This window comes from Dermacentor variabilis, chromosome 7 (assembly GCF_050947875.1).
Source record: "Dermacentor variabilis isolate Ectoservices chromosome 7, ASM5094787v1, whole genome shotgun sequence".
NCBI classification, from domain to species: Eukaryota; Metazoa; Arthropoda; class Arachnida; order Ixodida; family Ixodidae; genus Dermacentor; species Dermacentor variabilis.
The window spans coordinates 162,850,528-163,138,885 of NC_134574.1; the positions used below are offsets into that span (position 1 = coordinate 162,850,528).

Genomic DNA, 288,358 nt, shown 5'->3' on the forward strand with positions numbered 1-288,358 from the left:
TAATTTTGACCACCAGGGGATCTTTAACATGCCTCTAACGCACGAGAGAGGGGTATTTTTGCATCTTGCCTCCATTGAAATGCAGCCGCGGCAGGGATTAGGTCCCGTGACATCGTGCCTAGCAGCACAACACCATAACCGCTAAGCCACCACAGTGGGTAGAAGCGCCTGAAGGAGGTGCCACGCAGCGTGGCATCTCTTGACATGACGTAAAGCCGCAGACCGTTGGCATTCAGCGCCACGCAGACCGTTGGCATTCAGCGCCAAAAGATGACAAGGAAGTGTATAGTGCCCTGTATCTGCCTTTTGGACGTTGCTATTGGAAATGACAAAGCTTCAGTGTACTAGAAGTTACAGCTTGAGTGACATTGTGAACAAACAGGGAATGCGGGAGATGGAAATTCAAGACGATGAGCAAAACGTGAACAAGGTGAATGCAGGAGCCAATGTTTCGACAAGTGGACTTGTCTTCTTCAAGGCGACATATGCTTTCCTCGCCACAGTATATATAGGTGGGGTTCTTCTAAAGGGGAGCGGCTGTGAGGCGGGAGGACGCGGAAACGAGGGAAAATGTGTTAGCGTGTCGAATTGAGAGTAAAGGAACGCTGTGTACAAGGTCAAAGCCAGGACCCCCACCCCAGTCTGTCAACACACGCGCGTTAGCCGGCGTGTCAAGGGCGTCTGACACGCCGGCTGACAAAAAAAAAAAGGAAGGAAAGGGGAAAAGAAAAGGGGGGGGGATACGCCAAGAAATCAAACTAAGTGTTGTTGCCTATAGCTTGAGGTTTAGCATAGCGAATAGATTCTAAAGCTCCCTTTTCGCGTTCCCAGTACATCCGGGAACGCGAAAAGCGTTCCCGGATGTACCCAGGGTTACCTATCGCCGAAACAAGAACTTTAAAGACACGTTAGTGCACGCAAAAGTCAGCCAGCAGCATTCCCCCGTAATAAAAGCATGTTGTCGCCCTAGGTGCAAGACCTGCAGGCACCTTCAAAGTGACATTAAAATTAAAATCACCGCAAATAGTTATACACATGAAGTCAAATCTAGCTTCACTTGCACAAGTTCGGATGTGATTTATATGCTTGAATATTCCTTCTGTAAGAAACAATATATTGGTGAAACAGGACAATCAATGAACGTCAGATTAAACGGACATCGCGCGGACACAGCTAAAAAACTTCCCAAAGCCGTCGCCGAGCATTTCAACCAACCAGGTCATAACTTTGGTGAACTTAAACTCTACATCTTACAGTCAAATTTCCGTTCTGAACGAGAAAGAAAATACAGAGAATCATACCTTATCTATAAGTTCAAGACATTGCAACCAATAGGCATAAACGTTTCAAAGGGAGCTTTAGAATCTATTCGCTATGCTAAACCTCAAGCTATAGGCAACAACACTTAGTTTGATTTCTTGGCGTATCCCCCCCCCTTTTCTTTCCCCCTTTCCTTCCTTCCTTTTTTTTTTTTTGTCAGCCGGCGTGTCAGAAGCCCTTGACATGCCGGCTAATGCGCGTGTGTTGACAGACTGGAGTGGGGAGGGTCCTGGCTTTGACCTTGTACACAGCGTTCCTTTACTCTCAATTCGATTCGCTAACACATTTTCCCTCGTTTCCACGTCCTCCCGTCTCACGCCCCTTCCCCTTTAGAAGAACCCCACCTATATATACTATGGCGAGGAAAGCATATGTCACCTTGAAGAAGACAAGTCCACTTGTCGAAACGTTGGCTCCTGCATTCACCTTGTTCACGTTTTGCTCAATGTGAACAAACATTAGGAATAACTCTGATGCAATACTTCTTTAACTTTTTTGCTACTTTTTTTTTAATTTGGGCAGTAACTAGCGTATGCGGTCCTGTACAAAGGGTTGGGAGCCTGAGACTTCTAAAGTTTTGACTGGTTGCCCAAATGATCTGTTTTTGTTCTTGCAACTTGCTCGGATGTTCTCGTTTGAGTGCCTGGATAACGGCTCTGGCTCTTGGCTGAAGGTCACTTGAAGATTGCCAACAATGGGAGAAAAAGCATTTCATGCTTAAAAATCATTGCATTGCATTATAAGACAGAAAACAAATGCTACTTGTCGGCTTCTATTATATCCCTAGAGAAACAAACTACCACCCTTGTGTAAAGCTCGCACCCACACTTTGGGCTGCAAGAATTAGAAAATAAAACATTCGCCAAGCGTCACATGCATACTCACGTTTACGTTAATTTCTGAAAGCTGCTACTAGATGGCTCTAATCTGTGTAAAAAAAAATCAGTTGGTGTCGGCAAATGTGTTCATAGTCGGCCGCCAGTGGTTGCATTTATTTGACAGCACCCCAAGTTCAGTTCGTCGCTTCAGTGTGTAGCCACAAGCCTGCTTCTTGCGAGGCCTGAAGCAGTAAAAATTTGGGGAAAGAGATTTGTTGGCCATATATGAGTAAATATAGGAATTTACGTAACCCTCGTCAGTGATGTAGGTGGCCAAATGGTTTCATTTTCGCTCGACCCCACACCGCCCATACTTTCACGCGTTGGTAGTTTCGGTATCATGTAGTGCTGTGCTTGTCTTGCTGGCTTGCAAAGCTCACAGTAATTGCAAGCAGCAGAAAATGCACCGTTCGTGTGATGTCCTGCCTCCATTTCTGGCTGCGTCTTACTCGAGAAACCTTAGCACCAGTTCATGGGTGCCATTTTATTTAGTGACAGCAGTAAAGGGCGGTGATAATATGTGCTGTGCCACACCACCTCACACGTGACAGGCAATTTGTACGGTGCTAGAGGAATGTGGCCCTTTCAGTCACAATTTTTCCTGGAAGTAAGTAATTTCTTGGCACGAAACAAATGCTACAATGCTTCTGAAATGGTATAATAACATTGCACATTGGCTTAATATTTGCCTTTAAGGTCCCTTAAACCTGCTGAACCATGACAACTCTGGTTAGGCCATCCTGCCGTCAAGCTCAGCGTAACAGGTTCAGTTCCCTGCTGCCATATTCTGATGGGGGTAGAATGCAGGAAAGCTTATCTGCCAGTCCCTGGGTGTAGTACCTGGGTTTGTTTTTATCAGGTGGTCAAAACGACAGAACCAATCCATGGTCATTCAGTATGACATCTCTTACAACTTGAGTGTTGCTTCAGGATTTCAAACCTCATCAATCAACGATTTATTAGTATTGTAGAAACACTGTGCATCATGCAATGTTGTCAAAATCTTGCTTATGAAAGACTTGAAAAGTTTCAAAAAGAAAAAAGCGCAAGTTTCTGCGTAAGATAGAATCAATACTCTTCTTTATATGGCTCTATGTATGTTTATTTCGTACTTGTGACATTAGTTCCACAAACCTTTCAGTAACAGAACTCAACAATGTGTCGGATACTGACTAATACTGATCTGCATTCTATTAGTAGTAGTGTCAAACTTAAAATGACTGCAGTGTGTACTGCTTCAATAAGACATCACGTAGAATTTGTCAAAGACGTGCTTGAAGCCATATCAAAGCTCAATGATGCCAGAGACGGCTTTAATAAACAACAGCTTGAATATGCTGCTTTCGTTTACATGTGTACCAAATATGATACAAATTTAGCGACTTTGGGAAAAGGTATGCCGATCTTTCTTCACCATTTCCTTGTTGTGAATACTAGTACCAATCGCACCTTGTGTTACAAACTCTTGGACGAAATGTTAACATTCTGATGATGCATACATTCCAACTGCCCCGGAACTGCGATATGTACATGTTACACTGCAAGGATGATGCGGAAGATGATAACATCTTGCGTGCACTGATAAATGAAAAACGTGCTTCAGTTTAGCCGTGTGGCAGGTGGTTCTTTTGCGATAGCCGGCCTCCAGGAACACTGCAAAAAGAAAGTGACAATGCATCATTGGGAACAAGTCAAGCAAACTGCAACTGTGTTCATATGTAGTTACACAACATGTGGTACAACAAGAAAAGTACAGTAGGCATCGTAGATTGAACCCCACATCTGTCTGGCACACTCTTAATACTACAGCCTCCAAATCGCTGCTAGAACTTTTCATAGTAGATGAGAACTATGGCAGAGAAATTTCATTGCATCCTTCTTGGTGTCATTGGGTCTGTTCCAGCCTTTCTTTTGCATGATCAGACTTGTAACACACAAGACACATCACAAACAATGCAAGAACTATAACTTGTTATTTCAAATAATTTGTGGCTACATCAGATGAAACAGAAGATTATTACTGTACTCACAAAAACAGAACAAAGCAAAATTCATGGCGCACAATAAATGCCAGTTCTGACCTGTAAAGGAACACTAAGGGTGAACACTGCTGAGGTAGTGATGGATTAGTGCTTCATGATGTCTGAAACAGCGGTCTAAAACTTGCGTTGGGCATTGGACCACTTACACTGCACAAGGCTTCCCTGGGCCACGTTGTGACATGTTTGGCAAAGGGGAGATAATTTTTCTTAACCCAAACTAAACTAGTGTGACAAGTGGTGAATGCACAAATGGTTTACATCTGCTGCGCACAAGATCTCAGCAGGCAAAGTGTTTGAGGCTCCTGGTCAAAAAACTCCGCTCTTTGGGGGAGAATGGAGCATTTTTGTGAGAACATAAGTCTTTTCTCGGGCTATCTCCTATTTCCCGAAAGCCTGCAGTAGTTTCAGCAATTAGGCCATCGCTTGTGGCAGGCTAAGGGCTGAGGGAATCTATTATTTGAACTAGGTGTAATATTTGGCACCAATTCCCTTGCAAAGGGGAAGAGAAATTTTTGCACTGCAGCTGAAGACTGACCGCCACAACATCGTCTCGCTGTAGCATCTGCGCACGCACGTTCCACCGGAGCTGCTTGTGGGCCTTTTCGCCTGGTGCCTTGTGCCGCTCCCAGAAGGCCTTGTACTCATGGTAGCGTGTCACAGGATCACACTTATGCGGGCCTTTGTTCCACATGACTTTTGTGCCTGAAACCTTGAGCACTGCAACCGAAGGTCAAGTTGTATACGCCAAGAATCCGCATGTGAAACAGCTGATTAACCCTTTAACTGTCGAGCATCCTTAACAGTTTATACCAATGTCACAAAAGACGACTGCTATCCGTCCATCATGAACATTTTCCAAGGATGTGGTTCAATTCTGGCTTACATTCATGTTAATTGCGATTTCACACTTCATCTCCTGATGACTTGCTCAGACGAAACATTTTAGAATTTACATTTGTGCTAAGAGAAAGCCTCTTCTAAGAACCATGCCATCCTTATTTTGGGTGGTAATAGTAAAAAATGAAAGTGACTTTTTTTAAATTGGAGTATCATGCAAAAATATGCAGTACAATAATAGATTTTCTAAATTACATACTTTGTCTTTGTTCTGCAAAGAACACAGAGCCATAGTTTTGACAAGCAGCAGCAGCCTGTTGCATAGCAAAAATGGTAGCACATGTCAACTTGACATCAGATTCTAGTAGTGGAATAATTATATATGGACTGCTTTGACTGTAATCACTGTATAAGTCACAGGCACACAATAAATCAAGAAAGCAAGTCCTGAAACTTACATGAAAGCATGGTCCCCTTTGGTGGCTTGATGAGATCTTTATGAATGGGTTCTCCCTGCAAACATTGCGCAAAATTGAATGCAAATTAATCAATGAGGTTGCATCATGGCCACAAACTGTGTTTTGAGCTGCAGTTTAAGGAGTCAAATCAACAAATGCAAAGGTGGGCAACACACAAACCTTCAACAGAGGCAATGTGGCTGGCTTCAGTCTTTTTGGCAGAGTGTCGTCCAAGTTGGAACAGTTTTCCTTGAAACTCTCCAGTACGCTGCCTGTAAGTGCTTTAGTTTGGCAAAAAAAATGGTGTACCTCTAAAATATGCACACGGTTACACATGCGTACTGCAGTAAAACCTTTTCAATGCATATTGTTTAAGAAAAGCATTATCTGGGAAAATCTAATGTCCAATGATACCTACGGAAAGCACTACAAATGAGGCAGAGCTACTTTCACACAAAGCTTTAGTTGAAGTTGAATGGAAGGCCAAAGAAACTATTGGAAACAAACTATTGAATATGTGTTCACCAATACTGCGTGGCAGTTAAACTGATCATCAAACACTTTCTTTTGAAGCTGTCATAGCCATGAAAACGCACTGAATGAAGCTTGCAATTTCTATCTGGCACCTAAGTCAAATGTTCAATATTAGCAGCCTTGTTTCAAGCACTCACAACCCTTATTCATTTTCCATGCAGTCGTGTATAAAAAAGTCAGCACACAAGGTTTTGAAAGTCACAGGAGCATCCATGGACGTGGGTGCGAGGCTGACCACTAGTGCCTTTATTCATCTCCTCACTTTCAACATAGAGAGTCCTACTGAAATCGACGACGATGTTCAACACACTCAGTGGGTCAAATGTCCAGACACCATCGCAAGACACATATTCTTGATAGGTGACATAAGCTATTACTTGTGCCATAACATTCTCAAACTCCTGCAATTCTTGCACTGCTGAGCAACTGTTCTTCAGTAACATGCGGCAGTCAATGCATATGCTGCTGATGGATTATACTGTGCCGGTGGTGCAGTATTTTAGTGGTAACAGATGAGGCAGGAAACGTAATAAACAGGAAGGTAATGTATGCATCCCTAACGTAACTAAATGAAACTTGCATTTCAGAGCGTAACAGCTGGGAAAACATAACAGGAACATATCAACAAGGATCCACTATACTACATTGCATTTTTTCTCAGATCTTACTGCTCATCCTTTATTTCAGAATGAAAAAGTTCCACTAAGGTTCACACAAAAATTAAATAAAACTTTTGTTTTTAAATTATTGGCTGCTGACTTCTATCCAATATTGCCACAAGGTGTTTTTTAAGAGTGCACATTTAAAAACATGCTCAACAGTCTTTAGACAAGGAGAAATTGTTTTTAGTGTGCAAAATGTACAAAGGAAGGAAGAAGGCGACAGGACAGATGCTCAGCAGAACGGAAGGACGTGTCGTGGATTCTACGAACACCAGCAGCAACAGTCAAAGCGTCCGCAAAAAGAATTCGTGACATGTTGCAACCTAACCATAAACAAACATGATGACGGCAAGGAGTACTTGACCCAGATGACTATGCTGTCAGCTTGAAGTGACGGGTGCAGGCAAATAACACGCAGGGTGTGGTAAAAGCATACTAACAAAAATTCATGTGGCCACACTTGTTTTTTTTGCACAATTGAAATGACTTTGGAGCATTTACTTTATCACTTCTGTACAAGAAAATAATCTCTTCACAGGAATTTTGACACTATCTTACTTATTTGCTATGAACCTGAGTACTTTCCTCAACTTCCTTTGACACTGCCGCGAAAAAAAAAGGGGGTGGAGGTAAGAGTGCACAGATCTACAAGTAAATGTGTTTTGATTAGTGGCAAGATTAATGCATTCATGAAGTCTATATTGATATAATTACTATTGTTACTGCTGGAATATGCACATGCTATCTTTCAAAGGTTTTCAGCATTTTCTTCACCTATGTCTTGCACTGACCTGTTGTTTCGCTTATTGCTGGTCAGGAAATGGCATCTAAGAACTTTAAATGTGGCTTAGTCAACCACACATCTTACTGTTTGCAAACAACAAGAGAACATACACACTTAATGTCCACAGGCACTTTCATAGACTGGCAAGTGTAAACTTGCACTTTTGTAGACTCCACAGCAGAGCTCAATGAAGGACAGCCTAAAAGATCTACACTACATGTCTGATGATATAACATGTGGAACTATCTCACAGCAAAAGCAATGAAAAAAAATACCTATAGTGGTAAAAGTTGACCAAGGGCACAACATTCTGTCCAGGTATACAAAAAAATTATCATTTGCATAGAAGGAAGTGCCACAAGCTCAGTTAGGACCACCTCTAGAGGTTCAATTTGTTACACCTGTCACAGTTTCCTACTATCAAATTGAATACTGTCCTAGTTGCTAGTCTAATTGCAGTGTCGTTGATAAAGCACACTTGTGCACCGATTTCCTTACCAGCTACCAGCAAGAAACGTTGCTTGGCCGCAGCGGGTGTCGCTACTTAACATAAAAGCTCAAGTACAAAGCAATAAAAAGAACAGTATTCTGCAGCTGCTGTGTTGCGTCACTTCAGTGGTGATGAAGGAGGGATCAAGGCCACCCGAGTTTGACGAGACAGCAAGCAGTTGGTATGCCTACCGTGTTCGCGTCGAGGCTTACTTCGAAGGCAACGATATTAAGGACCCATCAAAGCGCTCAGAGCTTTTGGTAGCATCGCTCAGTGACAGCATAGTTCGAGTTTTTCAGGGACGATGCCCGTCAACGCCCGTGAACAGCTTAGAGTACGACGAAGTTGTGAAGGTGTTAGAAGAGCATTACAGCCCGCAAGTGAACGAGACGGCAGCAAGCCACATTTTTCATATGGAAGCAAGAAGATGGCAAGACAGTTAAAAACTTTGTGGCCGACTTACGACGTCTTGCGAAAGATTGCAACTTTGGCAGTTGTCTGGACAGAATGTTACGAGACCGGATAGTCTGTGGTATCCGGGACGACGGCGCCAGGCGGTTCCTGCGGACGCAAAGGAAGTTGACTCAGCAGGAAGCTGAGGTATTCACAAGGTCTTCAGAAACGGCTGACCATCACGTCTGTTCCATGAGGAATGCAGATGGTGAGAAAGACACTAGCAATGTGCTCTTCATTCAACGGCGTCGTGGCAGCGGACGAAATACTGACAGCGGGTACGATAGACGAGACCCATGCCCTTCGTGCTGGAGATGCGGCTCAAGTCATTCAGTACAAGAGGGCCAACATGTCGGGAAGGTGTGCCGGAAATGCAGCACTAGAGGACACTTGGCAAGAATGTGCCCATACCGGCGCACCAACCAACAGGGATCATACGCGCTCAACAAACTGTCCGATAAGGAAGACAGCAGGGAAGAAATGCTTTTCGCCCTATCCGCCCAGAACAATGCTGACCAGAGGACGTGACCAATGAAACGAAACTTGGTCTGGGGTGGCAGGACACTGCGGATGCTTATCGACGCAGGGTCAAAGTGTACATCTGTGTGGTTGCTGCAGGCAATAGTACACCAGTGAGCATAAGTATACACAATAGACGAATGATTCTTGCAACAACAGAACTTCTTCACAGCCTAGACATGCAGGCTGGAAGTGAGTACTACAGTCTTAACCTTACTACATGAACCTGCAGTGCACTTGTCAATATCAGGATGCAGGTCTAAGGTATGTAGAAAATGTTTTTTTATTATTGTCATTATTTTGAGCTTGTGGTTTATATACTTTTTGTTCATGGGTGTACTGTCGCACCATAATGAAACAAAAACATGAGAAACTCAACTAGATAGTAAATTTTCTTTCTTTTCCCAAATTTGCCACTTTGTACGACACCAGGATGATTCATTCACAGAGGCTTAGTTTTGGGGCCAGAGCACACTTAGCATGTGGCTACATCCAGATAAACATCTCACTGTGAAGTAATTAGGTGTAAGAGGTGTCTCTATTTCTTCCCGTTCACATTTCATTCTGGCATGACAGTTCCATGGTCATTTAATTCATTGTCTGCATATGTTGTTTCTGCTAGTGATAACTTATACAAGCCTGAAAAGTTTAGCTGTCTTCAGGACATGCTGCATTTGAAACAGACGTTTGTGTCCCTGTAGCTGAATATCTTTAGGTTTAGGGCATGGTAGTCATATTTATGAACTCAACAGCACTTATTGGAGAAATCAGCTTTACTGTGCCTGTTTTTGCATGCCCTAAAGACAATGACCAAAAAAATTAAACACATACCAGTATCAAGCAGTTATGTGACCACAACTAACACAAGCAAAAAATATGTGCATAGCATGATACAGTACATGAGGACTGGTCTATCTGGGGCATTATGAAACACTTTAAATTTACAATGTCCAATACATAACAAATTGTGAAACATATACATGTCAAGTGCACCACTTACCTTGAGAGTCTGTGCTCAATGTTGACCGTTCAGAGATGTAGGCATGACCATTACAGCATCTGTAGATGAGATGGGGGGGGGGGGGCACATTCAGATCAAGCAATTCAACAGAATGCACTGTTTTGTCATCATGTTCATTCCATTTTGCCGTCGTCTTGGTTTCCTTTTAGGATCTGCATATGCTCCTCGAGAGCAGCCCATATATGGGCAATGCCTCAGCAACAATAAGCAATTGGCAATTAGCGTTTTGCCATCCCAGTCTGGTTTGTTATTTCATGGTCGTTGTTTGAACTCAGCACATTACAAGATGCACAAACACCAACTATTCCAATTTCTCGCTGTACACAAGCAACTGTACAAGGAGTACCAGAGATAAAGCTGGCTGATGCCAGATACTTTCCAACACCGCCGTTCTTACCAAACATTTAATGCTATTACATCATCGGTCTTATTAGGTGCATGACAGTATTCAACAGAAAATTTACTTCAGTGCACTAAATCTACACAATCCACCATGCAAAAGGATAGAAAGTTGGGCAAGTTGGTACGGTAACATGATCTTGGATTGTAGCACGAAGTGAACACGGACACGGAAAGGAGGACACAGAAAGGAGTAGGTTTAATAAAAATTTAGTTGAGAGTTAGCGCTCGTCCTGTCTGCTCCTTTCTGCGTCCGTGTTCACTTCGCGCTACATTCCAAGATCATGCCACCATGCAAGCCTGGTTTACATAGACGTACTTCTTGTTTCAATTAATGACTGCACATTGGACAACATTTATTGCTAATTCAGTGCATATTACGAGGTGTAAAAGTAGGCAGCGTTGAAAAGACAGTTTCTTGGAAATTTTAACTAGCACAATCATGGCTGGATGTAGCGGTTTGGTGCATGCCCTCTCATTTACGCACCTCAATACTTTTCGATGCAGTAAGCGCGGGACAAGCCCATCACCGGAGCGATCGCTGCCCTTGCTTGAGGCTGTCGTTTGTTCACAGGAGGAACCAGCAGGCGTAGAATAGCAGGAAGAACTCGCTTCGGGCTTCACGTGATTTCGCGGAGCAGGAACAACTTTCCTTGGTGGTTTGGCTGTAGTAACGTAGTCCCCTTGTTTACAACTGCTGTCGCTTCGCTGGCTTTCGTAGTAGGGTGAAGAATAGCATGAAGAATATGTGACGTTATCGAACAAGGACGATGAATCGAAACGAGCTTGTTTCGCGCTGGAAGCGGAGCCTTTCGCTTGTTCCTGAAAAGAGAAACGTGTACAGCTATCCTACGTGAACACCCCAAACAACGCGTTGTAAGTAAGAAGTTCTGAACTCTTACGTTTGATAACATGTGAACGAGTCTGCCAAACAAACGTATGCTTAGCAAACGTAATGTCATGAAAAATTCTACCTCAGTCACAAGGGGCACTTCCGATCGCGACCGAGCTCGATCGGGATCGAACTTCTCGACCATCATTGGTTCCACAGCGCAAGCTGCGGAAGTGAGCCAATCGCAATCGAGGAATTCGATCCAGATCGGGCTTGATCACGATCGAAAGTGCCCCGTGCGACTGGGGTAGAACTTTTCATCACATTAGGTTTTATTTTATGGTGATTTAGCGCTGACATACAGCCAATACAGACGTAGGTACAACGTAATAAATGTGTACCAAATAGACATATATATATATATATATATATATATATATATATATTATTCAGTACGGGTATCAACACACATCATTTGCTTTTGTACGCGTAAACGCAACTTACGCTAGCATACTGTGCACCATTTATAAGAGGCGTCGACGTGTTGACTCCTTTGCGGATTTCTTCACGAATACGTCTTTGGAAATCTGAAAATAATCAAAACGGCAAGGCATAACTCCTTCGGGCAGGCACAACACTACACAAGTCATCTGCGTGAGCATAAATGTCAATAAAAATGCGTACCACACTTGAACTGCTGGAGAACAGAGTAGGATACCTCGCCGTAGCCTTGTTTCCGCAGTTCGCTCCTGACTTCGTCGTCCGACAGGTAGACGCTTTCGTCGAATGTCACAACCTGTTAACATAAGCGAAAATAAGAAAACATCTTAAGTTATTGCTAGAAAGTTTCATGAACATTGTAGTCCTTCAAGAAGCGGTATTAACATCTCCGCTGCGGCGACTTACGTTTGAACAGCCAGTGCGAGCGTCCATGTTTAAACAACCGCGATATTAGTGGCCAGACTCCGTGCGCAACAATGGGCCGCGTTTAGCCGAGCAAGCAAAATAGTGAAAAAAGCTACGTGTAGACATGGTGCGCGTCCTTTATTGCGCGTCCGATGTAATTCGAGCGTAATTAAAGTAGTTGACAAATATCAAAACATGTCACTCTTAAAGCGCGCTCAGAAATTTGTTATTGAGAAAACTAGAACGAGATGAACAAGATGCGATGGGCGCGAAGCACGAACGCGCGTGCAAGGCAGCTAGCGGGAACGCATGCAGAAAGCGATCGTGGCGGAAGAAGGAATCTCCAAAAACCGTTTCTCGTTACCGCCATCTCAGTCGCCTCGAATAAGTACGTACTGTCATATACAAAATGTTACTTTGTTTGCTTAGTTGGCTTGATGATCGTATCCACGCGACGTTTTTAGCATCCTGCTCGTACAACGACTATGAGAAAATAACCAGCGTGAATCGACGCTCCCATTCTTAACATTATGTCTAGGTCATTCTGCTTATACAAGCAAAGTTCTCTGCTCACTGTGTTCATTTAGCGCTGACCAAGCGTAAGAGTGGGTCTAAAAATTCATCTGCAGAAAACTAAAGTTATGTTTAACAGTCTCATAAGTAATAATATTTGGGGTTTTACGTGCCAAAACCACTTTCTGATTATGAGGCACGCCGTAGTGGAGGACTCCGGAAATTTTGACCACCTGGGGTTCTTTAACGTGCACCTAAATCTAAGCACACGGGTGTTTTCGCATTTCGCCCCCATCGAAATGCGGCCGCCGTGGCCGGGATTCCATCCCGCGACCTCGTGCTCAGCAGCCCAACACCATAGCCACTGAGCAACCACGGCGGGTACATTCTCAGAAGAGAACAGCAGTTTACGATAGGTAGCGAGGCACTGGAAGTGATAAGGGAATACATCTACTTAGGGCAGGTAGTGACCACGGATCCGGATCATGAGACTGAAATACTCAGAAGAATAAGAATAGGCTGGGGTGCGTTTGGCAGGCATTCTCAAATCATGAACAGCAGGTTGCCACTATCCCTCAAGAGAAAAGTGTATAACAGCTGTGTCTTACCAGTACTCACGTATGGGGCAGAAACCTGGAGGCTTAATTACGAAAAGGGTTCTGCTTAAATTGAGGACGACGCAACGAGCTATCGAAAGAAGAATGATGGGTGTAACGTTAAGGGATAAGAAAAGAGCAGATTGGGTGAGGGAACAAACGCGGGTTAGTGGCATCTCAGTTGAAATCAAGAAAAAGAAATCGGCATGGGCAGGACATGTAATGAGGAGGGAAGGTAACCGATGGTCATTAAGGGTTTACGGACTGGATTCCAAGGGAAGGGAAGCGCAGCAGGGGGCGACAGAAAGTTAGGTGGGCGGACGACATTAAGAAGTTTTCAGGGACAGCATATCCACAATTAGTACATGACCGGGGTAGTTGGAGAAGTATGGCAGAGCCCTTTGCCCTGCAGTGGGCGTAACCAGGATGATGATGATGATGAACCTGCATGACATGCTTCCCAGCTTACGAGACTCCCGCATATATTCGCGCAGTTAATTGTCGTCGAGCGCACCTACATCCTTGGCGTACGTCAATTCTCCGCAGATCGCGACATCCACAGTCATGCCGAAATCTCTCAGTCGCATGATCGTGCGCTTCGCTGTGGACCTGCACAAAGAACTGCTACACTCCAGGAAAGACAAGAAAGAGAACGTCACCGCTTCGCCATTCAACATCGCAGCCGCTCTGTCAATGACGTTCACCGGAGCACGTGGGAACACTGCCGACGAGCTCTTGGCAGTGCTGCGTGGCAAGCAGGAGAAATTGCACGATAACTTCGCGTCCTTTATTCCAAAGCTGTCCAGCCACTCGAACAAGCTACAGTTCCACGTCGCCAATCGCATCTTCAGCGACCAGAAGTTTCCCATCGTGGAAGAGTACGCGACCTTCGTGAACTCGACGTATGCCTCGGCCATCCAATCGGTCGACTTCGAGAAACGCAGCGAGACCGTTCGCAGCGAGATCAATGAGTGGGTCAAGGTCGTCACCGCGTCCAAGATAGTCGACCTTCTGGCTCCCGGTAGCGTCACTCCTACCACCAACGTGCTCCTGGTCAACGCTGTTTACTTCAAGGGACTCTGGGAATCACCGTTTCCGGCCAGCTCGACGTCGCGCCGCGACTTTAACGTCGACTCCAAGACCAAGGTCCAGGTGGACATGATGTGCCAGAAGCAGGAGTTCGCCATCTCGCACAGCGAGGAACTCGGGGTCAGGGCCATCGAGATGCCCTATAGGGGGGGCAGGACCTCAATGATCATACTGCTGCCCGATGAAATCGAGGGCCTGTCACACTTGGAGCGCCACTTGTCTCACTGCAAGTTGTCCAACATCGTGGCGGACCTTAAGGAAACGCCGAATGTCGAAGTGATCATGCCCAAGCTCTTGCTTCAGCAGTGTCTGTACCTCAAGGACACTCTGGTGGCCTTGGGCGTGAACGATCTGTTTTCGGGCAACTGCAACCTTTCGGGAATGTTCAAGTCGGGCGATCCCGTCGTGTCCGAGATTATCCACAAGGTGTACTTGCAGATCGACGAAGACGGCACTGACGCCGCTGTAGCCACGCCTGCCGTGGCTGCGGCAACTACGACGACTTCGTCTCCGGTAGCGACGCAAAAGACGGAGTTCGTAGTTGACCATCCGTTCATGCTTCTTGTGTTGAAGAGCAAGTCAGATGTGATCCTTTTTATGAGCTCCGTGCGTCATCCATGATTAACGCTTTTTGTGTGCGCCCGCGTCTTGCAGTTGCTGGGAAAAAAATATAAAAACTACGCATTTGCCGCATATATGCCTACTGTACTGAGCATGATTGTCATGACGACTTCGCCGTATGGCAAACGCTATAGATAAGCATTTGGGACAGTTGGCGATGTGCTTATGTCCAAGAACTAGACTGAGGGAAAGTATTCAGCATACAAGTCAGCTTTTTCACTCTGCAGCATACACAGACCGAGAACCACGCGATCTAGCACAACCGGTTTCTTACTGCTAATTGAGTCATAGTAAATCATTGCAAGTTTGATAGAGCAAAATCGTACAGTGCACAGTGTGAAAAACCACGCGTAATGCGCTGACTACTAACTGGTGGGTTTGTGAAACGTCCGTTTTGGCTTTGAAGCGGTCATGTGTCCTGCCTTTTCGCAGTCATTGTTGTCGTTGCCTCAAAGCATGGCTCGTACCTACGAGGGCGATTAGCCACAGTGGATTGATTGAAAAGTACACCCAACAAAAGAAAAATGGGTAAAAGGCAAACAGTCGATACGAAGCGCAAGGCGACTAAATGATAAGAATTTTGAGAGGGCGCATTCATAAACAGAAAAAAAAATAGAAAGTGCACCACGGTCGCTGTCCTAACAGCGCGTAATCTTCCGGACGCTTCAATGAACTTATGCACAGGAGTAATAATAGACCCGTAGCTTGTGCCTAATTGACAGGTACCGAAGGAAAATGTGTTTGGTGCAAGTGCTAAAACGAGATTACCAGTCAGAATATGAGAAACATTCTGCTGAGGGAGGAGAAGCGGCAGCAAGAAATAAATGGGCAATAGTTACTGGTTCGTTACAAAAAGAGCAGAGGTTATAGGTTCTAGATAAACGAGATCTGTGAAGTTAAAAATTTAGGCGAGGAACTTTACAACGAAAGTTTAATAGCATCACCTCGCATTGTTGTGAAAGGCATTTGCTCGAGTTCGACGGAAATTTTAGATGTCGAAAATCATCAGTGGAAAGTAGGAATGACTAATGGCAATTTAGAAATAAAAGTCATGTAAATCTAGCTCTTGTTATAGAAAACAGGAAGAACATTTAAGTCCGGACCGTTTAGTGATGACGTTGCGAGCCAGACAGCGGATCCAATTAAAAAGATTCCACTATGTCCGGAGACCCAGACAAAGCGGTCTTCAGTCGAACTATTCGGGACAAGTGTCAAAAAATCAGAGGACGCTTAGGCACTTCTTACGAGTTGTGAATGCGAAAAACTTAATGTCCAATGGAACGCCGCTGAGCGGACCTTCCAGTTTAAAACTCCTCGCGTGCCTTGAGACGCTTGGCCAAGTTTATCCCAGTGGGTAAGACACTCGGCATCTGAGCGTGGAGCCGTAGGTTCGAAACTCACTACCGCCAACGTTTTTCCTTTAGAATTTGCTTATTTCTTCATTAATTTCTTCATAGTGATTACCGAGGCGATGTTTGAATGCAGGCGAAAGCTTGCGCGGACAAGGAACGCGCGGATAACACACACTTCGTAGAGCGAGAGAGAGAGTTTACGTGACGTCACGGCGATGCCCTCTCTCCTGACGTAACACCTGGCGCAAGAGCGCTGCACCAAGTGTTCCCTTTCGCTCGCTCTGCTCCGTCGAGGCTCGTACGTGACGTGGCGTCGCAGCCAATGAGAATTTAGGTGCCATTTTGCCGCTACAGACGCCGGCTTTCTCGCTCAATGGACCATTTGATGCTTTCGCATCAATATGTAAAAATAGTTTCCGGATCACCGCATTCATACTAGCGCCGGCTCATGCTGAACGTGGCTGTGACGGTGGGTTTAACTTCATAAGTTCAACACAATTTTATTATTTTTTGGAACAAACTACGTACAGAAGGCTGCAGGAAAAGTAATCCAAGCACTACGCCTGCTTTCCTCTCCTAGTGATATTTTCCCAATTTTAATGTTCGCACTCTTGTGTTTTCGTTATATTTAAACGCAATGGCTTCCAGCTTTCCGAGTCAACATGAGCCGACCATATCGAACATTCAGGCCTAACTCATATTTGCATCGAGTACAGAATACCCTGAGAAGAAGTAAATTCATTGAGTCTAACATGGATTACTTCAATTATTTCGCTAGATTAGATGTGAAGAAAATTGGCCGAATGTTATCCAAGACATATCCGAGGGTTTGATGTCTAAGTAAAAGCATTCTTTCTTTCAATTTTCCAGGAGTTCGGAATCCATGTATAGTGCAGTGGGCAGTTGACTATAATATTCAAAAGTTCATTGAAGAATGAGTTAAACAATGGTTTAATCATCGCAATTATGATACGGTCTGGTCTGGGAACCGATTGTTGTGCAGTTAAGATGACGTCAGATAATGTCGTCATGGCAACTTCTACAAGTTCTGATGTCGAACCTTTAAACCACATAGGTCTAGGACACTGCGAAGAAAAACTATCTCCAAGTTCCTTCTAAATAACATCTAGCGAATCAACTGCTCCTTTTGGGGAACACAACAGCAGAATGTGGACCACACAGACTGTTGAACAGATTGTTTCCTCCATAAAACCCTAAAAAGTGCCGATCTTCTAACTGGTCTTGACAGGAATGACTGCAGTCCGTTTTTGTGTTCACCTTTGCCTAATGCCATAGTTCGTTTAAACACATTTATATAGAATCTATAGCCCATTCATATAATATATATAGCCGATTTATAAACCATATAACTAAAGATCGAGCCGCCTTTGCAGTACGATAGGAGTCTGACGTGAAAACATTATTTAAAATGTAATGGGTAAGTGATCGCTACTTGTTTCATTGTCAAAGATGTCCCAAGATGAAACAGACATATGAGCAGGAGAGAACGTCAAATCTAATGCAGATGAGAATCTCCCAGCTAGAAAAGTAATTCGACCTGAACTGGCAACGAAAATTGTTCTCATGCACCCGATTCCACAACCGCTTTCCGCAAACATCCGTTTTTTTCCCCCGAGAAGTGCGGTGAGAAAAAATCTCCTGCCAGGAGCATCGCATTTGAAAATTTTTGGGAGAGCGAGTCCACGTGATCAGTAGCACCTGACTCCGTTCGGGAAGTACGCATTAACCACTGTAAACGCTGCACAACTAAACAGTAAAAAATCCAATTCTAAAATTTCGCAGTCTGAACACACATGTTCAGAAGCGACTCTTGCTTCATGATACATTTTTGATGAAACTGATGCTATAGCAGGCTACACCCTCTACCCGGACGATCTAAACGGAATGGTTGAAAATCATTAACAGTAAATCTTTGACGTGGTGATAGCCATGACTCAAAGTAAGATAAAGCCTGGAATTAGTTCGTGCGCTACATAAATAAGCTCAACGTAACCGGAGGATATAGAGCGGCAATTCCATTGAATGACTCTTAGTGGTGCTAAGGTGATCCTAGTATGGATGACTCCATAGCTGAACGCAACACATATCCTGTTCGTGGTATTCACTGTTCTTTTCTTCCCCTTTTTTTTCGGCCTAGTGTGAGAGAGTGAAAATTTTCTACGTTGTTTTGTTGTTATTTTCTTCGTGCTCGTCTTTGGAGCTGTTTCATGCTACCAGACCAACTCGCTCAGCTGCCCCAAGATCTTCCAATAGCTTGGTGATTAGCGCGTGCGGAAAACACCTCCTGGTTACATAGCGTAATATTTTTTTTGCTGCGAGAGGCAGTTATGTGCTCGCTGCAGTTGTGTCTGCCCATTGTTCATTACTTTTCAGCATTGGTTTTGTCATGCCACGGCTTGTGGCGTCGTCGTTGTATACTACCTCCATTGTATGCCATGGCGGATGGGATAAATTTGCGTGATCGCTGCTCCATTCCGCCATCACTGACATCTGCAACGACCAAACTAGAGCCGTCTTATGACTGCTGCTGACGCTTCGTGTTCGGCACATGCCAAAGTTCGAGACCGACACCTACACCCCCCTCCCCCTATATGGACCGCGTCGCTAGATGCACACTTGAACATCCGCCAAGCAAAACAGGAAACCTGCTCCATGTTCGCCTAGCGGAGCGGAGCATATACAAAAATATGCGGACTATGAAAATGACGAACAGAATTCGCTTGCAGCAGCCATCGTGTCGCCTATAGCCAGCAGCCATCCCTAAGAGCCAGGAGTGACCGCCGGACTCCGGCGACATCGAACTGCCATTACTCAATTTGCCATGATTTGCCTACAAGTACTTCTGCTAGCACAATGGAATCAAAATACTGACACGAACGTTTGTGAACACATACGCATTTCGTGAGCATCGCGGCGTAACTATCGACATGATTTGGGATCACGTGATGAACAGCAAATTCGTTCTAGATAGCGACTGACGTTTGTGTACAGACTTGCATTTCGATTGGTTAAGTGGTGCAACTGACTGCAGTTATCTTTAATGAATGCCGCACTTGGCCTGTCTGTCGCGCGGAAGAAATCACAGCGCGCGTTGCCCAATGAACGCGCAGGACTCAAGGCCTTCGCACAGAGCCCATTATGAATAGAACGTTGCCATGCCGGGGCTTGATGAGAAATATGAAAGGCCGGTTCACGGTGAGGCGCGTGATTTCACCGAGTCCTGGACCGCCATCGACCAAGGCCTCCACAGAAGGCTCCGTAGTCTCGGCGCCCTCCTCGTTAACCTCCAGGAAGGTGCCGTGGAAGACGTCCGCAAGAGCGGGACTTCCTGTCTCGAAGATCCCGGACAGGTTGGCCCGCGCTGTGAACAACTCGCGCACACCCATGGCCTTGAGGGGTTCGCGCAATTTGCAGCTGAGCTGCACCACAAACTTTGGCAGCTTCACCATTACGTTCGGCCTGACGAGGATTTTGTGCAGTAGGTCCGACAGGCTCCGAGGGGTCAAGTTTCGCTCCAGCTCCGGCAGCCCGTCCATCTTGTCTGGAAGGATGATGATCATGCAGGTCTTCCCGCCCAGATGCGGCATCTCAAGTGCCGTCGCCTGCAGCTGGTCGCTGTGGGCTACGCCGAACGGTTGCATCTGGTTCATCATGTTGACGCGAACCACCGTGTGGGCGTCTACGTGGAACTCGTCGGGTCCCGTGAAGGCTGCCTGCAAACAGCCGAGGTGAGGCAGCATTTATCATCGACGGGAATTGAGAGCATTGGCATAGCGGAGTCATACTATAGCTTATAGAACTATATTAGAAAATAATGGAAAAGGTTTTGATGTTCGATAGCAATAGCGTTCAACGAAAGTTCAACGAAGTTCAACGAAAGCGCGCGACACTTTTCTCGTTCTTATAGATACAGGTTTAATTTGAATTCAATTTAATTCAATTATTTGGTATTTCTGGTGAAATAAAGAAGCAGTGACAGAAAGCTACAACACTTATTTCAATTATTTGGTGTCACAAAGATGTACATAACTGCATATTCATCACGGATATTCTTGTGCACACTGCCTTTTTTGAAGAGAGAAATCGTGCGGAGCAAGAACGTCCCTTGCGCGCCTTGGGGTTAAGCACATCTTTACAACGCGTTACAACCCTAGCTAGTGCTCCGAATGCGTCCAAGAAGGTTTATTGCACCCTGTGGTTAACCACATCTTTACAACCCGTTACCACCCGAGTGCAGTGCTCCGGAATACGTTCAAGAGCGTTTCTTGTACCTTCTGGTTAAGCACATCTTTACGACCTGTTGCCATCGGAGTTAATGCTCCTCAATGGATCCCCAAGGCGTGTTCGCGAGCAATGGCTTTTATGTGCTTTAGATATAAGGTCTCAAGCGGCGGCGGCTGTTACTGTTGCAGCCGCCACCGCCTGTGATGGTGGTGACGACCACGTGTACCTGGAACGGCGACTTCCAGGCGCCGCAGAAATACGCCCCGCTGACCAGCGCCAGCTCCGTATTGGGGCCGAAGCTGTCCGAGCCGACGACGTCGCGGACTGTGTTGGCCGAGGTGCGGGCCACGCAGTCGTTGGCCTCGGCGAGAACCTCGCCGTGGCGGAAGGAAAAGTCCACGGTGCGCACGGTGTCCTCACCGTACGTGTCGTGCAAGAAAGCTCGGTAGCCCTCGATGACCGGGTAGCGCAGGTCGCTGTAGATGCGGTTGTTCACCTCGAACACGACGTTCAGCGCATGGCTGTTGATGCGCGCCAACTGTGCCGCGAACTGGCTGTGGATCTGCTCGTCGTCGCGGGCGTGCAGGGCAGCCTCCAGCTCCTGGAGTGAGCGAAATTCAAAGTCACTTCTGCAACATGCTGTGCAAAGCGCATACACTGATGCGGAGGAGTGTAGTTCACAGAAACGGCCGAAGGCTTGACGTGGTCCGTGCATCCATGGTTAGAACACGGAGCTGCTGAATGGCCTACTTACTTAATAAAGGCGCTTATAATTTAGCAACAAATAAAGCGGAATGAGATATCAGAACAAGTTACAGCCGTTTTAAATTAAACGACTGCGTCAGCAATTGTTATTACAATTAAAAAACGTTTAGTCTACTTCACCAGATGCGTTTTACAATTTGTTGCTAGCAGTTGAAAAGTTTTGATGAATGAATTGTGATTGCTGACGCCACGCCGTCGAGTGAATACGGACCGAGCGTCGTTATATAGATACGATCTCGTTCGGCCGATTCCATTACGCTGCAGGAATTAGTAGCACCCGCTTTTTGCATATCAAGAACCGGTCATGAACTCATTTGATTATGGGCTTCAAGTGCTCACTTCGGATGAATCGTTCATTTCTTTCTGATAAAACGTAATTATTAAAGCGAAGCTTTCTTTGCCTCTTCCTTCGACTTTACCACTGCGGCTGCTGCTACAACGCCGGCCACATCAGGCAGTAGTTGAGGCGCACGCCACTTTAACCGTGGCCGCGTCGGGACGTAGTGGAGACGTAGCCATGTCACAAAAGCATAAAAGGCACGCGCTATCGGTGTTTCATTTTCATAATTACTTGCCTAATACTGCTACCTCGAGCATCTTAACATGTACGCAAAGAGAATTCTGAAGAAATCGCCTAATTACCTCGCTATCCCCATATTTAGGCAATTTCGAAAACGTGTTTTTTTTTTCCAACACGTTTAACAATATTGGCTTGTCAAGCCTTCGTACGCCCCCCAGTCCCCCGCTGTAAAGTTACAATAAATTAAACGAAATACACACTGCGCCATACTCGCCACATTCAGAATGCGCTCTCACCTTGGCCGTGCCGTAGCGGGCGCCGGCCAACGTCATGGACAGCGCAGCGGCCACCGCGAACGGCGAGAAGACGACGTTGCGCGGCGTCCCGGCGCCCTTGCTGCTGGCTCCGTGGCTGCCTGCGGCTCCGGTGTGCAGCACCAGCTGCCGGTACAGATCAATGGCGAAGCCCATGACGGGGGCGCTGAGCGGCGGCGAGTGAGTCGAGGGTCCCACGGTGCTGGTCGTCATGTCGGACACAGAGGCGCGCCGGTCCTCTTCCTCGGTTTCCTGGTCTTCGTGATGGCGGCGGGACGAATGGGAGCCGAACGAGTGGATTCGGTGCAATAACCGACGCATCCCGGACCACTGTCGGGTCTCGACAACGGGCACGACAGCGTTGCCTTTGTGCTTGTTCTTCTTACCGTCTCGTGCTCGCGACGCTCGCGATTTCGTTCTCGAGCGATTGTGGCGCCGCGAGCAAGCCGCCGTGGATGATTCCGTGAGCGGTCGGTAGCTGTCCGGAGGCTCCCATACGTCCAACTTCGGTTGTTGACTGCAACATGCTGTGGGGGAAAAAAGACATAAACGCGGCCGCCAGCTAGTGCAGACAAAGAAAGAAGACGTTAGGAACAAGCACGTGCTACGCCATGGCACTGGGTTTTAGCCACAGGAATGCATCCATGGCCGTCTGTGAATTCCTTTGTGACACAAGGAGTACACATTTATTTATTATTGATGTTTCCCATAGTCACCTTCAAATGTGCTATCCTTTCACAAGCACACGTTTTTCGCTGAGGAAAGAAAAGTTTGTAGCATTAGTTTGTGTGCTTTAGTTTCTTGTACAATTTTGACTTCACCCTGATACACATTTTTTTCTCCTGTGTTTTAAGTACCCCCAACCGTATAACCACCGTCTTCTTGGCCAATTCCCCGTAGTGGGTACACTCCATTATATAAGAAGCAAGCAAGGTTCCGTCTGAACTTTTGAGTTACTTTTCTTAACCAGCTGCCGTCTAAACATCTATCTCGTTGCCCTCATTTGCAGGAATACTCCTCCTTCAAGCATACCCTCTGGCTCTGCCCACACGAACAAGAAGCACTATCGCAAGCCTCTCAACAGTACACGCGTCCAACCATCGATCCTCAATCCCTCGAGTACTGGCTCACTCCACCACCCCAGGCACCAGAAAAGCTTCTAGTGGCCCTCGTGTGGCGCGTCCTGCAAGCGTTGGTGACACCTGGTGACTGCCGTCATGCCACGGACAGGGGGCCGTGTTGAATTAAAAAAATGTTGCTCTCTCTATATACATGCTTCAAGAACCCTCCCCATGTTGCTATTGTTAGTCAGGATATACAATGTGCTTACAAAAATAACTACAGGAACATCTTGCGATAACCACCATAAAAACGATTCGTACAGAATTAAAGAGTTTTACAGTGATCGAGCGTGCGTAAACACACGCGCAGATGCACGCACACACACCGGCACACACATACACGCGCAAATATGCACAACAGTATTTCAGAAGCAAGGAAGCACGGGCCGTGTCTTCTATGTTTTTTGCAAACGCATGCATTTCTTCACAGGAGAGAATTATCAACCAGCGTTTCCTTGTGATGAACACTACCTATCGCACCTGTCTGCGCGCGCATGTGAAGAAAAGGAGACAATAAACCTAGTAATGTCAAGATCCGGAGAAATATTCATATACACTGTTACATACGTTGATCTATGCGGGTACTGAATACACTTGACTCATGACGAACCAAGCAGGCTATTTAGCTTCTCAGGGAGACTTCCAGCTCTTTCCACGCCAAGAGCAGAGCATGCCACTATGAAATGACAGTCTCTCGCCGGATCCACGGAATCCATAGTCATAGAGCTTGTTTGCAATTGTCCAACGCGACAAATGACCTTCGCGAATTCTGGTTGCAGCTAACTCAGAAAAAGCCCCTGTTAGTGTACTGAAGCTCGATGACACCATCGCTTGTGATAGTAGCATCGTGCTACTGAGCTCGAGATCATGGGTTGTATCCTGACCGTAGCGCCTGCGTTTCAGCGGGTGCGAAATGGAAAAACGCTCGTGCCCTTAGATTCAGGTACACGTTCAAGAATCCCGGGCTTTCAAAAGTAACCCAGAGTCCACTACTACCGCGTACCTTATAATCAGATTTTAGCACGTAAAACACCAGACTTTATTTTAACTTAGTTTGTGATCCCAGCTGCACAGCGAATGCGTTCAATATGTACTTGTTATATGCTATTTCTTTTTCTTCGCAGCACTCATTTCGCATGATCTCAGATTACTAGCCTTAAAATGCCGAACATTGTCGGAGACTAAAAGGAAATATTTTCAGTTGTGCTTGATCTAATCACCAAGAAATCAGTCAGTCTGGACGACATTCCTAACATGTTTCTCTGTAGGTACGCGGAATGGTGTGCAAGGTACCTCTGATTACATTTAGCGAAAGCTTAAGGAATTAGTGGAAACACCACTAGAATGAAGAACAGCCATCGCAGTGCTAGTGTGTAATTCCCGTGATAAGCATAGTACACATATATATACAGAACGGTCTCTTTGTTGTGCAGTCGCAACAAAGTCATGAAACGGTTTCTTTTTGAGCGTCCACTTTTTTAGTGAACATTAAGTTCTTTTCAAGGGCTCAACATGACTTCCGCCATGGCTTATCAACTATTACAAAACTAGTTCGCACCATGAATAAACTAATAGCACAACTCAACAAAAACAGACAAATGTGGATGTTTTTGACAAGACATCGCAGGTGAACGTAAAAGCTCTATACCTTCTAGACAACCGACAACTTGTGCTGTGGCTTGACACGTACCTAATAGAACGCCATCAAAATGTTCATGTAAGCAACTCAAATTCAATATTCGCATGTGTCCTCTATGTTGTTCCTCAGGGATATGTCTTTGGTACACTTATTTTTGTTATTTCCAATAATGACAAGTTTCTTTTTATTTGCTATGTGTGCTAATTCTTACGAGCCTGGATGAGACAAGTGTTTGTTTTGGAGGTTCTTGGTGACTTTCTTTATTTTTGTCTATGTTGTTGGCATGAACGTATATATGTCGTATAGTTCCTGCTGTTTTCATTTTACGCACTCAATTCTGTCACTGCCGATATTATATTTACTTCAAAAGATGCCAGTAAGCAAACAACAAGGTGCATGTAAGCGCCGAGTCAAGAGCGCTGAGCATTACTGCTACATATGTATTCGTGCCACTTGTGTCGCGACGATACCGAAATATAGGTTAGAAATTGTGCCACAACTATCTCGAAGACGAATAAGTAGAAAGCAACACATTTCTAGGTGTGAATTCAACGATGTATATATTGATCATCGCAAGCAAAGAAGAAATTTATAATGTAGTTCCCGTAAACGAGTGCAAGGAATGCGTGTTGCATTGTTGCACACAAGGATTTATGAACAAATTCATGTTTTATGCGATGGCGTAACAAGACGTGAAATGTACAAAGAGAGGTACTAAAATAATAGCAAATTAAGTCGACTTGTGGTTCTCCCTGTGTGTACACGACTGTCACACGATAGAGGAAGCGACAGCAGGCCGGGATCTTGTATTGAAACGACAGATGTCGTATTGAAACGACACAAAGCCAAGCGTGAAGAACGAGAGTTAGAAAAACAAAGTGACAAGTTCGGCAGCTGGCCTAAAAGATCATTTTAAGCTTCACGGGCAAAAGCAAGAGCCCTAAAGGCTGTGACTTCTCATTCACGGGGTTCTTTCAGTTATATCAGACCGCACAGCAGCGGTACATGGAAGAATGCATCCTTCCACATAGTGCTCTACGATGCAAGAAACAGAACACTAAACTTATAAAACGATCATTTTTATGCGACATTAGCTGCTGTCTGAGTGCATCTGGCAATACGCCGTGACACTTCGGCACGAATTTTTGCCTGCGGCGTGAGAGGGACTCTCGTTTTCCATTAGCACATCAAACCAGCTCGAACTCTTGAATTTCATTTCTTTCTCGGCAGGAACCATGAAAGGCTTAGACGACAGAAGCGCACGCTTTGCAACGTACGTAGCAGGTGCAAATTATTCCGGCGACTTCGTGCGCTACGTCTCATGGCCAAACTACATACGAAGCAGCCGTCACTACATCACAAGTGAGGCCTCCACAGAAAGCTCTACCGTCTTTTGCCACTTTCCGGGATGCTACATCACGCAGCACATGTCTGACCCTGCAGTAAGGTCCATTCGTCGTGAGCTTATATGTTTTCGTGCTTAAGCTTTCTGCCTTCATCGTCACCTGTCATAGTCTTCTTGTCTCCCTCACGCTTTATCCAAAGGAAGCGGTGACTACGTCAATCTGCTTCCGGCCGACCTCTCTGTCTTCTTACTCAAGAGAACATTCTTCCTCTCCCTCCACCTGAAGGAATATAGGTTAGATGCCTCGCACGCAGGAAGAGCATCGGCATAAGGTCAGTGGTCCAGCAGAACCGTGTTCATTTGTCAGGAGGGTTCCGGAAAGATGAGGCTCACTGTGTGTCATCTGCTACCATGCCTACTGTCCCTCTTCTTGGTGGCAGTCCTTGCAAAGCCGGAATCCAGGAAAGTGGACAACTCCAGATTCCCCATATACACGGGCCGGACGCGTAGGGTGGTCACGTTCGTCTCCAAGCACGCCGCAAGGTTAACTTTGCAGCTGATGAAAATACTGGAAGTAACAGAAAACGTGAGTGAAGGCACGCCAAAGGCGCGTCGCCTTTTCCAGCTCTCGTCAGATCCTTGAAATTTCGCAGCCTCGGGTTCGGTTGGTGCTTGCACATGAATCCAGCTTAAAACAACACACAGCTCCTCCACGTCAGCTGCGGAATAGTTAAGGTACAGTTTTCAAGATGTGCACTTTCTGCGATTATGAAAGGGTACATCGCATTTGTGTTCGAACACAAGTGATGACAACTTAGATTTCTCGTGGAAGTATTGCCTGCCTCTTCGAGCAATCCAGTTCAAGAAATACAGCTGTGCTGCCTGCACAGACGTCTTTTTTATTTTATATAATATTTTAAAAAACACCCAGTACAACTGCGGACTAAAGCCATAAACCCGCGATTCTGACGCACACGTTGCCAGTTGCTGCTACTACGGCTTCTGGTTATATGATTCATTAACAAACATTATACGCTCACCATGAAGCGCAAGCTCATGTCAGTAATCTCAGTTCCAGGGAATCTAAGTGAGCAAGTAGTTTGGCTGTGGCCCGGATTTTAAACGCACTTTCTTCGGAGACGCTGCAGTCAGTTGACGGGAGAAATCCTCGAGGTAAGTAAGATTAGTCGTTTGGGGGCATCATGCGTTATCATGACTTCATTGGCGCTGTCCAGTAAAGATTTGCGGCATGCGTGCGTCAGTGACGGTAGTGGCACAGCATGAATGCGCACCATCTTTTTTTTTCGCGGTTTTTGTCTTTTTATATACGTCTTCTATTTCGGAATGAAATATTGCTGGAAGTCAGCCTTGTGTGCGTCCTTTTCTGTTCTTGTGCTTTGTTGCGCTGTTCTGAATTCAGGACGTTCAATCAACAAGACGAAATTCTGACGCTATCAACTCTAATTGTACAATTTAAAGACAGCTGGGGCCACAAAACATTAGTTTATGTCTCGAAACATCGACAACGTTCGTGCATTGCAACTCGTTCAGATAGCACCTCGACGTCGCTTATCTGGAGCAGGCCGTTTAATAGATGCTACGTACGTCAGCACGGCCTGCAAAAGGCGTTTCGCTAATTTGTGGCCACTCTTGGCGAACATTTTACCGCGATTTTATCAATTTCCTGTGTCTCTAAGGCTCCTACAAGCTGCGTATATCGTGGCAGAAGGCATTTGATATCTTAACTGAGTTAGCTGGCCAGACAGAGTGAAAGCACTTCACTGCGCTAGAGACGGGGATGAAACACGTACAACTACACGGGCGTGTGTGTTTTACGTTTTTCGTCTCCGTCTCTAGCGCCGTCAATTGCTTTCGCTTTTGATGTATTCCGAAAAAGGTTTAGGTGGGAATTTCTTGGAAATATGTCTCATTGTTTTCTTCATCATATATCCACGAAAAATATGTGCTGTGTAAATAAATTACAACATGAAAAGGGTCACATGCGCTATTTCAGCGAAGGTTAGGTACCTAAGTAACGTGAACGCACCACTTCACAGATCAAGTTCACGTGATCTGTGACGTTCTGTGCCGAGGGTACTTTAGTTCGGATGGGCGAAGTAAAACCGTTGATAGTAGCGCCCGTACGTCCACCATGCCTTCTTTTGACCTGGTGCTTCTTTGCGCTTAACTCCCTTTCGTAATGCGAAGTCCGCATGGCCGGAAATGGCAGCTGAAAAAAAGGAAGTGCAAAATTTCTCCATCTGAAACAGGCGTAATACATTCCATGACCGTCGCGTGGCGATCATTTTACTGTTTTGCAGGGATTACAATCTTGTACCCAGAGCAAGCGAACCATACGAAGTGATAGAACCAATGGAATCAAATGCATCGGACGAGTAACAAGGCAACTCAGGGTCTCCTCCAGGTGGGTATTCTCAGTGTTCCGCGCAACAGCAAGTTATACTTATTGACGGCACTGATTCGTGTAACGTTGTATGAAGCCTCTTTAGGGTCATGTGCCTAATCAAGCAAAAAGAAACAAAAGAAGACGGGAAAGCACACAAGATGCGCAACAATTTTTGGACATTATGTGTTCCCCGAGTACATGGTAGATGGCTGCACGATAGGGTGCTGCAGCTTCTATAGTCCTATGCTCCCCGTGGTACACTATAGTTTACCAGTACAGTACAGTACAGTTTGCAGTAGTGTCTGTTTACGTCTTGCTTGCTAGTGACGGTGACCGATAGTGATAATGACGGTGCGATAAACATAATGAAGATTATGATCTTCAAAAACAGTACAAACCACTGTAGGAAATAAGCCATGATACTGGTACTGCTATAACAAAAGAATAAATAATATGCTGAATAAACTGATCCTATGGGGAAGAAGCGCTGGAGTTTTCACGACGCCTGCAGCGCCAGCCTGGCGGTCAGAACGTGCACAATGCAGCTGCTCCCGCGGACAAAAATTGCTACTGGTAGCGGCGTTGCGTGCGCTGAAAGTCGAAGGAAAACAAAAGGACGCCGACGGTACTGTTGCGTATACAAGTGTCACAACTACGTCGGGATGAGGGAGGATGTACCCTTCTGTGTCTTTCCATCTAAACCCTACGAACAAGAACGGAGGCGGCGTTGGATTCAAGCAGTCAGGCGAGCGCAGTAAGTTCCCGTCTTGTCGCCCTGTCAAGCGGTGTCGGGCTGGTTTCTAAATCGAATTTTTCGTGTGTGCTTGGTTTATTCGATAGTGAAGACGGTCAGCCGTGGCAGCCAGTACCAAACAGCAGAATCTGCACTCGGTATTTCGTCGGAAACAAAATGAGCAATAGCATGCACCATCCGGCATATGTACCAACCATTTTTCCTTCGCAATACCACCGCCAAGCTCCTTCCAATGCCACCACACCAAGCGAACGATACGAAAGATAAAAAGCTTCCATTCATTGCCAAGAATTATGTGGCAGGGAAGCTGCCTTGTAATACGAGTTGTGTGCGCATACTGCCGGCGCACGCGTGACTAAGCCGCTTATGTGTTTTTAAAAATGCGCATGCGGATAAGGACTCGGCGCTGAGATGCAGCTGGTAAATGTATGTAATTAGTGCTAAATGTAGCCAGAGTTGTTACGGATCAAGCAGCGGAGCACTCAAACCTTTGCTTGCCCGAGTCGGCTGATGCGATAAAGCTTTCTTCTCCATTGACTGCTGTGGCGAAGTAACATCAGAATTTCTTATGTCTAGCCAGAGAAGTATGGAATGTCTTCAGGCCAACTAATACTTCCGAAACCAAAGCGCAGCAAGACCGACGCCGTAGCTGCTAGATTTGTTAGGCAGGCTGCCACACAAGCATGGGAACGGCACACGGCGCAACCGTTAAATAAACGCACGTGCTCGCCGCGACACACTGTGAAAAATATATAAAGCTTAAAAAGCTTCTTTCGTCATTTCTTCACTTGGTGGCGGTAGCTTCTTTACGAAAACTGTCCACTTGAAGCGGCGCGAAAACGGAAACATGCGAACTATGAGACGGCCGCGGACGTGTCGTCTGGTCGAGTATGCCGCGTTTCGTCGCCAGGGCGGCGTGCAACGCACTCTTTTCGACGCGCCGCCTGTCCAGCGCGGGTTCCCCATATGAAATAAACTGACGCGCACGTAATACAGCAGCCAGACAAAAAGAAATATAAAAAGATAACTATAAGTAAGTGACAGAAAACAATTTGGGTAAAACGAATTTCACAAACTTCTAACACTTTGTATTTGTTTTCAATTTGTCATTTTGGTATTTCGATTTTCTAATTTCATAAAGAATCAATTGTGTGTGTGTCAGAAGAACTGTCACTCTAGTGCAGTGCGTCGTCCGTTTCATTCTCTCAAGACTTCAGCAGCACTTGCCAGCGTCAAAGGGCTAGCAGGATGGCTTCGTGGTGTCGAGGTACGCAAAAAAAAAAAACGATATTCGACGAAAACTCTTAAGCAAGGGACAGTGAAACAATTTTCAACACCCGCTGTTGCCTGGGACGAAAACACCGGAAGAAACGCCCACTGCCGCCTTCTTCATAAGCAGCGCGCGGATGGACTGCTCCTTTGTGGCAGTATGCTTCATATCCATCATTTCTTCGCTCTTCAGGTGTTGCTGATCCTGACAATTGTCTTACCGTCTGCGCCCCTGCATATCTACCCTGAACTGCGCGCCTGCGCAGTTACCCATCATAACCATCGTGGTTCCGTCGACAGCATATGTCCCGAGACCTGTGTGCCGCCTTCCCACAGTTGGGCGCTGGACAGGAAGCTCATAGTTTCAGGAAGGGCAACCGGAAGAGCCGCCCATTCCGGGCTGCTTCATAAGCAACGCGGATGGACTACTCTTTTAGTGGGCAGTGGAGCAGCGCTTGTGGCAGTATGCTTCATATGCATCATTTCTTCGCTCCTCAGGTGAAACAATTTGGCTTTGCGCACTAAACGGAGTGAAAATCGCTGCCTATTGCTGCTCCCCTGCCTCCTTGTTTTGTTCGATACTGTGCGTATCACGCAAAATTGCTGCGCGACTGGTCGCTCGAGGCTCTTCGCGTGTATTGGCTGGCTTTCACGCTCGGAAAAAACACTTATGTAGCACGTATAGAGCAACAGAAAGCTGTGTAGGGAGTTTTTCATGTTACTCTACAATTTTCTCAATAACACTTTTCATCTAATTATAATATTTGAGAAGTTGATCGATTAAATAGGACTAATTATGTAATTAGGTAGGATGAAACAAATAATCTGAGTATCTCCAAGAACAGCAAACAAAATTACCTTGGCTCTGTCTAGCTACCTGTCATTCGCATATTTTTAAACGCTGGCTAAAGTTAGCTGGGACGCCTTGTATAAAGGCAGTCAAAGGAAGCAAGGAATTTCTATGAGTCCTTTACACCGTAAAATAAGATTGAAATAAACCGTGACCGATGACACCCACGCCTTCGCGAATCTCACTTTAATTGCTGAAAAGATTTTACTAAGACCGCACTTAAGAGCTCGAACGAAGCATTGCTGTCCTCGTCCATCTGTAAAAAAGCGCAAAACCTGAGTTCATGAACTTCGTTCTTGATAGAGGGCGACTGCACCGTCGAAGCAAGCGTTTCGTTACGTGACCAAATATATAGGGAACCTTTTGAAGCGCATAAATTATCTCTTATTTGAAAGGCAAAGCCTCTTTCGCTGTGTTCATACACATCTTCGCCTCCGGTGACTCCGAAACCTCCTGAGCAACATTGATTCTCATAACTTTCGGCATAAGGTACTTTTAAAGCGTTCGCTAAGCGGATGGCGCAACACTTATAACTACGGCTGTAGTTTTTTTAAATTCCTCTCGTGAAAAGAGTGGCTACAGTGAAGGGCACAAAAATACTCTTCTGGGGGAACAGAATTGTCTCTCAATCTGCTGTCAAATGGGAATGGGATTCTCAGTCTTGTCGGTACATGTCACGACTAGTAAAATCATGGTGCAATAGGAAGAGTTTTTATGACCGTCAATGTATAGTGCAGATATGCTGGATTTGTAACTACAGATGGTACAGGTAAGGCAGTCGACCAACTGACGTGCTCAGTGGTGCGTATAGTTTCCGAAAAAAAAAATGGTGGTTTTTCTAAACACGCACATTACGCATATATGATCTTCACCTGTAGCGAATCACCTATACAAAGATCATCGAAGGAAACAGTTTTCAAAGCCTATAGAATTTAAGAAAACAACCAGTTGTTTACAAACAGCGAGACCGACATTATAGGGATGTAAGCCATGCACGTGGACGTCTACCTCGAATTTTCCGGCGATGTCCCTCTTTGTTGTGGAATTTCTCCTAACGACCACTGCAAAATATGAGTGAAATTTGCAACTTGTCGCCATTCCCAAAGCATATCTAAAGTTGTCGGTACATTCGGCTGCCTCATACACAGCAGCGAACTGAACTCGTTTTAACAATGCTCCCTTAAGCAATGTATTCCGAACAACAATGTCATACTGCAAGAGAACAGATTTTACACGAAGCCTCACTCAAGAGCGCATACAAATTCATTAAATCGTGCAAGACTGCAAAGATTTATGCGGACGATATATTAAGTACGACATCGCGCCAGGGCATGACGGGGATAAGCATGTATCATGAAGGAATAGGGACAAGACGACACGGCTTGTGCTAGATGGTGAGATTGGTTTAAAATTGAAACAACTGGGACCAACAAAGTTTTCATCGAAGGCAACCAGGAGCAGGACAAATAAATTAGCCGTAAGGGTATAGGCAAAGGGAATGGTCCGACATTTCAACGCAAAGTCACACATAACAATCATGATATAGCGCCAGGAGGCGTGCGTCATCTTCACCGAACATTACAGCAAAGAAACAAAACAAAATGACTGCCTCGAATGATTTAAGGTTTTAGCGACAGAACCTTAAGCAGTTACGCAGTTCGCATTTGAAACAAAAATGTGGTAGTTTTTTCTTCCTGTCTAGGCGCCTGTCCTCGTATATATATATATATACGAGGACAGGCTGGCTGGATATATCGGATGGTGTCACGCTGAAAGATATGCTGCACAGGAAATTCTCCATGGCGCAACTATAAGCCTTGCGGGAAGTTCGCCACGTACTTGAATCTTCAATGCTCATCATTGCTATCTTGCGAAGTAGAATGGTGTACGGGGCCTTTCGGCGTAACATTTTATTTCCTTTTATACTTGTTTGCAGGCGCTCTTGAGAACTGCTTCGTCTCAGAAGTGTAAATCTAACAGGCGACAATGGCGCAACAGTTTACTTTTGATCGTCAGACCTCTTTCACTATACTCCAATCTGACGATGACGATTCGCGAGTTGTCGCAGCTGTCTTTTGAAACCATCGGCGACGTAACAGACGAGTCGTTAAATATCAAGTGACGAATTTACGGTCAAATCTGATGACGTCATCGATCGTACCTAAGTACTAGAAGCATACGATCGCACGCCGTGTCTCGTGTTGTTGCAGTCCCGTCCGCTTCGTCGCAGACTTCTGTCGACTCCGAATATGAGGCTCCTCCTCGTCTTTGCCGTTATTGCGCTGGTCGCGATCGTGTTCGCCACTCTTTCGGACGCCAAGGAGCGAGAAAAGGCGGTGAAGAAATCCCAATTTCGTCGCTACATGCGCTTTGCGCGTGAGCTGGCCCTGAGATACCGGGATTCTCCAAAGCACGCACTGCGCGTGACCAAAATCACCGACGTTGAGGTAAGCGCAGATAATCACGACGGCTGCTATTGCTAGTCCCACTCACTGGTAGCAAAGCAATCGTTAGCAAAAGTTGAATTGCCCTGTAGTAGGTTACATCTCAATAGAAAAAAATCTAAGCCGATGTAATGTCCCTTGTAACCCAACAAGCAGTTATATGGATGTCAGAAAAATACTTCTGCATTTCCACGCCCATGGTACTATAATGGAAAATTTGCCTCTAAGGAGGTGCTCGTGAGCCTAAGCCTCTCGAAATAATCTATGCAAGACGGGCGTAGTAAGTGCAAATTAACAACACACTATCTAAAAATTGACACAGCCGTCATAACTCTTTAGAGGACGGTATCAGTATAGCGGAGCTTCTGCTAAAACTTTCCTTCAGAAACACACTGAAAATTTTGGCGCGTGTCTGCAATAGTCCGTTCGTTCTCTTATGTGACCAGGTGGCGTGCGTGGCAACGTCAGCGTATTTTTCCTTAGCTCAACTTTCCTTTTTCCTCAACTTCTTCCTTAGCGACCCCTGTTTATTTATTTACTTATTTATTTATTGTACCGTCACGACTTTACAGCATTGTAGAGGGAAGGGGCATAGAAAGAACCCTTACATATTAGATAAGGAGCACATTAGATAAAACAAAATCGGAAAAAGCAGCAAGAAAGATGAATGAAAAGTAACGGCATGTTGACATAAGGTACATGGAATGAAATGTCAAGCCAACAAACACTGACACCAAGGACAACATAAGTGAAATTAATTGTGTGTAATGAGTGAAGTAAAAAAGGGAAAACAATGGAAATGAAAGTGGATGAAAAAACTACTTGCCGCAGGTGGGGAACGATCCCATAACCTTCGCATTTCGCGAAGGTTGTGGGATTGTTCTTCACCTGCGGCAAGTAGTTTTTTCATCCACTTTCATTTCCTTTAATTTACCATTTCATTACTTCATTTATTACACACAAGTAATTTTCCCTATGTTGTCCTTGGTTTCAGTGTTTGTTGGCTCTTTATGATATGACCAATAAATATCGGGCCCCTCGATTAACCCCCTTTCCTCTCGTATGGAATGAAATGGTTACACATAGGTCATTGCGCTACGCATGCATACACGCCAAAGAAAAGAAAATATGTAAAAACAAAAAGAAAACGAAATCAAAAGGAACTGTGAAGCTCCTCGCGGAATCTTTCTGGGTTGGTAATACTCAGCAAAATTTTAAACTGCCTGAAGAAGACAGGAGACTAACAGAAACATAGACGCACACACAACGCACAGATTTCCAACTGGCTCTATTCTGTGAAGGCAGGGAACTTATCAGGTTCTACAAAACAGAAAAACAAGGAACAATCACGATGAAATTGTGCACGAGGCAGTGACAGAAAAGTGGCCCTGGTATTTTCCGTCACTGCCTCGTGCACAATTTCAGCACGATTGTTCCTTCTTTTTCTGTTTTTAGAACCTTATAAATTCCCTGTTTTCACGAAATAAAGCCAGTTGGAAGTCTCCGCTTTGTGTGTGCGTCTATGTTTCTGTTCATGTGCTCTCTTCTTCGCGCATTTTAAAATTTTGCTGAATTAATGCACCGACTAGCCCGACAACATGCCCTACTTAATAATGCTGACGGTTGAAGCTGGCAGATGGTTCCAGTCACGGCTAGTTTTGGGTGTAAATGAATGGGAATATGTTACCGTGTTTCCTCGACGAATATGAACTTTGCAATGGTGATCAAGGCGTGAAGAAAGGAGCTGGCTGCATCCAGCGCGATTTAAGCACTTGATTGGGATAATAGATCTTTTGAAAAAGGCAGAGGCGAGCTAATTTTTTGCACATGACAAAGGTAGGGATACTAAAGCTATTTTTCATGGTAGTTGCGCTGGATGTTCAATAATAGTTCGAAAGTATGAAACGTGCTGAAGGAATTTGAACTGCGTCGAGCTCGTTGATAAGTGTTACCTGGCCGTGGTCCCATGCGGATGAAGCGTATTCCAGCATATATAGGGCGGAACTAAGTGATATATAGCTGTTTGTTTAATGATGATGGTGCTAGGGGAAAATTACGTTTTATGTAACCAAGCATACGATTGGATTTGGATGTTCCAGAATCAATGTGATCAACCCATGACAAAAAGTTAGTACTGTGTACACCAGCATACCTATAAGTTCAAACAAATATCGACAGAGTTTCATGATGATGATAACAGTGTGAGCTATGAGCATCCCATCTCAAAGGCGGTGGTAACACACACAACTAAGATCACATTTCTACCTTCCTCGTGCAACTTAGTGTTTGAATTTATTGCACTAGAGGTCGCTCGCCGTCCCCATCTGTCGGTAGAGTCAGGTACCGATAGGAAATATTATTTATGAAAATGTGCTGGTCACTGTACTGATTCTATTACCTCTATATACATAAGCTGCGTTTAGTCAACAAAGAGGAGCGAAGGCAAATAGAGCAGAAAATACGTTTATCTTTTCTCCTTTTTGCTACATTGAACAATTTGTAAACCAACTTTTGAAAGCTTGGTCTGTCATTCATGCCTTCTGGAAAAATTCGCGCCACTAGAGCTCGCCGATATTGTTCCTCACGGATGTTGTTCCTTCTTGCTAACCAAGATGGTGACAGCAGCGCCGCCGCATCTACATGGTGTCACGCCTGTCAAGTCTGTCTATTGCGTATGTCTGCTTTTCAGTTGAAAGGCAACCGTGCCACCATTTATTTCAAAGCCGTGGACACCGTGTGCAAACCAGGAAGGCGAATTCCAACACCGAAGCGGTGTCCCAAGATAAGAGGCAAGGTAAGTGTTGCGATTTCGAATCCCATTTCCTTCCCATCCTATACATCATTCTCGCAAAGAAATGCAGCGGAACGCATCTGTCGACGGTATTGCATTGAATCAGTATAGCGAGAAAACGTAGTGCCACCGCCGAAACGCCTTGAGTATGAGGCGTGTATTAGAGTTACTGTATATGCTACCACAGGTAGCATATACAGTAACTGCATTTACTGCAGTTATGCATTATTCAGTTATGCATTATGCAGTTATGCAAATGCATATTATGCAGTAACTGCATAATATGCATTTACTGTATATGCTACCACCTTTGGTAGCATATACAGTAACTCTAGCGTGTATTGCAGAGGGATTCCTCTGTTGGGCGCCAAACCTGAGCATGGCCTCCGAAATAAGTGGCTCGCCGGTGCATGCGCTTGGAAACGCGTCGCGCGGCAGCCAGGATCCACTCTCGCGCGTTTTCCTGGACACACTACGCCACTTAGCGGCGCTGTCGAGAAGTCCGCGCATGGCCTCCGAGACTAGATGCGTGGAGCTCTGGCGTGTTCGAAAGCTGAGAATTGTTCCCTCGCTTGGGCGCTCAGCGGCACATACTCAGTGATCCAAGTTCCCTAGCAGTACAGCCCGGCACGCTACCCATTCGACCATGGACAACCGAGAGACCCAGGTTTACGGGAAGAGTGAGGACAGACAGAAAGACAGCAGCGTGTTGAAACGGGCAAGTTGGTTCATCTTTATAATGAAAAACAAACAGCGTGACACAGGACGAGCGAGTGAAGAGCACAGGACAGAGCGCTGTTGGTTCTTTTATTCTAAAGATAGATCTCGCAAGGTGCCTGAGGTACCCTAAGAGTTTCGGTCATTGGATAGTCGGTGTTCTAATGAGTACAGCACTGGGCTGCTGTGCTGAGGCGACCAGGTTTGAATTCAACCATCGGATGAACTTGGGTCACTTGGCATGTGAAATTGGGAGTGAGCCATTCTTTAGGTGAACCTCTTTCACGCCAGCGTGGGAGAGTCAGACTCGGTATGTACCGCAGGGTATGAGCTGCTTATCATGAACCTGTTTGACGTCAACTTGGATCACTGGGTATGTGCCACTTGGTAATTGCCTCTACGCATTGAAAAAAAAATCCTTTAAAGTTTCCCCCGGTGCTGAGCGGACTCAAACCCGCTTCACATACTTGGACAATCTCTCGTGAATGCATGTCCACAAACGCACCACGCGTGGAGCAGCAGAGCAGCCAGATGGCTCAGTGTGTCCAGTGAGAAGCGCGAGAGGAGCCCAGCTGAAGCTACGCGCCTCATGCACGACTCGTTTCGGCGTAGGCAATACGGCGTGTCGCTACATTACTTCAATGCTAACCTCATTGACATCGACATTCATCGTGAGATGAGTTCTGCCGGAATTTTCGCTACCGCACACATACTGTACTGTTAAACATCACACAAGAAGTGAATTAGATTTCATACTCTGTGCTGACCCCAGCATAGTGCAGAATCACGGCCCTTTACTCTAGCTAACACTTCTGTGTTAGCTAGAGTAAAGGGTCGTGATCATAGGTTAGTGAGGCCTAGGATTGCACTCAATTTGCTGACAAAAAAAGGAAAATTAGGAAGCAAAGCCCTAACCTAGATGAGTCAGGGTACTGACTGGCATCTACTGAAAGATGACAGCGAAACACGAGAGAAAAATATAGCAGAAAATTTCGCAGAACGCGCACACACGCACGCTGAAGCATTTAACATTCAGTCAGTCCCAAGCAGTCGCATGTAACCTGTCGGATCTCAATGGAACGCTTTAGCTCGGTTGCTTCTATCTAAATACATGGGAAATCAGAAATCGTTTTCATCGGCAAGCACTGCACTAAATTTCATTAGGTCTGTCGCATTTAAGCGAAAAAAGTTAAAATCTAGCCACTATAAGAAGCAGATGTTTTATTTAGGCTATCGATCTTTTATAAAAATTGTTTAAAATTGCAGATATTCAAAAAACAAAACTGTCACATTCACAGCTCTGTAACACAACAACAAAAATGACATTATATTTATGTGAATGGCGTCTGATAGTATATGTAAAGCGTACAAAATTGATACATCATACATGGCTCTTCAATACAGCACTATTATGTGAGTAGGGCTTCTGAAAAACTTTATAAACACGGTAACCAATTCACATAAGATATATATTATTAAATAAAGTTTGTCCCATTTGCATGTTCTAAAGGACGCAGTTTACAGAGCTGCGACATCTGCTTTCGGTACAGAATTGATTACGTATCTGTAAACTTCGTGCTTCTAATTCTTTTTTTAACTCACCAGCCTTGGGCAATTTCGGTAAGAGCATTCAGACCATAAGTCAAAATTCCAGTCCCACCAGTCAGTAAAATTTAATTTTCTCTTTAAAATGAAACAAATTTTATTAAAATGGTCAAGGGGTTATATAAAAGAAGCGCTTCTGCGTTTTACATGTATCTGAATAGGCGGCATGGAAGTTGGGCCTGAACTAAAGCTTCCTCTTAATATTGGCATGTGCATTTGAACTTGTTCTTTTTTTATGGTAAATGTAGGACAGGACATCGAAAGCCTATAAGAACACTAGCAAGCTTCAGAGCGCCCTCAAATAATTTTCTAAAACAGCTCTTCTGTGTACCAGTCTCGGTTTCGTTTCTCAGCAGCTACATGCGTCGTGACGTCATAACGCAAAAAAGAAAGTGGTCCAGCGGGAGTGACTTTCTGGCACCCGCTCGGTTGGCTGCTACTCTGCTACAACGGGTCTCGCAATGAATAGCAACGTAACAGGCAACCAAGCCAGCCGCAACTAGTACCAAAACATTACAATGTTCTGCAACTGCCTTCTGCGTCATGACATCATGGCGCATATACAACCTGGGAAACGAAACCGACACGTAGCAGAGCTAGCGTATATATATAATATTACTTATGGCACTCGTTTGCTAGTATTTTTTCTAGGGTGCCGAGGTCGAGGCACCTTTATTTAAAGCAAGAACAAAATGAAAAGTACAGTAATGTCATGCCAGTGCTCCTTTCAGAAAGGCAGCGGCGTTCTGTGGTTCTGTGTACCGCATGTAAACGAGGCCGCGGTCCAAGAACATTTTTCTTCTTGAAATGCCCGACGGATAATTACCGAGCCTGGGTGTGAAGGGCAAGCGTTGGATCATCGTATTGTAAATAGTATGTCACGCAGTACGTAATTCAAGCTTTGTTCTAAAAATTTATTTTGACCGCCTTTGACATGCACCTAGTGCTTGGCATAAGTAAGCGTTTCGGCATACCGGCGCTTTCGGATTGTGACCTATATGTAGCAAGGAATCTAATCCGCAGTGTCGTGTACAGCACGAGAACATCATAGCCATTGATTCACCACTGGGGGATACAAAACAGTGCTGTTGGTTTCAATGCATTACCTTCCTGTTATTAGCACAGGAAAACATTATTAAAACACAATGATTCGCGATAACATATGTCAAATGCCAAAACTACCAGCTTTATACAGATGCGATTTGGAGGGTAGGCCCTCACTGTGTGCGGGTGTCAAGCGTATGTTTCTCTTTTCTACGTTTAAATTAGCATGCGAGTAATCATTGGTGTTGTGCGTATTACTGGGAAACTAAGACATTTAATTAATTTTTATACTTCACTTATGTAACCATGATCATGTTTTAGGCCCACTAAGGTTCAAAATGAACCGTTGCGCAATTATCCCGGCATTCTAATGGTGTCAAAGTGACCTTTAAGGAACTCGCATAGACAGTGGCGCGAGATTTCCCTCTGTGTAGTATTCCATAACAGCAATACTATTTGTCCTGCACTAAATTCGCGCTTTTCCTTCAGACTCGAAGGGCGATGTCACAGCGTCAAGTGCACGGTTTCTGTGTAATGGAATAGTGCCGTGCTGGTTTTGAAGTGAACTCTTGCGCAGAATGTGTACGCGGATGGAACGAACGTTTTCCCTGTGCTAAGCGTGCGCGCCAATGCGCAGACGTACTCACTCGACCTGCACACAACTTGCTTTGCAGGAGCCACATACGTGCTTCGGCAAGGTGAAGTTCCTCGGAAACTCATTTCGGAGAGTCAAGTACGGGAAAACCAGCTGCCTGTAAGTCTGTGCTTTGCTACGCACAAAACATTTCCTGTTAGTTCACTTCATGCGCGTGCATGTTACGCGGGGACACGTGGGACGAAAGACGACGACGCCTTGGTGCGCATTTCTTAAACCGAAGCTTTCTTTGCGAATTTGCCAGGAATTTGCTCCCCATGACTGCTGTTCGGAGCTGCTGCTGTTTAGAAAAGACTTTGAGGATACCATGTCTCATTTGTGTTTTTTTATCACTTGCACACAGTGCTAGTTTTCCCAAAAGCCTTATATCCAGTCCCGGTTGCACTTCATCTTTTAAACACAGCATCGAGTTAGTAAATGTAAGCCCAACCCGCCGTGGCAATGGTGTTGGGCCGCTAAGCACGAGGTCGAGCGATTGAATCCCCGCCACGGCGGCCGCGTTTCGACGGGGGCGAAATGCGATAACACCCGTGTATTTACATTTAGTCGCACGTTAAAGAGCCCCAGGTGGTCCAAATTAATCCGTAGTCGCCCACTACGGTGTGCCTCATAATCAGATGGTAGTTTTGGCACTGAAAAGCCAAAAAATTATTATAGGTAAGCCTGGGAACCATTACTTCGCTCTGGACACCCTTTAGCATTCCATACTTCTTGTGCTCCACACCATTTTTTGCTAGAACAAGGACAATTTTTGTTACCTTTCACTTTGATTATCTCTTCATGCTCTCCTACGCATCCATTTCCCACTTTGAACAATAAGCGTGCCTAGCTCTCGATTCTTCTGTTACTTTTCTGTTTCCAACTCCGATTTAATTGCTTTCATTATACATATGTACAGCAACCACAAAATTTTACAGACCGCGGGATCTCAAATAACATTCAATTTCCCAGCATCCTTCAGCAGCAGTCAGTAAAACCGAACATCACAATGTTGTTCACATACACTGGTGGAGGCTGTAAATGCTAATACTAGGTTAATACTAGGCTAATACTGCGTTGTGAGGCTGCGCATATATTCAGCTTTTCCTCAGATCCCATGTTCTGTAAAACTTTGTGGTTGACGGTACTCTCTGTAGGAATTATTTTTAAATCGTTAGGTAGGACTTGTTGTAGTTGTATGTCCATTACCTTCGTATACTAAATTTCCTTAGCTTGCCTCGGAATTTCTTGGTTTTTCTTGTTTCGTGTAGCAGAGCTGAACCATGACCTCGCCATTCGACGCTTTGTCGCTTCGTTTGAGGCCCTCCCCCCTCCCCCCCCCCCCCATGCTGGCAGTGCCCAACAACTTTCATCTGCGGCAATGCTGCTTGCAAAAAATGTGGGATCATTTCTGACCTTGCGCAAAAGTACAGCAGCAATTGCTCGTCTGGTTTATTTCTGTTCGTCTGCCAGAGTGTGAGAAACGTTTTTGCAGCAACACTGTTAGCCTCTCGATGGTCGGCATTTTTCGTGTCCGTACGCGAGCAGAAATTATCACCATCATCAATGGTTCATACCCCCTAAGCAAGCAAAAATGTAATGGTTCATACCCCTCGTGATGCAGAGGGTACAAGTACAGCGACCGTCCGTTCCTCCTTTCTCCAAGCTTCTCAGAAAGCCGGTGCCCCTCGCCTTGGGGGTCATTACCCTCTGCTCTTTCTTGGAATCGAAGCAGCTCCCCGGATTAAGACGCCACCACAGCCACTACGCAAACCTGCTTTGACGTTTGTATAAAAGCCAGTCGACTCTCCGTTCTAAAGCTGTCAAAACGTGCATTCCCCTTCTCCACTTAAATTGAGCTCCCAACACAAAACAAGCATCTATAATCACCAGTAATGGCTCATACTCCCGTAAGCAAGAAATGTAACGGCTGATACCACCGTGAGGTAGAGGCTACAAGCGCTCAGCAAAGTGAACCGACCAGTGCATAATTCCTTGAAATCACCCATACAACACACAGAACAGCATACGTTTCAATTAAGAACAAGCTCAGAACAAGCATCTGAACCACCAATAAAGCATTGCACATCCCCTTCAGCAGTTGTAGTGGCGGTTGTGCAACAGCTTCGCTGGACATCTACTTTCGCAGGGCCGTCATGGCGAGTCACTTTGTTTCTTTCTTTTTTTTTGCATACAGTTTCAGTTTCCCCAAAACATTGAATAATAGCCGGAGCCACAAATCCCTGTTGAGTTACAGATATGCGCACAGTAACATGGCCATTTTCTTGCAGTAACTGTCTCACACGTTCCACCTTAGCAACGGTACGCGGCGTTGACGGATGGCCGACTCTTCTATCCTCGTGCCCCGAATTTCTTATCTCCCAAAACATTCGGTGCGATTGAAAGGCACTTCTAGACATTGCTTCGCCAACATAAACTTGTGCAATCAAGTTCCATGTCCTACTAAAGGCTTTCCTCGGCCTAACGCAGAACTTATTAACTGTCGGCTCGTAATTCATGTCCATGGCGCCACTCATGCAACGTCAAACTAAATGCTTCAACAACTCAAAACACTGTTTACGTGGAAACCTTTCCTATGCTAAGTGCTCTCTGAGCACATACAAAGCGATTTAATAACAACGTTTTCTTGAGCTTCAACGGAATATTGGCATGGGGCACACCTTCCAGAACAAACTACATGAAATTGATAGCCTTACAATAAGAAATGACTTATTCGCCTATACGCAAATTACCGTGGCTCTTTTTCACAACTAAGAACATCGCCACTATTCCAAAAATACGACATGCTGCGTGCGGACATGATGTACTATACGCAACTTCTAGAAATTCGAAAGAAAAACCCAGGCCCACAATGCAGTGAACGTAACCTTCCGGGATACTTCTTGCGAAAGAGCACACAACACACACAAACCCAAAGACGGGAAACATACATTCGTCTGCCGGTGCACAAAAATAATGAACTGATACAGTGAATCGGTATCCTTGAACAATTTTTAAAAACAGTCAAAGAAGAAGTAAGAGAATGGTTAAATAGGGAAGACATATACTTTAGAATTGAATAAATGAGTTTATTAAATAATCTTTCTGCCACGACACACATTTTTTTCAGGATCCACACATCATTTCATGCAATATTTTTGCATTTTCATGTTTATTGTATTAATACATTTATATTTGAACGCATCCATGTCCTATTTCCAATCTTCATTGTATTTTGCATTATTTTAGCACCCAATTACGATGTGGACGTTTCTTATTTTTGTGCACATGCTGTTGCTTTATACTGCTCTATAAATTCGATAACGTTTACCTTTACAAAAATTTATTTGTATAAATTCAGAAAATCATTACAATCTGAAATGTTTGTTTATACTGAGCCGTGCTGCACTGTGTTTTCTTAGTTTGAAGGTGTTTGAATACGATGACAATACATGTTGTTGCTATAATTTGTTCACAGTAATCAAGTCTGTTGTAACTTGCATAATTGTGCATACGTGTGTAAACTGCTGTCAAACATATCGCTTACGGGGGCTGAGACCTTAGTCAGGCTTTAGGCCTTTAGTCTCAGCCTACCCTCGTTTGAATGAACGGGAAATAAAATTCAATTCATTTAAGTGATATGGAAAAATAAATCAGAACCCAATCGTGAATCGTCTCCGAAAACTTTGCCTGCAAATTATTTCAGTGTACCCCACGGATGCATAGCTGAACTGTTTCATTATTTCTCAGACGAGATTTGATGTGGTTCTGAAAAATTTTTTTAGACCACTCTTAATTTTCTTTCGCATTTCGCAGAGCCGGCGATTGTTCAAGCTTTTGACTTTCTTTTTCCGAACAAAAATCTAGATTTCGATTAGAGCTGTGGCACCTCTTCATTGGTAGTCTGTGTAAAAGCCTGTGTATACGTCATATTCACGTCCTTTTTTAAAATGAAATGAATAACTGAATAACTGAATAAATCAAACTGCATTTCAATCTTCCACAAGGCAGAAATCAACGAAAGGCGAAGTGATAAAGGTTGTATATTGAGTTTGCCTGTAGGCCCACGCATAAATTTGGCACTAGAGTTGTCAGACACAAGATTGCAATGTTTAAATCACAACAGAAGGAATATTAATAGACAAAATGACAAACTTCCTTCCAGATAAAGCGCAAAACCTACAGCATAGCATTTAGAAAGTGCGCCTTAAGCTCAGTAAGTCTTATTGGACATATGCTGAGTTTGCTAGTATTTATCCAAGAGGATAGCCATGAGAAACTATAAAGCTTGTACGCCATCATTGCTTCGGTGACGAGTGACTGCCCATTCCTCTGCACTTGTTAAATATCTCTATCTGCAGGCATGGCAAAATTTTTTAAATAAATATGTAGAGTTAGTGATATCGCAATTGTGACGTCTATTCTAATTCAACACAGCAGCAATAAAAAATGGGGGAAATGTCACAACTTCAGAAAATTCTTGTGTGCATATATAAGAAATATAAGAAGTATATACGGGCTGCAATACTTCTTATATTTACACAATACAACCGAGCCGAAGAATAACTTCTTGAGCATTCTCTGAATGCCAGCTATTTTCTCCCCAGCCTAACCTTTCTTCGTTGTTCTTTGTTTCTCGAATCGGTGCCTGCTTGTCCTGCAAAAGACGCATCGAAGTTTCATTCGAAATACCAACAACTTCAGCTTCAAGGTAGTGATGAGACACACCGGGTGCTGAAAGGTTGGTAATCTAAAATTTACATCCTACAAAACAGAGCAGCGTTCTTGGTTAACCTCTCTTACCGGCACAGGTCGGCGCACTCACTCACGAGTCGATTCACTCAGACTAACGCAGACTGAGACTATAGCTCGTTAGTCTGAGTCTGAGTGAGCCCGGCTGAGCAGAATTTTAGTGAGTCTGAGTCCGAGTGATTTCTAAGCAAAAAAAAAATAATGAAGAACCAATCTCACGATGAACGTTGACGTTACGCGATTAGCATTGAAGCAAAGCAGCGACATACCATATTACAACCACGGAGACGCTTCATGCATAGGGCCTGTATGCAGCCGGACTGCTATCTCGCGTTTACCTCGGAACATGCTGAGTCATTCAGCGGCGGTGCCGCGAATCCCGCACGTGGCACTGTGCGAGAGAAGTTTGTCCAGATACAAATGACGTGGGTTTGATTCCGCCCAAGCACTCGAAAAATCTTAAATGATTCCTCCATCAGAAAAGCGATACGTACTAAGTGATACATAGTTACTCAAGTTGGCATTCGAAAGGCTCATTGAAGAGTTGCACATATCCAGTAGCATGTACCCGGTGATCCAAGTTGGCCCCAAGGAGTTTCATTAAAGAACGGCACATAAGGAGTGGCGCACACCCAGTAACACAAATTGGCGTGAAGATAAACTAATGAACGGCACATATGTATTGTCACTACCTGTGATTCAAGATGGCCCGACAATCGGTTTCGAACCCGGTTCCCTAATCAGAGCATCCCTATGCTCTAAGCATTAGCCGCCCATGTGACCCCAGTGACTCAAGTTGACGAGACAGACAGACAGACAGACAGACAGACAGACAGACAGACAGACAGACAGACAGACAGACAGACAGACAGACAGACAGACAGACAGACAGACAGACAGACAGACAGACAGACAGACAGACAGACAGACAGACAGACAGACAGACAGACAGACAGACAGACAGACAGACAGACAGACAGACAGACAGACAGACAGACAGACAGACAGACAGACAGACAGACAGACAGACAGACAGACAGACAGACAGACAGACAGACAGACAGACAGACAGACAGACAGACAGACAGACAGACAGACAGACAGACAGACAGACAGACAGACAGACAGACAGACAGACAGACAGACAGACAGACAGACAGACAGACAGACAGACAGACAGACAGACAGACAGACAGACAGACAGACAGACAGACAGACAGACAGACAGACAGACAGACAGACAGACAGACAGACAGACAGACAGACAGACAGACAGACAGACAGACAGACAGACAGACAGACAGACAGACAGACAGACAGACAGACAGACAGACAGACAGACAGACAGACAGACAGACAGACAGACAGACAGACAGACAGACAGACAGACAGACAGACAGACAGACAGACAGACAGACAGACAGACAGACAGACAGACAGACAGACAGACAGACAGACAGACAGACAGACAGACAGACAGACAGACAGACAGACAGACAGACAGACAGACAGACAGACAGACAGACAGACAGACAGACAGACAGACAGACAGACAGACAGACAGACAGACAGACAGACAGACAGACAGACAGACAGACAGACAGACAGACAGACAGACAGACAGACAGACAGACAGACAGACAGACAGACAGACAGACAGACAGACAGACAGACAGACAGACAGACAGACAGACAGACAGACAGACAGACAGACAGACAGACAGACAGACAGACAGACAGACAGACAGACAGACAGACAGACAGACAGACAGACAGACAGACAGACAGACAGACAGACAGACAGACAGACAGACAGACAGACAGACAGACAGACAGACAGACAGACAGACAGACAGACAGACAGACAGACAGACAGACAGACAGACAGACAGACAGACAGACAGACAGACAGACAGACAGACAGACAGACAGACAGACAGACAGACAGACAGACAGACAGACAGACAGACAGACAGACAGACAGACAGACAGACAGACAGACAGACAGACAGACAGACAGACAGACAGACAGACAGACAGACAGACAGACAGACAGACAGACAGACAGACAGACAGACAGACAGACAGACAGACAGACAGACAGACAGACAGACAGACAGACAGACAGACAGACAGACAGACAGACAGACAGACAGACAGACAGACAGACAGACAGACAGACAGACAGACAGACAGACAGACAGACAGACAGACAGACAGACAGACAGACAGACCCCGGAAAGTGTGTGAAGTACCATAAGCGTGTTAATCGCGTTAAAATATAATTTGTGAGTGAATCTGAGAGATTTTTGTTTATTTTGCAGGCCTATGCTTACCTGGGTGTGAATGTTTCTTAACATACCGACTCGGCGCTTGATCTGGCGTTCTGGTTTGAGTAACTTGATACAGTATTATTTCTAGGGGCGTGCGAATAGCGATTTTTGAGACCAAATGAAATAAGCATCGAATAGTGCCAGAAGCGAATGGAATCGAACCGAATATTTAATGGTTTTCGAATAATGAACAGCCGTTATCGCAATTAATTTTTTTACGGGGAAGATAGAAGGCCAAAAGAAGCGCCGACAAACGCTGTCATAATATAAAACGATGTTCACATCCTACTATTCTTAACGTTAGCAAGTTTCTGTCATTACATAGTACGTCATGAAGCACTGTTTATTAAAAGCGCAAAGGGGCCATTAGGAGCAAAGAAGTAGTTTCTTCAGATGCACAGGACTCTTCAGTAAGCGGGATTGCTCGCTGTACAGCCTGTAAAGTGTGGATACCTAAGCGACGTAGCCTGCTCCATTACACAAGTTCTCGTGCTTTGTGTCTATACGATGCCCGCGGGCATGAAAATTTACCGTACTTTTGCTGAAATTTTATGTATAAATGGGCGCTGTTAACGTTTTGAAATATTCGAGAAGTATTCGCAAAAATATTCATTTACGAATAGTGGCTATTCAATACGAAGACCGAATTGAATAAGACACTTTTGGATTCGTCATTCAAAATTTTCGGGTATTCGCACACCCTTAACGATTTCAGACTGAGTTGACACATCATTAGTTGGACTGTATGAGTTGGTACAACATGTGCTACGCATATCAAGTGTAAATGCAGACTGAAAACATTGCGTGGGAGAAAGCAGGGTTATCGTATCGGGGGCAGCTTTGTGGCATCAACATAAAATGCCACCAATCCTTATTTATGAAAGAAAGTAGCCGCCACGCTGGCTTAGGGGCTATGGCGTTGCGCTGCTGACCTGCATCTAGGTAGCGGGTTCGATCCCGCGCCATTTTCGCGGCGGCCGCATTTCAATGGATGCAGTATGCAAAAACCATCCTTACTTAGATTGAGGGGCAGGTTAAAGAAGCCCTGGTGGTCAGAATTATTCGCGAGTCCCCCACTGCGGCGTATGTCATAATCATATCGCGGTTTCGGCACGTAAAATCTCATAATTTAAATTAAGCTGAGATTTGGGTCCAATTCGTCCAGTAGACCTGTAAGCACCCACACGAATGATGTTGTTATATGGGTAATGTTAGCATAGTTCAAAATTTTACTTTCGTGAGATCGTTCGTACGGCATAGACCATCTTTGGAGATCGACACGAAAATCGCTTGGGAGATTACCGTGCATAACTAGTGACGACCGGTGTGGTAAAGTCGTATGTGTGGCTATTATTGAGTGAAAGTGCCAGATTCCACCCCCCCTCCCCCCAACGCTCTGTTTCTCTCTATTCCCTCCGCAACTCTAACGCAGTTCATAAAAAAAGTTCGCTTGTCCATGGTGCTCAGAGTGACTTCATTTTTTTTTTTTTGCAGCCTCATGCAAAGAGTAAAGTCGTCGTTATCACCACCGTGTATGGTCAACCGTCAGCATTGTGCAAGCTTTGTCACTGTAGTGGGAATAAATTCCTGTCTTTCTGTACGGAGTTGCGCTGCCTCATTCGGAATATCTGCACAGTGGTGCTGGGATCACAACGAGCACTACCGCCTTGATGAGCCGAATATACGTTGGCTGGCACTGTATCACGAGAAAAAAGCGTTTTTTTTTCAGGGACAACAGTAAATAGGGACAGCTCGCGCTAGTTAATCACAACAACTTGAAAAACGGGCTGTCAGAGGCATCAGAGTGACATTTCCTGTTACTGCCGTGCTCGTTCCTCCCCGTGACCCACTTTTTCACACTTACAATATACTAGCGATACAATTGCTATACCAGGCACCTTAACCAGCTGATATGACGCATCATCTCCATATTTAATTTTTTGTTACTTCTTTAACAGTTAATGTAAAACATGATTACAAAACGAAAACTTTCAGCAGGCAAGGAATAAAAGTGGAGCACAAAAGAACAAGAAAAATTCTGAAAACACTAAAAATCTGCAGAACTTCCGGCGGGCACGCGGTACAACAGGTAATAGCACGCGTTAATAATATGCCCCTGCACGGCATAAAAGTAATACCAAAATCAGAAGAATCCGCTCACGGGCCAGTTTGTACATCCTGAATTGGTCAGAGTATCCGCAGCACAATAGAATAGAAGAAAGGAACACAGAAACGACATGCGCCTGACTGACGCTGACTTCCAACTATTTAATTAAAAAAACAAAAAAAAAACTTTTATATATGCGGCCATGTTATCACAAACGGAAAGTATCAAAGGTGACCAAAAATACTGCATTTCTTTATCAAACTAGGAGCCCTTACACAGATAACACCAGTTTTCCTCATGTGCGCTGCCTCTGTTATCTCCCTTTTGTTTTTGTTTTTGCATTCTTAAGGAAACTCGCGTGATCCAAGTGTGGAGTGCATCCACACCTGCTGCAGTGATCTGCAAGATTCCCGCCGGATTCACTTTTCTTTTTTTTTTCTTTTTCTTCTAGGTAATGCTCGGCGTGCCCTCACACTGTAGCATCGGCCCCTCTGGCCGATGTACACTCGACCACAACTTAGTGAAATCTTGTACACCATGTGCGTTACGTAGTGTAAACATGAGCATGCTTCTTTGCTGACGATTTTTCATCGGGCAGCAAAGCGCAGATTATGCTAACTTGCATGGAGCAGTAAACACAACTGTGACATTATTAGCACATTTCAAAGTAAAACAACGTATTCTTTCAAATGCTAACCAATTAAGAGGGTCCAACCGCACCATATCAAAAGACTACTCAGCTAACACTCGGCATGCACGTAAACAACTAATCGAGTTCGGCAAGTCGCAGCAAAAGCCTTTTAAAATTCGGTACGATAAACTAATCATGGAGAACAGAACTTACAAGTATGATAGCACTACAAATAGAGTTATGGCAACCTCACAGCTACCATCACGCATTACTGCGAAACCAGATAATATCCCTGTATCATTTGTTTATACTAACATTAGAAGCTTTTTGCCCAAACGCGAAGCACTCTGTAGCCTCATCGATTCTTCTGATTGCAAGCTTCTCGTACTAACAGAAACGTGGCTGAATTCCACCGTCGATAACACAGAGCTTAATTCATTCCTTCCTAATTTTGACATTTTTAGGCGGGATCGTGTATGCAAATGCGAAGGAGGTGTTCTGATAGCTGCTCATCGCAGCCTCTGTTGCTCCATTGTCAATATCACTTCACCCCTAGAAATTTTAGTCGTATTGTGCAGTACTTGGTACCTACAAATTATTATCGGTGTATGCTATCGACCCTTCCCCCACCCCCGGCGCTGATACTTCCTTCACTATTCACTTCCACGAGGCACTGCAAACTGCTACGACATCATTTAGTCATGCGCAACTACTCCTCTTAGGTGACTTTCCTGATATAACATGATCCGAACCAGCCATAACACGCTAACAAAGTCTAAGAATAACCTTGAATGTTTTTTTTTCTTAACACATGCCTCACCTTCGGTTTGACACAGCTAGTATCTACCCCAACGCGAAAAAACGAACAGTGCTCTAACATACTCGACCTTATCTTAACCTCCCATTCCGACACTGTTTCTTCTGTAACACATCTGCCAGAACTAAGTGATCACTCAGTACTGCATGCAGAATTATCCTGGCAACTACCTCAGAGCAAAAAACAAAAAAGAAAATAACACTTAACAAGGTGATTACATCAGTATTAACAATGCCCTAACCGAATTCTACAGCTGGTATATTACAGATTTCCCAAAGACACTAACTGCCCCCTTTTCAAAAATAAAATGAACGAACTCACAAAGACTTACATGCCAACTATCACATTGACTGAGCGACCTTCATCCCCATGGCTCAACAACACATTAAAGCGACTAAACAATAGAAAGATTATTTCGCAAAGCCAAGCATTCCTATACCGCTCCTGTCTGGGAAAAATATGCCTGGGAAACGCCAGTGAAAAGGTGTTTGATTATTTGGCCTCAACAGCTAGACGAACCTTCTACTCAACAACACCTAAAATGCTGCAAAACAATCCAAAACAGTTCTGAAAATACCTTAGCCCAAGTAACCGTAAACCATTGTTATTATATGATAACAACAGTAACCATGTTCCCGACCATAAAGTATCTGAAGTACTAAACTCTACCTTCTCTTGCGTGTTCACTTCTGAACCTAACACTGACCTTCCAGACTGTCCTTACCTCAACCACCCAACCATGCCAGACATAACGCTTGAGGCATACGGTATCACCAAGCTAATAGAATCCCTCAAATTAGCATCTTCGGCCGGCATCGATGGAATCAATTCCAAAATGCTCAAGAACACTGCGCACATCTCTAGTGTATTTTTGTGCCATATCTTTCAGCAATCATTATCATCTGGAGTGGTGCCGCAAGACTGGAAAATAGGTAAGATAATTCCAGTACCAAAGAAAGGATCATCATCATCGTTCCACAACTACCATCCAATTTCCCTCACCAGTGTTTGTTCCAAACTAATGCAGCATATAATTTATTCTCATGATCTCAAGTATTTCACATCCGCTAATTTCTTTAATCCTAATAAACATGGTTTTCAGCAAGGCATGTCCGTCAAGACTCATCGAGCTCTCTTCGTTAATGACTTCAGCTCACACATTGATCAAGCGTACCCATAGATGCCCTCTTCCTAGATTTTCAAAAGGCTTTCGACAAGGTTCCTCATGAACGGCTCTTCCTAAAACTATCGCGTCTTAATCTTAACCCTTGTGTTCTCCAATGGATACGCAACTTTCGGACTAACCGTCAACAGTTCGTTTACGCTAACCAATGCTCGTCTAATTTATCACCCGTTATCTCCGGCGTGCCGCAAGGCACAGTCCTGGGGCCACTACTCTTCTTAATATACATTAACGACTTACCGACAGGTTGTTCTTACCAAATTCATTTATTTGCTGATGATTGCGCAATCTATCGTCCTATTACTAACGAAGCTGATTCTCGTGCTCTCCAGTCCAACCTTAACGTCACTGAAACTTGGTGTAATAATTGGCTAATGTCTCTCAACGTCAAAAAAACGTCGCTACTTACTTTCCACCGTCGCCAATCATATTGCAGCTAATTACGTTATCACCGGTTCGGAAATATGTGCTGTGACTTCTTATAAGTGCTCAGGTATTAACTTGTCCACTAACCTCGGTTGGTCCTCACACATCTGCAGCATTAGCAATGATGCCAATCGTGTACTATGCAACCTGCGCCGTAATCTACGTCTTGTCACCCCCTCAGTAAAACTACTCGCATATTTAACACCTGTTCGATCCAAACTGGAATACACATGCTCAGTGTGGGATCCATACCAATCTAACCTGGCAACATCACTAGAATTCATACAGAATCGCGCAGCAAGCTTCATGCGTTCTGACTACTCGTACCACATTAGCATCACTAAAGTTCAGTCTTCTGTGAACCTTCCAACCCTCGAGCACCACAGTAAAACAGCAAGACTGTGTCTCCTTTACAAATTTTATCACCCACTGCTTCACCAGACCGACATCACGCGTGCGCGTCGCACTTCATCCCGTCATAGCCATTCAAAGGCTGTTTATCCTCCTCCAGCTCGCACCACCGCTCATCTTAACTCTTTCTTCGTTCAAACAGCGAAAGAGTGGAATCATCTACCTGCTGAAGCGGTGCACCACTCCAGACATTCATCGTTCAAGGAATTCATTGAAAATATGACCTAAATATGCCCACCCCTCATGTAAAACCCCAAATGGGGTATTTGAGGTATGAATAAAATAAATAAATAAAACATCTGTTAGCCATCTTAAGACTGAGTAAAATTTTGTGCAGGTAGAGAATACCCTGCAGTCAACGTTTATCCTTTTCCATTTTTGGCCTGGGTCCTTCTTCAGGTCCGGCAATACTGACTCGCACACAGCAGTGATAAGAGATGAAGGAAATCCAGGAGCACCAAAGCGTTCTGGAAGAAGAAGAAGAAGTCCAGTTCCCAGAATATGGTCCGTTGTCCGATCTTTTAGTGGTCCAGTTACCCAGAGCCATCCCTTTCGAGCCCTTGCCGTGGCTCGAAGCACTCCGGAAACATCTGTTGCTGACGAATTTTGTCAACTTATATCCAGACCAGGACTTCCGTTTACTTGCCTACAATTTGCAAGTTCGACAACACTAGCAGAACAGAAGCTTCGTGCGTGCTTTATGTCACAACATCCACAACTTGATTGTGAGTTTAGTTTAAATGAATTGAAAAGTGCTCTTTCGTCATGCCGTACAAAGACAACCGCAGGCCCAGATGGTGTTACGTATGTGATGTTAAAGAACCTAGGTCCAGTAGGAAGAATGACTCTTTTGGAGATATTTAATGATATCTGGATAAGAGAGACTCTACCGGATTCATGGAAATTAGCTCGGGTAATTCCAGTGCTAAAACCAGGAAAGACTCCACTTTGTCTTGACTCCTACCGACCCGTCAGTCTCACAAGCTGTTTTTCCAAACTAATGGAGAAGATGATAGACAGTCGACTGCAATGGTGGTGTGAACACACACATGTGTTTTCCGACCACATGACCGGTTTTCGACAAAATCGTTGTACAATGGATGCAGTATTAGATATTGCCACATACGTCGAACATGAACGAAGCTGCGGAAATGTGACAGTAGCAGTATTCTTAGATATTCAAAGAGCATTCGACACTGTAAGTCACATACACGTCCTTGCTGGTATGTTAGAGCTTGGCCTACACGGTCGAACGCTGCGATGGGTGTCAAACTTCTTGAAAGATAGAAAAATATTTATGGAAACAATAGAAGGAGAAAGTAATTATCACAGCATCACGCAGGGCGTTCCGCAGGGCAGTGTTCTCAGTCCGTTTTTATTCAATTGTGTCATGGCAGCCTTGCCACAAAAGCTCCCGTCTGGTCTACGGTATTCTCTGTACGCAGATGACATCTGCATATGGGCCTCTGGTTCTATTATACAAGACATTCAAACAACGCTGCAAGAGGGCCTTGATAGTATCGACACCTTTTTGAAAGAAAGAGGCATGAGTCTTTCATATGCAAAGACAGCCGTACTTCCTTTCACTAGACGACAGTTGATTAATTTCCAACTTAGGCTTAACGGGCAAGCTTTGATGTTTGTGAAAGAGCATAAATTTCTTGGAGTTATTCTCGACCGCCAACTTACATGGGCTTCACACATCCGCGCAATTGAAAAACAGACCAATGCAGTAATAAACGTACTTCGGCGACTCGCAGGCACAACGTGGGGGGGATCAGTCTCTTCGCTACTACAAATTCATAACGCACTCATAAAACAAAAAATTGCTTACTCGGCACCTATTCTCCATGGTTTATCGCAAACTTCTGAGGAACGTCTTCAACGTTTACTAGCAAGGGGGCTGCGAGTGTGTCTTGGGGTTCCGCAGGCTACCTCGAGTTCTTTAGTAATTGCTGAAGCTCGTCACCCCCCATTTCCAGTCATACGAACGGTTGAAACATGCCGACATATTTATCGCATCTTAACCCAACACGAGAAGCATCCATTAAATCTCGCGCTCACCGAAAGAAACAAAAGCAAAATTCACGATGTTGTTCGAGAACATAAAGCATTATTACCAAGATTTGAATTATGCAAAGTGGATGTTAGTTACCCTCCCTGGATGTTAACATACCCTAAAATAGAGTTATCGGTTGACGGGATTATATCTAAGAGAGACATGTTCATAGTAGCCGCACAGCAACTGGCACTCTACCAAATTTACTCATTATATCCCCAGTACATCCACGTCTATACAGATGGTTCGTGTCGTAAAAATTCATCGACTTCCGCATTCGTCATTCCACATTTAGCGCTAGAGCAAACATTTAAATTATCCCGAGAGACATCTTCCACCATGGCAGAACTATTTGCAATCCTGTGTGCTTTGCGTTTCATAACTTTAGAAAAACATTCGCAAAAATGGGTTATCTTTAGCGACTCGCAAGCCGCTCTCACATTACTACAGAGCAATAAGAAAAATTCTTTGAACACTTCGATATTGTATGAGACGCTCAAAGAACTTACAAAAGCAAGCGCAATGAATCACGTAATTGCATTTCAGTGGATTCCTGGGCACTGCAATATTCCTGGTAATACTGCAGCGGACGCAGCTGCGAATCGAGCGCACAATAACGCAGAGACAACCAATCTTCCCCTATTGCGTAGTGAAGTCCGTCTGATCCTGAGACAGATTTCTTGTCGTCTCAGCAAAACTACCTGGTTTGACCATCAAACTAAGAACTCGGAGTTATACTCAATAGACCCATGTATAAACTTATCAATGCCGGAAACTCTAAGAGACAACAGAAAATTTGAAACTTTGGTACACCGGCTGCGTCTTGGTACTGCATTTACGAGACACTTCTTGTACAGAATAAAACGTGTCTCTAGTCCGCAGTGTTCTTGTGGCCATCCAGACGAAGATGTGCATCATCTTCTTCTCGAGTGCTCGAAATACGATACACAAAGAACGGTACTGCAAGCTAATTTGTTTATATTAGACAGAAGACCATTTACTCTAAAAAAGATACTCGGCCCATGGCCAACTGCGGGCCTTCAAAAAAGAGCGCTTCTTGCTCTGAACAAGTTTTTAGAGGAGACCAACATTTTGGGGAAATATTAAGTCTTAGATGATCCGAATACGCTAAATGAGTTACATAAACGTTGTTCGTGGTGCGTAGTTGGTTTATGTGGGGATCGCAACTTTTACGCAATACATATAATTCTGTCCTGTACTTGGAGTGCATTACAAGTGTTGTTGTGTGTTTTGGCTGTTCGAAACATCGGACTTCATATATGCGTACGTGGACTGAACTCATGCACAGAACTTTGCGACTCATGTACTGTTGGACTGTATATTTTTCATTGATCCGGTGTTCTACTAAGTGTTATATTTAGTGTCGCTATTCTCCCTTTTTGCGCAAATTTGTTTCGTCAACCAAGTGACAAGGAGTAGCCGGTGCCACCACATAAAGGCGCCAACCTCTCCTAACATTCACTTCAATAAAAAAAAAAAAAAAAAAAAAAACCAAAGCGTTCTTCCTGATTATTCAAACTTTCTGAGGTCGTGTGACAGCAGTTTCTTTTTTACTAGGTAAGCTTTCACACCTTACATTGCGAAACCCCTTTTAGCAAGTTTAGTTAAATCGTTCCCTACGGGCCATTCCCGCAGGTCATTCCCTGCAATCACAAAATTTCATACAAGCTTAAGAGGAAGCTTTACCTCGGGTGCTCCTATCTAAATACATTTAAAAGGAAAATTCGCTTTCCTCGGCAACCACTGCACAAAATTTGACGAAGTTTACTGAATGTAAAAGAAGAAGGTAAAATATAATGACTGTTGGTTTCGGACTTTTCATTTAGGCTGTCAATTTTTTATTTAAAAATTGGCAAAAATAGTAAATTTTGAGAAAACGAAACTATCAGGCTTACAACTCTAACTCAGCAATGCAAAATGATACCATAATACTAGTAATTACATATGATAGTACATCTAAAACGGACGAAATTGATGTGTTACACTTGAATCTAAAGATAATAATAATATAATAATATTTGGGGTTTTACGTGCCAAAACCACTTTTTGATTATGAGGCACGCCGTAGTGGAGGACTCCGGAAATTTCGACCACCTGGGGTTCTTTAGCGTGCACCTAAATCTAAGCACACGGGTGTTTTCGCATAATCTAAAGATATTTAGTATTATAGAAATACAGCTTTTGCCGAACCCTTGTAGACAACGTAACGAATTTGCGCAAGATATAAATCGGCATATCCAATTTTCCGCTTTGAACGATCTAATGGATGCCGTTTATAGAACCGCGATACCTGTTTTTGATGAGGAGCTGTTAATTTGTAAACTTCGTTCTTCTATTTTATTTCGAGCTTTCGAATTTTTGAAAATTCAGCTAACGAAAATTCAGGCCCTAAACCGAAATTCCGCTTTTAACAGTCACTAGAATTTAAGCTTCTCTCTCAAATGCAACAAATTTCATTAAAATCGGTACAGGAGTTATCGCAGAAAAGCGTTTCTGCGTTTTACAGGTGTTTGAGTAGGCCGCGTCGGAGTTGCGCCCGAGCTAAAGCTTCCTCGTAAGAAGGTGGCTAACAGATATAATGTTGCAGTTGTATTTTCTGCCCCATGCAAGTTAGCACAAATCTGCCTTTTGCTGACCAATGAAAAGAGTGAGTGAGTGAGTGAGTGAGTGAGTGAGTGAGTGAGTGAGTGAGTGAGTGAGTGAGTGAGTGAGTGAGTGAGTGAGTGAGTGAGTGAGTGAGTGAGTGAGTGAGTGAGTGAGTGAGTGAGTGAGTGAGTGAGTGAGTGAGTGAGTGAGTGAGGAAACTTTATTGCAAGTCCGGCGAGGACGCGAACTCGTCGCGCACCTGGCTAGTCCCACGTCGGGACCGGCAGGTCTAGCCCACCGGCCCGGTAGCGGGCACGCCGGACGGTCAGGATTTGCTTTTCTAGAGCGGGGCTACGCAGAAGCGAGTCCCACTCCTCCTCGATGAATTTGGGGCATGTCGACCCGCACTCCCACAGCATGTGCGCTAGAGTGGAGGTCTGCCCGCAGGACGCGCAGGCGTCGTTGCAATACACGTCGGGTATCGCGACGACGCCTGTGCGTCCTGCGGGCAGACCTCCACTCTAGCGCACATGCTGTGGGAGTGCGGGTCGGCATGCCCCAAATTCATCGAGGTTAGTGGACAAGTTAATACCTCGTGGATACCTCGTGGAGTTTGATACCTGGTGGAGAGTGGACAGACGCGGAAATGTGCTGGTCTGCAGAAGTCTAAGCGAAACGGCTTGTGCCCTATTCAACTTGGGGTGAAGGGGTGAAATGAAAAGAAAGCATTGTGTACAACGAAGCATGCTCATCGTTACACTGATTGTGTAAAGCACGTGGGGTACAAGATTTCACTTAGTTGTGGCCGAGTGTACATCGGCCAGAGGGGCTGATGCTACAATGCGAGGACACGCGAGCATTAACTAAAGTAAAAAAAAAAAGCTAACCCGATGGACATCTTGCAGATCACTGCAGCAGGTGCGGATGCACACCACATTTAGATCAGACGACTTTGCTTAAGCATGCACAAACAAAAAACAGAGAGGGAGATAGTAGAGGCAGCGCACCTTGGGAAAATGGTGTTGGCTGCGTAAGTGCTTCTGGTTTGAATATTACAGAAAAAGAAATGAAGTTTCGGTATGGTCACTTTTGATACTTTACGTTTGTGATAACATTTTGGCATGTATAAATGTTTTTATGTTCTTTCCAAATGAAATAGTTGAAAGTCAGCGGCAGTCCGTGTCGCTTCTGTGTTCCTTTCCTGTCTGTTTTTACTGCGCTGCACAAACTATATACAACCAAAATCTAAAACACCAACTTTTATTATTAGCACAATACCGTAGACTTTTCAAATAAGTCAGCCCATTTCATGTGCGATGTGTCCACGTAGAAACACCACCACTCTTTGCAATGACAGCACACATTCATGTGGTTTGAAGAATTCAGAATTCAGCGACAATCCACGCGCGTCAACTTTGGCGGGTTTTCAAGAGGTCTCTGATCATTTTACGATGAGTTGCACGCATGAAACGGCTGACATCGTAGCAACACAATGAACCAACTGAAACGTTTCCAAAACGCTTAATGACAAAACAAATAGGTCGTATGTAGGCGTGATGGTGGTATTTGCAGTCGAAAACAGTCGGCAGAATATTTAGCGATGCATCGCTAGAGTGCTGGGAATGGCCGCACACTCGCCGTGGTTACAGCCTGCTTTTCTTCGCATAAGAGAACAAACAAGCCTGGCCTGTAGTCACCCCCTTGCAATCGCAGCTCAATCACGGGTGTTTGTGAGCCTCCTGTGAGCTGTACAAAGTGCTGTCCCTGAGGAAGTCCAATCAAACATATTAACTGCAGAAGGGCAGCGGATTGGGCGAGTTGGTGTTACATGGTAACAATAAAATTCAAACAGTGCTAGACGACACGACCAGAAAGACCAGTTTGTCTCCTCCTCTTTCTGGTCCTGTCGTCTAGCGCTGTTTGAATTTTATTGTTACCAAACATATTAAGCACACCGCATTCATTAAATACGAGTATAAGATCTTGTTTACCATGCGCATCTTCAGAATCACACAGATCCCGTTGTGATCTTCAAAATTTCGAAGCGAAACTGTGAACATGGTGTCCATGTCAACGGAAACGGTTGAGATCTTCCCCATTCAAATGCCAACCGTCCTTCGCTGCACGATAGCTCCCACATAAGCTTGAATATTATGCGCGACGAAATGAGGCTCAATTGAGCCTTGACAAATTCCAAGATATCCAGGGTGCCGGTACCTGTAAGTCCAAGAAAGCCGAGATAGTTGGGATAAAGCCTGTGGGAAATGTGGAAAGCTTCGTCAGGAAATGAAGCACTCAGAATGTCCAATTCGAAGTCCGCAGTCGCATGCGGCTTTCGAAGCATAGAAGACAGCACACATTGCAAATTGTGCTTCACTGCTCGTTGTTCAGGAACGCGCGCCTAAAGGGCACATCTGCACTTTGCTGGCGCTGGCAAGCAGGCTCAGTCTTTGCACGCCAATATTTCTCTTCACACCTCGTGAAGAGAAGTATTGCTGCAGCAGGAGGATGAGGAAATAAAGAGAGAAAGCAGAGATGTTAACCAGAAATGCGTCTGGTTGGCTACCCTACTCTGGGGGACGGGAAAGAGGGACTAGAAAGATAAGATAGAGAGAGGGATGGGAGGGGAGGAAAGTCGCGGTGAGCTCGCGCACGCACGCTGCATATTTTTCAAAATACCATCTCGCCTAAGCATAAAAACAGGTGCAGAATTCAGAAACCTCTTCTTTAGTAAGTAATGTTTGCCACTGACCGGCATCTTCGCTATTATGTCAAACATCATGATCGGCTGGCATGTGGCCTTACGAACTACTTTAGCGTAAGAACAGTCTTTTTTAATACGGGCCCAGTTTTCTAACACAACCTAAAGATAATGAAAAGACTGGAAGAAACAAGTTACCTATCAATAATTACTTTGCCAAGAAACCTTAGTGTTCTTTTTCCTATCTCCAAACGCAGTGCGTTGATGTTCCAGCTTTCTAATCACTCGAGATCGCATCTCTAGAACTGGTAACAGACGCTCTTCTGAAGGGGTTCAAACGACGTATCGACTCCGTAATCATAAACCCATCCCGAACGCTTCTACGAGTGTCGTGCCGCCACCTTGATGTCATTAGGTAGCATGCGAGGGTTTATTAGAAACAGGCCTTCTCTTCTAAGATCACGTGTTACGTGACGCCATCGGGCAAAAAAGAATGTTCCACATCTGCCCACCACGGCTCTCAGTGGCGCTGGCTAACACTCCTAGTGCTATATTTAGTAAATAGAAATACCCAACTTAGTGGACGAATCGATAGCTTTCGCCGTAGCACAACTGGTAGTGCAACGCACGCGTAATGCGGAGCTTGTGGGTTCGGCTCCCACCGGCGACTAGTTTCCTTTTCGTCCACTTTCATTTCCTTTTTATTATTTTCTAAGATTTAATTTCAACCTCAATTATTTCCCCAGCGCTTTCCTTGGCTTAATTGTCTGTTGGCTTTATGTGGTCATGATTAACAGAATCCAGCCCCTAGGTTCCCCTTCTCTCGTTTATTCACATAAAAAGGCTTGCTTATGAAGTCATCGCTCTCATGCGAATCGCAGCGAAACAGTGCTCAAAGGCTGAGATAAATATATTGACAGGCTGAACGTGATTGAGGTGCCATTCTAAATAAAACATGATGATGATGATGATGACGACGACGACGATGATATTAATGAGAGAAGCTGCTAAGTCCAATGTCAATGTTTGAATATATCGCAAGATGACACCAGTGCATAAAAGAAAAAAGAAGTATCCTACATTTGCCGGCTTTGTTTACATTGTTTCCTGTTTTCTTATAGTGAAACAACCAGAGAGACCTAACTTGTTACACCACCGAAAGACAATTACTTTAAGCTCGTCAAATCACTAGCTTTCAGAGTGCTTCATTGTACAAATTAAACAAAATGCCAATCTATGTAACTACCCATTCTCATTCATTCTTCCTGATTCAGGATTTTCCGGACTGTTCTTTAGAAGGATCCCGTACACATAGGTAGAAAAAAAGAGTGCCTCATTTGCTTAATACTATGGTAGCTAAGGTATATGCAACTATATTGTGATCATGATGCGAGGTGTCTAATCAGTATATGTCCAAGGTTAGAGAAGAAACATCAGTTTGTTGGACACATTTACATATTGGTACATGGGATCACTTGACTTTATTTTTCCTTATAACTCACGGAATGTTGAAGGTATAGTGAGGAAATTTGATAGGACGCAGAGAAAGGAAACCATACAGAACCAAACTGGGCAACTAAATTTTAAGGGAACAAGCACCAACCATTAATAGTCATGTCGAAAACAACAAAGGAAATCATCCGGTTTGACGGGCATGCGCACAGGTGACACTAGAGACAGGTGTTTGTCCAGAAATGACATCTAAGCAAGCGATGCTATTTCTGGATAAACGCATGTCGTTTAGAAGTCGACAGGAGAGACGTTATTTGTAACCATCCAAGATTCAGTTGCCCCATGCTATGCACAATTTTTGCGTATGAAGCCGTATTTAGAGGCTCAAGTTTAGGTGCAAATTGCATTGCAGACATATTGATGCCCACAAATGTCTTTTCAGCATTCTTGATTGATACTGCCTTTTCTTGATGCGAATTTCGTTGTTCTAACCTAGTCAAAATTTTCTAGTTTTCCGCATTCACAAATTGCTCGCTCATGGCATATATTCGGCTCTGTTTAGAGTTTTTCTTTTTTTCCTGGGAAGCCTAGGTAATTTACTTCAAATGTCAGCTCATCTGTAAGTCGAATGGTGTAACCTTCCTGGCTTCTGAAGAAATGGTCGAAACCTCATGTCATGCGCCTGACACCTACCATTCAGACGTTGTACTCAAAGGGGTAGCGCTATAGCTCTCTCTCTAAACTGACTGGGATGTTAGACGATATATAGAAGCCAAGGCCTGCGACTCTGTGCACGTAGCGACTCTTTACTTTTGCAAATCAAGCATCGAGGCTGCATCAAACATCGCTTGACGTTGCAGTCAATATGGATATGACAACCTCGTACATCACTGTGAGTAGATATCACGTAGCAATAAATTAGCCCGTCAGTGAGTTCCAAACATAAGCTGATGAAAGCAAAAGGATTCGAGCAGGAGTTATGGCTTCGCACGGAGGCAAATGGAGCTCAAAAGTCAAAAGCTGTGGCTGTCGCAATCGTAGACCCTGTAGCTCAGTCACGAAGTTCAAAACTTTCTTTTCTTTTCCCCATACGTCATCACGAATGAAAGCAAAGAAATAATTTTTGGGTCACTGGTGGGACAAGAGGCAAAAGTGGAACAAAAACAAAAATATAAATAAAACTCGCTGATCGGAGAATATCTTTCCTGGCGACCTGATGCGCAACGTTCCATTAACGAGCGCAGTCAATGAGAGCCATAAAAGCAGCTGCTATCGCAGGGGAAACGCACATCAGTGACGTACGTTTTGTCTAAGTAATAACATGCAGTACTGGGAAAGGCACAATTCGTGCAAGTTATCTTTCGAAAGGACGGGCACCAGACCTGCGCCCGGACGTGCGACTGATTGTTCATCTGGAAGCAGCAGAGCAAGCCAGTGCCCGTGGCAGCTACTCGTGCTCGGCGCACCTTATTTCCAGCAAGCTAGTCAGCGGCCGCGATAAAAGCGGTGCGGAAGACGCGCTGACCAACACTCACCGGCTGCCTTTATAAGGAAAGCCAGCAATGCGACGAGAGCCTATACTTTCGAGTCACTCGCGAAGCGTTTCACAAAGAAAAAGTCGTGAAATGAAATCGGTTGTCCCATTTGCCAATGAAAGCCGCAGTATTCATCAACGCTGCTCAGCATGACCGAGTGGGAAACGTGTTCGCAAGCCGCGACAGCGGTTACATCGCCCTTCGCAGCAGCTCCAGACTCGCTCGGAAGTTACGTTCAAGAACCTTCAATACTCGTTTGTTGCATGCAAATATGTGAGACGTTGACGGAGACGCAGCCATCACCGCGATCCAGCATGAAAAGGGAACTCGTGTCCTACATCATCACCGATTGCTCCCCCCCCCCACCCCCCACATTCCCCCTTAGCAAACAGCGGACGCACGGAACTTCGCGTGAAATTCGAAACGCAAATCACGTGCCTATTTATAACGCCCCGAAAAGTCGCACGTATAAGCAAGGCATAAAGATTTCTCGCAGAGCTTCTGCAGAGTACCCGAAGCCCGCCAGCTGCCGAGATCCAGGGCCAGACATGCGACTCGCGTTACTCTTGGCCGCCTCGCTGGCATTAGTGGGAACGGTCGCAGGAGGCAGCCGCCCTAGGAAGGACGGTCAAGTTGACGGATGCGTTGGCGCTTCCCACAAGAGACGCCCTCTCATGGTGCCAAAATCAGAATTCAGGAAGTACCTGGGATTGGCCTTCGAATTGGCGACCCGTATCTCAATGCTCAAGAAAAAGATGTACCACTTCTGGCGCATCGAGCAGATTGGGTGGCAGGTAAGACCCGCGCTGTTTCCTTATACAGTCACCATCGAAACAAAATACGCAGACTCGACGCACGCTTTGAAATTTATGTGAAGCGAGGCTTTCGTGAAGATGCCAGTTATATGCTATAAAACTACATTCGATGCGTGCAGTCGTTTTCATTTTAATCGGGTGCTGCGTGTAATCTATCGCAAACTTTATGCCCCGCGCCGGTCGTAACCTTAATGTTGTGCGACGTATCTGCTTATGCACGATACCACTTACAAGCTATGGCGAAATGCTAACACCGGATTCGGCGAATAGACGATGTAAGACATTGGCACAACGGTTGCACGAGGACTGGGGCGATGTTTGATGTTAGTAGAGGGAATAATGGTAACGATAGGTGTAGAAGACGGAACCACGACACACACTTAAGTACAGCAGAATCTCGGTAAACGGACATCGCTTAAATGGAATTGCCGATTGAATGGAACAACATCATCTACATTGTTTGTTTTTGTATTCGCATACAGTAGCAATAAAAAAAACTCCTCAATCAGAACCGAAATTTTCGCAACTGTCATTAAACGGAACCACAGAAGCAAGCTCTAAAGTATCCATTTTCTTTTTCAGAAAACCCCAAAATCAATTTCTTTTATGTGAAACCTGTTGTCTATGCAGAAAACCATCCTTAGAAAGCGTGGCAAAAACTCGAGCAAGCAAGATTTTTATAGATATTCAATGCATCGCATGCTGCAGTCCGGACATCTTGGCGGCACTGCCCCTTGCCCCTTTGATGCCCGAAATAAGAACTAGAAAACTTTCGGATACCTTACAGCGTGCCGTTCGATAATTTGGACTCCACCAGCACTACGTCACTCATTTAAATGAGAAGCGAATTGGTCTTCGTGAATGCCACACCTAGCCGCAAGCGACGCAATAATGTTACATCGCAGCGCACCAGAGGACTTGTGGTAGCTGAAGCTTCAGATATTCGCATCAAGAATTCGCAGACGACAGTTCGAGTGACGGGGTGTTTCACTCAGCTAGAATGGCATTACGAGCCAGATGGATCCAGAGGAAGTTTTCATGCGGTGGCAGCATCATTGGTGCTCCAGACGCTAAACAACAACAGAAAAAATGACAAGCGCGAACTTCGTATATAAGGTTGTTTACTTGTGCGCTGTATTATGCATTCAATAACACGAGTGTAGGTGAGCCAGTTGGTACATGTGAAATCATGGATTCAGTTTACTTTGTCAATTTCGGTGTCGTTCTGGTCATCTCGGTCTGCACTTGCCGTGGCTTCGAAGCTTTGCGTTGTAGCCGCAAAGTTGAGCAGACGCTCCCGCGACACTTCTGTAACCGCATGGTAATCTCGGTCTGCACTTGCCGTGGCTTCGAAGCTTTGCGTTGTAGCCGCAAAGTTGAGCAGACGCTCCCGCGACACTTCTGTAACCGCATGGTAGTACTGCGGCGTCGGTGCTCACTCACCAACACTCACTTGCGTTCATAGCCACTTCCATTCACACTTACGCATACCTACCCACATACGTCCACACACTCGCTCGCCGTCGATCCGTCTTGTTGATACGTTCACTCACCGTCACTGACTTTCGTTCGTACTCACGTTAACCGGCACTCATTCCATCTCATACTCACGCCCGCTCATACTCAGTGGCAGTGATAGCGACAGCAAAGTATCAGGAAATTATACGAAGCAAGGTTCCTAGTTTTATAGGCCGTGTGAATTGCAGTAAACATTCGATTACTAACTAAACAAGAATGCTGAACGCACGCACGCATAGACAAACATGAACACATCTCACTCGATGACCGTAACCACCCGCTTTCACAACGTGGAAGTAGCGAGCAATGCCAGCAGTATATGGGGAGGGAATGCCTCGCGCTGCCGGCATGAAGCCACTGAGAATCTCGGCTTGCTCTTAGCGTTGGCGCCCGCCGCAGGTGGCCTCCGAGATGCGGCGCGCTGGCCACGAGTATATGCGCTCAGCCGCGTGAACAGCCATGCGCATCCACGGCCGGTCTAGAAGACGGTATACGCAATCTCCTCCCCCGGTATATGCTCGATCATGTGACCTTCGTTGGAGGCGCGGGAAGACGGCATGCGTCAAGCTATCATCTTTCTCTACTCACCTTCGCACCCGCAGCATGCAGTACGATGGCCGCTCATTCTTATCTCGCTTGGACTTTATACGGAACATCACAGCGACGGCGAAAGTTCGCCTGAAGTCTCCGTACAATCGGTATTGCAGTAATTATATTTTCCAAAATATTTCCGCTGTAAGAGCCTGTCTCATTGGTCAAGGGGCAAGAGTACGTGCGTGACCAAAGAGCTACCACACTATATGCGCTTCCAGATCTCGTAGGGTTGCGTATTTCATTGTCCACGCGGCTGTCAATGTATCCACTCGCTCAGCGCAGTCAGCAGTTCAAAAGGCATTCACGGATCGTGTTCTTGTTCTTCCCCTTCTTCCTGCATGATGGAGCTCACTCACTACTTTATTCATTCGCAGACAAAGTCCAAACTCATTATGAAGATTAGGAACCTCTTCTCCAGCTGCAAAAAGGTGCCTTGGTATCCGTACCGTGTCGCGCAGTGCAGGCCGGATTACAGAAAGGTGAGTGGCGCCATGTCACTGCGAATACGGAGGTTGTTAAATACAAGATTTTTTCTTCGTTTAACCTCGCAGCTGCTTTCTCTCTGGTCACGACAAGGCTAAGATCTATTTCAAGGTACATATGCATGGCCACCCGCCGTGGTTGCTCAGTGGCTATGGTGGTGGGCTGCTGAGCACGAGGTCGCGGGATCGAATCCCGGCCACGGCGGCCGCATTTCGATGGGGGCGAAATGCGAAAACACCCGTGTGCTTAGATTTAGGTGCACGTTAAAGAACCCCAGCTGGTCAAAATTTCCGGAGTCCTCCACTACGGCGTGCCTCATAATCAGAAAGTGGTTTTGGCACGTAAAACCCCAAATATTATTATTATACGCATGGCGATATAAAAAGAACGGAAGCAGTGTTAGGATGCGTTAAACGCAAAAATGAGTGAAGCCCCAAACTGCGGAACATCGAAAGACACCTAGACCAATATATAGAGTTGTTAATGTTAATAAGGAGTGATCATTTCTGAATTTACGAAGCGATTTCGTCGTGACTGCAGCAAAAGTTTGCACTCCGGCCTATGACGCCGATCATAACAGAACGCCTGCTGAACATGTACACACAAGCGCCTCAAAAGGATCAGGATATATGCAGCTACTGACGTGTCACTTCGCGTTAATTGCATAAGCTTTTTATATGCCTCTTTTCTTCACACAGGGCACCGCCACATGTTGGGCAACGGTAGACTTGCTGCCCAGATCACTAAAAATAAAAAGAATGTATAGACCAACGTGCCGGTAAGCCCACTTTAGTGTAGCGCTCATGCATGACGTGAATAGCCACCTGTGTTTATGTATTTATGAGTGCATTTATGTATGCATAAAATACATAACTGTTTGCTTTGCCGGGGGAGTTGAGGGTCGTTATTCGTGACAACGTAAATTCTCGTTATACTAACCTATTGATTCACCCTATCCATTTACCTCACTCCGTCGATTCAATGATAACTTTATCGCCCACCTAACGAACCCAAGTAGAACAAGGCGCGACCTGCGCAATCCTTTCAACGTTCATTAATTGTCAGTCTTACTTCAGTAGGGTAGAAACTTGGGCCGGTTGGCGCAGCATACTTGAAATCCTGAAATAATTTGAACTACGTGCTGTGTTAAAATTCTACGTATTGTGTGCCATGTGCTGTGTTCAAATGTGTGTGAGTCGTTCTTCTCTGTGTATTTCGTCTGAGCATTGGTCTTCCAGAATTTGGTTAATCTTACTATTCACAAGAAAAATATAGTTACGTTGATATCAGTTTTGTCATGTTAATCTTGTGAAGAATGTATCTCGAGTAATAAGACAGCCAGTGAGCAAAAAAGTGAATTGAAATAACAAAGAACACAAAGGCACGATGATGATGAGTTACGCGTGATGTTCACTGCCCGGTGCGAACGTTTTTTTTTTTTTTTTATCTCCTCCGCCACTCAAAGCCACAATGTGCCGCCGACGCAGCGAATGCGGCTGGGGTGTCCATATATTTTCTATCGCAATAAATAGGAAAAACAAACTGGCAACTTTTGCAAACCTTCAAGGCCTAACAAGGGTATATCCATGGCCTCCGATATCGCGCGCAGTGTCAGACGCCACGGATATGTCAACGTAGTTTCTTACTATGTATGAATCAGGCACGTACCCAGGGGGGGGGGAGGGGGGAGGCATGGTCATGGGGGCGCCCGAAATAAAAGAAAACTTTATTTCGCAACTTTACAAGGCGAAAAAGCGTCATCCAAATTAAGCGCCATACGTTCCCCCGCCACCACTTCTCGCACACAGTCCTAAAGCGCCGCAACATCAACCTTGAGACTTGAAAGCCATTCGGCGGTCAACATTTTGCTGCCTTTTTAACTCCTTTTGGGTAGCGGTAGCTATCGGCGTCTCCTGGGGTGTGAAGGCAAGTTTTCTCATGAATTCGGTGCCCGCGCGATTATTTCGAGATGCGTTCAGTTGTCACCACCTATCGCAACGGTCACGCACATTACCGTTGCTTCGTTACTTCAACCTTCTTTGCCTAGACTGACCCAGCGTCCAGGTGAGGGATTCAGTTCGTAATCAATTGGTCTGTATGCTCGTGGAACGAGTTGGGGCCGGAGACAACGCCGGTTGCGTTTAACTTTTCCTTTTGCTCCATTCTTTTCTCGAGCGACACCTCGCCGCGACGCTGGCCATATACCCGTGATATAGGTTTGAGAGGGTGGAAAATAAAATAATGCGAAACAGCGTCCATCATCGAACCCTGCCTGTACGGGACTGGTGGCCATGCGTCGTCACGCAACTTCTCAAATAACAATACGAGTCGGTTTCGGCACTTGGTAGAGCAGCAAACGAGGGACACAGAAGAACTTATTGTTCCGCAAATATGAATTTCTCTATCATTCTTCCAGAGATAATGAAAAAAAACGCTACTGGAAATCTTTTACACTTTCGCTTGTTTACTTGTTCTTGGCAGTGTTCTTCTTGCGCTTCTTTCCTGCACGAGTCCATTTGATGTGGTTCCTTGTTTGTAAAGCAAAAGAGAGGTGGATCTCACAGGCGTATACCTGTGAGACACTTTCTCTTTCGCGGGTTTACGCATCTTTATGGCGAACGGTGGGCATCATTCACGTTTGTACTAGTTATGGTACCCCCCCTCACCCTTTATTTGCACAGAAAGGTTGCCTTGGGTTGCCCCTCCCCCGAAAAAAAAAATCCTGGGTACGTGCCTGGTACACAATATTATTACTAGAGAGAAGCCTGGCGCTGCGATCAATCAGCTATCACGGGAATTATGGTTAGTGGGTGCGTCAGTCTATAATCTTCGTTCTCAGAGGGCTTCGGACGTCCTTGTGGCTTTAATGACTGTGCTTCACCTACCCTTATCCACCTGCATGTGAAATAAATCCTAGTTTCCTAAATGAATAAGGACGATAAATTTATTCGCACACGTTTAATCAATGCGAAGTGTTGGTTTTATGACGCTAATTTTGTTGGAAATCGTGAATTTTTAATGTGACAAAAATGCTTGAAGCCGCCGAAGGACGAAGCTTAGGCAAAACCGTGCACCAACCGTAATTCCCACGACGGCTGAAACGCCATATTTGCAGAACCTACATAAACTAGAGGTATACTTCGCTCTAGTAACTTCTGTAGGAAACTGTGTGGGTCCATGATCGTGAAAGGAAGGAAGGAAGGAAATCAACTTTATTCAGGTCCTGCAGGCCACGAGAGTTTTGGGCTCTCATGGAGTGGGCGTCTCCCACGACGGAACCGGGAGGTTGAGTTTCCTGGCGGCGTCGTGGACCTGCTCGACGGCCCAGAGTTGGGGAGCGAGTTCTTCGCTCCGGATTGCTTTTTCAAACTTGCGCTTGCCCGGTTCGGAGTATATGGGAGCTTGCGAGCACGGCCAGAGTAAATGATATACGTTAAGGGATGTATTGCAGTTGGTGCAATAAGACGTCGTAGAGCTCAGGTATGTTGTGGTGTAGTCTGTTTTGCGTGGGGTATGTGTCTGTTTGTAGCATTCTGAGTGTAACCGCTTGAGCTCGAGTAAGCGTGCGGTGTGACGTGCTATACTGTCTACGTTGTAGGTAGTAGTGTTTAGTGATTTCATTGTATGTAGTGGGGGTGTCCTTATTCTCCGAGTGGTCGGGTGAAGCCGCGTGGTCTGTAAGCGCGCGCGCAGCCTCGTGTGCCGCCTCGTTAAGGTTGGGCACGTCACCAATCTTTGGTCCTAAGTGTGCCGGGAACCAGTATATTACGTGGTTCTTAATCTCTTTCTTTGAAACAATTCTGTGAGCCTGTGCGCAGACCGTGCCCTTTTGGAAAGCTCTGATAGCGGCTATGGAGTCACTGTAGATATGGGCAAGATTGTCGTCGGCGAGCGCAACAGCGATCGCAACCTGTTCGGCCTGTTCAGACTTCCTTGCAATTACCCTGGCTGCATTTCTTGTGGATCCGCGGCCGTCCACAACCGCCACTGCGAAAGCTTTGTTTCCCGCGTATGCCGCCGCGTCCACAAAAGCTGAGCGCTCACGGTTCGCCAAGGCTTGGTCAAAAAGGAATTGTCCTCTCGCTTGTCGTCTGCCCCTGTTGTTTTCGGGGTGTACCTTTCTGGGTATAGGTCGGACCGTGATCTTGGCGCGGATGTCCCGTGGGAGGTCCGCAAAGTCTTTTTCTATGTCTCCTTGAGCAAAGCCTAGCTTCTCTAGGATCGTGCGCCCCGGAGGCGTCGTCGAAAGCCTAGCAAGCTGGGTGCGCTGCTGTGCTTCGGCGATTTCTTCCAGGGTGTTGTGCATGCCCAGGTGCCCCAGCTTGCAATTCATTCATGACGTCACGATGACGTTACCACTCAAACGAAGTTGAACGATGGCGGTGGCATGGACGTGGAAGTGTAGAATAGTTGCAGGAATGGAGAACACAATAGGCAGCGATCCTCAGCAGATGGCTTGCCGGCGCGTTAAACACCGGACGATGCGCTGAGCAGGGTCCTGTAGCGAAGTAACGAACTTAGTCGTTGCAGTTACTGCTTCTTTTTCCCTCACTTTGCGCTGTGCACTTTTATTCATATCCATGATCCAGATTGATTGGGTATACAAATTTCCCTAATGCATGTAACTTTTTTTTATGTAAGTGCAGCGCGCGATCGACCGGCCCCCACATTGGCGATCGGCTCGTTATGAAGCCGATCGCTATCGCGCGTGGGGGAAACGCCACGCGCGAAGAAGAGCGTTCAGAATGCGGGTCCTTCTCGGGAAGGGCCATTTATCGCTCCTAATGTTTCTTCAACCTTGTTTTGCAGGGAATTTAACAGGAATACACCGAGATGGCCAGGCATGTCAACTCGCCGCTATTAGCTCCGCTGCATATAGAACATCGTCTCAGCGGTTTTTGTCACCAACTACGTGCAATTTTATTGATTGCGTGCCCACAATAAAGGAAAGAACGCTTCAGCGACGTTTCTATGATTTCATTTTTTGTTTCGATTACCGAGCCGCATCCTTGGCCACAGAGAGAGCATTCTTTTCCTAAATAATATTTTTTCAAGTGGAATCGTTCTAACGCTGTGATATTAACCATTCAATATTACGCAAGAATAAAGCAAGGCAACGTCTTCGTTATTACGAATGCAATATCACTCTGGCTCAACCTAAAAAAAAGGGGGAGGTGTTCCAGTTTCCCTGTAGCTCTGACGCTGCCCCTGAGGAAACAAAAATCCCCACTGTTATACCTGGTATATGCACACTCTCAGAAACTTTAATATTCACAAGGAGAAGACCCGCCTAGGAAACCAACGATGACAGGTTACGAGCAAAACACCCTGATATTCAAATTACACTAAATAGAAGCACTAGATAAGTTCAGAGTGATGAAATGCACTTCAAAAACTGTTGTTAACTTCGCGACAATAGGCTGTTGTATATTTTTTCTTTCTTTCTTTTTTCGTGCTCATACTCGAGCGATTGGTACGCTATTGACATGAAGTCGACCCAAAACCTGGTTCGTGAGCTGCTTGGTTCATTCAGAAAGAAATGTATAAGCGGAGGCCGTCAAAACTCATGACGTCACGGAGAGATTGTGCGGGAACTTGTATATGACGTCGCCATCCGTCTTGGGGCTTTGCATCTTCTCTAGCCTATTAAGCCTACTGCTATGGTAAGCCTGAGTTATTAGTGTGGTTAGACGGGTAAGTTAATAATACAATTCAATTTATTTTTCTCTTTAGTGCCACTTTAAGGGTCCGTTGAAAATACCCCTTCATTGTAGTGTCCGAGCACCGACATTGACAGCGTCATAGTAGGAACGTATGGCTTGTGGTAGACAAGCACCTGAAGCGGCAAGAGAGGACAGCCTCAGCGCTATCGTGAGAGCAGTGAAAGGAGAAGCAAGTTCTAGGCATGACTAGGGCATGCAGACCACGACCTTCCCCACGTAGGGGATCAACGTTGAATATCAAAATGTAGCTCGTGTCCGTGCATTGCTAACAAGACGACCAGCTCAGGCTATCGTAGGGTTTGACATGATCCTAGACATGAACCTCTACACTGACGCGACCAAGCATCGATTGCCACTGACGCGGCAGGGCAGCATCCCAGGCAGGTACAGCCGCACGCGACGGGCTTGGGTACCGGAGATGCCGATGTCCATGCTGATCGTCCGCCCCCGCCCCCCTCAAACTATAGGAACCGCCACGGAGCGTTACTGAACCAGCGCACTTATAACTGCGAAGTCTCTCCAATGATTTAGTTGGGTAGCAGGACTGCACATTTCTCGGCGTCGAGTAAAGACTACAGCTCTGACCCTCCTCTGTGAAACTCAACGGTGCTGTTTCTCAGCACCGATCAATTTTTATTGACTGTTGAGAGCTGATTTTTCATGTGTGCCTTTAAATATCTGACAGATCTTTTTCCGGAAATCTGAAATTTTGAAAGCACTGACGCGTCCCACTCAACCATGCTGCCAGCTCCACTACAACCAATTCCACGCTCGCAGCACATAATTTGCAACTTCGTTACAACCTCCCAGGAACCAATGACACCCAGACACGGCAACTTCTTGGACTCATCAATGCTTTTATTCTACAAGCAACAGGCAAACTCGTCGCGATATCACTGGTACGCCTCTAGGCTTCGCCGGAAGAAATGCAAAGAAAGCTTCACTTTGAAAGAAGTCATAGTAGGTCAAGTGCGATTATGACTGACAGTTATAAAAAAATTGCATAATATAAGCTCGACTCTTCATTCTCTCCTCCTTTTCAATTGCGGATTCTTTTCAGACGCCATCGTTGATACTGCGGAAAGTCACTTTATGAGCCCACAAAACCGCTCCTCCCACACAACGCTCCACAGCGTCACGAAGACTGCGCAGCATGAATTCCCGTGCTGGGAAAGTTGTTGCCCGAGCACTATACTATATAGTCAACGCAAACCATTACGTATACCATGACATGTAACAGGGCTTTCGGAAATCGTTGCCTTTCAGACGATGGCTCAATGTCGCGCTCAATTTGTGGGCGAGCATGGTTCATCATCATCATCATTATCAGCCTGGTTACGCCCACTGCAGAGCAAAGGCCTCTCCCATACGTCTCCAACAACCCCGGTCATGTACTAATTGTGGCCATGCCGTCCCTGCAAACTTCTTAATCTCATCCGCCCACCTAACTTTCTGCCGCCCCCTGCTACGCTTCCCTTCCCTTGGGATCCAGTCCGTAACCCTTAATGACCATCGGTTATCTTCCCTCCTCATTACATGTCCTGCCCATGCCCATTTCATTTTCTTAATTTCAACTAAGATGTCATTAACTCGCGTTTGTTCCCTCACCCAATCTGCTCTTTTCTTATCCCTTAACGTTACACCTATCATTCTTCTTTCCATAGCTCGTTGTGTCGTCCTCAATTTGAGTAGAACCCTTTTAGTAAGCCTCCAGGTTTCTGCCCCGTAGGTGAGTACTGGTAAGACACAGCTACTATATACTTTTCTCTTGAGGGATAATGGCAACCTGCTGTTCATGATTTGGGAATGCCTGCCAAACGCACCCCAGCCCATTCTTATTCTACTGATTATTTCCGTCTCATGATCCGGATCCGCCGTCACTACCTGCCCTAAGTAGATGTATTCCCTTACGACTTCCAGTGCCTCGCTGCCTATTGTAAATTGCTGTTCTCTCCCGAGACTGTTAAGCATTACTTTAGTTTTCTGCAGATTAATTTTTAGACCCACTCTTCTGCTTTGCTTCTCCAGGTCAGTGAGCATGCATTGCAATTGGTCCCCTGAGTTACTAAGCAAGGCAATATCATCAGCGAATCGCAAGTTACTAAGGTATTCTCCATTAACTTTTATCCCCAATTCTTCCCAATCCAGGTCTCTGAATACCTCCTGTAAACACGCTGTGAATAGCATTGGAGATATCGTATCTCCCTGCCTGACGCCTTTCTTTACTGGGATTTTGTTGCTTGCTTTATGGAGGACTACGGTGGCTGTGGAGCCGCTATAGATATCTTCCAGTATTTTTACATATGGCTCATCTACACCCTGATTTCGTAATGCCTCCATGACTGCTGAGGTTTCGACAGAATCAAACGCTTTCTCGTAATCAATGAAAGCTATATATAAGGGTTGGTTATATTCTGCACATTTCTCTATCACTTGATTGATTGTGTGAATATGGTCTATTGTTGAGTAGCCTTTACGGAATCCTGCCTGGTCCTTTGGTTGACAGAAGTCTAAGGTGTTCCTGATTCTATTTGCAATTACCTTAGTAAATACTTTGTAGGCAACGGACAGTAAGCTGATCGGTCTATAATTTTTCAAGTCTTTGGCGTCCCCTTTCTTATGGATTAGGATTATGTTAGCATTCTTCCAAGATTCCGGTACGCTCGAGGTCATGAGGCATTGCGTATACAGGGTGGCCAGTTTCTCTAGAACAATCTGTCCACCATCCTTCAACAAATCTGCTGTTACCTGATCCTCCCCAGCTGCCTTCCCCCTTTGCATATCTCCTAAGGCTTTCTTTACTTCTTCCGGCGTTACCTTCGGGATTTCGAATTCCTCTAGACTATTTTCTCTTCCATTATCGTCGTGGATGCCACTGGTACTGTATAAATCTCTATAGAACTCCTCAGCCACTTGAACTATCTCATCCATATTAGTAATGATATTGCCGGCTTTGTCTCTTAACGCATACATCTGATTCTTGCCAATTCCTAGTTTCTTCTTCACTGTTTTTAGGCTTCCTCCGTTCCTGAGAGCATGTTCAATTCTATCCATATTATATTTCCTTATGTCAGCTGTCTTACACTTGTTGATTAACTTCGAAAGTTCTGCAAGTTCTATTCTAGCTGTAGGGTTAGATGCTTTCATACATTGGCGTTTCTTGATCAGATCTTTCGTCTCCTGCGATAGTTTGCTGGTATCCTGCCTAACGGAGTTACCACCGACTTCCATTGCACACTCCTTAATGATGCCCACAAGATTGTCGTTTATTGCTTCAACACTAAGGTCCTCTTCCTGAGTTAAAGCTGAATACCTGTTCTGTAGCTTGATCTGGAATTCCTCTATTTTCCCTCTTACCGCTAACTCATTGATCGGCTTCTTATGTACCAGTTTCTTCCGTTCCCTCCTCAGGTCTAGGCTAATTCGAGTTCTTACCATGGTTCGAATGCAGTCAAAGATAGGACTTCAGGGACAACTAAATGGTCTTTTCAGAGCAACTCCATTCGAGTCGGGATATATAAACATTTATTTACGCCATAGAAACGAAGACAGCGAACTCCAGTTTTTGGGCTGTTACAGCGCGTGCATAGTGGTTCCGCGCTTGGACTCTCTCCACGTATGCGAGCGTGCGCTTTCAACAGGCCAGTCTCAAACATGGCAACGCTCCCATCGAGCCACTAAAAGAAAAGTGTATATAAAGCATTCAGGCTTACTGGAAGCCCACCGCGTGACCGGGATCATCCAGCGAGCTCATAGCGCTAGACCGTTCCGCTCCTACTCACTGGTTGCTATGAAAGCATATGGATAGCTGGCGTCAGTGCTGCCATTTCATGACCTTGTGCAACTGCACTCTTTTCTTCTAACCTCGACTAAAATATATCATCTACCCAAGCTTGATCTCGGATACATGCAGCCATCTTTCTGTCTCACTATGTTTCACTATGTCGCTCGTTGCCATTACGAATGCACTGTCTATTCATGAGGATTCACCTCTGTTCTCTTTCACGCAGTCAACTGCAAAAAGTTGCAATTTTTTTTTTCTTTCGTATACCTTTAAAAATATTTATCCCAGCGCGTCAAGTAGCGCCAATTCTGGAAAAGATGCGTGAAGAAACCGATGAGGTATTAAAGAAAATGCCGCAGCCGCACTTGGTTGTATATTCGCAAGTCTGATCTTGCTCCATCAAATTTATTTGATTACGTTAATTATGGGGTTTTACGTGCCAAAATAACTTTCTGATTATGAGACACGCCGTAGTGGAGCACTACGGAAATTTCGACCACCTGGGGTTCTTCAACGTGCATCTAAATCTAAGTACACGGCTGTTTTCGCATTTCGCCCCCATCGAAATGCCGTGGCCAGGATTCGATGCCGCGACCTCGTGCTCAGCAGTGCAACACCATAGCCACTGAGCAACCATGGCGGGTTCCATCAAATTTATGTAGTTTCTTTCATTAGTGTGAATCTATGCATTATAATTTAGACGCCGTAATTACCTTTCGCTTCTAAGCGAGACCTTCAGAAAATCCCTTTTGAAAACTCGGCCTGAACTTGACTCTTCCAGTGGTCATATGGTTTGGTACTACCGCTCTCGGTTTTGCCCGCAGAAACGACTGTGAAATCATATTCGATTTTCTGGGCAATCCAAACAAAAAGTGCTGGATTTTCTCCTTCCTTAGATTCTGTTTTTTTTTTTTTGCAGCAATACTTATTTAGTTGTCATTAGTGAGAGTTTATCTGTATTGGCTAGCACTTAAATTCAACATGTTAAGTTATTCATGTTGTTGTACCTTTCATTGCTCAAAGGTTTTTTTTATGTCATTGATCTCTCCTACCGCCCGATTGCTGGCCGATCACACAAAGTGGTTTGACCTGCCATTACACTTAAGGATAACGAACCGCCCAGTGTTGGTTAATTCATTTATATGAGAATATTGGAAATTCCAACGTTTGTCGCTGGCTTTCCCATGACATTTTACTGTCTAATTAATAGGCAGAAAGGACAAAAGGAAATTAGCAGAAGGCGCGCATACACAATGGCAAGCATTCATTAGCATTGAAGAGCTTGAAATAATGAGCAATATAGCTAGCATGACAATACACAATTGGATCGATACATACATAAGTGTGCACTCAGAGTACGAGCAGCTGTACATAGCTATGGAAAATACAAAGAAGGCAAACAAATGTAGTCACTACTGAGCTTAATATTTATCGTTACATATCTCAGCAACGAGCGGATCGTCTACCTGCTCCTAGCTGCTCCCGCAAGGAAAATAAAAAAAACACCATCGCGGCAATAGCAGAGCGCGGCTCTTGAGAAATGAGACAGCGCATTGAACATGTGTTCGGCGCACCATAAATTAGAAACCGGGCGTGAAAGTATCAAAAGCAGTTGTTGGAGCTCTCCTATCGCGCGCTCAAGTGATCAATGTCACATTGACATTCTTGAGCGAGTAGGGAGGAAGCTCTTCCGAGATGTACGAGACGAGCGAAACCAACGACTCCCGTTGTGGAGGACGCATTTCGAACCGCTTGACGAGCAGTGAGGTGGCGATCGCTGGCGAGCTCTGGCAAAAGTGTGCGTCGATGTGAAGAACTACTCTCCGAGCGAGTAAGGAGGGCTGTTTTCTGGGCACCTAAATGGCGGCCGCGCACGTATTCAATCGTTGCTTCGAAAGGCAAGTCGGAGTGGACTTGTGGGAGCGTTGGCATGCCAATTTTTCGAAATTCATCAAGCCAAGGCAACAAAAAAGAAGGGAAGACAACCCCGAACTTCAGTGAACATTTCATTCCAAGTCTTTTAACACCGTAACGACCCCCCCCCCTCAAACTGTTTCGCACAACAACAAAGAAGGAAAGCCAAACTCCGTTACCCTTATTGCTTTCTCATACGCACGACCGCTAGCATCCACTAGTCTCCCATTTTTAAAGCTAAACAGAATTTTAAGTTTCACATTAGCAGACGCGACCGGCTTGCCTTCAAGCAAAACTTTTAGGGAAGTTTGGTGGTTTCATTCCGAACCTTAGCAACCTTTCCTGGTGTAATCACTTCTTAGTTTTAGGCTAGTAGCTGCACCCTATCTGACACTGGTGCTATTAGTCGTGTCGTTTTCTTATGGCTGTGCCGCTGCAGCACTGATGTACGACACCTTGTCTCCTATTTTGTTCTGTATCGAAGCAGTGCTGACAAGGATCCCGGAACCACCTCAGGAAGACACGATGTCTGTAGTTCCACGCTCCTCAACAATATCTGTCCGAAATAAAATTCAGCGGTCGCCTAACATGGTGCGCGAGTATCGGACACACATACACACGTTCCTGCGCATGTGTGTCTGTTGCTTGTGTTCATTATATACAGGGTATTTGCAGCGAACACTTTCATAAATTCTTAAAGGTTACCTTTTGCTTCGATGCGGATTGCCTTATGCTTCAATGCGTAACATTGTTAAGTAACTGGAACGCCAATGCATTTCTCCGCAAAATTCGGAAATTAATATCTCGAAACTGGTGTCATCCTGAAAATTTGTTCCAAGTGAATTAGCCGTGCGAACTCCCGCGCTAGAATTTGTAATATGTGTCGTAAGGTAATTAGTTAGAAACTTAATTAGTGAATTTCTTTTAATTAGCCCATTATGCATTTCAATTTTGTTGTCCAAATAACGTCAGCTTCTTCGAGTAGACCAGCTCATGAACTAGAGTTGTGATATCTGCTACAGGCAACATTAAAAAAATTTTGAAGGCGTTCGCTGAAACAGCCGGTATATATAGGCATTGGCAGTTTGCTACCACGGCATCAAATCACGAACTCCCCCAACAAGACGTTTTGTGCGTGTTTTTTTTTTCGTTGGTTGTGCACTACTTCTCACAACCGTGTTACCATGGCTTACCTCCCAGTCGCGTATGCGCAAGCCACTTGGGTCCCTGCGAGGTCGACATAAAGTTTGACGCACGCGAGCCGCTTACCGAAGGGAAAGCTCCTCAAAAAGCAGAAGAAAAAATCCGCTCGATTTCACTAATCTAAAGCACTCTAAAACGTCATTGAAGATAAACACTCAATCAGTATGGACTGATGAGGTATACCATGGCAACTTTATTTTCGTTGTTTTTGCGATAATAGGTTGGGCTTCGGTTAATCAGGGAAATGTTACGTATTACTTTACGCCTTGCATTAAAAATATTTATAATGCTTGATTGAGCTTTGTGAAAGTTCTATTCGCAAATTAGTGGTAAATTTCAGACTCTATGTATGTACATAAGCGATCAACTACGACGCGGCTTTGAGCGATCAACCTGATTAAGTTCGCAGAATAGCAATAAGTGCTGCTTTCATTGTGGATAACTAGAAAGCCGTAAATTTGATGCTTCATTTTTGTCTTGCATTTCAGCCAATGCATTGTATCTACCAAGTTGACATTTACAAATTTCCAGGTTTTCCCCGAGTCCCTTTGCAAAATTGCCTGAGTGACAGAAGTTTGTTCTACATCAGGACGGGCTGACACCATGTTGCCCGATGCTGTCACTCTCTGGTAATCATGTTAAAAAAATTAAGAAAAGGACTTTATTCCATTTGAATAGCAAGGAGTAGTGTTTATTTTATTCAAAAAGAAAACAGATCGGAGGTGTTAGTAAAATGCGCAGCGAATATCTTTGAAAAAAAGATGGTAAAGCCCATTGCAAATCGAGTCGAACATTTTCAAATACGAATGAAAATAGATCCATAGAGAAGCAAATATTTTCGAATGTGAACTATTTCTATCATCTGAAAGCAAGCTCATCGGTACGAGGCCCGAACTCTGTCACACGAGTGATATTCTCTCTCAGGAGCTGGAAAGTCAACCTCAATTGTCCTGACATACTCTTAGCCAGCGCTCAATGCCTCAGTGTTGCGTTTCACTGCTTTAAAGAGTTTATTTTGGTTTGGATGAGGGACACCTGTAGCTCGGCGTCGTTCAAGACTTCGTTTTTTGAGCTCAAGCTCCTTCAGAGAAGTAGCGGCACACTTCCTTTCCCGTTCACTTCTGAATGCATCGGTACTTTCTATTCTCGTCCTCCTTCCACCGCGCGTTCGCCCCATGGACTATTTGAATCATCCTCTTGGTCAGTTGTACAGTCAACGTGCGATTTTTCAGACACCCTACGGGCCGTGAAAACGTCCGAAAAGAAATGAATGGATGTCTTTTACTGCCCCTAAGGGCTCAGATAGCCAGACGCACTTCCTAAGAGGCTCTGAAGGCCTGCCAGTACATTTATTAGGCATGTCGGTGCTCGTACTGTGATAGGAAACTGTGGGTTCACACGTGTATAATTAAGGAATACATACTGTGTCCCATGACAATTGCCCCTTCCCATGCTTGTTAAGCTTCACCGCAATACCTCGTGTATGCTTCACCGCGTAACACTACTGTATTGAGACGAAGCTGACTTTCGTAAACCGGCATAATGAAACGCGCTGTGCTTTCCTACCTTCGAAGCCAATCGCAAAGATTGCAAAGGCAGAGTCGGTGCCATTGCTGACAGCGGCGAATCCTTTCAGTTCAATGAAAAGCACGGCACCAAACGGCAAGCTTAATAGCGAATGTCGAAGCAGCTAGGCCTAGCGTTGCCGCGGTGGTGGCTACGGCTGCCAGCGGACCTGAGTGCGTGAGCGCCGGTTCGAGGCAGCGAGGTAATCAAAATGGCGGCGGTGGTGGCTTTGATTAACGCTGTTTCGGAATTGCGGTCACGGCACAAAACCTGGAAAATCGGACAGCGAAGGGTTCTTGCGTGCGAAATTTCCGACCTACATATACATGGACTAGGGTACGTTGTGGTGCGGCGAAGCCGTCCGAATTATCGGGCATGTTCCGAAAATCGGTCGTTGACAGTACACTGGCAACTCCTCCAACCGACGATACGGCGTCAAAAACAATTCGTTACGATTCCTCTCTGTTACTTGAGCCAGTATTACCGCGACTTTTGTTCTATTTCAATAAAGTTACAGCTCATTTTGCCTCATAAAAGCGCAAATTCCCTGAGATTTCCTTGAGTATTTCCGGACTATTCAAAATCCCTGAGAATTCCCGGATTTTCCTGGTTTCCCCGGATGGTATACACCCTGCAATGATTGTTTTGTAACAAGTAACAGAGGAACCATAAATAAGAGAATCCTACTCTCAATTATCCTCGAATCTCAATTTTCTCTAGTAAAACACGACTAACATAGCCAAATCCGATTCGTTGGACGCCAAGCAACACAATTTTCCATTCACGTTTATTGTATTCAGAAACAAGCTTCAAAGGTGAAACTTTGTCTAAACAAGCTGGCTCAGATGAAGTTCGTTAGACATTCCCTGCGCTCTTCTTTATTTTTCTCTTTATTTTTATTTCTTTGTCTTCCATGTTTTCTTGGTCTTTGTGAAGTTTCCACCGGTTGATCCTTTCATTATGCGTCACTGATCTCTTCCCATCAGTGATTAATTAAGCGGACTGCACGCAAACTTGCATCATTCGGCAAAGGCTTTGGAGGCACTTCCCGACCGAGAAGATATCCGCCACGGACCCTGCCGAGCGACTACTAAGGCCCGCGCTCGGTACGCCAGCACTCAGTGCATTACTAAGACTTTCATGAGTGGTGGAGAGGTTAGCCTATGGCCGCACGCTTGGCAAGCTAATGCAAATTATCCAGTGAAAAGTAAAATGGTCGTGGAAGACAGTAGTAACAAAAGATTGGAAATAAGAAAACCTATAACATTCCGCAGAATAAATACTTTCATCTATATACTTTTATTTATATACTTTTATATACTTTATTACTTTTATATACTTTATTTATTATATATGCTTTATTTATATACTTTATAAACTTTTATTTATATTTCTTATTTATATTCCGAGATCACCTGTGCGCTCTTTTCAAATAATGTGTCTTGTGTGTTTATGCTACGCAGTTATGCTGGTGTGTCCTATTGTTGATTATCAAACTTTCTTTTGCTGCACTTACTCTTGAGCTGTGCTTACCTACGCCTATACATGTGCTCCGCTATTATATTCCTTATTTCCTTTATTTCGTTTTGTACGTTGTTGACGCGAGTTTATATTCCAGCTACCATTGTTCATTTACTACTCATTGTTGTGATGCCCCCCCCCTCGCCCCCTGAGTCAATGCCCGATGCAGGGCTCGTAAGCTGTTTCTGAACAAAATAAAAATAAAACGAATAATTAACGTGAAAGCGAAAGTAGCAGCAGGCTGAAGGCAATTAAATATTAATTTGCAGTAAAGCTATCGCCGCTTTACGTTGCTTCGTCCACTTTACGTTGCTTTCAAACCCACTTTCCCAAGCGCCTGCCGCCACAGTTCCGCTGAACGAACGTTTTCACTCAGTGCCTGCGCTTCAATAACGCATACGCACTTTGCGGCAACTGGATTCCCAGCTGTTTCGGACGTGTAAAATGAAAACTTCTAGCGCACAATACGAATCGTTTAAAGCGGGGTAATATTTCTTCGCAGCCGTCATTGTGCCCTTGTCGTGCAAGAGGCCGGACTTCAACAGCGGCCGGTTTCTGGGATTTCTGAGCGACAGCGGCGCGTTGCGCAGAGCGCGATTCCAAGGCGTAATATAGAACCTTTTCATCGTGTTACACCGTCTGAACTGAACCGTCTATCGCTTCAACAAGGCTTCGACGCAAGAGCGGCGAGAACACATCCACCTGCCGATCCTTTGCAAGATAGGGCGCGCGCGACCGTGCGAAGTACGCGCTTGTATAATTATTCGTTTTTCGCGTATAATTATTCCGTTTGAAGTGGTAGCGTACGTCGCTATACGCTGCACCGTCCATGAGCGGCCGCTATTGCGGGAACGTGTTTATGCTACAGGTCGAGTGCTAGGCACCCGAGCCGTCACCCATAAACGACCAAAAACGCACGGCAGCGAGGTGAAGCCAAGAGCACCCAACAGTGACCTCAGAGATCACAAGGGCGTTGCGATCTGGGAGGTCATGTCCCGACAGTCGCGCTTTCCCGACACACTTGCTTTATATATGCATGCCAACCTCCCAACTCGAACTCTCATGTTATAGAGATGAGACCAGATCCTCAATCGGCCACTTATGGGGATAATTTGATGGGATGGGGAGGCTCAGCCATATGACGTCTACCACAGCCGGCTACGTAGCTCGCTGCACTGCGTGCTGCTTTAGCTCACGTTTTGGACCAGCAAATCACCCATCTACAAGGCAAGTCGATGGGTGATGTGCACTCCTTTTCGAGGGGCGACTTTCTCTCTGAGGACGCCCCAATTAGTGTGTGTGGGCGTGGGCGTGCGTGCGTGCGTGCGTGCGTGCGTGCGTGCGTGCGCATGTGTGCGTGTGGGGGGGGGGGAGGTAGGAGCGTTGTGTGTGCTTGAGGGCTTGCGCGCGTGCGTGTTGTAATCTGGGTTCTCAATATTCGTTTATGGACGACGAAGAAAATGTCCGCAATCGTTAAACCAGTCCTGTTACCTTTTCGTTCTTTTTTTTTCCCTGTTTCGTGGCTTCAACACAATTCATGCGGATGTGTTTAACCAAAGCCCCCTTCGTGGCGCCGGTATTCATAATTGACAGCGTGCTCCGAGTGTCTATCGCGCGCCATCAAACAGATGTTGCACTCGGTTCACTGCAATGTCTACGCCGAAGGCAACGCCGAGAACCAGGCCGGAAATTAGACGTCGCGACTTTCGACATATATTCAAAGCTGCGGTCAGCGACTCGACAGCAGCGGCCTCCACCTGGTTGTGTTCACCTGTGCGCCTTTCATGCAGTTGCATACAGACGTGGAATAGGCTATACACGCATCTTGCGATTTGTGCAGCGCCCCCCCTCCAAAAAAAAAAAAAAAAAACTGGGACAAAGAAAAGGACTTGCATACGACAAACGCTCACTCACAGTTATGTTCTAGTAGATCAACCTAATTAAGGTTATGCACCGTTATCTTGCACTGTGTCGAACGTTATACTTTAAGCTATGTTAAAGTAAAGACCATGTTATCTCCATATATATATATATATATATACTAGTCTGTCACATCTCACTCTTTCTCGGTCTCTCTGACAATTACCACCCGTCCTCTGTTATAGCAGACAAAGCGTACGCTCTCCTAGAGCGGGCTCTCCGCGTTCTGCCCCGACGCAGGAAAGGAGGAAAGTCCCTTCGTGCCGCATAAGAACCTCAATGCCGCCCTGCCTCATCCACTCGCTGCGGCGGAGTAGTGCGTGCAGCATGCCGGCGTCGCTCGCGCTGGCGCTCTTGTGGGCCGCCGGAGCTGCGATGGCCTCCGAGACGCCGCCGCAAAAGGTTGACTGCTACACGCGCAGGAGACCGACGGCCGACGACGCCACGCTCTACCAGTTCGAGTTCCCGGATATCGTGGGCAACGACACCGTGAACCTGGAAGCGTACCGGGGTCACGTGCTCCTGCTCGTGAACGTTGCCACTTACTGAGCACTGACCTGGACCTACTGGGAACTGAATGCACTCCAGTACAAGTTCCGGGACAGAAACTTCACCGTCATCGGCTTTCCCTGCAACCAGTTTGGAAAGGTGCGGTAGTCTAGTAAAGCAAGCTCAGCTAAGTAACTTAGTAGCTAAGTAGCTAGCTTAGTAGGTAAGTAGCTTAGCTCAGCTAAGCAAGCTCAGCTAAGTCAAGCTCCTCGAAGTTTTTCGAACGAAAGCACTGCGGCGGCATGTCAGGCACGACATACCGAACGTGGATAATTAAGTATACAGGGACAAATATTTTTCCAAGTAGGAGGATCCTATTTAGCAAGTATGAATGCCGGGAAACATTTATATTTTAATTTAATACTAAGTTCGCGCCGCAGTGCTGGACTTGGCGTCATAGACGGCATTGTCATTGGCGTCATTGTCGTGACGGCATGACAAAGAGCGAAACTCGCTGACGTCAAGTAGCAATATGGCTACGTATGGGAGTTGCTCATAAAAAATAAACATGGGCTGTGCACGTTTCTTCCTGATGCGCTCTCGTGTGACAGTCGCAGCGACCACATCAACGGAGCCAGTCCCTGTATTGTGACGTCATGATATGTCCACTTCCTCGTTACTGAAGCTGAAACGTGGTCGTAGACAGAGATACTTCAGCAAAATTTTTAGAGCGTTCTGCTGCTTGCCAGTACCTTTAAGATTTAGAGCGTGTGGACTTTCATTCGACGCAGAAAAAGACAAAAAAGAAATAAATATCAGAAGTCGTAACTATCATGTAAGTGCCTATTTAAAGGATGCTGTCTGCCGTTCGTTTCTGTTGGTCTGTTATGCTTCTTTCCACCAGTCATCGATTTCCTCTTTTTTCATCCCTTGTCTTAGCGCCGAGTTTTGTTCGTAATCACGAATCGATTTCCAAAAACGCCTTGTCGAGCCGATATCAGCAATTTTTGTTCTTTATTTCTGCGCTTTTGATGCGTATCACTCCAAAAGCGCACAGCACAATAGAGCGTGCACGCGCCATTAAAATGTTCTGTTTTGCTGGTAGGCAGCGCCGTATAAGCTACGCCAAATAGGCTCAACACCAGCGCTAACAACTCTTCGTCCTCGAGGCACGGCCTCCGAGATTTGCGCGAACAGGTAAGCCTCGCTCCTGCCGTCCGACTCTCACCGAGAGAGCGCAATTTCAGTGGTGGACGTGGCCTGGATCCTTCTCCGCACCACGGCGCTCGCACCCGAGGGCTTTGACTTTGAAAGTCTGCCTCTCTGACTTACCGCTTGGAAAGTCAGAGATGCTGAAATAATCTCATCGGTGGCGGCAGTGGAAAAGAAACCTGCCATGAGTAACTACTTAGGAGGAAAGAACGAAATCAGGAAAGAAACAATTTATGATAACTCAAAGGGAAGCTCATTACTTTTCGAAGCGAGATATAAGAAGGACGAATAAGCATGTGCTTGCTGCGGTAAAGCTAGGGAAACGATGGAGCATGTTTTATTAGAATGTGAAGACGTCTGCCCAGCGGTCAATTTAGACACCACTGACGTCCTTGAAGCCCCTGGGTTCAGCGAGAGCAGGGGAAAAGTAAACATGTCCGCAGTAGAGATTAGTAAGAGACGATTGGAAAATTAGTGGAAGAAAAGTAGGGAAACGACAAAAAACGGAGACGTACAAAAGCAAAGTTCGCAATAGGGGGTCAGAAAATGTGGTTGTGGGAGTTCACCATGGTTTTCTTCTTTTTTAACCTAGGTAGAACACTAGGCAGTATAATAGCAACGGCTTGGTGGCGCAACCCACCACCTCGTTCCAAAGGGGACGCTCATAACATCCATCCATCCATTTTCATGCGTAGATATGGCTTTCGCGCGTTGCGGTGCTGTTGCTGCACCTTGGATGAGGCGAGAAAAAAACAGGATTTTGCACTGCTATATGATCGCTCACTGATTAGGAAACGATAGACGAATAGACGAAAGGGGCAAAGCGCGCGATGGCGGCTATTTATGCTCAAATGTGTTAATTATATTGTGCGCAAGTATATTCCCACTACGTTCATGTGGATACATAAAAGTGGTATATCAGTGCAAGTGTTCGTCGCGAGGCGGGTAGAAAGTATGAACCGCCAACAATTAGCCCCTTCCGTCGACCCGCTAGAAGCACGTATCTCGCGTCAGCTTTGCTAGCGGACGAACAAAACTGAATCGAAGGATTCGGCGTGCCATTTCAAAGGCAAGTATTCGAGATGAAGTGTCACTGAAAGTGCAAACACAAAACGAGCATTTCATCTAGGGCGCAGCATGCTTTAAGAAAGGTTTCATTGCGGATGGAACAAAATCCGTGCGTTCTGCTGCGTGCTTTTTCCGTGCCATTACCTGCTGTGTGCCGACGCTTCCAGGCTGGATGGAGAGAGAAGTTTTGCGACGAAGCGTGAAGCGATAAATTATGCAAGTATTTACACGTTTACTAGTATGTTACAGTTGCTGCGCAAGCAGGCATTATCGTAATTATGAACAGTAAGATTGAAGTGTGAATTACACCGAACACATAAATCTGCGTGTGTCTCACCCGCATGCCTGCTTATAGGATGTTTATTTTACTTACTTTAAGAAAAGATAGCTATAATTATTAATATCTTACAGGCCTTAAGGGACGCTTGGGTAAAGAGAAAACTACGGTTACACCAACGTAAAACACGCGTTATGCGCAGCAAGGCAAAAAAAAAAGCATCAACGTAAAAGAAGCTTTATTCGCTCAAGCTAATAGCGCGCAAGGTCACTACTGTCAACAGAGTAAGTACAATTGAAATTAAACTATACGCAGGAAAAAGTACGCACGGTAAGATACTAGTAAATATTACACAATGATCATAGCACCACAAAGTCAGCGTAAAACGCGACAATTGCCATATCAATTGCTAAATCACAGCAATGCAAAGTGCAAAAAAAAAGAAATAAAGAGAACCAAAGTAAGATAAAGCAACAATGAAACTCTGCCATCTAAGATAAGCTACAAGTTCGGAGACAACGTGTAATGTGTGAACTCGCACATGATTTGTCTAGAAAAATAAAGTAGTAAATGTAAGTACTACAAATTCAATGGAAAATAATGTATAATAGTATAGGGAAACAAGTAAAGGCACCCAAGAACTAGACGGCTGGGATGCCAAAACGTTCGAGGCAGAGCTGAAAAATTGCCTGGCACATATTTCGCGAAAATCTAACGCAAAACGTGAAGGCAATGCGCACGTTGAGATCTCGCGCGGTCGGCCTTCTACGGTGGCGTCCGCGTGCGCCGGACCCCTTAAAGCCCCTTAAACTTCGTAAAGTGGTGCCACACTTTGAAGAATGCCGCCTCCTCCTCGCGCGCTCTGGCCGAGGCCGACGCCGCGTCTCTATTGGCCTAATAGCATCACGTGGACCCTCGCGCCGTGCATCAGAGCTACTTTTGCTCGAGAAGCGTCTACGAAGTGGCGAGGAGCTCATGTTGGCGCCGTCGTTACGCTCGAGCAGTGTAGGCGGCGCCACGGTCGAGGAGGGAGCGTGAAAGAGGAGAAACGAGAAAGAGTGAAGGCGGAGGAAGAGAGTGTCGCTACTTTACGAAGTTTATGGGGTTTTAGGACCCCTCGGCTAACAGCGCCATCCAGGGGCGGCCGGAAGCGCGCGCAGCATTGCACTTTAACGCGATAGCGTTAAGGGCACCGTGTCGCAGAAAACCCGATGTCGGTGTCGGCGGAGTTGTCCGTGAGCGAAAATCTACACATATATTTAGGTATATGTGTCTATGACACGCCTTGCTATATGACATTTGCGTTATATAAGCGGGTTATATTACCACACCACTCTATCACTAAGGTTGCTCATACCTTGTCTTACATTCTTGACAAAGTTTATCCTCGGAATTTTCAGCACGACAGCCCACAAACAAATGTCCTTAAACAAAAAACCGACAGAGCATGACTTTTATGTGAAATCTCCTCAGACATAAATATTAAAAGTGCCTAACAAAAGTGCCTAACAATGAGAGAAAACTGAAAATTATGTATTTTTTCTTTTTGGCGAGGCTGTGCACTGCCTCGCGGTCGGCCCACGGAAGGAGCCGAGCTTCTACAAAGCTCGCCTTCGTGCATAGCGTTCGCCGCCAGCGTTTCCCGGTAAACATAACGGTTACATAAGCTGCAGTTGCCGGGAAGCATGAGAAGTAGTGAGAGATATTTGTATCATATCGCGTTCCACTCTTAAAGACGAAGCTTAAGCGTCCTCCAAATATATATATACATTTTTCTTTTGCTGGGAATCACGCCGAATGGGACGGCCCGAGCAAAACCTGCGAGCGCGCGCAATCTCGGAGGCCATGCTTGAGAGGATGTATAGGGGCGAGCCCCACCACGGCAAGGACTGGCGCTGCAGTCGGCGTGACGTAGCATGAGGGATCATGCTGGCACAGCTGCCCCGTAGGCCGCATGGAACCAAGGGGAGCGGACGGAGAATGAAAGCTTTAGCAATGCCACAGAAGCCTCAGCGCCGCGGTGGTTTGCAGCTCACCTACGACAAATAATGAGACATCAAAAAGAATCCATAATAAAGATTGATTAGCTGCGAAGGGCTATCGCATGTTCCTGTTGGCGATGAAGTCTCCAACTTTGCAGCGGAAGGATTTTCGCACAGCTGCGAAAGCATTCGCACAACGATCATTGCTTTTGTCGCTTCAAAAGCTATGTGCTGCGAGCTAATGCGCGCGCGTTAGGTACACGCACGCCGCGTTCATGACGAAAATAAAAACTGCGCCGGAAGCAGCTGCATGGACAAGGGCGGATGGAATACCGCCTTGTCCAGACCGGTCTTTATTGTCCCGCATTCCTCATTTATCGGTCATGAAGCCGCACACTATTATAAGCTTAAATTCAGGCTCGTTGGCAATAAATAGCGATTTTTTTTTCAGTTATACAGTAAAGATATTTTCAAAAATTGCCTTGAAAGCACCTTTGGGTTTTTCTAATGGGTTATCTCAAGGGGCGGACATTCGCAGTGACCAGGTAGCTATAATTGAAAGGATTCGATGATTGCCTTTTTATTTGTTTACTTTGTTAGGTGTTGAAATCTTGAAATTCCGCAGTTTTGAAGTCACGCCTGCTTAGCGGAAATACAACAGGACAACCGCATCAACAGTGATATCTGAGTCTCCAGAATGACGAACGAAATATATTCGCATTCCTGCTAACAGTTTAAGAGGCCACCTTCTAAGAGTTACGAACGATAATATTGCAATGCCAACGCATAAGTTAGCACATTTTGGGGACTCACATCTCGAAAGTGATGTTTGTCTCAAGATTCTTGCTAGGCAAACAGTAATTCACTACTTCTCGGTTTCAGTTCCGTAATTTCAGAAGTGACTAATATAAAAAAAATAATATTAGTGCATACCTAAGTGGTAACGTATCAGTTTCTCTGCAGGCAATGTCCGCCTATTCCTGTAATTCACTTTAACGGATCGAAATTCGTTATCACTCACATGCGCTGTACAACGGAATATAGCCACACTCCCAAGTAAATAGAGAAACGAGACACGCGGGCGATGCCGCTCGCAGGACATGTCGCTCGATAACGTACACCTGGAAACTCGCATAAAAAATTATTAGTGCATACTTATAATTAGCTACGTGGTCATATCGGTTTCTCGTGGAGGCAATGGCAGCCTATTCCCGTACTTCGTTGAGAATCCGTGCGATACCTATGTGAGACAATGGCTGCTGTTTTACATTGTACAACAGGAATTTATTTGGTTGCTTCTATCACGCAAAAAAAAAAACGGCTTGGCGGACTCCATGCGACGAGCGCTCCCAGTGGCCGCCTATTGTACTTTGTGAATTTACGTCATGTGTATACACTGTTCGGGATTTGCAATTTGCCCAGGACCAGTCGTGTTGCAGTTAGCAGCTTCCCTTGTTTTGAAAGCACTTACAACACTGTCCGGAATGGCGCCCGCTTGGTGCTTCGTTTGAGCGCCGGAAGCCAAAATATAGGAGGAGTGCGCCGTGTTGTCCCTCCTACTACGTCAGAGGTGCGAACCCGGAAGATGGCGCCACCGTATGCCATCGCTCATAATAGCTGTGCGGAGATTTCCGCGATACTGCAGAGAATGGCGCGACTCCTCGGATTTGGTAGAGCGTCCAAGCTTTACGAACAAGGAAATTTGGGCCACATTTGATGCATTCTACGAAAGCGCAGGTATAGTGCGACTGCGCAAACGACACATGCGACATAGAGAAACGAGAAACATGGAGGACACAAAATTATTGTGCCATAGCCTTTTCCTGTTCTACATCGGCCATCCTGTGCAAGTTATAGTGTCTGGTACGGACTTATAAGTGGCGGCTTATAATACGCCGGGGAAGTTATATAAATGACGTGCATTTCCCGCAATTTGGGTAGTCGGCGTTATTTCGCACTAAATGATGCTAACACCTATGCGGCCTTAGATGTGTTGGCTAGTTTTTTGTCAAGTGTTTATATAGCATCAATGTTATTTAAAGTTTACAGGGACAACATGACACCTAATTTCATCGCTAGGCCTCATGTAATACTATACTGTGACGCACGGCGCATTCGCTAATGTTAATTTTAATTCCGACGGATGTCAATTTTATGCTTGAAGAAAAGTATTGAAAATATGTTATGTGGATGTTAACATTACTTAAGATAAAGAGCGCTGGTTACGTTTTAAATGTGACAATGCGCACTGTTGTGGTCGCACCGATGGCACGAGTTGTTGGGAACTCGGCGCTGACGCCCGTTGTTGCACCTGGGTCGCAAGCCCCAAGGGTAGCGTTGGCCTGGCGGCCTGGGGTACAACTGGAAGCATCCGAAGGTCCCGGCAAAGCATGAGTCGACTGGTAACAACAAAACAACTTGTTTATTCTAACATCGCAAAGAGTTGGCGGTCAGGGTGACCGAAGTAGAGAGACGGGAGAGCACTTTACTCAACAGAAGAAATCGGAGCCCTCCTTTTGGCGTCCGGGGGCAGCTGTTTTTATACTCTCGTAGTTGAGGGCAAGAAGGAACCCCTCTATAGACGAGCACGTGACTGTACAATGGGATAAGGTGACGCATACTGTCGTGGCGCCGCCGGTCGGGCACAAAGAGGAGAAGGTAACTCCTACTGTCGTATCGCCGCCGGTCGGGCACAATGGGGAGGAGAAGGTGACTCACACTGTCGTATCGCCGCCGGTCGGGCACAATGGCACATACACTCACACACGCACATGAAGACACGTGGCATCGGAACATGCCTGGACGCGCTTGGCGGGGAGGCGTAGCGGCGACGCCGAACGGGTCAAAATGTCTGCCGCTTTGTTGCAGTCGCGCCGGCTAAACCGCGCGTCGTAGGCGAAACGTAACAGCACATATATAAATTTTGCTTTCTTTATGACATACAGCAAACTGGACTTCTAGTTCACTGCACTATCGACAACACTGTCAGAATCTCTCCACCTCTCCTTTCAGGCGTAATCTCCCGGTCTGTAGCCGCATTCTGAGAGCTAAACCAATCCACGATAATTTCGTAACTCGAGGACTTGACCAGCTTTCTTTGGATTTCTTTTCTCCCTCAGCCTCGACACAGCGTCGAGCCGTCAATACGTAGTCTGCATTCTCGTTTCTTTTCTTTTATGACTATACCTGCTTTCACGTATACGCTTGGTTCGAGTTGTCGCTGTTGAAAAAGCACGTCCTCCGAAACGCAACACAAGCCCGTGGTACTGCGTCAGGGACGATTCTTCGAGCTCTTTTTGTATACTTCAAACCTCGTCTCAGTTCACGCACGCAGCGCCTTTAAGTGCAGAAAATTCTGTGAAGCGGGCACGGCTATACGCTAGGTGCAACAGTATACACTTCATCCAGACAAATGAATCCCGTGAAGAAAAAAATTGAAGCAAATGACGCTTGTGCATCTAGCATTACGTGAAAGGCTACCAAAAGAAAATAAAGATAATGTCGACGACACGCACGTGTTGGACACAGTACGGAAAGGATCAATCGGTAGAACTAACAAAGAAACTGGTACATCCGCCTGCGCAGATTAAGCGCGAGATCGATCTGCAGGAGACCAATAACGCTCCATCCGTATACAGTCGAATCCCGTTAATTCGATCCTTGCGGGACCTCGAGATTTGGCCGAGTTATCCGAAAGGACGGATAATTTTCGGAATTACCCGAAAGGTCGTATTTTTCCTCAATAAATTGAGGCAAAGTGAAGGAATTCAAATTTTCTTTCACTGCTCGAAGTAGTTTGTAATGTCTTTTGGGTTCGAATCAACCAGCATGCGGAGAAGAGCGCCGGCATGCACGTTGCTGGAAGTGCCGTCGTCGGAGAGTAGCCCACAAGCCTCAACCTAATTGCTGTCGGAGCAGACAAAATCCTCAAAAGAGACAAAGGAAGTAGCGTCGTCTACTGAATTTCTTGTGTCTTGAAGGCGTTAGTAACTGCTACGCACATGAGGGGGCGCCGATTGAGGTCAGCGGAGGTCGAACCAACCGAACAGAGATGCCTTTGCATTCGAACTAAAGGCGTTTTCCTTCCGTACCAATGTACAGTTTCTTGTCGGGACTTCTTAGTGCGTCGAATTAAGCGAAATGTCGAATTAACCAAACTGGAGCTAACGGTGGTCGATTGTCTATAGACTTATCGGTTTTAACGGCATACAATTTGGTGAGGCCGTGCAAGTCGCAAATAAGCTACCGCAGCGAACAACCGGAAACGAGACGTTCGACATGTTGCTCATCAGTTTTTCAAGTCGCGTCTGCCGATATCGGGCCGGGAAACGCGGTACTTCAGCAAGCAATGAAAACGGTCCTGCTCCAAGCTGGACTCACGAGTAACGACAGATTTCTCCAAAGCGATCTCTATTCAGAACGACAGAGAAAGAAAACAAAAACCATTCACGCCCCCGATGTCGCCACGGAGAAGCAACGAGGCCCCAGGCCTAGAGTTAGAGTAGTAGTAGTAGTAGTAGTAGTAGTAGTAGTAGTAGTAGTAGTAGTAGTAGTAGTAGCAGCAGCAGTAGTAGTAGTAGTAGTAGTAGTAGTAGTAGTAGTAGTAGTAGTAGTAGTAGTAGTAGTAGTAGTAGTAGTAGTAGTACTTCGTAAGTCTTTTGTAAGTATTGAAATTATAGAGGAACACAGAAAGAGGTACCAGAGTGTGATACTACAATGGGACCTCTAGTCAGTAAATACATCAAGCAGGTTAACATTAAGAAGAAGCTTCTTTGCCTTCTGCCGGCTTCGTTGACCTCGCAGCAAGAGCCTGGCGGATCGGGCGACGAGATCCTCAATGGCATCCGCTACGTGAGGCCGGGCAACGACTACGTGCCAAACTTCAGGCTTGTCCAGAAGCTGGATGTGAATGGAGAGACGCAGCACCCGCTCTTTGGGCTTCTTAAGGTGAGTGACAACGCAGGCGTGGGCGCTAAAGCAAAAACTGATGGTTTTGACTTATGTTGTGTTAATTACACGGCGGACACAAAAGGCCGCTTGTGTACCAGCGATACCCGCGCACAATTGGAGTTATTTCGTAGGCAAGCCGCTTGTGCATCCTAAGTGTAATATATAGACTTCCACGTAACTAATTACATGTAATTGATTACATATAATAAATTACATTGTTGGTAATGTTGAAATTTAACGATTACTTTGCTCACTCGGTAACGTTAACAGAAATTATTTTTTCAGTAATCAATTGCCCATAACCGGCTACATTTCTAACGGAACAAGCTATAACGGGCGACGCAGCCTTGAAATTTTAAATTTGACGAGAACTACAGCGTCCAAACGGATGAAAATGTGTGCATGGGTTACCTTCTTCTCAACATCAGCGTCTTGCATCCACGCCTCAATTAGCTGAACATGGCAGGCTTGGAAATCGTTAACGGTGACGGGCACCGGTATGGGGTCCCTTACCTATGTTGGCCGACAAATTGAAACGGCGCTTCAATTGTTCGACCGCTAGGACCATTTTGGACGTTGATGCCAGAGAATGTCCTACGGACAGTGTTTCTGTTTTTTGCTGGTTTTATATCGGAAGCGCTTTCCTCCAGACCTAGCAACAATGAAGCGCTGCACTTCATAGAGGGCCCAGACCTGAACGTCGCGGCATTAACTAACCGCAGTGTTGTGAGCATGGTGTTCTTACTTTACAATATAGCCCTTGTCTCCAGCGCGCACATCGAGCGAGTTTTCAGTGTCGCTGCAGATGTCTTCACAAGAAAAACGAGGGTAAATTACCAAAGAAAAGTTTGAAAAGTAATTTTTTGTGAAGATAAACGTGCAATTGGCTGCAGAGGACGCATTGAAATAGCCAGGCCAGCTCGGTCTATTTACTGTATTTGTGAAATGCTAAAGCTAAAGGTAGGGAGGAAGTAATGTTGAAGTAATCGATTAATGGTTAGTAATTGATAATTACTTCCGTGGGGCAGTTATTTGTAAATGTAATCAATTAAAATTTTCAATGGTGTGATTGTAATCAGTAACTTTTTTATGTAACATGCGCAAGTCTGAATATATTTAACATAAAGAGAAACTGTCAACCAAGCATCAACGCTAAAGACAAGGTTGAGGTACATGGTGGTTCTATAAATCCATTTTAATTATATATTTCTCTAATCTGTCTCTTTCTCATGTTCACTGTTCCCTCATCACGCACCTATATTTTATTCGCATCTTATTTCAAGCGCTATTGCGACGCCTTTCTCTTCTTTAGCGTCGAAACTTGGTTGACCCTTCCTTCTTTTTGTGGAAGTGGTTACAAGATAAACAGATCCCAGATACACCAAACCAGTAGAAACTCAGCAAAATATAATGATCTTGTATTCAATATCATCTAAAATCAAGTTAAATTTGAGATTAGTAGATGCGTTTCTATGAATGCGACAAGTGGTGCATCGCATTTCTTATGGAATAGCATCCGTGCATAGGTGGCGGTTATGCGCTAGGAAGGCGAATCATATGATTCGCCTTCCTAGCGAATCATAATATATTATATTAATATAATATATTAATATATATTAATGGGCCAGGAGATGTTAGATCGAGACGGTGCATGTAATCGCATCGAGGGAAAGGAAAAGTGATAACGATAGGCGTCGTGTGCTCTACTTCATCACTCACAGCTGGGGAAACGCACCCGTCGGAAACAGGGTGCGGCAGGTCTCGGGCCCCCCGAAGCGGGATATATGCGCCATATCTAAGCGCTGCGCTAAATAATGCGATGCGCTACTGTCGCATTTATGTAAACTTGACCGTTGTAGTAGCGCAAGCAAAAAACACAGGCATGATAAGAAATACACACACACACAGTGAGTCTTGTGTGATGCCATACAGAATAAAGAAAGTTTGCACTCTTTCATGCTTATTCTTTGTCGAAACACTAACCATCTTCTATTTCGCTTGCGCTTTCTATCTTGAAAAGTGCGGCAGCTACATTGCTGTCAGGAATGCTATGTTATGCTGACAACACGAATGTCAACTTTTTTCGTTAGTGCACCAACTCGTATATAGCTTCCGTTACGACACTAATCGACTATGTAAACGCGGCTATAGTGTTCTAAAATAACAACACTGTTACTTACTCGCTACCAAGAACAGAGCTTCTGTGTACGATAATTAAGCACGCGAATGCCGTACCATTATGTCAGGGGGTACATTCGTTGTTCCGTATAATATGCGCAGAGCCGCTGTCCGTCACCAGTGACCCCGTTTCGGTCCAAGGACAGCCTGTTCTACTCGCCCCAGGACAGCGGCGACATCCGGTGGAACTTCGAGAAGTTCCTCGTCGACCGGGACGGCACACCGCTCCGTCGGTACGAGCCGACCTTCTTGCCGCTCGACATGGAGGACGACATCGATGCCCTGACGAGCGAGGGAGCCCTGCCGCCGATCGAAGAAAGCGCGACGCTCCAGTAGCGTGTATACTTACTCGCGGCAAAGTACACTCTTAGGCAAAGACACCCAAATTTGGGGTGTATCTATGCCACACAACAATAATCGTCATCTGCCTTGCTTGTGTTTCCTTTCTTGAAAACACCCGCCATGGTTGCTCGGTGGCTATGGTGTTAGGCTGCTGAGCACGAGGTCGCGGGATCGAATCCCGGCCACGGCAGCCGCATTTCGATGGGAGCGAAATGCACAAACACCCGTGTACTTAGATTTAGGTGCACGTTAAAGAACCCCAGGTGGTCGAAATTTCCGGAGTCCTCCACTACGGCGCGCCTCATAATCAGAAAGTGGTTTTGGCACGTAAAACCCCATAATTTAATTTTTTTTTCTTGAAAACGCCGCACCCGCTACTTTCCTGTCGGGAATGCTATGTCATGCTGATAACGCGCATGCCGTTCGTTACTGGGAAGTAGCGGGCTCGCAGCTTTAAAGAAAGGAAATGCGGACAAGACAGATGACGATTATCGCTATGTGGCAAAGGGGTGTAATTTTGCTTAAGAGTGTATAGCCGGCAAGCGTGTGCTTTGAGTATCGTTTTTTTTTTTCTTACACAGTTTTAGCTCACACTGGCACGCGCCGAGATCACTGCAGCGAACAAGCTTGATTTCACATGCTCGACAAACACGCAACCCCGAGACGTGGCCGACGCGCAATCAGCCTGGTTGCAAAACGAGAGAACGAGCGCAGCGTCCTACGTTACGCTGCGGGCATGGCGCTGTGCGCACGCGGAATGTCGTTCCCGCCGAGCGGCTGCACGCGTGCGACTCGTTAAAGGGTACACACAGATCTGAGCGAAGTGGATCGAAGGCGCTCGGCTAAAGCGATCTATATTGCAGAGAGAAATATCGTTGGCGGGCTACGCCTGGTTTAGCGTTCAGGCCTAGCACAGATAGGACATCTTACAGTCCTGCGTTATGTATACCCCAGCTTTAGCTACCCAGAACATCGGATTACGCATATCTATATGCGAGGAGTAGCGGCAGTGTGTTCAACCTAAGGGAGCGGAACTTTTCTTGCAATGAGCGACTGTTTCCTACTTAGTATATCTTCAGGGTAAACGCCAAGATCTAATAACCAGGAAATTCTTTTGTATCTATATATACTAACGGAAAAGTGGCGCATGTTGCCATCAACTTTGCAGCTGCATGCCGCTGCGGTCTGCGCAAAAAATGCGAGTCCTCATCTGTTTGTATTTCCAGAAGGGACCAGAGCTAAGCACAAACACGAAGAGACACGGCCATTGCCTCTCATATAAATAAATATAGGAGGCTATGGTACGGCACATCAAGGGGTGACACGCTGCGCTGCGTACACTTAAGCGGAAAACGGTCACTTCCGGATCCGCCAGATTTCCCGCATTTAACCCTATATTAGTGCCTCTTCAGCTGTTAAGGACATGGCGCATCGCAACTCAATTTCTACGGAAATGCCCAGCCGCCGTGAGGTTCATTTACGGTTACCATAACCCAATTTAAACGTTTTGCGCGCATACGCAGTCCATAAATTATCCGAATAGCGCTTGTCATGCGTAGTTGCTCGGCTTCGTGCTTTTCACCTCTTTCGCATCCTGTTATTCGAGATCAAGTCTAGCCAGACGGACAGGAAGTTGGGCGAGTTGGTACGGTAACATATTCTCGAATAGCAGCGCGAAGCGACGCACACATACACAACTAGAAGAATAGCGCTCGTCCTCTCTTCTAGTCTGTGTGTGTCGCTTCGCGCTGCGATCAAAGAATAAGTCTAACTAGGTCGTGGTGCGACGTGTGTTTCTTTCTTGTGTCCTCGTTTTTTTTTTCTCACTCAGTTAAAAGAAACGTCCAAATATATAAACGAACTGTCCCGCCAGAACGTCCTATACAGCTTGGCCTATTATCACCACCATTTTTCTGCACACAAATGTCTGCGTGATTTCCGCAACATTCTTACGTAACTACAGAAGCGTTACAGTGCCGCCGTCATGGGTTATTAACAAGGCCGTTTACTAACCCTAGCAAGCACTGCGCAGCGCTATATGGTTGATTCACATATACACAAAAATTCAATGTCCGCAAATATATATATATATATATATATATATATATATATATATTAGTCGCACAGACGCATTCAATGTACAACGATCATGTTTATTTCATATCACCACATGGAATTTGTTGTCATACAGCAACCCAAGATGGCGGCGCCCATCAACCTAAGATAACATCGTTTATAAGTGTTGGTATTTATTGAGTACCAAACACAGGGCACGTGTACGGCAAGATCGATGGACAAATGCGCTCGGAAACGATGTGGTGTGGCAGCTGCCTGCAAGCTCCTTCTTGGTGCCTCATTTTTGTCTATCCTGGTTCGCGTTAACAAACTCGGAAAGAGTTATCATCAGCCTATTTTTATGTCCACTGCAGAGCGAAGGCCTCTCCCAGCGATCTCCAGCTATCCTCGTCTTGAGCCAGCTGACTATATTTTATGCGCTGCAAATATTTAAATGATCCCCTTCTCTCCCTCCTCCCTACTTTTCTGCGGTGCTCGCCTGCGCTTCCCTTCTATATTGGCCCCTGTTCTGCAACGATAATAAAATACCGGTTGCCTGCTCTACGCATTATGTTACGTCTTCGTTAACCTCCGAGATTCTGCTCCATATGCTACTACCGGTGGAATGCAATGTTTGCACATTTTTCTTTTCAAATATAGCGTCGAGCTGCCGGTGGTGAGTTCGTAATGCCTGTCGTGTGCGCTCCGACCTAATTTTATTCTTCTCTAAATTTCCTTCTCATGATTTGTGTACCCTAGCTGTGAGTAATTAGCCTAGATAAACGTACTCTTGCACATATTCTAGAGGATAACTGCCAATCACTGATTTTATTTCTCTTGCCAGGCTATATAGAACGTTACTTCTGCCTTCTGCATATTAATATTCAACCCTACTCATATACACTTTCTCCGTTAAGGTCCTCAATCATCCGTTGCAATCAATTTGCCTACGTTGCTGATCAGGAAAACGTCATCTGCAAACAGAAGGTTGTTTAGATATTCGCCGTTGATTTTCATTCCTAATAATTCCCAATCTAATAGCTTGAATACTTCTTCTGAACATGCAGTCAATAGCATTGGAAAGGTTGTGTGTCCTTGCCTGACCCCTTTCTTGATCGGTAGTTTTCCTCTTTCCACCATAAACAGCAATCCTCCTGTAACTCAGTGTTTTTCATACCTTTACGAGTAGCAGCGATTGTAGCGATATCTAGTGATGACTTGTTCAACAACGAAGCGTTAGAACGCTTTCATGTCGCATGCTGTCCTCGTCGAAGGAAAACAAAAAAAAAGAGCCACAATACAGGCACGTTACTGCCGACGCCTTTACACCAACAGCTAGGTATCACACAGTCCCTCATTGCAATAATAGTTTCTTTCGCACTGGTTTAGCTATGCAGCGTCGCGAGGTGGGGCCATCAACGTCTTCGCTCAAGCCTACGTCTTCGGTGGCCCCTAAGTGGTACTATATAGCTACACTTACGGTCATAAGCTCAATTACCATTCCGCCGATTTTCGCGTGAATTCTGCGGAAAACATGCCAAACTACCGGACAGCGCAAAAGGAACAACTTTGTAGAAACGCTTTATTTATGTGTCGTCATCACCCTACGAAGACACGGCACGTTACTGCAATGTCGAGACATTCGGCGACCATATTGCGCGAAGGCCGAGCACCGCCCACATATGACGAGCCGGCCCCAAAGCGACCGCCGGGCCAGCTCTGAAAGGAGCCATCGTCGCAGCCTTCTTGTGCATTCGAGGCTGAACCTTGATGCTGCGGTTCCCGGCTGTGTGCTCGGCCTCGAAGCGTGCGTCCGAAACAGTTTCGATTGAAAAGAATAAAAAGAAACTGATATCTCCCGGGCGCCCTGGGCCTCCGTGTGCAATTTCGGGCAGTGAATGCCCGTGTGCAATCTCGGATTCAAGTAAGCACAATTCATTTCAGTGTTGGGAGCGACGTGATGCTAAGTAGATATGGCCTTCACTACTTCTCACTTCAATTTCACAATTACAGGTGACGTACATTTAGCAATTAAGTAGTTAATTAGCACATTTGTTTCACGGCAAAACACCCAGTCCACCTGCATTTACCGGAATAAACACCCTCGTGAATTTATCGCGGGCAAGCCAGTGCCTTGAGACGTTTGGCACGTTTCAATGTGGCCACCTTGACAAGCTGAACCGTTGCAGTTAGTAGGAATTTTGCGTGTTCGCAGCGTCTTCTGCACTTCGAAAAGCATAGATTGATCTGAAATTTACTACAATGAAGGCATATAAAGCGCAATAAACAAAGCCACAAGAGCGTATGAATCCACAAGCACGACGATCAGAAAAATCCATGTACTTCCCATCATGCCCATGGCGGTACAGCGAGTGCAGCGCCAGAGTTCCCTCCAGTAATTACTGTGGAGAACTCTATGGCTTCGCTTACCTTCCTTAATTCATTGGAACAAGTTGGCCAGGGAACGGCTCCATGGTATCCGGACAAACGATAAAAGTCCATGCGCTCTACAAAAATGCGATGGCCTTCCACAAGGTGCTGCTTATCAGAGGAGCAGACGCTTGTGAAAAAAAATATAGTGAGGGGAGTGACAGTAGGTGCTTGCTTCGTAATGTATGTCCCTCGAGTACTCCTCCAAAACGCCTGTCACTTTTGCTTCACCAAGAAATCGTATAAGGCACAAAGCGCAGAAAGAAGCAATGATGTTGCAATCAAACTCGGAGTGGATGGAGTGCCAACAATACAAAAGGGCGCCACTTTTGCAAGCACCTTTTCAAAAGACTTACGAACAGCCTTCGGCGCTTCAATTTGTCACGAACGTGTTGCTGGTGCTTCGTCAAAGATGCCTTGGACGCTCAATGCTCTTCCCGCCTGAGTTAAGGGAGGCGCCACTCAGCTAACCGCAATAGCTAAAGAAAGACCTCCACCATAGCGTCCACCATAGTATTGCATTCATGCCTAACAATAGGGTGGACACATTTCCATGAACTAAGCGAGGGACCATTAGGAGTTCTTTTACAGATTCGGAAAGTCAACAAACGGTGCTTAGGCCACTTTCATATGATATTTTTTTGCGGTTTCGCTTATTTTTCGTCTGTAGTCGCAGCCTGCGAGTGTTCTTTATGCGATAATGTTTTAATACGGTGCATATATTGAACATAGTATCGCAACCACACACCGAGTCGGTATGGTAACAGAATTACACAGCTCCCGCCGTTTTTTCGAAGCCAGCTCCATATTCAAGTTGCAAAGAGGTAAAAGGAAAAAATTACCGACGATTACGTTACTTCCTAATGCGAAGTTTGAGCGCAGCAAATAAGCTGTTTCACCTTTTCGATAGATTGAGGCAAAGAAATCGAGCAACACATGTATGCGCTATCACAGAATGTTTTTTTTTTATTTTTCACACGTATTCCTTTAACAAAGACTCCACTAACAGTTCTTGACAGTCATGAAGGAAGCTTTGTGGTCGGAGAAATAGACTGATATATGTTCGACTTGGTACACCAATGCTTGATTCTCAAAGACGAGATGTATACAAGTGCCTCGCGAGGTTGTCACAGCCGTGGGACGCGTTACGAGCGAGAGGAACGGGATGTTCTCCCGCATAAGTGTTAGGAAATTGCTGTTTGTCTTTATGTCAAGCCGCCACCGATCTGGCTCTCTGATTGCCACCGCACAGGGCGAACGGCAGCGGCAATTTCGGCTCGGGCGGTGCACATATACAGATCCGCCGCCACCGATCTGGCTCTCTGATTGCCACCGCACAGGGGTTGCATTGGAGGAGGAGCGAAGAAAGGAATTAAGTTCGAGCCGGCGCTTTGACAACCGGAGACTCGCAGGAAGAGGGGGGAGGGGGGCGGCGTGTACACCCAGCGGCAAACGATGGGGGCAGAAGCGCGCGCAGCAAGCGGACAACACGATAAAGGGAGGAGGGAAGAGATAGCAGCGACTGACTGATGCCGCTGACGCCGATAGTGAGTCAACCCCAGCTGCGGAGTTGGTTTCAGGGACAACGAATAACCGGCGCGTCGGCAACTGAAGAGCACCCTATCCACCACACAAGAACAGGGGGGGGGGGACCCTTTCCTCCTCTTTCTGCATGGCGGCGACGGTGTTCTATGCAGTCACGTTATCTTGACTCTCTAGCGGCGTCAGCGGCATCCAGCGGTATCAGTCGGTCGCTGCTAGCGCTGGGGGGATGAAAGGGGGGCGGAGCTGGTTACGAGGCCGACGACGACGACGACGTGAAACCCAGGAACGGACGCCAAAGAGCTGCGCTCTAAAAAAGATGCTGCTAACAAGCCTGCCAACAAGCTGTCAGTTTCTGCATGAACGCAACAATTCGAGACGTTGACTGACGTTCGCGCCGTTCAAATCGTGCAACATGATCTCCAGCAAAGTAGGAACCCTTCAATCATATACAATCATTCACCGAACCGAAATAAAGTGGTGTTGTTGCTGCCGTTCTTGCAAACACGATCCGAAGTTTTCCACTCAAGATTAATCACCTTAAATGGACACTAAAGAGAAAAATTATTTCTTCTGCATCAGTAAATTACCTTTTTACAATACCAAAATCACCATTCTTACCACGATAAGACGCTTGGTAGGGCAGAAAATGCGGAAGAACGAAAGACGGGTGGCGACGCCTACTTCAATTTCCCGCACCTAGTCGCTGTGACGTCATGGATTTTGATGGTATCTTCTAGGGCCTAATTAACTATATAGTGGTACAGACTGACTACATTGTGTTCTGAAGGAACCAAATATTAAACATGGCAAGTTTCGGGAACCTTCACTCAGCCAACGCGGCCCAAATGCGAAAACATACTTTGGAATCCCTGACGTCACACTGACGTACCGGCGTTGGGGTTTCGGCGCGAAATTCAAATACTGATACTTCGACCTTCGTTTTCTCGTCTAATAATCAAGCTAGTATTTTGAAATGACTGCCTGCAGGGTTCTCAAACAATGCTTTATTAGTCTAAACTGATTTATTGTTTCGCTTTAGTGTCCCTTTAAGCAAGCGAATAGCACGAACGAACCGCCGCCACCACTGCCGAAAGTTTCAAAATAGGCAAAAAGAGCGCGAACCGGCTTTGCTGCATGTGGCACCACCTGCACCGCACTTGAATAAAGCTATGTAATCGTTTCTCATCCTTACATATTTTCACTTTGAAACAATTTTAGTGACAGCTATGTTTTTTTAACGGCATACATTTAATTGCGCGCCCTCTTTGCGAGCTGCAAGTCGCAGCATGCAATCAATATGTGGCACCAGATTTGAACCGGCCAATGTACGCGCTTTAAAAAAAAAAGAAGAAAAACCGTGTGCAGGATATCTATGAAGAATCGCTTTCCATGTGCTCCATTTGTGGCGCTGATTACGCTACAAGGGCTTTCATACGCCCTATCAACGCAACTATTCTCTAACTTTTTTCTGAAGCATGACGGCCACTTCCCGCTCATAAAATTGACCCTACCTACCCCGACCCGTTCACTCGATGTATTGGCGAGGCGCCGGCACCACTCCAATTCGTTGAGGGTGCATTCGATCCCCACTGACAATGCATGCGAAATGTTTGACAATTTTTCTAAATATGTCTTCCCAATGGCTAGAAGCGTGTGGCTTGGAGACATCAAGTGCTAGCCATGGCGTTGAAATTTTTTGGCATATTTTTTTCTAACTAAACCTCTTCAAAATTTCTAGCGCGTATAGTTTAGAGACATCAATCGTCAACCATCTTGAAGATGACTAAACTATAGCTTGACAAAGCACTAGCTGATTTTAGCTTGCTCAAACTACTTATTATAGTAGCTAACTTGTGCTTCCTGGGTGATCAGACAAATATTTCGTTACGGAATCGGCGACAACATCCGAGAAAGTCCTGATACAGCAAACCATATCTCGCGCCGAGCGATAGCGCTGTAACAGTGGATATGGGCGATGAAAAAACGGTCATCGGAAACACGATGTTACACGTTTCAATACTTTCCATGGTCGACGCAAAGCCCGCAGTTGAATCGTACGTCTTTCCGAAACCCGTGCTAAAGACTGCGACTGCCGTGCCAGATACCGCCGATTGAAGAAATTCTGACGGGCAAACGTACTAGCGAAAGGGTCCAGCAGGAAAGTGCACGACGCTCAGCACGTGGTCAAACTGCGCTTGAACAACTGCCTGGCGCACTCGAGCAAAGCAATATTCTACTGCACCTTGAAGTATCAGTGCGGCTTGAGAAATTGTGGCTCGTGTTCGCGCTATTGCAACAGTTTGCTGTGCTACGATCTCCAACAGATCAGAAAGCTGGAGTAGTCCCTCCTGGAAAACCGGTATTACGACCCGTGGCTCGCAAGCGATGCGACCAATGATGATGCATACTGTAGTCTACAACTTGTGAGCATGTAGTACATACGTCAAAATTGTTGCAACGACTTTGAATGTTCTAGAGCGCGTACCCTGCGCAAAGGTATAAGCACTCTACTGCATCTGCGCGTCTACGCGGTACTCAAGGGCGCTGTAGGAGTGTCCTATTACAACATGATGAAGCGCGTCCCTGTCGATCGCACCGTCGAGAGCTTCAGCTACACTGCCGAGCGAGTACGTTCACCAATGGACCCGCGAATCGCAGACAGTAATGAAGCGCCTACATACATGGAGACGACACCGTCTGCCACTTCCGCAAGCCGGCCAGCCACAACTTGGTTTTCTGGGTGTCCTCCTACAGCAAAACTTGACCCTGCCAGGATTTGAACAAGTCACTGTAGCCGTGGAAGACGAGGTCCGCTCAATGGTCCGCTCGGCGACCGCTTCTTCCAGGCTTTCGAACATCCCGAATCGCTTAGCGCCATCAAGTCACTGCACGAGCATGCAGCACGACACTCATATTCTGCTGCCGGCGCAACAGGCAGACTGGTTACCACGATCCCGGTGCGCATATCTACACGATGCAAGAATTCCTCCGAACCTGTTGCGTCAGGGACATGCGAAATTCAACGTGACGTCATATCACACCACGTACGACAGAAACTGCGTCCTCGTCGCTGCCCCAGTGCGCCGTCCACCACGACAATTCGTTCGTGCTTGCTGACCGACTGACTCGAGATCTCGACCTTGCGCGAGCCATTTGCGCGCTGTGGCCGACGCTCACCGAGTTGAGCTTCGAATGGACGCACACTTGGACGACGCTGCGGCGACTACATAGTCATCGGTGAAGTTGCAAGGACGGCGTCGAACACTGCCGACACCTTATTTTGCCGAGCGAGCCGAGCTTGAAAAGGGGCTCGTCTAGCCAGTGTACCTGCTGTCGCACTGTGGCAGGCACAGTGGCAGACGAGTTTAGTGGTAAACAATGAACGCGCGAAAAGTGAAGCGCGGACAGTCGACCGACCTTTATCCCAAAGGAAAGAATTTGCAGTACAAAAAGGATGTTGCAGTACAACTTAGTTGCAGTAAAGCAAAAAAAAAGGCGGGCGCACGTGATTCCGTATGTTCATAAATTGTCACACAGCACCAAGAAGATTGCTTCGAAGCATGAGGTTCCGATTGTATTTTCTGCGCCGTGTAAGCGGTCACAAATTTGTACAACCACAAAGAGAAGTTGCCACAATGCACTACTCAGCATGGAAATAAATTCCCAGGCTGTATGGCGAATGTTGTCTATGAAATTCCTTTGGGTTGAGGTCGCCGGTATATAGGCCAAGCGGGGAGATGTTTCAACGAGCGGGCCAGGGAGCATAATCTTAATAAGACAGGCAGCTCTCTGGCTGAACATGGCAAGCTGTGCGGCTGCAAACCAAAATTTGACGACACAAAGTTTCTAATGAAAGCAAAAGAAAGCACCGAGCGAGAGATTGTGGAAGCTTTTTTATCAAAAGATTGCGTCAGCAAGCCGTCCATATTTTTGAGTGACGATGAGATTGAGTTTCTCTAAGGTTTTGCTCAGGTCTAAAATGTTTCACCCCCTTCTAAAGGTTTTCTTTCATTACAGAAGCCTGCTCAAACCAAGTGTGTGGATACCTTGTTCTGTGCGCAGGTTCCTTGTTTCCATTATCACATTTTCTTATGCATAGTGACTTCGCCTTAGGCCGAAGCATTCAGATACGTGGCGACAGTATAAGATGTTCGATGACATCTTGTTTATACTGTTTCTATGAATTCAGTAACGTATTCTTAAACGTTTGCGCTATCTTGTTTTTGGTTGATCATGTGCGACCATATCTGTGCCAACTGCGATGCTACACGGCAAGCCTTTTTGCGCATAAATAGGCCGGTTTCGGTGCAAATAAAGCCAGTTGTTAGCCGGCGCTTGTGTCGTGCTTTGCGTTTCTTTATCTGCGTCCCAGTCGCGCTGCGCCTTTTGAAAATAATTTATACCCGTAACCGCAATCAGCAGCTGCGGGTGACATGCACACAAAGAGAGAGAGAGAAGAAAAAGTTTTAAAAAATGAGATCTCATTATGCAAAATAGAAGTGAGGCGTGCAGACAGGACACAAGAGTAGAGAAGTGGACAACACGAACGCGATCTCACACGTGGCCCACTTAAATCATGCGGAAGCGTGTTAACGTGAGAGGGCGACACACGGCGGATCGCTAACGCAGGCTTCTGAGCAAGTCGCAGGCATGGAAAATGCCTGAAAAATACTCCCTGGTCACTTTTTTGTTGCTTAGGCAGTGGCACACAGCCAGAATATTTTTTTTCTTTCAGGGGGGGGGGGGGGGCATGCACTTCATCGGGGACGACAAAATGGTGAAAAATAAAAAGGGGGGGAGGGGGCGGGAGGGGGCTGGCGGACGTACCCGGTGTGCCCCCGCCACAATCCCCTCTGGCTACGCCACTGCTTACAGGGTATACATTCTAAAACAAAATTACACCCTTTTACCACGCAATAATAATCGTCGTCTGCCTTGTCCGCATTTCCTTTCTTTAAAGCTGCGAGCCCGCTACTTCCCAGTAACGAACGGCATGCGCGTTATCAGCATGACATAGCATTCCCGACAGGAAAGTAGCGGTTGCGGCGTTTGCAAGAAAGGAAACGCAAGCAAGGCAGATGACGATTATCGTTGTTTGGCAAATATACACCCCAAAGGGTGTACCTTTGCCTAAGTAGGGTAAGCGGGGTTCATGACACTGCTTCCACAGCTTGACCGACGAAGCTTGTGGAGTTCTCCTCCCGTACTCTTGGGACATAGGAACGACAACACAGTAGGGCAAACAGTCACAAGGGCATTTATTGCACCTTTCATAGATCAACGCCTGCTAGCCGAGTTGCTATCCACAAAACATGCCGATGGGCGCGCGACAAATCTAGAAGTCCGACTCACCGCGACCGGATAGCGAGCGAATATGTTCGCCCCATGCTGGATCCCAACGCCTGGTCGTTCGCGCGTACGGTCACGCGAACCGTGGCGTGTTCGAAGGCAGCCACGCGAGGCGGTCTCGCAGAAGCATGGGTCGGCGCGCGGGACGTCCACGCTGTTCGCCGACCCGCCGGGAATGAGACAGCCTGTTCTCCCCTGCGCCCCCAAGTAACCCTGCCGTGCAGCGGCGTTAGCAGCGCAACACTCGCGCCATCTCTCGCACTGCGCCCCAACCACATCGACCGCCGCGGGCATCACGCAGGCCACGCGGCGCAGCCGGATTACAGGAGACGCGCCATGCGGGAAAGACATATCAGGGGACGCACGAGAGTCGCGCATCCCCACAAGCTGCAACGGCCAGCCACAAATTGCTTCGCCTAAATCGGAACCTTGCATATCTCACCAATGCAGCCGGGGCCTCTGCGACTTCGCCGTGACGCTTCCGTTGGTGAGGAACGTGAGGAACCTGTGCGAGCTCACGGAGGCTCCGACGAGGCGCAACACTGCATGCAGCGGTCTTTGTCGGCTGGATTGCAAGCGGTGGCACCGGCCGTGGTTTATACGCTTTTTCCGCCTCATCTTTATAAGACATTGACTACACGGCAAGTGAAAGTGTTTTTATTTTCTTACCCTAGGGTTCCTAGGACTACTTTTTTGTTATTCGCTTGGGTTGCTACGCGGCATAACTTTAAGATGACCCGCCGTGCCATGGTTGCTTAGTGCCTGTTGAGCTGCTGAGCACGAGGTCGCGGGATCAAATCCTGGCCACGGCGGCCGCGTTTCGATGGGGGCGAAATGCGAAAACACCCGTGTAATTAGATTTAGGTGCACGTGAAAGAACCCTAGGTGGTCCAAATTTCCGGAGTCCCCCATTACGGCGTGCCTCATAATCAGAAAGTGGTTTTGCCACGTAAAACTCCGTATTTTTTTAACTTTAAGATAAAATTAAATGTAAGCATGACGGCAGAGCACGAGCGAATGCTTAAGATAAAACAGTAGCTATAGAGAGCTCTATATCAAAACTACCTGGTATATGAGAAGCAGTGGCGTGGCCAGAAATTTTTTTTCGAGGTAAGCTCGCGCTTGACCGGTAGATTGGGGAGGGAAGTTTCTAAAACACGTTCCCGGTGTGCACCCCCCTCCCCTAAGTACTGCATCTATAGCGCACAACACAAGGACAGAGTGAAAACCGACGAAGAGAGCTACCCCCCTCTGGCTATGTCCATGGTTACAAGAATGAGGGTGCAAATTGCCTAAAAAATACTATGCGAAAAACGCGGTCATGGAGTGGCCTAACTGCCACATATGTAGTAAACTAAGTGCATTCTTTGCCCCCACTGATAATAACTGCGGTCCCTGTATAACAATAATTAATAAAGTTTTTCATCCATCCATCCATCCATCCATCCTGTATAATAACAATCAAATTTTTACTATAGGGCCCACGAACAGCTACGGTGCCCTCTTACTGGTACGCGCACTTTTAAAAAGTCATGCAGTTCCGTCCGAAAGGCGAAGCATTGATTGCGATAGCTAATTGTTAGGCAGCTATACAAAGTAAGGTTAGTCGTTTTATCAGCTGCATGAACTGTTGTAAACATTGGCTTAATAACTAAATGAACAAGCACGTTATCACGCGGACACAGGCAAACACATCTCCGTCGACGACCGCGAACGCTTGCTGTCAGAACGCTGGAGTGAGGAAGCGTGGCAGCAGCGGCGAGCGAATTCCCCTTCGTGCTGCTGCCTCTCGTTTCAACGCGAACCAGGCGCGCGGGGACAGCGCACACGAAGCCATCGGCTATCTCAGGTCCGCTAGCCTTCGAACCCTATCGAGCCCACCGCAAGACTGCCTCCAGGATAGGACGCGCGCGGCCGCGCTCTGCTGCTGCAACAGGAGGAGGAGGAGGAGGCGCACACTGACCTGCGCCCCTTCCCCCCACCACCCTTGCGCGCGCGAGAGAGAGAGGACGGCGCGCACCGCCGCATCAAACCATCATTCTTCACGGCTCACACCCGCAAGCTTTCGCTCGCACCTATCCACCTATCCAATATCGCACGCGGCTTCGATGTTATCGCACTTCGACTTTATACTGAACATCACGGCGACGGCGGTGTGTGTGTGTTGCGGGGACCCTCGACTCTGCTGCGCCCATTTATGATGTTTTCCCCGCATGGCTCTCGCATCTCCTGTAATCCGGCTTTCCCGCCGATGGCGGTCGCGATGGTTGCAGAATAGTACGAAAGACGGCGCAAGTGTGGCGCTGTTGACGCCACCTAAAGGCGGGGTTACTCGGGCGCAAACGGGAGTGACCTCTTGCGACCGCCTCCTCTTCGACTTGTGGTCGGCGGCGTCTGCAGTATCTCGCACGCCGGTCGGCACACTTCGCGGGACTGTCCCGCGAAAGACTTCGGAGCGGGCCACCGAGATGGACCAACGCGATCGTTCGAAAGCACCATTGCTTGCTAGTGTCCAGCATGAAGACAAACGCATTTGCTCAATAACCTGTCACGGTGAGTCAGTCTTCTTCAATTCACCAACGCCATCGGCATGTTCTATTGGTAGTAATTCGGCTGGCTAGATTTGTCTATAAGAGGCGCAATAAATGCCACTTCGATTGTTTGCTCTGTGTAGTTACTCCTTTCTCCCAAAGCATGTTTGAGGCCCCCCATTTATACATAGACAGACTGATAGGATACACATCTCATCATTTTACAATAATTAAAATTACCTTTTTTGTTATTTTTCTGTGATCATGCCAAAATGCCAAAAGATGATTTCTAAACAAAGCAGAAAGAAAGTAAGGGCCTAAAGAGGAAGTGGGAGGAAATCATAAGCAGGGCAAGGATTTTCTAGACATCCCTTGATATGGCTATGATATGTCATCAATAGATGAATGACCACAAGTGTATGTACAGTCAGCCGCAAAAGTTTGCAGGATCTGCAATGGGTGGCAGGGTGACGCAAAGCTGCCTTGCTGCGCTGTCTACCGTCACACAGCGTGGCAGGTGCACTTTGCGCAGCCTCGACACGATGCTGTGTGATGGTAGACGATGCAGCAATGAAGTTTTGCATCGCTCTACCACCCATTGCAGATCCCGCAAACTTTGTGGCTGACTGTACAAGTACAGATTTGCACCGAGTAGCATGTGTTTAGAGACAGCTAGCACCTATTTGTTTTCTTCACAGATCTTGCAGAGAGGTTTTTTTCTTTTTTATCTCTGTACAATAACACATGACAAGTAACGTTGAAGTAAAAATGCAACCTGGGCTCACAACAGTTTATTCAGCAAATTGCTGACTTTGAAATGGACACAGACTCTGTCGACGTAACAAACACAATATGCACCACTATTCCGATGTCTAATCTAAACTGTCGTACAACACATACAGAATTGTGTACTACACATTAACGAGTCATCAAGCATGACTGCTTCATGTAATTTACTCATGTTTCTACTTTCATAATAGAGCCTACCATATCCAGTATTTAGCACACCAATAAACTACATGCCAAGTACACTAAGCATGCTTAACACAACAAAATCCCTTAGTTAAAAATAAGCTGATCCAAGCAATTGCTAAACTGACAGTAAAAGCTGTCACGAGTAGAAAAATATCAAGTCTCCACACGAAATGGCTTCACATATTTTGAAATCTGCAGTGCAGCTTTTAGAAACATACATCAATTCAAGCAAGGTGGCCAATCTCTCAGCATCTCATCAATGCACAGCTTGCTGTGTTGTAATATAGCTGACGTTAAACCATTCTATTCTAAGACAAACAAAAAAAAGAACATCACAACATTTCTGACCTTGCCTTAGACTATCACAACCATTTGAAGGCTATGCGGATCAAGCCTAAGGCAATGACAAGAGATCAATGTCCCCAAAGGTCAAAGTACACACGTGCTTTAATTTCAAAACACTGGCTTAATAATCACTAAAAAAGTACCGTTGAACATTAACGTAACAGACACATATATCGCGAGTTATTGGATATAATGAAGTAAATATAAAATTCGGTTGCCCGGGCTTTAGTTTAGTGAGTATTCAACTGCCACAACGAAACTGAAAATGCAAGATTCCAAACAATTAATAGTATTGGTTACAGCGAATCACATTCTACAACTTAAAGTGCATATTCTGGTAGCAAAAAAATGTCATGTACTCAGCAAGAGCAACTTGAAATGGCACATTATAGATGCTTGGACACATTTTGGCCAGCGGCTTGGTGCGCCTGTCAAAATTCAAGCAATGTCTTCAAAATTGTCAGGAGACCCTCAATAACCTGTTGGAGGCATCAGTCTTGCGTTTCATTCACACAGACCTAATCACAATTTGTTTTTTTCTTTTCTCACAGATAACAAATATTGGATATAACAAACATATCTTCAAGTCAAATGTGACTTTGTTATAATGAATATCGACTGTAGTTACATTACCTGCCTCCAAGCAGTCCATTTGTAGTTAACTGTACTGCAAGAAAAGTACTTTGTTTTGCCCAGTACCAACTGTAGGCATGTGCTGCTATTATAAGATATTGACTATAAAAATTTTACTATCGATTACATTCTTCTACATAGTAAATATCTCAGCTATATAGCTATAAGATAAATTGGATATCTGACAACTAAGTATTACAAGGTGCTAACTGGCTCACACGGAATGTTACACCAATGAAGAAATTTTCGGAACTATGGTGTCTATCTCATGACATTTACATACAATGAGAGCTCAAAGATCCTACACTTTTGATATGTTATCTCATGCTTCAGCTCATGTACGAATGCACAATCTACAATGTGATCTATATAAGGAAACTCCATGCACTGTTATTGTAAGATATTGACTATAAAAAATTTTACTATTGATTACATTCTACTCATAGTAAAGATCTCAGCTATATAACTATAATATAAATTGGATAATGTCTGACAAAGAAGTATTACAAGGTGCTAATTGGCTCGCACAGGAGCTGCTACAACAATAAAGAAATTTCTGGAAGGAAGGAAGGAAGGAAAAAGTAGAGAAGGAAAGGCAGGGAGGAAATTTCTGGAAAATGACTACAGTGGCTAGCACATGACTTTCACATACAATGAGAGCTCAAAAATTCCACGATTCTAAAATGTTATCTCATGCTCCAGCCGATGTATCTATGCACAGTCTACAATGTGATCTGTACAATGAAACTCCGCAAAGTATTTAAAACCTGTCATGCCCACTGTTACACAGAGATGCTCAACTATAACTCCTGCAAAAGTGATTACTTGTGACTAACTCTAGAGTATGTGTCCAAAGTGTGTCAAGAGAAATAACTTGGAACATGATGCATTAAATCACATTCTTGTGCCTTATTGTATAGCACTGCTTTTTGTTAGAAGTCACCCCACAGGTCTGACCAGCCCAGTTAAAGAGCACATAACTTAAATGCAATTAGTCAAAGTAACCTACCTGCTTTTATGACTGTTATCTTAAGGCTTAATTAAATTAGCAACCACTTACCAAACAGTACTAAACCAATTAAATGCTAATTTATAACATTCTACCTGTTATGACCGTGTTTTTTTCAGCTTTTCAATGCTATCAAACTATCTGAATAAGTTGACCGCAAAATGATGTCCCATGACAACAGATGTACCAAAGTGCGAGTTATGATTACAGCTAAATCTTGCCCAAACTTGCCCTTTCAATTAACTTATCTTCTATCAGTAACTTACACACCAACAAGCTTCTCCTTTTTAACATCCTCAGCAAATTTGACACCATTCTCAAAAATAAAATGCCTTTCAAATCATCACACATATAATCGTAAGACAACCAGTCGAAAATAGTAATTAATGTTCTATCAAGAAACAAAACCTTGCCAGGCATTCATCTACTGAATTGAGTTCAATGATTTTTGCAGAACACATCAGCACCCTCGACTTCTCTACTAGGAACAAAGCTGAACAACAAAGCTCGTCTCCATGTTTTTCACCCTGCTGAATTGGGCCTAAAACAAAGGCAAAACATAATGTTAGCACTGTGTACATGATGCATCCACATCCGCACCCAGGTCGACATACAGCTGCTTCACGACTGCAACATGTGATGGCACCTTTGGTCGCTTTTCAGGACAGTTTGGTAAAGCAAGCAAAGACTCCGAGCTCAGCAAGATGTATCGACATGTTCGCAGTGCCAATGGCAATCAGAACAGTTATGCGTGTTCAACTGGGTTTGAACACCAACACACCTCTGCTTTGTGGATACAGCTCACAGTGGCATTAGTGTTTTCACATTGGTTAAAATGTTACACCATTCTATCAAAATAATATGTTCCATAATGGCAAAAGCATTTTAGGATCATTGTATAAAAATTCTGTGTTCTCAGTGCCAACGGTAAACACCTAGAAGAGCTACATGCGTGCGACTGGGTTTCAACACATTGACATACCTCTGCTTTATGGGTACAGCTCACAGTCATATTAGTGTATCTACATTGGAAAAACCTTTTATGACCATTCTATAAAATAAAATTGGCGGTGACTTTTCAAGCTCGACAAAAATAGTATCTTCAGCCCTCGTGTATTCAACACCCTTAACTGTCCACAGTAACGGCATGCAATGATATCATATGTATGTGCCTAGTCCTAGCTCTTTTCTTTGGCATGCAGGTCAATGGGGTACCCCTCCTTGTAGTTCTGCACATGATTCAACATGTACGTCATCTGCTCCTTGAGATGCGGGGGCATGTCCTTGTAAACGTCGGTGAAGAGATCACTGACCGGAGGCTTGGGAACTTTTTCGACTTCTTTGATGGTTTGTAAGACCTGTGAGAGGACAGTCAGGGAAAAATGATGATGATAAGAACGTTGATACAAGTCATAGGCAGAATCTCACTGGCTGGTAGGCAATGCATGCAGATATTAGGAAACCCTACAATTTATTTCTAAGCTGCTTACTGAATATCCATTTTTCAAGAATTAGTGAAATACCCCCGTACTCAGCGCGTACTTGTTTGTGTGTGATGCATGTAGACCAATATACCACAGACCTAAATTTATAACGATGCTTAGAACCTTGGATAGAATGACACCATTTTAGCATTGACAGCGACCAAGGTACCACATTGCGGCTGCTGATGCATTCGTGTCCCAAATATTTCTATATCCCACTATAAATTTCTGCAACCCTTTCCCAATCATCCTCTCTGTGCAATTTAGCAAGGGCAGCTTAGTGCATGCGCTCTTTATTTTTTTTGGTAGCTGGCTGCCTATATAATGGCAACTTGTGTTGCAATAAACTGTAGTTGAAGCTTAGCGTCTTGTGTTCGTCCCTTCCTTCTCTTGTCTTCATATTTTTGTTCGTGACCTAGCTACAAGTTAGAAAAACAAATTTTCTTCTGAACTAAACAGAGGATCAGAGTGGGGATGGGACCAATGGAAGACTCATTCTACACAAAGTGTTGCAGAGATCTGCTGCTATGTATGCTTTGTACATTGCACCGGCTGGTTGAGCCAGCACAGCCTGAGTGAGAATGCTCGAGTACCTCCTTCTTGAAGGCTGCCTTGATGTCCTTGTCCTGCTGTTCGCTCCAGTATCCACGGTCAAGGAGGAAATGACGAAGTCGCATGATTGGATGGGCGTGCTCATCCCACGTCCGCACTTCGTCCACTGACCGATAAGCCGTGCTGTCGTCCGATGTGCTATGGTGGCCGATTCTGCGTGCAGATGCATACAGTGCCTCGTCGTCACCATCAGCCTAAAAGAGTTCACTACAGGACGAAAGGTTCAGCAAAAGATCTCAAGTTGCTGCTGTCCTGTGTCAACCAGACACCCACCTTAGAACTGCCAAATTTCCTCATCTCATTAGTTTAGTTTCCTGCAGCTAAAATGACAGAAATCTCTGTCACTATCCCACGAGCATTCCACTGCTGTGCTAGTATTCTCACGGAATGAAATGAGTCAATTTAGGCCTAAGTATGCATACTTCTGCTTCCGGCATCTCTAGTTCATGTTACATTGGCGTAGTTTTGGCTCTTATGCTTACATCAGAGTTCGTGCCACCATTAGCAACCAGATGCATAGTGGTGTGACATCACATTCTCGAGTAATTTCATTTACTGGGTGTTCTACTCTATCGTTTCTCTGATAAGTTTCATTCCATGAGTATAAGGTACTTCATGAAGACATATCTGCAGGCGTATCAGTTGAAAGATCACTTATACCTCAAGCAGTGCTGGCAGTTATACCCACTCCTCCAAATGCTTAAGGACAGTGCTCAGGAGATAATATACTGTATTTTCTTTCCTGGTAGTTCATTATTAAATGTGGTGAGCATCAGGAAATGCATGCTAACCAGTTAATCATTATCATTAAATAAATTGTGGCATTTGACGTCCCAAAACTGCACAGCAGGTTATGAGGAACATCATAGGAAGGCTCCGGAATAATTTCGTCCACGTGAGGTTCTTTATCATGCACCTAAATCTATAAGTAAATGAGTGCTTTCACTTTGAAGTCTCACCAAAATATGGCTGCCACCACTACAGCCACCAAGCTGTGCCAGTGGCTACGGTTCAATTATTAGCTGATTAAGCCACTAAGATTTGCAAATTAACTTACTGATTAGCTACTCCAATGTAATTTTTTCAATTATGGAAGTGAAGCCGGTCAGCCCTCCATGCACATTCATTTATTTATTAGGAATCCCAAGACCGGCATCAATTTCAAAATACTGGTCCTCAATTTCTGTCACAAAATAATCTGGTGTTCCACTTAATAGTTGTCCCACAACACAGAAGAAAGGCTTCGCAGGCAAATGTAGAAGAGAACACCCAAGTGATATTTTCTGCAAGTTTGGAACAGCATATCGCAAGACTGCTACTTGTCTCAACGCTTGCCATCAAGTGGACATGCCTTTTTTACTGGCTAGCTTCAATTCTGCAGTTGGAGCATGTGACCTAAAGTAATTAACTAGGGGGTGAACTAGGGTGAACCTTGTCTAATCATTAAGTTAATAATAATCACACATTTATTAATGTCTGTCATCACTTATTCACACATTGCCGAACAAAAAGCATGATCATCTCCCCTGCTCTCCTTTTAATTATGATGACTTTTCCTTTTAGCCAGTTAGCGTGTGTGAAAAGACAAAAATGAAAGACTGTAGCACTTGTTTCTTTGTTTTCTTTTTTTTTGTTCTTGCATAATGTAAGAATGTCGTTGTATCTTCTTTTGCTGTTGTCATTTTGTGACTGCATATCATCACACATAAATGTGCTTTTCTTCTAAATAAATTGTAAGTAGCATTGCATGCACCTTGTCTCTGCATGTCATATGAGTTTGTGCTATTCCACTCTGATTTTTCACCGTTTTCTTTTTTTCTTTTATGCTAAATCTAAAATGTCAGAAGGCTAGATGTACACATGCACAGAAGCATAATGAAGTTTGTACGGTCAAACTACATTATAGCAAAGTCGCAAATGTCTTCACATTTCACAAAAATGTCTTCACTATACGCCATGCGCAGCGCCTATAGAGACACCACTGAAAGCTGCGTAGCGGCGGCCATTGTAGCCGCAGGTGGGCCTTGTGCCAGAGACACCTGCTTCCACTGCAGGCATCACTGAAGTGTGTGTGTGCCATTTCCCACAAGCGCACATCCCAGATAGTTATTTCTGTGGTGTCAGTGTGCGCGAGGAAATCACACTGTAAAACAGTGGACATGTGTCGAACTCCATGGCTGCCTGGGACAACATTGTCTCCTTGCGAGCCAAGTGTTTGTCGCAGGTGGATGGATGGATGGAAAAACTTTATTGACAGTCCTAAGATACGCGATTATCGCGCAGCAAGCTACTCCCATGTGGGGACAGGCAGGCTGAGCCTGGCCGCCGCATCGTGGGCTTTCTGGACTGCCCAGATTTGGTCCCCGTAGTCGGGGCTTTGCAGTGAAGTATGCCATTTTGACTAGTCTGTTTGATATGTGCCTTGTAACAAGGGGCACCACCAGAGCATATGTTCTATGTTGGCTGAATCGCCGCACTGACGGCAGGTAATGCTAGTACATATGTGTCTGGATAGATCGAGTGTAATAAAAATCGGTTGGGGTATATCCCCGTCTGCCGCAGATAAGCAGCAACAGGCTTGCCTACGAAGTGGAGCTCATCACCAGTATGGCGCTTTCATTATAATGCCCCTTCCCCGAATAGCTTCATTTGTTGGCTCGTGAACCAAAGTTCTTTATCTACACACTTCCTTCATTTACATACCGTGTTTTTTTATAGTAGGTTGAGGGAGCACCGTCGCACTTGCAAATGGTTTGTACAGGTTCAGCCACGTGAGAAGCCAGCAACGGTAAAGCTTGCAAACCAGCACTATGAGCTCGAGAAAAATAGCACATATAGGAGTCCGGCAATAATTAAGTGTTGATTGTTTTTATGCTTGCGTCTTACTACTGTCTGCATAGCATGGATTTTACATGTTCCATCATTAAACAAGCAAAGCGTGTCGATTTTACAGGAGCACGCAAGTGAGATATCAGAAGACGCTATAGCTGAAAATTTGCCTCCTTGGTCAGTGAAGAGCATAGTGCTTTTACATGTTATATTATTTTTTAATGTCACCACCATTTTTACTAGTATCACCATCACACCCAAATGCAGAATTAAACCGCATGTTGTATCGCCTGTTGTAGTGCCCCAAGTCTGAATAGACAATGCAGCGCTTTTTTCAGCGCAATGCAGCGTTTCCCACTATCATGAAGTGATATTACGAGGCATTCAAAACGAGGTTGAAAGCCCTGTCACAAGCGTTTAATGCTCACAGACACCAGGTTTTACACTCAACATGCAGACAGCTGAGGCGAGCGTACACCAAACGTTCTGTGCCGCTAGTCGCGTTTCAGTGCCATCGATAGGTAGAGCAACAGCCGATTCTGTGCAATTCCGGAGTGATTGTGTGACACTTTTATGAAGGAGCCATCACCTGCTTTTGAATACGGAGCACTTTGTTCAAGGCGTCTAAACAAAATGAGCGCTTCAAAGCTTCGCTCCGCATTCTCTGGCTTAGCTTTTCCCATCATTTTTTTTTTCTTCGCATTTCATCAGTAACAACAACCTAATGTTTATTGTATCTTCTGAACTGTAGAGGAGGCGACCAAGTTTAAACGACCCACCGTGGTTACTTAGTGGCTATGGTGTTGGGCTGCTAAGCACGAGGTCGCAGGATCGAGTCCTGGCCACGGCGGTCGCGTTTTGATGGGGGCAAAACGCGAAAACACGGGTGTACTCACATTTCGGTGCACGTTATATAATCCTAGGTGGCCAAAATTTCCGGAGTCGCCTCCTACGGCGTGCCTCATGATTAGATCGTGGTTTTGGCACATAAAACCCCATAATCTAATAATCGAAGTTTAAATGTGCAAGCGTTCACTAGAGGTGCAGCAACATCAAGCAGAAAATAAAAACACAGTAACTGCTCTAAAACTGCAGTAAACAAAGCGCAATTGCTTATCTTCTCTGTGGAACAGCCACGATCCACCGCCATCATCACTCTCGCTCGTGAAGCAGCACCGGAAACTAAATGTGTGGCTGGCGAGTTTTTGTATGTGTTAAAGCACCCAACTATGCAACAGTTGTTCCAAGACATCATTAAAGGCTTACAGAAGTGTTAAATCACGATGAAGAATGCAAACATGACAGCACGCGCATGGGCACTGATGGGAACAGTGCTCGCCCAAGCCCACCTACGCTTCGCAGCCTTAGTGTTGCTGGCATTTTGTGCGTGGCGTATATCTTATATTCGATGAAAGCACACATTCGTTTCATCCTGATATAGGTGAGAAAATAGTTATATTTACTTCGCTATATCCGATAATTTGTTATATGAGAGAATTCGTTCTATACATGTTTTTTACATTGAGGTTCAGCTGCACTCGTTTTCTCCGTTCACCCACACACTATGAAGCATCAGTGCACAAAAGAACTTAACCGAAGGCCAGACTTACCTGTACGTCATAGCTTCAATGAGGACAGGCTTCTGGTGTTCCATCACAAAGCGGCGGGCCTCCTTTACTGCCATGTACATGCCAAGGATGTCCTGGCCATCAACACGAATCGTTGTCAGCCCATATGACGGACCTCGCGCAGCTGCAATTTTTTCATTATTACAGAATGAGAAGTCGACAGTCCTTGCAAACAGACATTCTCCCCAATGAAGGTTTACTGAACGTCATACTTATACAGTCAAACCTAGTTATAAGTCACACCTGACACAAAAATACCTTAACCCATTGGCTACCAAAGCTGGTGATTCAGCTGGCTGGAGGTATGGTTGGTTTAAACATATATATATAGATGGTGTGACAGGCAATATGTGTTATATATAAAAAAATATGTTGTCTATAGATGGCCCGAGTACTTCCCCATAAGAGCAGAGGTTACATTTTTTTATATCTTTAGTTTGGTATTCAGCCAATGTTTGTGTAGTGCCAATAGGCAGCAAAAATAACTGGTACGAAGGGCGTGGCTGTGCTGACAGTGACAAAGAAACCAAGCAGTATAGAAAAACATAAATGTGGGTAGCTCAGCAGCCTACAATGTTATAGTGGTCAGTTTTGGTATAACGGTTTAGCTGTTTACGCGGATGCACATGAAGCGGCTACAGCCACACTATGAACATGTTTCAATTAGAATTTTAGAAGAGCACTCCGCATGAGAAAATGGTGACCAATGTCAAATACAGTGGCACCAGCTGATCTCAATATTCCCGACAAAACATACCTAATACTATGTCCTCAAAGAGAGAGAGCACAAAGCAAAAGCTAATTTTCATTTTAAGGTGAAAGCCTTAAGTGCCTCATGGGTTGAAAAATCCATCGTCTGCTATTGTTGAAGAATTGACCATCCAGCATTATGGCACCAAAATTCAATGGCGCCAAAATGATAGTGCCACCATTGACGGTCAAACTCATTCCCTCTGGTGCTAATTAAGGCACAGTTAATTATGACACCATTAATTAAGTTTGAGGTAATTCAGGCACTAGAACTCACAACCTCTGGTTGGAGATAAGTAATAGGAAGCAACGCATTCGAATGTCAAGTAATTTAAATTAATGTATTGTGAGCACACAGGCTTTTGCCTTCATCTTCTTTAACATATGCTAAAGTGACTGTCAGCCGTCTTTTGCTTTTTTGTCAAAGATGAGCAAGTAACAAGGCTGAATTCAGATAGAAGCAGGAGGTCTAGGTGCCATCATGTTGTTATGCTAGCTAGGCAAGCCACACAAAGCCCGCAGTGCTAAATCTAAACTTTAGCGTGCATATGTAGCTCACAGAGCTCGTAATAGCATTCTGTGCATGCATATTTGGAAACCGCTAATTTATTGCATGCACAAGGCCTTTGCATCCAGTGCTGCGCTATTGAAGAAAAGATCTAAATAAGAAACATGGTAGTGTGTTCTGCTCCAGAGTTCTGACTGTATTCTACTCCAGAGCACAGAGTACCTTTATGACATGAAAAATTGTGCAGAAATCATCGAAAATGATCGTCATGTAAGCGTATAGCCTGACACAAACATTCTCACTCGGGGCCATGCTATGCAGCATACTGAATATGTTCTTGCTCTACACAGCACCTTTTTTGCTTTTTCACCTCTTCATGGATGAGGACATGTTTACAAAGTGGCTGGGATGGGGCATTTTAAAGAACTTGTTAGAAAAAATTTTAGAACTTTATACACCTTGCCTTGTTTTCACATATATATATTGTGAGCGCTCTTAGCTCTTTTTGCCTGTGTGTAATCATCATAATTTTCATCATCAGATTTTTTGGGCAGGTGCTATCTGCAGCCTCGTTTAATAAAAGTGTTCAGCCTGGTTCCATCCTTCTAAGGGATGGAGGTTCTCCACTTAGCGTGGCGTCTCTTATGGAAGAGTTTCTTTCACTAGGCGACTACTGCCATCGTGTCACCCGTGCCAGCGCAGACGCCACCCAGGCAAATAAAATATTTTGCCATGACGAGAAATATGCGTGGTATTGTTCCGTCCAGGCAACACAATTCTTCCATGGACTCTCATTCGAACCCATGGCCTCTGTGAGAAGTTTCTACATTGCTACATCGGCCCGTACGTCATCATAGAACAAACGTCTGCTGTGTATTAATACACTGCCCTGGCCCATTTTGTGCATGACCGCTGTCGCCTCAACACTGAGACTGTCCATGTGTCCCGCCTCAAGTTGTTGACTCATCGCTCGCTTAACCTTCGACTTGTGGCAAAGTTGGCGGCTCCAAGAGTGCAAGGAGTGCAAGCGCTTTTAGCACACCTCATTGTTTTCATCTATGTATAATCATCATCTTCCCAGAGCTGCTGCTTCTTGGCGGATGCTATCTGCGGCCTCACCTAATAAAAGCGTTCAGTCTGGTTCAGTCCTCTTAATATACATATACAGTGATAAAGGGCCGGCGATGCAAATCGCAAAGCTTACAGCAAGGCAAATGATGAAGCTTCTAGCAAGCTATTTGCTTTATAGAAGGAATCATGCGCTTGAAGGCATATATTTTTGTAGCAGTGAGGATATTTAGTAGGTAGCGTTTGTTGTTTCATTGCCTAATTCTGTATACTCAAAAAAAATGTTCACACCCTTTGCGACATATCTTGCCCCCAAACAATAATCGTCACCTCTCTTGCTTATGTTTCTTTTCTTGTAGACTCGGCGCTCTGTACACTTCCCTATCAAGACATTATGTCACACTGATAATGCGCATGATCACGATAGTGATTTGTGACCTGGAAGTATCAGGTGCGCAGCATTAAAGAAAGGAAAGGTAGGCAAGAAGATGATGATTATTGTTCCAGGACAAGATAAGCACCAAAGGGCACAAACTATTTTTAGAGTGCAGAGAACAGAGCCAGTCACCAGTACATGGCTATATATAAGCCAATTCGTTATTTGCATATTAACGCGAGAGCGTTAAGAGCTGTGTGTCACAGAAAGTTTGGCGGCGGTGTCTAGCATTGGACGTTGTTTCAGTAAAAAAGATTTTCGAACCACCCATAACTAGGCCCTCCATGTGACGCAAGGAAGTTACTGAATCAATTGAATTTCTCAAGCTAAAATATGTAGAAAAATAATAAAAGTATGACTTACACATAGCCTACAGACATGATAGTGCTGGATTGTAATTTGAATATACAAGAAAACGCAATTCTATTATGCAAAAATGCAAACAAACCTCTTTTGCAGCAATTCTACCATTCATAGACTGGCTACGGCGTCTGCCACTTGAACACCGGCGTGTGACAATCTATCCGTGCAGAAACACCACCAGCCACCAAGAGACCTAGCACAATAGCCAAAGAAAGCTCATTTGCTTTAAAAAGGTGAATTTGGCAGACATACCAATTCCATCGCAGCTGTACTGTTCGCAAGTAGGCGTTGAGATGGCGTAGCCATTGTTCCGGCTGAAATAAGAAACCAGAGCAACGCTGAAGACATAAAACAGTGGTAATTCAGCATATCCACTTTATTTCTTTTTTTAAATGCTTGTAGCACCTTGTTAAGTTGCGCCAGAAACATGCCTGAAAGGAACATCTCGTTAATGATGTGCGACAAGGGGCCACACATATATGAAAACTGAGCAATGTTTCTGCAAGCACACAGAATTGGGGTCTAAGTTGGCTGATGAAGTATTTTTCGAGGAGAGGATTACGTTATTGACCTCATGTGGGTCAGTAGGTTGAAGGAAGAAAGAAATAGGACTGTTAATAATGTGGTGTCTGACTGTGAATTATATGCATTGCTTTTAGTAAGAGTAAATGTCACTGCTGCAAAGTAACTGTTGAAGCTTTCAGCAATTACAAAAGTAACTTGCTGTTGTGCCATTTACAATGCTGTTTCTATTCAACGTGTTTTAGGCAGTATTTATAACTTTCCATGTAGTCACCATGCGCTTCCTTAATTTTTGTGATAAAATAATATCGCTTCAAAATTCAGTTAGGTTTCCGACTTTTTTTTTATATATGTCCTATACATGTTTTCTAAACTGTAATATTCCTGTAAGATGTAATATTCCTAGATTACAGCAAAGCATTCAATACAGACCCACACGATAAACTAATTACTAAGCTTCGGATGATTGGCACACCAGAATTATTCATTTCCTGGATTTCAGCCTATCTGAACAACCGCAACCAGTACGTTCAAGTGGGAGAACAACTCTCTGGCTGCCTTCCGGTAACTTCTGGCATTACGAAGGGGAGCGTACTTGGCCCTCTACTTTTTTTACTATATATTGATGATATTTTCAATGTCATTAACACCCCAGTTCAGATTCGTCTATTTGCTGATGACTGTGTTTTGTTTAGAGAAGTTACCTGCATTACTGACCAATGTGACCTTAACTCTAACTTAGACAATGTGTTGAAATGGTGTGAGCGATGGGGAATGCTTCTTAATGCAACTAAGTGTGTCTATCTCCCCATAACACGCAAAGAAGTCCCCTTAAACTACACTTACAATTTAGCTGCAGCACCTTTACTGAAAGTAGCCTGCTATAAATATATAGGCTTAACATTAACGAGTGACTTATCATGGAACATGCACAAAAATACCATCTGCTCTGCCGCTTTCCAGAAACTATGTCTTCTGCGCCACAAACTCAAGACTGTTCCGCCTAGTGTTAAACTACTCTCTTACTTTTCCTTAATTAGGCCAAAACTTGAGTATGCTTCCATAGTTTGGGACAATCACACAAAAATTAACATTAAGAACCTAGAAAGAATTCAAAGAAAAGCAGTACTATTTATTTACAGTAAATTTAAGGCTACTGCCTCCCCACTGCATCACTAACCAATAACGGCATTGAACTAGTATTACAAATTCGAAGAAGAAAGAGTTTCTTTCAAACCTAATTAATCATAGGATAGCCTTAGACACCGCAAAATATGTATCCCCCTTGATAAGCAGACCCACTCGACAATACTACCCTCATTCCCTAACACCTATTTTCGCAAGGACTGACACTTTTTGGTACTCTTTTTTTTCCACAAACAATAGATGACTGGAATAAACTAACTGAAGCATACCCCCAGCACCCGTGAGTTGTAAATCATTTGTGTAAATAATCTTGTTATTTCGTGTATTAATTATAGTTGTATTGTAATCAAGCTAAAATTTTTCTTAATCGTCTACCTTACGACCAAACAATTTGTGTGAAAAACGTGTTACACACTTGTTTCATCTTGTTCTTCTGTGTATATCATCTTTGTATTTTGCCCACCCTGCTTGGACTTCTTGTTCGCAGTATCGTATAAATAAATAAATAAATAAATAAATAAATAAATAAAATAATGTTGTGCGGCTTTTGCTTCAGTTTCTTGAACATGCTGTCTTTGTGATTTATCGACCTGAGAATGCCGGCTGTTAGCTAAGGTTTGTTTGCGCCTCATGCAAACCTTAGTAGTATTTGGGGTTTTACGTGCCAAAACCACTTTCTGATTATGAGGCACGCCGTAGTGGAGGACTCCGGAAATTTTGACCACCTGGGGTTCTTTAACGTGCACCTAAATCTAAGCACACGGGTGTTTTCGCATTTCGCCCCCATCGAAATGCGGCCGCCGTGGCCGGGATTCGATCCCGCGACCTCGTGCTCAGCAGCCCAACACCATAGCCACTGAGCAACCACGGCGGGTAATCATGCAAACCTTGGCTAAGAACCTAACTTGGCTTCATAAGAAACTGAAGCTGAATGGTGCATTGTGTACTTCCAATGGGCCAAAAGTTCAGCATGGGAGCAGAAGAATGGAGCTCACCAGATGAAGATGATTGGCGTGCCGAGTACACCCGCAAAGTTGAAGGCACCATGGGCGTCACCCTCGCTGGCAGCACCATCGCCGAAGTAGCAGGCCACACACTGCTTCTTCTGGGCCAGCTTGTAGGCGTACGCGGTGCCCACCGCTGCCATGTGCATGCAGATGATGCAGAAATTCAAGACGGTCACTTGCATATGTCTGCATGTGTGCGTCTGTTCACATTCGCACATACAGAAGGTGCGGCAGCAAACACTATCTATTAAAGACAATATGACAAGGTTAGACAGGTGTCTTTCTTTTCAGCAACACAATTTGTGGCAGTAGACATCAGGAATAGTACTATAATAAAAAAAAATAGATCTGATTATAGGATTTAATGTCCCAAAGAAAGACATGGGATATGAGGGGCGCTATAGTGGAGGATCCCTTGGTTAGTTAGTTAGATCGTAAGTTGGTCAATTATGTAGATTTATGGTGCAAAAGCAACTAAGGCTATGATAGTCTTGCTACAGTGGAGACTCAATTAGTTTGTTAGTTAAACTGTTAGTTGGTTAATTATGTAGAGTTTTATGGCGTAAATCGGAGTCAAGCTATGATACAGTTTTGCCATAGTGGCGGCTCCACTAGTTAGTTAGTTAAATCATTTGTTGGTTAATTGTGCAGTTTTATGGCGCAAAGCAACTCAGGTTATGATGCACCAGCCACAAGGTAAGATCTTATTGTTAAATAAAAGCACATCAATTAACAAAAAATCATTACCTTACAGTTCGATAAAAAGAAAACATCGCCTCAAAAAACCCAAGAACATCGTCGGGAGATACAAAAGTGCATTTTTCTATAAAACCAAACAGGAGTGAAGTGGCATAGTGAGGTGCTATGGATTAATTTCAACCACCTAGGCTCCTCTAATGTGCGCCGGAAGTACAACATTCTGTCAGAAAGTATGCTTTCTTTATGGCATAAGAGAGTCCAGGTGCCTTACCCTGTGGCATCTGTGTTGCAAGTGTCGATGAGACAGTGACAAAGTGATGCTGCGTAGAGCCGTAGTGGATGGGCATCTGGCGGCCCTTGCCATAGTCGTACATTGTAGCGTAGCACTGCTGCATCGTCTGGTTCACCGAAAAGTTTCGCCACAGCAGCACACCTGTGATACAGTTGGCATACTTTATGAAAGAGAGACCCATGAGAATGCTTCCAGAGAGCATTAACGGAGAAAAAAAAAAATTGGCCAAAGGGCAAAGCAGAGAAAGCAATAGCAAGGTGTTCACTCGTTCCTTAGATGTGTGGTGCGACGTAACATGCAAAACAACTGCAGGTGTCCCCACAATGCTTGCATGACGATGAGTGCCGCCAGAGACCATAGAGGAAGTAAACAAAATGCAGAAATTTATCAACATTTGTTAGCACCCAATGAAAGGATTAGATAGTTTCGGCTTGACGTTTTCTGTCCTTTACACTCAGATCAGTGTGTGCACTGTGGTCTGGTATGTGCACACCTGATCAAGAGGAATGCAGGTGCTTGTGTGCGCACAACACTCACGCCAGCAGTGGAGAGCAGAACACTGCCCTATACAGCCAACTGAGCAGAGCAGGATGGCGCGTCTGTTTGGCTAGGTTGCTTTTGCAGCCAGGCAAACCACACATCACTCACGTCTACGAGAACCTTCTAAGCCTCTGCACACAGGCCTCCACTGATACTGTAACATCATGGTGGCAGCGACGGCAAGAACGCGACTTGAATGTCCATATAATTGTTATCACAAGAGAACACCCTCCAGTGATTTAACAATACAGAAGCAATGATGCAGCAGTACAACAATATACAGTAATGCAAGCTGGCTAAAATGAAGTGAAGCTGCCTACCCTACTTAATCTGTACTGTGTGCTCACAGGCACAGTTGGCCACAGAAGTTTACGGGACACAATGAATTTGACAAAAAGCTGGATTCCCTCAAAGCCATTGCACATAGCCTCAAGTTCAAAAGTTTAATCTGTACATAATACCCATTGTGGCCTACATAATGATTCACCATACTTGAACTGTGATGTCTTTGTGGAGCATAAATTCTGTCTTTATTATCATGTCTCGTAAATTTTTGTAGCCTGAACAGGTCTGAACAGACTGAACCACACTTTCTGGCTTCTGCATTTGCAGGTGCACATGGCAGCCACTCCAAAGTCATGACTGGCAGCATAACACTATCCTTGAAAAAGAAAATGAATAATCAATGCATTCTACCAGTGCTAGCATATGGGACAGAAACTCAGAGGTTAACAAAGAAGCTTAAGAAGCAAAGAACCACGCAAAAAGCAATGGAACGAAAAATTACATGCGTTATAATGTTAAGCAGCTCAAGATAGTGGTGTGGATTAGAGAGCAAGCGGGGGTAGCTAACATTTCGGTTGACTATAAGAGGAAGAAATGGAGCTGAGCAGGCCATGTAATGCATAGGGCAGATAACCGGTGGTCTATAAGAGTTTCAGAATGGGTGTCAAGAGAAGGGTAGCACAGCTGAGGACAACAGCAAATAAGCTGGTGTGATGAAATTAAGAAATCTGCAGGCATAAGAGTGTATCAGCTGGCAGAAAACAGGGCTAATCGGATATCCTTGGGACAGTCCCTTGTCCTTTCAGTGGACATAAAATAGGATGATGATGGTGATGACAATTGCAAGATTTGCTCTCTGAAGGTGCACCACAGCGTCTAGCGATATAACACTAAGATCTCAAGATACAACACCATCACACTCGTGTAACACTGCATAATACAACTGCAAGTTGATTTTGTCCTTTTCCCATTCCAGTCTATGCCAGCAGTACACCTGGAAGGGTTTCTAGCTATACACACTTGCCTACAAAATCACTACTGCAGACACGTCCACTGAAGCACTTTGACTCACCGTACTCGCGGTACTGGACAAAGACCAGGTCCTTGTCATCAAGCGCTGCTGCACTTCCTATGAGCACGCCCTCCTCGCCATAGTGGGTCATGTAAAAGGAGATACGGCCCTGTCTCTGCGACTCGTACATGATCTGGTCGATGATGTTCATCTGCACCATCTTGGAGTACATGCGCACCAGCAGGTCCTTGTCCAGCTGCAGATAGGTATGCGAGCAGATGGCAGGAAAGGCTTGTGTAAGCACAAGTGCAATAGCAGGATGACGATAAGTGCTAGATGCATGACCCGGACTCGCTCACACTCCTGCCACACTCAATACGAAGTTAGCGAATGCTCGACGAGGAACTATGGTCTGGCCTGACCTGAGACCAACACCTGCCCATATTAATGGCCTGAGATAGGATACTTTTGGTCTGCTGCATTGGCTAGGCCAAGTATCATGTTTCTTTCATTACGTATTTGCCTGCTTCTCTACATTGAATTATTGCGAAGCTATTAAAGGAAGTTCCACAGCGTTTTTTAGGCAGCAGCAGCACCATGGTTGGTATCCAGTGCCGGGCACAGAACAGTCGGCAATGCATCCCCAAAGAATCCATATGACACGACTGTAAGAATGCGCAGCCGGACACCAGCGTCAGCAGGGTTAGTGCAGCGTACAAAAACATGCGTCAGATATAGCAGAGACTATAGAAGTACTAAGCTTGGATGTAGTGAAACACTTAAAAGGGCTTGAGTATTGCCAGATACTTGTATGGGAATGGAGTGAAGCCTTTTCAAAGTCTTCGGTAGATATTGGGCTGTGGCAAATGAGAGCTCCAGTACTTTGGAAGGCAGTGAGAACTTGCTTACCTAGCTACGCTATGTTTGATGTAAGGGTTGCTTAGATTAAGATACACCTACGAAGGCTTCCTTTTGTTTTGTTTTATTTTTTTTTTAACATCAAGCATGAGTTTTGGCTCACCTTTAGTAAAGAACTTACAGCACTGAAAAATATTTTTTTCTTTAGCATATTGTCCCATACCCAAGCAATAAACAACCATTCAATTCAAAGCTAGGTGCAGCCTGGTCTGTGGACTGGAAGGCAAGCTTGTCTGCCTTCATCCACTTCTTTCCTAAATAATAGCCTCCTACAGCAGCTGTCAAAGTGGCCTGCTACTATTGCTAATACAACGAACAGAAAAGTACAATACAAACATTTTTGTCGTCAGAATAATAGACTGGACGTCACGGAGTTTCAGAGACAACATGATGTAAATGTAGCTCGGAAACAGGCTGGAACAACACGCTTATTGTAGCCCATACAGAAACAGAAGAATAGCAGGCACCTTTGGGTCCTCGACGCCGTCGGCGAGCCTGCCATCCTTGTTCAGGATACTGTACATGGGAATGCCATCATGGGCGTTTGCTGGCACAAACTCCATCTTGCTGGTGGTCGGCATCCGACGAGTCACGGGTGTAGGTGGCTGGAAGCCGCCTGTCTCTGCTTCGGTCACAAATGTCCTCGTCTGCGCGCATACGCACACGAGTCCATCGACCGCTTGGCTATAACATCACAGCACATTCTATTTTACCAACGTTGAGCAATATTGCAACTTGCAAAGCAGCAAAGAACTGGTCTGCTTCGATCGCCAAGCATATCGGCAGATGGTAATTGGCTCTGGAAGCATCAAGATGCATGCTATGATTTTACTAGTTTGAATTTACAGTCACACGACCTCCTTCTTTACAATAACCAAATGTGTAGAAATTTACGTGTCCCTTAGATCTGTTGCTTTCCCACAATAAGAACATTTTAATGAGATAGCGTATAGACAACATCGTGATTCTGCGCGCACAACTTCTATAAAAGAGATACCCCCTTCCCAGCGCAGGTCATCCGCGTATGCTCACTTAATTCCAATTTAAGTCGGTCGACCGCGCCACGACGTCAACATGTGCACAAGCACCGAACACATCACAGAAAGCGTTACATCGAGCAATTTTTCCTGGTGCTCGTGTTGTTTCGAGCGTTCCAATAACAAGAAATTAAATTAGAAAAAAAAAAGATGCGCATTTATTTCTGACGCATAAATAACTTATCGAGAACAACTTATGTTGCGAATCGATTGAAACATATCTGAACTTATTTCTAGAAAACTAAGAACTGTTTGATCCATCCGGAATGCTTAGTTATGCAGAGCATTGACCCAACCTTAACCCGTTGAGCACAACGTGCAAAAGGCGTGCGCGCGCGCGGCATATGTGCGAGACACTTAAAATGGGGAAAACAAGACACAAACAAGCAAGTATGTCTTTTAAACCACTGTACGGTTTCACAGCTATGTTTCACGAGGTGTTATATGCGCGAGGATACATCCGACACCAATTTATTTCAAGGGCGCCGCTGACCGGCTGGGATCGTACGATTCCGCATGTAGATCTAGGACACTCACTTCGGTCGCCGATAGCGTGCGATGTGGCATCTTCGGTCGCAGAAATATGAGCCTCGCGGCTGATACAAAACGTCCGTACATCATGGTGGATCACGGGGATGAGGATACTCGCTTTGTGAGAATACTACACGGCAAGCGTGCTGGTTTCAGCTTTCGCAACAATACGCTAGCACGCCGCCATCGAGGAAGCTGTCTGCTCTTTTTCACTCACGTTACCGTTACAGTGAGCTAGAAGGCTTTCTAGTGGCGGATTGGAGCGCGCTCCCCTTGCTTGCCCCTGTCTCCGCTTGTGGGGATAGTAGCGACGGCGCTGTCATCGCCTACTGTTCCCATTTAGTTTGCTCTGTGGCATGGCCGGCGTGACTTTTTCCGTGTCGTGTGCTTATTTATCCTCGCGAAACGGCTAAAAAAGCAGTCTAAACAATTGTTCCGCACTAGGTTGCACAACTGGATATGCGCGTGTGCAACAAAGTTGTAAATTATCTCTTTTTAAAGCCCCGACAGAAGAGGAACGATGACTTCTTTAGCAGCGTAGCCTCCATCGGAATGACCAAGCCGCTTGACGCCAATTGCGCTGTGCGCGAGTTGCACCTTGAACCGCATTTTATTGCGAGCGACCCCGCGCATACCATAAATGGTGTTGAAGTTCGAATGCCAAGGGGAATGTCAACGCTTGCCCCTAATGCTGTTCCGAAGATTTTGCCCTACCTGCCTGCATATTTGACGCAAAAAACTCCGGCTCCGCAAAGCGGCGTTAATATGCCATTAATTGCCTTCGCTATCACAATCTTGCCAAGAGCGTCATTGGATCAAACGTTCAAGAGGAAGTTGTAAGCTCGCTTTTGAAAGTTGAAGGCCAGACTGCTAGTTCGTACAAGCTGCAGCAGTTACTTCTACTTGCTGCTTAATTGATTAGGAAAATCTTAAAGGCGTCGAAGGTTCGCCTAGCAGTCCTCTGACTCTACGGGATCACCCATACATTATTCGCCATAGTGACCCAAGACTTACTATATATGTGGCAGGCTTTGTCGCAAGGAAGTGTGTACTGAAAACAAATTGTAGTGCATGTATGAACCAGCTTCTGCTGCCTGTTTCAGATGGGAAGTGCTTAAATGCTGCCGTTTTCACTTGATCTTGCGACTTTGTTAGTCTTCTCTACCCTTCACTGAAGCTTTTCGTGTTTATCAGTGAACTTGAAGACATTTTCACTGGCTGCTTTAGCAAGAGTTGGCTACATCAAGACAGCATTATGTGTTGGCATTCATCAACAGGAGCAGCATTGGTGGTGTTGGTCGTGGTGAACACTGCAAGCTATTAACCGCAAAGCTGATCGGTTTTTACGTCGTCACACGAATGCATTTCTACATCAAGTGTCTGATGAGAAGCGAAGTGCACGGCAACTGAAGTAAAAATGGCTGCAGCGTCATAAATGTATGCTGCCATTCTTGTGCCTATTCTAACGAACTGTATTATATAATTTTTGAATTAATGTGCAAATAAGAAGCTGTTTTTGAATAACCTGAATAAATAACATGTGCATTTGTTCCCACGTCGGATGACCGCAAGCTGGGAGAAATGGGAAACAAGATGTTTATTTCTTCAATGCCACCCGTAAACCCAAAGTATATAGAGCGAGCTCCCAAAACATTCGAGTAGTGTACTGGCAAAATTAATCTATTTAAAACTAGTCAACTTGTCGCACACGCGACAAGATAATCATATCTGAGCTGCGGTGACAGCAAAGTTATATATAGCAGCGGGTACAAGCTGGTAGAGAAAGAGTCATCGTTGCCTACTCAGTATATATGGAAGTGAGCTGCATTATTGTATAATAGACTAATTTAAAGCCATAATAAGATCTTTTTGATCGAATAGTGTTTTGCACGCCAGCCCGGCCAGTTGCGTGCACAGAATTGCTGAAATAAAGGGATGCATGGCAGTGTGCACGTATTCAGTCATTTTGCACAGACAATGGAAAACGTGAGGAAAAGAATGGGTGTAAGGATATATGATTAAATGTCTGATGGCTGCGCGGCAAATAATAACCACCCATTCATACGTGACGCGTCTCCGAGCGTGCTCAAGCAGATAGCGCTGCCGGTTACTGTAACAGCTCAATTTGCGTATAGCACTGGTGTAATCAGCCAAGGCACCTCCCATTTTTGTCAAGAGTGGTCGACGCCAGCGCCGCCGCATCTATCCACACTGAAAGACCTGCTCCCAGGAAGCCGTTCGCGCCACTAGTGTAGATGTGTAGCAGTGGTGTAGACTAGAGGGAACTCTGGCGCTGTAGTCGTTGTCCTACCATGGGAATGATGGGAAGTACATGGATTTGTCTGATCTTCGTGCTTGTGGATTCAGACATTTTTGTGGCTTTGTATATTACGCTATATAAATCTTATTATCGTATATTTCAGCGCAATCTATATTCTTCGAAGCGCGGAAGACGCCGGGAACGCGCACAATTGCTATTAATTGCAACGATTGAGCTTGTCCAGGTGGCCAAATCAAAACGCGCCAAGCGTCTCAAGGCACTGCCATGCCCGCGATAAATTCATAAGGGCGTTTCATTCGCTTGTCGATACATGCTTCCATGGCTTAATGGCTTCAATATCAGGCTTCTGTGCTAGAGTCCCTGTGTTCGAATCCTGCCGTCGGGCAATTTTAATGATGTTTATTGAATTACTTATTACGCAATACACTGTCGAAAATGACGAGTTTCCAAATTCACAAAGCCGTTTGAAGCCAAAAGGACGAAGTTTAGGCAAATCCATGTACTTCCCATAATTCCCATAGAGTTTCCTACAATTCTTGTAGGAAACTCTATGATAATTCCCATGCTGGGACAACCAACGTTACTGCACTAGGTTTAGTTTTCAAACTCCCGTGACTGCGTGGACCCACCACCGATCCGCGCATCTCGTGGCGCTGCTGTCGCACTTTGCTCGGTCAGCACGGCGCGGACAGGGCGACGAAGCACTGTCCGTTGTTTATGTGTTTTGGCGCGTTGTATACATGCGTGTTTTGCTGCAGTCTCGGTGCACTTTTGCGACACTCTTATGCGTTTCGAATGCCGTGTGCGTTTTGAATAGTTTACGGGCCGTACCATCCAATTTTATTTGGTGACGCGAATGCATATTTATGCACCGTTCCTGCAGCGATAACTCACTTTGAATGTGCAAGTCTGCTCGCAAAGGAGCAAAGCTCACGCAGGTTTCAACATTGCACTCGTGAATGCGGTGCTCTGATGAAAGAAATAGTGCCAGCTTCATTTTTTTTTATCCCGGAATGAAGTGCTGAGAGTGTGTATATACCGTGTGTCCCAGCTAACTTCAACCAGTTTTAAAATATGCGAATGCCGCGTAGCTGGGCACAACCAAGGTAATGTTAGCCGTAGCTTTGAGATATTGAAATTATTATAAATCCGCCTAGTTAGGTAATGCGTAGTTAATTCATTATTAATTAGTAATTATTCAATAATTGTTAGTGTACTTCATAATTCACTCATTAATAAATTAGTTCATCTCTTTATGTAATTTGTTGCCACCACCAAAGGTCGAGGCTTGAGCGACCATGGGTTCGAGTGCCTTAACTCTATTTTAATTAACTGTGCCTTAATTAACTTCGCCTAATTCACTCTGCCTTGACTGGCGTCGTGAACTGCCTCGATTGGTTCGCTTGGGCTCCCGCGACTTTTTTGGACCATCGTGTGGTCGCGCTAGCATCGCCTCATGCGTTCACATTAATAATTAATTAGTACTAAGCAGCAACAGCTGATTACAACTACTAATCAGCTACTTACAGCTACTCATATCAGCAACAGCTCATTAATATAGAGCGCAGTGGACGGCCAGGGCTGCTGCGGCCCTGGACTAAGGACTCCACAACGCACTCTGCGGCAGCGCAGCAGCATTTTCACAGCTACGTAAAGTTTTTTTAATCAATCTCCTAAACGCGAGACTATACAAACATTTAAAGACGCATCGGTGAAAACACTTGCTGAGTACGTAAGTTGCGAAGTCTGAGGACTCAAGCCCCTTCGCCAACGCAGAGCTGCGCCCGCGTAGAGCTACTTGCGGTGCTCCCGCCCTCTGGCGGCAAACCAAGACAAGGGGCCACCCGCAATGTACGGCGCCTACGGAGAGTTTGACAACTGAACCTAGTCTAGTAACGTTGGAGGCAACCGCTGCCATTGCAGCTCCCGTAGACACTAGCGCCAGAGTTCCCTGTGCCCTGTGCTGGCCCTGTGTAGACTATCATAGCCGTTACGTCGTGGCCACCAATGTAGCCGAGCCAAGGTAACAATAAGCTTGCGATGCGAGGTCGAGTCGATCCGAAGCGCAGCCAGTAGCCGGTCAGTTTACTCAGCTGCTGATCGTAGTATTCGTTTCCAACTCGACAGCAGTATTCCTGTAACAATGACAGCGAGGACAACGGTCCGAGCGCTCCGCGCTTTTTTGCGAGCGGGAAGACGAAATCCGGACTTTCGCCTCTACCGCACGTCGACGATCTGCACAGTAAGTAACAGTCACGGTGGCAACAGCGCAGTGTGTTTGCATGCGCGATTCAAGAGCGTTGAAGCGCGCAGGTGTTATGGCATGCGCACAATGTGTGCGATGTGCGCAAATGTTTATCGTTGCTTCCCGATGCCATAGTTGTGTCGTAAAAACATCTGGGTTGGAGTTTGATGCACCGCTATGCCAGTTTATCTGCGCGAAAGCTCGAAGCAATTACGATGACGTTATTTCCATTCAATGTTTGTATTGGAAAACGTGCACGAGTTTCGTATGACTGTCTGCTAAATACTGAATGACGTAAGCCCCGTCAACAGGTCGTACATATGCCTTAGACTTTTGTGTAACCCGAGTTCGCCTTATCAGCTCATATCGGGATGTGATAATTTTTTTGACGCGGCTTTCAGACGCAAGTAACATCTTCAAAACCTGCCGAACTGTGAAATTCTCGGTGGCATTTTTTCTTCGAAAGTGCGGCTTGACCATAAACAGGCTTTGTTCAATGTCCGCCATTTTTAAAGCGGTGAGTGGTGTGCGGCCTTCGGTCGCTTCGGCCTTCTGGATCCGTGTAAACATCAGGCTCACGAACCCGCGTGAACGTTGAGCGCGGCGCGGTGATAAGCTGCGAAAGGTCTCTGCCCTGCCTTACGCATTGTGCGGAAACAGACGGCGCTACAAATGGAGAGAGAAATTTTGTTCGGCGATCGCATCCACCTCCCCAACGGTGGCGGTGGCTCGTCGTGCGAACTCGAGCTCCTCAGGCTTTTGCGAGACGTCGACCTTGCCGTGTTGGAGAGGCACCAGCGCTGGAAGGCCCGGCTCGCCGACGCAGACGACGCGCTGGCGCGACGCGACGCCGAGCTGAAGCAGACGAAACTCGACCTCGCTGCCAGTCGGGCAGAGGCTTCGCAGCTCCGCAACCGCGTCGCATACCTCGAGTCGCTGCAGGGTGATTTGGTTGGCAAATATGACCGACGTATCGGTGAGCTTAAGGAAGACGTGAGCCGAATCAAGAAACGCTACGGCGATCTCAAGGCCGCTTCGACTGCCGCCGGCGGCCACGATTGTCATGCGTATGCCCGGGTGCCTTCCGCGTCGTCTTCGGACGCCGCCGACTTTTGGAGAAACAGAGCTGTGGAGCTCGAAAAAGAAGTGGCCAGTTTGCGGGAACAAGAGAGGACCAGCAGGGAGGCTAGAGCGCAGAAAAATTCAACCAAGGAGCCGGAACTGGAGCGAATAGTGTCGGAAAAAGACGGAGTCATCGACAGGCTCACTGATAAGGTGACCCAGCTGACCAAGCGTCTTCGTCAGGTCGAGAGCTCTGCGGGCGCTCCTGTCGCGACGCCGGCTGCCGGAGCCAGAACGAACAGCTGGGATCCACCTGACCTCGTCGAACAGTACCTCAGGACGTGCCAGGACGACAGGGCGCTGAAGAACGCCTCAGAGCTGCGAAGCAAGATCGAACGCCACATGCAGGAGTTCACGGCGAGGATGGAGCAGGACAAAAGGACGTTGTAGTTGCACAAACATTATGGGTGCTTTTACTATCATTTCTTTTCTGTACCTGCTTTATATTTATTCGTCACAATAAAGATAAGACTAAACATCTCTCTTCTGGAGAATTCACACTAGCTTTTACAATGAGCTTTCACCAACAGCTGTAGCTTTCTTCACATACGAGACCTACGGGATGAATGCTATCAAACATTTTATTGTAAAGATATTACCAAGCGTCAGTTGGAGGGATTTGGCACATAAAATTCAGTGTTAATGTGTATGTTCTCTCGGAGTTGGTAAAAGAAAAGGTTTTCACTGTTGAGGGGCACAGAGAGATCAGCCCACGTTTGTCGTAGACAGGGACTGGTTAAACAGCATGCCACTATTCATTTGGTTTATCTGCCTTACAGCTTTGCAGCAGCTGGCATTATGCCGGCTGCATAAATGACCGAGGGAAACCAATTTGCATGAGACGTGTAACCGAGCCAAAAGCCAGAGCATTTCTTGTTATACCCCCCACTCCATTATGGGATTAACTAAGGTCTGGGTTACGGCAAACCAGCACCTGCCCACAGAAATACATGCTCATCTACCATGCCAGGTTGTCTGAATTATCTGCTGAACCGGAACTGTAGACTCTTGAGAAAAACTTGCACTTTCTTGGAATTGGTCTAATACTCTTATCTGAGGCATATATTCACTTCCTAAAACTGCACTTCTGGTACTTGCAGACAAAGAACAGCTCGTAAATATAAGTGTGACATAATGTTCCTGTCAGGGAAGTAGCATGCAGGATGACAATTCTTGTTGGGAACACGATAAGCCCCAAAGGTTGTCAACATTTTTTAGTGAAGTCAGTACTTCCAATGTTTCTACTTTATTAGCATTTCGGAACTCTCCATCACATGATTGAATACGGCGACCTGCATATTCATTTTAACAGTATTGGAATAACATTTCAAGTTTGGAGCAGCTTTTTCTGGTCACTAGAAATTTCACAAGATTGCATTTTTGGTCCGTTTGGTTCAATAAAGCACTTTGTATCACTACTTGCCAGGTTTATCCAGAAAATGTAAGAAAGCCACTGCTGTATCACCAGCTTGGTAGAAATGGCACACAAGAAGACACATAAGAGTGGACAACAGCATAGGTGCCACTAACTTGTTGGCAACATGTTAGTGGCAGCTGTCCTGTCGTGTCCTCACATTTATCGTCTCATTTTGTGCCGTTTCTACCAAGGTGAAGCTGTACCAACTATGTCAACACCCGAGTCCTTCCCACCATTGTATGTGCACCTTGCCATCGTAGAAGGAAGGTGCTGCTCACTGCCTTTTGGAAAGTAAAAATTTGACTCAACCATGCGAATAGCAGTGGCAGGTGTTGTACTGCACAATGTGGATCAAACAAAATGCAGTTTTCTGAAATTTCAGTGAGAATAAAGATCCAGAAAGTGGTAGGTCTTTTAAAGTCATTGCAATAAAAACACATCTGGCTTTGTTGAGGGTGTTTGTTTTCTTAGACTACAGAGTTTTCACAAATCACTCATGCTATTTGGCAAAATTCTACTTCTTGAGCTAGATTACTCGAAGCAATGGACACTACTTGCACAAGAAATATAAATACATATTTCAATAAGTAACGAGAAGTCATCAACTTTCTTAAATAATGACTTTACAGCACATACTGCAATTTACAAACTGTAGCCAGCCAGTTTGCAAGGTGTATCCACTTAGAATGAATTTTCTGGGTGACACCAGTTTCGAGATAATCTTTCCCAAAGTGTGTGACGAAATACTTGGCTATTGCAGTTATTTTTGTGCGTCCATGCATAAAACAGTCTTTGTTAAAAAAAGTAAGTGGAACAACAGTGAATGTTTACCGCAAGTTTGACGTTGCACATGTGTTTACCACAAGTATTACGGTGCATTCGTTACAAGTGGATATGCCTTGAAACCTCGCCAGCTGCAGCTAGTAAAGGCTTATATGTGCTGTAAAGTAATTAATTTAAAGTTTGATTACTAAATTTTTTTTAGTCAATTATGTGTTTCAGTTTCTCATGCAAATAATGTCTGCCTCATTGCGTAACCCAGCTCATGCACTAGAATTATGTGATCTTCCACAATCACTTTTTTGAAATTCTGTATAGTCCAAAAAAACGAAAGCACCCAGTATGTGTTGTGTACCAACAGTATCCTCTACTGCATGTTGCTCAAACTAGATATGCCCAACATGACAGCTAATGTGTCTGGTGCGACAGAACATAACGTGTAACTGATTTAGCCTGTGAAAATCTGCACGATGGAAGCAGCTTCACAAAGAATAAAATAAGTTTTGCCGACGAGCTGACAGAAAATGATCCACATGAAAGGAGTGACTCTGGTATCCCAGCTCACTCAGGGACATCAAGCCTCAAAGCCTGTTTTTATATACTGAAAAGGGAATGTTGCTCCCAGCCATTAACGCTAATAGTGGCATTTTCTTTTGCGAGTGCTGGCCATATAGAAATGTTGGATCCGGCGTGAGGTGAACACGCAAGCCAAGGCCATTTGACTCTGAAGCGGATACAAGGGGTTTAGCCTTGTTCGACAAAGCAATGTCCAGCTCTTCAGTTTTTGTTTTCATTCCTTGATGCAATAAGCTTGCCTTTTAGGCTCCTCATGAAGGTGCTTATGCAGTACTGAAACTTTTCCTTGTGGGTTGGTAGCACGGGCGAAGAGCAATGATACTATGAGCAATGAGCTCCAAACTAAGACTGACTTTTTCGTTATCAACCGACAAGGTAGGGAGGGCAGTGCACCAACAGATTTGCCTGTCGGCTGCATAACGTGGTGCCACAGATTGGCGCTATAAACTAGCCATTTAAAAAAACGAAATTGAAACACTACGAAGGACGCAGCCAGTTGTAGCGGCACGCAGATGGCGTTCACTACATCCTTTGTTGCAACTCTCTTGTAATAGCGAAACCAAACAAACATGCTTTCGAACATAGAAAGCTCAGAGATGGAAGTGCTGCACCAGTTGTGCGAAAATGCGCAATGAAGGAAATCCTGGTACATGCTCTACCAAATTATTGTTTAGTGCAGGTAGTGCACCAGGTCTGTGCTTCCGTGCACCTGCTCCGAATGACCGAATGATTGGGATTATTGCGCGAGCAAGAAGGTGCTGTACATCAAGCCACTATCCTTCTCGACTCACTCTCGCACGCTTTCCCTCGCAACTACAGCATATGGCGTGTGGCCGCGATCTTAATAAACTTGGACTTTACACGGAACCTCACGCTGACACCAACTATGCCGACATAAATTCACCTGGAATATTCATATAGTTGCTATCGCAATAATAATTCTTTAATGTAATTATGGCAATGCACAATTGTGAGGGCTCAGCTGCTCAACCCACCTTTTTCGCAGCCATTTAACAGTACATCACCAAGTGCATAAGGCACATTTTATTACAATGAGGCAGCCTGGACATGGAGAAGGAAGAAATTCAAAAATGGGACAAGGAAGTAGACAAGAATGCACAAGCTACACAACACAGATGCTATGCCATCTATACCTGTGAGGTCAACAATAAATATAGTGTCCTTTATTTCTGTTCCACTTGGATTTATGCTGTTTAGTCATGCTTCTGATCAGCTACCAACTTGCTCACCCAATTCTTTAACATCACGTAAACACCTACCAGGTAGTTCGTCAGTGCCTTGCAGTGGGGCAGATGTGTCGGTGTGAATGGAACAGCCTGGAAGACTATACGCTGTGACTAGCATGAGCCTAGCCTGGCGCAATACACGAAGATGTGACGCTCGCACCATATTACCTCTTTCCCTACCGCACCCATTGGGCATTGTTAGCCCACTATCAATGGTTTGAAACGCCGCTTTCGACACCTTCTGCACCGCTCATAGACACACTGCGCTATTGGAAGTGAAGGAGGAGAACTATATTTTTGTTTTCTAAGCAGTTCGCTTTTTTCCCACCAGGTGGTCATTTTTAAATGCTCTCCGAAGTTTTGCAATCGTGGCTGCCTCCGTGAGCAGCGTGGCCGCCTCAAAAGATAGCAGATCTCACAATCCCACTGCATCTGCGGCTGATTTTATCGATAGATTGAGCAGCCGCGAGTCTGAGGATGCTGCCTTTTTGTCAAACAGACTCTGAGAGCGACGATGACGCAAACCTGCCCAGAACACATCAGCAGCCGAAGCCCAACACACCCAAATGTAGAGCTTGCCGTGAAGATTTTTTAGTGAAATATCTGTTCAATGAAAAATATCGATCTTTTTTTCAGAGATAGTGCCTATTAAATGGCTATACATTCTGTATATCTCATAATTTTTGTTACATTCTTTCTTAGTGGATACAAGCGCCTCTACAAAATTTGTTCAATTTTATCCCACAATCTTGATTCTGGCAATTTATGTTTTTTATGACATGTGTCTCGTTAATAAAACCTTTATGCGTAAAAAGCACATTCATTCTGTTTTTTTTATGTATTACATAAAGTATTGAGTGCTGTAGTTCCTTGAGCAAATGAAGTCTGGTATAGCCTACAAAAAACAGCTATTTCCCCATGGTAGAGAAAGAGCTAATAAAGATTTGGGCGACTGTATGCATTCAGCTTGTTTTAGCAGATGAAACACTTTACCAGGTGGAACATTTGCAGATGAGACGGGTAATGAAGCCAAGGACTGCTTGGGAAGAATTAACTCCTTATTGAAATGAAAGATTAACTGTGAATTACAGTTAAGTCTGTGTTTATCTTCATCTTATACTGATACCATTTATAACAATATTTCTTATAACAATGAGAAGCTGTTGCACCGTCAACTTTTATATGTTTTCTCTGGTGAAATAACCCATCTACTACAATGCCCCCATGCCGTATTATCGGTTATAACGATGAAGTCCGGCTGCTGGGTGTCTGTACCAAAAAGCAATAGAATGCAAAAACCTTGCAAAGAAAAAAGAAAGAGCAATTTGAGCCGCTGCACCCTCCCCGCCGCCCCAACAGCCGCTGCGCACTCAGCCAGGCTCAGCCTTCACCGTATCGGCAGCCTCGTGTGCCTCTCTCTCGTTGCCCTTCCACCCCTCCAAACACGAATGGGCTGCGCCAATAGCTCTAACCTGCACCACCCTCCAAAACACGAATGGACCACACTAACTGCGCTCACAGCGCCCCTCCTAGATTGCTCGCTATATGCGTATGACATGACCCTATGAACGCGCAGACCAAGGCGAAACCTCCAAGACATCCGCTCACCACCGCAATGATCCCTGGATGCAGTAGCTGCCTACTTCTGGAGCATTGGGCTTCTAGTCTCCCCCACAAAGACAGGTCCTGCTCATCCATCCCATAGCTGCTGCCCGTGTCACTGTCGGAAAGCTGGTCCTGGGAGGCACACCCATCCCATGGGGGAAAAGGTCGCATACCTGGAGCTCCAGGTGGGCCACCACCTCACATCGATACCCACTGCCAAGGCCACCACAATCAAGGCACGCAGGGTGAGAACAGCTGTTTGCTGGTTTCTCCAGCGAGGACAAGGCTGCACAACATGATGGGTCCTCCTAGTATACCATGCTGCCACAAAACATAATGTCGACCTGCAAGAAATGGCTAGCACTGGAGCACAGGACAGCCATGAGAACCCTTCTCGGACTACCAAGCCAGTCACCGGCGGCTGCTACATTAGCGGAAGCCCAAGCCTGGCCTCTCTTGTTGCTCATGCTGCAGCAGGGGCTTCTCGACATAGACCGCTTGCACCATGCTCCTTATGGCGATGGCCTGGCACGCAGACTGTGGAGCTGACCCTCCTCCTGGGTGGGCAGCATCTGCGCACTATACGACAAACTGGTAGGCCAGGCTCCCACAGCAGTGACACTACCCTCCCACCAGCAGCCAGTCAAGGTGCATTTCCAGTTGGAAGGGAAATGGAATAAGAGGACCCCACCATACAAGCTAGAGCAGGCAGCGCTGTACAAGCTGCATGAACTAGGTGGACATCACTTCACGGATAGGTCTGTCCTCCCTGACAGTGGCTCAGTCGCCACAGTTTGCACGGTTCCTGCAGCTGGAGAGACCCTGCATTGCTGCCTCCCATTTGCTGTGAGCTCGACAGTGTCAGAGCTGGCTGGTCTCCACTTACAGCGAACTACCTTGCCGAGCACCCATCACAGATCCCTGTGGCCATCTTTTCAAGCTTCCGACTGGCTCTCCAGGGACTAATCGAACCTGAACAAGCAAGAGTCACCGTCGCCGTACTCCTCACTAGGCTCACTGCAATCCAAAGGAGTGGCATCCCCCTCTTACTCCGCTGGCTGCGCTCACACATAGGGATAGCCGGAAATGAAGAGGCATATGTAGCAGCCAAAACAGCCCACCATGCTCCTGTTGGAGCAACTACTGCAGTAGCCGCATCCGACTTCACATGGCGCCGGCTGCTCAAACTACTGACTACAGCATATCCGGACGCGTGTGGCCAGCGGCAAGCCACCCCAGCCACTCCCAGAGAAAGTTTGCTGCTGTGGCTGGACTCGCCAGCCTTGTAGCTGATACCCTGCCCATCTGCTCCTTGGAGTGTCCTGCCAGGGCATGTTGTTGCACCTGAACCTTCCCACAAGCTACTTACTTCTCCCTCCTTACCTCTCTTTACTCTCCCTTTCTCCCCCTCCCCCTGCTGCTGAGCCATGCTCCCTCACAGGTAGCAGAAAATAGCGTCTTTCTCCTTCCCCTGAATCACTATATATACATATTCTGCACAGTTCTGCCAACGGGTTAAGTTGCTTGTGCTTGTTTTTGTTGGTTGCATCGAAGTCGTTCCTAGCCATGCGGTTTCTCAGCCTCATTTGGCTCGCCACCAAAGCAGTAGATGGCTGATCGATCCACTGATCATCGGCAATGCACGACATTGCCGGTGAAAATAAAGTGCACTGCTATAGATTTGGAAATGCAGTGCTTCTAACCGATGAGGCAATCATCACGAACGTGCTTGCATTGGACAGCGACGGCGACAGTGACGGCCATCGCGGGAGCGATTACATGGTAGGCCAGGCTGCCTCAACATTGTCCTCACAGGAGGCCCTGCAGATGATTCAGTCCCTCTGGGGCTGTTTTCATGAGGGCCTTTATGCTGCATTACGTGGAGCGCCTAGATGCCTAAGAGAAGGATGTGGGCAAGCTTTGCATAAAGCAAGCAATGCTGATGAACATGGAGTTTTCTTGTGCAAGCCAGTGAGAAGCATGTGGCAAGATGCTTGTGGCAATCTTGCCACAGCACTTATTTTGGATTTCTCAAGCTGACAGGCTGCTGAGGCAACCTTCTCGCATTTTTTTAAAAGGCTCCTTTTGGGGCCACCCCAGCAATTGCCTTGGTGGAGCTCACATGCCACTTGTTGTCCATGACCCCTCTTTGCAGTTGTTATAGCATTGCCATTCTTGAACACCAACAGCCACGGCTTGTAACACGCAATCAGAGTGTGCAAAAAGCAGAGTTAAACGGTTAAACAAGGCAACACAATCAGCAGCCAGGTGGAAGAAGGTGGTGGGGAAGGTCATTGGCCTCCCTGCCATCATAGTTTTCTCACAACAGCTTTGCCAGGCCCCTATCTTTTTTTTTTTCATGCAACCCAGTTATAACAATTACTTGTTATAACGATGGAATTTTCATGGCGCTTGAATATTGTTATAAGTGGCTTTGACTGTATAATGATGAAAAAAAATGGAACACCAAGTTTAAGAAATATACATGCATCTTAGTATAATACATATTGAATGCAATGCTTCAGAATGTCCTAACTTGTACAGAGCTTCCTCCTTGCACCAGACCAGTAAGTTACTGCTCCAAAAGCATATATTCCTGCTCCAAAAAAACCCAAGTGCCACTTATATCACTGATAGCTGTTGTGAGCTATCTATATGTTAGCTATCAGAAAGATAATTGAAGTTATAAATACAGCTTAAAGTAAAAGGAATAATAGAGTGAAGGGTTAAGTCAAATAAAATATCGTTATTCCTTATAACAAATCCGCAGGAGCCTTACGACTACCTATTGCATTGTATGCCATGCACCTTTTGTCTCCATTCTTCCCTTGACAAACAGCTTGGAATAGCTTGTGAAAAGCATTGTGCATTAAAATAAACATTTCATGAAATTAAACCTAGCATAGGATAAGAATAAATAATTGTTCATATTGCTGTTAGTAGCGTACATGTATTATTTAATTAAACGCTTGACCTTTTGTTGGATCTATGTGTATGTGTGGTGTGTGTGTTTACTTATTTATTTCATGAATAGAAGCACGTAGGAAAATTAACAGGACTTTACTGACTCTCATATAGACTCTTGATGAAGGCTGGAGTGGCAGAAGACGAGAGGCGCGAATGGTGGAGACCAATGAGGGCAGCCCCTTCAGTGATGTGCGCTTGGAAAACTGGTTTCATGCGGACTCGCCCGACCGCTTGTTTCATACTATCGTTTGCTCGCGTCAGCTCTCGCTTGCACTTGTTTTGATTGTCTTGGTTTTAAATGTTTTTGTAATGCAAGTGTGTGCGTGACACAAATTATGTAGTAGTTTCTGGAAGCCAAATGGTGCCAGTGATTACACTGGAACCTTCAACAAGTCATGTATAAAATCCGATGTGCTTGACCTCTGCTACATGTCTCTCTCAAATTCTTTGCCTCAATATGACATGAAATGAAAACAGGTATAGAGCTGCGTTCAAATTTTGCATTAGGGGTTTTGTAATCATTGGTGAATTTTTTTCCTACGTGCTTCTATTCTTTAAACTATTTCTACGCCAGTTCCTGTGACTCTATGCTCCATGTATATATATATATATATATATATATATATATATATTGTATAGTACTTGAGTGGTTTCACTTGTACAGGTTAAATTTGTTTTGTTTCTTTTGAACAATAAAAAGACTCAGACAAGACTGAGCCTCCCAGCCTTCACTGTCCTCTATTGTCTTAAACCATGTTTCAGCGACTACAGTACATGTCTGCTTATCTTTTAGTCATGCCCGGTTTCCTTGAAGGCTTTATATATATAAATATATATATATATATAATGTTCACTTTCTGCACAATGAATAAAAATAATTGCAAAACGATTGAACTGTCAAACTCTATATAAATGACTCGTAGTTGGAGAATGTCTGCCATTTCTGCAGAGCATGCAGCAAAGACGCAAGCAATATAAAAAAGGGAATATAGGGTTTTGTGGCGTAAAAGCAACTACGGCTATGAATTGCAAAATAAAAAAAGCATAGAAGCGAGAGGCTCAGTGCATGAGCACTTGCAGTATGACTCAGTCCAACTTTACACAGCCACCTGTTGTTTAACCACTTGTTGAGCAGCAGCAGTAGCTCGGAGTGAGTGTGCTATGTGCGTGAAGTCTGCATAAATTCAAGCTTGAACAATTCCAATACTGCTCTGAAACTAGTGCTCTCCCTGCTGTCAGAAATCAGACTAACAAATATTTTGTTTAAATAACTTGTAGATCTCGCAGTGGGTACTGATATAACCTGTGTGTGTGTGTGCGTGCGTGTGTGAAACTTGGGAGTGTAGGCAAAGAAAGCGTCGATTTAAAAAAATTCTAATCATCCAACTTCATTGATTGTTTTGTCTGTGAACTCATTTACTGCAACAGCAAACACTGCCAAACATTTAATAACTTTTTTGAAATGTGCGCAATCTCATCTTCGCACCTGTACAAGCGTACGATTGTACACTTGCCAAAGGAAAGAATTCACATGGGTTCTTCACTCGTGTGTTCCCTTTAACCCTTCGACTGTCGTGTTTTTTGCTTCTCAGCTTCTGCGAGGTGTTTTTTTGGCATTTTCGTTCAGCTGACATCTGAAGGTACAAGAAGTTGGTTTTTCATCATGGCTTTTTTCAAATGCAGAATTCAACAACATTTCATAAATTCCTTTGTCTGTCAGTATGCGAATGGTATTGCCACAGCAGCTCGCCATGAATGCCCTGCCGAGACCAAGTGACAGAGCACAGAGACACATGCTCTCCCTGCTGTCATAAATTTCACTAACAGATTTTTCGTTTAAATGACCTAGGCATAGATGTCACAACGGGTACACATCGTTATAGTTTGCATGAGTTACTTCAGGAGTAGCAGAGGGTGCGCTGAAAGAAACACAAAAAGTACACTCAGGAAATGCGAGGATTGGTCCCCGAGTTATCTCTGGAGTGGCAGTGAAAGTGTGAAAAGTGAACAGTGTTGCACATTTTCACAGAAGCATGACTTCAATCTTCAGCCTGATGATGATGATGGCATGACGACAGCATAAGAGAAATAATGGGTAGACATGGCATGCCTAGTTTCGCGTGCTTGACTAGTGTCAAAGTAGTAGTCCATGTAGTTCAAAGTAGTTTGTGACTAGTGTCAAAGCTTACTTCCAATATTATATAAAATATTCACAAAGACAGTCTCCAATAGAATAAGAGCAATACTGGACTTTAGTCAACCAAGGGAACAGGCAGGTTTCAGGAAGGGACACTCTACAATGGATTACATCCATGTCATCAATAAGGTAATTAAGAAATCTGCAGAGTACAATCAGCCTCTCTATATGGCTTTCATAGATTACAAAAAGGCATTTGATTCAGTCGAGATACCAGCAGTCATAGAAGTGTTACATAAGCAAGGAGTACAGGATGCTTACATAAATATCTTGGAAAGTATCTACAGAGATTCCACAGCTACCATAATTCTACACAAGAAAGGTATATAGGAATGTACCTGTAAAGAAACGGGTCGGACAAGGAGACACAATCTCTTCAATGCTATTCACTGCGTGCTTGGAAGAAACATTCAAGCTATTAAACTGAGAAGGCTTATGAGTAAGGATCAACAACGAATATCTCAGCAACCTTAGGTTTGCAGAGGACTTTGTCCTGTTCAACAACACTGGGGACGAGTTACAACAAATTATTGAGGGCTTTAACAGAGAGAGTATAAGAGTGGGGTTGGAAGATTCATATGCAGAAGACGAAAGATAATGATCAATAGCCGGGCAAGGGAACAAGAGTTCAGGATTGCGAGTCAGCCTCTAAAGTCTGTGAAGGAGTACGTTTACATAGGTCAGTTACTCACAAGGGACCCCGATCATTAGAAGGAAATTTACAGAAGAATAAAAATGGGTTGGAGTGGGTTGGAGCGCATTTGAGATTACGAGTGATTACGAGAAAGCGTTCGATTCTGTTGAAACCTCAGCAGTCATAGAGGCATTACGGAATCAGGGTGTAGACGAGCCGTATGTAAAAATACTGAAAGATATCTATAGCGGCTCCACAGCCACCGTAGTCCTCCATAAAGCAAGCAACAAAATCCCAATAAAGAAAGGCGTCAGGCAGGGAGATACGATATCTCCAATGCTATTCACAGCGTGTTTACAGGAGGTATTCAGAGACCTGGATTGGGAAGAATTGGGGATAAAAGTTAATGGAGAATACCTTAGTAACTTGCGATTCGCTGATGATACTGCCTTGCTTAGTAACTCAGGGGACCAATTGCAATGCATGCTCACTGACCTGGAGAGGCAAAGCAGAAGAGTGGGTCTAAAAATTAATCTGCAGAAAACTTAAGTAATACTTAACAGTCTCGGAAGAGAACAGCAATTTACAATAGGCAGCGAGGCACTGGAAGTTGTAAGGGAATACATCTACTTAGGGCAGGTAGTGACCGCGGATCCGGATCATGAGACTAAAATGATCAGAAGAATAAGAATGGGCTGGGGTGCGTTTGGCAGGCATTCTCAGATCATGAACAGCAGGTTGCCATTATCCCTCAAGAGAAAAGTATATAATAGCTGTGTCTTACCAGTACTCACTTACGGGGCAGAAACCTCGAGGCTTACGAAAAGGGTTCTACTCAAATTGAGGACGACGCAACAAGCTATGGAAAGAAGAATGATAGGTGTAACGTTAAGGGATAAGAAAAGAGCAGATTGGGTGAGGGAACAAACGCGAGTTAATGACATCTTAGTTGAAATCAAGAAAAATAAATGGGCATGGGCAGGACATGTAATGAGGAGGGAAGATAACCGATGGTCATTAAGGGTTACGGACTGGATCCCAAGGGAAGGGAAGCGTAGCAGGGGGCGGCAGAAAGTTAGGTGGGCGGATGAGATTAAGAAGTTTGCAGGCATGGCATGGCCACAATTAGTACATGACCGGGGTTGTTGGAGAAGTATGGGAGAGGCCTTTGCCCTGCAGTGGGCGTAACCAGGCTGATGATGATGATGATGATGATGGAGCGCATTCGACAGACATTGTCAGATCCTGATTGGAAGCTTATCATTATCACTGAAAAAAAAGGTGTACAATCGGTGCATTCTACCGGTGCTGACATATGGGGCAGAAAAGAAACTTGGAGATTGACAAAGAAGCTCGAAAAAAAAGGTAAAAACCATGCAAAGAGCAATGGAGCAAATAATGTTGGGCATAATGTTGAGAGACTGGAAGAGACCAGTGTGTATCAGAGAGCAAACAGGGATAGCCAATATTCTAATTGACATTAAGAGAAAGAAATGGAGCTGGGCAGGTCCTGTAATGGGTAGGCTATATAACTGGTGGACCATTAGGATTACAGAATGGGTGCCAAGAGAAGGGCAGCACAGTCGAGGACAGCAGAAGACTAGGTGGGGGTGATGAATTGAAGAAATTCGCAAGCGCTAGCTGGAATCAGTTTGTGCAGGAAAGGGGTAATGGAGATCGCAGGGAGAGGCCGTCGTCCTGCAGTGGACATAAAATAGGCTGATGATGAAGAAAAAATGTGGCTCACATTACATGAACACTTGCATAACAGCCTTGAATGGGTACGTGCACCAAATCACATTGCTATCAAAGTTGCTACTGATATGTTTTTATCGATATCTTTTTACCGATTGTATCATGTGATAAACTGTGCCATATGCCCCGCTCGTGCTATGCCTCTTCATAGGCCTGTGAGGTCTTTCTAAACAAATAAATAAATATGAAAACACCTTCACTGTATCGAATATTTGTTGTTTTTTCATGCTGATATCAACAAGGAACATTTTAGATTTATATTGTTATAGCCAGCAATTTTTTATATATTTTTGTTCATTATATCGAGGTTCAACCATACAAGGTTATCCACATGATGATATTGTCATGATGTATTAATGGCAAGAACCAGTCTGTGCCAAAACTGAGTCCGAATCTAACTCTCTACTGGACCAATTTGTGCCCAGAAAGACAAGCAACACTTGGAGCACAATAGCATGAAAAACTTGCAAAACAGTTGTTAAACAGTTAAAAATGGTCACCAGAAAAAGATAAACAATGTATTTGTGTCAGTATGTATGCTACCCACTTGCCTTTGTATGCAGCAGCTTTTGTATCAAACTTGGTCAAGTTCTGATAGTTCTTCCTTATGAAGGCCCTCCTATCAGCCATTTCCAACCTCTCTATCTACTCTGGGAAGCTACAAAGTTCAAATTTACTGAAATTTGCAATCAACTTGCTTACAATTAGTGGCTTCAAACTGTGCCAAGAACATAACAAGGGCCAATGAAAAGCTTGAGCATTGTTTGAATTATCACGAGCTGGGTGTTACTTTGACTTTGCTGGAACATTTCATAGACAAGTGACCACTTGCCACTTTGGTGAAGTTTTTTTTTTTTTTCCTAAACTGCCACAGCAACATGATCAAGGTGGCAACTCCTCGTCGTCTTCAGTCCCACCGCTGGATGACACGAGCCGACCACAGTACCTGGGCACCAGGTGCGACTGGACCGAGAGCATTGATTTCCGCACACATGTTGTCTCTCAAGGGTTCCCTGTCTACCATGTCCTCAGCCGGGATGGAAAGCCTATTGTGCCTTCTGAGGATCCCCAGGTAATTGCACAGTGTTACAGATAAACAGCGCAAAGATGTAGACTCTGAGAAGAAATAGGCATAAGTGTCATCTTTAAACCAAGGTTTCATTTTATTTATTTACTCTCAGGGCCATGCAGGCATTACAGAGAGGAGTGATTATACAAAACAAACTTTAGGGTAGAGTAAGGAAGCAGCACGTGGACACAGACAGCAGCAATCTTGAACATCTCAGGATGAGTGATGGAGACGTGATGGAAGAAGGAGGGCGATTCCAGTCTTGGCTTGTTTTTGGGATGAAAGATTCAGAGTACAGGTTCCTCTTGTACTGAGGCAGCCCAAGTGTAATGTGATGATAAATACAGGAGGTCAAGTGACTGGGAGGCGCTTATTCAGAAACACCTAAGTAATTTATGAGGCCAAAGAATGAGTGGATCCTTCTGCTGGCTTGGTCATGAGCATTATACTCTCAGGGCTAACCTTGTACACATATGCAAATACCCAAGAAAGTTGGCGAGAGCAAGGCCACCTCGGCAACGTAATACGTAAAGCACCACAATGGGTAATGCGAAGGATGCGAGGTCGTCTCCCACCTGTGGCAAGTCAACGTTTTGTCCACTTTCATTGTTCTTTTTCTTATTATTTGTATGGTTCAACTAAGCATAAATAACTTTTTCTATGCGTTCTCTGGCTTCGGTGTCTTTTTTCGTGTAGGTGGGACTGGCAAGTAATTTTTGTCTTGTCCCAGCAATCTCACATGAACAAATTGAAATGAAACCAGGAAAACCACAAAAGAACTAATATTGCAAACCATAGACAACAACAGTGCTAATGCATAGAGTAGTGTCAGTTTGTGTAACATGGGACATGAGATAGAAGCAGCACAGACATACTGTTTGTATCTTTCATCTCAAAGATCAGTCAGCCCGGCTTTGAATTCTCAAACTTTTGTATCAGTGTGCACAAAAAATATTAATAGACAGGACTTAAAGAGTCATTAATTAAGAACCAGAAAGCCCTAAGAAAAACATACCAATTTCTTTCAGTCCAGTTTTACCGGGAACAAGTCAGCCTCGAAGGACTCTCGTCCTTGGAAAATAGCCAGACATGCCAGAGCAAAATAACATTTGCAGGCACTTGCACTTAGCAGTTGCACATTTTTTATGTTCAGTCATCTAAGAACAGTACAGGTTTAGTTGCCACACGTTAATCAACTATAAATAATTCATGGCATGTATACTGTATTTACTAGATTCCAATGCACCTTCAATTGTAGCGTGCATCCAATTTTTTACTCTTGATTGTACCCTTACCACACTTTTACAGTAAGAGATAAATAATGATTTTGCTCACTTGGAAAAATAAAATTTACTGCATCCAAGTCACAGTGGACCAGCGCTCGCAGCACGGCCTTCAAGATTGTAAGGACAGATTCAAGATTAGGGTAGTGGGATTTCAGTGCCACCTATTGCAGTTTTAGTTCTCTATTCTCTTCTCACGTGCACATCATATTTGAGTGAAATTTTTTTCTGAAAAAGAAAGTGTGCATTAGAACACAGTAAATATAATACTTAGTGGCACACTTACTATTCTCTCTATTGCTTCTGTATGTATGGTGGGTTGCTCCCATTCAAAATTTTATCTGATAGTGCATACTTGGCCTGCATTATTCTTTTCAGTGCCCCACATTTTGCATGGATGAGTGTATAGACATGCCATATCACCCCATTTGCTACTTCATATTCACTGAGGTTATGAAGTTATGAACCAACATGCCCTAGCTGTAGGTTACAGTTACGAACCCACACGCCTTAACCTACGCTCTTTTCTATTCACACTTCTTTTTTTCCAGTTAGCAAGCCAGAGCTTGATTTCGCATCTCGTTAAGCCAGAGACCAACAAGTGTTACACATATTGGCTGTCACTGCTAGTTCTGTAATAGCTAGCAGTAAATCTGACACCTTATGTCATTTTGGTGACGGACGAGATAGACGGTTTATTTTTATCCAATCATTGCGTATTAGTTTGAATGGCATCACTCAGCTGGTGGACAAAAACAAAAAGCTAGCATTTTAGCTCGCAGAAATTCCTCTAACTTCCGTGTAAAACTCAAGCAGAGTCTAAAAGTAACAAGAATGAATGGGCGGCTGTTCTTGTTCTGTTCTATTATGCCATGATAACCTGACTTGTTTAAAGTGAAATGACACAGATGTTGTGAGGAGCCAACGCAGACTAGCGTTCAGCTGTCGGTGTTTCATTCTTTTGATGTGCAGAACCTTGACATGGTAACTCAGTGTGATGGCATTGGCATGACAGCTGTGCTTCAGCTGTCAGTACTTTCTTCTCCCGACCCAATGCGCTTGACACGGCCTGTCACCCTGGAGACTGACATGGCTGTCATTTGAAAGTGCAAAACTGCAGCGTTCGTGTTGCGTTTTTCTTGGCTAAAAGTAACAGCACACCTTTTTTTTCCTTCTCCTGTCCACATCAATTTGTTCACAACAAATGCTTTCAATGTTATCATTAATTTGTGTCAATATCACTGACACACTTCAGAAGTTCTCATGTTAGATTACAGGGCAGTACGTCTGGTTTTACAAGCAATCAAATCAAACTTGCTGTTATCTCTTCTAATTCATTTCCAAGCATACCTAGACTAAATATAGAAGTGTTTTTGCATTGCAGTTATGAATTGAGCAAGCCTTTCTGTAGTACATCCTCACCTAACTAGGCTCTGTGAGAAAGACGGCCCAATCAATGTGCAGAATGCTTAGCTGTGTCATTTGGTGAACAAGCACATTGTCAATACCCGCACTTAATGCGCTCTGTTTGAGCTCATAGATGTGCTTTCAGTAGCATGTCATACACGCAAGCTTCTGAGAGCTGATTCCAGTGGCATCTGTTTGATCTGCTCTCGCAGGCTCCCCAGTCGCTTAATATGCACGTACAAGCAAGCATCGGCACAGGTTTGCTTTTGCGCAGGTTTTCCACACCATCATTTGTTTAAATCTTAATTAGCATAGGTTTATCCAGAAATCTTTAAGTGTAGAAGGAGGCATCCTCCTTGCTCCGATTGGCTCATAGAGGGAATCACGTCCTCTACGATTGGCTCAAATCAGAAAGTGTGACAGAATTCGACAATGTGGTGAAATTGAAGTGTTCAATGGCACACTAGAATTATACATGTACATTCTTCCAACATGTGTAAGCCATATTGCAACCATGCCTTTAAGTTTTTAGATGTAATCATTTAGTGTTAGCATGGTGACAAGCATTTGAAGATCATGTTCAGCAGCAGTGCAAATGAATCATTACAATGCTATTTCTATGCATAAATCAGTGTTGCACCTTTGAAACATTGTTTTATCAAGGTGCTGCGGTTTTCAGTGTTTGATAATTAGCACTGCAGCAACAAGATGAGTACCGCACCATATTTTTCAGCATTCTTTCAGTGTATTTCGTGCCTGTCCTATTTTTCATGTTCACGCTTTTTTACAACTGTAGGCCAATCAACTAGACTGCCTTACAGCTTTAAAAAGCGACAGGGTGAGCAGGATATTCATGTGCTAGTACACGCTACCTGCTAGTGCCAAAATAGCTTACTGTAGCAACATTTGTTGTCATAAAAGCATTTAAATGTCCATAGCTGAATCTGAAAATAACAGCATTGGAAAACGTAATCCGAGATGCTTAAAACCATGAACATTACTCCCATTGAAACAGGTATCCCATTCTGTTGCCATGCGCACGATTGTGCACACGAAGGCAGTGCATCAAAATCAAAAGTAGTGATTAAAATTCTAACATTTAAGATATATTGCAAACATCTTGAAGCACTTCTGATTGGATCTGCACTGCAAGTTTAAATAGTAAGTGTGAAATGTTTTAGTAAGTTGGAAGGTAGAGGGCTAGATGTTTGCCCTCACAGTGTCAGCTTGTCTCCATGTAGCGTGTTCACTTTCTGTATTGATGTGAAAACGTCAAATGACTCATTGAGCGAAAAAGGCGGCAGCGGCTGTGGCAACAAAACGGCACCTAACTTCCCATTGGCTGTTACGCCAAATCGCATGTGCGCCTCACGCGCTCATGATGCTGGCTTGCTGGCTCAGGCCTCGACAAAGCAGAGCGGGCGAAAGGGAATGCCTGCTGCCGTGGTATTGTGTGAGGGGGAAAAGGCATCGCTGGCGATGCCACATCAACCTTGCGCTCACTCTCAGGAGCTTCTGTTATCCATGCATTCCTTGTCCACGCAAGCTCTTGCCTGTGTTGCAATGGCTCACTTGCCCGCACGGAGTTCATAACTCGAAGAACTGTTCAGCAGCGTTCAGTTGGGCACTAATTCATGCAAAATTCATAAGAAGTGTATAGATGTCCTGAATTTTTGTCTTTACAATCTTTTGCATGGGGCATATATATTAAGCGTCTGGGTAGCTGCTTTCCAGGTATGCTAGAGATGAAGTAGTTGGGATTCTCACATCTGACGTTCCTATAAATTGTTCTCACATGAAGTCCACATTCTGTAAACTTGAGAAAGCTCCCAGATCCATTGAAAATTTGTCATTTGTTCTGCTGCTGTACGATTTTCATGGTTCTGCAGGTACAAGAAATGTGATGAAACGAAATTTTCAACGAAGAAAAATAACATGAAGGGGGTATGTTGCACAAGCATAAATGTTAGCTTGAGCTGGCATTGCAGAGTATTCAGTGACACAAAGCAGACAGTGACATTGTCTTCATCACCATTAAGTTCTCAACGTGGGCTTGTTGGTTAACTGTTGTGGGCAGTAGATGTAGCAGAATTTAGACGAGGACAAAAGAAGTGACGAGACTTACTTACTGCCAGTTAAATGTGTCCCGCTGCTCCTGCTTTCATCCACGTCTGCACTGAGCTACATCTACTACTTCGCATTCTCCCATATATCTTGAACCACCCAATGTTCAACAGCACGCATTAGTTACCCTTGTTTCATGAAGTAGTGGCTGATCCCTGTCTTGAACTCTGCACTTGACAGCTGCCAGAGCAGATGCTTCTGAAGATGTACCAGGGTATGACGCTCCTGAACAGCATGGACAGAGTCCTGTACGAGTCACAAAGGCAAGGACGCATCTCCTTCTACATGACCAACTTTGGCGAGGAGGGCACACATTTTGGCAGTGCTGCTGCCCTCGACAACAATGACCTCATCTACGGACAGTATCGAGAAGCGGGTATGCTGCACGTTATGCATTCTTGCAGTGCCGTGGTAAAACAAAGGCAGGCTGTTAGAAGAGCCGATGCACATGTTGTCAGCATGTTAGCGAAGTATTTTGCTTACCGGCACTAAAATGGACATAACATCGGAAGATGCTGAATGTATGCCAAATTTGAACTTCAAATAGAACCAAGCTGTGCTGAATCAAAGCAAACAACATAGCAAAGCTAGTGCTGTTTAATTAATTAGAGCTGTTTAGTTAGTGCTTCTGATAGTGAACCACCAGAGTCTTGGCCATCTTGCAGCACTTCTGTTCACAAAACACTGCAGGAGTCTTAGTGTGGCGTGACTACCCGCTGGCTCAGTTCATGGGCCAGTGCTATGGCAATGAGCTGGACGATTGCAAGGGACGAGGCATGCCCGTCCACTATGGCAGCGACAAGCACAACTTCGTCACCATCAGCTCACCGCTCGCCACGCAGATGCCCCAAGGTAACTCATCACAGTTGCTCCCATTTTATTGCGGTGAATTGCACCCATCATTTTCGAGGACTCGCCTGAATGTCACCCTGAGCAATTCAAATCGCATTTGGATTCCAGGAAACAAAATCTTTCAGAAGAAAATGCAACGCTACTTGCAGAATCATGGCAGAAATTGTCATGTGCAGCCAGCAGAAGTAATGCCAATAATGCTACAAGCTGTTTATTTCCTGGTTGAATCCGTGCCTCATATGGCTTGCAGCCAGTCACTCGGTCAGGCTTAATCACAGTCCATTCTGACCTAAACAAGCGCACTATCATGCTAGTTTTTCTGCTGACAAGGTCGGATTGATGAATGTAAACAATATAGACTCACATGACCTGCCTTCTGTGTGAAAGAAGATGCTGACAGAGCTTTGCTGAAAATTAACAGGATTCATTCGACTTGCAGGCTTACTGTGCGTCATCTTTCTTCTGTGCTGTTAATTACAGCTGTAGGCTCTGCGTATGCGTTCAAGCTTGCCCAAAAGAAGAACTGCGTCGTCTGCTACTTTGGCGAGGGTGCCGCCAGTGAAGGCGATGCCCATGCTGCCCTCAACTTTGCCGCCACACTCGACTGCCCAGTCATCTTCTTTTGGTGAGCAGAGTCCAAGAGAGGCTTTGAAAGTGTGTAGGCATGAGCTTGTAGTTAAACCACAGTGTAATTGTCTTGATTATAAACACAACAAAATGGCACTCTATGTTGTTAAGACAGTTAATATGTTTTGGCTTGATGAAGTAATTGCTTCATTTCAGCATACATACATCACTCGCCAGTCTAGATGTGATTTTCGACGAAGTGCAGACTGTGCAGCTCTTTCAATAATCTCTGCAGCCACTATTCTTATTTCCTTTCCATGCAACCCTCCTGGCTTTGTATCACATGCTAAGCGTACATGCTATATTATGTACCAGATTTGCTTGTATCCAAGGCAGCCCTGGGTTTGTGTTGTAGGAGTTATGGTTATCTTCATGGTGTGTCAAGATCATCACTGTAAACTGGAAACTATGAGTATAAACTCAAACTGAAACTATCAGCATAAATTCAAACACGAACAAGTCGAAAATGACTAGAGTGCATTGCAACGTTTCCAGGTTCACTTAAATTTGAACCATCGGCTTAGTTGAGGCTCCAGAACATATATTTGTGGCTACACCATGCTTAGAAATGAGCTACATGGAGTGATTTCATATCAGATTAACATGTAATCAAGTGTAGCATGTGTTCTGATTAGTATTTTTTTTCTTTGCGTGTCAATTTGTGCTGATGGCACATTGAAATTATAGTTCAAGAGAAAGGACCAAGAAGTACATTCTACAAAGAGCACGACAGAATATTTCTTTTTAATTTTAGACAATATTGTATAGGAATAGGTTACAAGCCTGCTCAGTTAATGATAGATTTTTTTTATTTGAAGTGGAAGAGCATGTCTGTCTCTCTGTGATAGCCTGCAGTTTTGAATGTCACTGATTGTTTGTGCTTTTTCTCTTCCCTCACACATGGTGCAGCAGTGATTAGATTCTCTAAACCAGTGTCTGCCTTGATCATGGCAATGGAACATGTATCAAGCTAATGCGTATGGGGAATTGCATTTCAGAAATAAGTATTCCATGGTAAACCTCTGCTTTTTCATATTCTGAGAGGCTAATCACTGTCCGTATTAAATTTGGCCAGCAATACTGTCTGTCATGCGGAAAATATGCTTCAAGGTATTTTAGATGGGCCTGACACAGAGAAGTGAAACAATAAGTGCTGCACTCGGGTGTCATTTTGACAGGTGGTCTGGTCGCAAGTAATTTGCTTAAATAGTTATGAGAAAGCAAAGCTAAAATGTGGCCTTCTTACTGCAGATGCACCTGCGAACTTGAATGAAAATCATTGCAGTTCTTGATAGTATGGAGAATCCTGTTTTGTCTTTCGTAATAAAAATTTGTTTTATTAGTTCTCTGTTTATAACCATCTTTCCAGTTTATGAAGCTTAGGCATTTCAGTTTCTGCAGAAGAAAGAGAAGCATATTACAGTGAATTCTAGTTGTGGTAATGTGCTTGTAGGAAAAATTTTGTGGAAGAAGGAATAATGTGTATGTTGTCTCGCACTCTGTTTCTCTCATAGCCGAAATAATGGCTACGCCATTTCAACTCCAGCCTACGAGCAGTACAAAGGTGACGGCATTGGTAAGCGCAATATTCCAGTGCTACGAGTTTTCCTTTACTTTTGGAGGAGAATCCTTACATATGTTGTAGAGTTCATGTATTGCATGTCATGTCTTGAACTTGAGCCGTAGAAAGCAACAAATTTAGACTTTACATAGTTGTTCATAATCTGATTTTTGTGTGGCATCGAGACTGATAAAGGTTATAGAGGCTGCCATTTGAAAACACGTTGATTGAACTGGATTAAATTTGTTCAAAAGGAAAAGAGCTACAAGTTACAGTCTGGATCAAGCCATCTAAGCTTTAACAAAACTGGAAGGTTCAAGTGGTATCTTCATTACTCAAAGTTCTTTTCTGCGTTACCACAGATATCAGTGAATTTGTGCAGCAACAGATTGTGCTTTTGTCCAAACAAGTTGTCTAGACAAGCTTCTAGTTCTTGCTACCACTTGTACTCTGTTTATGTATGACTACTGTGAGACACTTTGGTGCAGAACCTTTTAAATTTCATGTTATTTTTTTTTTTTTTTACTCAAGGGGGGTTAGGATGGTTGTTTGGAAGCCAAAACCGCCTCTTCCCAATACCACTACAATGTGCAGTAGTAATGGCACTTCTGCTGCAATTTCAGTGATAATCTTATTTCTACACACAATTCAATTATGTATTGTCTTATCTTCTTCCCCCTGGGTAAACAGTTGCGAGGGGTCCTGGCTACGGCATTGCATCCATACGTGTTGACGGCAATGATGTCCTGGCCGTGTACAATGTCACAAAAGCTGCTCGCCAGATGGCCGTTGAGGAATGCAGACCGGTGCTCATAGAGGCCATGACGTACAGGTATGTATGTACATGTGATAGAGGCCTTTATTTTACAGTGGAGCTATTAGAACTGCGCTGGGTTTCTCGTTGACATTTTCAGAATATAAAAATCACATCGTGTGCATGAAAAAAAATTTGCGAAGCTGGGGACAGAGAGCTAAGAGAGAGTGAAAGCAGAGTATAAAAATAGCATCACGCAGCATAGCGACGCGGCAAGGGTGGGTGGAGCCTAGCGGGTGAGAAGGAGCAGCGCAGTGGGGACACAGGTGGTGTGATGTCATTACTCTCCGATAAAACCTTGCACACTCGCTTAGGCGGATTTCAAAAAGCTACCAGGTGCACAGCTTCGAAGCTAGCATGCATCAGAGCTAAGGCGCAGCGGTTGCCGCCGCGTCACGTCGGTGCAGCGTCTGGCACACAACACCGACGCCATATGGCGTCTCAACAAATTGCTTCTGTTGTAGCTGGCGCCTTAAATGCTGCGCCATCCCAACCGAAACCCCCTCACAGAGGAAGACTGAATGGATTTTTTTGAAACCTTAACTTCCCCCAGCTACGCTGGTCCCTGGTGTTTGCGATAGCAGAGCCACACATGACTACATATGCAGTTTGGCACTACTTACTGGCCTTCCCACAGCTCCACTGGTCTCTGGTGTTTGCGATAGCTGAGCCACGCTTAACTTTTTTTCCTCTCTCTAGCATATTTGATATTTTGATGTGTGTGAGTAAATGGCATGCGCTACAAATTTATTTTATTTTTGGTACTGCTGTTATAGAGGCATACGTTGTCGGGTAAAAATGATTGTAAATTAGTTCATTGTCCAGCCTTTGTATTTCATTATCTGGTTGACTGTCAATATATTAATTACTGGTAATCATTGTTTTGTTTTACATATTTTTGGTGTTTATTCCCTTGTTTTGTTCCTCCTCCTTTATGCATTGCAGTTTGTTTGCTTTAATTTCCCACTACTGCTATTACTATACCCAATATTAACGATAGAAATTTTGTGCTTTGTTGTTCTCACCTCATACTTATTTGTTTGAAGAACAGTGGCCATTCTGGTAATTACTGCATTCGTTTTATGACATGTCTTTTTTGTTATTTATAATCCCTCCCTGATGTAATGCCCTGTAAAGGGCCCTTAACGGTAAAATAAGCGATGGTGATGATTAAATGCAAAAAAACTGCTAATGAAAGATGTCTCAACAGTCCCATTATTAAAGGTTTGCATAACTAAAGCCTTGACATGAGCAGAGCCACAAAATCACAAGTCACAGTTATGTACTTTCATTATCCATGTGCGTGTGGCCTGTTTAAAGTCCACTTCAGCACTGTATGCTATGCACAGTTATCAGACACCCAGGACAAGGGAGTACGGGAAGTGGGCACGTCACCCAGCATGCACTCAAGCCTCATCCAGTGGATTAAGCTTGCCTTCACGTGACACAGTTGGTGCCTACGCTTTTGAAGGCATCGTCTTCCCCTACCAGCACCGTCTGTTCAAACTAGTCCAAAGGCTTTTGCCTTTTCCATGGTTTCTTATGAGACAGTAGACAGGTACTGTCAAACTTTGATATAATGAACATGTTTTTAATGAAGTAAACCTAAAATGTTTAATTCTGTTATTAGCGTTGACAAATGTACGCTTACAACAGATATTAGATACAACGAACATATTTTCATAAAGGGTACAAATTTTTTTTATGAGGTTTGATAATATCAGTCCCTGATCGCTCACTATGAAGGAAGCTTGCACTTTTGCAATATGCTGTATATGAAGTAATGAGAGGGGCACATCCTTCAGGAGAAAAGGAAATTCACATATAAACAAAATTTTGTAGATGTGCATATTATGATGCGACCAGGGCCCTATAATATAAAACTATTTGAATGTGCTTTTATTCCAATCTTCTGATGTCAAATTTACGTAACCACCGATGCAAGCATCGGGCGGTGACCCACAGGGTTGTCTGAACAGACCAATCAAACGCTCTCCTTGTTTATAAGAGGTCACTTTTCTTTGCTTTGAAAACAAATAACACTGTGTACAGTGAGCAGCTTGTCTTATCTAATTGGCTGACAAGAAGCGAGGGGCACGCTGCTCAAGTGGAGAGGGATTCGATGGAGCCAAGCCAGTGCACTGGAAATCGATAACCGGATGAAGAGGGTGGTGCTGGCATCTGTGATTGGTCTGCTTTCCCTTACTTGGCTTGAGGTGGCTGGTCAAAAATTGCGGCGGCATGCAACAGAAAGTTAAGAATGCCGATAAAACGGATTCTCAGCAAAGAATAGTTGGCAGAGCGAGGTCATAAACATGCCGAAATTGCTTGAAAATGTTACACGGCCACGCAAAAAGGTTTATTGTGCTCTCCAGCAGGTGCGAGTAGCCAGTGCCTGAGCGATCAGCGCCAGCCATCTTTTATTTCTTTGGGATGGGGCAGCCTGTGGCTATTCAGAAAAAAATTCAGTTTTGTTCAGCATATTAATGTACCTTTAACGCGTACATGTCGCTTTGACACGGTGAGCTTTCGCAGTTTTGTGACGTCACGTGACGAGGGTGCAGAGCGAAAACTTTTGACCAATAGCCAAGGAGTAATGGCTAAAAGGCGTTGAATCAGAAATGACATTTTTTTTTGTTAGGTCCAATGATGCATAATCAGTGTGTACACGTCATATCAGATGGGGAGCTGTCACAGTTTTCGTGATGTCGCGTGACAGACAGGCGGAGTGGGGGTGGTTCAAAAAAGTTTTTGACAAATTGCAGAGGGCCGATTGCAAAATTGGAATAGAAAAGTTTGGAATAGCTTTATATTATAGCGCCCCAGGTCATGAACGGCAGTGCGGTGGTCCGATGCCATTGGTATCTGGCTAAATAATCTGACGGCGATGAACTCCTGTCTTATTTGTATCTAATCATCTTGCTCCCACATTAACTCCATGCTTCTTTTTCATTGTACCTAGAATCGGTCATCACAGTACATCAGACGACAGCTCGGCATACCGGTCGGTGGATGAAGTTCGGTCCTGGGACCGGAACGACCACCCCATCACCCGCTTTCGCAATTACCTCGTCTACCGCGGACTCTGGGACGACAGCAAGGAGGAACAGTGGAAGAACGAGACCAAGAAGCAGGTGACGACCAAACTTTTGTCAATAAGAAGGATGAGATATAAGACAAACATAACCCGCCGCAATGATTCAGTGGTTATGTTGGTCAGCTATTGAAAATGAGGTCGTTGGTTGAATTCCTAGCCACCGCAGCCGAATTTCAGTGGACACGTAATGCAAAGGCACTCGTGTGCTGAAATCCAGGTGGGCATTAAAGAACTTCAGATGGTCAAAACTAATCTGGAGCCCATCACTATGGTGATCCTCACAACCCACTGGGCAATTCTGTGATGTAATGCCAAGCTTACTGTGTATGCTGCGCAGTTTTGATGTAGCCACAGGAAACGTAACACGTGGCCTATATAGTAGCATTATTGATATGCTGCAGAGAGCTTTATGCTGTGGATAGCTCGGCAAACCAACTAATAATTCATTAGTTACTTTGACTAAACTAAAATTCAAGTAATATTGCTTTTCCTTTTTTGTACAAATGCGATCTTCATAGCCAGAAATAAGTTGTTCTAATGTTCCATGAAGTGAAACTGTTTGGCCATTGCAGGGTGAGACCCCACAATTTAATCTTTTAATAAGAGAGATAACATACAGTCAGTCAGTGAGCACACTCGCAGAGGAGTATTCGCTGATGGTCTCAGGCACTCATACAGTCCAGTTGCCTTCAAAAAGCAAAATAGAGTTTTTCTAAGGTGTTCATCTGGGCTTGTTAGCATATCATTATAAGCAGTAGATGTTGCATGTTGTGGATGAGGACAATAAAGAAGTTACATGTCCCACTTGATGACGAGATAGGACACATAGCACCAAGTTTGTCCTGTCACTTATGCTATTGTCCTTGTCTGCAACATGCCATGTCTAAGGCTCATCATAAGGCTTTAGTGGTCTTGTGTATGGAATAGTGTTTCAGCCAATGACCTAGGATGTTTCCTTCCGAGAGTGGTTTGTCATCTAAGTGGCTGAGACTAGCTCGCAGAGAACATTTTTGAGTGTTGGAATGATGGCCACTGGCATAGAAAGTGCTCTATTGTTTCATCACACTTGCAAGCATTGCATGCGGTGCTGTAAGCTTTGCAGTTGGAAGAAAAAGTCCCCCTGTTGCAATTGAAGACAGGACCAACGCCGTTGTTGACTTGCCATAATGAGTGTTCCTGCACTTTCAGTTGCCAATTGATTTGGCTTTGCCCTGCACTATGCTAGCCTTCTGGTTAGCTGAGATGGTAGAGTGACCACACCGGAAAGGTGTTGGTTCCTAGTTCGATCTCCAGACTGGGACAAATTTTTTGTCAACTGTGAAGCACCCCCCCCCCTTCCCCCCAACCCCTTCTTAAGAAACTTGCACGGGTAGCTTATGCAGCTTCGTGCTACAGTTGTGTGAGTGACAATTTTTCCTTTTGACAAAACTGCTTCCACCTTGCAGATTTTTACAGAACTGATTTGCCAAACCCATAATAACTATTTGTGTTGCCTCTTTTGCCACTCCAGATCATGCAGGCGTTTGCACGTGCCGAGAAGCTGAAGAAGCCGCCAGTGAAGTACATGTTCACGGACGTCTACAGCCAGATGCCCCCTTCGCTGCAGGAACAGTGGGAACTGATGAGGCAGCATCTGCAGCATTACAAGGAACACTACCCACTCAGCAGCTTCAAGGAACTGCCGGAAGATGAATAGGAAAACAAGCCACGCAGCTTCAGTGAAATACCCTACCTTGTTTCAAGACAAGTCCAAAACTGTGACACATCGAAGTGTCATGTAAAACTTTTGCACTATTGCCGCATGGTGAAGTACATTAGATGCCAGCTCAGGAAGTTTCCCGAGAATACTGGAAGAAACAGAACCAAATGGGACTGCACAAAAATGTGGCTTTTATGCTGTTCTTTTTAGCTTTTCAAATGTTTCAAGGTTATTTTGGCTGGGGTTGCAAAATGCGAGGCAACAGTGACATGTGCCTTCGTACATGATTAAACTGCGTGTGTATGTACTGCAAGGCGTCGTAAACGAAGCAGGGAAACAGCGTTTTGACAGTTCGACTCAGTGGTACTGAAAAGAAACTGTTTTCGACAAAACAGTGCAGTTGAATACTGGGAACACTTTTTTGTTCAGAGAGCTCTTTCTAATGGCAAAAGTTGTCAAAACTTCTACGTTTATGTCATTCACTCCCCGGCTTGTTTGTTTGCAGGCTGTTGCATTCTGCAGCCCATGGCGCAAAAACACTCTTGAAAAGTTGCACGGGTTATCTTCACCACTTTAGCTTTCCTCATGTGGTAGCAGGGCAATTAATCAGCCAATGACAAGATTTCTCCCGCAGTCATCACAAGGCATTTCTTTTTCTTCTTAGCAAAAACTTGCTGCAGTTGAAGCAAACAATTAACCTAGTAGCACAGTTCTTACCACATGCTAGACCACAAGCTGCTATATTTCTATGGCATTCAGGCAACGAGTGCGAGACATGGTGCGAAATGCTTTACAATGTGATGGTTTACTCAATGTGTTCAAAGTTTACTCATGAAAGGGATAATGGTACGAAGAAGGCACTTTGTACTTGAAGAGTAAGATTAAGTTAGATTGACAGACTACACAGAACACCACACCAAACAGGCCAGCCTAGCCATGAGTGAGAACTTGGTCTGCCAGAAATTAAGTCAAAAACAGTAGGTAAGTGGTGATGTCACCCTATAGTTTCCGCAACAGCTCACCGTGATGTCATGAATTTTGACAGCATCTCCTTGGGGTTAGTTATTTGTTCATAAACAAAGAAGGCTCGCATTGCATTTTAAAGAAATGAAGGGCACAACCTGTGAAGTATTGAGAACTTCTGTTTTGCTCAAAAAATGGCTCAATGTATACGAAGGGGCTTTGAAATCTGTGATGTCATAGCGACGTACTGGAGGCACAATTTAAAAGCACAAAATTTGAGAAAGGTAAACAGGTTCTGCCTTCAACTTTTCCATTAGTAATCAACCTTTTCCTGCCAAATGAATAGAGTTACAGTTTTGAAAGCATATTTTGATGGTATGTGAAACAAAAGGTATGTGATTGTTCAGTGAGATATGGTATCCGTTTATGGTTCATAAACGAAGGCGCAGAATTTTTATGCTTTTTTGTGTAGCACAGTTCTCTTCCTAAGTACTTGTGCAAGTGTATGCATTCTGGTTTGCTTGCACCATGCATGGAGGAAGCACCTCACTTGCGTAATTGTGAAACTGAATTTTGACAGCCCACTAAAGGCATGTCCCCAAAAGGTCGTCATTTTAATATTGCAAGTTTGAAGATGACTCTTGATAATATACTAGTCTGCACCAAAACTTTTTAGCTTGCCACAACAGTTGTAAATTACACTGTACTGGCTACAGCAGTGCAATGCTGGGTGCAGGGCAGCAGAACTTTATGCCACGAATGCAGCATGTTAGCCGGAGAGAGAAATGGTAATTATGGCATGACCGCCAAAGAATTGCTCATTTTTATAGCATTAGAAATTCAGCAGTAGATATTCTGTATAGTTTCTGCTACTGTGATTTAAATTGAACTGAAATTTGAGATTGGATTGTGATTTAGCACTGCAGAAAATTGGCAGATGATTTATCTGTTGCAGCAAAGGCCTTCCTTGTCATTAATAACATTCAAAGTTGCATTGTCACATCTGTAAGAATCGCCGATAAGTGGCTATCTTATGTGAATTGCAATTGCTTTCACTTGAATTTGACATACAATTATGTCACAGTCACAGACGTTGCAAAAAGCAAAATTCTGTCGCAACACTCTGTACAGTGTGGTTTTAGTTTTGCAAAAGTTCTGGTAAAAGTTGCCCACCTAATGCATTGAAGGAATTAATGGGGTCTGTGACTGGTAACCATTCATGTGACAAGAAAAGTGCGAATGTCTTGCACCATAATAGTTCATCACTCTCTTATTCTGTCAATCGCATGTAGATTGTCTAAGCTAGTCCAGCTTTAAAAGATAAATGCTCACAAGCTTTGTGGAGAAAACTCTGCGAAAGATTGTGGCGATGCAAAACATCAACGAATGCGGAGAGCCTATAGTTCCTGAAAGCCGCCTTTGGAGACATTGTGAAAGCTTTATAATGCAAGGCACTCGTGGCCCCATTTTGTTTAGTGCATCCTGTTTACGAACAAGCTGCCTTGGACTTGTCCTCTCAGCAGTTGATGCATCAAGCAATTGAAGTGTTTATTGCAGTATTTTAATTCTATGTGTGGGCATATTGTACAGTATCTGTGTCTTCGCATTGGTTCCAACTGTTTCTATTCATCTTCTTGAGTACTGCTCTGTGATATTCCATATTTTTTATGAATTGCTGTCATGCCTGGAAATGTAACAAAGTGAAGATATTGTGATGGATCTCGCATGGCTGACTGTTAACTATGTTTAAATGACGATTAACAGTTAGTGAATTGGTGCATGATTGCTAGTGCTGCTAAATGCTATCTCATGCCATATCACTGTATATACACTTTGCATCTGTTGTGCAAAAAAAAAGCACTGCATGTTTGGTGTCCGAGTTGTGCACAAACATGCTTTCGCCATCGTAAGGTTTGGTGTACAGGCAGGACAAAAACTAAATAGAGCACCGTGTCAAACTTTAACTGCGTTCACTAATGACTTTGTAGAAATTATGAGGCAAGTATTCCTGCACAGCAATGCTCATCAACATATTGGAACTATTATCTAATACTAATAATGACTGGCAATCTGCAGTACTGTAGAATTATGTGGCTAACAAGGTTTATGCATATTGCCTTTATGCACACGAAATCAATTCTGATGTTTTCACCACGAACTCATTTTGGTAGGTTCCCCTACCCTGACAAGCCATTTTAAACAGCTTTTAGCTAGTGAACCCTTCCACAGCATCCATATCTGGGAAATGAAGTGAAATGAAACTTAATGTTTATGGTAAAATCACTTGTCTATCACAAAATGACTGGTTGTTGAGAATTGAGCCTCGAATATTTGCCCTAGTGCTGATTTTAAGGACAATGCTCTGGGGCCTGTTTATTCATTTAGACTAAAGACAACTTCAAAAAGGGTCCCTTTAAGGCATTATTTCAGCGTGAGCATTGCTGTGCCCTTGACGGTAGTCTGTAGACATCCTTATGCATTACACACCAGGCTTGTTTGAAAACGTGGTACACCATGGGAACCAAGTTTGTAGCTTGAACTGCGAGTGAAGAACAGCGTAAAAAGTGTGGCAGTTATTCAAACTCTTGTGTTCTCCCTTTTTTTTTTGCACATGCACTGATTTTATGCTTTTGTCTACTCCTCATTTTCTGCTTCCTGTGATGTCAGTACTCGTCGCTCATTTATGAAACATTTTTGGCATTGCTTATGTGTCAGTACTCGTCGCTCATTTATGAAACATTTTTGGCATTGCTTATGTAAATTGCTTTGTGGCTCATGGCTGCTGATGGGCAAAACGCTTCGCTTTTGCAAACAAGAGCAAAGAATTGTTTCATTAACAGGTGTTTACTTCCTGCACATGAGCAACTGACTAGAAAAATTAATGACTTAGTTAACAGTGATGCACTAGCCATCATTATGCTCATTTGCAAGGAAAACAATCATGTTTGTATATGGACTGTAGTGAGCCCTGTGCTGGCACACATTAACTGCAGCAGGTCATAATTGAGGCCCACTTTAGCCACTGTTGGCCTGTTTGCATAACTAGGGTATAGCTGTGCACTCGACAGAATGACTCTAATCATGACAAGTGCTGCTTGTTTCCACTTATTGCTTTGAAGAGGAGGTGTTGCATCTTGCCCTTGACGTTCAAGATATGCAAGAAACATAGATATGCTTCCACCGTGCTATCACTAAATTCATTTGAATGAAATTTATACGTGAAAGTAAACATGAGAATTTGGGAGCACGTGTTTTATTTAGAGCCTCAGTGTGTTTTACCAAAATTACTGCTAAAATAATTTGGGCATCAAGCTTACGAATCTAACTGGCTGCAAGATTGTAAGGCAAAGAAAATTGACACATTTTTACACCGCTCTCAAATATACCAATAAATTGTGAGGAGGCTCACTGTAAAACATGTAATGTAAACAAATTGAAGAAATTGAAACAGTAAACAATAAACTAATGCAGAAACTCCAGTCAATGTAGCTCACAAAATGCAGTATCTGTTTATGGTGTGTAGTTATGGAGTGAGAGGCATGGTGCTCCAGTCCTATTGGAGCTTGTCAATTTTTGGCAGTCTTCATAAACAGAAAGCAAGGGCTCAAATAAAAGAGTTGCTTTTAGCAGTCCCCAGAATATGAATATTTTAATTTTAGTGCAACAGATTTCATTCAAATTCGCTCGGTAGCTATCTTAATTGTGAACTCATTATTAGCTTTCATGCACAGTTTTACTTGGGGCCAATTCTTGTTTGCATATTAAAGCACCCTCTTAATAAATTTCGCTGTATACATGTGTACATTCACCTGAATGAAACTTTACTGCTAAAGAATGTCATAATGTGCTTGAAGGCCTACTGTTTGCAGAAGTGCAGTTGAATTTCATTGTGTTGTTTTGAAATTCAAATATGCCTGCTCAAATCTGAATATTATACCAGATTTCAACAGCTGATCCCTACTTTCATTACTGTTTTCTTGTTACTGTGAATGTCGCATGATGTTACAGATTGCATCCTTGCGTGCTGGTCAGCTGGAACGAGCAACTTGAATCAGACCTTCCCTCTTCAGACGCATCTGAAATGCATTTGCTCTCATAATGTAGCCAGCCAACTTGAAGTGAAACTTGTTCCAATTAGAAGAAAAATTAATACCTTAGTGACAGTAGGGTGGATGTTTTTATTTACGCCCCCAGATGACTGTACAGAACTTTTTAAATTTCAGAAAAGTTCAAGCATCACAACTGTGAAATTCTGCAACAAAAACATATGTTGCATATCTGTGAATTGAATTCATTGTGCTCTGATTTTTTTCTATTTTTCTGTAGATTGTGGCTTGCAAAAGCACCAATTGTAGATATTTCATGGTGAACCTGCTGATACTTGCTGTGATCAAGAACTGCCATATCATTATTTACTGCCGTACAGCACAAGGTATAAGAAGGGGTAGCGTGAGATGGTTTAAGCTATAATGAAGCCCCTCCGATAAGTGGTCATTGGAAGTTTCAGTGAACATCTTTAAAAATGTTTAAAAACACAATGGATTCTACCATTTCATCAAAGCACGGATGTCTGTGACTTGCAGGTTGCAATGGAACAGTATCTTTTTATGTCACTGTTTATTATGCTTTTTCTTTTTTGCATGTGTTTGTGTCTATGTTTGGGAACTTGTGGAATGAAAGTGGGAAATTTCATTAAAAACTATTTTAGTGTTCTATCTTTGCTGTAGTTTTGTTATGCTGTAGCTGGGCAGTGCTAAAGCCAGCAGACATCAGCAATAGTGTTAATCATCATCAAGACTGTGACAGTGACGCACATGACAGAGTTTACTACAAAAATTACACGAGGGAACTCTGGCACTGTGAATGTTCAGTCTACCATTGTATCAATGGGTGGTGCATGACTTTGTCTAATCTCCATGCTTATAGCTTCAAACATTCTTGGGACATTATTATGCTTTATCTTTCTACTTTTTAAGAACTCGTACATTTCTAATCAGGCAGTTATTACATGCATAATCGCTGCAAATTGTTGCACTTGTGATGCAACATAGTGTTCAACGTGATCAATGTGGAAAGTCACAAAGCCATTTGAAGCCACAGGGACAGATTTTAGGCAAAGTCATGCACATCAATCATTCTCATTCTGGCTGAATTGCCATACGTGCAGCTCGAATAGTCACTAGTGCCACAGTTGCCTCTAGTGAGGAAACTGATGCACACATACAGTTGATACAGATGGTTGATGACGCATTCAGTAACACAGCACAATGCTCAGCAAGCCATGTGATGTGACAGATTCACCAAGGTCATGCATTGCAGTCCTATGCTGCATCCATCTCGCACTGTTCTCCAAGCTAATTTTGCACCGGAAATTACAAACTGGGAACTCTGGAATTGAAGCATGCCTCAAATTTGACTGGATTCAACCTAAGACGAGACCTCTTGCCAAACTGCATGCTATTTTAGGGTAAGCGACTCAAGTACTGTGATGAAATTATTAGGAACTTTGCAGACATAGAGGATGAGTTCAGCTGACGCAAGACAGCGGTTCCCAGGGAAAGTCCTTCATCCTGCAGTGGACATAAATTAGGATGACAATGATGATCGAGGCACAATCTGATTTATTCATTATAAATGCCATGAAGCGACAACTAACCAAGAGGAGACGCAATTTATCCATCCCTTTTGTGCTGTTTATTGATAAGGGTCATCACCAATGTGCCTTAACTTCTCAAGCCAACTTGCATTGTCAAGCCAGATCATTCCAGCCTGCATTTTTTTTTTCTTCATCTACCAGTTTTTAGATTCTGTATGAGCACTTTTTTTTTTTAAAGCTTATGCAGAACTCCTACCCTGATTAAAAATTTGTTTTGTATATCAATTTTATATAACTGTAGCATGACTGCAACACTGTAAGGCAACTTGGATAATTGCCTTGCAATGGTTTCATTTTGTGCTTGCATTACCATCGTATCTTATTTAAATTTCACTTCATTTCACACATCTATGTATATATTAAATTGAAGTCTTCCCGCAACTAAAAACACTTGATTTCTGACAGTATTGGAACTGTACTGGGCACAGTATTCATACTGAGTGTGCAGCTACACTGTAACATCACACTGCTGTTAAAAGTTCAGTAATTGATAAACAGGTGCAGAAATTGAGTAGCCTGAGAAACCTAATTCGGAAAGAATCTTGTTGCAAAATTTGTTGCAGCACACTATTGATAGTGAGATTAGCAATCAACACCTGCGGTGCCTGTAATTACGAAATTACTTGAGATCGACATAAAAAAAGTTGTTCTTACTTAAGAGAAAGCTGCAGACACAACCAGCTTCTCGTCCACCCAGTATCACTGTCACATCCAACAGTTGGAGCTTTGCAGATTCTATTATAAACTTAGCTCCCCAAAGTAGATATCCCTGCTGCGATATTGAGGTGTGCTGTTAAGACTATTACAACGTACCAAAGAAGAAGAAGAAAAAGAAAATTTTTAGATAACAGCTTACTTCAAAGGCCCAGGATGCACTTTTGCATGCTCTTCATTTATAAGCACTAATGTGAAATCCACACGCATTACAGAATGTGCTAGGAACTACCAATTTCGGCATCAAAACAGTGATGCAACCTTTCTCAATGTGGCATCATCACGACACCCTTGGCTGAAATATCTATACGAACCTCTGTAAATAATGAAAATTTTATGAGACACAAGTAGCAAATGCATTTAAATGACCTGACACCTACAGTGGTGGAACAGCCATTTCACCTTTTTCACCGCAGGCAAAAAAAGTCGACTTGGCGCAGCAGCAAGCACTTTTGGCGCAGGGTCCAACACATGTGTGCTTACCATATGCCATGCAAATTCTAACCGATACAGTCAATATGTTGTGGAGACCAGTTTGTGCGAGGTTTACCCTGCTAGGGCAGTGAGGAAAGGAAGCGATGCTTCTCCACACCGCGACACAAAGGGTGCTACTGCCGGGTTCATCAATACAGCGCAGAGATGGCCCACCACAGACATGCCAACAAACACGTGTTTACTAACCTACAGGTTTTCCCGCTTAGTTTAATCCAAACGCCATAAAAAAAATTCCAGGTGCCAGCCAATTTAATCTGAGCGCCAGCATTTTTAATCCCAGTGCCAATAATTTAATCCAGGCACCACCACATTTAATCGCAGTGCCATCCGATTAATCTGCGTGCTAACTCAATTAATCCTTGCGCCAGCCATTTTAATCCAAGTGCCACACATTTTAATCCCAATGCCAGTCAATTTAATCGTGTTGGAAATTGATTGAGAAACGAATAATTCTTGCAGAAGAGCTCGTAACAGGCATCATGAATGCCCTATATTCATTGATGTGATCACTATATTGGCGTCAGCATTATAGGAGCACAGTTTCCACGCTACTGGTGTTATCATGGTTTCTTCAGAAACACTTCCGTGTGTTATACCGCTCGCTCATTTCCTCCTTTTCAAGTCGCATTTCTGAGTGACAAGAGACTCACATAAGTGAGGCAGAATCGTGACGGATATTACGCGACTTGGGTTGCGATGATGACATGCGATTTCCTTCCCTATCGTCTTGCATATCGATCGACATTGTTCGCAAGGGTGAAAACTTGCACACCATTATTCAGGCACTTGGCATAATCACTAAGTGATTCAATATAGCTCACTAATCTTGTATTTTGCATGCACTCTTATGCTTCCGTCATGCATACCAAATGAAATGGTTCCGAGAATGTAACAGCTTATCCTTGAGTGACATGATTAGCTCACTTGTGACTCACTCGACGCCACCGCCGTTGCACCTCTCCTAACCTGCCTACTAACGTATCAAAGGAAATCGCTTTCAAAGCTCAAAAACATGCTCCCTATCAATGACTCAAGTGACGTGATCACTAGTGACTGGCGTGACGTCACCACACTTCTCACGCATGCACTATCCTAAACTGTTGGCGTGCATACCAAACGAAGTGGCTTATAAAGGGTAATAACCGGCTCACTATCACCCAGCCAATGACGTGATCACTAGGGACTCCCATGACGTCATCATGGTTCTCACCCAACCATGCACTCTCCTAACCTGCCGACATGCATATCAAACGAAATGGCTTTTGAAGAGCAACAACCTGCTCATTATCACAAAGTCAAATGAGGTGATCACTAGTGACTCACGTGACGTCATTAAGGCTCTCACCCAACCGTGCACTCTCCTAACCTGCCGACATGCATATAAAACAAAATTACTTTGGAAGAGCAACAACCGCTCATTATCACAACGTCGAATGAGGTGATCACTAGTGACTCACGTGACGTCCCCACGGTTCTCACCCAACCATGCACTCTCCTAACCTGCCAACGTGCATATCAAACGAAATGGCTTTTAAAGAGAAATAACCTGCTCATTATCACAAAATAGAATGAGGTGATCACTAGTGACTCACGTGACGTCACTACATTCGCACGTGAGCGAAAATATGTAATTTATTCGATGCGGTATTTAATTTCACAAGATACCAGGGCACTTCCTGAATGGGATTATAGAAACAAACCGAGAACAACTACATGTCCTCCTCTCTAAGCGCAGCCTGAACAAAAGAAAAGTTGTTCCTATCAAATGCAGTGCAATCCACGTGTTGAACAAGTGCCATAGCGTGTTGTGCAGCATTTACAAGCAACGAGCGCCTGTGCTCCTTTTGTGACTCCTTGTGGAGTCACCAGCACTGCATCGCACCGCTCACTGAGGTACTGTTTAACTTGACATTTAAACTTGGAGAAAACTTCCTCAACGGGATTAAAAAAACGGCTGTATGGCGGCAGGCGCTTGATGGAATGGTTCGAGCTGACCAGATTTGCCGGTTCTGCGCGATTGTGAGCGGAAGCGTTGTCGAAAATGAAGACGGCCTCTGTATCTGGCTCCTCAGAGTCAACCTGGGCGGAAACGTCGGCGAGAAAGTCATTGAATACGATCCAATGAACTCTTTCGACAATTCGCCAGTGCAGCACACCGTTTGCCGACATGCAGGCGATGATGTTGATGTTCGCGCCTTTCGTCGAAGTCGTCGTCAGGAGCGCTGACGTGCCCTTTTTTGCGCGGCCAAATTGTCTCGAGCACCATATATTGTAATTCGTTTCGTCGACGTAAAAGCGGCAAACCCGGGGCCCATTGGTTTGTAACCATTGCGCATACTCTTTTCGCTTTTTCTTCACGTCGCAGCGGTTGCCGTCCACCGGCCTCTGGGTCGCTAATTTGATGGAGTAGGTGTGTGCGTCGAAGAGGCAGTCAACAGAACTGGTGCTGATTGTGAGGCCAGGTATTTCTTGTTCAACGGTTCGCTTTATCTGTTTCAGCGTGAACGCTGAGTTCTCGTCGACAGTTCTTGTTACGACGGCGACAACGTCGGCACCAAACTTTCTGAAGGAGCCCCCCGTTTTCAGAGACACTTCACGGTCTGTCGCTGCAATTGACCTTACAGTTTTTAGATTTGTGCCCAGCGTCTTGGCGAGTTGTCTGAAATCTCCACCGCGCCTTGAGGCATCGACGATTCTTGATCGGTCGACGTCAGACACCTTGTTGTTTTTCCTTCGTGGCTTATTTTGATCCTTGAACGGAGGACCCCGCTTTCGCATGACGCTCGCCTGTTCGTCTTCAGGAGTCCCACCTTCCATGGCGGTCAGCTCAGGTAAAAATCAAGCACAGCTGTAGCACCGGGAGCACCTAACAAAAGGTCAGACCGCCACTATAACAGAAGCGGCGTGAACGCAGTCTGCTGAGTCCGCTAGGTTACGACACGATATCGTCTGCTTTTCAAGCGAAAAGTCGAACGCGCTCGCAGACTACAGGGAAATCGTGGAAGTACTAAGAAGAGTTTGTGCTCTTTAGAATTACATTACTGGAAGTATTTCTGAATGACATAGAGCAGCAGAACAAGAAAAAGCTAAAGCAGACAAGTTATCGCCTGCGTCACCGCAGGCGAAATTGCACACGCCATTCTCCTGCGATGGTGGTGAAACAAAAACAGAGGACTCAGCAGACGGCGTTTTCATTTCATTTGGTATGCATGACGGAAGCATAAGAGTGCATGCAAAATACAAGATTAGTGAGCTATATTGAATCACTTAGTGATTATGCCAAGTGCCTGAATAATGGTGAGCAAGTTTTTACCCTTGCGAACAATGTCGATCGATATGCAAGACGATAGGGAAGGAAATCGCATGTCATCATCGCAACCCAAGTTGCGTAATATCCGTAACGATTCTGCCTCACTTATGTGAGTCTCTTGTCACTCAGAAATGCGACTTTAAAAGGAGGAAATGAGCGAGCAGTATAACACACGGAAGTGTTTCTGAAGAAACCATGATAACATCGGTAGCGTGGAAACTGTGCTCCCATAGTGCTGACGCCAATATAGTGATCACATCAATGAATATAGGGCATTCATGACGCCTATTACGAGCTCTTCTGCAAGAATTATTCGTTTCTCAATCAATTTCCAACGCAATTAAATTGACTGGCATTGGGATTAAAATGTGTGGCACTTGGATTAAAATGGTTGGCGCAAGGATTAAATGAGTTGGCACGCAGATTAATTCGGACGGCGCTGGGATTAAATTATTGGCACTGGGATTAAAAATGCTGTCGCTCAGATTAAATTGGCTGGCACCTGGATTATTTTCAATGGCGTTTGGATTAAACTGAGCATATATATATATATATCGACGCAATTTCACCGAACAGCGCAGCGACCCAAGCTCGACGCACAAGTTTTGCGTCAACGGACATGGCGGCACCCGCCCACCGAAGTGCCGGCTCTTGCGGTGTACCACATTCGACCTCACTCGCTAATACCATTCTTAACTATGCGACACGTTCGATTTTGATCGCAGCGGCTCTTTTGCAAGTCCCGCTATCACCCACAAACATCGAAAAAGCTTACCCTTAGTCCTAAAATGTAACATCTTCCTTCGGCAAACTCCACGGTACCACGCGGGCAGGTTCGATGAACACGGAAACAAAGCGTCAGGAAGATGGTACAGCGGCACTACATTGTATTGTACGTCCGTCAGAGAAAAACGCGGTTAAACAAAGTTCGTCGAGCGATATAGCACGGTTTTGCTTGCTTTAGGAAAGGGCACAGACGCTGCTCGGCGCCGTCAGCAACTACCGCATCTACAATTGCACCACAAAACACACCGACGCTGCTCGGCACGGCAGCAGCAGTGAGCTAATTGACCTTTAAGCTGCGTCTCGCTTCACCGCAAACTTATGTGTCGAAAGCACAGCGCGCTACCAGCACTCGACGCACTTACATATGCACATCGCACCGCTTTCATGTGGGTACCCACGTGGCGTACTCAGCAGCCGCCAGCAGTGGCAGGCTCAGTCGACCTTGGCTGAGATTGAAGGTCAGATTTACGGAACCAGCGTTTGCACCTGAAGCAGTGGAGCATTCGCTCTAATATGCGCGAATGACGAACCAGACGGCTCCGACGCGCCCATAGAGTTTCTCACTAATTATGGAAGTGCCTCTGGTTCCTTCTATGATGATGATATCGTGCTGTTGGCTTTGGTTCCAGTTTTGCTAGCTGCGAAGCGTCGACGGAAGGAGGCACGTGGAAGGAGGGGTTTTACATGCTTTGGCGAAAACTCGGCGCAATTTTCCGCTAAAATGCACTTTTGGCGCAGGATGGTGCAAAGAACCGCTCTCGGCACAATTTGGCGCAACTATAGCGCAGCTGTTCCACCACTGCATCTAGCTGTTAATTCCACTTGCTAGCCTTCTTAAACTCAAACCGACGAAAAAAAAAAAAAATTGTTTTCACAACGGACTTACCTTACGGACTTGACATAACATGTATGAACAGTTTTTTCCCAATATTCTTTGATAATGTGACACACATACGTAGCTGACATTCTGCATCTTTTATCAGCGGTTTATCAGAGTATTTGAAAAGCGCCAGAATGAACACATGACTCTTCGTAGGGACCTTCTAAGTACCCCTGCTTTTGGAAAGACGGTGACTGTTCTGGCACCAGCAGCATTCCTGATGACTGTTATCACTACGAGAGCCTTTCTATATAGTTGTATAAACCTCGGATACAGAACTGTTGTGTGAACAATTTCTGTTATATATATTAGTTTTTTTTTGGCCGAAAACATTCATGCTACCGTGCTACCATTTGTGTGCTACCATTTGTGTGCTACCATTTGTATAATTTCTTGGTACTTCACACAGTCGTTTGTTTCATTTATCCCGTTATTTATTATTTGTTCTTTCATGTTTACTCGCTAACAATGTATAATTTCTTTTTACTCCTTTTTTTTTTTGCTAATTCCCTGTATCCTCCCCTCACGCAATACTCCTTCGGGAGCCTGTGAGGTAAATGAATAAATAAATAAATAAATAAATTAAGACTCGCAACTAGATCATGGGGTTGAGAAGGCATAAAGCCCTAAGCATTATACTGCACAACTCTGCACATTGTAACACTACAGCCACAATCAAACTTGCTTAGAGCACCTAAATTATGTGCAGTGAATCTTTTGGAGCGCAGCTGCAAAATGCTTTCCACACGACTGCACCAGGGGCTGTTCTATGGCAAGCCTACAGACAGTTACTGAAAATGCTCCCACAGTATTGTCTACAATTTGAACACTCTAGGCAAGTACAATTACGTCTGTACATCTATGCAGACACCAAGAAACAGCTTAATGCACACACACTAACACCCAACAGATGCAAACGGTCACCGCAATCTAGACGTGATGCACGATAATGATATTATCACAGCTGCATGTGTTAGGAACGGCTATACTGACTGAGGACAAGGTAAAAGCGGGAGTCAACGTTTCAACAAGTGAACTTGTCTTTTTCAAGACGTGACTCTTTCAGAGAAGTCCACTTGTCGAAACATTGTCTCCCGCTTTTACCTTGCTCTTGTTTTGCTCATTGTCTCGAATTTCTAGCTATCTCCCGCCTTCCCCGTGTTTATACTGACTGATGTAATCCCTGGTTCCACTGACACGAGAAAGGAGTACGATAATGATCTGGCATGTTGTCGTATGCCTCGGTATGGCAGAGCCATCGAAGTTGAAAGCTTTAAATTATATGCAGACACTTTCGTCCACATTGTCGCCCTGCAGACCATTGATCAGACATTTCCGGTGAAACCCTAAGAGACGTTCCCGCTTCGCTTTATTTTCCACGCATCTAGCAGGGACCATAGGCGAGACGCTGCCCTCTTTGGAATTTGAGATTCCGCGTGAGCCCTCTAGCGAAGCTAGCGGCCGAAATGAACACACACTTGCGCATCCATGCATGCGCCATCCCCCACACGACAACAGCAAACCACCCTCTGTCGTCCTAGGCATTCTCCCCACAGGCTACTGCACCCCTAATACAGTATACCTCTTTACTCCTCATCCGAGGAAGAACTGGAAGAGGAGTCCTTCTTTTTCGGAGGTGTCGCGAGAACTTTGTTGACCTGCTTATAGTTCTTGTGCAGGACGTAGGGTATCCCGTAGCTGATGGCGAAGGAGAAGAAGCAGAACTGGATCAACGCTCCGGCATAGATGCCCAACTCCCACTTGGGCAGCGGACAGGCGAGCAAGGTGCGTCCGATGCCAACGCCTGCCAGTCCCGCCAGCAGCTTGGCCCACACGGGCGCCCGCTTCGCGCCTTCCATCACCCTGCCGAAGTTGGGCCTCGACATGGCGAGGCTGACCCCCAAGGGGCACGCGATGTTGCGCATCATGCTGTAGAGGACCGTCGAGCTGATGTTGACGTAGCGAGGGTCGTCGCAGGCCTCGAGCGCCAGGTGGACCGTGGACTGCGGGTCGACTCCGAGCGCCATGAAGCCGGTGAACACAGTGGCGCAAGTCATGGCCATGAGGCCGCTGAGGGACGCGAACTCGGGGAAGTGCCACTGGTCGATGTCGAGCCGCTCCAGGACGTAGCCCGTCGCGACGCCCATAGCGAAGCCCAGCATCACCTGGTGCGGGAAGTGCGCCCCAATGAAGACTCGAGACGCGCCGACGGCGGTCAGGTAGCAGACGTAAGCGGACCACGCGGTCGCCTTGAGGTACCGGCGTCGTGGATGGCGGGTCTTGTCGACGCAGCTGAGAGCGTAGTGGATCACAACGTACAGGACGGCCGCGGTGATCATGACGTGTCCAGACGGCGAGCCCGGACCCGTCTCGCACGTCTGAGGCGTCTGCGCGAGCTGGATGCCCATGTCTGACTTAAGTTTGACGTACCAAAAGGGTCGGTGCTCGTTCAACACCCACTTGATGGCGACGTTTAGGAACTCGGAGCACGATGACGCGATGAGGATACGGATGCCGAGTGGAGTGCTAAACGTTAATGCGATCGGATAGTACCAGAGTACGTTGCGCGGCGGGTCGGCCGCGAACGAAATCCACGAGAAGAAGCGGTCGTAGCCGTCGAAATTCTCTTGCAGGTGCTTGGTCATGTGCGCGCCAGCCGTGTACATGGCGTCCATTGTGACTTTGGTTTAGCGCAACGACCGCTCGCGGTCGGCGCGTACTTTTCGAAAGAAAGCTCAATGAAATGCCGGCGTACCGGCTGGGCAGACGACTCGTGCGGCCCCCCGTCGTACGCTGCCCGCAAGTATGAATCGTGGCAACGGTGGCGCTAACGTCGGGAGCCACGCAGATGTCACTGTCCATCCTGCTGATGGGCACGTGAACAGCACCCTTATGTCACGTTTGTGCACGGAGGAAGGAAACTAAGGAGAGGCCCTGACGTCACTCTTTGTGAAGCAAAAGTGAAGCCGGAAGTTGGCGTTGCTCATGGCGATGCTCCGCCTTTTGTGCCACCCTCCTCTCTTGTTTACATCTTTCGCGAAACCACGCTGCGCTGCGCGTGGTTTCGCGCACGCTCGCGCAACATCCGGCAGAGCACGGTGCAGGTAACACAGCGCAACAAGACACGGTGACTAACGCAAACCCGCCCACACAGCGCCTTTGCCACGGCACGAAACCTACCAGAGCAACACGTGTGAGCGCTCAAAAAATCAGAACAACGCCGCCATTGTGGCCCAAAAGGCGTGGCCATGCAGCAAAAAAAATAAAAAAGCAGCAAAAAAAATGAGAACCTATACGTCATTTCCGCCACACTTTTCTCCTAGCGCGCGGAGGGGGTAGGGCCTCTCCTTAGTTTCCTTCCTCCGTGCGTTTGTGCTTGCTTGCTTCCATTCGGGATCTCGTTCTGGCTTAGGCTCGCACACGGAGTTCTCCCCCCGAGTGTCTTTGTATTTTATATATTTGTCCAGCGCGGCTTTCATTGCGCAACTTGGGTTTTCTTTTCCCGCCGTCCATTTTTCGAGCAGATGACGAGTCTCCACTTTCGTCATCCAGTATATTTCTGTTCACCTGCAGCATTGCGGTAGTGAAAAAGGTCAAATCATTGCAATAAAGCCGCAACAAAATGACGCTAATTCACCTCAAGACACAGATAGCGCGCTTTGCTTTTACTAAAGACAGGCTACGTGTTAACTGGTTCTGGACAACAGTGCATATTTAATTTTATCACAGGCACAGATATACGTCACTGTTCGGATTGCAACATTCCCTCGAACCTGCCCAAGCTATCCTGTAAGCTTTTCAATTCAGTCCAATACAAGTCCACTAGTATTTCCCTCGATTTCCAGCGATGGGCAAATGTTTCAACCTTCTCTGTGTAAGCTTTTTAGTTTCCACTACCTGCTTCTTTGCCCTCTCTAAATAAAAGCACAAGAAGGCATGCAAGATTTTCATTTAGCGCTGAACTTTGTATGTTGGCTCTTGCTAACAAACTGCACTCTAGACCAGTTTTTCTCAACCTGTGGTTCAATGATCCCATTGCAGAGGCTTCAAGAGGGTCAACAGCAATTCCTCTAGAGACAAATCATTGAAGGTCACAGTCTGCTAGAACAATGACGCGACATCTAAAACAGTTGCAATGACCTATATGTGTGACACTTTCTCTGCTAATAAACGAGAAGAAAGGGGGTTAACCGAGGGTCCCGATTTTATTAGTCATATCATAAGAAGCAAACAAACATTGACACCAAGGACAACATAGGGGAAATTACTTGTGCTTAATAAATGAAATAAAGAAACGAAGAATTAATGGAAAATAAAGTGGATGAATAAACAACTTGCCGCAGGTGGGAACCGAACCCACAACTTCCGCATTTCGCGGGCGAAATGCGGAGGCGTCAAAAAGGACGTCCCACGTCCGCCGCCAAGGTCTGTGTGTGGTGGCGCTGGCTAACACTCCCAGGGTTCTACTAGGACACATAAATACCCAAGAAAGTGGATGGGAAAGCAGCGCCGCGGTAGCTCAATTGGTAGAGCATCGCACGCGAAATGCGGAGGTTGTGGGTTCGGTTCCCACCTGCGGCAAGTTGTTTATTCATGCACTTTATTTTCCATTAATTCTTCGTTTCTTTATTTCATTTATTAAGCACAAGTAATTTCCCCTATATGTTGTCCTTGGTGTCAATATGTTTGTTTGCTTATGATATGACTTTCTCTGCTAATAAGTCAATCCATCTTGGAACTTTACCATATTCCATAAAACTTAAAGTAAGCAGCCATTTGGAGCATGTTTCACATTCCTCATTAATCGCAAACTTCACATATGTAAAGCTCCTAACTTTGCCGTTTAAAGGAGTACCGACACATCTCCACAGAAACTTGCACAAATCCTACCAGTCACTTCTCATGCACGGCAGCTAGTATAACATACAAAAATAATAGCTATGAAAGGGAAGAATTGGCATCAACCTAAATTGCAGAAAGAAGTTACAAAGGAAACCCATACAGGTTTCACAAAAAGGGCACCTAGCAGTTAAATAAAAGTTTTTCCTCATCCGGGACTCAAACCCGGGACCAAAGCCTATCCGGGGCAGTCGCTCTACCAACTGAGCTAACCAGGAGGCTAGCCCATTGCAGAGTAAGGGCGAATGAATCAACAACTCAAGGCACTGGTACACTGAAATGACAAGCCTGCAAGGTCGAGGAAAGTACATGAAAAAAAAAAAAAAAGGCATTCACCCAAATTGTAGCTTGCTGCAATTTGGGCGGATACCAATTTTTCCCTGTCATGTCCTTTCCTACACCTTGCAGGCTTCTGCAGAACCTATTTGTCAGATACGATATATGATACATAAGTAGCATATACAGGATGCCCCATGTAGCTTTAGCCAAACTTTAAACATATGAAAATGCCACGTGGCTGGGTAGAACAAAGGTAGTGTCGTTTGCCGTCGCTTGGAGATACTCAAATTATTTTTTTCATTCTGCCTAATTAGAGAATTAGTCTTAATTATTCAGCTTCTCAATTATTACAATTAGATGAAAAGTGTTAATAAGAAAATTTTAGAGCGACATGAAAAACTGCCGATACAGCTTTCTGTTGCTCAATACGTGCTACGTAAAAGTTTTTAAGAGCATGAAAGCAGCCTGCAAATGCACACGAAATGCTCGTGTGACTGGCCGCTCAAGGCACTTTGCGTGTATGGCAGGTTTTTTTCACACTTTGTAAAACATGTTTATGTAGCACATATGGAGCAAAAGAAAGCTGTATGGGGAGTTTTTCATGTTGCTCTACAGTTTTCTCATGGACTCTTTTTATCTGATTATACGTAAGAGTTGATTGATTAAGACTAATTATTTCATTAGGCAGAATGAAATAATTTGAGTACCTCCAAGCGATGGCAAACAACATTACCTTGGTTCTGTCCAGCTACGTGGAATTCACATATATTTAGTTTGGCTAAAGTTACATGGGACACCCTGTATAGTATATAGCAAGTATGAAGGTTGCAAACACTTATAAAATGTTTCACTTTGATACTAAAGTTGGTTCCAAAATGCCACCTTGGTGTCGACATACCCATGACATTGTGACAAAAGTAAAATTTGCCGACGACGTCTAGCAGTAAGGCTAGATGTGAAGACATTGCTCATAAAAAATTGAAGTGTGCTGCCTGCATCTGCTTGTACCAGTCGCAGAACCCGCAAGAATAGTGCGAGTCAATGTCATGACAATATGAAGCATCCACCACCCTGTTAAGATTATACTCAACTATTTAGCGCACACTGACTCTTGCCAGTATTTCTTCTAAGGTATAGAGAGTTAGAACCTCCATTTGACAGAGAAAATTACAAGTAAAAAATACCATGGTAATACTCCTTTAACATGTTCACTGTGGCAGCACTTTTTGTGGTCCCGATTTCTGTGCATGGTGACCCACCGATGGGTCCCTAATCATATTCTTTTGGTGCGTCATGGTCCATCGGTGAGTCAATATGGAGTAGTGTGCCTTTAAATCTTTTTCATGGTGCACAGAGATGGTGCCATGATGCATCACGTCAGAAGCAACAATTTTTTTTATCTCCATTGATTTCTAGGAAAGATGTCGCTTGTGCACTGAAAGAAAGCCCTGAAGAGCCACATAGAGAGCACAACTGCTGTGACCTACCCGCAACGCACACCACAGATAATGTGTTTCAAAACACTTTCCGTTATATGGTTCAATAACATTCTGGGGTTTTCACGTGCCAGCACCAGGATTTGATTATGAGGCACACCATAGTGGGCAACTACGGATTAATTTTGACCAACATCTTTAACGTGTTCCCAATGCAAGGGGCACGGGCGTTTTTGCATTTCGCCCCCATTGAAATGTGGCTGCCGCAGCTGGGATTTCATCCTGTGACCTCGTGCTCAACAGAGCAACACTATAGACACTTAGCCACTGCAGCGGGTTCTGTCATATGGTTCCCGCATGGCACAGTCGTCTGCATTTTTTTTTTTTGGTATATATGCCTAAAGAAATTCCTGAACAGCCTGTGAGCAAAAAGGTGTCTGTGACGGTTTTCAGAGTCAGTGAGCTGGAAAATTACAGTCAACCCGCAACAAGTCATACAGATTTCCCCTTTTATTTCACAATGATGCTGAGATATTCTATGTACAGTCACATGAGACAGAAAACAAAAGAAGAAGGTGAAAACAAAACACCGATGAACATGCTGAGGCCAGCTCAGTTCTTGCCAGCAGGTAACAATTAGTCACTGTCGCTGTCATTCCGTTTTCTTGACTCCATCTGGCCAACGTGAATGGTGAACCTATACTCCTGGTCGCACCCCATGTAGGAGTCGCTCATGTAGTACAACGTATATGTGTGGTCACCAGGTGCGGGAGCCACAAAGTCGAGCTTTACCTTAGCCTTCTGCTGCAAGCTGAGCCTCTTGATGGATATGAGCGAGTTGCTCTTGGACTCACCGATCACCACCCACCAGCCTTCCTCCCTCTTCTGAGGGAACATAGGGGCAATCACTGGTCCAACGACTTCATCTTCCCTTTCTAGCTGGACCACGACGTTGACAGCAGAGCCGCACCGAATGTGATCCTTGCCTTGGATCTCGTATGTCAGCTCGATGTTTGGGTACCGGTTGCAGAACTTTGCGACATCTGCCATTTGGCTGTCAGTCATTTGAAGGAGCTTGTTGCGGTCTTCATCCTCGAGCTCCATGATGTCAAAGACGGTCTCGACACCGTGCTCCTGGCAGCGTTTAACGATTTCAGCCGTGAAGTGCGGCAGCTGCTTGAGGTAAGAATCCTTATTCCAAAGTGCTTGTGTGACCATCTGTGCCAGTTCCATGGCAGCCAGCGCTGGGGTCAGCCATCCGTTGGAACTGAGCACATCTACACAGGCCTGTATAAGCCTGATGGCCTTGCCGAGTATGTCCTCTGTGTCAGACTGAAGCTCAGCCGACAGCTGCATCCGAGACAAGTGCGCCTGCAGGAGCAGGTTGGTCTTCACATGCGGGTCACTGAACTTTGGATTTGTCAGCTTGTGGGGCAGTCGATTGTACAACTGCCTCAGGATGTTGTCCTCGTGATGCCTAATGGGTATGTTCTCATACTCTGCAGCTGAACTGATGATCTCCAGAAGGCCTCGGATCTTGGTTTTCGAGTTCAGCGACATGCTGAAGAGCTCGATTGTTGTGTAGTTGATGTAGTAGTAGGCAGCAATCATGCCCAGGTTAAGAGGCGCAACATCCATCTCATCTTCAATGCTGATGCACTTGCTTTGTTCGAGATCGTTCAATGTGTTCTCAACGAGGTCTGACAGGTGATCTGAAAGGTGGCGATGAGTGACACCTTGGAGATTGTAGTAGTTCGGGTTCTGCGTCATCCTCCTGTACAGGAATGTCCACGTAAGGTAGTCCACTGCATCCTGCTTATTCTCAATGGTCTTGGTCACAATCTCGGCATTGAAATGGTCGTGCAGGCAGTGGTCAAGATGGCTCTCCACTGGGAGGGGTTCATACAAGAACTTCTTAAAGAAATCCTTTTTCGATGACTGGCACAACAGAAGGCACTTTCCATCCTCGTCAACGAGAGGCCGGTTAGCCCTACCAACCATCTGGAGGACATCCGTCACAGGGTAATCTTCATAGGCATGGACTTTACCATTGTAGAACTGTGTGTCCATGATGATGACAAGATGAGCCGCCAAAGACAACGCCCAGCAGAGACTTCGGGAGACCACCACAACCTGGATGGCACCGCTGTCGAAAAGCTGCTCCACCAAGCGTTGGTCAGCTGGGCTCAAGCCTTCATGAAGGTACGCCACTCCATTGCTCAATGTCTCCTTTAAGGTCTTGTCTGTGATCTTGTCCAGGAAAGGCTTAAGATCGTCCTCGGTGCAGTGCAAGAACTTGGAGGCCTGACCTTCTGAGGCAGAATATGTGAGGATGTCAATTGCAGTCAGACGTGTCTGTTTTCGTGACGGCACAAAGACGATGACTGGCTTTCGGGGGGAGTGCCTCATGATGCCTTGGTAGACCGGCTTGCTCATGGACAGGAGGCGTGAGGCATTGTGAGTTATGTTGAAGCCCTGGATGTGCAGTTCCAGCAAGACGGGCCTCACATTGGGATGGAAGTTGAAAGTTGAGTTGACGTTAGCTCCAAGCCACTGGCCAATGTCTCGAGCATTCGCCAGGGAGGAACTGAGTGCCAGTATGCGAATCTGGCGCTCTATCTGGGAGGAGATGTAGCGCATTCTGGAGCAGATCACCTCGAGCACGGGGCCATCCTCTCCGCCAACCAAATGCAGCTCATCCACGATGAACAGGTTGATGTTCTGGACATTCTTGCGTTGCTTCCACCGCCGTGACAAGACGTCCCACTTCTCTGGTGTACCAATGATGATGTTGCCCTTGGCAAGCAGCTTCAGGTCTGTGCCAGTCTCGCCGGTGAGGATCACGACCTGAAAAGAATGGCACTCGTTACTTAGGGTACTAAATTAGGGACAAAAATTGAAAGAAATGGTAAGAGTGTTGTTATGCTGCTACTGAAACCAATAGTGCAGGCAGTGTGCCACTGTGAAGAGTTTGATGTTTACATGGACAACTCTTATTCATACTGTACACATGCAACGAAGGAGCCTGGAGCAAAGGTGTTTGTTTGGTCTTCCTTGGCAAATAAGGAAACATACATCACATATCAGCTAATGTTACTAGCAATTCACAATGTCTAAGCATGGAAAATGCCACGCTTTCCTTTTCCATTAATTGAAGAATAACCCAAAAGTTCAATTTAACGCTTTCATTACTGTTAAAAATGTGCTCATTTTTGGTGCCTATGTTTTAATGTGTTATTTGAAGATGCAGTAAGTGATGTACACCGCGATATATAAAATTATAGCATGATAACTGGAGTTTTGAATGGATATAAAGCAGTAATATTTCATTAATTTTTTAGAATTCTTGTGTGTGACCTCGAAGAAGCACCCCAAGGAACACAAATGAAAGTAATAATTTCCTATATTTAGTTTAAGTACCAAGTGCAAAATCCAAAATGTGTGAAATATGCACCTGGTTCCTAGTTCCCAGCTTCTGTAAGTCAAATCACGCAAAAATAATTATGAAGGTTTGTTGGCGTCTGCACTAGTCGTACTGCTGCTCATGCTATGTGGGGAAGCAGTAGCTTTGCAAATGTGCAAACATGCAAGTTCCTATTATAGGGAGCACTTGTTTTTACTTATGGAGCAGACACCTGGTTTGATTTTAATCCATTGTTTAAGCTCACAAATCAATGGTTCTCATGTCAGGGAGCATACAGAAGTGTCCTCATACTTGACTATGGCGTTCGATCAGCTTTTCTGGGCAAGCAAGGTGGTCTAGTGCGCGTTCAGCTGGTGTTGAAGCCTCTATGTCCTGTGTTCAGTTTCTGTACAGTGCTAAACAGTAATGTGGAGTGTTGCACAATATTGTACAGTAATCAATATGGGCACTTGCACAGGCGTTGTTCAAAATGTAAGAGATTAGACTGCAGGTCAAGCTTTGTTTGAAAGTGTGTCTGAAATTGACTGCTTGCTTTTGTCTGAGACAATGGGAAGGATTACTCGTAATATGTACATACATTGTTGAAATGCAACCCATGGCGTCAAAAATAAAGATGCACATGGTATCTATCGAACACAATGATCAAAATAACACACGCAATTGAGTATCTACTGTTGTTTTACATATTGTTAAACAGCCTAGATGTCGGATCAGAAAACTCAACAACGCAAGAGAAGCTTCTGTGTCTTCACTGCTGCTGTCATTTTAAAATTATGTTGTGGAGTTGACCAAAGCACAAATTTTGTGTCGTTTTATTGAGGAAGTGCTTGGAGCACTGGAGGCTAACTTCAACGATACCTTCAGCAGAAATTTTATTTTTCCAGGCTCCCTAGTCTGTCAAAAATGGTCAAATCTGACATGTAATTAAACTTCAGTGGTCATTTGACACATTGCATGACACTGCTAATGAATAATTTCAACAGAAGCGGAGCAGCGTCATGTCCTGTATAAAGTCCAAGTATGATAATATCCAATCATGCCCCGTGTGCTGTATGCTTTGGGTGCGAGTGAAACCATGCGAGGGTGAATTGAAAAGGATGGTGGTCTGACGAATGCCGCCCTCCCACGTGAGCAAGGGAAAAGCGGAGCAAGCTCGTGGTATTGTGATCAAGCGCGTGCGAGGTGGTGCTGTTGTTTGGGAAAGGGGGGGGGTGCGTTTGGTGTGCATCTTATTTTCTCACTCAGCTGTGGATGCATGTGGCTGTCAGCGCAGCTGAGTACACACACAGCCTGCGAATTCTGTTTTAGATGTAACCTAAACCATGTGTGCTGCACCGAGATAGCTTGTTATCATGTGCGTTGTTTTCCGGTGCATTTAGTACTGCCGGGTGCGTAATCTCAAGTTTCAGAGATGCGTTGAAGCGAGAGGCAGACAAAGCATTCGCTCCCCACTGCAGGTGCTTTCCATGAAAGTGTTGTCCCACTGTGGGTGACATTATCAGTCATGGGAGCAGAATGGACCTGAAAGCGTGGCTGGCTTCAATTCATACCACAGATGTGAAGATATTGTTGACACGGCATGAAACTGTATCCTTTGTCGCAGTCTCTCAAATCCAACAAAATTAATTTTTTTTCTTATTGAAATTTGCCTTTTCTGATTGCCTGGTAATTCAGAAAATTTCACGGCCCCTTCCCTGTAACAAAGATCCATCGTCAACTGTGCTTCTTCACACAAAGGGTCAAATTTCAATGAAAAAAAATTTCAATATAATGAAGCGAAGTGCCGATTTTCCCAACTTCGTTGCATAGATGTTTAACTGTATCTGTTTTTTTTATTCACATACCCTAAATGATGCCTACCCTGTTCACATACCCTAAATTATTATGACACATACCCTAAATTCACATACCCTAAATTATTATGATGCCTACCCTGTTTGGACCTTGAGTCCACAGTATGTATTAAATAAATAAATAAAATGTCTGTGCTGCTGCAGGCCTTACTAAAGCTACGAGTAACGGGCAACCCTCACCTTCTTGTTCAACTGCAGGGAGAACTTCTGAGTCCAGTCGGCGTATATGATCTCAGCAAGAGCTTCATTTGGAGTCACGTACACACAGCGGCCTTCTGGCACCTGAGAGAACAGGCGCAAGATGGCAAACTCTGCACAGATGGTCTTCCCGCTTCCTGTTGGAGCGCCGACAAAGACATTGTCATCACTGCTGTATATGGCATTGAACACTTGTGTCTGGATCGGATTGAAGAAAGGAAACTTGTCCTTGTACAGAGCCTCAAACGTTGGGTTCCGCAAAGCAGACACAGGCAAGGGCTGCAGATCTAGTAATTCCGTAGGCGGAGGGTACTTCTCCGGGAGTATCAGGTGGCGGAATGATACTGGAAGCTGTGTTTCTGCATTGATCCACCGGTCTGACACAATGCGAATGAAGTACTGTGGCGGCAGTGGCTCAAAGACAGGGACGAAGAATTTGATGAGGTGCTCATCCTGGGAAAACTTGCTCTTGAGCAGAAAGTACTCATGGTGGAGGATGACCTCCGAGTCAACATCTTCCACGAGAATCCAGAAGGCCTCAGATGTGCCGTGGATCTTCTCATCCCACTGGAAGTCCGGCGTGATGGTCAGTTCCACGCGCAGCATGGATCGCGTAATGGGTTGGATATGGGCGGCCAGCTCCAGTTTGGGGAACTGGTGCACGTACCTGTGCACCAGCTTTCCCAGTTTGGGCATCCTCAGAAGCTCACCAATCTCACTGACGCCAAGATCGTAGAGGCGTTCCCAAGGGAAGTTTTTCTTCTCAACCTTCTTGATCACCTCATCGGGGACCTTCCTGAACTGTCGCAGCGGCGTCATGGATTGCCACATGCGTTTATCAATCATCTTGCACAAGCTCAGCGCCTTGTCTGTCAGCTGTGCCCAGCCACGGTGAAGCACAATTTCAAAGATGGCACGCATCAGGCGTGCAGCACTCTGGGTCACATACACCATATCAGCCATGAGGGCAAGTCCCTCTAGTTTCAGCTGGGAAATGTATGCCTGCAAGAGAACGTTCACCTTGGCTGTTGGTTCTTCCATGCTCTCTTTGATGGGGATTGGAACACGCTCCATCAGCTTCTGGAGCTCGAGCTTCTCTTCCTCACGAATGGTGATGTTCCGGAACTCACTAGAGAGTGAAAAGACCTTGAACAGCTCAATCTCGCTCAAAGTGGGTTTGAGCAGCTGGTTGTAGGTGGCCATGGTCTCAAATGTGCAGTAGTAGTAGCTGGCAATCCGACCAAGCTCTGTCACTTGCATGTTCCCAGACTTCTTGTCGAAGCGGAGAAGGTTGCTCTTCTCTAGTTGTGCTGCAGCCGTGAAGATTAGGTCAGCACGCCTCTGTTCCAGCAATGGGTCCGACTTGATCTCATCATGCGAAATGCCATAGAGCGTCGGTGCACGTAGCATACGAATGTAAAGGTATGTGTACCCCAGCCAAGTGGATGCATCTTTCACATTCTGGATGTTGCCAAGTACGATTTCTGCATTGAGCACATCGGGAAGCTTGCTGATCAGTTGGCTTTCAATGGGCAGCTGCTGGTTGAGAAGGGAAAGATAGTACTGCAGCTCGCTGTGATTTGTGATCAGAATGCCTTCACCCTTAGTGTCGTACTGGGGTCGTCCAGCCCTGCCAAGCATTTGGAGAACGTCTAGGGCCCCTAGCTCGACCCAGCGTCCCTTCTCAGGGTTGTATATCTGGGTTCCCTTGATGACAACTGTGTGGGCAGGAAGGTTGACACCCCAGGCGAGGGTAGCCGTCGACACCAGCACCTGAATGTGACGGTCGGCAAACAAGTCCTCCACGAGGGTACGGTCCACACGGCTCATGCCGGCATGATGTATACCAAAGCCATATGGCAGAAGGTCCTTCAGCTCGAGGTTCTTCACCTGTTCCGCTTCAGATCGGAGCACTTCCGTGGACGCAGAACCCTCTCGAAGAAAGTGTCCCAGTGTGTCCTTCTCAAGACACATGTCTCGCACAGCTCTGGCAGTCTTTCCAGTCTCCTTCCGTGAATGGACGAAGATGAGAATCTGGTTCTTTCCGGCATTGTCAATTACCTTCTCATATAAGATTTCGTTCATGAGCTGAAACCGCTTGATGGCTTTCTTTTCTGTGATTCCAATGTACTGCTGCTCGAGCGGCACGGGCCGGAAGCTGTTGTCAAAGAAGAAAAGTCCCTTGGCTGGGTTAACTCTCAAGAATGTGGCAACATCTTCATAGTTGGGCAGGGTGGCACTGAGACCAACGAGCCTGACATCCTCCTGAGTCATCTCAATGTTTCGAATGGTTCTTGCCACAAGGGCCTCCAGCACTGGACCTCGCTCATCGTGAAGCAAGTGAATCTCATCGAAGATCATGAGGCGCACGAGCTGAGTGTAGGTGCGCTCACCTCCCTTCCTAGTAATGATGTCCCACTTCTCCGGTGTGCACACAATCACTTGGGTTGCATTGATCTGCTCTCTCGTCAGCTGGTGGTCACCTGTCAACTCGGAGACAGTTATGTTGTATGAGTTGAGCCGCTTGCTGAAGTTGCCCACCATCTCCTGCACAAGGGAACGCATTGGTGCGACGTAGATGATCTTGAACTCGTCCCCATTGATTGACCCATCTGGGTTGATGTGCTTGCCAATCTCCCGCATCATGCAGAGCAGGGCTACATTGGTTTTGCCAGCACCCGTCGGGGCACAGAGGAGGAGGTTTTCGTCCGATTCTAGCGCAGCTTTGTGCAAGCGGCTCTGAATACGGTTTAGACTACGGAACCCCTCGAAAGCGGGCTGAGCGTACTTTGGCAGCTTGTCAACCGAGACGAGTGACTCGCTGGCGTCAAAAGCCTTGGGCTTGAGGGCAGGAACGTGAATCTCTTCGTAGCCCTTACGTTGCTTACGAAACGACCCATCGGGCAACTGGCACCGTTTGTTGGCCATGAAGTGGCTTCCATGCTGGAACGACAGGTCTTCCAGGTCGAGCATCTTGCACTGAGACATCTGAGGAACGGCACTGTCCTCGTCCATGTCCATGGGCTCCAGTTCGGCGTTGACTCGTGCCTGCCGGGCCTGGGCGCGCCGCTCACGCTCCTCCTGCACCATGTCATCCTTATCAGTGTTTTCAAGCTGCCTCAGAATCCGCTCCAGCTCCGGGTCGGCCTGCATCTTGTCGCGCAACTTGGATCGCTCGGTGGCGCTCTGGGATGATGCTAGGAGAGTACAGTAGAGGATCATCTGCCGGTGCTGCCGCAGAACCTTGATGAAGTCGAACTGGTTAAAGCCGAGGAGCAGCACCAGTTGGTTCTCGACGTCACGATCATCAACAGCCGTCTTGAGAATGTCCAGGACCTCTCCGGCCTTTGTCTGAGCTACGACAGGGTCATCGTAGAACTTGCTCAGCTTGCGCTGTAGAAAAAGAAAGACAGAAACTCTTACTGCAAGGAAAAATTGTACCCACAGACAATGAAACAGTTATTCAAAATATGAATGGCCACAGAGAATGCCTTGAACTATAACGTACAGTGTGGTGCAACATGTATAGGGCAAACTGTGCTGTTGCTGCAGTACCTTTCCTACGGATAAGAAATGAAAAGCCTGGAAGTTCCTTGTGCTTGTGTGTTATATCAGCTATCAGGCAATACACTGATAGTAGTTTCAGCTGCGAGGTCCCTGTAAAAACCCGCACTTCCATTGTATGGCATGTTGCCATGGCATATTGAACTGTAACGGCTAATAGTGAATCATGCTGAAAACAATCTGTTAACCACAGACTTTTCTGCATTTGCTACCATCGTGGTCCAGCAGTAATCTTTGAACCGGTTATTAATGCATAGTATGCTACATTTGCATAAAAAGTGAAGCAATGTACATGGACAGTTTTGGTACAGTACAGGCATCAGCTTCAAAGGTAAAAGAAGCACGATGGGCATTGACAGCAGTGTTTATGGCTGTTCCTGATAGTGGAGCAGGGGAGATGGCCCTGTTCCACAACCATCTATCAATTTAGTACTGTGGCGATTCAAAAGTAAGAAAACGTTTGTCAACCACTTTTCCCGTAGCTGCAAGCCCTCTCAAAGGCTCACTCAACATAGCACTAACAATGCACCAGAGAGACTGTGAACTTTCAGGAGGGTTCACTGCAAAAACCTTTGTAATGAAACGGCCGGAAGCATATTTCACCCGACCTGCAACCAGTAGGCGTCGATCTCTCGCGGGTGCAGCCCTGCCTTGGAGCCCTTTCGGCCCCCTTCGCGGCCGGCTATCAGGTTGGTCGCTTGCAGTGTGGTGTCCAGGTGGGCCTCTTCTCCTTCGGCCTCGTCATTCGAGTCGTCCTCGCGCACCTCGCCCACAATCTCGTCGTCCTCTTCGTCCGACTCCTCGAACTGCACGTTGACGCCGTACGTTTCGTCGATGTTCTCCTCGACGACCGGCTGCTTTTCGTCGACGCCATAGTCGGTGATCTTCTTGCACAGGTTCACAAGCAGCGCGAACCGCTCTTCCGCGACGGATCCCAGCAGTGCTTCGGTCTCCTTGCGACGTTCACCCTCCTTGATGCGGTCGCTCTTTAGCACCGCGAGGATCTCGTCGGCGGCACCGCAAAGGATGTCGCGAGGCTGATCGCCCAGCGCCTCTTGGATGAAGCTTAGCAGGACTTCGTACGTCTGCTTGGTCTCTGTAGTCTTGGGCCGATACAGGATGCCGACGACGTCTTCGACGCCTTCCGAGAGCAGGGACTGCCCTTTCAGCTTGGCGGCGTCGTACCGACTTTCGTCGGACGCCTTCTTCTGCTGCTGCTGCTGCTTCTTGGACTTGCGTTCGTCTTTGCTGGGTTTGGTGCGCTGGTAGCGGTCTCCCATGCGGGAGCCCTCGAGCTTCCCGACGAGCGATACAACTTCGCCAGTCGCCTCATCGCGGGGCCTACGCTCGATGAGACGAGTGTCGGCCTGGAGGACGAGGTTAGAATTTGCTTTGTACTCGTACTGAAGCGAACGTGCGGCGACGTCCGCCATGTTTCTCGCCGATTCGCTTGCGTTTGAAAACTTGGCTCGGCTAGCTTCGCGACGGCACACGGATGGCGGTGCCAGCCGCAAAAACGTAGTTTTTGTGTTACAAATATACCCTTTAAAAATAACGCTTTTCGACAAGTTACCTTTTACAAATAATTTATATTTAATTAAGTTTAACCTTTTTATAGTTAAATTAAAATTCACAGAAGTATGTATGTAAATATGTGGCCTTGAGATCTTTGAGATTGCAACCAATACGTGTGTAGTCGCTTAATCTCGGAGGCTAAAAAGTGGCCGCGGGGTAGAGACACTTTACTGTTGCAAGCATTCGTCAAAAATACTTTCAACTATGTACAAAATAAGTTATAGTCTATTTTATTCCAAAAAGAATTCGCTTGAAATTTCATATTCTTTAAAAAACATACATTGAGGCCGTAATGTAGGCTTGCGGACCCCACGTGGAGCCGTTGGCGTCCCAGCGTTCTCTCTTCAACTGGCGTAATGGCGGCCGACAGCATGCAAGCAGCAACAGCATCCCTCGTTTTTCAGTATTTGAGTGGCGTCGACAAGGCGCTCGCCAACCAGTTTCAAAAGAAACGAAGCGCGAAGCCCCTGCCCAAAGGAGTTCCGCAGCTCGACAAGGTCGTGAGCTCGTACTTCGAAGGGCAGCCTCAACAGCGTAAGCTACTCCAGGCGCCATGTGCTGCTGCTCCCGGCGCTACGTCAAAGGCAAAGCACGACGTGTCTTCCTCCGAGGATTCTTCGAGTGAGGAAGAGGCCAAGCCAGCAAATCCAGTCAACTCTACGACACCTAAGGGAAATACTGCCAAGGTGAACCCCAAAACGCCTGCCTCGGCTCAGAAGCCCAAGCCCGCTGCACAGGCGGACAGTGAGGACTCCGACTCGGACTCCGATTCCTCAGAAGACGCAGCACCGAAGGGCAAGAAAGCGCCGGCTGCTACACCGAAGCCGGCAGCGCTTCAAGCGAAGGCTCCTGCAAAGCGAGCCAAACCCGAGACCGACTCGTCGGAGAGCTCGGACTCAGAAGCTGCTGCTCCGCCGAGTAAGAAGCCCGCCGCGCCAACACCCGTGCTTAAGGCGGCTCCCAAGAAGCCGCAGCAGTCAAAGGACGACAGCTCGAGCAGCTCGGACGACGAAGACGATGATCCCAGGAACAAGGCTGCGCTGAATAAGCCTGCCGCTGCCACGCCGCAGGCCAAGCCGGCGCCCAAGAAACCGGCTTCGGCGCAGAAGCAACCGGAGAGCTCTTCCGACTCCTCCTCTGACGACGATGGAGCGTCTAAGCCACCGCCCGCCAAAAAGCAGGCACCCGCCAAGTCGACGCCAAAGGCCCAAAACGCAGCATCGTTAGCCAAGAAGGTTGTTGCCAAGCGGACCGCCCAAGAGTCTTCAAGCTCGGACAGTTCGGAAGAGTCCGAGCCACAGAAGAAGCCGGTGACACCCAAAAGTGCCGCGACTACGCCGGCCAGCAAATCCTCTGCACCGAAGGTGACAACGGGAAAGGCTGCTGCCTCGAAAGCAACACCGGCCAAGCGCCAGAAGGACGACAGCAGCTCGTCTTCGGAAAGCGAGGATGATCAGCCTCACAAAGTCGCCAAGCCTGCGGCCGCTGCCGCCAAGAACCAGAAGGCTGTGCTGAAGGTGGCCATTGGCCCAGCTAAGAAGGCTCCACCGGCTAAGAAAGAAGAGTCAAGCGACAGTTCATCCTCGGAAGCACCTCCAACCAAGGCAACTTCTGCCAAACAGGCGACTGGGAAGCCGACGCCGGCCAAGTCAGCAGCTGCCAAGCCGGCGCAAGGAAAGACACAACCAGCAGCCAAGGACAGCTCCAGCTCCGAAAGTGACTCCGATGATAAGCCAGCAAAAAAGGTGACTGTCTCTAAAGGAAAACAAGCAGCGACAAAGCTGGCGCAGAAGCCAGCACAGGCCAAACAGGACAGTTCTGATTCTGAAAGTGACTCTGAGGAAGAGTCAAGACCAGCACCCGCTAAAGCAGCTGCAAAACCAATGCCAGCAAGAAAACAAGCTCAGGCAAAAAAGGAGAGCTCCTCGGACTCTGACAGCGACTCTGAGGAGTCGAAGCCGGCACCTCCCAATGCAGCAGCAAAGCCAATACCGGGCAAGAAGCCAGTCCTAGCAAAGAAAGACAGTTCTTCAGACTCTGAAAGCGACTCTGAGGATGACGCAAAGCCAGCGCACCCCAAACCTGCCGTGACAAAGCCAAGCTCCATAAAGAAGCAGACTCCTGCCAAGAAGCAGCCGCAAGAGGAGTCATCTTCTGACAGCAGCAGCGAGGAAGAAGCACCCAAAAAACCTCAGGGTAAGAGTCCGGCCATGACAGCAAAACCATCGAAAGCGACTAAGACGCCCCCTCCCCCAAAGCCTCCCGGAAAAGGTACGCCAGTTGCCGCTAAGCCACAGCAAGACTCTTCTTCATCTGACAGCGATGATGATGACAGCAGATGGCCAGCAGTGAAACCGGTAGTGACGCCAAAGAACGCTCCAGCTTCAACACCCAAGGCAACACCTGTTTCAGAGAAGAAGCTTCAAAAGAAGCAAGAATCTTCCTCGTCTGAAGACAGTGATGAAGAAGCCCCTCCAAAATCCTCACTGGTGAGACAGCAGAAGATTGCTCCGAAGAAACCTGCTGCGAAGGATTCCTCATCTTCTGACAGCGAAGATGAACAGCCAGCAGCCAAGAAATGCGGGAAACCTTTACAAGCCAAGACATCAACGCCAAAAGTGGCTGTGAACAATGCAGAAGACTCCAGCGAGGACGAAAGTGAGGAAGAGTCGAGTAAACGCAAGAATGCGCAGAGTACGCCGATGCTTAACGGTACTGGCAACCCTGGTTCCCCTGACAAAGGAAGGAAAAGCTCACCATTTAGGAGAGTGAAGTCTGACAAAGTCCATGTAGACCCCAAGCTACGCGACAATTCTTTCGAAGCCAAGGCTGGTGCTCGAGGATCATGGGGAGAGAAGGCCTACAGCGTGTTGAAAAACGTCAAGGGCAGGGACTTCAGGCACGAGAAGACGAAGAAGAAGCGGGGAACATACTCTGGTGGAAGCATTGACACAGGCGTCAACTCGATACGCTTTGATGACTGATCTGCTGCACACCTCATCAGCAACTGTACAGGGCAAGTCATTTGTCACATGGTTTTTAATCTACCCCGGGGTTGGCATTCTTCGCGTCTGTGTGCAGTTCCAGATTGACTAGGCACACTTGGAAGATTGGCACTGTACTGGGCTATCTGCAGACTTTATTTTCCCCATATGATAACTTGTGGAGGCACAAGCATCACATATTGTCATTAAAAGATTGTTTCAGGCAGTCACTTCATTTCTGTAATCACTGCCTGCTCCTGACTACACGGGAGCAAAGTTCGTTGCCACTTGCCAGTTTGGTTACACTGGTTTTATTAGTCAAAAGTTCACATTTTATTGTAGCATAAGTTTGGAGACCACTGATGCCATGAAAAAAATTTTTTGCAACCTAGGCACGCAGGCTGAAATAAAGTGGTACAGCTTACGTGTTTCAGTTCAGTAGATGCAGTGCATTGAGACTCATGTTCCCTGGCTGTGCTAGAAGAAATTGAAACTCTTCACTCATGCTGGGATCTCTGGACTTTAGCTCCTGTCTGTATAGTAAAGTACCATTCGCAGCATACTTTGCCATATAAACAAAACATTTTGCAGTACTGTCAGTACTTTTAACAGGTTGCCAGTTACCAAAGACACTGACGAATTTGTGTGACATGACAGTGTGTCCAAAAAATTGTAACTGAATGCACTCCCTTCTATTCGCATACTGTACGTTGGACAAATTGGTATGTATAATTGGGATGAGTAAAGCAGAGTGCAAGATATTCAGATTATGTCCCTTCTTTTGCTTTGTTCCAGTCTATTTGCATTCAGCTTTACTTATTTCCGGTTTAGCAGCTTTTGGATTCAATGAATTCTGCAATTTCTGGTTGTCGATTAAGTGCGCTACTTGCGCTGTCTATGTAACCTTTCACATCTTGCGCGAGCATGCACGTTAGCCTTGTCCACTCGACCGGTTGCTGTAGAGCCCTCCAAAACGATGTGCCATGTCATAGCCATCTTCGGCAGTGTGCCATACTCTTCCATAGAAGCTTCGTGACCATCAAAAAATGTCAAAGGGCTGTGGTAGCATACTTCACCTTTCTGTACCCAACCTTGAATTTCCCCTAGTGTTCCCATTGGGATTATAAGGAGGAGGCAAGCATCACCTGAACTTTGATATTCCAGCTGCGTGATGTTGCACAATAAATTTAATGAATATCTTTTACAACTCAAAATGCAGTAGAATATTACACTACACAAGCTGGTGTAGATGACCTGCATGGAGCCTGCTTCCAATGAAAGCTAAGAGCCAGTTACATGTTTCGAGAGTATAAGTGCTTTTAGAATCAGTGCTGCTAAAGTTGCACCATTTTAATGTCCCAAACCATGCCTTACTGGTGACTAGAACAACCTGTGCTCATTGAGGAGCGTGTTATTGCCCACAAGCTTTTTAACGTTGCGCAGAGGATGGTGCTAAAATTCGAATGCACAAAAGGGTGTGAAACTGGGCTGATTAGTTGTGATATTGAGCAACAGGAATCTTGAGTACAAATTTGGACAAACAATAGTGAAATGAACACACACGACAACAGCACAGCTGTTGTGTTATGTGATCCTCCCACTGTTGCTCACCCAGATTTAGACTCTAGATGCTATTCGTTTTAAGTGGAAACACACTCGCACTTTGTTTGTGGATACTGACATTTTGCACAAGTTGCCTTGTGCACATAGACAACTGTAGGCAGCCCGACATTTTGCAGTTGTTGCTCTTGGTGATCTTGGAAGATGTGGTGACATTTCCTTTTCGTTAGCAAGTTTCAAGACATTTTATCACCACCATAGCCTGTTCTTCAGTGTATGTGGACAATTGTAGGTAATCCAACATCTTGCGGTTACTGCAGCAGTTCGTCGTCTCAAACAATGCAAACTTTCCCTTCCATTAGACAGCAAGATTCAAGATACACTTTATGGCCACTGTAGTCTGTTCCTCAGTGTATAGCTGGAATATAACTGGAAAATTTCAACTTGTGCTCTCCAGCTTGTGCTTACACACATAGCAGCCATTACCAGTGTGCGTCGCAGTGGTTACTGCACGAGGTGCCATAGGTCCAAATTCATGTCTCTTGTCATTCTCATACTTGATGCCCTTCAGAAAAAATACATAGGACCGTCATCCGCGACGGGATCGCTCTACACGACGAGACCATACGCAGGAGAAGCCAACCCTAAATTAGACAGGGAAATAATGCAGCGGAAGAGTACGAGGAGTCACAAGCCACAGTTAGAAACTTGGCACCAGGCCCAGACTCAATCACAAATTCAATGATTCGAAATGTGGATTCCGCGGCCCTAGAGAAAATAACAGATTTTCAACAGCGAGTACTGGGTCAAGGGTGACTTGCACCAGGAAAGGAAATTGGCTAAAATAATCATGATCCCCAAACCAAAAGAAGAATCCCTTGATCGAGACACTCGGGCCGGTATCGCTCACGTCCTGCCTGGTAAAGCTCTATTAGTGGGTGATCCATAGAAGACTACAGCAATACCTGGAAGAGTGGAACTGGTTCCCGGACTGCATGATAGGATTTCGCATGGGTTTATCGTGTCAAGACGCCTTTCTCCTACTTGGAGACGAAATTCTAACTAATATACCGTACGGCGACGAGAGACTAGCCCTAGCACTAGACCTCAAAGGAGCTTTCGACAATGTCTCTCATGCCGCAATGCTTGAGGAACTTGAACTCGCAGGTTGTGGCGAGTGTACCTACAATTATGTAAGGGTGTTTCTTTCCAACCACGAGGCATGCGTCAGTATTGGCCAAATCACATTGGAGGCATTTGAAATGCCTAGCAAACGAACACCTCAAGGAACGATAATATCACCTCTGCTCTTCATCATGGCAATGTGTCGCCTCACACGTGATCTGGATCGGATACCCGACCTAGGTTACACGCTCTATGCGGACGACATCATGCTGTGGGCGAGCAGAGGTTCCCTAGGGGATAAATAATATATGCTCCAAAGCACAGTATTAGCGGTGGAGAAATTTTTCCGAGGAAGCGGGCTAAAGTGTGCGCCCGAAAAATCCGAGGTCATCCTGATACATGCGAAAGGCCAGAGGTTCCAGAGGGTCAATTAATATTGTGGTTGAAAGCCACACGGTCCAAGAGGTACCCACGATGCGAGTCCTGGGTTTGTGGCTTCAGAGCGATGGGAGAGCAGCGCAGATGCTCAAAATCCTCAAATCCACAACCCAGAATATAGCCCAAATGATCTGTCGAGTGACGTATCGAAAGGTGGGCATGCAAGAAGACAACACCCTGAGGCTTGTACAGGCCATAGTAATTAGTCGAATCACCAACAGCTTACCTTACCAAATCCTGAACAGGGAAGAGGAAAGGCAGGCCTGCACAATAATTCGAATCGCTTTCAAGACGGCTCTGGGCCTACCTAAATGCACCTCCACGGAGCGCATGCTAGCTTTGGGAGTACACAATACTTTCGATGAACTCAGGCAGGCCACTCTGATGCGACAGAGGGAACGCCTCAGCTTCACAAAAACTTGTAGAGTAATTTTGGCTGGACTCAATATTCCAGCATACAGCATTTATCTCACTGAGCAGGCCGTACCTCTTCCTCCTTTGGTGAGATCCAAAATTACAGCAGCTCTAATTCCCAACATGCACCCCGAGTACAACAAGGAAAGGTGCAAATCATGCGTACAACATATTAAATCACTGTACTCTAATAGCCCTAAGTACTGTACGTACTACACAGAGGCTGCTGCGTATGCAAAGGCAACCGGGCAACGCTACCAAAAGAGGTATGCCGCGTCGGTGACGGCGGGATCCCCCACCTCGGCCGAAATGTTAGCAGTGGGGATTGCCATCGCTCGCAAAGAGCATTCGCAAAAGGACTCGGTTATGGTCATGGACTCCTGAGAGACATGTCACATGTTTCTCAAGGGGCACGGGAATGTGGCTAGCTTCACGATAATTCCCAAATCTTTCAACCACCATCATCGCCTACTCTGGTGCCTGGGACACATGAGGGTACAAGGGAATCAACAGGCTAATGCGTTAGCTTGAGGGTGTACGAGGGTGTTCTCCTGATGGCAGCCTCTTCTAACCCCAACCGCTCGCACTACCCTTCTCAAAATCCCATCAATTTAAATGCCAAAGATATCCTTAGAATACAAACCAAAATATGACAAGAAATGTACCGGTATATAAAAGTCAGCTATGAGGGCGAAGTGAACTGTGGTGAGCAAACAAGGTGGGCAAGGATAGAGAAAATAAAGAAATAGGAGATGACGCAATTATACAAGCAGATCGTATTGCTAGGGGAGGAGGGTGAGGGAAGTAACCTGCATTGTAGGTTCATTCAGTAGCTTCCTAAATCTGGAGGGATTAGATTCATTGATGAATCTTTCAGGAAGATTGTTCCATTCTTCAATGGTGATGGGAATGAAATATTTGCTGAAGATGTTGGATGAACTGCGCAAACATTGAATGCTGTAGGTGTGAAATAAATGGTTGGATGAGTGTAAGGGAGCATGTAACAAGTTTTCGCATAGAGCAGGAAAGTTAAAGTATAATTTGTGGAAGAGACAAATTATTGCAATTTTATAGCAGAGTGCTAAGCGCTCAAGATGTTTTCATGCTAGTAACGCTGTGTAGAGATGTATACTGAGAGGTTATGAAGCGCGCTGCCTGGTCTTGGATGGCTTCGAGCGAGTGATTCAAGTAGGCCTGGTGAGGGTTCCATATTGCTGAGGCATATTCCATTTTAGCGTGAATGTATTTTTCATATTCCGGTTGTCTGATGGATGGAAGGGACATAGCAAGTGATCTTCGGATAAAGCCAAGTGTTCTAGAAGTACTTGCACACAGTTTGATGATATGGTCTGCCCAAGTTAATTTGTTCATTATTTCGACACTGAGGTACCTGTATGAGTTTGTCAGTGACAGCGGCACTGAGTTCAAGGAGTACGGAAAATTAGTAATGGAGCATTTACGTGAAATGTGCATGCATTTACATTTCAAGATAATAAACTGCATGAACCAGTTGAAACTCCTAACAGCAATGTTTGCATAGCACACAAAAGTAGGAAAGGAAGGACAGAGACAAGTGAAGAGCGCCAAGGAGCGGTAAACCGCTTTTGCCTTTCAGCTCAGCCCACTCAAGGTTAGTCGAGAGGAGCATCACTAGCCTTTGCCTTGCCAACGCCCTCAAGAAATCTTGCCCCCCACACAATGCTAAATGGTTTCACTCAACAGGCGAAGCGCCTGGTAGAAGCCAATTATCCACTTGCTTTCTTCGGTGGCTGACAAGTTGCTTAAAGTTGTGCAATGAGGACATAGGCTCGAGAAACGTGACATCGCTGAAAAGAGCCGGCCTGTCGTTCTGCCGTATGTGCATAGCATTTCGTACAGGTTAAAGAAGATTGGCCAGGGCACTAGTGTGCGTGTGGTTTTCTCGGCTCCAGAGAAACTACAAAAGCTATGCAAGCAAGTGAAAGCACCACGCACTCACTTCATTCTGCATCAAGCACATGTCGGGTTTCATCCCATGCTTAGAAGGGGTCGTTTACTTGATCCCAGTGAAGTGCAGCAAGACTTTATGTCGACCAAACTGGCAGATACCTTAATGACCACTTGCGTGAGCACCGAAACAACGTGTACAATACGGTGCAGGGGCATCTTGGCATTCATTGCCGGGATTGCAAGTGCACCTCCCTCTTTCATCAGTACGTGGTGTTGGCAAGGCATAGGTAGCAGTTAAACCGAGAAATAATAGAAGCGGAGTACATTCACAATCTAAGTGACCTCCGCATAAGCACCCCTTCCATTGCTCTGTCACGACCTGAGCGAGACTACCTGGCCGAGCGGAGGGCGATCGTGGGCGCATGAATCGATTTGACTTATCAGTGATGTGCTCAATCTGCATATCCCCTCTTTTTCTGCATTCTCCTGTTTGCCGCACATATATATTATGCTTGTCCGCAAATAAAGATCAGTTAGAAGTTAGCGCTCTTTACTCATCTCTGTCCTTCCTTTCCTACTTTCGTGTGCTACACAAACACCGCCGTTATGAACCACATTTAACTGCCCCAAGCTTGTACCCTAATACCAGTTGAAGCACCATTTCTAGATTTGGCTCAGGTCGTCTTGTAACAATTCCTGGTCAGTGGTATCGGAGATGCGGTGATATATAACACAATCGTCCGCTAAAAGGCAGACAGGTGACGAAATCCCAGATGGCAGGTCATTGATGAAAATTAGGAAGAGAAACAGAGTAAAAACAGAACCGCGGGGTACTCCATAGATGACTACAGTAGTTTCAGATGCATGACTGGTGATGATGGTGAAATTTGAGTGGTTAGTTACAAAGCAACGAATCCAGGATAAAACTAGAGGGTCGAGTGACAGCCACGCAAGTTTACAGATGGGACATTGCGAGGAACACAATGTAATGCTTTTGAGAAATCTAAATAAATGATGTCTGTTTGAAACAAAGAATCTAGATTTAGGTAAAGAAGGTTGTATATTCAAAACGTTGCATTTCGCATGAGAAGCCAGCCATGAAACCATCCTGGTGTTAACAGCGCAAAACGTAGACGGGACATGAGACGAGAAGACGACACCACAAGCACTGTGGTGTCGTCTTCTCATGTCCTGTCTACGTTTTGCGCTGTTAACACCAGGATGGAAAACCAACAAGCCCAAGCTGCTATTCTAGCAGAACCTGGAACCATGCTGTTTGGAAAAGAAGAAAGAGTTTCGATCGAGGTGATTCGTAATATGGGAGTAGAGTATATGCTTGAAGAGTTTACATGAGATGCATGTTAATGAAATGGGGTAATAATTAGATGGGTCAGTACGGTCTCCGGTCTTAAACACTCGCACAACTTTGCTTGATGTCCAGTCATCTGGAATTTGACCAGTGTTGAGAGGCTGGACAAAGATAAGTTGTAGAATTTTGCTTGTGAATTGTCTCGTCCCTTTGATTTTCTTAGCAGGAATGTTGTTGAGTCCGGGTGAAGTTGACTGCTTGAGATTATCGATAAGCTTTGAAATTCCCTCGGATGTAATGGTGACAGGTGGCGCTGAAGTAAAATTTAGTTTCAGTAAAGTAATAACTGTGTTTCGCTGTTTTGTGGATGAAAACTGAGGTGAAATAGGAATTAATTGTATCGGAACACTTGGAAAGCGGAATGCATTTGCCATCGTCTCTTCTTAAGGATATGTTGTGCGAACTGTTTTTGAGGGGTGTTAGCGAATTCCTAAATTTTTGGGGTTTAATGCGCTTGATGTCTAGAAGATCATGATTGAAGAATTTCCTTTTGGATGACCATAGTAACAGAGTGTATTCGCGAAGGCGGGCAAAGTATTTATCTCATTTCACAGGTGACGAACGAGAAGAAAGGGGTTAACTGAGGAACCTCATTTGTATTAGTCATATCATAAGAAGCTGACAAACACAGACACTAAGAACAACATAGCAGAGATTACTTGTGCTTAATAAATGAAATAAAGAAACGATAAATTATTGGAAATGAAAGTGGATGAAAAAAGCAACTTGCCGCTGGTGTGGAACGATCTCACAACTTTCACCCTTCGCGTGCGATGCTCTACCAATTGAGCTACCGCGGCGTTGTTTCCCCGTCCACTTTCTTGGGTATTTATGCTTCCTTGTAGAACCCTGGGAGTGTTAGCCAGTGCCACCACTCACAGACCTTGGCAGCGGACATGGAATATCCTTTCTGCTGCAGGTGTCATGAGAATGTGATCTTTTTCGGTGAAGGTAGTCGGTCAATAAACCCACACATGCTACCTGAAGGCATCAATGTTGCCGAATTCGGGACCCTCGTTATGCAATAAACGAGAAAAAAGGGGGTTAACAGAGGGGCCTGATTTTTATTAGTCATATCATAAGAAGCCAACAAACACTGACACCAAGGACTACATAAGGGAAATTACTTGTGCTTAATAAATGAAATAAAGAAACGATAAATGAATGGAAATGAAAGTGGATGAAAAAACAACTTGCTGCAAGTGGGGAACGATCCCACAACCTTCGCGCAAAGGTTGTGGTAAAAACGACGACACGCCGTGTCGTTGTTTTTACTTTCCTTTTGTCCGTGTCTTGTGTTGCGCTGTTATGAACCTTGCGATGAATCCTAACCAACTGGCCCGACTTGCCGCCTTGATGAGGTAGCTCAGCTAATGCTTCCTCCATTTACAGCTAGTAACCACCTCGGGAAGCAATGCTGTAGCTGCGGTGTAGACATTCAATGCTCAAGCTTGTTTCAGCTTTGCAGGTACTATAGCTAGCTCTACTTACCATGTTTATGATTTTGTAAGGTTGAATTCCAATTTTACACGTCACTACAAAAGCGTAAGAAAGGCAATGACCACAGTAAAATTTTCACTTAAGCTGTGGTCAGTATCTTTCTTGTGCCAATTCCCAACCAGATCAGCTCTTGTTAAGCCCTTAATTTCACGCCACTGTAATACTGCACAGATATCAAATTGATAATCATTTAAAGAAGTAATAAATACAGTGCAACAAAATACTTTCTGTCAGTACATAGCACCGGTACTGAAACAGTTACCCAAACGTTCACAAAGAAATGTATTTGTGCTCTATGTATTGTTCTCCCACTCTTTGTAAACTGAAAGACAACAGTTTTCACCTAAGCTCGTGCAAGCTGTATATGCATTTCTGTGATGACATGGCATCAGCACTAACAAACTTTAATGTGTACCAAAGTTGGTAATGAAACATTGTTGGAGGTTTTCATACAAAGTATGACATCTGCCGCTACGCATGTGCAGCAGAACAAGCGACTTTACATTGTGCCCCTTTATTTTTAAGAACTTAAGATATAGCTTAAACAAGTGTAGCAGTTCAGCATAAGCACACACTGAGTGTACATAAAGCATTGCAGTCCACTCATTTTGTTCGGCCCTTCTCAATTTAGAGCACCATGCCTGGAAATAGTTTTACACTTTCAGAGTCTGAAAGGACCGTTGTTTTGCAATACTAGTGAATCAGTATTAGCACGCTATAACTTGCATGCCGGCTATAGCTGTGCACTTAATAAGCATGTCTGTCTGACACAGTGCAGCAAATGCACTGTGTCAACAACCAATAAATGCAACCAATAAATACCATTATCACCTCTTGTAAACTGCACTCTGAACGGTTTCATATAGTACTAATGGCATCAGAACTGAATGGGTGTGCGGAGAGTGCATATTAAGCAAGATAGAACAGCATGCAGAAAGGCTGTTTCCTGTCTCTAAACAGACACAACCTTGCATAATTGCTCATAGATGCTTAAGGGAGCAGTAAAAAAAATGCAGTTTATTTCATAAATGCAAATGTGACTCAGTATGGTTCCTATGAATATAACTAATAGAGTGGGTCCTTAGTAAATGCAACTTATTTACAGAAAATTTAGAAATCTTAATTATCAATGCACCAAAAAAATAAAATAATGTCTTTAAAATGGTAATTCAAATGTTTATAAAATGGGTACAGAGACCAATCAGCTTTTCTTTTTTCAGAGCGTCACTAAATCTACTAGACTTTATTTTCAAATATGAAGCAAACAGTGCAGAGAAGGAACAGGCTAGGACTTGGATGGAATTGAAAGCTTGAAAGGCAGCAAAAGGGCATTCACAGTGTTATCTTGAATATATATTTGCAGTAACCAATGTCCTAAAAGCCTTATTTTGCCTAAATAATGGCTGCAAAAATTATACCATTGTCATGCGTACAAACACACACACACACAAAACTGATTTGTGGTGCTTTCAAAATTTACCATTTGGAATTACAACTGACCTGTGGCTGGCCTACCACAAAGGGATCGTTGTGGGCGCTGGAGCCATGTTTTGATTAGGAGGCCCACCATTTCTGCTAACCGGAAGGGCTCGATTTTCAGCCTTGAATACTTTGTTGCAATCTTCTATAGACAACTAAGACTCCCACGCAGAAAGTTGATCGATGAGATCACAGTTACAGAACTTCCTCTTCGCGCTACCTCAGAGAAAGATTTGGCTGCTTACACAGGGATTGGTGGGCTCAATTGTTTCTAGTATCCTGCAAGAGTTAAAACAAGACAACAGTGTAAAAGAAATTGCACATCAAGAATATTACTCTTCTTTAAAGGAACACTAAAGCATAACAATAAATCAGTTGCATTAAAATGAAGCATTGTTTGAGAACTCTGCAGGCAGTTAATTGCCTTAAAATAATAGTTTGAATATTAGATGAGAAAAATGAAGGTCCAAGTATCGGTATTTGAATTTTGCGCCGAATCCCTGACATCACGGATTCCAAGGTATGGTTTCATATTCGGGCTGCGTTGGCTCAGTAAAGGTTCCCAAAACTTGCCATGTTTAACATTTGGTTCCTTTGGAACACAATGCAGTCAATCTGTACCGCTAAATAAGTAAGTAGGCCCTAGAAGACTATCAAAACCCATGATGACGTCACAGTGACCTGGTGTGGGAAATTCAAGGTGGTGTTGCCACCTGTATATTGCTTTTGCGCTTCTTTTTTGCTTATTAAGCATCTTATCGTGGTAAGATTGGCATTTTTTAAAAATTTTGTATAAAAGTTAAATCACGGGGTTTTACGTGCCAAAACCACTTTGATTATGAGGCACGCCGTAGTGGAGGACTCCGGAAATTTCGACCACCTGGGGTTCTTTAACGTGCACCTAAATCTAAGTACACGGGTGTTTTCGCGTACTTAGATGTAAAAAAGATTTTTTAGAAGGGTAATTTAATGATGCAGAAGAAATAATTCTCTTTGGTGTCTCTTTAAAATCAATTGGCATTGAAACATGTAACACTAAAACTGCATTTCAGTCTTTCTTGCCTCGCACATCACGCGAATGGAACCGCCTTCCTGCAGATATAGTCAACATAATTGATAACCAGCATTTTCGTTCTGCACTAGCTAACATTGTATAACAGGAAGATGATAATACTTGTTCTGTAATATGCATTGTATTTATTTATGTATTTCTGTTTTGTAACCACTCCCCTCTTTAATGCCTTTGGCCCTGAGGGTTCAATAAATGAAATGAAATGAAATGAAATGAAATTGATGCGCCCCAGAGAAAGTGATTAAAGGGAGCACTGACACAAAAACTCTGTGCCCACTTTTGTGAACCACAATTCCTTGAGCAGCACAAGTAATTATTACATCACACTTTGTGCAGCTAGTTTAAAATGTATTCCAACTGCAGCACTATTTTATACATGACGCAGGAGACTTCACATCACTGAAACAATAGGTGGAATTCATGCGGTGTCACAATCAACTCAAGCACGAGATGTCAGTGTGACCTAAGGGATTCCAAGGCTCAATGCAGTAGTTGATAGTGATGTAAAGACCTTGCCACTAAATGTAATCAAATTGACCCTTCCAATTGCAGGCTTCTTTTTTTGAGATGCAGGAGCATTCCCTCCTCTGTTATCCTCTCGAGTGTGGAATGATCGTTTTCGCAGCATGGTCACAGTGTATGTGTATACGTCAGTTGTGTCTGGTACCATCAGACTGCCACATCGAGAATAGACATCTGTTTCACGTCCAAAGCCACCTACACTTTGTGCATGTTTTGTGCTGTAACAAAAAATAATGTACTAATTAATAATCTTTCTGTATCATTAAACAATTGAGGCTCCATAGCATAGTTACTGAGCTCACAGCTAACCATTCAATTGGTACTATAAAAACGAAACAAAAATTTTGTAGTATACTCCTAAACAAACTAAGTACTCTCGTCAGCACAAAAAAACTCAAAATTCGTACATTCGAAATTCCAACATTTTTTTCCAATTGTCTTCACAACGGCACAACGCATGGCTCGGAGACACCAAGAGCCATCTTGAAGATGTCTAAACTTGAAATAGTATGAATAGCAGCTTGGGCTTGTTGGTTTTCCATCCTGGTTTTAACAGTGCAAAATGTAGATGGGACACGAGACGAGAGGACGACACTACAAGTCGGCGCTTGTGGTGTCTTCTCGTCACGTGTCACATCTACGTTTTGCGCTGTTAACACAAGGGTTGAAACAGCTGTAGCTGCTTCTAGCCTGCTCCAGTTGTATCAAGCTAGCTTGTACCGAACTTGTGCTTCCTGGAGGGCACCTGGCCCAGATAGGAGTTGCAGCCTTGCCACCGTACAGCCCTGATGTGAGCCCGGCAGACTTTTTCCTGTTCCCAAAGCTCAAGAGCTCTACCAGTGGCAAAGTCTACTCCATGTGCTGTTAATTTTGACCAGTTTCAACTTGAATAAGTTTAACGGCATTCAAACAGATTTGGGGGGAGGGCTTACCAGGAACTTCTTGGAACACTCCGTAAACACCAAAGCTCCGGATACTCAGGGTCATTGCACCAAGTAAAAAGAAAGCGAACTGTTGGCACAAGTGAATGCTTTTTATTGCAACATCTGCCCGTAAACTGCACAACCCAGAACTTTTTGTGAAACAGTCGCAAAAAATTTGAAGACGACTGGCATGTATAATGCCCTGGTTGAAGTGCACACAGAAAACTGCCTGTTCAGAAATTAGCAAACAACCATTAACCATTACAAAATGCCCAGTAACTAACCTCCTTATAATATGCAGTACGATAGACTTGAAACTTCTCCATAATTTGTGTAGTATGGCTTTCAAAAAATTTAATCAACCACATCTTTTTTTGGTAAACTCTTGCCTTTCACAGAAGTGCAGACATACAACAGCCCTCTGAGAAGTGTTTGTAAACTTGAAATAGTTTTAGAAGGAACATTCTCAATAAACAATACATAGCATATACACAAGAACAGCATTTCATTCAAGCCTATCATGTTCACGCTTCAGGCAATTGCTCCTTCCTCTAACAAAACTGGCTCAATGCCGATGTCGCAAGCAATGGAAGTACGCCACTTTGGCAGAAAGGCACAGGAGCTATGTCAAAAAGTAATAGAACAACAGTCACATTTTCCAAAAGCTTCTGTATTTACACGTAACACTAGCGACAACAGGTGTTCAGGAGCTGTATTCTCAGTTAATCACTTTCAGGGATATTACTTCAGTATGCAGTTTTGTGAGAAGTACGGTTCCACCATATAGAGTAAAACCTTGTTAATGCATACCCACTCAAGAAGTAATTTCGGTTTAAATATAGTAGCAGTGAATCCCCGCTATGTCGCCACTGAACCTTAGGTATTGGCGGACCGCTTAAGCCGTAGTTGCTTAACTGATGCCAAACGGTTAGTACGTAGTATTTAGTTCATTTGTTGGCACACACAAGCATAGAATCAGCAAAATGTAGTGTGCGCATACCATAGATAGCGAAATTGCAGTGCACAGGCCTTTCCCGAACTGCAGCTGCCACTGATGGCAACATCAAAATGTGACAGCCATGACTCGGTTTCCTGCTCCCATAGCTACTAGCGCTTCTATGTCATCAAGGATGACGGCCCTTTTATACCTGACGCGGCTAGTGCGTTGACGGTCATGAGGGCATTCACAGAGAAGTGGAGCCTGATGGAGGAACTGGCTTGCAGCCTTGCCACGTTGAGGATGACATTGTTGCAAGGCTACCACAGTGGCAAGTGAAAATCAGATTATGTGCTGCCTGCTCGCATATTAAACTTTTCTGCATGTGTGTTTGAGAATGTTTTTTTTTAGGGGGGGGGGGTAACTACGTGTTAGTGAGGTTTTGCTGTAAATATTGAATAAACTCCACTTCACTGCAGACACGACTCCAAATGAAACAAAGTACCTGAAAGTTGACCCGAGAACATAGACCAAGCATACATAACATTCTGCACCACATGTAACCAGCTTACCCAGGTATTAAAAATATTTGGCCAGCATTTCAGTTTTAGTTTAGCTTTGTTAGAGTTGCGCTACTGTAGTGTAAAAGTGTATTCCAAGTGCAGGAGTTCATGGCCTATACCCCCCTCAGTGAGATTTGAGCTAAGCATCAGGAACTGCCTGCTTCAAGCTTTACATTGTGGCAGCATGTGTGTTCATGTCATGGTTGAACAAGATTGCCACGACAGTCCTTCATTCTGAAACTTGAGCTTCGCTACATGCAGCATTGCTGGTCATACATTCTTGAGTTCACAAATAGAACAATGGCAGAACAGTGACAAAGCATGTTGGAAGAGCTACTTTGTAAATGTCAGTATCGTGCAATACGTCAGCAACCTAAGCAAATTCATTAAAGGTCAAGACGAACGAATGGCGATGCCGTCAGGCATCTCAACTGACTAGCTAGCATCTTTCTTGGCGTTGGCAGACACCATAAACTTCAACTGCTGCTTCCTTTATTTTTACACTTCGCAGTCATAACACTGCATCAGACTTGACCAGCCTGTAAAGACTAGTTTAGTCGAGAGCAGCACTATCATTGATCTCTAACATCCGTGCTTCACTCTGCTGCTCGCACTCCCAATCATTGTGTATAAAGGTATAAGCATACTAGTCGGACATGATATGAAGAACGTCGCACCAGTATTGACAGAAGCAACTGTCATATGATCCTGCACTTTCAGCATAAAAAGGATTGAAATTGAAGGAGTTTTCCTTGTTTACTGTTTCTCACACTGAGGGAGATAGTTGCTCCAAACGTAGATGAGAAGGAAGGAAACATTGAAAGCTCCCTACAATCACATGGCTACTAGATCAGTCTACTTAATGCGTGTCCTTCCCATGACGCAAACTACCTGTGCCAAGCTAGATCAACGATGGAAGCATTATTAAAAACTACCAGAGAGAAAGAGCATAAAGCACTGTTGAAACATCTGAATGCTGCTATGAACTTGGCTAGTTAATCACGAGCTTCTCATTTTTGTGTATGTGTTTCCCTGTAGATGGCACCAGTATTCTATATTTGGAGAGCTGCGTTGTGCCAGAGTTACTGGTGCAGGTATGTGCATGTGTTGGAGGATGCTGGTACTGCTGTTGCCAGTGTCTCTGGAGAGTGAGTGAAGGTGTGATGATGGGCAGGTGTGTTAAGCAGCGCAATGACTAGAGCTTGATCCTGCCCAGAAACGGGTTTCGGTAGGAGCCCAGGTAGAGGTAGCCGTCGTGCTCCAGCACCTCAGACAACATGTGAACCTTGTGCTTGGGTGAGTGGAAGCTCCTCAGGATGCGCCCATCGGCGGCCAGCTCGACAACCAGGCCATATTGTGGCACAGTCTCGAAAAGAATCCATCCATTCTCAAACTAGGAAAGAAAAATGAAAAAAAAAAAAGAGGATGGAAAGATAGAAGTGGCTTAATGGGCGATTAATAGGCTGGGACATACTGAATGATGAGGCACACTGCGCAGAGAGTTACATCACAGGCAGTACTATAAGTATAGCATTAGGCAACTGGACCACTTAGTGGCTATGGCATTGCGCTGCTGGGCTGGAAGTCGCAAGTTCAGTCCCAACCTTGGTGATCGCATTTCGATGGGGGCTAAGTACAAAAATGCTCCTGTAGTTAGATTTAGGTACATATTAGAAAATCCCAGGTAGTCTAAATTCGGAGTCCCTCATTATGGCATGCCTCATAATCATATGGTTTTGCCACATAAAACGGGAATGGGGGTGGAAGGCTGTCTGTTCATTTGTAGGTGCTACTTTGATGCTACACGAGTGCTTTACACAGTGCACGGAACCCTGCTTTAGTTCATCAAAAAGATACTCCGCTTTTCTGATGGCAAGTAGCAAATGAACTCATTTGCCAAAACATTTGCCTTCGATAAGGTTTACCTGTGTATGTTGTACAGGCAGGGCACCAGAGTGAGCACCGCTACCTCAGAGGCCATGCAGAGCCCTCACACTTTCTGTACCCCAGTTAAGTGTTACGTTTCAAAGTGCTTCACAAAAGCTAATGACTGCAGTGCTTCCAGGCACATGAGCTTTTTCTAACTGAGTCAAATCCATCTAAACAGAACTTGAGAAAAACGAAAGAAATTGTTATTGGACCGAAATGCAATGCTATGAAAGCAAATTTACATTTCAGCTAGAGCAACTTCACACTGACAAGGAAAAATTCAGCAGCACATTTGACCAATATTAGCATTTACAGTCAGGATTCGATTGATTTCAAATGCTTGATTTGATGCGGTTTCGGTCAGAAAACACTGTTGAAAATGACTTTTAGAACAGCCTGATGTTACTGTAGTAGAAAAGCTATTGGAACATTGGCAATTAGGGGCACTGCTATGCCTCATGAACACCGAGAATAATATTTGGAGAGACCAAATTCATCTGCTTGAAAGCATAGAGAGCCTCATTTGTAATGTCTAACAGGATCGCTTTCTTGAGCTGCATTGAAGGCTGTAACAAAATCGGGGACACAACTCACAGAGAGACTGCCATAGTGCCTTGATCACACTGTGTGGCAAGTCCTACAAGGCGAGTGGATTTGGCTCATTTTGATCCGTACACCAGCAGGATCTGGCCAATTTTTTATTTGAAACAGGACCTGTGCACCTGTGCTGCTGGTGCTATCTGAACCAATTTGTTCCAACAGGCTTTTCAGAGGAAAGATGATTATATGTGCTTGCCATTGGAGCACAAGTTAACCTAGTTTCGGTTTCTGGATTTGGCTCATTTCGAGAAAAAAGAACATGTGATATGCAACTAAACTATACAATATACAATATAATACAATACAATATACAATATAATACAATACAATATACAATATAATATACTTGTAACGAATATTGAATATAATGAAGGCATTTTTGTGTCAAATACAACTATCACGACGTGGTTCTACTACCACAGCGCACAGCTGCTCTTACATTTTCTTAAATTTTTGTTCTATGTGCTACAAGATTTAATTACACAAGGCAGCTGGAAGCACTGTCACAGGACTAGACCATCAAAAAACATTTTTACCCTGACCCACTCAGCTGCAAAGACACCGCAGTGTTCACTACCAGTCGTCGTAAAGGCACCATTACCGAAGACGTGCTTCTTAACACAGCTCTCCACTTGTCTCCCAACTTTTTAACGCACTGACATGCATAGGACAAAATAGGGTGAAAAATCAAATAAAATTAAATTATGCAGTTTTACATGCCAAAACCACTATCTGATTATGAGACACGCAGTAATGGAGGACTCCGGAAATTTTGGCCACCTGGGGTTCTTTAACGTGCACCTAAATCTAAGCACGTGGGTGTTTTCGCATTTCGCCCCCATCGAAATGCGGCTGCCGTGGCCGGGATTCGATCCCGCGACTTCGTGCTCAGCAGCCCAACACCATAGCCACTGAGCAGCCACGGCGGGTGAAAAAAATCAAATAGCTAATGAAAGAGCAAGCCTTATTAAAACCATTCACACCGTTCTTTTTCTAATTTATGTAAATGATATCGTAAATGTACCACACACGCCACATCTAACATTATATGCAGACGACACCAGCGCTTTCTTTTCCGGCATGGAATTAAAATCATTACATGATCAGGCTAACGATTGGCTGCAGGAACTGTCAAGATGGCTTAAAATTAACAGTTTAGAATTTAAAAAAACAAAGTATGTTGTATTTAGACCTCGTAATAAGCCAGCTCCTGATGAGAACTTTCTTCATTTTCATAATCAAGTAATCGACCGAGTTTCATCATACAAATTTCTTGGTATACTTTTTAACGAATACCTAGATTGGTCTATGCATACAAATATTGTCCGTTCAAATGTGTCGTGAGGGATTGGCATTATATGTAAATTGCGAAGCTTGACTCCAGTGTGGTTAAAGAAACAGTTGTACTACACTTTGGTACATTCACACTTTCATTACTGTCTACTTTTGTGGAGTACCACGACAAAAACTAACATGGAAAGTATACCTGTGCTCCAAAAAAGAGTTGCGTATTATCGAAGGTGAACCAAACCATTGTCACACAGCTCCAATATTTAAAAAGCAACAAATCGTGACTATTGGTAATATATTCAATAAGAAAATAGCTACTCTAATATATAACCAAAGAGTATCTGATCCATCTAGTTTTGTAAATAAATACCTTTGGAGAGAACACTGCCACGACTTGCAACATACGTCTTATAAAAAGGAGAAGCTGCGCACTAACTACGGCACCCACAAGCTTGATTACCTAATACCAGATTTCTTACACAAACACCCTAATTCATTGTCCATTATCAAAAGAAGCACTTCTGTCCATGCCCTGAAAAAAACTATGCATACCTACCTATTATCATTTCAGTAGGGACGGACTATGTAGGCAAATGATCACCTTTGTTTTACGGAATTGTTGTCACATATTCAATGTTGTTCATTATATCGTCTAGTGTGTATAATTACTCTTGAAGTCATCATATTTTACACATATTGCGTATCCCTGCAGTTATATGTGGTTTCCACAACTTTGTTAACTTTCTTAAACTATGAATTGCTGTTTTTTAACTGTTCTCTTTTTTTATTATTCTCGCTGAGTGTTTTGTGCTTATGGGTAGCTGGCGCTTTGTCAGGCATTTATTTGCCTTGTCGCCAGCGTCCACGGAAAATCTGTACATGATTGTCCGAAATAAACCCTTCAAACTTCATGATGAAAACAATAGGTAGCTTTTAATGATCAACTGCAGTGAAACTGGCTGTGGGTGACTTAAAAGGTATATCATAGCCCACTGCTAAGAGGGACACCGAAGTAAAGGGCTGTAGTTTAATTTTGACCACTTCGGGCACCCAAAGCATGGCATACGAGTTTTTACATTCTACCCCCAATGCAATGTAACCACGGCAACTAGGAGTCTAACTGCGAACTTATGCTCAGCAGTGCAACTACTTAGCCACCAAGCCACCATGTTACGTACACCATGTTATGCACACTAGTGTGTGTTAAACATTTAGGAAATTTGCAGGATGGAATCAGCCAATGCAAGACATGGGTTATTGGAGATTGCTGGGAGATAACTAGGTTTTACAGTGGACACACTAAACGAGTCTGGTAACACTGGCAATGTGTGCTACATAGACTAACCTGAGCTGCCCAGTCATTGATGACGGGCATAGGGTAGAATCGGGAGGCCGTCTTCAATGCCGTTCCAACAAGATAGACAAAGCGGATGGTTGCCTTGCGGATAAATGGGAAAGGGATGAAGTAGTCAATGATGCTTGTGTCATTGGAGGAGCGGCCCGTCGCAAATGCCACCCAGTAGCCGCCTCGCTTGCTTGGCCGAATGTTGTCTGGCCAGCCTGGAAGGTTGTCAACGAACACCTCAGTCTGACCCTGCTTTGGACCTTTGAGGTGGTACCTGAAAGAAGGGATGGAGACAGGCTTGAAATTTGCAGGCTATGCTACAATCTGCTATACTAACAGAAGAGTCAACACTGTAGTTGCACTAGAAAACTGCTTTGTTCAGTAGATGTTTTGTTCCAAGCTTTATTGTTGAAGTTATAACTTCAACAATATTACAATATTATGTATTGCCAGACTTGTACATGTCACAGAAACAAAATAACCTACTAAAGTTACTTCATTCAAAAATGTAATTGATTACAGTTACTAATTACTGCCCCATGATAGTAATTGAGGAATTTATCAATAGTAATTGATTACTCCATTGTTGCTTTCCTCACAACATTTGTTAGCATTGCATAGATACAGTACCTAAATGGAACGAGCTGGCCTGGCACTTTCAGTGCGTCCTCTGCAGCCCTTCATACATTGCTGAATAATCTGCACTAACGATTTCTTTTTAAAAGTTTTGTCGGTAATCGTCCCTCAACTTTGTTCTGAAGACATCAGCAGCAGCACTAAAAACTTGCTCGAGGTGGAAAATATAGGGAAAGACGGGGAGGTTAGCTAGTTCGCTCATTGCAAGCTCTGGGAGGTAGGACAGTGTTGCAACTTATATGAATCTCGAGGACAATGTGTTTACTATGCCATCCAAATCATCTATAAACTGCGGTGTTTCATTGTTGCTGGGACTTGAAGCTCCCAGCTGTGCCAATGAAAAATGAAAAGCTTGAAAATTGTCTGATTTCTTTGCATTAACGTCCTAAGTCGCATTAGATCGCTAGCGAGAAATACCAGCACCGGTTCAATGAGAAAAATGCTGAGCCCTCGGGTTTGCCTGTCTGAACATGTGTACTTTTGAGAGTGCTGCACGGCACGATCTTGGCATACTATTGTAGTTTTTGCTAAATTAAGGTTCGTGAAGCTGCGTCACATGTTAAAGCTTGTCTTATCAATAAATAACTGATTACATGTAACTGGTTACCGAAAAAGTAACTTATTTACAATGAGAGTTACTGAGTAAACGAAGTAATCATTCAATTACAAAAATGTAAATGATTACAAATTGCATGTAATTAGTTACGCCAGTCTGCATGTAACACACACACACACACACACACACATAAACACACACACAACAAACTCTAATGTCCAGTGGTTTGAGTTGGCTGGCCTGCAGCCAGCATGCCAGTTCCACACGATCACACTGGTTACATGAGTGCAAGGCATGTCTGTAGTTTGGCATTGTTCTCACACCATGTAATGGCATAGAAAGCAGCTGACAGACCAACAAAATTTATATAGACCTTTTACTGCCCTTTTATGCTTGCATTTCTTTAGCGAAAACCTGATAGAAATTTTTTTCTTGTCGATATTTCTGCAACATCTTTCTGCAAAATATATAGAATTAAAGCACCTGTCGGGCCTTGTGGCACAGCTGAAACTAACTCAATCAGGAAAGCAGCCTAAGCGCGGAGGCAGTCGTTACACAACATGAAAGAAACAAAGATCTAGAAATTTCAAAAATGAACCTTTTGTGAGTATGGCACACAGTCATTTCCCTGAAGTAGGCCAAAAGTGCGACATATACAACAAGGTTGCATGCACAAGCACAGATATTACATTCCTGTGCATTCCAGAGAAAATTCTTTAGAGCGCTTAGGCCGACAGCTAGGCTCAATTACCTCAGGATGCGATTCATGGACAGCTCACACACCAGGAGGCTTTTCTTGTCATGGGAAATCTGGACTCCGTTGGGAAGGTGCAGGCCCTTCATCAACACAGTCGTCTTCTGCGTCTTGGGATCAAACTTGAGAATCCTTGTTTTGAAAAGTAGAGAAGGCGATAAGATTAGAGAACACACTCATTTGCATGGATTATTGAAAATGAAAAGCCAAATTTTCTGGGATGACTTGTTTTGGTACGGGGTTTAGTACAATGAGTTTTTTCTGTACATCTTGTTCAAGCTGCATAACTGAAGCTGATGTTGAGGATGAAGCAAAACTGCTCAGGTTGCACTTGTGGCATTCTGTGAATATCTTAACTTCAAGATTAACACTTAAAAGTGAGGGAAAGCAGAAACAACTCCAGTGTAATTTTTGCTCATTGAAGGTTGTGAATAACGTTTTACTTCTAAAAGATATTGAATTACCAGAAAGCGTTTAAACAAAGTCACTGCCAACATATTTTTCTTGTTAACTATATTACAATTAACCTTATTCATTCACAGAAAGCATCCTTCTCAGCACTTGCCAAAAAAGAAAGAGCTTTCGGAAGGAAGTCAGAAAAGGGAAGAATATAGTAAACAACAAGAACAGTAAATATATAGTCAGATGCCAAAAAAAGAATATGGAAGCTCCATTATATACACGCATGCCTGGCATGCTTCCAAGAGTTCAATAAGGAAAGAGGCACGCAATGCTTGCACACACGTCATCATGAAAGACCATTGGAACGTATGGATGAGCCAAGCGTCTTAATTTCTTCCTTCCTCGTGATCAAGGTCGCTCTAGTGAAGGGAGTGCATCTTCCTCGTAATCCCATCACAGCTTTTCAAGCTCTATAATTTATTTTCCTGGTGTCACATTCTCCAAAACAGCTGGTATTGCAGATATTTTGTTTTTAATGCCCCATGTAGCCTCTGGCAAGAATAAACTTTGTATGAGGAATAAGTCATATTGTGACGAATAGCACCTGGCACAATAGCGCCTGGCACCAGTGGTGTGGTGTAACCTGCACGCTTTATTGGGTGTTCTGAACAGCTTTGTTATTGAGGCATTTATAATTTATTGATTTAATACATACATCTTCCTATGCCAGTTGTAACTATGTGCATATATGATACGACATCAGTGGGCATATATGGACAGCTGGCCAGAACACACGTTCCATTACAAATGAGATTTTCTGCTCAGTTAACATGTGGCATTTCTACTTTAATTAATCATTGTAGTTTACCTAAGTTATATTGCAGATTTAAACTTTGAATTCAAGGCAATGTGGCTTCACAGAAGTAGCCTTTTTTTGTAAATCCTGTGTCCCATAGGCTTTTGTGGCTGAATGTGCATCAATGATTCCATCAGGGGATATTTTAACATGCGCCGAAAGTGCAGAACATGAGCATTTTGCAATCTGCCTTCACCAGAATATGACCATCGAGACCAGGAATTGAACCTGCAACCTCGTGCTTATCTGCAGGATGTGACAGCCACAGAGTCACCACAATGGGTCTTAATGCCCATATTTACAATATAAACCTGTTAAGGCATTCAAGAACATAAATTGCTGCATACATTTCGTAGCGATTGCAATGTAGACTAAATACTAAAATTGTGTCCTCCTGGGAGAGATTTTTGAAAGAAAAGCCCTCGGTAGAGGCCTCAACATCTCATAATTATTGATAATGTATTCTCCACACACACAAGCGAGGAGGGAGATACGAAAGCATCCCATCTTGTGTTAGGACTTGATAAGGCTCCTGCAGTGCAGCATCTGTTAGTCAAATTTGCAGCACTGCTTGACAATAGCATTATCAAACCTCATTTACACTGATATAATGAATTAAAGAATAATTCTCACATCGCTATCAGCATGTCATGAAAATAAATATTATATTGAATATCCGATATACTGAAGTATTTTTGTGTCGAATGCAACTTTTTTTTAATGAGCTTTGACTGCTATTTTAAGACAGCTCTCATACCACAGTAACACTAATTGTATATATAACTCACGTCACTCCAAATTCCCCTACAAGTTGAAACGAATGCAACAATTCAGAATTACCTGCCAGTGTTCTCGTGCTCAAGGACAGTGTAGATAATCTTCTTCAGGGGCCACTTGTTGCTCGCTTCACTGATGTACACATAGCCGTCATCATCTATATCAATGTCATCGCCGAACACAATTTTCTTTCCTTCAATTTCTGTGCTAGACGGCAGAAGGTGCTGTACAGAACCTTTCAAGGAAAGTGGATGCCAGCGGGAAATTTCAGTTTGAGCTTAACCAGCTGCAGAGCATTAACTGGCATTTTGACAAGCAGGTCAATACATCAAAGATAACATAATAAAAACTTAGATTTATGAAAGGAGGCTTGCAAAATTCATGTTTGTCACTTGCAGCACATGCGACACCTTAATATGGCACGAACAGAAGAGCGAAACAATTTAATGCAGGCTCCTTCACATCCCCAATGAATGGATGGACTGTGTGGACTTCACATTTCAGCACTTACAATGTTTGCCATGAGTCAACGCTACAAGTAAAACGGAAGAAGCTAGAAACACTTTGGACTAAATGATACAATAACAAAAAATGAAGATGACTGCAAACATTACGACAATTTCTTTGCACCAACTAACACAAACAAAAATTAATGGAAGTTGACAAAATAGTTCTGCGGAAGCCCGCAAGGCGGAAGCCTGCAAGTTACAGCAGCACAGTGTCAATTGTCTATGAAGTTGTGCATACCAGTCTCCACGTTGATGGCGTACAGTCCATAGTAAGCGTCGATAACAAAAAGACGTCCGTCTTTGTTAAACCGCATTCCCAGTGGCCGACCGCACACTTCCTCTTCCCACAAGCCCTCTGTGGAATGACAGGAAAGATTAGATAAACAGCCAATTCTAGACTTCTTTAGCAACGCTGCTTACTCATTAGTTAGTTGCATGACGTTTGCACTTTGTAAGTAGGATGTCTGAAAGCAAACAATGAGTACTTTGAAGTACGTATTTATTGTTCGTTGTTGAGAGATGCAAGTTTCCTCCAGCAGGTGTAGTGCAGAGTAAAATGCACCACTAAAATTAACTCCATTTTAAATGGACGGTAAATAAACGAGTAATTGCTTTGTGCACTCAGATTCTTCTATTCTGCAATTGCAACATGTTATTCGAAGTTACACTAAAAAGATGGTAAAATTTTTAAATCACGTAGGCAATTGTCACACTATCATCCACAGAATAACGCTTGAATGAACGAAAGATCAATTGAAGGAGACAAACAGTGGCACTTCAGTTTCGTCACTTTGTATTTTGTCTGTTGGCACTTTGTTATGATGAATGTGCAGCAACTTGTCGAGGTTTCGGTTCTTTCAGAGATTTTAGACAAATTCTGCATTGTCATTGTCTGATTGAACCTTGAGAGCAACTGAAAATTCAGAGCCAGGAAGCCCAGAATGTGCAGTACTGTCCACTGTTAAAACGAATGTTAAAGCTAATTACTACTGGATGCGACACAACTTAATCGTGCACATCAACCTTTTCAGGAAAAACATGGCTGCTGTGAAGCATTGAGCAAGCATTATTTTGTAGACTTTCATGTGAAATGTGATCCCCAGTCAGTGCAGGTAAAGTGTTCACATTAAGGGTGGACCTTACTGTACATAACTCATCGAATCAGAAGCCAGAATGTAGCATGACTAATACAAATAACTAAAATATTCAGCACTAGAATTAAAATTATGGTGTTTTTACCTGCCATAACCACCATATAGTCATGAGACATGCTGTGGTGGGAGCTCTGGATTAATTTTGATCATCCAGGGTTCTTTAACGTGCACCCAATACATGGTACATGGGTGTTCTTGCATTTAGCCCCCATCGAAATGTGGCCACTGCAGCCGGGATTTGATACTGTGCTCTTGGGCTTAACAGCACAATGCCAAAGCCATTAAGTCATCACGGCAGGTATTCAGCACCATATTTTACTCAATTTTCCATTCAAAGAACACCAAGGGGTGCAGGAACGGTAATTAGACGCCCTTTGTTATCTGCTGTAGTGCTTAAATATGCTATAAATGTGCAATAAATCTGCAATACAAGAAAAGCAAGTGCTATAAATTTGGTGCAGAACCTGAATAACTTACCACATTTTTTGCCTAACTTGGCGACGAGCGTCACCTTATTGCCAGTGATCTTGTAAATCTCACCTCCCTCAGTCCCAGTGTAAATGCTACCTGTGAGTGAAGGAATTAAATTGGATAAAGGTTAGCAATAATTGCCACACTTTCCTGGACAAAGAACATTCCTGTAGAGAACAGTACATGGCTATCAGTCAAAGGCATAGCTTTTGTAAGATAAAAGCATGTGCTACACTTTAAAAAAAGAGCAGTTATAGGATGCGGTAGGGAAAATGCTGTATATTTGCCTTACCTTTGTACACGGGCAGTGATTCAGGTCCATGAAGTTTATCTTTGAAGAGGTACTCAACATGGTCTAGTTTATCGTTTGGTTCTAAAGGCCCTTTTAGGTCTTGCACGCCAGCCCTGAAATAGCGAGGTGTTGTGGCCTCGTACAAATGGACTTTCCTTTCACAGACTGTACAAATTTTTTTAAACATCGCCTGTGGTGGTTCCCACAATTCTAATCTTTCAACTGGATTGCTCGAAGAGGCAGACATTACTTACGCAATGAATTGAAATGCATAATTGGTTAATTAACATAACTACGTTTTAACTAATCATACGACACATCGCAATTTACTAACTGTAGCCAGTCAGTTTACAAAGTGTATCCAATTGGTACAAAATGTGAAGATGGCACCAGTTTCAAGATATGCAGTGCCAAAGTTGCAGTAAAAATACGCTGTTCCACTTTACCAAAACACAGTTTTGTTCTTGAAGCACAAATATAACTGGACTGACAAGGTATCTCGTACACTTTAGAAATATCTCCATACCGGTGTCATCCTGAGAATTTGTTTCATGTGGATATGCCTTGCAAATTTGCCAGCTACAATTTGTAATGTGCAACAACTTATGTAATCTGTTGAAAACAGTTTAATTTTTTTCATTAGTCAATTATGCCTTTTGATTTCTCATACAAATAATGTTCACCTCTTCAAGTTAACCAGCTCAAGGACTAGAATTGTGCTATGTGTCAGAGGTTATTTTTTAAAAAAATTCTGCATGATCTAAATAAACACATCTGCTATATACACACTTAATTTCTTTTGCTAGAGTGTATATGTGAAGATTAGTCAAATACACATGACAAGTTTTCATAAATGGAAAGATTAGCATCCACGTACATAGCAAGGCTATGTTAACCAATTTTGACTTCTACCAATCTGCCTACGTTTTGCAGATTTCTGCATAACTAATTTGAACAAGCAGACCTTTTCATGAGAGGCAAAAGCTTCTTATACAGGAATGGATGGATGGATGGATGCAAAACTTTAATAAGGTCCTGAGGTACGCGACTCAGCGCGCTGCGGGCCGCTCCCACGTTGGGACAGTCAGGCCTTGCCCGACCGCCGCATCGTGGGCCCCCTGGACAGCCCATAGTTGCGCCCCAATGCAAAAAAAAATTAATGTTTCACCACATTTTTCTTTTTTACTTTGATTACTCACATATATATGATGTGCTATAGCTACAGAAACATGCATGTTGACTTATGTACCATGCGTCACACATAACTTGTACCAAAATTAAAAAATGTACAACAAATTGTTGTACATTGTTGTGTTGAGGTAATGCATTGCAAAAAAAAAAGTGCCACATGACTATACTGCGCAGCACTTTATCATGCAGGCCTTCTTTCAGGCTTATTCTGGAAATAATCTTCATGTAGCACATATTCAGAAACAGAAAGCTGGATCTGGTATCTTTCAGGATGGTCTACAATTTTGTCTGACAGTCTGCTCTGAATATAATATTTGAGAGGTTGTGTAACCAATTCTGTAATTAGGCAAAACAAAAAATTGTCCGACTTGCTCCAAGCGATGGCAAACAACATTACCTTGGTTCTGTCCAGTTATGTGGCACTTATTTTTTATTCTGGCACCAGTTATGTGGGGGGCACGGATGGTATATAGGCAAAGATTTAAACCAGAAGTTTCAAAGGTATGTTACAAATGTTTGTAAATTTAAGTCGATATATATATATATATATATATATATATATATATATATATATATATATATATATATATATATATATATATATATATATATATATATATATTGCACATGCACTTCATACTTGCTAAAACACTTGTACAGCTTGACAGCGAGTGACATTCCCTTTAACAGATTCCCATTAACGATCCCATTAACATTCCCATTAAAATGACCCTCGTAGCTGCAGACTACTAGCTGTCATATGTAGGAATGACATAGGCTCTGCCATATGTCTTTTTGATCCCCGATACGTGTTCTTAACGCACACACATGCATATTATATATATATGTATATATATATATCGGAAGCGTAAGATATATGTATTCTCACGCAGGAAAATGACAATAGACGGAATTTAACGCTTCCCTGAATAAATATGTAGCATGAACTCGTTCGTAATTGCGTTGGACAAGAATTTTCGCAACGGTTGCGGGCATTTTTTTTATTCGTCGAGCCCGTGTACAAGGTCACAGTCCACGACGCATGCAAATGGATAGTGCATTCGGCAAGCGAGCCGCACTTAATTACATAACCGCAGTGCATTCTTCGTGTGTCGAAACGCCCTGCCGGCAACGGAGAAATTGCTATGCACGACGCGTAATACAAGTTCAATCTCGCGCGACAGGTTTTCGGGAACGCCCATCTACCAGTTTCGGAACTGTCACGCAATGGCACACCACGCAGGCGCGCGCGTTCGCACATGACCCCCGGCACATTCATATCCTCCTCACCCGTGAACTTTTGCGGCGTCCCCGGTAAACAGCGCTAAATAATTGCGGCGGGAAGTGCTTTACATACTTACGTGTTCTCGTTAGGCTCGAAGTCCAACGCCATAGGAATCAAGGGCAGGATGAGGACAAACGTTAGCAGGTACACGGTGATCTTGAATATCGGTTTGAAAGTCCGCGTGACCATCTTGTCAGCGGCTGAGCAACCACTGCGGCGCGGACAGGAACGAAAGTTAATAAAAGCACAAAATGGACTCGAAGGAAAAAAAAAAAGTTCCTTCGACTCTTACGCAAGGATTTAACCCGACTTTCAAATCCTTGACGCAGTTCAGCAAAGGTCGTTAACCTGTCGAAGCTATAGTGTGCCAAGGCGCGCCAGCAACTTAATCCCTCGAGCTGCTCGCTTCGCACTGTCGTCTGCTCGAGTGGTGTCTGCTTTCAAAGATGGTGGCCGCTCGACTGCGAGTAACGGCCAGCTCGGGTCGTCATCGACACGACACGAGTCCTTTACGGAGCGTAGAAAAAAAGACTTTCCGCGAACTTGCCTTGATTCCTCCGTGCGTGTACCTTGAGCGCAATTGCGGCTGTCGTTCTGGCGTTTGACCGTGAGACCGGCGATGCGGCGGGCGGCGTGGCGCGTGAGGTGAGGATGTGCTACAGCGACCGGTTTGAGGGGCGAGAGATAACACCGCAGCGGCGCTGGAGGAAGGAAAACTGATCCTTCAAAACGCCCCGAGGCGTTCGCTCACGTACAGAGTCCCTCGCTATGCGCACGCACCTTGTTCCACTGCGTACTATGTGCTCCAACTCATCCCAACCATAGCGATGACGCGACGCGAAACCTGACAAGCGTTTTTTTTTTTTTTTTAATTGTCAACTGTCTAGGATTGAGCGTATCGCGAAGCTTGGCATCGGCCTATAGTGACCGATTGCGCACGCGCAGTCTGATGTAACACTTTATCTCTTTTTGGGTAACAAATTAAGAGCGTTTCCCGCGCACTTCATATTTCATTCGTTTTTTTTTCTTTTTTTACAGCGAGCCTGGCTATAGTTATGGCTAGCCGATTCGTCCGGCCGTCCGTCTGTCGCCTAGGTGTACGCCAAAAGCCAAAAACTCCTCCGGCTCAATTACCCGATGCGCATGCGCAAAAAAAAAAAAAAAGAGGCGCGCGTTCGGCTGCGCCAGTAGTGACGTCGTTGCACTCCGTCGCAGCCGAGCGCGCGCGCAGCAGTTTCTCTACGGCTGTGAAATGGGTAGGTCACGCGCCATACGTACTCCTGAGGGGCAGGCAGCTTTCGATCAGCAACGCCGCGAGCAGAACCGGGAACGAGCTCGTCTACGCCGTGCCGATGCTGCAGCCCGGGCACAAGAACAGGCTCGTGCAGCCGAGCGCAAGCAGCAACTGTGTACCGAGGATCCGGCAGCCTACCAAGCCGCCGTTTAATGAGGCCGTCGGGATTAACCCAGTGATAAACACCGGGGCCGCACGGTTCAGCTTCGCTGGTTAACTATTTATCTGTACGGAGTGCATGGACGGTGATGGTTTTTCATTGGTAGCACAGTGGGACATATGTCGCCCATAGAGTTAGTATATCGCCTAACTGCGAGGCAGCCAGACAGCCCCCAACTGCGCGCACACGCTGTTGGTAAACAAAAACACCCAAATACGAATAACTCATGCGCGGCCCTGCTGATTCAAATATTTACTGGACACAGCTGAAGAACAGTCTTATGAGATTTCATCCTGCAGTTTTCTAATCCGCTAAACACAAGTACTTGTTTTCGGCACGGCGTTCTGAGCGCTATCGGGGAAATTCTAGCACGTGCGCGTCTAGCAGGCGCTTCCAGCCGTCGCTCAAGTGGGTGATAAAAACACGAGCTTGACCTATGCCTATATCCGTGCCTTCTCCTCTTCTTCTTCTTCTTCTTTTTTTAAATCACAGAATTGGTGGCAGATAGCATAATTGTAGTCCTTGCGCTGGTTTACTCGAAGTCGCGGGCATTGCGCGCACGAGAAATCGAAATGCATCATCGGCTATTTAACAAACATTATTAATGACCTTTTTAATTAGTTACTTTACAACACGTATTGCAATTTGCAAATGGCAGCCAGCGAGTTTGCTATAGGCATATGCAGTTGGAGCAAATACTGAGCATATATGGCGCCGGTAATTTTTCGAAATATGCGTCGTCAAACATGAGGTACTATGCTATTTGCCACAAGCAGTTTTTCAAATTTTTGTATGATCTAAAAAAAAAAAAAGCAACAGCACCCGGTATATATAAGCATACTGTCATTGAAACCATTCACATTTTTAATCCCTCCTCTCCGCTTTCCTCCTCACGGCTCTTCGCACTCGCCACTTTTCTGATCCCCCGCTACGCGCTGCATGTTTCGCTGTGCTCGTTCGCTCGGTTACTCTGCCGACGCAGCTGCGCTCTTTAATAATAATAATTAAAAAAACGAACAAGAAAAACGCTTGACACCATCGAACAAACTGAAATGTAAAGAATGTAAGCCAGCTGCCAGCATGCTCCGTCCATCACTGAAACAAAGCAGCCCCTCCCCCCCCCCCCCCCCCACCAACATGTGCACCCATGAAATGAAAGTTCGAAACATTTACGCATGTTAGGCTGCATTCTCGGCACAACAGATAACTGTTTATTCTTGTATACATTCTTGTTACACTTACAACTACAGGCTGAGAGGCAAGTGCCCCTATAATTTAAAGCAATAAAAATAATTAAAAATTGTGCAGAAACCACTGATGATGATCATCAATGTAAGCAAACAGCCGAATGCTTACGGAAAACTATTCGCTTTATTAAAGGAAACGTGTGGTTGAAGGTGTATGTTTGCTGCAGAGAGGATATTTAGGTAGCACTTGTCCATTTTCATAATTTTATAGAGGACTGAGTCAGAGAGTCACAGGTGGCTATTCTTAACAGCCGATCCCTCATACGTGTGTTGTCTCTGGTGGTATGAGTGCCACATGGAATATGACTGCCATTCTCCTCGCCCACAGCTGCCACAGGGTGAAGGGTAGCAGGAAAAGAAAAGAGCTGTCCTTGAGCACTCTACCACAGCTAGCATCTAACTTCAGGCACGCCAAAGTACTCGCGCAACAGCTCATGCATCTCAAAGAGTTATAATAGCATTCAGCAATGAATGTGCCCCACGACTCGGTTGTGCAAGGGCACGCGCCCTTTGCATCGATGCCTTAATTTTTATATCGGTGGTGAAAGTCTGACTACTACGAAAACAGACAAAAGAGCCAATAAAGTCATTCATTTTAAAACTGGGTGGGCCGGGCAATGAAGCTGCACTGTTTGTGAATTGTCAAGCATATGTCTTTCAATAAAAAACTGCCTTAAAATCTCAAAGTGTGCAACTGCATCATCAATAATGTTACTCCTTCTATTCATAGGTCACCTATCTGATGGATAGGCAATCCATCAATGTTCCTAGGCAATCTTCGGACGCCTCCTAGCAAACAATATCTTTGCTTGGCTTCGTACAAACATCAATGTTGCCCAAATTTCACTTGTAGCTTTCATATAGTTGTTTCTTGAAAAAAAATTGCAAGCACAGAATACTTAAGCAGTGATGAATTCCTTTGGCAACACGGGTCCTTTAATTTACTTCTGCAATCATCACAGCAAAAGCTACAGTACAAGCTTTTGCATCTAAAATTTTGTGCTTGTGACTGACAGTTGATGTGGACCAAACGGCCACGTTATGATGTCAGCAGACGACGAGTGGAGGTAGTGTCTGCTAGCTACATTCCAGGCCGGCACATCACTTGACAATCTGTCCTAGCACATGTTTTTAAAGTGAACACCAGCAATGATCGCCATATTGATATTATTATGACAGCAATTATACAAACATTTGAGCTGCATTCTCGCTTCTCGCGCCATCATGCCATCATGGTATCAAAGGCGCATGCTCAAGACCACATGTGGCAGATTAGAATGTCTCCAGAGATGTGAGACGCAATGCATTTGGCTGCAAAAATAATGAAGCCAAATAAATGGACGCACCGTCATGCCCTGCTGAACAGCCAGGGCAGCGTTCTGCCTTCCACTGCTAGCACGAGCGTTGTGTGCACGAACACTAACATCCTCTGTGGTCCATACAGTGGTCTGAATGGAACGGACAGTAAACTTCAATTTGGCAGTTCTGCCTGAAGGTTTAACATTGCACTGAATCTCCTCGTATGGTATTCTGGTATGTTGGAGCGACGCAGCCCATGAAGCAACTGCTGCTGCGCAACAGAAAAGGTGCCCAGGCGGCTACAGAGTTTCTCAGAACGCTGGCGCCATTAGGAACGCCACCAGCAGTGTTGCGTCGCCGCACTTCGATGATGCACGAGATGAGACTGAAGGAAAACAGTCACGCCGACAGTTTCCCTTCATCCACATCTCGTGTACCATAGAGGTGCAATGCCTACAATGCCACTGGTGTTCTGAGACACCTGGTAACTGCCAGGGTGGGGTTGCTTCTGCTGTGCAGCAGCAGTTGCCTCACATGCTATTGTTATTAGAACACCTGCATATCAGAACACCATCCGAGGAGCTTCAACGCAGTCCTAATCCTTGCTGTCATTTCAATGCTTCGCCCCTTCAAAAGTTATCACATTTAGTTTTTTGCATAACGTGATTTGCAACACAGACGTAAACATATTAGATAATGTCCTGTCATTTGGTGCTCGGTAGAAGATCAGGGCAGTCAACAGAATTAAAGTGTAGATAGATGGTTTAAAGTGTCCATGTGTTTGATACATTTAATAATTTTGAGACTTCTTTTGTGAGCACGACAGTTGCCTAACTCGGCAAATGTACTTCTTGCACAGCACCTATACTATCTTAACATGTGCATGTTAATCACGTCATAATAGGTTTCAACTGGCTGACTGAAACAGTTCGAACAAAATAAGCTGAATCACAAGAATGCACACACGTAAGAATGTATATATGTATATTTTTCTTTGTTTTCAGACTGTAAATACACAAATTTTGAATCTGAAATCTCACTTTCAGAGTGGAACACACAAAGTAGAAAACAGTCCGTTAAAGAAACCCACATACATAGTTTCTGATGCAGTGCTACGTGCAATGCCCACATGACTACTGCACAAAAGTAGTCGTACACATATGGCTCAAACACTCTTTCTCAGCAAATTGGCACAATACTTTATTATGTGCTGAATGCTTTTGAAATTAAACAATCTACGTAGTACCTAAAAACAATACCTTCACTGTACCCGACACATGTAATGCCATATAACAAGTAACCGAAATAATCTAGAGGGCATCGTGAGGTAATCGTGTGCACATTTAACAAGACTTCACTCTTCTGCCTCGTCAAGTGAAATAAGATTTCGAAAACGAAGGTCCCACCTTAGTGTGCCTTGTCGAACCACAACAGTTCAAAAAAATTAAAATATAATGTCCATGGATGAGAGGTCAGTTACGAAGTGTTGCATATCACAATCACCACACACAGCTCGTCATCAATTTGTGTGCACAACCAAATGACTAATGAGCAAATGTCCTTCAGCAACTAAATAAGTGACAAACTACAGTAAACACAAAAGTCATTTTGGCAATGCACAGTAAGTAAAGGTTTGATTTTCACTTCGTTCATCTTATTTCCACAACAGTGTTTTTTTTTTTTTACAATGTCATATACGGTATTCATAAAAACGATAAACCTTGTAGATAGTGAAGGCAATTTGTAAAAAAACTATATTGTGGAATGATCAGTGACCCATAAACTACTTCTAGTCAGAGAAAAGAAAAGCATGAATGTTCGACAAACCAAGAAGGTGTTAATTTTCTTAAGTTTGATACTAAACATGCAAAATAAAAACACGCCCTACAACTATATCACCATGAAGAGAATGCCCAGTAGCAAGCATTTGGAATGTCTTCCACCAGTGAGTGGCGTTCATGGGTGCATGACATATTATGCAGCAAAAGACAGCGAAGAAAAAGAAATATGGTCATTCACACTTCGTAGTTCGTGGTACATTCACAGAGGTAACCACAGCAATAATGGCGCAAACTTTGTCATCTTGTTATGACTTAATCACGTTCGCTTGTCCTCTCCACAGGGGACAGGTTGGTAATTGGGAAAAGACGGACAGGGGTAGTGTTCATTTTGCATTACATGAAAAGCAAGAAAACTACACTGACGTCTTTAGAATTCCTTTTTCTTGGTTTCAGTGCTTCACATAGGGTGTACTAGGAGCCGTGCATGACAGTGTTGTCTTCTTTAATGTTGTGCAAGTCCCAGGAATTCAGTGGCATCATGAGCTGTTCTTAAATTGGCATGCCTGAAGTAGCCAACATAGCTCTGGGGTAATGTACAGACCCAGGGTCAAATCCTGAGGTGTAGTAGGATTTCTTTTTGGCCTTTGGCTACATTCAAAGTGTCGAGCCTCATTCCAAGCTGCGGAATGGCCCCTGACGTGCACTGCTGTAAAACTGCAGTTGTGTAAAACTAAGAACAAGGAATTCAACTGCTCGTGTACTAGCCTTAAGCTTAACAACATGTTAGTACAAAGACATGGAGTATGTGATGAAAGGCGTAGTCTCACGGAGCTCCTATCTCTCTTATGAGGCAGCAGAAAGGTATGCATTTGTGTGTTTTACTAATTGCTGACTGCTAAGAAATGGAAGAAGGGTTCGCTGGCCATCATCTCCAACACATTTGTCATAACAAACCAGCTTCACTGTTCACAACAGCCAGCACATGTAGGGAAGACATTAGTAAATTACATTGATACAATATGTCATCAATAGTTGTCAAGTAATAAAGTTAGGGACAGTTGCGGCTGTGATTTCACTGCAGGTTGATTAACTGCTTACTGCTTTGCAGATGCACAGAATGAATAGAGTAGTCTGTAACACATTGATTCGAGACTCAAGCTAAGCCTTTTGCTTTTGCAATTGCAACCTGGTATGTGAAACTCAAACTAACCGATGGTGACCGGTCACAGTTGTTGCACGTCTCCCTAAAGCAACGGTCACACTGACTGACTACATCAAGTTCACAAGACCATTGCTACGATTGTACAAACGTTAGAGCCATAAACAGTGATCGTTAAACAGATGCCAAACAGAGATGAGAAACTTCAAATAAAAGAACAGAAACGTCACATAAAAGATCGAGGTGAGGAGCACCGTGTTACGTGTTTTGAACTCAGTGTGACCAGGCAGTTGGTACAGCATGCACACACACCCAAAAAGAAAGCTTGAAACTGTCAAGCGCATTTTTCCTTTCTTCCTTCTTTTGTCGTTCGCACATTTTGTGAAGAGTTGGAAGGAAACAATATTTGGAGTGACGGCGTACACAGTTCAGCAAAGCTCTCAGCTGTGATCAGGCCTAACCTGTAACAGTCACCACCAGTTACTGATTATAAGGACAGTTTAGTGTGGTGGGACTTCACTTGAAATTTAGCTACAGTAGCAAGAGCTCTTACGACTCTTGGTACGTGGCGAGAATGTGCTATCAGTTTCATGTACTACTAAGTATTGCGTTAAGATGTTGACACACAGGTCTTGGTTCTTTCTGGATCAAGACTTTGACTTGACAAAAGCAGCCCATCTGACATGGAAACAATTCTGCTGTCGATGCCTCCACCCTGAAAAGCTGCTAGTAGAAGGCCGACAGTCGCATCACACGTAACAACTACCTGTGCTGTTGTCCTGCATTGAACATTTCCTTTTTTTTTACCTTACACAACACAGAAAAACAACCACTCCAGAGACAACAGCATAAATACCATAAAATGATGTACTAGTAATTTTTGTGGATTGCTTACACTGTGAAAAATAGGTCCTGTGAACAAACCATGTAAAAAAAGTTTTCTTTCGGTGTGTCTCTTTAGCAACAGGGCCACATCGTAAAATTTAGTGCCCGTGAAACAAAGAATTGTTTTGGAATTCAATCGTGGGAAACTAAGCTTAGTAACCCTGCCTTTAACAGATTCTAAGCTTGTGCCCTAGATGACACCACAGTAAGCTGCAAACAACAGAGTCTAAAGATGATCACTTCTAGCTCTTCACCGAGCATTAGGTTTTGCCATTACATATAAGTCAGGCGTGTGGCTCGTAAGTGTTGTAACGCGTAACCTCATTGCCTTGTTATTATTGCTTTCTAAAATATTAGATGTAGACACATTTCAAGCCATGAGAATCAAAGGAAGCAAAGTGTGCAGGTTGAAATGGTAGCATCTGATGGAGTTGTGCAGCTTTCAAATTATTTGAAATGTTCAAAACTTTCCTCAGTCATGGTGTATTTCACACTAGTTTTCCAAACTCCAGCGGTCTACAAATGATCTGCTGGGTGGGTCATTAGACAGCATTACATGTTAACCGGCCAGGCAGTCAGGCGACCCTTTGCGATACGGTCAACCAAAGTTGGTTTCTATACAAATGTCTGCAAAACAATGCTAGACGTTTTCAATGACAGAACCATCCGAGTAGTGATTTGACTTCTATGATGCCTTCAACCAAGCCTCATCTCTGGTTTAAATTTCTAAGGCTCCAAACAAAACTAAAGAAAAAACTTGCCCACATTTGTTGGCATTTAGAGGCCTGGCTACAGCTTTCACAATGATCCCCAGAAGTTCAAAAGCAACTGCTCAAGAGAGGCCTGGAGAATGAAGCACGGATGTTGAGGCCAGGTGGCAGACACCCAGGGTACAGAGAGGCTCGAATGTCCCAGCCTATGTTAAAGAAGCCTTTCCTTTGAAGACACTCATCTGGATACCAAAAGATCTGCTTCATGACCTTACATATGTGAAGTGACCTTCCAGCCCCGTCTACTGAAGCCGCAAGACATAGCTCCTTTCCCGTTCACAAGTGACACAATTGGAGAACCGTGTTCCGGCACGACACGTGGTTTGGCTTGGGTGTGTATGTGTCTTGGAACAGTCTCAGTCTTATGCTTTGACTCGTCCGATGAAACGGTTCCGGAAGGATCCAAGGTACAGGTGTCCACCGTGCTCAAGGACTTCGGAGATGAGGTGGATCTTGCCCGCGGGTGAGTGTAGGCTGCGAATAGGCTTGCCCGATGCGTCCAGTTCCACAATGAGGCCGTACTTGGGAACTGCCTCATACAGGATCCAGCCATTGTCGATCTGAAACATCGGCAGAGTGGTCATCAGGGTGCATGCTCTTTCTTGATAGCACAGTACATGCGAGTGCAATAGTGCACACATTTTCATCCTTTACCCATGCCTTGCTTCAACCGTTTTGGGCACTTAAAGCGACCTCATGCCCAAAGGCCTCAAAACGTTCTGTCCTGAGCTATCTAAACCTCTAAAAAGCTCCAATAACACAACTAGGTGAGCTAACTGGTACACGTTTTGGAAGCAAACAATGCTGAGCGCAGGATGTTGTGCAGACCAGGGATATAGCCAGGATTTTCTTTCATAGGGGGCACAAGCCTCCAGTGGTCCAAACAAACTGTGTTCCCCTATACAGTAAAACACTGTTAACTTGAAGTTGCAAAAAGCAGCTAACATTTTGAGATAAAAGGAGATTCGAGATAAGCGAATTCAAACCCCTGGCCGCGCACAGACCACAACATCAAGCCGCTAGATTTGTAAGTAACTGCAATTCATTTTCAAGTATATCGAAAACAAGAAGGACATAGGGATGGGAGCCACTAACAATAAGAAGGCAGAAACTTCGGCTTAAGTTTCTTCACAGTGTTTATTATATTAAGAATGCCATTAATCCCCGCGAATACCTCTCACAACCAACGTACATCTCACTTCATCAAGAAAATTCCTGAAAACAAAATACCTGTTCAAAATGCACACTTTTGGTAGTCTGTTCTTCATAAGGATACAAGAATGGAACCGGCTCCCAGACGATATTGTGAACAAAACTAATAATGAACTCTTCTTCTGTTCCCTATGATAAAGTTGACATCAATGTGGTTGTTCTCTCGAAGGGTCTCTATTCTTTGGAACGTATGTTCGTGGTGAATTTTGTATATTCTGTATAGTTTTGCATAATTTGCATGTTTCCACTCTTCTTTAATTATGTATCTTGTACAACAATCTATTGCTATTTGTGTGTGTTGTGATCCATGATCCCCCACACACACTATGCAAGATATAGTGTAAATAAATAAATAGCGCCTTTCAAAACAGGTGCCAATAGCCGCTAAATCTTTTGCAAAAGCTCAACATAACAGGAGTGGTATTTTCGGTAGATCACTTTTGCGAGATATTGTGTGACTCGGCACCTGATACATCAGGTATTTATGAGCAACAGCGATTCTTGCACAGAACCAAGCAAACACTGTTGCATGTAGGCACCAACGTGTCCAAACACTAGTCGTGTGAAGTATCACCAAAGTGCTTGCAAACCCAGAAAGATCACAGGCCTGCACGGCACACGCAGCGCAGTCACAGCGTAAGCTGGAGAAGCAGCTCCATAGGAGCCTCATTCTCGGCAGCATGCACTAGAGGGTATTCGCAGCGAAGTCTCTTCGCATCGTTTTCACAAGAACAATCTCAACTGTCAGCTTGGCGTCAACAGCAAGCTGTGGCTTGTTCTGCTCTCAGCACAGCAATCTGCTGAGCCCGACGTTGCCTGGTTGCAGCCGCATGAGTAGATCTACGATTTGCTTCTTCAGCAGCAGTTCGTACCTTGCGAGGAGGCGCCATAATAAGTACCAAAGAGTAAACACAGGTATCCAAACTATGTGGCGCACATGTCACATCCACAGACCTGTGGCACGATATGATGCTGTTGATGATGATGATGGTTTATTGGCATCCCCTTTCGAAACGGTATGGTCAGCTAGCCTGCTCGAGTTCATGAGGTCCAGCTACATGCAGCATGCAACTGCTATATGCAACTTCTACATGTTGGGACATCTGGTGAAAGATAACACAACTGCAATCCACTTTCCATGTATTGATGCCACATGTCACGCATGTCACATTTGAAAAGGTATGTGTATATGCTTTTTTTTTCTAGAATTTTGTATACATCTCCTTAATCTTATTTTTCTTCCCCAAACCATCTCAATCTACCTTGTACAGCTACCTATGCAACAGCTACATGACGTGGCACCTGCTGTAATAATATGCAATTGCAATACAAAGTCTGGACGTAACAATGCTACGTGGTGCGCATCCCACATTGCGTGACAAGTGGCATGCTACAAAGCTAATGATGACGATTTATTGGAATTACAGGGCATTTTTATGCTGCAAGCTAGCAAGCGCTGGTGTGGCTCAGTGGTAGAGTAGCTAACACAGCAGGTCCGTGTTCAATACCGGTGGGAACTGGGCATTTCTTTTCTCATTCCCGGTGATACCTGAGAAGGACACCAGCAGCAGCGGACACCATCGACAACCAAAACGGTTATTGGAATGAGCCCATAACAGCTTACGCCATTAAAGTAATTCACCAGGAATGCTGCCTCAGGACCATGATTTTGTACTCGCAACTTCCACTAGATTAGTATATGCCACTCTTTTGTCCACCCTTCAAATGCCGACTGCAAAGTAAACTGCGAAAGTTGCTCAGACCAGGTTTTATATGCTTTACTAAATTATTCAGAATTTTTTCAGAATTGTTGTGTAAAAACAAAAGTCATGAAACAACATTTAATTTCTAGCTTTTATCTTAAGTCTTCTCAGACTGCTGAAAAGCGAAAAACAGCATCAGTGCTCACAATCTGAAAGTGACATAATTTCCCTGGCATCCCTTTTTACAGGCAGCGCAGTGGCACCTGTGTGATGCCGTTACAGGCCCTATACGACATTTTACAGCTGTCAAGAATGCCAGAAATTTTGCTGACCCTCATATGTCGCAATTCACGTACAGTCAGATTTGTGTATAGTTAGAACACCGCCAGAAGAGTTCAAGCACAACACCGAACCTTGTTATTGCAGTCTTTTTTCTTTTTCATAAAAACGAAATTACCATACTTACCCTAGACGCTACATCTTTTAGAGGCACCCAGTTGTAGAAGGTGGATGCATACTTGAGGGCCGATCCCAGCAGGTGGAGGAGACGCACGACTGACTTGCGCACTAGTGGGTATGCGGACAGGTGGTCCATCACTGAGAGCTTGTCGCGTGAGCGGCCTGACGCAAAGGCCACCCAGTAGCCACCGCGTGGCGTGCGTCGAATGTTGTCCGGCTCTCCTGGCAGGTTGTCCGCAAAGACATTGAGGTCGCCCTTGTGTGGACCCCGGTAGTAGTACCTGGCCAACAGGATAAGAGCATTTTAACTGGACCAAAAAGTTTCAGGAGAATTGCCATTGGTGCTACTTGAGTAGCAAGTCACATCAACTCAGTTGAATACATTTATAACAGTACCGTATTAAGGCGCCAAGAAAATCCCATTATTATAACCAATAATTGTTATAACTGGGTAGCACAAACAAAGCAGAGGAGACAAGCATCCAATCTTGGATGTAACAATGAGCAGCCCTGACACTGCGAACTTCTTGTGTGTTCTAGGGTGAAGTGCACCACTTACTACAATGCTCCCATGATGCACTACTGGATTTAACAATAAAATCTGGCTACTGTGTGTCTGTGCCGAAAAACATACGGACAATCTAAAAAAGAAAAAAAAAAAGAAAAAAGGAAATAATGCGAGCCAAAGCTGCACCTGGCTGTGTGTCGCACACCTTTGCCACAAATGCCTTTGTGCTGCACACACGGCACAGTACAGACAAGTGCGGTGAAGGTTGCAGCACACAGCCAGATGCAGTGGCTTGCATTTTCTTATTTTGGAGCATTTTGCTTTCTTTTTTCTTTCGGTGCACATATCTAGTAGCGAGATTTAACTATTATAGCCAATAACGTGGCATAGGAGCATTGTAGTAAGTAGTTTATTTGCACATGGAACACATAGGGAAGTTGACGGTGCAGCGGCTGCTCATAGTTTTATTCGATATATATATTGTTAAAACAGGTATTGTTATAAGTGGGCTGTACAGTCGAACCCACTTATAACAACATTCAAGTGTTATGAAAATTGCATTGTTATAACCAATAATAGTTATAACCAAGTTGCATGAAAAAAATCAAAATAGGGGATGGCAGAGCCGTTGTGAGAAAACTATAATGGCATGGAGGCCAGTGCCTTTCCCCATCACCATCCTCCATCTGGCTGCTGATTGTGTTCACTCGTTTAACTGCCTGCACTCGAATCGTGTGCAACAAGCCACAGCTGTGGGCGTTAAAGAATGGCACTGCTATAACAACTGCGAAGAGGGGTCCTGGGCGTCAAGCGATATGCAAGCTCCGCCGAGGTGTCGCTTTAGTGGCCCCAAAAGGGGCCTTTAAAAAATGCGAGTAGATTTCTGTGGCAGCCTGTCAGCTTGAGAAATCCAGAAGAAACGCTGAGGCGAGACCACCACAAGCATCTCGTCATGTTCTTCTCACTGGCTTGCATGAAAAAATCCCCTGTCCGTTAGCCTTGCTTGCTTTGCATGAACCTTACCCACAACCTTCTCCAAGGTATACAGGTGCTCCACGTAGTGAAGCAGAAGGTTCCTCGTGATAACAAAGCCCCGGAGGGACTGAATCATCTACTGGGCCTTCTGTGAGGACAATGTAGAGGCAGACTGCCCTACCGCGTCATTGCTGCCGCCATCGTTAGCTAATGCAAGCATTTTCGCGATGCTTGCCTCATCACTTGGGAGCACTTAAGTTTCTAAATCTATAGCCATGCACTTTCTTTCCACTGGCAACATCTGACGTAATAGTTCTGCAAATACCCGCAAGGTGGAGAGAGGTAATTAATAAAGGGAAAAAGAGACATCCACCCAAGCGTAGCTGGAAACCCGTATGAGTTTCCTTTGTAGCACTTAGCTACGCTTGGGTGGATGTCTCATTTTCCCTTTATTAATCACTGGCAACGTCGTGCATTGCTGATGATCAGTGGGCAGATGAGCCATCTTCTGTATTGGCGGTGAGTCAAACGAGGCTGAGAAACCGCGTGGCGCCAGGAATGACTTCGAAGCAACCAACAAAGACGGAGTGGTTCTGGAGAGCTTTCCTGGAGATGTCCTTTGAAGACGTCTAAGATTGGCTAGACCAGTTCAAGCACGTCGCCAAGTACAACCACAAGACCAGCTCAGAGGACAAACTCTGGAGTGTCTATTTCTATCTGAAGGACAATGCTCATACATGGTACGTCAACAGGGAAAGAAGCTTTGCCACACGGGATGACTTCTGCACACAGCTGCTCGATACTTTTACAAGCATCAACAAGGGTGAAATGCACAGTGTCTCCTTGAAATTCGCATTCAAAAACCCAATGAGAGCATTGCTATATTCCCAGAAGACATGGTCCGTCTTCTCCATAGGGCAGACCCTGTGAAAGAGCAACTGTTTGTCAGCGTTGCGAGAAATCCACCGACAAGTGGCGGAGTTCACAAAAGAGGCTACAACCACTGAACGGGCCCTACAGCGACTAGTGTACCCCCAGCGTGACATGAGTACCTCAGCGGCAAACACTTGTGCACTGGCTGCGAATAACGACAGGCCTCTGCGTGAAGTTGTCTGAGAGGCTTTGCGAGAAGAGCTTCGGCAGCTCGGATTTGTTATTGCGCCTACGAAACCGGTGCCAGCGTTATCTTTTGTAGCTGACGTGGTCCGGGAAGAAGTCTGGCAAGCTTTTCCATCGCCAGACTGTGGGAATGTACCACGACGCCTTACTTATGCAGAGACTGTTCGCCGTCCAATCAATGCAACTTCGACATCGTTGGCACCCACAACTAGAACATCGCCTATGCTACAAACAGAGTTGATATCGTCACTCTCGTCGACTCTACCGACCCTGCCGATCACGCCAGCACAAACAATGCCGTCTCTTCGACATGTGGACGCCAGTCCTTGGCTCCATGGAGAGCTGCCGTTGAACTATCAGCGTCGGTAAACCGATTTGTGGTGCACCATCAACCGTTGACCAGTGTGCTACCATTGTGAAAAAAATGGACACGTCTATCGAGTTTGCCACAAATGGAACAACTGTCACGTTGCTCAATATTCACGCTTTCCTGCCAACTACGCCTGTTCGCTGTATGACGGTCGACACGCCTGCAATGACGCCCCTGTGAACAGTCAGACGCAAAATACGACGACACCCTGATCACGTTCTCCTTATCCATCTCCAGCCCACTAAAATTCACTGACCTGTTGCAGTTTTGCCGACAGCACTAGGGGAGGTCCCCAGCCCACGACGGGGAAACTAGCTGCAGCAACCTCCGGGGGTGAGGCTGCCAGTACTCTAACTTCTCCACGCCCATCATTATCGATGAATGATGACATGAAGATTCCAATGACGAAGAAGACACCAAATGCAATGACGAATACAATAGATACAACTATGAAAGATGTAACTGATGTTTTCAGCGCTGACCTCACCGTTCGCATTGATGGCCACCAAGTAGCCACTCTTGTTGACACTCTGGCTCCCATTTTTTAATCATAGGCTTATAGCTCGCCGACAAACTAAGGAAGGTGAAGACGCCTGTCGGGAAATGCACGGCCCGACTCTTAATCATTGGTTCAACCTTCGTCGCCACTCTCGTCATCCTTACTGCGTGTAGTAAGGAACTTATATTGGGCATGCATTTCCTACGTGAGTATGGTGCCGTGATTAACATCCGTGACAGAAGCGTCACATTTGCCACAAGCTCAGATAATGTCACCCCATGAGGCGCAATAACCTCGCTTATGTATTGCTGCGGACGTCATTTAGCAGCAGAGTTGCTCTCTCATATGTGTGCACTGTGAGAGCCTGCAGAATGGGACTGTAGTGGCTGAACACATCAATGCATTAGCACTGAATTGCAGCACCTCCATTGCCAGTCTCCACTTATCAATGTAATCGACAGAAGCACCGAACTCTTGCTGACGAATTTTAGTAAGGAGCCTCGACACATTGTTAGAGGCACTGCTGTCGCTTACTTCGACGAAGTAACACAAATACAAGACTGCCACTTAGAGCAGGAGGTGACCTTTATGATACCTACAGCTGCGCCTATTGTAGACGCTAGTCCGACGTTAATGGCCATTGAGCGAGACCGTCTTCTTGAACTCATCATTCAGTAGTAGGGCTGTTTCTCATCTGTATCAAGAGTTGGTCAAACGGCACTTACCAAACACCGCATCATTACCAATGTCGACACCAGACCCATTCGGCAAAACCCTCATCGTGTGGCCCCAAAGGAACGCGAAGCAATACAAAAACAAGTGAAGACGATGCTGGAAGATGGCATTATTCGACCATCTAATAGTCCTTGGGAATCACCTGCAGTTTTAATGAAAAAGAAGGATAGTAGCCTGTGCTTCTGCGTCGACTATTGGAAGCTCAATCAGGTCACAAAGAAGAATATTTATCCACTGCCACGTATTGATGATTCCTTGGACAGGTTGCGAAACGCTTGCTACTTTTCATCAATAGCCTTGAAAAGCGGTTATTGGCAGACTGAAGTGGATGAAAGAGACCATGAGAAAACCGCCTTTGATGATGCCTGATGGACTTTGTTAATTTCGGCTACTTCCGTTCGGTTTGCGTTCGGCACCAGAAACATTTCAGCATTTAATGGACACTGGTGCTCTCTGGACTCAAACAGCAAACATGCCTAGTGTACCTGGATGACATGATTGTTTTTTCCACAACGTTTGACGAACACTTACGAAAGCTTAAAAGTGTTTTTAAAGCAATACGCTCTGCCGGTCCCACTTTCAAGGCTGAGAAGTGCAATTTTGGTTTTCAAGAGCTTCAGTTCCTCGGTCACGTCGTCAGTAGCCAATGTGTCCGACCTGACTCAGATAAAATTGCTGCCGTCACTAATTTCCCGACCCCCACCAGACAAAAAAGCCATGCGACGTTTTCTGGGACTCTGCATATTACCGGATGAAAAGGTGCTATTTCAGCACAGCGGGCGCCGTGGGTGGCTGCTGGTGGGGGGGAGAGAAACGCTTCCCCAACGCGACGAGAGGCGACGCCACCGAGAAGAGAGGGAGAAAGTGATTGTGGAGAAGAAAAGGCGCTATTTCAGCACAGTGAGCGTCGCGGGCGGCTGCTGGTGGGGGAGAGAGAAACGAACGATGTGATGAGGCAGGGAAGAAAGCTGCGCCGGAGCGAACCGGTCGAGCGGTGTGAAGCGCTCCTTATGCGGAAAGACGTAGCGAGGAAAAAGACCCATGGCACTTTTCTTTTGTCCACCGTTCTGTTCCGCACTTCGCGAGGGTTGTCGTATAACGCGGGTCAGGTGTAAAATTGCGTCGGATAGCCGGGGTTTTAATGCATTGCTTCTATGGGGATTTCGCCGGGACTGCACTAATCCGTCGTAAAACCCAGGTTGTCGTAAAACCGGGGTTCCACTGTATGTAGATGTAGAGCACGAGAACTGGGATGAGGTTTTACCTTATGTCACCTTCGCATACAATACGGCTCATCAAGAGACCACTCACAAGACACTTTTCAGTCTTGTATATGGCCGTGAGGTTACGATAACATTAGACGCAATACTTCCTCATGAACTTGATGCCAACAAGACAGGTGCCGAAGAGATCACACAACGCGCAGAAATAGCTAGGCAGCTTGCGCGTCTGCAAATCCACGAACAACAGGACTGTGATACCAGACGCTACAATCTTCGGCACAGACCCGTAACATACAACATCAGTGACAAAGTGTGGGTCTAGACACGTATTCATCAGCGTGGTTTCTCTGAAAAGCTCCTGCACAGATACTTCAGGCGCTACATAGTTCTCCAACGCATTAGTAACGTCAACTACGAAGTTGTTCCAGAAGGCTCTCACTATTCAAAAGCGCTGACAGCATTTAATCGAAGTCGTTCACATGCTTCGTATGAAGCCGTACTATGAAGATCGACAAGACTGCGCAGTTTTTTTATTGCTGTTTTCCAAGCCTCTATCATCGGGAGGATGTTGTTTTCTAACGGGCGAGCAAACGGCAGAACTATATTGCAGCGGGTATGTGCCAGTGGGGATGAGGTTGAAGTCGCACGAGCTTTTAGGTTAAGGCTGGAGATGAATAAGACACTGGCTGGTTTTTCTTTCACGACTGATAAAAGGTATCTGTTGGTGGTGCTGCTCCGCGTCTTCGTCGATCCCACATTGTTACAATATATTATTCAAGTCTGTAGCAAAGGTACAATCACAGGTGTCTAACAATGTACGGGGCATATTTTAACCCCTTAACTGGGAAATCATTTTCTCAAGAATGACTGCACGTTCTTCACAAATTTGGAAATAAGTTTAAATAAGCAAAAAAGTGAAAAAAATGAAAACAAAAACGATACCTGATCGAGCAATGGAGTGAACCCCATTGTGTAACATGAACAATGGCATGCCCACAAGGCATCCCGATTTCACCAGCGCGGCAAACAAAAGCAGTGAAGAGCACACGCTCAGCTGATCTGTGACCATGCTGGAGCATTGGCACAATGGCTGCGGGTGAAGCTGTCAGCTGCACCAGCTTTTCAGAGCTGTCAAACAGTGACAACTATGATTCCACCGAATCCAATAGCATGCATCACTGTTCGCATTCGAGCTGGCAACACAAGAGCCAGTGCTCATGCGCAACATGTCGCACTACAACATGAAAACCAAGGGTAGTCCTAACCACTGGCTCCATACATGCTGCTTTTTATTTCAGGTGTTTTACCCCTTCTCAGGTGTGTGTTTGGCTTACTCACTATAAGATGTTGCAGAGCACTGCTTTCCACATTTTTATGTCGATTTATAGAGTGCATAATTTCCCCGGAAGAATGTCGCTGGCAGTCCAAAGCACCAACCAGTGCATTTGTTTAGAATGGCATGGTAGAGTGACCGCTCATTTCTCGCTTGAAATATGATGCAAGCCGCACATCAGTGACACCGAATAATGTTAGAACATAATAAAACACTCAGATTTTGTGCATGCAAGCACTGCTGCATCACTCTGAGTTGCGCTTCGAAAGCAGCGAGCAGGAGACTGTAGTTAGTATGCGTTATTATGCTGCTTGCTTATCGTTCTTCATATTCTCTTCATGCACACAATTAGTGAGTTCTGTACAGTAGATATGGATTAGGACATTACGTGTATAATCATCCACTTAGAGAATGCAAGTTCTCTCGCGGGAACACTGATGCCAGTATTGACAGCTAAACGAACCTGTTGTTTACGCTGCTGTATCGAAGGGGCCTCTGCTTGCTGGCCATTCGAAATACCAGGCAAATGGCGCACCTCGGAAGCTAAATAATGAGTCAGCATGACAATACGTAACAATACACCCATGTACGTAGTCACATTTAATTTAAAGAAAGACCGGCAAGTGCAACTGGTAGCCTTAAAGAATGACAACATACCGATGTTGATAGTGTGCCATTTCGTCACTTCTCGATTTTGAAATGAAGAATGGTTTATTTCAAATCCGAATAGTCAAAACTGAACTACAAAAGCACACTTCTTTATTCTAATGGCTTAATTAAGTTCAGGTCAGTCGCTCAGATCCGCCAGTAGTAGATGTATGTACTTGGTGACTGTGATAGGCCTAATCTCAGCTGAACGCGATTGACACTGGCCCAAACTGTGTGTGCGGCTGGCAAGGGCTGAAGTTCATGCCACTGACAATGCAACACCCCTTGCCTGTCCACACAGAACGTAACTTCTTGCGACAGCAACTTCTCACACCAAAGAGTAGCTCACGATCGCTGGCTCGTTAACGCTGTTGTCTGCCATTAATTCCCAGCATGCTCTGCGTATGCCACCGCCTAGGTCATAACACAATGTGGCCAGGAGATGAGGAAAAGGCAAGGCAGGTGGCTTGAGGGAATTGACGAAATTCATTTGTAGAAAACCTGTACAACTCTCAAGTCCACTGCTTTGAAGAAATTATGGAAGTGTGCAGAGGAACACACTCATCAAACTTAACTGAATTTCGTTGACATCGAAAAATCACCAGAGATGTCCTTAAAGCTCCGCAACGGTCGATGAATACACGAAGCATACGCAGCCTCACCTGAGCAGCCTGTTCATGGTGAGCTCGGCGATGATGATACTGTCACCGTCCGGGCCCAGCTCGATGCCGTTGGGACAGTGCAGGTCTTCGAGCAGGATGAGGGTGCGCTTGGTCTTCGCCTCGTACATGAGCACACGTCCCGAGTTCTCGTGCTCGAGCACTGAGTAGAGGATCTTATTCAATGGCCACTTGGTGCTCGTCTCGGTGAAGAAGACATTGTCGTCGGCGTCGATGACTAGGTCGTTGGGAAATGCCAGCGGATGACCATCCAAATCGATGCCATTGGGTACCAATGGCGTGATGAAGCCTGCAATGTAGACATGGGACAGTCAATACACATCTCCACATTTCAATGACAGTCTTCATATATTCATATATTTCCTGCTAGATTTACCAGATATGAAGTTGGTTTAGAGGCGAAAAGGTATTTTCAGGAAATTTCAAAATTTTTAAAATGAATTCACATAGGTATAGGATAATTTCTAGTCAATTTTCAAGTTTGTTTTTACCAGGTTCTTTGGGTGATAAAACTTCGCATCACTGGCATCACCATGCCTGTCAGCATGTTTGGCTATTTCTTACACTGAGCGACGTTGTGTGAGAAGCTATTTGTTGCAATATGTGACAAATTTGCAAAACATAATACTTGACTTAATTTCTTATGTAATTGCGAAATGTCTGCTCATACAAATTTTCTGACAATTTTATCTTGTAAAGCATAGAACATTTTTGCAAGAAGTATTCAATAAGCCATTGCCCTCGATGCCACAAGTGGCATATCATAAAAGTTTGTATGTCACAGACATGACCTTCTAGCATTTGTGGCATCAGTTGTACTAGTTCTGATAGTCTAATACATGAGTGTATTATTTAGACCTCAGTTCTATGTGAAGTTCTTATTCACAGGTATTTTAGCAGACTTGCAAAACTGTTTACCAGGATCTAGTATTCTGGCTAATGCTTGTTACCTTTGCAATAAAAAATATGACAATGCTTGTTTAATGGTCACAGAGAATGTAACAAATGTTACTTTGAATGCAAGTAGTTTTTGCTTAAAAGTACTTAATTATACTAATCAATCATTTTGTATTTCCGTTTCAATACAACTCACCCTTTGTAACATCCACCACGCTGACACCGCTGTATGCGTCAATGGTGTACAACTTGCCCTTCTTGTCAAAGCGCAGACCAAGTGGTCGACCACAAATGCCCTCTTCCCATGGTCCCTCTGTGGGAAGCATGAAAGACGAGATAATTTTTTCATCATGCCTTATGTAATCATTATCATCACTAGTTAGTAATTCCATCACCATTAACTCCAATGTAACTTCAACACTGCTTCTACTTTATGATAAAAAATGTTAGCACAGTAACATGAGTAGGTAAAAACAAAACAATGACCTGCAGACCTTAAAACCAAATTTAAGTCACCATGAATGCTATAAGGTGTTTCCTAAAAGATGAAAGACTGTACAGCTGAATATGGTGCAACTGAACACCTAGTCACATGGGACACTTCTGATCATGATCGAGCCTGATCAGGATCAAATTTTTCAAATCAAACTGGATCCTTTGCGCAAGCTATGAAAGGGAGCGAATCTTGTTTGAGAAATTGGATACTATCGGGCTCGATTGCGATCGAAAGTGCTCTAAGGGTGTGATCACTGTACAAGCAACAAGAAGTACAACTAACTGCATATCAAAAATTGATGTATGATATGTACAGTATAGCTGACTCTTAGAGGGAACAGTGAGCTTGCTGTCTGCCATCACTAACACTCGAGATATGATACAAGGCTGACAGAGATTTTCTTTATGCTGACCTGTTTGTGTAACGCTTTTTATCACACACTTCTTTTAACCAAGATGAACCGTTGCAGTTATGTTAGTTTGACTACAAACTTTACTGCTACCTTTAAAAGTGGGAAGTACTGTACATTCAAGATAAGCAAATGAATACTCTTTTGTAAAGAGGTACAGCACTAGATGCAGCCCATTGCTTTAGGAAGGCTGGCATGCTCAGAAACAAGGACGAACAGTTAAACACAGCACAAGCTTCAAAATGCCAGGAAACATTCCAGGCTAAGAACTGCCTACCGTATTCACTTGAATGTAACGCTACCATGATTGTAACGCAAGGGTCGACTTTTCAGTCTACGAAATAGAAAAAGATGAAACTGCGAATGTAACGCAAGATGAATAGAAAGACAAATGGTACCTTTTTCTCAAAAAATCAATTTGGACACGAGTTCTCTTCACTTGTCATCGTCGTCCGAGAAGGGGACAAGGCTTTCCTTGGGTGGTATTCTTGGGCCATCACATTAGGCAATAGTTTCACTTTCACAAGAATTTGGGTGACTCAGCACCAGAAGCGTCCCTGACAAGTGTTTCTGATGCTGTGCCAAGCTCGTTATCAGTGCCAAGAGCACTGTCAGCCGTATATATTGTTGGATTCGGTGCCGAAAGGAGTCAAGCCTCACGAAAGCAAAACTATTTCCAAAAGTGATCGCTCGAGAATCAAGTCATCTATGCTGTCGAGCTCGTTTGAGATTAAGTACTTCTTAAAAAACCGTAAAACCATTCCATTCGGGGATTGTACCAGGCCACTACGAGGCCCTTCTGACCGGCCCCGAATGGACAAAAGGCCTCCCATTGGTGCACCTACCATACAAGAATCGTCGACTCATTGACGTCAAGCCGCCGAGACGTGGCAGAGTTTCCCAGCTTCTCATCCATTAAACTTACTTGTCTCTTGAACCGGCCATCATACCGAACACTCTGCATCACCATACCATTGTGAATGAACGTAGTCAAAGTGCGAAAGCCTGCAGGGTAATGCAGCACTGTAACCATAACGCTAGTCAAAAGCATAGTGAAAATGGGGCTGATCCCAACAAAGAAGTGTTGATTTCGGTCAACTTTATGGATTGAGTTGTGACGAAATGCACGGGTTGTCAACGTAACATTGAAATCCGTAGAATTTAGAATACTTGTTTTAAAATAATAAATTTTGTCGTTATTCGAACGTAACACAAAGGTTGAGTTCAGGCAATGAAAATCATGAAAAAAAGTCATGTTACTATCGAGTAATTATGATAATGAATTCAACAAAACACAGGCGTGAATCTCTTATAGCCGACTTTTCAAAGACCTTATTCACGGCTTTGTTACTGTTTTACTATGATCATTCACTACTTCCTGCAGCATAGCAGCAGCCTCGTTGACATAGGGCAGAAATGAAAGGAAAGCCAAGTGCATTCAACATTGATAATTTGACATTTGTTATTTACCAGACTTTTAATTCAACAGTTTCACAAAGTCCTGAAAGGTGCCCATGCCTGTTATACACATTTCCCTCCTCTGAACAATGGATAACTAAAATCAATTCGACATGTCTCATTAGGTTTTATTTACAGGCAGCTGATGTGCACTTCTGATCGACTGACGCCACAGGCTGTAACGTAAGATGATCTTGCTCAGAGCACTGTCCAAATCCGTTAGATTACAGAATATGTCTTTCATGTCTTTAGCAATGTTATATTAATGCGAAAGCATTATACGCCCCATTGAGCGAAAATATGTTGTAGTCAGCGTGACCAAAAGACGGCACCAAAATTGACTGACGATGCAAAGAGGAAAAACCCATTAAAAATGCTCTGATTGACGTGAAATTTCTCAGGGAGGTTCCTGTAAACAAAGTAAATTAATGGCTTTGAAAAGAAAATGTGGTAAATTTTGGTCTGGGTGGGAATTGAATCCGGGCCTCTGTGGTGCGAGATGAGTACGCTTCCTCAACGTCACAGCGGCTCCATGGTTCTGGATGACTAAGCTTGTGGCCTAGCGAATGCATCATGGGGCATGTGACGGCGCAGCCAATGAGGAGGAGGTGGTGCCATGTCATGAGTGTATAAAATGACCGCATTCATGTTGTTCTGAGGTCTACAAAGGGTATAATGCGTGCGCATTCCCGCATGTAAGTAGTCTTACGTTTCTCTTCCGAATTTTAGTTCACACAAAAGCTTGCTGTAACATGTAACATGCTGTAACCCATAGCATGTCCCTCACATTAGATCACATGACCTGACCAACACCATTTCTTCCTTTAATCACAACTGGAGTATCGTGTACCTGTGTGGTCTTTAATCAACAATTCCATGTTTCTATATCCTGATATTAAACCTGTAGCTTTACATTTTATCACTTGTTACACGATTCTTAACTCCATTTCATGTTTCTTCGTTATCTTGCAAGTAAGCATATCAAATGCTTGTTTGCCACTTACCACACTGCTTGCCAAACTTGGCCACAGGGGCGATCTTTGTTCCGGTCAGCTTCAAGATCTGTCCACCGACAACGCCAGTATAGATGCTGCCTGCAGGTTCAAGACACAGAGATGTGCGCAATTATCATTGCACGACTCACCTGCTTTAACAATAACTGACTTATCTACAACATGTCTGGCTTATGTAAGACATATTTTTGCCATGAAACTTGTAAAAATATTTTGACTTTCAATTTTTTCAGCTAGTGGGCAAGCCTTTACTGCTGAAAGAATGCAGAGCTGACTTCGTGCTTCTTCACATGTCTTTTTATATGTTGCTATTGTTTCTGAAGGCTTCTAAATGATCGCATGGCACATATTACAGGCTTGTAACTAGTGAAGTGTGCAAAAAATTTAAGACTGAAATAGCGGCTGTTGTTTCTATACATAAAGCCGACACAAAGGGATAGACTTAAGAGTTAAACTTAAGTGATAAAATGAATATGTGATATTCCCTGCATATAATCCCACTTGAAGATGGGGAGTAGTTGGTATGGTATGTCTTAATTCTTCAATCACTCTGCTCATGACCTGCACCCCAGACCACACACACATGCACAGAAACAGAACACAGATGTTAGATCACAGTCGGTGTTTGCCTAAGGGGCCCTTCACCAGGTCTGACCATTTTGAGCTGATAAGCGCAGTGCATACAATGTGTGCTAATGATTGTGTCTGCTAAGTATTACATCGTAAGTATTACAGCGAGTGCTGTGGTTCGAGCCGGACGGATGACAAACACGTGCTCATGCACCTACGTACATGTGTCTTTGCTGCGACATCGCTCTTAGTGACTCGTGACTTCGAAAATTATTCAAGGCAACATCTGTTATTTGTGTAATCTGTTGCTTCAATAGATGAATCGAAGTTTAGATAAATAACAAAACCTACAAACAGAATGTCTGCGTGTCCTTGTTTTACTCTGTACCATAGCGAGAGATGTGCTTTTGTTTCGTCTACTTGTTCCCACGTCGTGCAGTCATGTGCTGACAACGAAACTATGTCATTTTCTACCGTGTTCCTGCGAGCAATCATGCTCTGTAATCCACTTGTGTCTACCTCGGTATTTGTGTAGCACTGACATACCACTAGTCAGGCGTTCTCGTGCACATCGCGCAGAATCGTGCGGTGCGCGAAACAAGACAGATGGCAACAGCTCGCATGCGATGCCATCAACGGAAGTGCACCATGCAGCAAAAAAGTGAGGGGAAAAAAAAATGAAGGCCGGGCTCATGGTGTATGCATCACACGATCCTCGAGCTCCGGTATGGGAGAACACAGACAAGGAATTTCGCTTGTGGAGGCTAGACGGGGCAAGTGGAGAGAGTGTCTCTCTTGGCAGTGGCGCTCGCCTCCTGAAATCATGGCTTCGCAGCACTGAAATACTTCTATCTCGGCTCAATTAAAAAATTAAACCAATTAAAAAACTGAACTGAAACTGAAAAAAATGAACCAATTAAAAAAATTATTGTGGCAGAACGCTCCCTACAGGGCGTGCAACAACTTCTAGCATGTAACCGAAATTTGCTATGTGACCTAGTGATGGGCGTTTAATGCTTATGTTTGTGTGGTTCTGTGAGGGTAGAAATGAGGTCAACGAATACATAGATGGCTTGCATTGACATCATCTTAGCCGTCATGCTGGAGGATAAGCTTTATGACAAGCTGTGTCTGTTTGTGTGGCACACAATGCTTTTTTTGTGGTTCTTGCACAGAGAGAGAGAGAGAGAGAGAGAGAGAGAGAGAGAGAGAGAGAGAGAGAGAGAGAGAATAAACCTTTTTATTGGCCGAAAGAGGCTTCACGGAGGCGTCCCTATTCTAAGATGCCACAGAATACAGCAGTGTTCTCACCAGGTCTCTATGACATTGAAGTAGGTTACCCGCAGCAGTAAATATGATAAACTGACATTGCCCTAGTCGCAATGTTGGAAGATCAAGATGGCAGACCTGACATCCTTTCGTGTGACGTCCATGACGTCACGTGAAAGCTATATATATGTATTCTAAATACATCTGCAGTTTATACATGTGAAGCACAGGGCTAAAGGTGCAATGTTGCAGTCTTTCCCGATGACATGAAGCGCACAGTAGCTGCCAGCTTTACGTTCATCCTGAACCATGCCTTTGACACATTTAAAGGTGTTTTGCGGTCAGTTATTCAACCTTGGAAAGTCGTGCCTTATATCCTCTGTTGTTTAGCGACATTTATTACTAAGCTATGAAGATAATTTAGTGGCTACGGGACACATGCACTACCATATGTTGGCATACTCACTCACAAGCACAGTGGTTCACACTTGACCTAGTCGCACACATTCGCTCCACAGTGTGAGATAGAGTGTTTGTGAGTGACAGAGGGTGTGATTGAACATGAGTACTGATGAGAGCGCCAGTTAGCAGGTGTATGAAGGAAGGTCAGAGACAGTAAGTTCGAGTGGATGCGAATACGAACGTGAGTTATTCTCAGCGAATCAACATGGGTATGTATGTCAGTGAGTGCTGGTGAATGGAAGTAGACATGAATAATAGTGTGAGTGGGCGCCAGTAAGCGTGAATAAAGCGGATATGAATGTGAGTGACTGTTGATGGCTATGAGTGGGTGTGAGTAGGAATATGAGTGAGTTCTGACGAGTGCGAGTATACATGAGTGCAAGTGAATACATAGCCTGCAAAAATATCAGTGAGTGGGTATAAGTGAGCAGATACTTATTCTGCCGACCCATGTGCACTACAGAGGACTACACAGTAGATAGCGAAAAAGAGTAACAGGGAATGAGAAGGGACCAACAGAAGGAAATGGGCGAAGCACTGTTACAGAAGCACTCTTTTAGTTTGTCCTGTCCCATGCGCTGTTATATTCTATTTAGCTACAACATGCACCAACCAGCCTAAGATAGCACTCTTTTACAGCTGACAGAGCTAGAGCTACTTAAGATCTCCTGAGCTGTACTTGTTTTTGCAGTCAATTCTATTCTGCATCGAAAGAAGATTATGTAAAAAAAAAAGGAAATGACCAGACACGGGTGTAAACATACCTCCATGCGCTTCAAGAGATTCAGGCCCCACAAGTTGGTTTGGGAACAGGTACTCGACACCATCCAATGCCTGGTTAGGGGCTAGTGCACCCTTGAATTCAGGCAGTGTGACCCTAGTGAAGGGAGAGTGTAAGAAGAGATGGTCAGTGCACTTCATCAATGACTGTAAAAGCTTGGGTGGCTTGATAACTAATGGCCACAGTGAATTCCATGCTAAAAACAGGGACAAAAGAAGTGAACACAAACATGGTGCTGTGTCTCTTTGCTTCTTTTGACCTTGTACTAAAGGCCAAGTGCAACGAAACCGGCTGCAGATAGCTAAACCGGCTGCAGATATACTGCAGTATTTCTAGCTCAAAAACCATGACAAAAGCTACACCACAATATTTTTTAACAGAATTTAGTTTTAACCGAAAAGGGTTGGTGAAGGCAAATTTTAGGGGTGTGCAAATATTTGAAACCTTTGGATAATGAATCCAACAGTGTCCTATTCAGTTTGTTCTTTTTAGGATAGTCAATATATAGAAATTCGAATATTTTCCGAATACTTCTTGAATATTTCAGAATGTCAACTGTACCCAAATAAAGACAACATTGGAGCAAAAATATGGAAAATTTTTGCAGCACATGTTATGACAGAGTAGGTGAGCGTCAGCTGAATGAATGTCCACGGCCATCTGGTGTTGAGAGATCAGGCAGTGACGAGATGCTCTCCCTATGTCCATAATTATCTGGCAACTTTGTTCTTGATGACTTTTATGCACGTCCCCCCACTCCTCGTATCTATCCCCCCAGTCCCCACTTAAAATTCTTTTCCATTAGTCACTGTTGCACTCTTCAACATTAACCAGGTTGCGGAACGGCGCGGTGGCTCCTAGCATTCCTATATTTCTGTTTCTGCGTGGACTTCAAGGCCATTTACTTACCTGGACTCTCATTTGTTTGTTGTGGCAGTTTCTTAGCTTCCCTGGGCCAGCAACCACATCCTTGATATATTTTACCATGCGCAAATCAGCGTTCGGCAGGTCTTTCTTTTTTGTCTCGTTTTTTGTCCAGTTTTCATTCTTACCAGCGTGTACAAACTAGCCTAACAGCAAGCTCTCCTCAAGTTTATTAACATAATGAAAGCCAGAGACAAGGGAAAGAAAGATATAGAAAGGGGTGGGTGGGTGCTTAAGCATTTCCTAGACAGGCAAGTCGAAATATCTTCGGAATAGTTTTCTTCTGTGCAGCATGGTCGTCGATTCAGTCAAGTGTCAGAAATTACAAGCTCTTCGAAGACACAAAGGCCTGGTGGGAATCAACAATGCCCCCAAGTTTTTATGCATGCGCTTGTTCCATCTTTATCCGTGTGTGGAATATTTAGCGCTGATCCCCCCTCAGCAGTTATGGTTAACATGATTCGGCATGAGGCAGAGGCACGCCATGGGTGGGACCGCAATGTTCTGTGCATGGGAGAGGGAGTCGCCCCCATGACACCTCCTTACCCCTTTGGACCGCCACTAGCTCTTTCACATTCCATGTTTTACCTTTCATCCATGTCGCTCTTTTGGAGCCCACCTCCTGAAACTTTCTGTTCCGTGCAAAAGAGGGGAGGGGTTCCCCCGGAAATTTGGGGGGGGGGTCAACCCCCTCCTTCGCTGGCTACACCAATGAGCGTAGTCATAATTGCTACAGTTGGCAAATTCAAGGTCAAGGGTAATAGGTTGCGAGGCGAGGCCTCTTATACTCCGTCACATCGGGCACTCTCGATGATGACTGAATTTCTTAATTGCAATTGGCTCCTTTCCACAGGTTGCACAAAAGAGCTAATCACGATTGTGAAATTAGATCCTGATCAGGCTCAGTTTGTGATTGAAAGAGCCTATATGACACCGATATTAGTCACACATTGAGCAGGATATAATGAGCTTTGCTCCAGAATGGTCAAATTCAGAATGGCTCTTCTTCAGAGAAAGAAGCATAGAGGTGAGCTGGCTCCTTTTTATCACCTATCAAGGGTGAAAGAATAAACCTCGCTAGGACGATTACATGAGAATGGCTCCAGTGCAGTGAACAACCTAAAGCAGTGGCTTCAGTGCAGTGAACAACCTAAAGATACTAAAGGTATATAACTCAGTCAATGCATTGCAGTCACACAAGGCTGAACTGCTTCTTCAAGCACAACAGTATAGAAAATGCTTTACTAAAATGGGCATAAGTTTACAGCAATAGTACTACAAGGTCGGCTGGCATAATGAACAATACTTTTGGAAGTGTTATGATATTTCAAAATAATGTTGGCAACGTTGCACATATATATATGCATTGCTGAACCGTGCAAGCACGTTTTGCGGGCCTCCTGAATGTGAATAGTTATGCAGCTGCTTGTACAAATAAGGAGCTTTTGCATAGTGCAAAACACACCATTTATAGACCTTCAGTTTGCACACCCTAACAAGTGCACATTTAATTTTGCAAGGGTCAACGAAACATTCAAGTTGTTTACTGTTAAACAATCATTTTGTATCTCGAAGAGTGCGATAAAGAACAGAGAAACAATACGCAAACAACTCTCCAACCTGCAGCTTCACGTGTATACCTCCCAAGCGAAAAAAAGAAAGAAAGAAAATGAAACAAGACAAGCGCGAGAGATATACGGTGCCGCTAAACTGATAAGCCGAGTGAGCTGTTTTCGAACGTACGACGATACCGCATTCAGCTAGGTCGTAGTTCGGCTAAACGCGCGGAGTGTCAAGTGCTTATAATCTGCAAACTATGCGATCTCTTTTGCTTTTTCCTGTCTGCCATCGCAAAGAGCGGTTCGCAGCGCTGAGAACAGAAACTGACATAGAAAATGGCTTTGGCTTAGGAAAGTGCAGACGACGTACGGAGCCGCAGATTACGGATATGTTGGCAATAATTCACAGAAGCGATCCCCTAAATACCGAAGCACAAGAGACACTGATCAGTAGTCAAAGATGACACATAAAATCCCACGAGGAAAAAAACTGATGCTGCGCACGCACGATAGTCAAGCAGACCGGTTAGAGCAGACATAGCATTTTCTTGTCGTAGGCGAGAATATGCAATGAGCTGACATTGAAGCAAGAAAGATCCTTTCAGGAAGCGATCCCGATTGCAAAGCACGAACAAGACGCAACATGAAAGCGAAGACGAGGAAAAGAAGGAAACTCACTTGTATGCAACCGGCTCGAAGTCCAGGGAAAGGGGGATGAACGGCAGTGCGAGGAAAACGATTAGGAAGTAGATGAAGAATCGAAAAGCGCACTTGATTAACCTGAACAACATGATGCCGCCGTTGTGATCGCCGCGTAGAGAGTCCCTTCACGGCCGACCTGAAGATGAAAAAAAAAAAAAGAATAGCAGGAATGAGAGGATGTGCCAAGCAGTAGAGAAGTCTGCAACTCGCGTACGACGTCGATCCTCGCGCAGCAACCACCTGCTGCTTCCTTGAGCGTACACGCACTGACACGCCTCTCTAGGGCGCTCCTCGCGTAGCCTTGGCTTAGGCCGCACACAGGTCGACATTAAACAGTTGGAATAGAATTGGTAACTCACTAAACAGTGAAAACCGTCTCTTCTGCGAAGTGTTTCCAGGCGATGCGTGACAGTGCGCACGACACGACACAGCAGCACGGACAGTATAACCTACGACAGCGCCGCCAACGCCAAGCGCACGCACGGATGATGTGGATGTCGGGGCAGGAAACGTGGAAGCGCCCAGTTTTGCTTTTTCTGCTCCCTCTTATTTCTTCTGTATAGACGAAACTCTCTTGTTTTTATCTTCGTGTCTCCAAACTCATCCTCGCACGGCCTCCCGCGGTCGTCGCAGTTGGCTGGAGCGGTGGCGAGGAGGGCTAATCGCGTTGCCGTGCCCTTGGAGAGAAAAAAAAAGAAAACACGCCAAGTCCACGTCGTCTGCTGCGGGCATGCGTGTGTACACAGCTAAATACAGCTGAGGACAATGGTACTATACATATTGTTTGCAATGTTCGTTTCGCACCACCGCACGCGTCCCTTGCGTCTCGTACATTTTGTGAGTTTGGGATAGGGGAAACGAGTCCGCCATTAGAGGCTATGATGTAATACACGGAAAGGGGCGCGCAGTACATACACTACTCCACTCATCGCTTGTTTCTTTCTAAGGAAGATGTCGCACGCTTGCTCATGTTAAGGTTAAAGCAAACTGTGCGCAGCCGAGGAAAGTGGCACAACCTGCAAAAATTGATGTGTTGAAGAGGAACCGAAAATATTTTCTCCAAGAACAGTTGTTAAGTGATCCAGAGATTGCATTGGAGTTATCATTTTAATCTTCTGCGCTAGGAGACCATACACTCAATTAAAAGTTGTGGAAGCAAAATAGAAGGAACTACATCTAGCTTATTTTCAGCAGTGAGCGCTTTAAACATTCGCACAGATGGCGCTAACAGCTTTTGTCGCGGATGGTCGCGGACATGGCGCGAACGTTGAATCATGCTTCCACATCGACGACAAGCCACAAACCTACAATGAGGGCGAGATGGCGTGCCGCAGCGTAAAGGCGTCACATAATTTCGCTATCAAACATCATGCAATACATTTCATGTCCCTTGTAGAAAATTACCTACACTTCCCTCCCCCAACTTTCCTTGTTAATTTCTTCCGGGCAGATGTATGCAAAATATGGGACGATTACGTGGCAGTATCGACGAACTTGAAAGCTGAATATATGCAAAGGTCGCTGCACGGTACACGGTTGTGAAGAAAGAAGTCGATCCATATCTGGATATCCGTCGGATATCTATGGGACATGGGGCAGATGCATCGACAGCACTTCAGCAGCAATTAACATATCCCTAGCTGTATACTATAATTAACCGTAAAGTTATGATCCGGCAGTGGCGGCCAGAAATTATTTTCGGGAATGGGGGACGGGTGGGTCTCGCCATAGAGTTTCTAAATAAATACCATATGAAAAATAAATACCATATGAAACTCTATGGGTCTCGCACTTTACCGGGGACGGGGGTACGTGCCCAGTGTGCCACCCACTACACCCCAGAAGGGTAGAGGGACAATGTCGAGGAGTGCGCTGACGTGAACATAACACGAACAATGCAATTATACAGGATCCTGCGTATTTTGCTGTGCCTGTTCGAAAAAAGCTTTTGAGCTCACCGCTGAACCGTTTTTGCTCAAAATTTGCTGAAAATGTGAGCTGCTGCAGCAACGGCAATAGCATAAACTTGTGTCGTCGCCTGCCGGCAGCTGCAGAAAGTAGTCGGTCAGGAAGGTTTCATGCAATTGCCGGCAGGCGCCGACACAAGTTTTGCTATCGCCGTTGTTGCAACAGCTAGCTCGCATACCCATAAGTGAAGGCTAATTCACATATTTTTCTTAAACCAGCCACTTAACTGCGGTAACTGTTATACCAAACAACGTAGGCTCCAAAATGCGACATTTCAGCAAAATTTGAATAAGAAAAGTGCAGCGGTGAGCGCAAAATCTTTCTTCGAACAAGAGCAGCGAAATATGCAGGACCCTGATTTACTTGACCACCCAAGTGGTGCACAGAGTGAAACGTACGTACGTTACATACAGCAGATATGGTTACAAATCAAATAGACTGCAAGACGCGAAATGTGTTATATTCCAAGAACATAAAACAAAAACACAAATGAATATAGCTGCGGCGAGATTACAGAAAAGCTGGAAAACATCGGTAATGAGGAAATACCAAGCCAAATACCATTCCAAATGAGGTACAAAGCACTCGTTTGCTATCAAAAGGGGGAGTGAAGAATCATTATATTGAAACACAGAATATAACAGCGCCGAAAAGAAAATTATTGCCCTTAATAAATAATTGTATTGAAACACACAATAACAACAGCGCCGAATAAAGCTGAGTATTAGTTGCAACAACAGTGTAGACCTGCCGCTCCTTTCTTTCACCAAGAAAAAAAAGTACCAGGTCCGAATGTATTGGCTGGGCTATACCATGCCGCCCATTCACAGGTGCGATCCCACTACTGCAGAGCGCGGGAGCTTTTGCCTGCTGCGTTTCCGCCCTGGGCCGGTTCGCTCCTCCTTAGGCGACCTGGCCACCTCCGGGTTCCCCTGGGGTCACCATATCGACGCCCAGCTTAGCGCGGACACCCAATCGACATAGGTCAACATAGGACAGAACTCCCAGCCTCAACCCGTCCTCTGGCGCAAGCCTCCAGGTAGCTGGATTACAAGGGCACGCCACAACCCCCGGCGGTCGAGGACGAACATAAGCGGGCTTTTAGATACACGAAAGCGTTTTTGCCTACAGTTTTTTTTTCTTTTTATTAATCTATGAAGAGTCTAATAAGCACAAACCGTGTTTCAAGATCGACGATGCTACGTAAGGAGAACGTCATTCACATGACATTAAAGCCACAACGGCCACAACACCGCCTCCGGTTGCACATTAAGGTCTGCTGTACTCTTGCCAGATGGCGCTACTGCCGCGGGAACCAAGATTGAGGCAAAACGAAGCCTTCTAGAAGCATTCATAGATGACAGCACATATTGGGGCGCTTTAAAACCCCTAAATAAAAAAATTACCGACGATTACGTTACTTCCTAATGCGAAATTTGAGCGCAGCAAATAAGCTGTTTCACCTTTTCGATAGATTGAGGCAAAGAAATCGAGCAACACATGTATGCGCTATCACAGAATTTTTTTTTATTTTTCACACGTATTCCTTTAACAAAGACTCCACTAACAGTTCTTGACAGTCATGAAGGAAGCTTTGTGGTCGGAGAAATAGACTGATATATGTTCGACTTGGTACATCAATGCTTCATTCTCAAAGACGAGATCTATACAAGTGCCTCGCGAGGTTGTCACAGCCGTGGGACGCGTTACGAGCGAGAGGAACGGGAGGTTCTCCCGCATAAGTGTTAGGAAATTGCTGTTTGTCTTTATGTCAAGCCGCCACCGATCTGGCTCTCTGATTGCCACCGCACAGGGCGAACGGCAGCGGCAATTTCGGCTCGGGCGGTGCACATATACACATCCGCCGCCACCGATCTGGCTCTCTGATTGCCACCGCACAGGGGTTGCATTGGAGGAGGAGCGAAGAAAGGAATTAAGTTCGAGCCGGCGCTTTGACAACCGGAGACTCGCAGGAAGAGGGGGGAGGGGGGCGGCGTGTACACCCAGCGGCAAACGATGGGGGCAGAAGCGCGCGCAGCAAGCGGACAACACGATAAAGGGAGGAGGGAAGAGATCCCTATCCGCCACACAAGAACAGGGGGGGGGGGACCCTTTCCTCCTCTTTCTGCATGGCGGCGACGGTGTTCTATGCAGTCACGTTATCTTGACTCTCTAGCGGCGTCAGCAGCATCCAGCGGTATCAGTCGGTCGCTGCTAGCGCTGGGGGGATGAAAGGGGGGCGGAGCTGGTTACGAGGCCGACGACAACGCCGACGATGACGCGAAACCCAGGAACGGACGCCAAAGAGCTGCGCTCTAAAAAAGTAACGACTTCCTCTGAACCATGTGCTCTGAACTTTGCCGCTTTCTCTCTCTCTCGCCAGCCAAGCCTCCGGATAAAGAGATTGGTCGAAGCCATCCATCCATCCACCCACCCATCCAGCCAGCCAGCCAGCAGCAGCAGCAGCAGCAGCGTGTAGCCCATGTAGTGGCGGCGTCGTCTCGCTTGTGGTGTAGTGATGTCATGTGCGGGCAGCCGTGTGTTTTGACCTTTATAAGTTCGTTCTTTATTCTATGTTGCGCAGGTGTGGTCGATGTTGGCCGTGCAGGTGGCAGTTATGCAATCGAAGGAAGATCCTGTTGAAATTTCCGGCGGTATGCGGTTTTTAGCGGTCACGCCTGTTGCAGGAGTGTCACTCGACGAGGTTACGAGTTAGGAGCTCGAAGCTGAGGTCAGATTCCTCGTTGGCGTTCCGTAATTGTCTTCGAACGGGTGAAGTATGTTGCAGAAGCCGCTGGGCGCTTTTTTTTGTTGGGGAGTGATTTTCTCGTCGCGACGATAGACCGGGTTATTTTTTTTTACAAGTACTGATCCAGCTGTAGGGCATATGTAGCCGACAAACGGAAGTCTCAGGAGACCACGTGAGATTATATTAAAGCAGGCGGCGCAGGATCTCCAGGGCACCCAAGGGGCAATGGGGTGATCAAAGCTCGAAGCAGGACGGTACGTAGGTTGGGGCCGCCGAGGCAGGTGTGTGCACGCGCATCGGTGCCTCGCAAGGTCGAGATACTTTAAAGCCACCTGCGCCCATGATCTTTCTTTTGCCTCGGTGCAGTGAGCACGATTAACCAGAATAATATGGAGGACATCCGGTGCAGTCGCGAATCTGAGTTGTGGCATTTGTAGCTCGCGTCGCCGGGCGTATGTAATCAGAGTTAGTTGTATGAACTTTATGCACAATACGCTTTGTTACGGTACCTTAAAGGAATGGGTCTAGAGGACGGTGTCGGTACGTTTTTTCGTACCGCCCTAATCCTATACTCCCCCCCCTCCTACAAACACACACACATACCCTTTCTTTTTCTTTATGTACACATACAATTCCTTCCCATGACGGATTGACCAGTTCAAGTTGTCAACTTGTCTATAACTGTCATAGGAATTACTGTAATAAACATAATTCCATGATCGGATTGCTTACGTTTATTTTTATTGTAACACTGAGAACTACGTAGAACCTTATTTAGTATATGTGAGAGAAGTATAGGCCTTTTGCACATGTGGATATCACAAGCTTAACCAAGTGTGCAATACACAGACAAAGCAGCGGCTAGAACATGAACTGCAGCATTGAGGGCCACACAACACACACGTAATTAAGGGTGAAAAATATAGAGGGAAGCTTCAAAATACGCTCTGTAGCACTGCAAAGTATAACATGTATGTGTACACTAAATGTTCAAAAAAGCAAAGCATCAATGTCCCATTTGCCCTCAAGTTTATTATCAAGTTCAAGTTTACTGAAGTTTATTATCAGCATATGTACAACAGGAATCTGCTGACACACCCGCAGTCAAGGTGTGCTGGCTGCCTCAGCGTAAGAAAAAGAAATAAATTGGGTGAATGTCAACACCAGTGCCACTGCTTCTTGTCTCTGACCTGCACGTGCCTCCACGACATCTTTGTTGGTGGAGTCTGCACAAGTGAGCTGGCAGAGAAAGAGTATATCGTTTACATGGAGGCTGTTTACATTGCCTGTCGCTTTTCGTCAAATGCTTCCTTGGCGACTTGGGTGACACACCCACAGTCAAGGTGGCTGTTCTAGGTGTGCTGACTGCCTAAACGTAAGGAAAAGAAATTGGATGGATGTCAATACCAGTGATATTGCTTCTTACCTCTTACCTGCATTTGCCTCCATGGCCTCTTGGCTTGCGGAGTCTGCATGAGGGAGCTGCTGTGGCTAGGCGTAGGCATTGTCTAACCAAAAAGAAAATGCCATTCAAATGGGGAATTATGAAAATAAATGCAGTTATGTCTGCTTCTTTCACTGTTCTTGCCTAAATGTTTTCAAAAAATAGTGTCCAGAATACACCAGCACTTTGACTGTTTTTGCTTTTTACCTGCAGGTGTTGCTGTGAGATCCTTAGTATGGCTGCGTGCAGCATTGTAACACTTGGTGGAGGCATTTGAAGTGGTAGCCAAAAATAAAAAGAATCATCCTTGTCTATATGAATGCTTTCAATTTCTAGATGCAGTGGTAACTATCACTATCGGTACAAGGCCCCCCACATCTATACGGCAAGTGCCATAGCTCGAAACTGAATTTTTCTTTTAGTGTTTCACAAGGTGTCTGATATGTCAACATTAGATGTGATCCGTTTATTCCTAGTGTGGAGAGAGAACCATTAAACAGTTTTTTTTATTTTTGCGTGGCTTGTTTTTGGTTTGTTTCTGAATTTATCAAGCAGCAGTCTCATGACGCTAAAGTGACTAATGTAATGACAACCATCAGCTTTTGTTTTGCAGAAGAACAACGCATTTCCTGACCCACTGTTTGCTATTCCAATTACTCACATAATTTTGCAGAGTATTCTACCTTTATTGACCTGCTTGACCTCCACTAAATAGTCTTGCATTTTCAAATACCATTATTTCCCTAATATAATTCGGCACTTCTCCTAATTTCTGTCCCTTGGGCTTCTGATACTGTGCATTTACCATGTTTGCTTGTTGTTTCTGACTAGAAATGCCTTCTTTAATTTAGAGCTTAAATTTTACCTTTGGAGCACACAGAAGGGTCTGCCATTGCATATCTGCATAACGGGGAAACATGTTTCATTAAACATTTGCAAAATCCAATAGAAGATTGATGAATGCAGCTTGCAGTGTGATTTGACTGAATGAGTCATCAAAGTAGCTCATCTCACTTGGTAAACTAAAGCACATATCAGTGTGATGTACAACATATGTACCCAGGATATTTTTTTCGGGGGGGGGGAAGGCAACTCAAGTTAACTTAGCTATGCAAATGAGGGGAGGGGGTTCCTTTACTAGTACAAATGTGAATAACGCCCACGCTTCGCCATAAAAACGCGTAAGCCCAGAAAAGAGAAATGAACTAAGGTGTATTTTACACGCACGCCTGTGCGCTACACCTCTCCTTTACTTGGCAAACATAGCACCACGTCAAATGGACGGGCGCAGCTAAGAAAGAAGCGCAGAAAGAACACTGCCAAGAACAAGTAAAGAAGCAACAGTGTAAAATAAAGATTACTTTAATAGAACAGAACTAAAAAAAAAACAGCAGTTGGAAACAAAGGCACACAGACCGCGCGGAGTTAGGTTACTCCGCCAGCCAATCACAGAAGCAAACGAAATCGTCGTCATGCGGCCTTTTCAATATGGCGTCGTACTTGATACCGCCGGAGCGTCTGCTGTTCTTGAAGAGTCTTTTCATCGGCAGAAGCAATGAGGTGTGTAACAGGCACGGACAAAATGTATGGAGTCTTCAAAAGTCTGCGGTACAGTACATTTCACTGCTGCATCCGTTTTACTCATGAAACTTCACTGCCAACTGAAGTGAAACTTCACTACAAATAGTTGTAGCGAAGCAAGCATGTTATTTCAGTTCAATAAAGAATTAGGCATTCGCCATTCTACTATAATAGGCGAGGGAAAAGGTATAAAATTACGCTCTAATAATTTTATTTTTGTAGTTACCGCCTTATTTGGGTAACAGAAAAAGTTTGAAGTACGAATTATTTGCAGCCTCGCGGAGGAACAGTGGCTGGAGGTTATGAGGGCGTGGGCGGGGCTTCACTGCAGACTTAAGTTGTCTCCGACTAAAGCAGTGTTTTTTGAATTAGCTGTGGAAGAATTATACAGAAATATATATTTGCGGAACAATCACAGTTCTTTTGGATCCCTCGTTTACTGCTATAACAAGTTTCACAACCGACTCGTATTGTTATTTGGGAAGTTACGTAACGATGCGTGGGCGCCAGCCGCGTACAACCGAGTATAGCGTAGGAAGCTGCGACTCTAGGCGTACTGCGTCCACCGCGTAAGGTTAGAAAAAATTGGCAGTGGCTTTGCTCGGCTATGCCAGGATATACGTAGCGAAAGCTAAGACATAGCATGGTTAGCTTTGGTTAATCTTGATTGCAAGTCCAGGTTAGTCTGGGGTTCTAGCTATGTTGCGGCGTTTAGCCAGTCGTTTGGCGCGCTGTTCGTCTGCTTCCTGGGCGATTCGTTTCCTCTTCATCTCGTTCCGATGTCGATTCCAGTTCTCCTCCTGCTTATCAGAATTGTCGCCGTCCATACTGCCCCCTCAACTGTGGTTGCGGTGTGCGCGATCTCTCCTTTTCAATCCTCCGACATGTTATCAGGCATGCGACGCAGCTGGCGAAGCGAGCGGAGGCGAGCGCAACGACGAGGAACGCGGTGTGACGTCATGTGCCTCCTCGGAGCACGGCCACGGTGAAATCGCAAGTTCGCGGTCAGTAAAGCTTTCGCTTTAAAACACCTACATAAGCACAGCAAAGAAGTGGCTACGTTAGGTGGCTCGAATGATAACTGTAGAAGCGTCATTCAGAACATACGAAATTGTCCCCCACTTCTGGCGGCGTTTTCTCTTTCCTTTTTAAATAAAGAGATGTTAATCCATAAATATTCTTATAAACAATGGCTAAATTTGTTAATTTTCGCTTTTCCTTCTTGTTTGGCTGTTGTCTCGGCCCTCTCCCTTAGTAGATCGCTTAATTTCTCAACTCCTTGAGACTCTTGTTTCCAGTTGCCAATTTTGCACGAGAAGTGCTGTACAATTAGGGAAAAACTAGACGAATTAACGGGTGACAGTCATATTGCCTATGAGTTTAAGGGTTATTGCAGGGTTTGATGATGGACGCTGTCTCGCATTATATTATTTCCCACCTTATCCAACCCATATCACGGGTATATGTTGCAACAGAACTGCTTGTTGGCCTAACTGGAAGTGCCGCCCGTGTTTTCTTTATGTGTCTTCCTTTTGTGTGTTTTAACTTGCGGCAAAAAACATGTCTTTTAACACCGGTATATAGTTCCGAGGATCTGTCAGCGTCGCGGCGAGCCGTCCCCCCACTCGAGGAAATAATGAAAGAAAAAGAAAAGTTAAACGCAATTGACATTTTCTGTGGCCGCAACTCGTTCCATGTGCATACAGACCAGCTGACCACGAACTGAATCCCTTTCCTGGTCCCTGGATCAGTCTAGACGCAGAAGGTTGAACTAACGAAGCAACAACGATGCGCGTGACCGTTGAATAGACTGTGACAACTGAATGCATCTCGAGTTAATCCCGCGGGCACCTAATTGATGAGGAAACTGGCCTTCACATCCCAGGAGACGCCGATAACTACCGCCATCCAAAAGGAGTGAAAAAGACAACAAAATGTTGACCGCCGAATAGCTGTCAAGTCTCAACATTGATTTGGCAGCGCTTTAGGAATGTGTGTGTGAAGTGGTGGCGTGAAAGGGGAGGGGGGAGGGTATGCGTCTTGATTTTGGGGAGGGGGGGCGGGCCCTCCCGGGCCCCCCCTTGGGTACGTGCCTGCTGCGAAGGCCCCTCTGATTGGTTCAAAGCGCCATGCAGTACAGTATCTCTGGCAATAATAGTATACACGATAACGATTTGTCGTAATTTGATGCTACCCAGAATGGTACCTCTGATTCGACAAGACTGACAGCTTCATGCACTTCTACCCACTGACATAGCTGGCTAGACATAGCGGCCAAAAAGAAAAAGAAACACAATGGCGAGTGGCAGGAGTGCGTTGAAGTAGAAGCACGTAGATTTTGAACGCTTTTCTTCTGCACGTAATCACATTTATACAAGTAAAGTTTGCCGCAAGTTATAAGACAAATTATTAGTATAGATCTTCGGGCATTATCCGCATCTTTCATTTGAAAATGAGAAAAGAAACTTTGAGCACACATGGAAACAACTTAAAAACGCGCTTTGTTTTTCTTCCGACGCAATAGACTCATGAGGCACGACAGCCGGAAGTTCTTTGAGGCCGCAGCCTAACTGCATTTATCACACGTGCGACACGCTCGATATAATCGGCGACACTATTCATGAAATGTAGGAGACACGTAGAGACGCGTCCTATATGCTGAGTGACAGCCGCATAACGGTTAGAATCCGGTGAAAAGCACTCACTGGCAAAAAAAAAAGGGGGGGAGACAAAAAATTTACGCCTGGCAACAAGAAAACAAAAGAATTTACAGGGGAACTAATCAGTAGGGTTGCTCAATCTCTTGGCCGATCCCGGTGGGCGTACTATAAAGAGAGGCTTTACTGCTTTTACCACGTATCTTTGTTTCGCTATAAGCTACATTTTCGGTATGCACCGAGCTGCGCTCGAGGCGAAGGTAGCAGATCCTGTGGAGAAGGAGGAAACGTGTATATCGAACGAACTTAAGAAAAAAGGGAAGAAAATAAAAACAGGAGAGATTAATTTTTTTAGTTGCCTGATGAATAATGTGCCACCTTGCAATATTTTAGCCATAAAATGCGAGCATCGACGGCTCGGAATATAAGCGTCTTATAACGAAGAGAAGCGGTGAGGTCGGCGACAATAGTATTTGTTTCCCATCTCACAAAGCGGTCTCCAGGGCGAGCATCGGCAGCTATACACTGTTCCCTTCAGGAGGACACACGCCGTTTCAGGATTGTTCGCGTAGTCGTGTTTGTGAAAAATCGGTTGGAGAACAGGTGTTGACTACGATTCTTCACCTGCGATGCGCTTTCCATTTTTTCTTTGTGCTACCAGAACGCGCACATGCACCAGGGAATTAGCATGACAAAGAAGAAAGGAAATTGATGGCGTGTGGGCAGTATTGTTATAAAATATGTCGTAGTCTCACCTGAGTAGGCGAAGCATCAATAGCGGTAGCAAAGTACTAGAGAACTGCATCAAGTAAGGTTCGTAGCCATGCGCGGAAAGCTAGCCCTAGCCCTCGCCCCCCCCCCCTCTCCCCCAGAGGAGGAGGTGGGGGCTAGGGCACGACCAGCCTTATGAACCCCATATATATATATATATATATATATATATATATATATATATATATATATATATATATATATATATATATATATATATATATATATATATATATATATATATATATATATATGAAAGTTGAATTAAGTAAAATGAAATGAAACTTCCCCACCTGTGACAAATTGTTTCTTCATTCACTCTCATTCTCATTAATTCATCGTTTCTTTATTTCATTTATTAAGCACAAGTAATTTCCCCGATGTTGGCCTTGGCGTCAGTGTTTGTTGGTTTCTTATGATATGACTAATAAAAATCGGGCCCCTCGGTTAACCCCCTTTCTTGTCGTCTATATATATATATATATATATATAAACGACAAGAAATGGAACCGAGGGGCCCGATTTTTATTAACCATATCATAGGAAACCAACAAAGGCACCAATGACAACATAGGGAAAATACCTGTACTTACTAATTAAAATAAAGAAATAACTTGACGGAAAATAAATTGGATGAAAATAACTACTGGCCGCAGGTGGGTACACGTTTGTCTCGGCCTTCCTCGGAGCACCTCGACAGCAAGAACAGTTATAGTGGCTAAAGAACATCCGATCATGACTTGCATTACCATCGACACGCTTAGGTCCCATGTTCGCCAAGTTTCACGGATGCAATCAAGCTCTCTTGCCTTCCTGCCAGAACGACGACCATAGGCGTCATGCTCCGACGTGGTAATCATACATCGTGCCTCCATACCATCGGACTTCACACCCTCGGCGCGTTCACCCTCAGCTTAGCGGTGTTTAAAACAACCTCAAGTGCGCCTTCCCATTACAGGGATAAGAAAGAAACTGACCTGCCTACCTTGGCCTTGAAGCATGCAGCTCTTGGGTTATTTGCACACTTCCTACTTTGGCCGAGTCCACATATATACGTATTTCTCTTCCGCTCAGACCAGCTCCGCTGGATCAGTGGTTATACCATCACGATCAATAAGCATGATATACAAGATTTCTAACGTCACAACATCGACCGGTTCGGAGCCTGTTGCCTTCCAATGTTATTAACAACCAACAGGCTAATGGATCGGCAATATTCTACGATTCGAAGGCGGCCCTACAATGTCTTTTGTCAGCACTTCGTCCCGGGTGCTGTGAACAACTCGTGTTGAGGATACGAGATACGCACCATCATATTATCGCGAAAGGACACGGCGTCGTGTTTCAGTGGCTGTCAAGTCATCGTGGTATCTTAGGCAACGATCTCGTCGACGAAGCTGCTAGGAAAGCACACGAAGGATCAAACCTTGTTTCTGTACTTTTATCGAGGACTGACAAAGCCCAACACGTAAGCTAGCTAGCGCACTGAATAACATTGGAGAAGTGGCACATACCTGATTTCAGCCAACATCGATTGCATTCTCTGAACCTATCTATATACGCAACTGTGACTGTTACCTGGTCATCCGCGAAGAGATGAAACAATGCTGTGCCGCTTACGCTTATGCGTTGCATTCACCAGTGCATATACGTGTTTGATTGGAATGGTCGATAGCGCCTAGTGGAGTTCCTGCGGTGTCGAGCAGACTATAGAACATCTAGTGTTCCATCTAGTGTCCCATCTTTTGAAAATGATGACCTCTGCACCAATCTAAATCGGTTCGAAAAAAAACCGTTCACCTTGAACAAGATCTTGGGACTATGGCCTCACATATCCCAGCTACAAAAGGCCACAAAAGCGCTGCTTCAAATTTTGAAAGCTACCGGATTAAGTGAACGTCTGTGATCCGGAGTGAGTGACCGTCGGCGATATACAGTGTTTTCTTAGCTGCACCACATTTTTTTAGGGTTGCTGTGGCAAATAGCACCAATTCTAACCTCGATCTAAATTACTCGATGAGACGGTCATTATTTCCACGAGAAATAAAAAAAATGTTCAATTGAATAATTAACGTAATTGCGCTAATGGGCTTTTTAATCATCGTCACATATTTCAATCTGCGAATTATAGCCGCCGAGTTCGCACGGCGTATCCACTTGGAACGAATTCTCTGGACAGTTCCGAGAATTTAATTTTCCAAGTGACCGACGAAATGCAGTGACGTTCAAGTTACATTTTTAAGAAATCGCTGTTTTATGCATTGAAACACAAAAGTAACTGGAACACCAATGCATTTCGATGGACACTTTGAAAATTAATATCTAGGAACGAACGCTGTCCAGAAAGTGCTTTCCAAGTGGATACACCGTGCGAACTCAGTGGCTATAATTCGTAGACTGAAATATGTGGCGTACAGTAAACTTGAGCCTCGAGGCACTAGGCGCGCGGAAAGATAGCGCACGTGCAGCCAGCCGCCAGCCATCTCGACGCGCCCGAGCTTTGCACCCGCCGGAGATTACCGCCAAGAAAGAGCGCAGGTGGTGTCCGCGCTCAGTCGGGCTAACAGAGGTGACGCGTGCTCACCTTAACCCTCGCCCTCCAAGCGCACTCTGATCCCGGTACCGCGCGCTCAGATACACCCCACCCCGCTTTGTGCGCGCTTGCTCACGTGACCTCAAACACTAGGCGCCGCATCAAGCCATCATCCGACTTGGCTCACCATTGTTACGAACGGCCTGCAAGGGTACCGACCTACAAAGTTTTCCCAGCCAGCTGCAGCTGCGGAGGCGGCGAGCTTCCGAGAAGTGACCGTGGAACACTTCCCCACCTGCTGCGGCGACTCGTATTGTAGGGGCGACGATGTGCCGCATCAACACCCCTTCGGCGCCGCTATGATTCAACGCGGTCGGCGGACCAAGTATTGTTAGTGGATTCGCCGTCGCCGTCACGCCTTGTTAGAAGCGGTGGAAATCCTGGGAGGAGATGTCTTGCAGCCATCTCACGGGGCTTAGAAGTCATGGACAGACACGGCGGCCATGGTCTGCAGGGTCAACACTGGTATGAAGAGGCGCCTGCTCGGGCCAGGACCCGTGTCTGCGAGAACCCTCTCACCTCGGTGTGGTCAGTGAAACCTGTGCGGAAGCGAGTGCATAAACCCTCCCCTTCAAAGGCGGGTCGGCTACGATGACTTTGGACGCTCCGTTTGGTCGAACGACCGTTATCCCTCACCTAGGGATCTAGGAAGGACAGAGTGTACTTAAGGAGCCGTTGGCGGCTCCTCACGGTGCATTGCTCTTCCAGTAATGTTAGACTGATGAACTGTAACGTTCTGATGTAGATACTGTAAATAAATCCCATATTCCTCGTTCTCGATGAGAAGCAGTCCTTCCCTTCAACAACGTCCTAAGCGTGGATAAGTTGGACGACAACATGGGCCAGCTACCATTTATTTCATGCCCGACCCCAAACATTACACCCTCACGCGCTTTCCTTCTCATCTACAGAATACTGCGCGCGGGGTACGATAGTAGCTTATCGACGGAGAAAAGCAATAAACTAGCAAAGATAATTATTTTGTCATTTCATCGTCTTCATTGCGTCATGATCATAGCCAACTCTGGCGAGAGAGTGCCATAGAAAAGCGGGCCGATACCGGAGAAAGCGTATGTCGCAGATAGCCGAAACAATGGCAATCTCAGAATGACGACTACAGATTCTAAATAAAGCCGTCTTAAACAATACGGTGCGTCACTACAGAGCTTAAATGCATCTTCGCATTAAAGTGGACAGGCATCGTGGCACGATTTCTGCGGCAATCTTTTTACATTTCGCCGTCTTCGAAAGATAGCCACCGCATCCAGGACTGAACCAACACCACCTTGATAGCACAAGGGATGTTCACTAGGTCGTGCTACTGCCCAGAATCTTCAATGCCAAGGCTAGTGTGAAGAAAGCAGAGACGTCAAAATCACTGTTGCCTATTTGGGAGCATTCCGATTAGAAGTGGGGCCACTAGCATGACGTAAAGGATCGGAGTGAAAAGGCCTTGTGCTATCTAGGTGGTGCTGATTGAACCCGCGACCACGCCTTAGCGACTAAGACACCTCGGGGGTCTTAGCTAGAAATATTATAAGACTATTTCCCCAGATATAATGTTCCAGATATTACAGCTGCCGTTATTGGTGAATGAAAGCACTCCTCATTGTTTTACGTGCGCGATAAGCAGCTAACAGCGAAAATGACGCAAATGTGGTTGGATATTTTGGCACATGAATACGCGATGAAATATGGGGACTGCTTATAACGTTAACTGGAAATCTGACAGCCAGATTTACGCGAAAGCGAATGTAGCTATGCAGTGGTAAGACGTTAAATACAGGACACGCAAATGCGGCAGAGTTGCAGCACGTTTGGCAAAAAATAATTACTCATAACTCTGTGTTCTGCGTCGAGGTTCTGAGCGAGCTGAATCGGCTGTGAAGTTGTTGGACACCTTATGTCCATAAATTGAAATACGCCACAAAACAAGCGGCTTTACGAAACATCGATAAATGATGAAAATCGCCTGTAGCGAGAAGAGATGCTTAAGTTTAAATAATATAAGTAAGTTCCTGTGACTTCATATAAGTGATAATGCCATATGCGACCTGTCTTCATCGAAAACTAATTCCATACATTTAGTGTTTCTGGCTTTCTGAAAAAACTGCTCGCTCTAAAAGCAATTGTCCACATTCAGTTACTGGCGAGTTCTTAGCGAAAAATAAATGACAGAGCTATTATTGGTTGGAACGTTTGAAATTTGTTTCGATATAACCGTAAGAAATTGCTTGGCAGCCCGAATACCGTTATTCCGGAAGTCTTTTTTTTTCATTTTCAATTGGTATACAGACACTTGCGTCACCTCCCCACAGAACATATTCTTCTAGCAAGTAAACAAAATGGCAACACCTGTATTGTTTGCTATGAAACAATGTCGATCCCTAGCTGGTGAACTCTTTTGCGATGAAGCTGACTTCGCAGCAACATGCACCGTTCGGTTCTGCATAACCCCACATAAACTGAACGCATTTTCTGGCAAGGCAGGAAACAATGAGAACTGCCGTTGTTGCTCTCACAATTATCGCCGTTGCAGTCGTGTGCCTGGAATTGCCACTGACTGAAGGAAGATGTGAGTGTATTTTACGTCTTATTCGGTAGTTTTAGGACGTGCGATTTTCTTAATAACACCAACATAACTATTTGGCAGTGTTTCCACTAAAGTGAAGGATGCGTGGGGTTGGTTGATTATATCTTACGTTCCGAAGGAAGATCCACAACTTCGTGCGGTTAGTCACACGAGGGCCTTGAAATATGTTGCGAGCACAACCCACGCATAATCAGCACGAAAGGAAGCACTAAACTTTGCTGAGTGTCGCCAACCAGTACAGCTGGCAGATGATCCAAGGCAAATATACCTGGTAGCGAAGCTTCCATAGAAGCCCATACGTTCAAAACATGGCGGTTCATCAGCGGTTCATGGGGCTTAGCGCCATCGGTGCGAGGAGGGAACGCTTCCGGCGGAAGAAAAAACAATGTGACGCCATATGAGTTAAAAACAGAAGTGACGTCATCTTGTTCTCAAAGGCGCGAAATTTGTTTTGGTGGTCTGCCATTAGAGCTGCATATTTAAATGCCCCGCCTATCTATGGCCAGCCCTACAGGTGTACGGCTGGCCTTCGCACCCCTGAAGAGGACATGCTTTCTTTTGATTCTGACGAAAGCTTTAGGTGTAGAGGGCTAGTTTTATCGTCGGACGTCAAAACCATTGGCCTTTATAGTCGCACGAAAACAACTAAATTAAGCAATTATCTGGCGGTCGTAACTCACTACTTTTGATGAAAAGGTTGAGAAACGATGAAACTGACCGCGTCACCAAATTCAGACAAACGTCGACGAGCAAAACAGCACAACGTGTGAGGGTGGCGTATTGTAAGAGGTGAACTTCTGCGCGCATTTTCGCACACTTGAAGAGCTACATTGCGTTGCAAGCGATAGCGCTGAAAAAAGGTATTTGTCGATAATGATAAAATAAAATAGAGCTGTCTTTTCTTTACTCGTCCCGTATATATAAAATTGATATGGAATATTAGTTTCGTTGAATGAGTCTAACTGTGTCTCGCTTTAATGGAAAACGTTTTTTTTTTCTTTTCCCAGTGTTTGTTCCCTCCTAACATAGTCGCGCTTCAGTCGCTGCTCCCATAAGCACCCTTGATGATGTCGGTGACAATATGTTCTGAACCGCTTTTCGGCCGAAGCTTCGCGACCTATTTGGATCGACGTTGGCAGATCTGTGATGTCACAATTCACTCGAGGCGAGGTGCTAGTGAGTAAACCGTGAACACAAGTGAATGCCTCAAGAAGCACTTCATAAACCTTTGAGTGACTTGTGCTGCGGTATCGTGTCACACGATGCCGTTTTGAAAACAATCGCCTCAATAAAGGAATTGTTGTCAAGCTGTTAGCTTAAAAAAGAGGGATTTCATTTGATAATAATTGAACGAAAGCGACTGTGTTAAAATCACGTAGCTGATATACCTGTATCCGCCGCGGTTTCTTAGTGACTGTGGCGTTGGGCTTATAAGCACGAGGTCGCGGGATCGAATCCCGGCCACAGCGGGCGCATTTAGATAGGGGCGAGAACACCCGTGTACCCAGATGTAGGTGCACGTTAAAGAACCCCAGGTGGTCTAAATTTCCGGAGTCCCCCACTACGGCGTGCCTCATAATGAGATGATGGTTTTGGCACGTAAAACCTCATAATTTAATTTTTTACATACGTGCCGCTCTTTCAGACAAATCACGTGTATCTTGTGCAGTTACTTTGTTGGAAGAGGGCATTGATGGCATATTTTGCTGCCGCAAGAATGACACAAAACATGACCTGCAACAGCTTGTGAACCAGCAAACTATGTAAAGCCAGGAACTCTTGGGGATACCTGGCATAAAGCCGTGAGAACAGCAAGTCATTGGATTTGCGATAGCCATACCTGGCATAAAGCCGTGAGAGTAGCATGACGTTGGACTTGCGATTGCCAGGTTAGCGAGACAGCTGCAGGCCACAACTATTGTACCTAAGTGCATTATACTCATTGCAAATCTAAGAATGCCGTGGCAAAAACAGCTGTGTCAAACTCAAAGAAAATAAGTTTAGATTCACCAGTCAATTACGTTCGCGCATTTCTTACGACGTTGTGACGAATAACTTTCGTATCCGCATCGCTCGATTATTGTTTTTCTTTCGGGGGGGGGGGGGGGAGGGTAACGGGAGGGGCGAGCTTGCTTTAGGTTCTCATCAAGTTTTCATTTATTTTGTCGAGGTGGCGAGCTCAATTGATAATATGGGAGTTTATTTTCCCGATGCTGCACAGAGGGCTATGAGCAGCAGGCTTGTACACGTGGCAGAAAAAAGATACAAATCACAACTAAATAACTCCTTTCAAAATGTAATTGATTACAATTACTGCTCCGAGAAAATAATTAAGCAATTACTAAAAAGTAACTGAGTAATATTACTACCAAAAAAGGTAGTTAAGGACATCGAGGTTACAGGAGAGTCGGGTAACAAATTCCAGTCTCTTATCGCCCTACGAAAGAAACTGAATTTGAAGCAATCATTGCGGGCGAGTGGAGGAGGAATGTACATACTATGACGATGCCTCGTTGACGCGTTCATAGGAAGCTCAAAATAATCATCTGGTTTAATATCTACTTGATTGTGAATAACTTCGAAGAGGAATTTTAATCTGTCGTATTTAGTTCGGAGCTCAAGTGGTGCTAGATCAGCTAATTGACATAACTCTGTTGGAAAATGGATGCGACGATATTTAATAAATATAAAACTTGCAGCTAGCCTCTGTATACGGTCAAGTTCAGAACAGTTAGTTATGGTGTGCAGCTCCCAAACGATTTTAGCATATTCAATAATTAGTCTAACTAGAGTTTTGTAAGCAAGACATTTAATTTCAGGGGTTGCCCTATTGAGGTTCCGCCTCAAACTCTAAGCGATTTGACGCACACATTTTCTGTGTGTGTATTCCAGCGTAAATCTGATGTAAAAGTTAAACCCAAGTATTTGTGCTTTTCAACGTTCTCGATTCTGTTGTCATCAATGTAGTATGAGTAACTAAGGGAACGCTTTTTACGTGAAATAGACAGAGACACTGATTTTTGAGGGTTTATTGCCCTTTGCCAATCGTCGCACCATTTTCTAATTTTTTGTAGATTTGAGTTAAGTTCTTCTTGGTCTTGTCTCGATTGAATTTTGTTGTAAATGACGCAGTCGTCGGCAAACAAGCGCAACGGTACAGTGATGTCCATTAGGCATATCAATAATAAATACGAGAAATAAGAGTGGTCCTAGTACCGTGCCCTGGGGTACACCAGACTCTACAAGTCAGGGTACAGACTGGCAGTTTCCAATTTGAACATACTGTTCTCTGCAGTGAATGTAAGACGTGAACCATTTCGCGATTGCGGGATTTTTAAATATGGCTTCTATTTCGTGTAATAACTTAGGATGAGAAACTTTATCAAACGCCTTTGCAAAATCTAGGTACACTATGTCGGTTTGGCCACGTGAATTAATGGTTTGGGAGAGGTCATGTACAATTTCTGTAAGTTGAGTTGTCGTGGAGAGTTTTCTTCTGAACCTATGTTGACGGCTGTATAATACCGTATGGTAATCCACATATCTAATTAAATGTTTTGATACAATATGCTCCAGTAATTTTGAACACGCGCTGGTAAGGGAAATTGGCCGGTAGTTGTTGACGTCTGCTCTTGCGCCGCCTTTGTGTATGGGTACGATTTTGGCACGCTTCCAAGGACTCGGGAAACAGCCGGTAGTAATAGATGAGTGAAATAAAATGGCAAGATATTTTGAAACGCACTCCGCCTACATGTATAAAAATTCGTTGGGTGTTTCATCTGGTCCAGGTTATTTCTTTATATAATGTTGAGGAGCAAGTTAAGCATTCCTTCTTCATTAATTACTATATCCTCTATTGGGACCCTATCGGAGGTATCTACAAAGTGCGGAACCGCACCGTTATCTTGCGTAAAAACAGAGGGGGAAAAATCACTAAAGCTGTCAACCTGTTTATCGTTATTTTGGCTCGCATCCACGTGTGGTCGCTTATCCTTAAGATTAACGTAGCCCGTGTTGCCCGTGCATTGTAGGCGCGTTAAAGATACCCATTAATTCACATCACGCACTATTACGGCTTGGAATAATCTGTCACCGTACATCGCTACTGAAACTAACATTGGCAAGTTCCAGGAGCTACTACACACTCAGCATGCGGAATGACATTTATATATTTTTCTTTTTTTCCCACCATTTATATTGACCGAAATTCATTTTAATGCTCTTAAGCGATAAGTTACTTTTTCTGGCAATTTGTCTTGTTACTCCGTTTTGGAATCCTTGTTAATTTGAAATGCTCTACTAATTTTTAAGGTATTGTAACTTGAATTCAGTGCGCAGGTACTGTATGACATTTTTACTTACTTTGTGTCACGCTTCTAGTACGCTCTACTTTGCAAATTTTTCTTTATTTTTATTAGTGATTTATCTACACTGTTTACATTATGGTTACGTTTTCAGTGTAATATGTTTAATAATTGTTGTAATTCACATGCATTGCATTAGTCCCACTACCCTATGTAATACCCTCTCTGAGGGCCTTTAGGGGTATATTCCAAATAAAAAAAAAATGTGTCCTTGATAAGTAGTAACTCCCGGCAAACACTGTAAGTTGTCTTATGTCGACAAAAAGAAAGTTCAGGAATATTTGCTTTTCGAGTAAAAGTATTTAAACGGCCTACAAGCTTTAGGTGCGAACCACTTCAATGATTCTTTGAGAAAATGACTGTACGCGAGCGGGAAGTGGAAACAGATATCAGAAGGTCTAAATATGAATGCGCCAGAGATTCGTCATGGGATAATTCGTCATGGAATAATGTGACGTACTAATATGTTTGATTCGAATTCGTCGAATAGCACGCCTACACTATTTGGCCAACACAAGATCGCTCTTTATTTAACATCCATAACCAAAATTTTTGTTAATATTTTTGCGAGCCGTTGAATCGTTATGTTTGATTTTTCTTTTCTGACTGCACATCCAGTGCAATACACTGGTGGCATTGGTCCATTCTGATCTTAGAATGTGCCTGTAAAAATGAGCCTCCAGAAGCTGGCAGCTCGTAGTTTAAGTGGACACCATAGAGATACGCTAAGTCATTTCAGAATATCGTTCAAGAAGGCTTTCCTCGCAAATATAGAGCCCAAAATTTCATTGGCAGAAGAGAGAGAGCGAGAGAGAAAGAGAGAAAAAGCCGAAGGCCAATTTCTTTAAATTTGGCGCCGAACGTCAGCGCCGGTATGTCAGTGTGACGCCACGGATTTCGAAGTATCTTCCCGTGTTTGGGCCTGCTGTGGCTTAGTACTTCCAGGAAACTTACTAAATCAGTCTTTCCCTCCTTTAGAATACGATGCAGTCCTTCTTTACCGGCAAAAAAAAAGAAAGAAAACTTTACCAGACTTGAGCAGATGCCGTCGAAATCCGCGACTTCACGGCGAGTTGGTGGGGAAACTTTAACGAGGCTTGGCGGCCCGGTTTTTCGTTTCTGCGTCTTTTCTGGCCTATTATGCCGCCTCCCTCTGTAAGAGTGATGAGAGCGGTACTGTAAAAGGGAAAGTTACCAACGCAGCTTAACTTACTTTTCTCTTTGCCCCGTTATCTGCGTGTCGGCTTTCTTTAATACTACAGGGCTTGCGCGAACACATCGTAACTGCTACACAAAGCGCGCACCGCACATTTAAACTACGATCCTCTCAAAGTGCAGCAATGGGGGACGAATTCTGTAGGAATTTACCTGGCAGCTGATATCAGTAAATCAATCAATCAATTAACCAATTAACCAGCCAGTCAATCAATAAATCAATTTATTTAATGTGCCCAGGTACAACATGGGGTCTGAGTGTTGGCGCACAGAAAAAAAAGGCGAAAACATAGACTGAGAAAGCAGAAAACTAGTGAAGAACTTGATAAACAGGTACATAATGAGCAACAATACAGCAATCACACAGAACTGGGAGATGGAGAACATCTACGGAACGAGAGAAAAGTCCAACGACTACAGGAAGTTCGGAGAGGAGCGCAACTATAAGGAAGGCCAACGAGAAAGCGTGAAGCTCGGAACACAGAGAAGACAGCGGGTCTTGAAAGACATCAAGATGGAGAGAATGTGCACTTGTAGTAAAGATTTTCTACTCTGTGGAGAGGCGATCGAGTGTGTATCGAAAAAGGCAGGAACATTGCAGGGCCTATGTTGCCTTGTAGTCATGTGCGGAATCCGCAGTGAAATAATAATAATAATAATAATAATAATAATAATAATAAAAAAAAAAAATAATAATAATAATAATAATAATAATAATAATAATAATAATAATAATAATAATAATAATAATAATAATAATAATATTTATTGACACACATCCAAAAACAAAACAAAGAAACGGGCCTGTCTAAGTCTACGAGGACTTGTGCGACTAGGCCCGGCAGAGTCGGTACAGCGATGTGGTTATATATTTACATAAAAAGTGAAAAGGTAGACATATACATAATAACACGTTTTTTTCAACTTTGAGAAAAATGTTTGGTAGTATTACCCGTTAACAGACAATGACAATAAAGAGAAACACATCAACAACTTAAGAAAAGATCAGGACTAAATTTCAACGTTTCATCAATAATTTCCTCAACTGTTTTTTCGAAGTTGCCAAGAAGAATTTATCGGCCAATTCGTTAAATATTTTTGGGATGTATACACTTCTTCTCGCTTCACCATACTTAGTAGTGGAATAGGGTACCTTAAAACGTTTTTTATTTCTTAACAGACGAGGTGTATCGTATGCCTGTTTGAATTTATCGCTCCAATTACGCCGCATAATAACAGTTCTGGTAAATAAATCCTCCAATGTGCAAAATCCTAATTCCTGAAAAATATTATTGTCGTTAAGTGTAGTACCATAAGCCACATTTCTTAATATATTTTTTAGTAGTTTATCAATCCGATTTTTCCAGTGCTCTGTACAAAAGGCGAAGATCGTTATCCCATACCTCAGCACACTGTACGCTAGTGCATGCACTATCATTTTCTTGACTGGTAGAGGTACTAAACCTTTTATGTTGAAAAGTAAAAATGCAACACTACGTAGTTTCCCACACAAAAACGCCATGTGATGTTGCCAAGACATGCCGCTGTTGAACGTTATACCCAGGTATTTGAATGTCTCCACATATTCTATAGCAGTACATTTACATGAAATACAATGTTCATTATGCAGAAATATTGGCAAGTTCATTTTTTGAGTTTTTAATGGACTACGAAAGCACATGATTTTGCTTTTCTTGGCATTGATATAAACACAGTTTTCTTCAAACCATTGCATAGCCTTATGGACTGCATTTTGTAGGGCGCTAATTGCTTCTTCATAATGCATATGACGAGTGAGCAGAACTGTATCATCTGCATATTGATACACAGTGGCTTTTGTAATTATCGTGGGAAAGTCGTTCATAAATAAATTGAATAAAAGAGGGGACAACACGGATCCCTGTGGAACACCAGCTGTAATATATTTTCTAGCGCTAAAAATTTCTTTACTGCCCATGACCACCTGTGATCTATCCTGTAAATAATTGCAAATAATATCAAAAAAGGGTCCCCTGAAACCCAAGCGAAACAACTTTTCCAATAAAATATCGTGATTTACAGTTTCGAACGCTTTTGCTAAATCTAAAAACAAAGCACAACTATATAGGTTCTTATCTAGAGCAGAATATAATTCATCTGTGAATTCTTCTAACAGTGTAATAGTATCTCGCTCAGCAACAAATCCAAACTGTCTTGGTGTTAGGAGTGAAAATTTCTTTAAGAAGGAAGTCATGCAATCAAACAGAAACTTTTCCAGTATTTGAGCGAGTATAGGCAAAACAGAAATAGGTCTATAGTTTTCAACTTCATCTTTTTTTCCTGCTTTATACAGTGGCTTAACAATCGCCGTTTTTAATGTCTCCGGAATTGATGCGGTGCTTATAAAACCATTAATCATAAAAAGCAGTATGTCTGCTAATGTATCAAAATTTCTTCTTAGTGTGGCCACAGCCAACCCATCTATACCCGGTTGTTCATTAGGTCGGAAACTAAAAATTATTCGCCTCAGATCTTCCTTCGACAACGTGGGCAAAAAAGCAGATGCTTGAACAATATGTTTGAGTGAGCAAGTGTGTCTCTGCGACTGCGCAGTGTTAGAAAAACGCGTGAAAAAATTATTGAAATTATTTACAACTACATCTGGCTTCTCTGAAAAAGATTCCAAGAAATTCGCAGGTGCCGCAGTTCTGCCTCGGAGCGTATTTATTAAAGCCCAAGTTTTTGCAGAATTTTTGTGTGCTTGATTAAATCTGTCTACGAAATACCGCCGTTTTGCTGATCTCAAGAGGGCAACGACCCTATTCCTCGCAATCTTATATTCAGTTTTCAAATCTTGATTTTTCGGCGCACGCCTGCTCCTTTTCCACAACCAGTCTCTGTTGGAAATAGCTCTCATTATGTCGGCTGTGAACCAGGGGTAACTTTTCCTTTGTTTTTTAGTTATTGTGTACATACTAGAAAGCTCAAATTTTTTTAGTTGCTCACAAAATTTTTCATAAACTTTAGCATAATTACAATCCTTAATCATTTCCGCCCAGTCAAACCGTGCGATCAAATGATCAAATGTTCTCTTGTTTAAAATCTGCACTTTTAATTGATTACTGTCATGTTTTTCTTCTGATTTGTCCTTTCCGGGCAGGGGTAAGAGTGCCTTAAGGCGACATGCGACAAAATAGTGATCCGCTATCTTTTGCCTTATGATACATGCCTCTAAAGAATAATTCGGTGCTCTTATAGCTATATGGTTTAGACAGGAGGATACTAGTCTATTTTGTAAAAGTTCTTCTCTGGTAGGTTGATTTATAGTCACTTGTAAGCCATAGGTTGATAAGATGGAGAGGTTATCCGACACAGTAGTCGAACTGATATTCAATATATTAATGTTTAGGTCACCCGCCAAACAAATCTGATCTGCTGTTTTGTGGCCTTCTAAAATTTCTTCAAGTTCACGCAAGAACCGTGTGACACTGTTATTAGGTGGCCGATAAATAGCTATCAATAATAATTCTGTGTTCGTAAGCGTAATTTTTACTGTCAAACTTTCGGCGTGGTTTAAAGAAATGTCTGTAAGCACAGTGTCATATCTTATCTTAACAAACACTGCTAAACCCCCTCCTCGTCGCTTCTGTCGTGACATGAAATGGGCTTTGTAACCCTTTAAATTGTAAATGTTAGTGCAGTCCTCTGGTACATTTGTTTCCACTATTATAAATGCATCTACTACATCTGCGACTGCATGGCATGCAGTCGCAGATGTACTATAATAATAATAATAATAATAATAATAATAATAATAATAATAATAATAATAATAATAATAATAATAATAATAATAATAATAATAATAATAATAATAATAATAATAATAATAATAATAATAATATTTATTGACACACATCCAAAAACAAAACAAAGAAACGGGCCTGTCTAAGTCTACGAGGACTTGTGCGACTAGGCCCGGCAGAGTCGGTACAGCGATGTGGTTATATATTTACATAAAAAGTGAAAAGGTAGACATATACATAATAACACTTTTTTTTCAACTTTGAGAAAAATGTTTGGTTGTATTACCCGTTAACAGACAATGACATAGTAAAGAAAGAGAAACACATCAACAACTTAAGTAAAGATCAGGACTAAATTTCAACGTTTCATCAATAATTTCCTCAACTGTTTTTTCGAAGTTGCCAAGAAGAATTCATCGGCCAATTCGTTAAATATTTTTGGGATGTATACACTTCTTCTCGCTTCACCATACTTAGTAGTGGAATAGGGTACCTTAAAACGTTTTATATTTCTTAACAGACGGGGTGTATCGTATGCCTCTTTGAATTCATCGCTCCAATTATGCCGCATAATAACAGTTCTGGTAAATAAATCCTCCAATGTGCAAAATCCTAATTTCTGAAAAATATTATTGTCGTTAAGTGTAGTACCATAAGCCACATTTCTTAATATGTTTTTTAGTAGTTTATCAATCCGATTTTTCCAGTGCTCTGTACAAAAGGCGAAGATCGTTATCCCATACCTCAGCACACTGTATGCTAGTGCATGCACTATCATTTTCTTGACTGGTAGAGGTACTAAACCTTTTATGTTGAAAAGTAAATATGCAACACTACGTAGTTTCCCACACAAAAACGCCATGTGATGTTGCCAAGACATAATAATAATAATAATAATAATAATAATAATAATAAATAACACTTCATTCACCACAAGAAGAAATACATGATAGGCGGGCCTATCGAAGCCTGAATGATTGGTGTGACTAGGCCCGGCAGCATCGGCAACAGCGATAAGGTCAGAGCAAATACATGCGTTCCCTTAGTGGCCAAAACAAATTTGGAAAAAAAAAGAAACGTGACACATATTATTGCAACATAGAATAGAGATTTACCCTCACTTATATAAGTATACAAGTAAAGACAGCTTAATTACAACAATAAATAAATACTCATACAAAAGACAAACGAAAACATCTAATGGAAGACGATAATTTCTGGAAAAGCTTTCGTGACTCAACAAAAAGAAATAAACGGGAAAGTCATTAACGATTTTTGGCACATACACACATCACCGTGCATCACCCGCCGTGGTTGCTCAGTGGCTACTACGGTGTTGGGCTGCTGAGCACGATGTAGCGGGACCGAATCCCGGCCACGGCGGCCGCATTGCGATGGGGGCGAAAACACCTGTTTACTTAGAGATAGGTGTACGTCAAAGAACTCCAGCTGGTCGAAATTTCCGCAGTCCGCCACTACGGCGTGCCTCAAAATCAGAAAGTGGTTTTGGCACAAAAAAACCCATGATTTTTTTTAAATCGCCGTGCATCACCATACTGAATTAATGAACGAGGAACATTGAAACGCTTGTTGTCACTGAAAACTTGCGCGCCTATTTATTTATCTCGGAATTCTTTATTCCAAAAATTACGAAGTTTGCTCTAATAGCGACTTAAATGAAGGAAAATGAAATGATGAAAAGAAATTGTCATCTAACAGTTGGCCGTAGCCATACGCAACAATTTCCAATATATTTTTTTTATTAAAGTATCAATTCAACTTTGCCCTCGCAATGAACAGAAAGCGAATGCGGCGATTCCGTTGTGTAATATGCTGTACACGAGAGCACGTGCTACTCTTCACAGAGAATGGCGTGAAACGTTTACTACTACTACTACTACTACTACTACTACTACTACTACTACTAAAATTATTAATAATACTTCATTTATTTGCAGTTCGACTGCCGAAGCGTTTACCGAGGGTGAGGAAACCGCATGTATCTCGTAAGTACCACTTCGGACTTGTTGCAACAGCGAACACTTCGGCAATGTGTAATCGTTGCGAGGATGACCTAAGAATTGTTTCTGTAGAACAGATTACTATCGGAACCCAGTAAATAAGCTTGCACGCGTGTTCTTGAAGCGCTCCGCACCAGCATGAGTACATTTGCTTTTTTTCGCTTCTACAGAAACGTGCTTGACGCACCATCATTTATTGTTACTTTAATAAATCTACGTAAGGGGCAGCTGGCGCCTCGTAGATGCGCCAGCTACTTGTCTTGTTCGACGTGTGATAAAAAGAGAAGCGGCCCGAGAAGAATGAAGCCATAGTAGCGATACAAGCGACACCCAAGAACGAGTTCCCGCAAATGCTTCATGGGTCGTGACATACACGAGTCATAAATTCACAGACTAGCTTTGTATGCTAGGCTGCTTACTAACAATGCCAACATAACATAGTGAGAATTACGGCCTTGATAATTAAATGGTTATTACACGCTTCATATATAAGCAATGCACGTTCTCAAAACTGGTGCGGCCACTGTGTAGAAATATGCAGTCGTGCAGAGGCCAAGACATCTGTGTACAACGCCCTCCCGGCGGCCACAGCACAGATTCTGAGCACAGGGGGACCAGTAGGGAACGAGAAGACAGGGAATATTGCAAGTGTAGGCATGCATGGTCACATGTACCTGGTTTAGCGCAAGGTGTTATCGCCGGATGTCGCCAACGCATCAGGAGCACGCGGTTCGCGAGTCATAGGCAAGTGTCTTGACCTCCGTGCCAATTCTTAAAGGTGTCGTCATTTCTGGATTTTTGAGACCGAGACCTGCTAACTAGCGTTGTGAAGACAAAAGTCATTCTAGAAGAAATGGATGTAATGTCCCTTGTTTTTCGATAAGGTATTAGTATGGCTTTCTGGCACATCTATTTAAAACAATTGTTCTTTATTTAGAGCTTTGTTGCTTTTATGTCTCGTCAAGCTGGTTATCCGATTCCTCGCATATCCTTTGCAGTACTAGCTCCACTGTTGAGGACTAACATCAGCGTCGTCCTTTTTTACTCTTTGTACTTATTACAACATTATTTCGTTTCCCCATCTACTGCCGCGAAATTCTCTGAAAACAATATGGAACGAAATTCCCTGTAGCACAGCAAACGAAACTTTCCGCGAGTAGCCAATCATTCACAAAGAAAACTCTTATGATTGGGTAAACATAACCTCGCACAGGCAGTTTACGAGTTGCAGCGAACTGGCTTTTCAGAGCAATGAGGTCGCCTTTATTTTTATTCTAGCGATTTGCTGCAAGTCATATGTAGCAAAATAAAGTTAACAAAGGGGCATCCAATAAACGTGTGACACCCTGTGTGATGAAGGTACTTGAGTTTGTGCATTTGTTGTCCATTATTCAAATGGGCCCTGCTAAGCACGGATGTTGAATCAAGCAGCGTTTCGACATGAACTTCATTTGTCGTGAACCAAAGGCCAGGTGTCATTACACATTGTGTTTGTTTTGCGTTGCTCTAACAAGACGCTCGGGAAGATGCCCGCGTCCGCCGTGAATAAGCTCGTGAGGAGAGCAGGTACGTTATATAAGACATCGCGAACGGCAGCCGGTTAAAATAGACATATTTGCCTTAGAGGAAGCTGTCGAACGTGTTTATGTCGTATGCAGTAGAATTCAGACTGCTCGTCGTTGGGTTTGATACTGAATTTTCATATAGCTTGGCCTTTAAATGTACAGTAGAGAAGCTCCTCGATAAATTGGTTGATGAATTTCTTAGCGCGAACCGCGCATGTAACTGCAGCTTGCTCTAACTGGCGCATGTAACAGGCTGGAAACTTGGCTTTCGTGGCAGCATACACAACTACACTAAGGAAGGTTCGTGTGTTTCCTTGGCAGTATCAGTTGCAGTGAATAATCTTTTGCCAACTGAATTAAGAAGCACGGTGTCAAGAGCGCATGGGCAAAGAGGAACAGATGTTATTCGATGGCCACGAAACGAACACTCGCTGTCACAACGCTGGCGTAATGAAGAGCGACGGCAGCGGAAAGCAAGCTCTTCGAGCTGCCTCTCGCTTCATCTTCTCACGGAAAGTTGAAATAAGGCGACCTTCGACGATATATTCTAGCGGGAACACAGCGGGCTTGAAGCCACTAGGAAGCACGGCTCCATCTTCGAGCCTGCCGCAGATTATCTCCAAGATACGACGCGCGGGCCACGCATGCCTTTAGCCGCGGGGACAGACATGCGCAGCCGCGACCGGGCTGTAGGGGAGGGTGCACACGCTCGCCTGCCTCTCCTCCTGGTGCTACACCTATTGCTTGCTTGATAACGTGACCTTCAACACTGGGCGTGCGGGAAGACGGCGCCCATTAAGCCTCTATGCTTCTCGGCTCACCCTCACGACACAACATATAAGGCGCGCGGGGTGTAATAGGATCCTATCGCACTTGAATTTTATGCGGAAGCTAACAGCGACGTCAACTGCGAAAATTTGCCTGGAGTGTCCATATAATTTATGTCGCCATAATATAACGTTAAAAGGGTTAGGTATTGCAAATGAAAACCGCGCGTACAATTTCTATCGGAAGCGCAACTAGAAGACAGTGTTTATATTATGAAGGAGTGCCATGCTATAATCGGAAATAAATACGCGCAAATATGCAGAATGACATGACGGGCCTATGCGAGCCTATTGAATATCGTTGTCTACAAAGTGTGCGATACTTTTTACATGCAGGATTTTGTGAGCATAGTATATAACACATCACGTACGCTGCATTTATATTTTCAGACCATGTACCAAGTGCAAATGTACCAAGTGCACCTCACCATGTACGAAGTCATTCGGGTGAGTACAGCTACACTCTTGCTGTAAGGTCTAACAACTGCAACGATGACTTGACGAAAAAGGTCTTTATCGGTGCGTGGAATTGACAAAACCATAATTCGGCGTAGCTGCGCTTTCATTCGGAGCAAACGCTCATATATGTGGTACATATTGCACCAATATGCCGTTTTTTTTTCGATAGACAGAGCCTGTTGAAAACAGTTAGTTCGTCTTCATGCAATCATGCTTAGACATGAGGAGTTGCCCTGTGCCATAGCGGTTTCGTTGCCTCTGCACATATGACATAAATAACAATTGTGATTGTGTGCGGAGCTTTGCGACATCTTTCTTTGCAAGGAAACACAATGTAACTCTTGCCTAGAGTGGTCGCTGGACCTTCATTCTGGCATGGACATTGCGGACGCCACTTATTAGACAGTTCTATTACTGCGTACGTTGCGTACTTAGGATCGCTACATTCTGCAAAATGCGCATGTGCAGAACGCAACACGAACGGTACGCGATAACCACGTAGTCGCTGTGCACGCCCGTATCCCATTCTTGCGCCTGTACGTGAGGGCCTGGTGAGCTGCTCACGCAGTGCTAATTCGTTCGGGACAGCGCGAGACTCTTCGTTTCCGTAAAATGACGGCTAATGTGCCGTAATCTGGCTAGGGATCCGACTAGCAGGCTTGGATTGGCTTGGCTTTTATGTAGACAACACGCACGTTTACTTTTAATGGCACACTGGGTTTGCAAATGTTTACGTACGTGGGCACTCCAATATACTAAACAGCCCAGTCGTGACACGCACTACCACGTAGCGCAAAGCGCTTGCGTGCTACGTTCGTATCGTGATCACGCAGCACTAAAGCTCTTTATAGACACCGTTACAGGAGACCGCTAACTCTCCCTGGCGCCACCCTATTACTGGAGCACAAGCGTAAAAGTCTCTTAAAAAGGCACTGAAGAGAGAGCTTATTAGAGCTTTCTATATTGTTACGGGGATGTTGGGAGTATAGACTGATATATTTACAGTATATATACAAGCAATGTCAATGTGGTCAAGTTGGCTGACCAGCAAC

The 288,358-nt window shown here is 44.6% G+C and overlaps 13 protein-coding genes and 1 pseudogene across 13 annotated transcripts; 7 read left to right on the forward strand and 7 right to left on the reverse strand.

The window, feature by feature from the left end:
- Nucleotides 1–3,115: 3,115 nt before the first annotated feature.
- On the reverse strand, nucleotides 3,116–12,217 carry LOC142588378 (uncharacterized). Its single transcript, XM_075700013.1, has 9 exons — nucleotides 12,136–12,217; nucleotides 11,914–12,025; nucleotides 11,734–11,816; nucleotides 10,885–11,219; nucleotides 9,978–10,036; nucleotides 5,716–5,816; nucleotides 5,536–5,590; nucleotides 4,776–4,957; nucleotides 3,116–3,851 (listed from the first exon to the last, which is right to left on the reverse strand). The coding sequence occupies exons 1-9, from the start codon at nucleotides 12,160–12,162 to the stop codon at nucleotides 3,798–3,800; spliced, it is 1,008 nt and encodes a 335-aa protein (XP_075556128.1). The 5' UTR covers nucleotides 12,163–12,217; the 3' UTR covers nucleotides 3,116–3,797.
- A 188-nt stretch (nucleotides 12,218–12,405) lies between these two features.
- Nucleotides 12,406–15,020, forward strand: LOC142588377 (iris-like). The gene is made up of 2 exons (XM_075700012.1): nucleotides 12,406–12,523; nucleotides 13,791–15,020. The coding sequence occupies exon 2, from the start codon at nucleotides 13,809–13,811 to the stop codon at nucleotides 14,952–14,954; it is 1,146 nt and encodes a 381-aa protein (XP_075556127.1). The 5' UTR covers nucleotides 12,406–12,523; nucleotides 13,791–13,808; the 3' UTR covers nucleotides 14,955–15,020.
- Nucleotides 15,021–19,335: 4,315 nt separating this feature from the next.
- On the reverse strand, nucleotides 19,336–30,077 carry LOC142588376 (iris-like). Its single transcript, XM_075700011.1, has 4 exons — nucleotides 29,905–30,077; nucleotides 22,133–22,677; nucleotides 20,778–21,152; nucleotides 19,336–20,040 (listed from the first exon to the last, which is right to left on the reverse strand). Exons 1-4 carry the CDS (start codon nucleotides 29,948–29,950, stop codon nucleotides 19,441–19,443), a joined length of 1,566 nt encoding a protein of 521 aa, XP_075556126.1. The 5' UTR covers nucleotides 29,951–30,077; the 3' UTR covers nucleotides 19,336–19,440.
- A 3,654-nt stretch (nucleotides 30,078–33,731) lies between these two features.
- Nucleotides 33,732–49,452, forward strand: LOC142587254 (uncharacterized). The gene is made up of 5 exons (XM_075698120.1): nucleotides 33,732–33,982; nucleotides 36,669–36,773; nucleotides 40,811–40,890; nucleotides 45,437–45,511; nucleotides 49,350–49,452. Exons 1-4 carry the CDS (start codon nucleotides 33,785–33,787, stop codon nucleotides 45,483–45,485), a joined length of 432 nt encoding a protein of 143 aa, XP_075554235.1. The 5' UTR covers nucleotides 33,732–33,784; the 3' UTR covers nucleotides 45,486–45,511; nucleotides 49,350–49,452.
- Nucleotides 49,453–64,251: 14,799 nt separating this feature from the next.
- LOC142587255 (uncharacterized) lies at nucleotides 64,252–72,153 on the forward strand. Its single transcript, XM_075698121.1, has 4 exons — nucleotides 64,252–64,578; nucleotides 67,086–67,190; nucleotides 67,893–67,972; nucleotides 72,004–72,153. Exons 1-4 carry the CDS (start codon nucleotides 64,333–64,335, stop codon nucleotides 72,056–72,058), a joined length of 486 nt encoding a protein of 161 aa, XP_075554236.1. The 5' UTR covers nucleotides 64,252–64,332; the 3' UTR covers nucleotides 72,059–72,153.
- Nucleotides 72,154–85,140: 12,987 nt separating this feature from the next.
- LOC142588375 (glutathione peroxidase-like) lies at nucleotides 85,141–99,393 on the forward strand (annotated as a pseudogene).
- Nucleotides 99,394–111,990: 12,597 nt separating this feature from the next.
- On the reverse strand, nucleotides 111,991–132,124 carry LOC142588380 (2-oxoisovalerate dehydrogenase subunit alpha, mitochondrial-like). Its single transcript, XM_075700015.1, has 9 exons — nucleotides 131,869–132,124; nucleotides 130,762–130,941; nucleotides 129,437–129,632; nucleotides 127,519–127,680; nucleotides 126,537–126,681; nucleotides 124,126–124,187; nucleotides 120,731–120,872; nucleotides 116,273–116,444; nucleotides 111,991–115,553 (listed from the first exon to the last, which is right to left on the reverse strand). The coding sequence occupies exons 1-9, from the start codon at nucleotides 131,950–131,952 to the stop codon at nucleotides 115,374–115,376; spliced, it is 1,323 nt and encodes a 440-aa protein (XP_075556130.1). The 5' UTR covers nucleotides 131,953–132,124; the 3' UTR covers nucleotides 111,991–115,373.
- Nucleotides 132,125–136,102: 3,978 nt separating this feature from the next.
- On the forward strand, nucleotides 136,103–170,899 carry LOC142588379 (2-oxoisovalerate dehydrogenase subunit alpha, mitochondrial-like). The gene is made up of 9 exons (XM_075700014.1): nucleotides 136,103–136,385; nucleotides 151,563–151,760; nucleotides 156,752–156,947; nucleotides 157,262–157,423; nucleotides 157,904–158,048; nucleotides 159,565–159,626; nucleotides 160,302–160,443; nucleotides 163,388–163,559; nucleotides 165,033–170,899. Exons 1-9 carry the CDS (start codon nucleotides 136,287–136,289, stop codon nucleotides 165,216–165,218), a joined length of 1,362 nt encoding a protein of 453 aa, XP_075556129.1. The 5' UTR covers nucleotides 136,103–136,286; the 3' UTR covers nucleotides 165,219–170,899.
- Nucleotides 136,650–137,992, forward strand: LOC142588383 (uncharacterized). The gene has a single exon (XM_075700017.1). The coding sequence runs from the start codon at nucleotides 137,061–137,063 to the stop codon at nucleotides 137,898–137,900; it is 840 nt and encodes a 279-aa protein (XP_075556132.1). The 5' UTR covers nucleotides 136,650–137,060; the 3' UTR covers nucleotides 137,901–137,992.
- Nucleotides 170,900–179,377: 8,478 nt separating the features above from the next.
- On the reverse strand, nucleotides 179,378–180,861 carry LOC142588381 (glucose-6-phosphatase 3-like). Its single transcript, XM_075700016.1, has one exon. It carries the CDS (start codon nucleotides 180,698–180,700, stop codon nucleotides 179,612–179,614), a length of 1,089 nt encoding a protein of 362 aa, XP_075556131.1. The 5' UTR covers nucleotides 180,701–180,861; the 3' UTR covers nucleotides 179,378–179,611.
- A 4,270-nt stretch (nucleotides 180,862–185,131) lies between these two features.
- Brr2 (U5 small nuclear ribonucleoprotein l(3)72Ab) lies at nucleotides 185,132–195,147 on the reverse strand. The gene is made up of 3 exons (XM_075700018.1): nucleotides 194,287–195,147; nucleotides 190,097–193,507; nucleotides 185,132–187,486 (listed from the first exon to the last, which is right to left on the reverse strand). Exons 1-3 carry the CDS (start codon nucleotides 195,109–195,111, stop codon nucleotides 185,276–185,278), a joined length of 6,447 nt encoding a protein of 2,148 aa, XP_075556133.1. The 5' UTR covers nucleotides 195,112–195,147; the 3' UTR covers nucleotides 185,132–185,275.
- A 442-nt stretch (nucleotides 195,148–195,589) lies between these two features.
- On the forward strand, nucleotides 195,590–198,468 carry LOC142588385 (uncharacterized). The gene has a single exon (XM_075700019.1). It carries the CDS (start codon nucleotides 195,610–195,612, stop codon nucleotides 198,235–198,237), a length of 2,628 nt encoding a protein of 875 aa, XP_075556134.1. The 5' UTR covers nucleotides 195,590–195,609; the 3' UTR covers nucleotides 198,238–198,468.
- Nucleotides 198,469–210,659: 12,191 nt separating this feature from the next.
- On the reverse strand, nucleotides 210,660–226,947 carry LOC142588387 (adipocyte plasma membrane-associated protein-like). Its single transcript, XM_075700022.1, has 9 exons — nucleotides 226,663–226,947; nucleotides 226,192–226,326; nucleotides 223,640–223,752; nucleotides 223,354–223,443; nucleotides 221,961–222,077; nucleotides 221,277–221,448; nucleotides 219,176–219,310; nucleotides 217,233–217,506; nucleotides 210,660–213,461 (listed from the first exon to the last, which is right to left on the reverse strand). The coding sequence occupies exons 2-9, from the start codon at nucleotides 226,302–226,304 to the stop codon at nucleotides 213,264–213,266; spliced, it is 1,212 nt and encodes a 403-aa protein (XP_075556137.1). The 5' UTR covers nucleotides 226,305–226,326; nucleotides 226,663–226,947; the 3' UTR covers nucleotides 210,660–213,263.
- A 4,135-nt stretch (nucleotides 226,948–231,082) lies between these two features.
- Nucleotides 231,083–257,335, reverse strand: LOC142588386 (adipocyte plasma membrane-associated protein-like). The gene is made up of 8 exons (XM_075700021.1): nucleotides 257,074–257,335; nucleotides 256,691–256,850; nucleotides 253,513–253,625; nucleotides 250,439–250,528; nucleotides 247,268–247,384; nucleotides 246,157–246,463; nucleotides 238,092–238,365; nucleotides 231,083–235,270 (listed from the first exon to the last, which is right to left on the reverse strand). The coding sequence occupies exons 2-8, from the start codon at nucleotides 256,801–256,803 to the stop codon at nucleotides 235,073–235,075; spliced, it is 1,212 nt and encodes a 403-aa protein (XP_075556136.1). The 5' UTR covers nucleotides 256,804–256,850; nucleotides 257,074–257,335; the 3' UTR covers nucleotides 231,083–235,072.
- Nucleotides 257,336–288,358: the final 31,023 nt, after the last annotated feature.

Coding starts and splice junctions, on each gene's coding strand:
- LOC142588378 (XM_075700013.1), bottom strand. CDS start 12,162: ATGGACGCTCGCACTGGCTGTTCAAAC. Junction 11,817..11,913: donor TCTCCAGCAGTTCAAGTGTG/GTACGCATTTTT, acceptor GATTATTTTCAG/ATTTCCAAAGACGTATTCGT. Junction 5,817..9,977: donor ATTGAGCACAGACTCTCAAG/GTAAGTGGTGCA, acceptor GCCAAACTAAAG/CACTTACAGGCAGCGTACTG.
- LOC142588377 (XM_075700012.1), top strand. CDS start 13,809: ATGCCGAAATCTCTCAGTCGCATGATCGTGCGCTTCGCTGTGGACCTG.
- LOC142588376 (XM_075700011.1), bottom strand. CDS start 29,950: ATGGAGAAGAAAGCTTTATCGCATCAGCCGACTCGGGCAAGCAAAG. Junction 21,153..22,132: donor CCCGCTACGGCACGGCCAAG/GTGAGAGCGCAT, acceptor CGCTCACTCCAG/GAGCTGGAGGCTGCCCTGCA. Junction 20,041..20,777: donor CCTGGAAGTCGCCGTTCCAG/GTACACGTGGTC, acceptor GGCTGTTTGCAG/GCAGCCTTCACGGGACCCGA.
- LOC142587254 (XM_075698120.1), top strand. CDS start 33,785: ATGAGGCTCCTCCTCGTCTTTGCCGTTATTGCGCTGGTCGCGATCGTG. Junction 36,774..40,810: donor GTCCCAAGATAAGAGGCAAG/GTAAGTGTTGCG, acceptor CTTGCTTTGCAG/GAGCCACATACGTGCTTCGG. Junction 40,891..45,436: donor TACGGGAAAACCAGCTGCCT/GTAAGTCTGTGC, acceptor GTCCTGCAAAAG/ACGCATCGAAGTTTCATTCG.
- LOC142587255 (XM_075698121.1), top strand. CDS start 64,333: ATGCGACTCGCGTTACTCTTGGCCGCCTCGCTGGCATTAGTGGGAACG. Junction 64,579..67,085: donor TCGAGCAGATTGGGTGGCAG/GTAAGACCCGCG, acceptor ATTCATTCGCAG/ACAAAGTCCAAACTCATTAT. Junction 67,973..72,003: donor ATGTATAGACCAACGTGCCG/GTAAGCCCACTT, acceptor CTTGTTTTGCAG/GGAATTTAACAGGAATACAC.
- LOC142588380 (XM_075700015.1), bottom strand. CDS start 131,952: ATGATGTACGGACGTTTTGTATCAGCCGCGAGGCTCATATTTCTGCGA. Junction 130,942..131,868: donor GCACGCTATCGGCGACCGAA/GTGAGTGTCCTA, acceptor GTATGCGCGCAG/ACGAGGACATTTGTGACCGA. Junction 127,681..129,436: donor TGTCCAGTACCGCGAGTACG/GTGAGTCAAAGT, acceptor ACTGTATCACAG/GTGTGCTGCTGTGGCGAAAC.
- LOC142588379 (XM_075700014.1), top strand. CDS start 136,287: ATGACAGCGAGGACAACGGTCCGAGCGCTCCGCGCTTTTTTGCGAGCG. Junction 136,386..151,562: donor GCACGTCGACGATCTGCACA/GTAAGTAACAGT, acceptor AAACTGCCACAG/CAACATGATCAAGGTGGCAA. Junction 157,424..157,903: donor CGCCACGCAGATGCCCCAAG/GTAACTCATCAC, acceptor TGTTAATTACAG/CTGTAGGCTCTGCGTATGCG.
- LOC142588383 (XM_075700017.1), top strand. CDS start 137,061: ATGGAGAGAGAAATTTTGTTCGGCGATCGCATCCACCTCCCCAACGGT.
- LOC142588381 (XM_075700016.1), bottom strand. CDS start 180,700: ATGGACGCCATGTACACGGCTGGCGCGCACATGACCAAGCACCTGCAA.
- Brr2 (XM_075700018.1), bottom strand. CDS start 195,111: ATGGCGGACGTCGCCGCACGTTCGCTTCAGTACGAGTACAAAGCAAAT. Junction 193,508..194,286: donor TCGACGCCTACTGGTTGCAG/GTCGGGTGAAAT, acceptor CTTTTTCTACAG/CGCAAGCTGAGCAAGTTCTA. Junction 187,487..190,096: donor CCCTGCAGTTGAACAAGAAG/GTGAGGGTTGCC, acceptor CATTCTTTTCAG/GTCGTGATCCTCACCGGCGA.
- LOC142588385 (XM_075700019.1), top strand. CDS start 195,610: ATGGCGGCCGACAGCATGCAAGCAGCAACAGCATCCCTCGTTTTTCAG.
- LOC142588387 (XM_075700022.1), bottom strand. CDS start 226,304: ATGGTCACGCGGACTTTCAAACCGATATTCAAGATCACCGTGTACCTG. Junction 217,507..219,175: donor TCCATGAATCGCATCCTGAG/GTAATTGAGCCT, acceptor CCCTTCTTTCAG/GTACCACCTCAAAGGTCCAA. Junction 213,462..217,232: donor TCAATGACTGGGCAGCTCAG/GTTAGTCTATGT, acceptor TTTCTTTCCTAG/TTTGAGAATGGATGGATTCT.
- LOC142588386 (XM_075700021.1), bottom strand. CDS start 256,803: ATGTTGTTCAGGTTAATCAAGTGCGCTTTTCGATTCTTCATCTACTTC. Junction 253,626..256,690: donor TTCGAGCCGGTTGCATACAA/GTGAGTTTCCTT, acceptor TCCCTTCACTAG/GGTCACACTGCCTGAATTCA. Junction 238,366..246,156: donor ACCATGAACAGGCTGCTCAG/GTGAGGCTGCGT, acceptor CCTGTTGGCCAG/GTACTACTACCGGGGTCCAC.